General features: G+C 43.6%; 2 protein-coding genes across 10 annotated transcripts; both read right to left on the bottom strand.

Annotated features, from left to right (window-relative positions):
- Positions 1 to 22,340: 22,340 nt before the first annotated feature.
- LOC116988589 (SH3 domain-containing kinase-binding protein 1-like) lies at positions 22,341 to 96,759 on the bottom strand. 2 transcript variants are annotated; one of them, XM_033045454.1, is made up of 12 exons: positions 96,540 to 96,758; positions 88,370 to 88,457; positions 85,527 to 85,570; positions 81,490 to 81,559; positions 78,784 to 78,875; positions 75,953 to 75,998; positions 55,829 to 55,949; positions 44,133 to 44,197; positions 39,535 to 39,650; positions 37,373 to 37,623; positions 31,887 to 31,950; positions 22,341 to 22,709 (listed from the first exon to the last, which is right to left on the bottom strand). In XM_033045454.1, exons 2-12 carry the CDS (start codon positions 88,383 to 88,385, stop codon positions 22,671 to 22,673), a joined length of 924 nt encoding a protein of 307 aa, XP_032901345.1. In that variant the 5' UTR covers positions 88,386 to 88,457; positions 96,540 to 96,758; the 3' UTR covers positions 22,341 to 22,670. The 2 variants fall into 2 exon arrangements, with proteins under 2 accessions (XP_032901345.1, XP_032901346.1); XM_033045455.1 differs by lacking the exons at positions 81,490 to 81,559; positions 85,527 to 85,570 and having other exon boundaries at positions 96,540 to 96,759.
- Positions 96,760 to 105,354: 8,595 nt separating this feature from the next.
- thrap3 (thyroid hormone receptor associated protein 3) lies at positions 105,355 to 219,044 on the bottom strand. Of its 8 annotated transcripts, none has more exons than XM_033045446.1 (13): positions 218,948 to 219,044; positions 201,246 to 201,299; positions 171,030 to 171,110; positions 148,142 to 148,321; positions 130,988 to 131,983; positions 127,711 to 128,379; positions 126,161 to 126,333; positions 123,510 to 123,618; positions 117,454 to 117,538; positions 113,838 to 114,031; positions 111,845 to 112,040; positions 110,680 to 110,829; positions 105,355 to 108,098 (listed from the first exon to the last, which is right to left on the bottom strand). In XM_033045446.1, the coding sequence occupies exons 4-13, from the start codon at positions 148,276 to 148,278 to the stop codon at positions 107,853 to 107,855; spliced, it is 2,955 nt and encodes a 984-aa protein (XP_032901337.1). In that variant the 5' UTR covers positions 148,279 to 148,321; positions 171,030 to 171,110; positions 201,246 to 201,299; positions 218,948 to 219,044; the 3' UTR covers positions 105,355 to 107,852. The 8 variants fall into 8 exon arrangements, with proteins under 8 accessions (XP_032901337.1, XP_032901341.1, XP_032901338.1 ...); XM_033045450.1 differs by having other exon boundaries at positions 131,003 to 131,983; XM_033045447.1 differs by having other exon boundaries at positions 218,998 to 219,022.
- Positions 219,045 to 225,504: the final 6,460 nt, after the last annotated feature.

Raw genomic sequence — 225,504 nt, 5'->3', positions numbered from 1 at the left:
ATGTAGCTCAGTCCATCATGCAGACTAGACTTTCCACCATTGAATCCAGATACACTTCATACTGCCTCAGGAAAGCAGCCAACATAATCAAAGTCTTGCCCAAGCCTGGTCTTTCCTCCTTCTCCCTGCCCCTGTCTGGCAGACGGTACAGAAGCTCGAAAGCATGCATCACCAGACTCAGGAACAGCTTCTTCTCCTATGTTATGAGGTTTCTGAACAGTCCTTCCATAAGCTAGGGTACTGCCCGATTCACCTCGACCCTATTGTGGACACGGTACTTTGTGTATGGAACTACAATCATGAGAACTATATTCTGCATTCTCTATCTTCCCCTTCGCTCTGCCTATTGTACTTGTGTTTGACTTAATTGTATTTATGTATAGTGTTATCTGATCTGATTTGATAATATACAAAACAAAGCTTTTCGCTGTACCTCGGTACACGGTGACGATAATAAGTCTAATCCACAAATAATTTAAAAGTAATAAAATCGACCTTTTGCGTTGTGGCCACACAGGCCAGGAATGAAACCAATGGAATCTCTGAGACAGACATTGCTGCTGAATTCTGTTCCAATTCCTGCAGTGGGGAACGGTGTCTAACCTGAACCAACCCTGTCGTTGAGCTGTTTATTGGGGTTTTATTAAGGGAACTTTACTCCCATTCTGTATCCCATCGCAACAGGAAGAAATGAAACAGTGCTTGAATAACTTAGCAGGTCAGGCAACATCTGTGGAAGAAATGGACAGGCGACGTTTAGGTCCCTTCTTCAGATTCACAATGTTACCTCCATGGATGCTGCCTGACCAGCAGAGCTACTCCAGCCCTTTGTGGTTTACACAAGATTGCAGCATTTGCAGTTCCTTGTGTCTCCAAGCCGAAACAGGAGATGGCCACACCAGTCAGATAATTCATTGATTCATTCATCATCGTTGAAAAAATTAGCAACGCAGTGGTGCTGGTTTCCGATGACGAACGCACCACACATCTCTGTCCTCCAGTTCCTGCGGACTTCCGCCGCTAGAAGTATATGATTTTGGTGGGTAGGATTTTGTACTCACCAGTCTCTGGAAAAATAACTTGTCACGCACATCACCTTTAAACGTTTCCTCTCTCACCTTAAAGGTTGCCATTTAGTATTTGGCATTTCTACTCTGGGGAAAAAGGCCCTGACTGTCTTGCCGATGTATGCCTGTCACATTTTATATACTTCCATCAGATCTCCCCTCAACCACTGGCAATGCAGAGAAAACAATCCAAGTCTGTCCATCCTTACCTTGTAGATATTACCCACTAATCCAGGGGCGATCATAGGTGGTATATAACACGTAACATTGCAGTATGTCCCAAGGAACTTCACAAGAATGGTTCTTTAGCAAGATTCCACTCAGTAGAAACAGAAGGCTCACTTAAGTGCGCAGACAGAAGATCGAGGCTGTTTCACCCTTTGTTACAAGGTGCTCAATTGCCCAATGGTAGGTCGAACACAAAGTGCTGGAGTGACAACGCATCAGGCAGCATCTCTGGAGGATGGAGATGGGCGGTGTTGCAATTTAATAACTCATTTCAAATGTTGCTTCAGCTCATATTTTGTTTTGCTTAATAAAAAAAATAGTTAAATTAGGTCAAATTGACTCTGTGTCTGTCGAATTAAAAACAGAAAGTTCTGGAAAAAATGCTGTTATTTTTGTGCATGTAGAGTTGCCGGGTGTTGTTCTGATGAATGAATGCAGGGCTGGAAGAGTTCTCGCTAAGACTAACCTCAGGTGTCCTACAGTAGGAAGTATGATGAAGTGGGGCGAGAGTGTGTGGGAACGGCTCAGATTCTTCTAGAGGGCAATCTATGATGGAAGCGAGAGGGCCACTCAAGCCTTCAAGGCAGTCACACCTCATAGAGTCATAGAGTGATACAGTGTGGAAACAAGCCCTTCGGCCCAACCTGCCCACACCAGCCAACAATGTCCCAGCTACACTAGTCCCACTTGCCTGCGCTTGGTCCATATCCCTCCAAACCTGTCCTATCCATGTACCTGTCCAACTGTCTCTTAAACGATGGTATCGTCCCAGCCTCCTCTGGCAGGTTGTTCCGTAAACCCACCACCCGTTGTGTGAAAAAGTTACCCCTCAGATCCTATTAATTATTTTCCCCTTCACCTTGAACCTATGTCCTCTGGTCCTCGATTCCTTTACTCTGGGCAAGAGACTCTGTGCATCTACCCGATCTATTTTTCTCATGATTTTGTACACCTGTACCACAACCCCATTTGTTTTATTGCTAATTCATACTCCAGGATCATGGCCAGCATTGGTTGTACATCCCAAACCCCCCTTGAACAGAGGACGTTGAGTTTTAGTTTAGTGCAGAGATACGGCGTGGAAACAGGCTCTTCGGCCCATCAAGTCCGCGCTGACTATCATTAACACCAGTTCCAGCCAGTACCAACAGGCCCGCACGTTACTGGGAGGAAACTGGAGCAACTGGAGGAAGCAAACGTGGTCACAAGCAGAACGTGCAAACTCCACACAGACAGCACCCAAGGTCAGGATCGAACCCGGGTTTCTGGCGCTGTGATGCAGCAACTCTACCAACTGCACCACAGTGCCTTCATAAGTGGATGCCATATGTGGATTAGCGAAAAGACCAGATTGGACAAAGAATATAGAGTTTGCTTGAAGAGGATTATTGAACCTGATGTTTCTACACCAGTCCTCTCATTTGTGACCTTTGTCTCCAATATCTCTTTGTAATAATTCTGCAACTTGCCCAGTGGGTTTTGAACTCTATTACCAGACCAGTAGTTAAACCACTGAACCATCATCCTGTTGCCACACTCTCTGATACCCAAGTCCAATAAATTGGGGCAACACAATGGCGCAGCTGGTGGAGCTGCTACCTCACAGCGCCAGAGACCCGGGTTCAATTCTGACCTTGTGTGCTGTCTGTGTGGAGTTTGCACATTCTGCTTGTGACCTCTGGGTGCTCCGGTTTCCTCCCACGTTCGAAAGATGTGCGGGTTTGTAGGTTAATCGGATTCTGTAGATTTCCCCTCGTGTGTAGGGAGTGGATGAGAAAGTGGGATAACATAGAACTAGTGTGAACGGGTGATCGATGGTCACTTATGTCGAAGGGTCTGTTTCCTTGCTGTGTTGCTCAACTTAACTAAATTGTTTCTCATGCATTCTGAGTCAGCAGCAGTTCATTATTGGCTACCGGGCATACTACACTAAATCATTCAGAAGGCCCTTGAGACCCCTGGTATCCAAAGGTCATGGGTGAGAGGGGGAGGAGAGAAGTCCCCATTAGCTGAGTGTGGGAAAAGTTCCTTGCAATCGTCCGGGTTTTATTTTAAATTATAAATAAAGTTGTCAAATGGAGAAAATAGTTTGCATGTCAAATCCTCTTAATGATTTAAACCCTTTCTGATCTTTTAAACCCAAGGAAATAATGCTAAGTTTTTGTACTTGGATGGATGGAAAGTGGTTTAATACTTATTCTATAGCACGGGTGTTACTGAATGAGACAAGGCTTGGGCTTTGAGTTCTGTATATGGAAACTTGCTTTTACCAATTGGCAGTGTAGTGACCATTCAACAATTGGTTCTGTGGCTTGGTGGTGCAGCCGGTAAAGCTGCTGCCTCACTGCATCAGTGACCCCGGTTCGATCCTCACCTCGGGTGCTGTCTGTGCGGAGTCCGGATGTTCTCCCAGTGGCCTCATGAGATTCCTCCAGGTGCCCCAGTTTCCTCCCACATCCCAAAGGCGTGCAGGATTTGAGGTTAATTAGCTTCTGTAAATTGCCCCTGGTGTGCAAGGAGTGGGTGTGAAAGTGGGATAACATAGAACTAGTGTGAACGGGTGATCGATGGTCAGCGTGGACTCGATGGACCGAAGGGGCTTTTTTCATGCTGTATCTCTGAACTATACTTAGCCCAGAATCAAACTCTGTGACCAGAAGAGCAACAGGATCCTGCAAATCATAACAAATGGAAATTCCCACAGGAACTTCCCGCCTTACTGATGCCAATCACAGATGCCATAACATTTAATTTCCTTGGCCCCTTTATCATATGATAAGGAAGGCTCATTTACTGATGTGTTTTGCAAAATAACACGAAGAAAACAATTCATATTCTGATGCAGACTCACGTTGAACACAGAGCATAGAACAAGTACAGGCCCTTTGATCCATAATGTCCGTGCCAAACCTATAGCTACGACCAGCTTGCTTCTGCCTGTACGTGATCTGTATCCTTCCAAAAATCTCTTAAACACCACTATCGCATCTGCCTCCACCACCACACCGGGCAGCACATTCCAGGGACCCCTCTGTATAAAATACTTGCCCCGCACATCTACTTTAATCATAATCATAATCATACTTTATTAGCCAAGTATGCTTTGCAACAAATGAGGAATTTGATTTGCCATACAATCATACAATTAACAAACACCAAAACACACAAACTATATTTTAACATGAACATTCACCACAGTGACTCCTCCACATTCCTCACTGTGACGGAAGGTGAAATAAAGTTCAATCTCTTCCCTTCTCTGTTCTCGGGGGCCTTGAGCCTTCCGTTGACGGGACGATCTTGTCTCCCGCAGCCGGCGGTCGGGCCCTCCGCGTCGGGGGGATCAAGCTCCTGATCTGGGGGATGTCAGCTCGGGGTCGGACCTGCTGTGTCGCTTGGAGCTTCCCGACATCAGTCTCTACCCGAGACTGCGAGCTCCTCGATGGTGAAATCTATTGTTGATCGATGGTGAAGTCCATCGACGTCGGAGCATCGATCCCAGGCAAGGGATCGGCTCCGATGATAAGTCCACGCCCCGCGGTGGGGCTTAAAGTCAGACCCAAACAAGGCCTCCAGCTCCATGATGTTAGGCCGCAGAGTGACCGGAGATACGATCCGGAAAACCATCGCATCTCCGGCAAAGTAAGAGACTGAAAAAAAGTTTCCCCCGACCACCTCCCCCACCCCCACATAAAACAAACCAGTGAACATTAACACAAACTTTTAAAACACACTAAAAATAACAAATCAAAGACGAAAAGACGGACAGACTGTTGGCGAGACTGCGATCGTGTGGTGCCCCCTGGTGTTAGCTTTGAACTTTGCTCCTCTCTCCTTAAAGCTATGGCCTCTGGTCTTTGGCATTTCAATCTTGGGAACAAGGTTCCGGCTGCCTACTCTATCTATGCCTCTCAACATTTTATATACGTCTATCAGGTCTCCCCCACAACCTCCGGAACTTCAGGGAAAACAATCTTCAGGACTGTCTAACCTTATGATTGTGGCTAATGCCCTCTAATCCAGGCATCATTCTGGTAAACCCCCACTGCACCCACTCCAAAACTTCCACATCCTTCCTGGAATGGGATGACTGGAACTGCACGCCTTATACCAAATGCGGCCTATCCAAAGCCCTATAAAAATGCATCATGACTTCCTGACTGTTATACTCAATGCCCTGACTAATGAAGGTAAGCAAACCATATGCCTCTCTATCACTATATCTCCTTGTGTTGTTATTTCCAGGGTGTCATGGACTTGGATCCCAAGAACCCTCTGTATATCAATGCTTTGGTTATGACTGAGCTTCATACAATTCAAACAAAGCAGCCTAATGTTTAGTATTAAAGTATTGTGTCTTTAAGAAACCACTAATCTTGCAATCGTTCCAGAGTTCCCAAAGCCTCTGGTTTAAAAGATTAAGGGCATGTTAACTTGTTGGCAGGCGAATACTAGATTTGATCTAATTGCGAGCTGGCTCTTAGCCAGGCCCGTGTCATTTGCATTGACAATCCTTCCTGGAAACCTAATCCAAAATTAGCAACATCCTACAAACTAAGGCAGATCTGGGGAAGCAGGTTCAATGTAGAAAGTGTCCCTGGTACTGCAGGTGATATTTCAATTCAAGGAATGTAATGGCCTCAGATAATATGTGATTCTATCATTGGGGTGAAAAGAGGGGTAATTCTCCTTGGGGGTATTGCTGGCGGTGAAATATAATATGATGTCCAAAATTACAATAGGTTCTAATAGGAGGTAAGGAAAGCAGTTTCCATTGTCCAGGCTGGGAGGGAGATGAGAGGAATGAGTGATGGAGTTGGGTTGCTGGGGTCTGGCTGCCAGAGGGGACAGATTAATGGAAAGTGCAAACGTAATCAGAAAGGAAAAAGAAGATAGACACAAAGTGCTGGAGTATCTCAGCCGGTCAGGCAGCATGTCAGGAGGAAAAAGGGTGGGTGACGTTTTGGGTCGGGACCCTTCTTCAGAACTTCTACACAGATATGACGGAGGGTTTATTTAACACTCATTGTGAACATCCTGCTGAAAGTGTGGTGGAAGCAAGTTCAATAATTACGTTGAAAGGGATTTGATCTGGATAGGCAAGAATATGGGCTTAAAACGGACAAATGGAACTAGCTCAGATGGGGAATCTTGGATGAGTTGGGCTGAAGGGCCTGTTTCTGTGCGGCATGACTCTATGATTCAATATACAATTGCAAAGGATACTTGTTGTTGGACGGTGGTTCAAAGAGTTAATGAGTGGTGTAATCGGAATTGGTCTATCAAAGAGGCAGCAGGGACAGGATGGGGCGAATGGCCTCTATGCTGGCAGATTCAACATAACTAGAGGATGGGGCCGTGTGGAATTTCTTTCAGAACAAGCAAGGTCAAATAAAAACAGGCTCTGACAGAAGGTAATAGACTGGGACATCGCCTGTTTCTTTCCCCACTGATACTGGCTGAGTAACACTAAGTTGATGTTACTGTTGGTAGTGAAGATGGTTCAAAAAGTGCAGCAGGTTATTAATCAGATAGGCAGCTGGGCTGAGGAATGGTTGATGGAATTTAATATGGAGAAATGTGAGGTGTTGCATTTATGGAAGTCTAACAAGGGCAGGACTCTGGGAAGTGTTGTAGATGTGCAGAGGGATCTAGGCGTGCAGATACATAGTTCCTTGAAAGTGGCATCGTAGGTGGATAGAGTGGTCAAAAAGTTGGCCTTCATCAGTCAGAGTATTGAGTATAGAAGTTGCAGTTAAATAAGATGTTGGTGAGTTCACATTTAGAGTTTTGTGTTCAGTTTTGGTCACCATGTTACAGGAAAGATGTTGTCAATCTAGATAGGGTGCAGAGAAGTTTTACAAGGATTTTGCCAGGACTCAAGGGCCTGAACTATAGGAAGAGGTTGAACAGACCAGGACTTCATTCCTTGGAGCACAGGAGGATGATCTTATAGAGGTATACCAGATTGTGAGAGGAATAGACAGTGTAAATGTATTTTACCCAGAGTAGGGCAATTAAGAGCCAGAAGACATGGGTTCAAGGTGAGGGGGGGGAATAATTTGATAGCGGCAACTTTTTTACACAAAAGGTGGATGGTATATGGGACGAGTTGCCGGAGGAGGTAGTTGAGGCAGGTAATAACACATTTAAAAGACATTTGGACAGGTTAATGGATGGGAGAGGTCTAGAACGGAATTGGCGAAATGCAGCCAGGTGGAACTAGTGTAGGTGGGACATGTTGGTCGTCGTAGACAAGTTGAGAGGAAGGAATTTTTTATTGATATACGTACCAGCACTATTTTGTATTCAATAAAGCAATGATTAGAAGAAGTTAAAGTGAAGTAGATAAAAATGTGATAAATTGAGGAATAGATGAGGGTATTGGCCCAGTAGAGGAGATAAGGTAATTGTAGATGTGCCATGATCATATTAACTGGAGGGGCATGAGGGCCAACTCCAGCTCCTATTAACTAGTGTTCCTGTGAATAGACTGGCGTGGATTACAGACCTGGGTGATCACAACAAGGACAGAGTCAAGCTTGAGGAGGTCTCCAAAGTAATTTTTCCCAGCAGAGATTGGCTCCCTCTTTGTCCTTGATGCTCACCCCCATTTCTTGCTCTCAGTGGGGTGGGGTCTTGGCTGTGCGGATCTTAGACAGTGGTGAAGGTGCTATGCATGTCACGTCTGTGCATGAGTTGCCAAGTCATCGCACTCTCCCCGTCCACCATTTTTCGTGAGGAATGGTGGTCGTTAATCCAACAATACTCTGCAGCTTACTAGCTCCTTGTCATTCTCATCGAACCTGCCATTGTTCTTCTTACTCGAGAAGCCAGGCGTTCCTTCTCAGAAGCCAGTTATGGTGGACTTCAGGGTACGTCGTGGACATTTCTCAGTTCCTGCCCCACCCTCATCCCATGTTTGCACATGCAGGGAGTCATGAAACCTGTGCAGGCACTTATGCTGAGAACCTCCTTATGTTAATTTGAGACACCGCGAGTTTATGGGTCGACCTGTCCCGTGACGATGTGTTGGTGGTGAAGGCCGCTGGAGGCCCTGCAGCAGCCTGGGGCTCGATTAGATTACGTGCCACCACAAAATGATGAAGCAGGCAGATTGGAGGTGGCCTGCAGTGGTGGAGGACATCGACAACATCGCCAGGCCAGGCCGAACCCTGCAATTGCAACTCACTACTGTTGCCAGGACAACGGGCCTTAAGGTCAAGTTAAGATTCCACATTTTTTACAACTTTGAAACTTGAAGGAAACAGGATGTTGCCAGAAATGTGGCAACTCTGTGTGCTGCCTAGTGGAACATCCTATTCTTGTACTTTTTAAACTTAAGTATAATTGTGCCTATTATGGTAAGACTTTTAATGAACTGTACGCAAAACAGAAAGGGTGGCAGTGTGGCGCAGCGGAAGAGTTGCTACCTTACAGCGCCAGAGTCACGGGTTCGGTCCTGACTATGGGTGCTGTCTGCGCAGAGTATGTACTTTCTCCCTGTGACCAAGTGGGTTTTCTCTGGGTGCTCCAGTTTCCTTCCATACTCCAAAGACGTGCAGATTTGTAGGTTAAGTGGCTTCTATAAATTGTAATTGTAATTGTATCGGCTAATCGCTGTTCGGAGCAGACTCTGAGGGCCAAAGGGCCTTTTTACACACTGTATCCCTAAAGTCTAAAGGCTAAATGTACGTCGAGATGGGTCGAGATCCTTCTTCAGACTCACATGTTTTCGATCATTGCCACTTGGTATCCTTGCAGCTTGACAGTGTCAGAGTGCATAGCTATAGGATCAAGCAACATGCTTTCACCAGTTGTAGCTCAGTATTTGCAAACACTGGACTGCTCCCCAGAGTGTGATACAGTCTCATGTTCCTCACTTTTCCCTTTAACTCTCAGCCACGTCTATTTTTTTGGAAGGAGTTCAGGATTTTAAATTGCTGTTTATAGCCAATTTCATTCTCCTCAAGCTGCCTGACTCATGCTGAGGCCCAGTTCCAAATGGCCTGGCACCCTTCCAGCTCCACTCTACTCTTGTGAGTCTAGACACTCACTGATGGAGAGGGAGTCGCCCAGCGCTGTCCCGTACAGGCCAATGTCCATTTACGCCAAAAAACACTGCAAAATGAGCAATGTTGCTTATTGAAAAGGACAAAGTGCTGGAGTAACTCAGGAAATCAGGCAACATCTGTGAAGTGAATGGATAGGCAACGCTTCGGGTCTGAATCAATTAGTCTGAAGAAGCGTCCAGACCCGAAACATCGCCTATCCACTCCCTCCATAGATGCTGCCTGACCTGCTGAGTTGTTCCAACACTTTGTGTTTTTAACAACCACCATTCTTCAGACTGAAGAAGGGACCCAACCCGAAATGTCACCTACCCATTACCTGCCTGACCCGCTGAGTTACTCCAGCAGTTGGTGATATGCTCAAGATTCCAGCATCTGCAGTTCCTTGTGCCACAATGTTAAACATAGAAATATAGAAAATAGGTGCAGGAGGAGGCCATTCCTTTGAGCCAGCACCGTCATTCATTGTGATCATGGCTGATCGTCCCCAATCAATAACCCGTGCCTGCCTTCTCCCCATATTCCTTGATTCCACTAGCCCCTAGAGCTCCATCTAACTCTCTCTTAAATCCATCCAGTGATTTGGCCTCTACTGCCCTCTGTGGCAGGGAATTCCATAAATTCACAACTCTCTGGGTGAGAACGTTTTTTTCTCACCTCAGTCTTAAATGACCTCCCCTTTATTCTAAGACTGGTTCTGGACTCGCCCAACAATGGGAACATTTTACCTGCATCTAGCTTGTCCAGTCCTTTTATAATTTTTGTATGTTTCTATAAGATCGCCCCTCCTCCTGCTAAACTCCAGTGAATGTTACTTTTTAGAAAGTAATTAGGAAGGAACAATAATATCTAGGCTGCTGCTCATAGTGTAGGAGATGAGAGATGACCTCAGTGAGACAAGACTCTGAAAAAGTAAGGTCAATGAGATGATATTGCATTCCTTTAAACAAGTGTGATGCGCCTACATGCTTGTTCTCTCAATATTATTGCCTTGAAAGTATTTTTATTGCACTATAGGTTTAGGTTTATTATTGTCGCATGTACTAAGGTGCAGGGACCATCGTTGTTTGTCAATCAATGTTATCCAAACTGATCAAATAATACTAAACGTGAATACAATCCAGTAAAACATGTATAATCGCATGTGTCATGGACATAGAGTTCAGAATATAGTTTTCAGCGTTGTAGTGCATCAGCTACAAAGACAAAGTCCAATGTCCGCAATGGGGTAGAGGTGAATCGGACAGTATGCTGGCATATGGAAGCACCGTTCAGAAGCCTGATGACAGAGGGGAAGCAGCTGGTCCTCTGTCTGGTGGTGTGCGTTTTCAAGCTTCTGTACTCTCTGATCGACAGGAGCTGGGAGAAGAAGGAGTGATCGGGGTGGGGCAAGTCTTTGATTACATTGGCTGCTTTTCCGAGGCAGCGTGAGAAGAGCATGATTTAATAGGACCCTGAGGGGCAACCCTTTTTAATCAGAGGGTGGTGGGTATATGGAACGAGCTACCAAAGGAGGTAGTTAAGACATGTACTGTAACAATATTTAAAAGGTGCTGGACATACATAGATAGGGAAGGTTTAGAGGGATGTGGGTTAAACATGAGCAAATGGGCCTACTATAGGGCATCCTGGTCAGCATGGATGAGTTGGGTGGAAGGGCCTGTTTCTGAGCTGTATGACTCTATGACAATCCAACCAAGAGCAGTATGGAGGGCGACACAGGGAGAACATTGCTGCAGACTATTATGAACCTGGATTGTACAGAATGTCACTAGTCCGAGCTGCAGCAGGCAGGTTGCTGAGCAAAGGAGGTGATTCACTTTGACGTTGAATTGGTGTTGTAGCAGACTGTTCGAGAGTGAGTCAAAGTCATTCAATCTGGCAAGTTCCGACAGATAATATTGAAATGAAAGCTCCATCACTCTGAAAGCATTCTCTGATGGAGTTTTACAGACATTTGGGGCTTTTAGAAAACCCAGAGCAACACAAGGGACATCATGCTGAGCTAACGATCAGTAGAAAACCTGGAAAGCACGCCAGCTCCACGGGGAGAATGTTGGGGTAACTCAAAAAGGTTCTGATTAATGCTTTCCACACGGGCGCTTCCAGCTCCCACCTTGTTGTGTAGTTGGAAACGTGTTAGCAGACAGCACCAGAACACAGTCAATGCCCATTCTAAGCCCGTCTGTCGCAAGTCCAGACCAGTCCTGCACACCTCGAAACACCATGCTGAGACGGAGACACAAGGAACTGCAGATGCTGGAATCCTGAGCAAAGCACAAGGTGATGGAGGAACTCAGCGGGTCGGGCAGCATCTGTGCAGGGAATAGATTGGTCAGTCTGAAGAAGGCCCCCGACCCAAACCGTTGCCTGTCCGTTCCCTCCACAGATGCTGCCTGGCCCATTGAGTTCCCCCAGCACGTTGTGTTTTGTCCAAGCTGAGAAAGGAATTAGATAAACTAAAACAAACAGCTTGTGAAAACTGACTAAAGTGATTGGTCCACGCCAAGGGAGGTTGAGCTAAAAGGTGAAAACAAAGCATGTAGAGACCCCAAGGTCACGGTGGTGCAGCGGTAGAAATGCTGCCCTACAGCACCAGAGACCCGGGTTCAATCCTGACTACGGGTGCTGTCTATATGAAGTTTGTACGTTCTCCCTGTGACTGTGTGGGTTTCCTCTGTGTGCTCCGGTTTTCTCCCACATTCCAAAGACACGCAGGTTTGTAGGTTAATTGGCTTCTGTAAATTGACCTTACTGTGAAGGATAGAACTAGCGCATGGAGATCGCTGGTCGGTGTGGAATCGGTGGGCCAAAGGTGTAGGAAAGAACTGCAGATGCTGATTTAAATCGAAGATAGACACAAAATGCTGGAGTAACTCAGCAGGACAGGCAGCATCTCTGGAGAAAAGGAATGGGTGACGTTTCGGGTTGAGACCCTTCATCAGAAGGAGGGTCTTGACCCGAAACGTCACCATTCCTTCTAGGATTTACTCCAGCATTTTGTGTCTACCATCCTAAATCAGTACCCCGTTCCTGCTTTCTCCCCATATCCCTTGATTCCGTTAGCCCTAAGAGCTCTATCTAACTCTTTCTTGAAAACATCCTGTGAAGTAGCCTCCACTGCCTTCTGTGGTAGAGAATTCCACAGATTCACAACTCTCTGGTGAAAAAGGTTTTCCTCATCTCAGTCCAAAACGGCCTATCCCTTATTCTTAAACTGTGGCCCCTGGTTCTGGACTCCCCCAACATTGGGAACATTTCTCCTGCATCTAGCCTGTCCAATCCCTTAATAATTTTACATATTTAAATAAGATAACCTCTCATCCTTCTAAATTCCAGTGTCCAGTGAATATAAGCCCAGTCGACCCATTCTTTCATCATATGTCAGTCCCGCCATCCCGGGAATTAACCAGGTGAACCTACGCTGCACTTCCTCAATAGCAAGAATGTCCCTCCTCAAATTTGGAGACCAAAACTGCACACAATACTCCAGGTGTGGTCTCAACAGGGCCCTGTACAACTGTAATAGGACCTTGCTCCTACACTCAAATCCTCTCGCTATGAAGGCCAATATGCGATTAGCTTTCTTCACTGCCTACTGTACCTCCATTGCTTACTTTCAGTGACTGATGTACAAGGACAGCCAGGTCTCGTTGTACCTCCCCTCTTCCTAATCTGACACCATTCAGATAATAATCTGCCTTCCTGTTCTTGCCACCAAAGTGGATAACCTCACACTTATCTACATTATGCTGCATCTGCCAGGCATCTGCTCATTCACCCAACCTATCCAAGTCACCCTGCAGTCTCATAGCATCCTCCTCGCGGCTCACACTGCCACCCAGCTTTGTGTCATCCGTAGGGTTTTGGGCGGGGAGGAGATTGTAGGGTTGGGGGTGGATGGAAGAAAGGTTGAAGAGAGGAGAAGCAGGACAAAGTGTGGAGAGCAGCAGGAATCACAGAGGGGACCAGTGGGAAATTCCGCTTTGGTAGCTTTCAACCCAAGGGCATACTGAGGTAACCCCTAACACGCACCCCCCACCCCTCTCCTTTCTCCTCCACATCTCTCATTTCCCCCCGCCCCCACCGCCACCATCCACTGCGCCCCAACTAAACTCGCACCTATTTCTCTCCTCCCCCTCCACTTTCTCCTACATCCCTATCTCTGGCTTCACAATTTGTACCTCTTCCATCTGTCTGTGTCGCACCTTTTGCTTTTATCTCCGGCCTTTGTTTCGACCATCTACCTATCGGAACCTCCCCTTATCTATGTTCACCTATTACCTCCCATTCAGAAGGGTCTCGACCTGAAACGTCGCCTATTTCCTTCGCTCCCATAGATGCTGCCTCACCCGCTGAGTTTCTCCAGCATTTTTGTCTACCTTCGATTTTCCAGCATCTGCAGTTCCTTCTTAAACACCTCCCATTCTTTGCTCTGCCTCTCCGCTCTCCCAGCTGTCACACCCCCCGCCCCCCCGCCACCTTCCCTCATAAATGGCTTCGCCGATCTAACTAGTTTCAAGGGTTTTCTCCGATATCTTCTGTTTCCTCCCACACTCCAAAGACGTACAGGTTTGTAGGTTATTTGTCTCGGTGTAAAATGTCCTTAGTGTGTGTAGGGTAGTGCTAGGGTAGCGTGCAGGGTAGTGTGCAGGGATCACTGGTCGGCGCGGACTCGGTGGGTCGGAGGGTCTGTTTCTTTGCTGTATCTCTAAACTAAACTAAACTAAACTAAACTAAACTAAACTAAACTAAACTAAACTAAACTAAACTAAACTAAACTAAACTAAACTAAACTAAACTAAACTAAACTAAACTAAACTAAACTAAAACTATAACTAAACTAATTCGCAAAGAAATGAATTCTGGAAAATCTGGTTTGGCTCTTTTTTAGCAGTTCCTCCAGAGTTAAAAATTGAGTTTGATTTGGCCTGAAGTGCATTGTGCTGCCTTTGTAAGAAAGTAATTATGTGGATGATTTTTCCATCAGTTGCAGGCAGCAGGGGTCCTGTGTAAGTAGGATGTGGGGATCAGAGATGACTTCACTGATGCAGGATGGTGGGACAGCCACCTCAGGGTCAGTGTGGCTGCAACATGCTGTGAACAAGGCTGGGAGCAGTTTGCCTGCTCCTTATAGGACCGAGAGGTCTTTGAACTTTCATTCCAACTATATCAGACTGTATCGCTCTTTGCAAAAATAACTACTAGCTGTGTACGTGTGGGCGAAATTCCCACCGCCCTCATACAAAACAAAAATCTTCTGTTGCAATGGCTCAGAGAAAGCCTTCTGAACACGATTTCTGGCTATTTTTGAGAAGCTAAGATGAGCGCCCAGGAATGAAGGAATGATGAACACTGCCCGATCCACCACAGGTACTGACTTCCCCAACATCGAAGGGATCTATAGGAGGCGCTGCCTCAAAAAGGCAGCCAGCTTCTTCAAAGGCCCACACCACCCTGGCCACGCTCTCACTTCACTTTGGGAAGAAGGTACAGGAGCCTGAAAACCCTAACCACAGGGTTTAAGAACAGCTTTTTCCCCCAACAACTGTCAGGCTTGTTTAGTTTTGTTTAGTTTAGTTTATTGTCACGTGTACCGAGGTACAGTGAAAATCTTTTGTTGCATGCTAACCAGTCAGCAGAAAGCCAATACACTATTACAATTGAGCTATTTACAGTGTATAGACACATGATATGGGAATAATGTTTAGTGCAAGGTTAAGCCCGCAAAGTCCGATCAAGGATAGTCCGAGGGTCACCAATGAGGTAGATAATAGTTCAGCACTGCTCTCTGGTAGTGGTAGGATGATTCAGTTGCCTGAGAACAGCCGGGAAGAAACTGTCCCTGAATCTGGAGGTGTGCGTTTTCACCTTTAGCCTGATGGCAGAGGGAAGAACAGGGAGTGACCAGGGTGCGAATCGTCCTTGATGATGCTGCTGGCCTTGCCGATGCAGGGTGAGGTATAAATGGAGTCAATAGAAGTGAGGTTGCCACACAACACTAACCTCAACTATGAACTTCTATGGACATTTATTTTCGTTGCACTGAGAACTTTGGATTTTTTTCAATAATATTGTGGCTAATAATTTATTGATTTTGTTTGGGAACAGCTCCATCCCAGACCGCAAGAAATTGAAGAGATTTGTGGACACAGACCAGACCATCACACAAACCAACCTCCCTTCTATTGACCATCTACACTTCACACTGCCTCGGCAAGGCCAGCAGTATATCCAAGGGTCAGTTGCAACCCGGACATTCCCTCTTTTCTCCTCTCCCATCAGACGTTTGAAAACGCACACCTCCAGATTCAGAGACAGTTTCTTCCCAGCTGTTATCAGGCAACTGAATCATCCTATCACCAACTAGAGAGCAGCCCTGAGGTACCATCCACTGTACCTCAACGGAGACGCTCGGACTATCTTTAATTGGGGTTTACTGGACTTTATCTTGCACTAAACGTTATTCCCTTTATCCTGCAGGTACACAAAAATGCTGGAGAAACTCAGCGGGTGCAGCAGTATCTATGGAGCAAAGGAAATAGGCAACGTTTCGGCCTGAAACGTTGCCTATTTCCTTCGCTCCATAGATGCTGCTGCACCCGCTGAGTTTCTCCAGCATTGTTGTCTACCTTCGATTTTCCAGCATCTGCAGTTCCTTCTTAAACCCTTTATCCTGCAACTGTACATTGATTGTAATCGTGTATAGTCTTTCCACTGAATGGATAGCATGCAAAAAGAAGGTATTTTACTGTGCATGTGACAATAAACGAAACAAAATTTAAAAAACCTTGTATATACATTATCTTTGTATTTTGTATTTACAAGCCCGTTGTGCTGCTGCAAGGAAGAATGTTATTGTTCTGGTGTGTACATATAATAACAAAACACTCTAGACTCTGACGCTTTAGTTTAGGTTAGTTAAGTTCAGCAGATGCAGAGTGGAAACAGGCCCTTCGGCCCACCGAGTCTACGCCGACCAGTGATCCCTGCACACTAACACTACCCTACACACACTAAGGACAATTTTATACCAAGCTAATTAACTTACAAACCTGCACGTCTTTGGAGTGTGGGAGGAAACCAAAGATATCGGAGAAAACCCTTGAAACTAGTTAGATTGGTGAGGCCAGCATGGAAACAGACCCTTCGGCCCACCGAGTCCGCACCGACCGTCGATCGCCCGTTCATACTAGTTGGCTGTTATCCCATTTTCCACTCCCCACTCACTAGGGGCAATTTACAGAGGCCAATTAACCTACAAACCCGCACGCCTTTGGGATGTGAGAGGAAACCGGAGCACCCGGAGGAAACCCATGCGGTCACAGGGAGAACGTGCAAACTCCGCACAGACAGCACCCGAGGTCAGGATCGGACCCGTGCGCCTGGCACCGTGTGGCAGCAGCACTATCCGCCGTGCCTCTGTGCCATCCTTATTCCTGACAGATTGTAGAGTTGACGGGCAGGTTTGGTGGGAATCACTGGTCTGACTTGCTGAGTGGTTCCAATGCTTTCTGCCTGTGCTACACTAGGTCCTCATTACTGCCGCCCTGCTATCTGTGGACGTGCGTAAGTACGAGCTCCGCCATTGATCCACCACTGGCCATGGCCAACCAACCCAGTCTGCCACAGATGAGACAGTGACTGGCGCCTTATGCTGGCAGCTAGTGCATCATCTGTAGTCAGTGTACGGTCGGAGTTGGGTGTGGGCTGGAGGTGTTGGGAGGTCAGCAACGTGGGGAAAGACAAAAGTAAGAAAGGGAAGAAAGAAAGAGAAAGAAGGAAGGGAATGAAAGAAGAAGAAAGTGAAGAAAGAAGAGAAGCCACTGTCGTGCCCCTGCTGAGCACTTACATGAGATGCCAATGAAAATATGTATAGACCACGGCCAAACTCACAGAATGAATTGCTGCAGCTTGAGAAGAAACTGTTTGCCTGGGGCCTGGCTGTCAATGCCCCAAAACTTTCCAAACAGATGCAGCCAGAGGTCGTTGCATCGCTGAAGCCAGTCTCATTGAGGAAGGGACAGTGGTGGGGCAGCACCTGGTCCTGACCTGTAACCCGGGCCACCGAGTGGAGCCCACCCTGAATCCCAGCGTGGGATCTGTCCACTGCCAGGTCCCCTCCCCATCAAAGGAGATCTCAGCACTCGGTCAATAGGCAGCTTCAGTCCGTCTAGGCCCAGGTTTAGGTTTTCTGCCGTCACCTTGGTAACCTTTGTTACTGTTTTTCCTGCATCTTATCTTCATGCCTCACTGTGTAATTTGTCCTGGGTATCTTTGTCCCTTCTTATACAGTGGCGATGTGTCTCCACTCGATTCAGTTCCCCTCTTAAGTGCTAGGGGCGAGGGAAATGGGCAATGGAGATGTAATCCCTGTGATCATTGGGTCTCTATCCGAAACATTGCCTAGTCCTTCTCTCCATAGATGCTGCCTCACCCGTTGAGTTTCTCCAGCATTTTTGTCTACCTTTGAAAAGACTGGTTACTTTTCATGTTTCTGATATTTCTTTACGACATAGAAGGCAGCCATTCAGCCCATCAGATATCTGCTAGCCCTCAGCCCATTCCCATCGGACCCATTCCTCACTTCTTTCCCTGGAACCTCTTGTCCATTTAATACACCTGCCACCACCTACAGTGCAATTTGCAGCCTACCTACCACTCCATGCATGTTTGGAATGTGGAACCCAGAGGAAAAAAAACAGGGAGAACATGCAAACTCCACATAGAAAGCACTCTAGTTTTGAACCCAGGTCTCTGGAACTGGGAGGCAGCGGCTCTACCTGCTGTTGGCAAATGGAGATAAAACATTCAAATGAGCTCTGCATTAAATTCATTACAACCTCTGCAGTATAGTTTCTCAGTCACAAAAATATACTCCTTCATTAAGTGGCTGGCTGCCAATTTATACAATAATATGTGCATATCTTGCACTGTACCTCTTTGTGTTATTCAAAAGTGTTGGAGTAACAGCAGGACAGGCAGCATCTCTGGGAAAAATGGATAGCTGACGTTTTGGGTTGGGTTCCTTCTTCAGACTGCTCTTGTGTCTACTGGATGTAGTTTTCTCTGTGTGTGTGTGTGTGTGTGTGTGTGTGTGTGTGTGTGTGTGTGTGTGTGTGTGTGTGTGTGTGTGTGTGTGTGTGTGTGTGTGTGTGTGTGTGTGTGTGTGTGCGTGTGCGTGTGTGTGTGTGTGTGCGTCTGTCTGTCTGTCTGTCTGTGCGTGCATGCATGCGTGCGTGCTTGCGTTGATATTAATATCAGTATTGTTTTATCATTGTCATGTCCACCAACAGAAAGTGAAAACAATTGTTCTCCATTATATTCATGACAATAATAAACCAATGCACACACAGAGAAAGACTGAGACACACTGGCCCACACAGGAAATGTATAATATTGCACACAACCATTAAAAAAATGCATGTGTGTGTATCTTATTCCTCTGCCCACTCACTGTATATGTGGCTTCTGCATCTCTGTCTATGTGCATCTCTCTACATTTTCCTCCATATGCTGCCTGTTCCTCTCTCCCTCTCTTTCCATAACTCTCTGTTTCTGTCACTCTCTCATTCTGCCTGTCTCCATAGCTGTTTTTCTCCCTCCTTATCTTTCCAAAATTCTCTTTGTTTCTGTCTGTCTGTCTGTCTGTCTGTCTGTCTGTCTGTCTGTCTGTCTGTCTGTCTGTCTGTCTGTCTGTCTGTCTGTCTGTCTCTCACACACACAATCTCTCTCCTTCTATATCTTCTCTCTCCATAAATCTCTTTGTTTCTCTCTGTCTCCACAACTGTATCTCTCTCTCTCTCTCTCTCTCTCCGTTTCTTGGTTTCCCACTGTCGTTCTCTCGTTCTCTCCCTATTTCTTTGCACATATTTCCCTGCATTCTTCACTGACATTTCCATTAACTATATTAACTGCAGTGAGTGCCACGTGCATTGACATGTATGTGCAAAGGAAGACAAAGTAAATCATTAGTGGCCCTCATAGCAAAACCAGTGTCTTTGACAACACTCAAGAGGACATCTAGCACTTAGGTGTTAAGTCAGAGGATTAAATAAAAATGCTGTACTTTTCACTTCCATGTGGTCAGTGGGTTGCTGGAAGCTAGCATGAGTCAGCTCTGTTGTCTGAAGAAGGGTCTCAACCCGAAATGTCACCCATTCCTTCTATCCAGAGATGCTGCCTCTCCCACTGAGTTCCTCCAGCATTTAGTGTCTATCTTCTCGGTCTAAAGGAATGTTTACTGGAGAGATGCAAGAGGCATTTGCAGAGATCTGCACCATAGTTCAGGTATGACTAGGAATTGTTTCACCTTCATCCATCTGCCCATCACCGCTCCGTTATCTGTTTCCCCATTCCACCTTCTCGGCTCTGTCTCAACTTCTCCTCGGACCCTCCCCCACCCTCATATCCGTGCTGAATTTCTCCCTGTTCCTATCCTGCCTGTTCCCATCCACAAAAGCTTTTCACTGTACCTCGGTACACGTGATAATAAATGAAACTAAACTAAACTAGATTATCCAGCAGAAAAAAAGAGACTCATAAACTGCTTCTTCAATAAGTTAGCGTCCGATTCACCTCGACCCCATTGCGGACATTGGACTTTGTCTCTGGAACTGGTGTGCTACAAAGCTGAGAACTATATTCTGCAATTTGTATCCTCCCCTTTGCTCCACCTATTGTACTTGAGATTGGCGTAATTGCATAATGTATAGTATTAGAGTTTGGACAGCATGCAAAACAAAGCAATTAAATTGTACCTCGGTATAGGTGGCAATAATAAACTAATCCAATGATGTTAAGGTAAACTAATCTTCTCTGCCAGCACGTGATCCATATCCCTCCATTCCCTGCATATCCATGTGCCTATTTAAAAGCCTTTTAAATGCCCATATTATATCTGCCAACCCCCACCAACCCTGGAAGCACATTCCTGTCATCTACCGCTCTCTGTGTAAGAAGTATGGCCCCTCTTACTGGTCGCCATAGTGTCGCCTGTATGGTCGTAAGTCGTCTCCTCAGTCGCCCAAAGAATCGTAGCGGTTTTCTGGTCACCGCTGGATTTTGAAATGTTCAAAACCTTTTGGCGACTGTCGGCGACGGTGGGCTTGACGCCAATGAGCGTAGCTTGACTTCTCCTGACGTAGGTGCTGACGTAGGTTGTCGCTGGTGCTGACATCGGTGAATTCCATTGACAACTACCTACCTCAACCGGCGATATGTACCGGCGGCTAAATTGTCTTACCTTGTCGTAGCTTGTCACGGGTGGACGTCGGTTGTCGTAGGTGGACGTCCTATGGGTCGCCGGTAGCTTGCGTAGCTTGACGTCGACTAGGTGGTAGGTTGTTGTAGACATTGTCGTCGGCAGTCGCAGAAAAAATGGCCTAAGTGGGACAGACCCTTAAAAAATCTCCAGCTGAGCATAATCTCTCACCTCACACAGATACAGACCCACGAGTTAATAGTGATGCAGGCTCTAACCTATTGTTACTCCACTGATTCAGACTTACACAGAACAATGTGGACTTGGATCTGACACCAAAAACAAACTCACATTGATACGGGACACAAAGTGCGAGAGGAACTCTGCGGGACAGGCAGCAACTGTGAAGAACATGAATAAGCAACATTTTGACCCTTCTGCAGACTGATCGTGTTGGGGTGGAATAAACTGTCAGAGAGATGGGGGTGGGATGAAGCGTGGCATGAGGGTGGCACGCCAGCACAGTGGTAGTGTTGCTGCCTTATAGCAACGAGATCCGGGTTTGATCCCGACTATGGGTGCTGTCTATATGCAGTTTGTACATTCTCCCCTTGACCTGCAATGGTTTTCTGCGGGTGCTCTGGTTTCTTCCCACACTCCAAAGCCGTACAGGTTTGTAGGTTAATTGGCTTCAGCAAAATTCTAAATTCTAAACTCTAAAGGAGAATGTTAGTGTGCAGGGTGATCGCTGGTCGGCACAGACTCGGTGGGCTGAAGGGCCTGTTTCCGCGCTGTATCTCTAAACTAAACTAAAAGTGATAGATTCAGCATCTGCAGTTGCTTGTGTCTCACACTGATGCAGGTTCAGACCAACCGGCGAACCTCACCAGAGCTACTCAGTTGACATGTGTACTAAGGAACTGCAGATACCGGTTTAAACAGATGATAGAAACAAAAAGCTGGAGGAACTCAGCGGGTCAGTCAGACAGACAGCATCTTTGGAGAATAGCAATAGGTGACGTTTTGGGTCGGGACCGTTCTTCAGACTGTCCGAAATGTCACCCATTCCTTTTCTCCAGAGACGCTGCCTGACCCGCTGAGTTGCTCCAGCTTTTTGTGTCTATACTCACCTGACATGGTCTACGTGAAGTATTCTGGCTGCTTTCTCTCACCAAGAAGCTGAGAAGGCCAAGGATGTCCGGGAAGCTGGCAGGCTGCAGGACCCAGCCTTGAATCTGACCAGCACAATTCATCTCTGACATGTTCCAGCTGTAACCAGATGCTAAACTATGATCAGCCACCAAAATATAAACTAATCTTGTTCATTGCAGTGGTTCTGACTGGCAATCCAAGATGTTTACGTGCTTAAAGTGTGCAGTATAATTTGGTTTAGTTTAAAGATACAGCACAGAAATGGCCCTTCGGCCCACTGAATCCTCACTGACCATCGACTGGTTCAATGTTATCCCACTTTCTCATCCCCTCCCTATACACAAGGGGCAATTTTACAGAGTCTAATGAAGCTTCAAAGCCACATATCCTTTTGGAACGTGTGTGGAAACCAGAGCACCCGGAGGAAACCCACCTGGCCACAAGAAGAACATGCAAACTCCACACAGACAGCACCTGAGGTCAGGATCAAACCCGGGTCTCTGGTGCTGTGAGGCCGCAGCTCTACCAGCTGCTCCATTGAGCGCAGAGACTGTAGACAAAAGTCCAGGCAAGGCCTTTTAACCAGTCGCCATGTTGCATTTAAATTACGATAGCAGATAAACTTCAGAAGGTTCTTTATTGACAATAAGGCAGGCTGGGTTCTTGAAAGTCACCATGAAAACTCTAGGCTTATTTTCAGATCTGTGTCGGGCTTCATGTCTCTGACGGTGAGAGAGAATGCTGAGGATTCTTGGCTTCCACAAGGAGCCCAACAAACAAAACCTGCAAATCCCGCTGGGCTCAGGAATCACATTTATGTTCTCAAAGGTTCCACACTGGAGGCCAATCCAACATCAGGGCAGTGTCGGACGTTGTATTCTCAGATGCCCTGGCCTGTGGATGGGAGCCAGGCGATGGGGGTGTAGGGACTGTTCAGAGCTCGTGGTCTCACAGCGAGATCATTCCTCTCAGGTTTTCAACGTCCATCTGTAAGAAAAATATCAAATTTAGTTTAGTTTATTGTCACGTGCACTGTGGTACAGTGAAAAGCTTTTATTTTGCGTGCTATCCACTCAGTGGAAAGACTACACATTGTAATCAAGACGCCCACAGTATAGATACAGGATAAAGGATATAACATTTAGTGCAAGACAAAGTCCAGTAAAATCCGATTAAAGATAGTTCGAGGGTCTCCAATGAGGTCAGGACCGCTCTCTAGTTGGTGACAGGATAGTTCAGTGGCCTGATGACAGCTGGGAAGAAAGTGTCACTGAATCTGGAGGTGTGCGTTTTCACACTTCTGTACCTCATGCCTGATGGGAGAGGGGAGAAGAAGGAGTGAGATATGATGCTATAAAACACTTTTTTTGCTGGCATCTGTCCATCTGTGAGAGATGATGGTGCGGCATTGACCTTGTCCTGTTTGGAGAGAGGAATGTTCACCTGTGATCACATGACCTACTGTGACCAACTAGGCCTGTCCTTGACAGGTAGACCCTTGGCCTCCCACAGGTGAAGTAGTCTCTGGCCGTTGGATTGGGGAGTGTGCTGCTGTTACTTTTAATTTTTTGCGATTACTGATGATCCCCTCACCCTCAATGCAGAGAGATCTGATTCCCAAGTGAACCTATCCAAGGACAATAGCGTCACCTAGTGACTCTGGTGCAAGTTCAGGCTGCTGCAGATCTGTTCAGCACTGCCACCAGCAGGCCCTTCAGCGGCACTACAGGAATTAGCAGATGGAGCTCTCAGCTATTGTAAATGAGGTGGTCTTCCCATTAAAAGTAGTCAGTGGCGGACTGGGTCTAAAAATATTAGTTGCCAGGAGACAAAGGGGGCTCACTTCATCAGGGGCCCACATGCCATCGGGCAAACGGACACCCTGGCCAGTCCGCCACTGGTCAAGAGTGTTTAATTGTCATGCATGCCGACGACAGAACAATGAAATTCTTACCTGCAGCAGCGTAACAGGCCTGAAAACACAGTACTCACAATATAACATAACAAACAAAAAAAATGCAATTATTAGAAAAAAACAATATCAATGCAAAAAGCTCGAAGAGCTCGGTGCAACCAAGGTAGTTTATAGTGTGGTTCAGGGCCTGTCCCACTTGGCAATTTTTTCGGCGACTGCCGGCATCATTGTCTGACGCATCAGGGTCGCCGAACGATTTTGAACATTTCAAAATCCAGCGGCGACAAAAAAAATGTTGCGACACTTGAGGAAACACCGCGCGTCAATACGTTGTCACGCCGCGTCACGCCGCGGTTTTTTGATGACCTGATACGTCAGTCAATGGTGCCGGCAGTCGTCAAAACAATCGCCAAGTGGGACAGGCCCTTTAGTGCTTGTAGCGTTCTGTTATATTTACTCAATGTTAACTCAATGCTTGAAATATTTCTTCACATCTCAGTCGATGGCACTAAATCAGAAGGTTGTTTTTAACTAAACCAGGTGTGGAGATATAGATGCTGACATTTATTGCTGTGGCTGACATGTATAACCTTCCTGCACCACATCAGAAGGTCATAAGTGATAGGAGTAGAATTAGGCCATTCCGCCCATCAAGTCTACTCCGTCATTCAATCATGGCTGATCTATCTCTCCCTCCTAACCCCATTCTCCTGCCTTCTCCCCATAACCTCTGACACCTGTACTAATAAAAAATCAATCTATCTCTGTCTTAATATTATCCAATTACAGCCTCCACATCCTTCAGTGGCAATGAGTTCCACAGATTCACCACCCTCTGACTATAGAAATTTCTCCGCACCTCCTTCCTAAAAGCACGTCCTTTAATCTTGAGGCTATAACCTCTAGTCCTAGACTCTCCCACTAGTGGAAACATCCTCTCCACATCCATTCTACCCAAGCCTTTCACTATTCTGTATGTTTCAATGAGATCTCCCCTCATTCTTCTAAACTCCAGCGAGTACAGGCCCAGTGCCCTGGATGGCAGTCAGCCATGCTGTACAGTCAAGAGTCACGTACAGGTCACACCAGGTAAACACAGCAAGTACCCATTTGAGATTTTGGTAAACCAGTGACAATCTGGCAGCTCTCTGATCATCTAGAAGCAAGGACCTGCAGATGTTGGTTTACAAAGTGCTGGAGAAACTCAGCGGGTCTGGCAGCATCCCTGAAGAGCATGGATTGGTGACGTTACAGGTCGGGACCCTTCATCAGAATCAGGTGACATTTCAGGTCGGGAACTCTCTGATCATCTTCACACACTCTGATCATCTTTGCTGCCAGGATTTCTTTAGATTTCAAACTCCCACACCACCAGCGGGTTTTACATAGACACAAGTAACTGCTGAAGCTGATTGTCAAAGATAGACACAAAGTACTGGAGTAACTCAGCGGGTCAGCCAGCATTGTTGGAGAACATGGATAAGTGACGTTTCGGACGGCACCCGACTGACCGATCGATTGTATTAGTGGAGAGAAATCTGGAGGAGAGGACAAAGCCTGGAAAGTGATAGGTGGATACAGATGAGGAGGGTTTCACTGGCAGATGGGTGGACAAAGGCCAGAGATGAACATTCTAAAGGCTGTCAGATAAGGAGAGAAGAGGAGGGAAATGTGAATCCAAAGGAAGGGATGAAGGTGGAAGGGAGTGGGAGTGTGGAGAAATGCTGCACATTCTGGTGGGTCAGTCTAAACCACAGGTTCAGTGTCATGACCACTTCAGAATAGATCGGGTAGATAGATGCACAGAGTCTCTTGCCCAGAGTAGGGGAATCGAGGACCAGAGGACATAGGTTCAAGGTGAAGGAGAAAAGATTTAATAGGAATCGGAGGGGTAACTTTTTCACACAAAGGGTGGTGGGTGTATGGAACAAGCTGCCAGAGGAGGTAGTTGAGGCTGGGACTATCCCATCGTTTCGGAGACAGTTAGACAGGTACGTGGATAGGACTGGTTTGGAGGGATATGGACCAAGCGCAGGCAAGTGGGACTAGTGTAGCTGGGACATTGTTGGCCGGTGTGGGCAAGTTGGGCCGAAGGACCTGTTTCCACACTGTATGACTCTATGGTAAAATAGTAAGATTAAACGAGAACTTACCAGTTTGAAGTTTGATCTGTATTTTATGAGGAGTTACGATGAGGGATTACGTGAAGAACCTGCTCAGCACGCATGCACGGCATACGGTGTGGAATCACAGATAGACACAGTTATTGAAGTAAACATAGTAAAGACAAGGAGACATCAGTTTATCAGTTTGACCCATATTATTGAGGGTGGGAGCGGAGGGCACGCAATCCCTCATCGTAACTCCTCATAAAATACAGATCAAACTTCAAACTGGTAAGTTCTCGTTTAATCTTACTATTTTACTTAGGAGTCACGTGAGTGATTCCGTGAAGACTTCAAAGCTCTGTGATTTCAAACCGTGTAACAGGTATTATTTCACGCACTGCCGAAGTCCATGAGGGAGGAAGTGTGTTATCGTAATCAACCAATGAATCTGTTTGTAGAAACACACAATGGTATTTTTTAACAATAACAATAATGAAATTAAATTGCTCCCCTGGGCTTAAATTAAATATTTGCAGTCTGTAAAATCTTTTCTGCAAATAAAACAGGTTTTGCCAACTTATAGAATTTCTGAACGGTCTGTCCCCCCCACCATCCTGCTGTAGCCAGGATGTGGTCTATAAGCACATCCATTCTTTTAGCCGTCGACGTGGATGCTGCCCTAGTGGAATAAAATTTGTACATGTTAGTGTTTATCCCAGCAGTTTTTAGCACCTGCTTGAGCCATCTCGCAATGGCTTGGCTCGTCACCCGACCATAAGGTTTTTATGACTGACCCACAAGGCTTTTCATCTCCCTCGAATATTTTGGTTGTGTCTATGTAGGATAGTAGGTGGGTCATGGCACATAACCGTGGTTCTGGCGGGTAAGCCCGGAATTCCACGACTGGATTAGGTGTTCCTGGTCTGCTCTGTTTGATCAGTCTCTGGATAATGACAGAGATCTGGTCTGGAGCTGTGAGCATGCTGTCCAGTCGCAATAGGTGTAGTGACCGGACCCTCTGTGCAGATACGAGTGCCATCAACATGAGTGTTTTTGAGCATAGATTGTTCCAGGTTGAGGGATCTGGCTGATGGCCATCCCCTGAGGTATGTCAGGACCACACTGACATCCCATGTATGGGTGTACCTTGGTCTAGGGGTTAGAGTTGTAAATACCCTTCATTAGTTTGACCACCAGCGGTTGCGACCCCATGGCCTGTTGTCCTGGAGCTGGTTTTAAACAGACAGGCAGGGCACTTCTAGCTGTGTTGATGGCTCTGTAGCTGCGTCCTTCATCGTGGTGAAGGTTCGCCAGGAATTCCAGTACGTTGGTAACTGTAGTGGTTGAGTAGGTGGTCCCTGTATCCAAGCAGTACTTCTCCCATTTTTTGATGCTGGACAAGTGCTGTTTTTTAGTGGATGTTCAGAGGGATGCTGACATGGTGTCGACGGTTTGTTCTGATAATCCCAGTCCCAGAAGTGGTTTGTGCAGAATCTGCAACCCAGGGGTTTGATTTTTTCATGGCACGGGTGGCTTGCGCCCGACACTGGGTGTTAATAACTCTGGGTCACTGGGGAATACCATCGGAGCTTCAACAACCATGTCATGTAGTATTGGGAACCATGGCTGTGTAGGCCAGTCGGGTACTATCAAAATACCTGAAGCAGAGTCCATTTGTATTGTGCGTAGTCCTCGACTGATGAGGCAGAAGGTAGGAAATGCATAGAAGAAGAATTTCCCCAATCCAGCGCGAACGCATCTACCGCTGCTGCCTCAGGGTCTGGTTCCCAAGCGACATACATAGGTACCTGGTGATTTAGCCTTGATGCAAATAAATCGATATCTGGCGTGCCATATTGCTTTTTTTGGGGGTTTTTGGGGTTTTAACATCCATTCGATGTTGTTATTAAATTTACGTGACCTGGTGTCTGCCACTGTATTTAGCTTACCTGGCAGGTAAGTTGCTGATAGCCAAATATGTCTTTGGACACACCATTGCCAAATTGTGTTGACCAACTTGTCGCATGATACCGATTTTATGCCGCCCATATGGTTAATGTAGGCCACCACCGTAGTATTTATCTATTTGTAACCGTACATGCAAGTGATGCATATTTATGCATATGCTTTTAAACCATAAAAGTCACCCAACATCTCTAGATAATTAATGCCCAGTGTAAGTGGTAACGATGACTCTGGGTTAGTCCATCTACTACTTGTGCTGGATATAGAGTTAGTTGCTCCCCAGCCTTGAGCACTGGCATCTGTTTGGATAACTGACGTAGGGTTAGTGATGATAATAGGCTGAAACTATGCCAAACGTTCTCTTGGCAATGTTACAGTCACGTAGACTGAATTAATTGTGAAGCCCAAGTAGTCCATGATAGTGGATGGCTTCAACTTAGATTTATCTGGATGTAAGACAACCCTAGGGTTTCGAATAACTGTTTGGTAGCTGAACAGCTAACATAGTCAATTCCATGGTCTTGCCTACCATTTAAGATATTATCAAGATATGCCATGACAATATGTTTTTGTCTTCTGAATATTGTCAGAGCTGGTTTAGTGTCTTGGTGAACAATCTTGGGCTGATGGCGGACTGCAGGAGTGGGGCGCCGTTGTGTATGGCTGCTCTGCCTGCAGTCCATCCTTTCACCCTTTTTTATTTTTATTTTTAGTCCTGTTACTTACAAAATGTTTGTTGGAGGTCTTCTTTTATGTGGTGGGTGGGGGGAGGGGAAGTAGGAAACTTTTCCTGGTCCCTACCTGGTCGGAGAGGCGGTTTCCCTCCGAGCTGCTTCTTCGCCCCTTCCTCGCGGCCTACCATCAGACTGTTGCAGCGTTTCCTGTCGGGATCGGCCGGGACTACAACTTCGGCGGCGGTGCAGCGCTGGGACACCAACACGGAGTGGGCGATGCCTTACCGGGTCACCGTGCGGTAAGCTCCGGAGTACTGTGACCACCGACCAACATCCGAGGAGCTGTGGCTGCGGAGCGTCCAGTCGCAGGCGGCGTTGGATTTAAACACCGCGGAGCCTAGGATTCGAGATCACCAGAGTCGGAGCTCCAACCAGCGCGGTCTGAAGACTTCGGGTGCCGCGGTCTCCGGGGAGGAAGCGGCCGCTCCAGACATTTCCAAGCCGCCGAGGAGTGTTCACCCGATGCCGGCATTCCAGCTTTCTGGCAAGAGGGCCTGAAAACATCGGACTGGATGCGGAGGCCACAAATAGGCCCCGGCCTCGGGTGATCACAGAGGGAGAGGACTGAACTTTTAGATGCCTTTCCCCACAGTGGAAATTTTTTATTCTGTTGTGGGGGGACGTTTGTGTTGAATTATACAATATGTTGTGTCATTTTTCTTAATTTTAATTTTTCTATGGATGTACGGAAGCTTAATTATTTTTTTTCTATGTAAAGCACTTTGGTCTCAAGTTGATTTAAACGTGCTATATAAATAAATTTACTTTACTTTACTTTACTCATTGGGTAACGCTTTAAACTGCTATAGCTGCCCCATCCAGGTAAATTTCAGGTATCTGCGATGATCCTTGTGAATGGTACTAAATAGTAAACATCTTAAGATGAATGCTTACTATGAAGTATCCTTTGGATTTTAGTTGTTTGGCAGTAACAACCGGTTCCATTTTGAAATGTATGTACTTAAAAAACATATTTAGTGAAGTTAAGTCAATGATGATGCGACATCCACCATATATTTTGGGTTTAGTGAATATATTTGATACGAATTGCAAGGATTCAGGTTTTCCCATGATACCCTCTGTAATTAGTCTCACCAGTTCAGCTTGTCCCTCTCGTTTCTTTAACAGAGAGGGGAAAATACCCTCTGGGGTGGATGTTGACCTGGTGGCAATTTTTCTAGTATGAATGTATTTGTATTCACTAATGCCATTGAGTATATAATTATCACTCGTGATAGACTCCCATGTGTTAGTATTACTCTATATACTGGTAGGAACCAGACCCACCTACCTCCATGGTTATGGGTATTCTTCTGTTTCCTGCCGGTCCAACGAGTGTTGCACGTCGTCTGACGTTGCGGTGACGTTGGGGGGTGGCACATTTTCCATGGGGTCCGCTCTGGGCCCTGGTCTAAAGAAGACTTTCGGTGATAGAATGCGGACCCCGAGCTTTCATCAGTCCCATATGGTAGACGTTGACTGATGGACGCGATGGGGTGCTGCTGCGTAGGAATTACTGTTTTTGGTTTGCTCGTCCCGGCCCTGCCCTCATGAGCCGAAAGTTTTGTAAAACCTCTTTCATGTCCTTCATATGCTTTGTGAGGTTTTTGCCAAAGAGCAGTGGGTCTGGCTCAGTGGCTGGGGTATGCACAACTCCGCAAATGTAGGATTTTTATGGTAGGTCTTATGACTTGTTTACGAAGGTTGTGGTCATCTCCGTATTTGTCCATGGAACGAGGAAAAACGATGTGATGGCTGACGTCAGGCTTTTCACGGCCTCCTGCACGTGGGGTTTCCACGTAGCTGTCCACCACACCTAGCAGCTCTTCCTGTTCTTGCACCCCTTGCATACTGCCGAGATCTTCAGCCATTGCCCCTGTTCTTGACCAGCCCAGTCCTGGTCACCAGAGCTACCTTCTGGAAAGGAGAAAGCAATGGACAGTGCACAAGGCACTGTGGAGGAAGTGCCTGACCTCCCTCTGCAAGAGCCCCCCTCCTGGAGAGCACCTCGCTGGAGCTCCTGCTCCAAGAGCTGCTCCATGCGACTCAGGCGGCTGTCTCTCCCCCGCCTGGGTGGAGAGACGTCCCCGTCCGACAAGTCGGAGCCACCGGCCGGACGCCTCTTCTGTGGCTTTACTTCCAGCCCACTGCTCAGGCGCTAGCAGGCTGGGCTCGGACGTGGTGTCGGGGAATAGCGGACCGCCCGGTAAGCGGTCCTACCGCCTTGTTGCTGCCCCCGCCAGACAGAACGCTCCTCCGTGGAGTCGAGCGGCGGCAGGTCTGTTCAGGCGGCTGTCTATCCCCCCATGCGGGGGGAAAGACGTCCCTGTCCGACAAGTCGGAGCCACCGGCCGGACGCCTCTTCCGTGGCGTTACTTCCAGCCCGCTGCTCAGGCGCTAGCGGGGCTCGGCTAGGCGTCGGGATAGCGGAGCGCCGGGTAAGCGGTCCTACTGCCTTGATGCTGCCCCCAGATGGAACGCTCCTCCGTGGAGTCGAGCGGGGGACAGGTTTGTTCTGTTGCTGCCCCCCCCCCCCCCAGATGGAACGCTCCTCCGTGGAGTCGAGCGGGGGACAGGTTTGTTCTAGAGCCTTTCTTCTCTGCTGGAAAGCAGAAGGCTCCCTGTGAAAGAAACCCCCGACCTCAGCTTACCTGACGGTCCGTTATTTCACCTCCGTAGCGGGAGCGCCTGACTCCCGCTGTGCCGCTGTTGCTCTGCTGAACGTAATGCTGCGCATGCGTGCTGAGCGGGTTCTTCACGGAATCACTCACGTGACTCCGAAGTAAAATAGGATGCATGCTAGTACTTTAGACTTTACTTTTGAGATACAGCAAGGAAACAGCCCCTTCGGTCAACCAGCACTATACAACACACTAGCACTATGCTACACACTCCAGACACTTTACAATTTAACCCATAAACGTGTACGTATTTGGAGTAATGGAGAAAACTGGGGCTTTTGGAGAAAACCCACACAGTCACAGGGAGAACGTACAAACTCCGTACAGACAGCACCAAACCCGGGTTTCTGTCTCTGTAAGGCAGCATCTCCACCTCTATGTCACCGTGCCATCCTTGGTATTTGAGTGTAACGTCACTAGAGTCAATTTCAGACTGTGAAGTCTTGTGGAAGAGGTACGAAGGTATGAATATATTTTAGGTTTGGCCAACTTCCCCCCCCCCCCCCCCCCCCCCCCCCCCCCCCACCCCGCCCCATCACCTCTCTTTTAGAGCTTTCTCCCCTCCATTCCAATCAGTCTGAAGAAGGGTCCCAACCTAAATCTGCCTGACCATTCCCTCCACAAAAGTACCTCTTCCACAAGACTGCTGAGTTCCTCTAGCACCTTGTGTTTTGTTGTACAGGTTTCTCACTGTCTAATCTATCCAATCCCGTAGTCATGGTATATGTACTGGGTCAGAGTGATTCAGTAAATGGGTTTACCTGTAACGCCGTCCATTTGATCCGCTCCTCTGCAATCTCTTCTTTTAACTCAATCATGTCGTTCCTGTAAATCATCAAGAGAGCACTCATTCAGATAAAGCCTTTCTCAGTAATCCCCGGATGAACCTTCAATAGTAGGGCAGAGAGCAGAGGCATCATCCCCATGTGTTACATGAACTGTGTCCCTTTTTACCTTCAGTGATGTACTGTACCCCACCTTGGCCACAGACCACAGGCTAGCCAACATTTTTCCCATTTTCACTCTGGCTCAGTAGCATCAAAGTTGGAATCAAACCTCTCTTTGTGTAGAAATGGACTGCAGATGCTGGTAAATACTGAAAGTAAACATGCAGGTACAGCAGGCAGTGAAGAAAGTTAATGGCATGTTGGCCTTCATAACGAGAGGATTTGAGTAGAGGAGTAAAGAGGCCCTTCTGCAGTTGTGCAAGGCCCTGATGAGACCACATCTGGAGTATTGTGTACAGTTTTGGTCTCCTAATTTGAGGAAGGACATCCTTACTATTGAGGCAGTGCAGCATAGGCTCACCAGGTTCATCCCCGGGATGGGGGGACTGTCATATGAGGATAGATTGGAAAGACCGGGCTTGTATTCACTGGAATTTAGAAGGATAAAAGGGAATCTTATAGAAACATATAAAATTATAAAAAGCTGGACAAGCTAGATGCAGAAAAAATGTTCCCAATGTTGGGGGAGGCCAGAACCAGGGGGCCACAGTCTAAGAATAAAGGGAGGCCATTTAAAACTGAGATGAGAAAAAACGTTTTTAGCCAGAGAGTTGTGAAGTTGTGGAATTCTCTGCCACAGAAGGCAGTGGAGGCCAATTCATTGGATGAATTTAAAAAGAGAGTTAGATAGAGCTCTCGGGGCTAGCGGAGTCAGGGGATATGGGGAGAAAGCAGGCACGGGTTATTGATTGTGGATGATCAGCCATGATCACAATGAATGGCGGTGCTGGCTCGAAGGGCCGAACGGCCTCCTCCTGCACCTATTTTCTATGTTTCTATGGTTTCCATACTCAAGATAGACACAAAGTGCTGGAGTAAATCTATGGTTCAGCATCTCTGGAGAAAGAGGACAGTTTGTCCCAAATAGCTGGTGTTGGACTATTGGACTATCTGTAGGGGGCGCTGCTCTGGCAGCAGCCATGTCATGCAGCTCGTCAGTTTTTCAACTTTTTTTTTATTTTTTTAGTATGTTTTAGTCTGTATTTAATGTTTCTTCGTGTGTTTTGTGTGGGGGGTGGTGTGGGGGGGTAAGGGGGAAACCGCTTCGGTCGCCTCCTCCACGGAGAGGCGAGTTTTTCCAGGTCGCCTCCCCCGTGGCCTAACATCAAGGATCGACGCGGCCTTTCCCGGAGACGCGCCCGGGGCTTCAGCGGCGGGCGCAGCGTGGACTCTCGGCGTGGAGCGGGTGAGCCCTCGCTGGGGCTCGCTGGAGGGGAGCGCTCCGTTTCGCTGGCCCGGGGCAGCCGGCAGCCTGAAGTCGCAGCCTGAAGCCGCGGTCTGCAGAGCTCCAGCTGGTGCGGCGTCTACAGCCCGGGATCTCACGTTGGGGACCCGGGGGAAGAAGAAGCCATCACTGCCGGCCCGCGGCCGACTTCTACCGCGGGTCCGGCATGGACTTACCATCACCCCTGGAGGGGAGCTTCGACCGCCAGCCCTGCAGTCTACAGTGCTTCTGGCTGCGGCGGGGACTTTAAATCTTGACCGCCGGCCTGCGGCCTACAACAACTTAAAGCCGCGGTCTCCGGTGAGGAAGAGCCGATCCTGGACTGACTCTGGACTCTGGTCCTGATCACGGGGGGGAAATGGAGGAGGACTGGCCAAATTGTGTGCCTTCCACCACAGTGATGAATGCTGTGGTGGATGTTTGTGTTACAGTTTTATTGTGGTTGTGTGTTCTTTATTATTGTATCGCTGCAGACAACCCAAATTTCCACCAGCATGGCTGTGTGGCAATAAATTATATCTAATCTAATCTAATCTAATCTATTCCCCCATTCAGTTGGTTGATGATGTCTGACCTGTTCTCAGTTAAATGTCCCTTGACATTCTATATGATTTCAATGGTGGTGTGGTGTTCTGTCCCAGCTATTTGATGTTGCATTTCCCTGTCATTAGTTCAAGCTCAGTTGTCTCTGCTCCAGATAGTTGCTGCTGGATTCCCCAGACTGCTTCCTGGGATGGCAGGACTTTCATATGAAGAAAGACTGGATAGACTCGGCTTGTACTTGCTAGAATTTAGAAGATTGAGGGGGGATCTTATAGAAACTTACAAAATTCATTTAGGGGTTGGACAGGCTAGATGCAGGAAGATTGTTCCCGATGTTGTGGAAGTCCAGAACAAGACGACACAGTTTAAGGATAAGGGGGAAGTCTTTTAGGACCAAGATGAGAAGAAAAAAAATTCACACAGAGAGTGGTGAATCTGTGGAATTCTCTGCCACAGAGGGTAGTTGAGGTCAGTTAATTGGCTATATTTAAGAGGGAGTTAGATGTGGCCCTTGTGGCTAAAGGGATCAGGCGGTATGGAGAGAAGGCAGGTACAGGATACTGAGTTGGATGATCAGCCGTGATCATATTGAATGGCGGTGCAGGCTCGAAGGGCCGAATGGCCTACTCCTGCACCTGTTTTCTATGTTTCTATGTTTCTATGATTATTCAATACCTGTTAGTTGGTTCTGGACTTTCCTATCCCAATCAAATGATGTCTCCGTTCATTAAAGCTGGTCTGTACTCTCTCTGTTAATTGATGTTGGTCGGACCTGTTGAAGATGTCCTGTTCTTCTTGAAGATGGTTACAAAGTGCTGAAGTGATTCAGCGGGTCAGGCAGCGTCTCTGGAGAAAAGGAATGGCTGACGTTTCGGGTTGAGACCCTTTTTCAGTCTTCAGTCGCTAAGTTACTCCTGCATCTTATGTTTAAGAAGGAACTGCAGGTGCTGGAAAAATCAAAGATAGATAAAAATGATGGAGAAACTCAGCGGGTGAGGCAGCATCTATGGAGCGAAGGAATAGGTGACGTTTCGGGTCAAGACCCGAAATGTCACCTATTCATTCGCTCCATAGATGCTGCCTCACCCGCTGAGTTTCTCCAGCATTTTTATCTATCTTCCAGCATTTTGTGTATATCTTTGATGAAAACCAGCATCTGCAGTACCTTCCTAAATGTCCTATCCCTCTTGATAGATCTACTGTAGGTCTATCATATCCAAACCCATGACTTTACCACCAAGAAAGACAAGGGCAGCAGATACATGGAAACTCCACCAGTTGCAGGTTCCTTTCCAAGTTATGCAGTGTCCTAACCTAGAGATATATCATTGGCTCTTTATCGCCACCTTGGTGTAAATCCGAGAACTCCCTTTCCATAAGCACAGTAGGTGTATTGTACTAGATTAGGGGTGGGGAACCTGTGGCCTTAAGGCCATTAAGTGCGGACCTTTTGAATGAATCCAAATTTTGTAGAACAAATCTTTTTATTTTTATTAATATGTTTTTGTTCATCTTTTATTATTTTATTTTAATCTTGAATTGAATGAATTGAATACCTTTATTGAACGCTTTTAAAATACCAAAGAGCAAAAGAAGATTTAACGAAATAATCCTCCCCGACTGACGGCCACAATTAAAACATTAGTAAGTCATGAGGACTATTTTAACAAAATAATGTTTATTTTGAATTATATCTAATTGAAGTTTCTTGTATGTGGCCTTATTATATTACAGCTAACCTAATGCGGCATTCCAACATGAAAAGGTTCCCCACCCCTATACTAGAAGGTTGCTAACCAATTTAACTCCCCTTCACTCAAAAAGGCTGGCAGTATCATCAAAGACCCACACCATCCTGGCCGCACACTCATCTCCCTGCTACCTTCAGGTAGAAGGTACAGGAGCCTGAAGACTGCAACGACCAGGTTCAGGAATAGCTACTTCCCCACAGCCATCAGGCTATTAAACTTGGCTCGGACAAAGCTCTGAACATTAATAACCCATTATCTGGTTATTTGCACTTTATCAGTTTATTTATTCATGTGTGTATATATTTATTTATTTAAGGGTATATTTATTAAGAGTATATGGACACACTTATCTGTTCTGTAGTCATGCCTACTATATTCTGTTGTGCTGAAGCAAAGCAAGAATTTCATTGTCCTATCAGGGACACATGACTATAAACGCTCTTGAATCTTGAATCTGTCCTGAGCCACTACCATTGTCAGAATGAGGCCACAGCACAAACAGCACCTTATATTCCACCTGGGTGACGTACAACCCAATGGTACGAACATTGTATTCTTGAATTTTAGGTAACTAATAACCAGCAAATAGACCCGCTCCCCTCCCCACCCATCTATTTCCCCCTCTCATTCCTCTGCCCCACCTGGATGTGCACCAATATCCTGCCACCCCCCCCCCCCCCCCCCCTTTACTTTTCCCGTTCACTTCCACCTATATCCTTTCTTCTGGCTTCACATTTCACAAATCTTCTCTCCTTTTGTTTCTTCATCTCTGGCTTTTGCCCAACCATCTGCCAATCAAATCCCCCTCACCTGCATCCACCTATCACTTGCCAGGCTTTGTCCCGCCCTCCACCTCTCTTCCAGCTTTCCCCTCTGCACTACAATCAGTATGAAAAAGGGTCCCGACCCGAAACTTGGCCCACCTGATCTGAGAGTTAGATATACTGTCGCTCTTAGGGCTGACGGAATCAAGGGATATGGAGAGAAAGTCGGAACAGGGGTACTGATTGTGGATGATCAGCCATGATCATATTGAATGGCAGTGCTGGCTTGAAGGGCCGAATGGCCTACTCTGCACCTATTTTCTATGTTTCCAGGTTCCTATGTCCATGTTTCCCAGATATGCTGCTTGATCCCCTGAGTTACTCCAGCACTTTGTGTCTTTTTTTCCACAAATCAGGCATCTGCAGTTCCTTGTGTCTAGAAGGACTACAGATGTTCAAGATGACCGTTCACCACAACCTTCTCATGGGCTATTAAGAATGGACAATGAATGCTGGTCATTTAAAACAATCCATTCTGTCAGGTTGATGCTGAGCTGACTTATTCTAAGCAGTTGGTGTTGGCTTGTCCAATATTAGTTGTCTTTTCCAATTAGTAAGGGTGTCAGGGGTTATGGGGAAAAGGCAGGAGAACGGGGTTGAGAGGGAAAGATAGATCAGCCATGATAGATCAGGCAGGGGGAGTAGACTTGATGGACTAAATTGCCTAATTCTGATCCTAGAACATGTCCTTACCTGTCACAGTCAATTGATGCTGGAGTACTCAGGCCCCATTAGTTAGTGTTTGTTCGCCCTGTCCCAGTTAGTTGATGTTGCTTCACTATCCCTCCCATCCCATTTGGATAACGCTGGCCTCTTCCTTCACAATTTCTTGATGTTGTCAGTGTGGCTAAGATGGAATAAAGAACTGGGTTGCTCCCCCAGCTCAAGGCTACTTACAAATGTTGATTCTTCAGCAGGTTTAAGGACAGCTGGAGGTGCCTCAGTTCCACTTTCAGCCACGCAATGGAATCCATCCTCTCCTCCTTTCCTGCCCCGTGCTGTGCTTTCATTGGTGATCTAGGCAGTGGCGGACCTGGCCTTTCAGATGTTGGCTGATGTCTTTGGACTGGTGCAGGCTCACACACGTGGATGGCCGGAAGGGTGACCTTAGGTGCTACTAACGGCGGTGTGGACTTCTTGGCATCCAGCTGTGGGCAAAGGATAACGGTGAATGAGGACACTCACAACCTCAATGCCGGATGAAAGCAAAACCATCCTAGGCAAGAATACAGCCGACCTCTCCTAGATTAGTTCAAGGGAACAGGGCTTCAGACACAAAAAGTGAACAGAGAGGAAGGGTTGTTTAAGAAAGAACTGCAGATGCTGGAAAAATCAAAGGGAGACAAAAATGCTGGAGAAACTCAGCGGGTGAAAGCCCTGTCCCACAGTACGAGTTCATTCCAAGAGTTCTCCCGAGTTTGCCCTGATTCAAACTCGGAGATTTACGGTAATGGCCACTCGTCGGTACTCGGGGCTCTCGTGGACATTTTTCATCATGTTGAAAAATCTTCACGAGTCTCCCCGTGCTTACCTGCCGTTAGCGAGTCTTCCCGAGTACCTGCCGTTAGCGCTAAGAGACGTCCCCGAGATCCGACGTACCCGCTACGTTCATTCTCCGTGCTTACCACGAGTTTGATTTTTTTTAAACTGGGGAGAGCTCTTGGAATGAACTCGTACTGTGGGACAGGGCTTTTATGCAGCATAGATCTATGGAGAGAAGGAATAGGTGAAGTTTCGGGTTGAGACCCTTCTTCAGACTGATGTTGCGGGGGCAGGGAAAAGGAAAGGAGGAGGCGGAGGCGGAGACAGTAGGCTTGGGGGAGAGCTGGGAAGGGGAGGAAGAGTTGGTGTGGGAGGTCTTTGTTGAGCAGAGGAGGTTAAAGGCTTAATAGAAGATTTCAATATTATTAATGGCTTTGAAAGATCAGATAATGATCAAGTATTTTTGAAGACAGGGGAAACATAAACCAGAGGACAGATTTGTTATGAAAAGTGGTTGGGAAATGTCAAAGACCAGAGAGCATAGCTTTAAGGTGAGAGGGACAAAGTTTAAAGTAGATTTATTTGTTACACAGAAGATAGTGGGTGCCTGGAGTGTGCTGACAGGGGTGGTGATGGGGTCAGATAGGATGGTGGCCTTCAAGAAGCTCTTGGATAGGTGCATGGATATGCAGGGAATGGAGGGAGATGGGCTACGTGCAGGAGAGGAGATTAGGTTAACTTGGCATCACGTTCAGCTCAGACATTGTAGAATGAAGCCTTGTTCTTGGGGTTGTACTGCTCTATGTTCTAAGTAGCCCTCTGTGGAATAGATATTGCCTGACACTTACCCAGTGCCTAAATCTTTTTCCAGTTTGTACATTTGTTCTGGAGACACAAGTAAACGCATAGAACACAAAGTGCTGGAGTCAATCCATGGGTCAGGCAGCATCTGTGGAGCTCGTGGATACGCAACGTTCTGAAGGGTCCTGACCTGAAACATTACCTATCCATGTTCTCCGGAGATGCTGCCTGATCCGCTGAGTTACTGCAGCACTTTGTGTAGAATGGTCCCTCTCTCTCCTTTGTACACACTAACTGTCTTCCCTTGTATTTCTTCCCTTTGTGCTCGGCTCTTATTCTATCACATGCTGACTCTCAAACTGTCTTTCTCTCTGCAATCTACCCCCCCCCCCCCCCTCTCTCTCTCTACCCATCCCTTGCATGCTCACCCAACATGTCTTACTGTCATTTACATCATCAATCCCTCCTCTCTCTACCTTGTTCTCTCATCCCTTTTCTTTCACTGCTCTCCCTCTTCCATTCTCTCTCTCTTTATTCCCTTTCATTCTCTCTCCCTCACTCCTTTGCTCACTCTACTTCTCTCTCTCTCTCTGCCTCCTCTTGCTCTATTCCCCTAGAGAGTTCTCACTCCCCTTTCTGCTGCCTCTCTCCACAGTTACTCTCTCCCGCACCCCGTGACTTGTCCTCTGTATCTCTCTCCTGCTTTAACCTTTGTTCGGACAGCTTTCACACAATGGGAGCAGCTCGGAATGGGAAGGGATGGCAGGGGGACTCACAGCGGCTGTAGCCTTGGGGTGAGAGGGGGGTCTTCGCCCCTGGGCTCTGGGACGCTCCGTCGTCAGGTGTTTCAGCGGCTCCATGGGCAGAGAGAGTGAGTCGAAGGTCACTGATTCTAGATGGGGACAAAACATCATCAGGGAAATACTGACCCCATGGCCACATCTTCCTCTCTCCTCCCCTTTCTGCTTTCCGCAGAGACCGTTCCCTCCGTAACTCCTTGGTCAATTCGTCCCTTCCCACCCAAACCACCCCCTCCCCTTGTACTTTCCCTTGCAACCGCAGGAAATGCTACACTTGTCGCTTTACCTCCCCCCTCCACTCCATCCAAGGACCCAATCAGTATTTCCCGGTGAGGCAGAGGTTCACCTGCACCTCCTCCAACCTCATCTACTGTATCCGCTGTTCCAGGTGTCAACGTCTCTGCATTGGTGAGACCAAGCATGGGCTTGGCAATCGCTTCGCCCAACACCTCCCCTCACTTCGCACTAACCAACCTGATCACCCGGTGGCTCAGCACTGCAACTCCCCCTCCCATTCCGACTCCGACCTTTCTGTCCTGGGCCTCCTCCATTGCCAGAGTGAGGCCCAACGCAAATTGCAGGAGCAGCACCTCATATTTCGCTTGGGTAGTTTACACCTCAGCGGTATGAACGTTGACTTCTCTAATTTCAGGTAATCCTTGCTTTCTCCCTCCTTCCCCTCCCCCTTCCCAGCTCTCCCACAGCCTACTGTCTCCGCCTCTTCCTTTCATTTTCCCCGCCCTCCCCCCCCCACATCAGTCTGAAGAAGGGCCTCAACCCGAAACGTTGCCTATTCCTTCCCTCCATAGATGCTGCCTCAACCGCTGAGTTTCTCCAGCATTTTTGTCTACCTCAGGAAAATATTAGTTAGTCACTGAATATACAAGGCTAGCACAGCACCAGAGATCCGGGTTTGATCCTGACCTTAGGTGCTGTCTGTGTGGAATTTGCATGTTCTCCCTGTGACTGGGTGCTCTGGTTTCCTTCCACATCACATGACCTCTGTACCTCCCTTCCCTGCATATCCATGTACCTATCTAAAACCCTCTGAATCACCACTATCAATGGTCAATGGTCAATGCCACTTTTATCATCACATGTACGAAGTGCAAACATATGGTGACATGATTTTCTTACACACAGTCCAGTAGTGTATTGCCACACCCAAGCACATCCCTGATCAGCAATTGTAGAGAAATAGTCCACTGAATGCAAGAGGCGTGATGTTTTAGTGCCATTTACATAGACCAGTCGGCTCTCCGGTTGTGATGAGCATTGCCCATTCCGGGCAAGCCCCTGACTACTGCTATTATATCTGCCTCCACCACCACCCCTGGCAGCACGATCCATGCCACTACCACCCTCTGGCGTAAGGTTTTCCCCCTCATCCACCCGGCACTTGGCTCTCTGGCTCCGCGTCAGTCCCATCATCCTAATCAGTGGGCATCCCGTGTGGAGGGGAGTGTGTGGGTCGGAGGATGTCCTGGTTGGTTCACTCCTGGCCTTGGCCAAGATGCCCATTTACACGTCGTGGTGCCAACTGACTGCCCTCTTTCCTGGGTTACGTCTGCCCCAGGTGTCACTTTCAAAAGAACACGTGATGTCCACTGGCATTACTGACCACTGGGCGCCGCAGGGAACTGACTGTATCCTGGATGAGGATTGTAGTATATGTGATCTGATGTTTAGTTGCTTGATATATATGATAGACTGGTGTTTTGGTGGTGGGTGTTTTGTGGCAGGTTAGCCATTTGTGGATGTGTAAGTAAACATAGAAACATAGAAATTAGGTGCAGGTGTAGGCCATTCGGCCCTTCGAGCCTGCACCGCCATTCAATATGATCATGGCTGATCATCCAACTCAGTATCCTGTACCTGCCCTCTCTCCATACCCTCTGATCCCTTTAGCCACAAGGGCCACATCTAACTCCCTCTTAAATATAGCCAATGAACTGGCCTCGACTACCCTCTGTGGCAGAGAGTTCCAGAGATTCACCACTCTCTGTATGAAAAAAGTTCTTCTCATCTCGGTTTTAAAGGATTTCCCCCTTATCCTTAAGGTGTGACCCCTTGTCCTGGACTTCCCCAACATCGGGAGCAATCTTCCTGCATCTAGCCTGTCCAACCCCTTAAGAATTTTATAAGTTTCTATAAGATCCCCTCTCAATCTCCTAAATTCTAGAGAGTATAAACCAAGTCTATCCAGTATTTCTTCATAAGACAGTCCTGACATCCCAGGAATCAGTCTGGTGAACCTTCTCTGCACTCCCTCTATGGCAATAATGTCCTTCCTCAGATTTGGAGACCAAAACTGTACGCAATACTCCAGGTGTGGTCTCACCAAGATCCTGTACAACTGCAGTAGAACCTCCCTGCTCCTATACTCAAATCCTTTTGCTATGAAAGCTAACATACCATTCGCTTTCTTCACTGCCTGCTGCACCTGCATGCCTACTTTCGATGACTGGTGTACCATGACACCCAGGTCTCTCTGCATCTCCCCTTTTCCTAGTCGGCCACCATTTAGATAATAGTCTGCTTTCCTGTTTTTGCCACCAAAATGGATAACCTCACATTTATCCACATTATACTGCATCTGCCAAACATTTGCCCACTCACCCAGCCTAACCAAGTCACCTTGCAGTCTCCTAGCATCCTCCTCACAGCTAACACTGCCCCCCAGCTTAGTGTCATCCGCAAACTTGGAGATATTGCCTTCAATTCCCTCATCCAGATCATTAATATATATTGTAAATAGCTGGGGCCCCAGCACTGAGCCTTGCGGTACCCCATTAGTCACTGCCTGCCATTGTGAAAAGGACCCGTTTACACCTACTCTTTGCTTCCTGTTTGCCAGTCAGTTCTCTATCCACATCAATACTGAACCCCCAATGCCGTGTGCTTTAAGTTTGTATACTAATCTCTTATGTGGGACCTTGTCGAAAGCCTTCTGGAAGTCCAGATACACCACATCAATTGGTTCTCCCCTATCCACGCTACTAGTTACATCCTCGAAAAATTCTATAAGATTCGTCAGACATGATTTACCTTTTGTAAATCCATGCTGACTTTGTCCAATGATTTCACCACTTTCCAAATGTGCTGCTATCCCATCTTTAATAACTGACTCTAGCAGTTTCCCCACTACCGATGTTAGACTAACTGGTCTGTAATTCCCCGTTTTCTCTCTCCCTCCCTTCTTACGTTTGCTACCCGCCAATCCTCAGGAACTACTCCAGAATCTAAAAAGTACTGACTGTTAGAGTTGAAATAAACCAAATCATGTTAAGGGCCTGTCCAACTTGCCGATTTTTATCGGCAACTGCCGGCATCATTGACTGACGATCCAGGTCACCGAAAAAGTCGTGGCATGATACGGCGTGATGCAGCGTGACGCGGCGTGATGCAGCGTGACGCGGCGTGACGACGTATTGACACGCGCTGTTTCCTCAAGTGTCGCAGCTGGATTTTGAAATGTTAAAAATCTTTCAGCGACCCTGATACGTCAGTCAATAACGCCGGCAGTCGCCAAAAAAATTGCCAAGTGGGACAGGCCCTTAAGAAACGAGGCTGTATTGCACTGGGCTTGTCTTGTGACAGCAGGGAGTGAGCGTTTCCTGCTCAACTCTGTCTAGAACCCATCTTGGGACCGTCCACTGGATAAAGTCTAGGTGAGCATTGAGAGATTCACACTGCCCAATGTTGACATTGGGAATTATATTGCATTTGACTACTTCTCCATATTTCTTGACAACATGGAGACAATTTCAGCCCATCAAGTCTATGCCACCCACGGAACAACCCTTATCACTGCTAATTTTCCCTGTAGACTATTCTCCGCACAAACCCCCTCAACTTTACTACTCACCAACACGTTCAGGGCAAGTTACAGCGGCCATGAACCCACCAGCCCAGAGATCATTGAAGAGACCACAGCTATGAGGAGGAAACCCATGCGGACATGGGGCGGTGTAAACTCCACGAAGAAAGCACTGGAGGTCAGGATCAAACCCAGGTCACAGGGCAGTGGCTCAATAGCTGTGCCAATCTGTTGCTGGCCTCAGTAACCGCTCAGCATAACATATGAAAACACTTCAAAAGGAGTAGCAGTCAGTCTGGTCAGGGCTGCAATGTTGCGCAGTAAAGCATACCTTGCACCATTGCCCCTGTTGCTTTTTTTTGGTTAAGTCGTGCATGGTATCACCTCTGCAGCAGATTTATTTACGTCTGGGGTGGCACAGTGGCGCAGCAGTAGAGCTGCTGCCTTACAGCGCCAGGGACACAAGTTCGATCCTGACCATGGGTGCTGTCTGCATGTAGTTTGAACGTTCTCCCTATGACCTGCGTGGGTTTTCTCCGGGTGCTCGGGTTTCCTCCCACAGTCCAAAGGCATACAGGAGTATGTTTGAAGGTTAATTGGCTTCTGTAAAATTGTAAATTGTCCCTATTGTGTAGTATAGTTTTAGTGCACGGAGTGATCGCTGGTCAGTCCGGACTCGGTGGGCCGAAGGGCCTGATTCCGCGCTGTATCTCTCGAGTCTAGTCTAGCAGCATGCCGCTGCAGTCATCTTTACCTGTATCACTGGTAAGGTCTATGGCGGCTTTAATGAGTTCTTGTGGCGTCTGCTCCCCACCAGCTCTGCAATGAAAATATTCCAAGTCACCGCATATACAACACTTTTTAACAAAACAAGTCATCAATGTACAAAACTAATATTCCCGTGTCAGGTCCTGTAACGGTACTGCCTAGAAATTCAACTGTATGACAGTCCTAACTCACCCATCTCACACTGCCCCAACATTGTCAGTTCTAGCCCACACACTAGGGTCGACTTACAGACCTATAAGTCTATGGTCGAGTTACAGGCCCATTAACCTATAAACCTGCACGTCTTTGGAGTGTGGGAGGAAACCAGAGCACCCGGGGAAAACACACTCAGTCATAGGGCGAACGTACAAACTCTATACAGACACCACCTGTAGTCAGGATCTATGGCGCATTGATCCAGAACTCTACTGCAGCTCTACCACTGCGCCATTGTAACTCCCCTTAGACAATAGACAATAGACAATAGATGGCCATTGTAGGCCATTCGCCCTTCGAACCAGCACCGCTGATCATCCACAATCAGTACCCCGTTCCTGCCTTCTCCCCATATCCCTTGAATCTGCTATCTTTAAGAGCTCTATCGAACTCTCTCTTGAAAGCATCCAGAGAATTGGCCTCCACTGCCTTCTGAGGCAGACAATTCCACAGATTCACAACTCTCTGGGTGAGAAAGTTTTTCCTCATCTCCGTTTTAAATGGCCTGCCCCTTATTCTTAAACTGTGGCCCTGGTTCTGGACTTCACCAACATTGGGAACATGTTTCCTGCCTCTAGCGTGTCCAATCACTTAATAATCTTACATGTTTCAATAATATACCCCTCTCATCCTTCTAAATTCCAGTGTGTACTTGGAATTGCTTTACTGGTATCTCTGATAAAATCTCTACACCATCTCAGTCAGTTCCCTTCCCTTCACCATGAGTGAATTCTCCACTAACACCTCAACTTTGGGAAGAGAATTGTGGGGTGTGGGATCCATTGGGAAGTGTGGAGGTGGAGGAGCAGTGGAGGGTAGAGCAGCTTTGTGTGATAGAGTCTGCCACGGATCATACAACTGGGTCAGGGTGGGGAGAAATAGACTCAATCGCATCTGCTCCTAACATCCACACGGGGAGAGATGTGAAATGAATACTCCTCATCTATTTGTACTGAGAAGATCGTGGAAGCTCGGGAATTGAGGAGTTGTGATGTCTTAGATCATATACACATTACCAAAGTGAGGTATTGGTGTTTTTAAAGCGTACTAAGGTGGATAAATCCCCAGGGCGCAACTAAGTACATCCCCAGTCCTTGTAAGAAGCTTGGGAAGAAATTGAGGAGGCCCTTGCTGCGATATTTGCGTCATTTTGAGCCACAGGTGAAGTACCGGAAGACTAGAGGGTGGCTTAGCAATACAGGCTGTGGTGCATCCCAATAGGATGCTTTCTATGGTTCACCTGTAGAAATCAGTAGGCATCACTGGAGAGATGCTGAAATTCATTAGCCCTTTGAGGAAGTGTGTTTTCTTGGCCATCGCATCAAAGTCCATCAGGAATAAACGTGTAAGGAAGGAAAATACACCCTCAGTGGGCTCAAGAAACATTCGCTATGTATTTAGGAAATGATTCAAGATTCAAGATTCAAGAGAGTTTATTGTCGTGTGTCCCAGATAGGACAATGAAATTCTTGCTTTGCTTCAGCACAACAGAATATAGTAGGCATAAATAAATACAGAACAGAACAGATCAGTGTGACCATATACCAATGAATATATATATAGACACACATAAATAAACAGATAAAGTGCAATGGGCTATTAATGATCAGAGTTTTATTTGAGTTGAGTTTAATAGCCTGATGGCTGTGGGGAAGTAGTTATTCCTGAACCTGGATGTTGCAGATTTCAGGCTCCTGTACCTTCTACCTAAAGGCAGCGGGGAGACTTGGAGAAATAAGGTTGCTCGGTGGAGCTGAGAACTTAGAGCAGGGTTGTAGACATTAAAAGTAAAACCTTCACTTATTGCCCCTCCCCCTCCCTCTCAAGGGCAGCTTATTGAGTAATTCTCCAACCAGAGATAGCATCTTTTTCACTGATTAAACTCACCACAAACCTCAGGAGCCCGGGCAGTAGCAGAGCTTGGAGGCCAGTGTTGCATCAAGCTTCATGGTTTTCTGAAACCAATGCTTGTGTTAGCATTTGGCTCAGATCCACCGAGATCAGAACAGGCCAGAAGAGACTCACCACAAACCACAGCTCAAACCACGAAGAGACCTTGCTGATACCCTCCCTAGAGACAAGGGAGCATTGACAGCAAAGCAAAAGGTGAACAAATCAATTCACAATCTGTCCCTTTTACAATAGGATTTGGACACCAGAGAGGTTAGAGCTTTCGCAATACAGCGTGGAAACGGGCCCTTTGGCCCACTGAATCCACGCCGAACAGCGATGCTCCTACACTAGCACCACCCTACAAACTAGGGCCATTTTTACAATGGTAGACAAAAATGCTGGCGAAACTCAGCGGGTGCAGCATCATCTATGGAGCGAAGGAAATAGGCAACGTTTCGGGCTGAAACTTTGCCTATTTCCTTCGCTCCATAGATGCTGCTGCACCCGCTGAGTTTCTCCAGCATTTTTGTCTACCTTTCCAGCATCTGCAGTTCCTTCTTAAACACCATTTTTACAATTTTAATTAAGCTAACTATCCTACAAATCTGAACGTCTATGGAATGTGGGAGGAAACCGGAGCACCCGGAGAAAACCCAAGCGGTCACAAGGAAAACGTACCAACTCCACACAGACAGCACCCATTGTTAGGATTGAACCCGGGCCCCTAGCGCTGTAAGGCAGCAACTCTACCGCTGCACCACTGTGCCGCCCTTGTTTCACACTGAGAAATACCGAGAATCAATGAGAAAAACATCAGTCAGATCTCAGGACTACTCGAGGGAAAATGAGAAGCCCCTTGATAGTAAATCCTAGTTATACATCTTCAGATGCAAGTCTAAGGCTGGGCCTAGCAGAGTGCATTTGGTCCCTCAATCCACCTGTGGTAAAAGGCTGTGGCAATCTGCAGGGGTCGGCAAAAATAGTCCTATTCTTTAAAGAGTTGTCCTTGACCATCTATAGTTGTCTGCCTATTGTTGGTCGGTTCATCATCCTCAGGAAGTCTACTTCTGAGGAGAGAAGTGATGCAGTTATTTTTTTTATTTTTTTTATTTGTTTATTTTATTAGAAGTGAATACAGTACAAAACAGTACAGTGGGACCTAATTTTAGGTGCCAACTATGTCATAACGTGATACATTCTATGTACAACCTCTAGTTTTATGTTTTTGAAAAGGAAGTAAAAAAAACAAAAAAAATAGAGAGAAGAAAAAGAGGAAAAATAGATAGTAGAAAATAGAAAAACGTGAAGTGTGTATATAAGAAAAGAAAAAATAGAAAGTAGAAATAGGAGAAAAAGACCATTAAAAAAGAAATTTTCAAATCTTTATTCGGAGATGTAAATCTATCCACGACCTGACCTGAAACCAGCAATCTTTACGGTACCGCTGCATCACATGATTCCAAAAAGTCGATGAAAGGGGACCAACTCCTTAAGAATTGGTCATATTTATCTATTAGGTGGAGTCTCATTTCTTCAAGGCGTGCTATGTCCATCATATTCCTAATCCACATTTTAACAGTTGGTATAGCTGTATTTTTCCAAAATTTTAGTATCAATTTCTTTCCAATTATTAACCCATAATTTAAAAAAACCTTTTGGTCTTTATTTAAATTGATATCTTCTACTATTATTCCAAATATAATCCATTCCGTATTAGGTTCTATTCTTGATTTGAAGAGCTTTGTAAATATATCAAATATATCGCTCCAAAATTTATTCAACTTTGTACATCCTACAAATGAATGTTATATTGGCGTTTTGAAACAAACATTTATCGCATCTGGGAGAGATGTTTGGGTAGAATTTATTCAACCTCGTTTTTGAATAATATAGTCTATGTAATAATTTTAATTGAATTAAATTATGTCTTGCATTAATAGAGCAATTATGTGTGTTCATCAGATACTTTTCCCATCTATCTTTCGGGATCTTTATCATTAGTTCATGTTCCCAATCTTCTCTTAGTGCCTCTGTTGAGGGTAATTCTCTATTTAATATACTATTATAAAAATATGATATTAGTTTTTGTGAATCAGCCTTAATATTCATTGCTTCTTCTAAAGGGTCTAAAAATATAGTTTGAAATCTATGTATATATTTCTTCATAAAGTCACATATCTGTATATATTTAAAATATTGATTATCATTCAGTTTACATTTTTATTTTAATTGTTGAAATGATAACAGTTTGCCCAATTCATACATATCTCCTACTTTCCTAATCCCCAGTCTATCCCATTGTTTGTATGTTTTGTCGATAAGAGATGGTTTGAATGCAGGATTGTTTAATATTGGGGTTAGTACTGATAGATTATTTAATTTCAAGGATAATTTTATTTGTTTCCAAATTCTTATTGTATTGTGAATAATTGGGTTCTTCTTATATATTATACTATTCAATTTTATCGGTGAGAACAAGATCGTTCCTATATCGTACGGGAAACACTCCTCTTTCTCCATTCTTATCCACTCCGACTGGTGAGTGGAACTATCCAACCAGTACATTATGTTCTTCATATCCACTGCCCAGTAGTAATACGTAAAGTTAGGTAATGATAAACCCTCAACTTCTTTAGGTTTACACAAATGCTTTCGTTGAATTCTGTGTGCTCTATAATCCCATATAAAATTAGTGATGTTAGAATCTAGTTTTTTGAAAAAATATTTTGGTATATATATTGGGATCGCTTGAAACAAATATATTAATTGTGGTAAGTAAGTCATTTTTATAGTGTTAATTCTACCTATCAATGAGAGCGGGAGCATTTTCCAAAATTTAATCATAACATTCAGTTTATTTAATAGTGGCTTAAAATTGGCGCTAAATAATGATTTGTGTCTTCTCGTAATTTGAATACCCAAATACTTGAATTTTTCTGTTGCATTTTTGAAAGGTAATTTTAATAAGTGTCTCGCATCCTGTGGTTTTAAAGACATAATTTCGCTTTTATTCCAATTTATTCTATATCCTGAAAAAGAACCGAATTCCTCAATTAGTGTTAATAAGGTGGGGATACTCGTTTGTGTATTAGTAATATATAAAAGAATATCATCAGCATATAATGAAATTTTATTCTTTGAGTCCTTAGTATTATATCCGTGAATATTCGGATGATTTCTAATCCTTTCAACCAGCGGTTCTATCATAAGGGCAAATAGCAATGGTTGATAAGGCACAACCCTGCCTATTACCCCTTGATAAATAAAATTTTGAAGATAACATAATATTAGTTAATATTCTTGCCGTAGGTTTATCATAAAGTAGTTTAACCCATCTAATAAAATTCTCTCCCATATTACATTTTTGGAGTACCTTATATAAATACTGCCATTCTACCTGGTCAAATGCCTTCTCTGCATCCAGCGTAACAACTGAAATATCTTCAATGTCCTCTTTGTGAGAGTACATTATATTGAAAAGCCTTCTCAAATTATTAAATGATTGTCTTTTGGGTATAAATCCCATTTGATCCCGTTTGATCTGGGTTTACCAATTTGTTAATATAATTATTCAGTCTTCTAGCTAGAATCTTTGCTAAGATTTTCTGATCCGTATTTAGTAGCGATATAGCTCTGTAAGAACCCGGTTCATCTAAATCTTTATCTTTTTTTGGTATAAGTGTTATTGTTGATTCTGCTAAGGTTTCTGGTAGTTTATTTGGGATGACAGATGGCACAATGGGCTAAGTGTTCGGCTGGCAACCGGAAGGTAGCCGGTTCGAATCCCGCTTGGAGTGCATACTGTCGTTGTGTCCTTGGGCAAGACACTTCACCCACCTTTGCCTGTGTGTGAATGTGTGTGAGTGATTGGTGGTGGTTGGAGGGACCGTAGGCGCAGATTGGCAGCCACGCTTCCATCAGTCTGCCCCAGGGCAGCTGTGGCTACAGAAGTAGCTTACCTCCACCGAGTGTGACTGAGGAGTGAATGAATAATGCGATGTAAAGCGCCTTGAGTATTAGAAAGGCGCTATATAAATCCCATCCATTATTATTATTATTATTATTTTCGGTATAAGCCTGTGTGTATAAATTGAGTAATCATGGTACAATTGACTCCTGAAATCGTTTATAAAATTCATTACTAAAACCATCTGGTCCTGGGGTCTTCCCATTTTTCAATTAGTTTATTATTTGTTTTATTTCTTCACTAGTAATCCGTGCTCCTAATTCCTCTTGTTCTAAACTATCCAATTTAGGGAGGTTGCAATTATCTAAAACATTTATAATTTTACTATCATCTGTATTTATTTTAGTTGTGTATAAATTATGATAAAATTGGGCAAACCTTTTATTAATATCTTTTGGTAGTGTTAGAAGCTCACCCTTATCAGATTTAATTTTAGTGGTAGTATTTTCCTTTTCTTGTTGCTTCAGTTGCCTCGCTAATAATTTATGTGGCTTATCCCCAAATTCGATGTGTGCTTGTTTTGTAATTTGGAATAGTCTTATTACTCTTGCCGATAATATTCTATTGAGATTATATTTCAATAAGGTTATCTTGTTATGTTTATTTATGGTTGGGTCAGTTGCATTGTCCAGTTCTAGTGATTTTATTTCCTGTTCTATCTGCTGAAGTTCTCTTTTATTTTCTTTATTTTGAAAACTTTGATAAGAGATTATAGCACCAAGAATGTATGCCTTAAAGGTTTCCCATAATAGCGATACCGAAATACTCGGCGTCTCATTTATCTCGAAAAAAAATGTTGTTTGTTCTTTTATATACTCATAACCCTGTGGGTTATTTAATATTTGTGCGTTGAATCTCCAAAAAGGTTTTATACCCGGCATTCCCTCGATTTTAAGTATAAAAGTCAGTGGTGAATGATCGGAAATAATACTATTATGGTATGATGGTTTAGTCGTATACGGGATTAATTTTGTATCCAATAAGAAATAGTCAATTCGTGAATAAGTTTTAGGAGCCGATGAGTAAAACGAATATTCCCTTCCACTTGGGTTTGCTATTCTCCAAACATCAGTTATGTTATTATTTTTTATATAAGTATTTAAAAATTCACAGGTCTTAGTTTTAACAAGACGCTTCCCTACCTTCATTGATTTATCTAAATATGGGTCTATAACACAATTAAAATCTCCCCCCATTATTATATTTTGATAATTATGCTCTGCAATTATATCTACTATTTTCTTTAAAAATTGGGGGTTATCAAAATTAGGCGCATAAATATTTATCATAGTTAATGGTGTATTATAAATTTCTCCCGTGACTATAACGTATCTTCCCTCTTTATCAGATATGGACTTCTTTAATTTAAAAGGTATACCTTTCCGAATTATAATGGCCGTGCCTCTTGCTTTAGAAGTGAATGCAGAGTAGTAGGTTTGACCTATCCAGTTTGCCCTTAATCTGATCTGAGTTTGTTGTTTCAAATGCATTTCTTGTAGGAAAGCAATATCCGTGTTTAATGATTTTAATTGTGCCAGAATTTTACCCCTCTTAATTGGCTCATTCGCATCTCTAATGTTCCAACTACAGAAAGTGAGACCTCCGGTGTTTATTCGACTTTTATCTTGCATTGGCTATTATTACCAGAATGTATGATTCATGTGATGCAGCCTGGTACCTCGAAATCCCGAGTCCAGGGTTGTCCTTCATAATTTCTGCACTAGTTTTACATCTCCTGGCACTAGTAAACATAATTAAGGGAAAGAGAAAAACATAAAATGAAGCGTTCACAAAGATTGTTAAATCATACAACTCATAATAGTGAATAAACAAAAAAAGTCAGTGTAAGTTATCAAAAAAGCGATATCTTACAAAAAGCCACCTGTGGTGGCTAAGATTAATTTTAAATTGACCTCCGTCGATGGAATTATGCACTGGGCTTTGCCCCCCTAGTAAAGTATCATCCAACGTTAGTCGGTTTCCTCCAGTTATAACCAAAATTATCATGTCAGGTCGATTAATAGCTAAAAAATTTTAAATAAAATAGAAGAAAAGCTCGAAGATTTAAAATAAAATAAGAGTTATTATGGGTTAAAGTACCTCGTCATTAATCACACTTTTCATTAGCCTGTATGTTAGTTAATTCATAATTAGTATTTAGAATATCTGTCTAACCTCCCCATCCTTCCTACTATATAGTTAGTCATGTTAGTATAATACATGAAACCTTTAGCGTTAATTAAGTTTATTGCGTATATATAGTTAATTAGTTAGTTAGTTATATGCTGTGTGTAAATAATAGATCATATAGTACTGAGACAAAGGGAGACCATCACGACTGTTTTAAATTCAAAAAAGAACAGTCTAATAATTATCAGGGCTGAAAAACTTGGCGCAGAGCCTGCGACCTTGATCATTCCATCTGTTGAGCTTCAGTTTTTCAGTTCAAGATGAAGTTAGGACTCTGTTATTGAAAAACACATTCTTGCCAGATAAGTCTGTCTGAAAACCATCTGAACAATTCTAGTGTCTTGTTTGAAACAAAAAAACAAGTTAAGCAGGCTTAATGTCTTATTATTCCGTTTTTCCTTGAATTTTATTTAAAATCTCCTGGGCATATTTGCAAGCTGAATCCGGATCCGTGAATGAACGTTGCTTAGCATTGTACGTAATTAACATTTTGGCAGGATAGATAACGCCGTAACGAACTTCAGAATGCCCTTGTAAAATACTGCTTGCACTTTTAAACTGGCGTCTTTTTGCCAGAATTTCCCGAGGGTAGTCTCTGTAAAATCTAACAATATTATCAGCAAATGTAAGCTTTTCTCCATAAAATATCTTCTTTAATAAATTTTCCAAAGTTGAAATGTCTAAGAACTTTACGATAATTTGACATGGTGGAGCATTCGCTCCTCTTTGGAAGCGACCAACACGATGAGCCACATCTATCTTTGGTTTTTCTGGCAATTTGAAAACATCTTTAAGTAAATTAGTGATAAAATCACACATTTGAGAGCCGTGCTCTGCCCCCTCTTTAACTCCTATTATTCTCAAATTCTGCCTCCTTGACCTGGCTTCCAAATCTTGACATTTCTCATTCAGTTTATTCGTCAGCTCCCAATTCGCGTCGTGTTGTTTTTTCAAACCTGTTATTTCCTGGCCCATCTGCTGCATTTCACCTTCCATCTCTTCCATTAATTTTTCCGCCTTTGTTAATTGCTTCAGCAGGGAGTCATGTTTATTGTTATAATCTCTCTGCATTCTTTCCAATTCCTTAGCAGTCCTTGACTCCAAATCTTTGAACTGCTGGTTCAGGGATACGTTAAGTTCCTTTAATTCTCCACAACTGTTGTCAATTTTCTTAGAGAGATTATCCTCCATCGTAGAAAAATTATTCTGCATTGTAGAATTCATTTTGGCAAATTGCTTCTGAAGATCTTTAGTAATGTCTTTAGTAATATTAGCTCTTACCGTTTCTTCCAAGCTTTTTATTTCTTTCTCCCTTTCTTTTAACTCTTTTGTTTCAGCTCTTGCTGCCATTTCGACTGTTGGTTGTTGAGACTACAGCTCCTCTTCCAAACTTTCAAAAGTGGATTCAGGAGTGGTTTCAAGCTCATCCAGAGCTTTTTGGAGCTGGAGACTGATTGTAGTCTTCTTGGGTCCTCTCTGACCTCTTCCCTTTTTCATCCGATATTTACCGGTAAAATCGTTTTAAATCCCGATTCCACCGGCACCGTCTGATGACGTCAGTACCCATGACGTTCAGCAATCCCGGTAAGAGTTTTTAAGTCGATCCTGGCATAGGAACCGACTTTAAACACGATTTGTCGGGAGCAGAGCTCTGTGCAGCTGTCTTCACTGCTTCATAGCAGCCACCGGAAGCAGTTATTGAGGTACCATGTAAGATTTGAAGTTGTCAGGTTTCGCCCCACATCCCACAGACGTCTGGGTTGATAAAGCTGCCACTCTGAGTTGCTCCACATGTACAGGAGGTGGTACAATCTGGCGGAGTTGACGGGAATGTGGGGAGAATAGTTTATAAGGCGTATTTGTAGGTGAATGGGTTTGCTCTATGGGCTAGCATTGACGATAGGCCAAACGGTCTCCTCCTAGGTCAAAAATAAGTATGGAGATCAACTTGGCCATTGGCAAGTATGAGATGTGTCACTGGAGCTGTGGGATGTGAGTGGTGTCAGGTCAGATGGAGTTATCAAACCGTAGTGCAGGTCTACAGCGGCAGAGAAATATGCTACATACTCAGGCTCCAGAACCATGAAAATAGAGATTGTCTTTGAGAACAGCACAGTGGCGCAACTTGTAGAGCTGCCTCACAATGCCGGAGACCTGGGTTCAACCCTGACCTCAGGTGCTGTCTATGTGGAGTTTGCACCTTCTCTCTGTGAACGTTGAGGGTTTTCCCCGGATGCTCAGGTTTCATCCCACATCCTAAAGACGTGCAGTTTTGTAGGTTAATTGATCTCTGTAAGTTGCCCCAAGAGTGCAGGGAGTGGATGAGAAAGTGGCATAACATAGAACTTGTGCAAACTGGTGATCGATGGTTGGAGTGGACTCAATGGGGCCGAAGGGGGTGTTTCCCTGCTGTATCTCTGATACTAAACCTCTGAACTGACACATTGACCAAGGAAACCAAAGACGATGGGTGGATGTTAATGTTAAACTGTTGGCATGCACAGCCGGGGATAAAGGCTTTGTCAGCTATCTATTACAGAGGGCAATATCAGTTTCCACCACTCGCAAAGTTAGATCTAACAATGCCCAGCTATCCACTATACTTAATTACTTCCAAGATATATTTCCATTATACAGATGACACTAATTTAACAGTGATAGAGCGAGAGAGAGAGAGCGAGAGCGAGAGGGAGAGCGAGAGCGAGAGCGAGAGAGAGGGGGAGAGTGAGAGGGAGAGAGAGAGTAGGGGAAGGATGAGGACCCACAACATTGTTTATATCAACGGGACGATGGTGGAGCGGGTCAATAACTGGGCGGGCATATATCAGAAGATCTTTCCTGGACCCAGCATACCGATGCAATTGTAAAGAAGGCACATCAGCGACTACTTCCTGAGAAGATTACGGAGATTCGGCATGTTGAAGAGGATTCTCCTAAACCTCTACAGGTGCATGGTAGAGAGCATACTGACTGCTTGCATCGTGGCCTGGTTCGGCAACTTGAACGTCCAGGAGCGAAAAAGACTACAAAAAGTTGTGACCACTGCCCAGTCCATCACTGGCTTTGACCTCCCCACCATCGAAGGGATCTAACATGGTCGCTGCCTCAGAAAGACAGCCAAAATCATCAAGGACCCACACCATCCTGGCCACACTCTTATCTCACCACTGCTATCACGAAAAAGGTACAGGAGCCTGAAGACTGTAACGTCCAGGTTCAGGAACAGCTTCTTCCCCACAGCCATCAGGCTATTAAACACAACGAATAAGCTATGAGCTCTGAACAGCAAAAGACTATATTATTATTTGTTATTTGCACTATATTTGTTATTTATTTAACTTTTTCTTTGGTGAGAGTCAAACATGGAGAGTGTCAAACATGTCCTTATGCTGTGACACTGTGACTGTTCCACTTACCTATTAATCTGGTTTGTTAACAGTGGCTTCACTTTGACTGGAGGTGGAACCTTTTTAGGAGGCATCAGAATGGGTTTGGCAGAAGACTCTGACCATTTGTTCTTGGGCTCTGTCTTCTCATCTGCAAGAAGATAGAGGTGGTGAATGAGCTGGTGAGAGAGGGGGTAGGGGTGGTGGGGAGAGAGAGAGAGAGGGAGTTTGGTCCATATCCTTCTAAACCTGTCCTATCCATGTAACTGTCTAAATGTTTCTTAAACGTTGCAATAGTACCTGCCTCAAGGGTCTGTCCCACTGAGGCGATTTTTTTGGCGACTGCCGGCGACTGTCATAGTCGTAGCAGGTTGCCAAAAAAGCAGCGACTGGACCCCCCCCCCACGACACTGTCTACGACAACCTACCACCTAGTAAACGTTAAGCTACGGCAAGCTACCGACAACCGGCGACTCAACCGTCACTACTTAGGACGTCCACCTACCACCACACCTACGACAACCTACGACCACACAGGTGACAACCTACGAAAACTGAAGTCAACCTATGCGTACCCGCGACATGCTACGACAAGCAACGACCCTGTCGGCTACAACTGAAGACAATTTAGTCGCCGGTACCTGTCGCTGGTTGACGTAGGTAGAGGGAGAGAGAGAGAAACAGACAATGTGAGAGAGATGTCAAAGCCCTTCTACATATTGCTTAGTTTCAAAATGTTCAGAAGTAGAGGGTAAAGAGAACAACATCAGTTCCAGTTGCAGAGAGATGGAGAAATGCTGGGGATTTTTGAAACATTTGAATTGATTTAATTTATTGTCATTGTCTTCAATTAAGAGACAACAAAATTATTTTTCCCTTAGTCATACAAATAATAAAAAAACACAAAAACACAGAACACAGTATTCCACAACACAAACATCCCCACAGCGGCACCAAAGGTCCCCACTGTGAAGGAAGGAACCAAAGTCCAGTCAATCTCCTCACTGATGTTCCCCAATGTACACCCATGGTCGGGGCCTCCCGAGCACCAACAGTCGCCGCTATTGTGCAGCGGCCCAACACTCCGGAGCTCCAAGCGGCGATCCCAGGTAAGGCCTCGCCCGCTCCGCTCCGCGATGTTTCCAGCACCTCGCCGCCACTGCTGAAGCTCTGGTCCGATCCGGCAGGAAAGGCTGCGCCAATCCAGTTAGTAGGCCGCGAGGAGAGGGGTGAGGGCGCGACTCAGATAACAGTCGCATCCTCGTCAGGAAGTGACTGAAGGACGGTTCCCCCTTACCATACCCTCTTCCCCCCACATAAAATACTGAAAAAAACACAAAAAAACACACTTTAAACATAACAAAAAAACAAAAGACAACCAGACTGCGGGCTGAGGCAGCTAGTAACAGCGCTAGTACATCTTGCTAGTTCACACTCAGACACAAGTTTGCCCACACACTGCCACATTTCGCTGGCTTCCTGTCTGACTCTTGGCTTTCTGGAAATTTGTCCTCCATTCTATACGCATTGGGAGACTTTCAGAGCAATATACAGCGTGGAAACAATCCCTTCGGTCCACCGAGTCCACACCAATCATCGATGACCCCAACACTAGTTCCACGGTTTCCCACTTTCGTAAAATTGCCGCTGCACAATAAGGGCAATTTCACAGAAGCCAAATAACCTACAAACCTGCACGTCATTGGAATGTGGGAGGAAACAGGAGCACCCGGAGGAAACCCACATGGTCACAGGGAGAGCATGCAAACTCCACACAGACAGCAACGGAGGTCATGATCAAACCCGGGTCTCTGGTGCTGTGAGGCGGCGGCTCTACTGTTGTGCCACTGTGCCACCGTGTTGTGATTCTGGGGCACGCCAATATTAGAAAGGAAGAGATGCTGAGTTCCACTGCCCACAATCTCCTGCCCAATGCTTGCTGCTATCTGGCCATGGTCCATTACACACTGCCCACTTCCTGCTGTCTCCAGACTTTGCCAATTGCCAATTGCCCTCTGCCCACTGCCCACTCTATCCCCTCCAATATCATGCTTCCAAATGGTCCTTCCATAAGCTGGGGTACTGTCCAAGCTACCTCTCCTCCATTGTGGACATTGGACTCTGTCAATGGAACTGATGTGTTATAATGCTGAGAACTATACTCTGCACTCTGTATATCCCATTTGCTCTATCTATTGTATTTGTTTGACGTGATTGTATTTATATAAGGCATATCTGATCTGTTTGGATAGCATGCACAACGTGAGAGGGGAAAGATGTAATAGGAACGGGTATATGGAACGAGCTGCCCGAGGAAGTTGTTGAGGCAGGTGCTCTAAAAGACCAAACATTTAAAAGACACATGGACAGGTACATGAATAGGAAGGGAGAAGGGCTAAACGCAAGCAAATGGGATTACTTTAGATGAAGCATCTTGGTTGACATGGATGAGTTGGGCCGAAGAGTCTGTTTCCAGACTAGATGACTCTGTGTCTCTACAACTCTACAATAATGCTTTTCACCGTACCTCAGTACGCGTGACAATAATAACCCTAAACCTGAACCATACTGACGCCCACCCCCGCTGCCCCTCTTACCATTTTACTGCATAAACACAGAGGACTATTTCTGTACCACTTGCCAATTGGGCTTAGGTACGGCAATACTCTACTGGACTGTTTGTCAGAAAATAATTTCACTACGCATTTGCACTGCGTTCGTGTGACCAGTGGCGGACTGGCCAGGGTGTCAGCTTGCCCGATGGCAAGTGGGCCCCTGATGAAGTGGGCCCCTGATGAAGTGGGCCCCCTATATCAAGTGGGCCCCTGATGAAGTGGGCCCCTGATGAAGTGGGCCCCCTATATCAAGTGGGCCCCTGATGAAGTGGGCCCCTGATGAAGTGGGCCCCCTATATCAAGTGGGCCCCTGATGAAGTGGGCCCCTGACAAAGGAAGTTCAGGGCAACATGAGACACTGTGTCAAATAAAGTTGCCTGAACAAATAGCAAATCAGAGTATTGGCAACAGTTTACGATTCGGCAAAACAAAAACCACGAGATTAATTGAGAAGACAAAAAATGAGAGAGTGAACTTATAAGGAACATAAAGGCGGACTGTAACAGCATTGCAAACATGTAAAAACAAAAGAACAAACAGGCCTCGTTTTGGTCAGACAGAAATTCTAATGAGGAACCAAGAAACAGCAGTAAATAAACAAATTCTTAGTTCTGCCTTAGATAACTTCCAAGAAACCAGGAGGCCATTGAAAAGGAGGAATTAAAAGGAATTAGCATTAGAAAACAAGTCATGTTGGAAAAATTAATGGGATTGGAAGGCAATGTCCCAGGGTTTGTGTAGGGAGGAACTGCAGATGCAGGTATAAACTGATGATAGACACAAAAAGCTGAGTTACTTTATGTTCACAACTAGCCTTTCTAGGCCTAAATGGAGAAATGTCTAAGAAATTAGGAGTTTCTCTGGTAAGGGAGAATATCAGAAAACTTATACTTGAAGAAGCCAAGAATGAAAAGGAAAAGTTTCGAAAATCTCTCAAGGGGCGGTTCGTGTTCATTAAAATGGATGCCACCACTCGTTACACTATTTTGCCATCAATGCTAGATTTGTTGATGAAAACAATAAAATCGTAACTCGGACTTTAGGAGTAAAGGGCTCCAAGGCACATCACAAGAGCATTTATCTCCAGAACTTAGTGGAAGACATTTTGAAAGATTTTGAAATTAAGAAAGACCAGATTCTATGCATCGTCACTAATAATGCTTCAAATATGCCAAGCACAATAGAAAAAATTACTAAAGTTGAAGAAGAAAAAGTCACTACTGAAAGGGAGATCTCTGATGCAGATTCTGAAATTGAAACAGCATGAATAGAACAGAATGATGAAATGTTAGATGATATTGTTGAGGAGGCACCTCAGCTCTGTTTAATCCAACATATGCGTTGTGCTGTACGTACATTGCAACTAGCAAAAAGAGATGGATTGAAAGAACGCCATGCAGCTGCTCTGATAGGTAAGATGAGGCAAGTAGCCACAGCAGCCAGGACCTCTAAAATTGATGCTATCCTCCAGAGACGTGCAGGAAAGGGAGCTATATTGGACCAAGCAACTCGCTGTGGCAGCACATATATGATGGTTAGGCGTTGACCTAAAACCCTTTCTAGAAGATATTGATAATCCCAGTGTCTTACTGACTAAACGTCAATGGAGGTTGGCATCACAATTGCTTGCTCACCCTTATGCAGTCACCAAAAAGCTGCAAGCAGAGGACTTAACTCCTGGTACATTCCTGTGGGAGTGGAAACATTTAATATTTCACCTCTCCAAAGCTGGATGATTAATTGCTGAAGGAATTGTATCATCAATGAAGAAAAGAGAGGGTCTGCTACTTGAAAATCAGATCTTGTTAGCTGCTGTCTACATAGATCCAATGAACCGAACCTTGTTGAGCGAAGATCAAATTGCCAAAGCAAAAGAGGCCTCTGTGATGCTCTAGTTCAGACAAAAGGACTACTACTACCTGAAAAGTTGAACCACAACATGAAGATGGGAGTTCCAAATCCTTCTCATCCTCTTCAAACGATGAAGACTCGGATTTTGCAAAATATTTAGATAAAATTGAAGTCAAGAGCAAAGCGTTCCTGTTTAAATGTACAAAGGCAGCCTTTTGATGTGAAACTAATGGAATTTTAGCAAGATTTTCTTGGTGGTTTAAAAGAAGTAGAGAAATATGATCGCTCATCTAAACTTACAGTACAAGAAGTCATCCCTGCTTATCCAGAAATTGTAAAACTTGCCGCTATGATAGTAACAGCCATACCTATGCATTCAGTTATAATTTCTATTTCACGAGAATTTTTTGTTGTTGTCATAATTTAGCCATTTAGCTCATAACTGTGGCCTTAGTTTAATACATTTTGGAGTAATGGTTTTATAATTTTTATTTAATTCAATGGATTTTTTATGTCCTATATGTATTTTGTTTTCTTATAGCATATTGATTATGGTTTTTTTTCAAGAATGAACTATTTTAAAAAAGCCACGATAGCATAGATACAACCATTAGACTCAAAACTTTAAGGACATGGGTTTAAAAGGAAGCCTGATGATTCATGTAGTTCTTATGAAATGCCATTTGTGTAATGTCATCATAGCAGATTTAGAATTATTAAACCTAGGGGTCGGTGTCAGGGTTCGGAGTCGGGTATTTTGGGTATCGACTCCACAGCCTTGATGCCTGGGTGATTTAAGAAATTATCTAGACACTTAAAGGGCCTGTCCCACGAGCATGCGAGTGCATGCGGTGAGCGCGACCTAACGTGGTCACTTGAGCCGTACGACCTCGCGGGGCCGGTCCCACTTCGATCGCCGGAGTTGTGCGGGGCTGGTCCCGACATCGCGCGGAGCTCCGAAAAACTGACACTGTTCAAAAATTCCGCGCGGCAACGACATGTCGGCCCGCAGCCGCATTGAGGCCGTACGCAGCGCCTCGACGGGCGTACGCACCGTCTCGACGCCGTACGCAGCGTCTTGATGGCGTATGCAGCGTCTTGATGGCGTACGCCTAGCGTGTGGCGTTGCACGTGATGACGTAACCGCCCAACGCCGTGCGACGTCCAAATTCAGTCGGCCCGCCTCCTGCCCAGCTGATTGGTGAGTATAATGTCGGGACCAGCCTCGCACAACTCCAAACGGCTCCACGGTTGGAAGTGGGACCGGCCCCACGAGGCCGTACGCCTCAAGCCACCACATTTGGTTGCGCTAGACGCATGCAATCGCATGCTGGTGGGATAGGCCCTTAAATGTTGTCAATTACCCAGCATCATTCTCTGGTACCATTCTCTGGGTGATGAAGGACTTTTGCATCACATCTAAATCTCTTCTCCATTACCCTAAATCTAAATCATCTGGTTTTATCTAGCTATGATAATGGGGAAAAGTTAAGTTTGGTTGAGTTTAGTTGAGTTGAGTTTAGTTTAGTTTAGTTTAATTTATTATTGTCTTGTGTGCAGTGGTACAATGAAACATTTTTGTTTGTGTTCTATCCAGTCAAAGAAAAGACTATATGTGAAAACAATAAAGCTGTCCACAGTGCACAGATAAGGGATAATTGATGTAACATTAAGTGTAATGTTAACAATATAACAATGTTTTTTTATCATGCCAATAAAGTTTTTTAATTGAATTGAATTGAAAGTGCAAAGATACAACATTGAAGCCCGATAAAGTCTGATTAAAGATCGGTCAATGGTCTTCAATGAGGTCGATGGGAGGTCAGGACCACACTCAAGCTGATGAGAGGACCATTCAATTGCCTGATAACAATAAGGAAGAGAATGTTCCTGAATCTGGAGGTGTGCATTTTCACACTTCTGTGCCTCCTGCCTGATGGGAGAGGGGAGAAGAGTGAGTGACCGGGGTGAGACTGGTCCTTGATTATGCTGCTGGCCTTGCCGAGGCAGCGTGAAGAGTCAATGGAAGGGAGGTTGGTTTGCGTGATGGTCTGAGCTAGGTCCACAACTCTGCAATTTCTTACGTTCTTGGATGGAGCTGTTCTCAAACCAAGCCATGATGTATCCCAATAAAATGCTTTGTACAGAGTTTGAAGTAGAGGCATTGGTGTGCATTCTTGGCCACTTTTCCTGCAGTCTACCCTGTTTATCCCTCTCATAATTTGATATATCTCAGTCATGTCCCCTCTCAGCCTTGTCCGCGCCAGGGTGAATAGACCTAGCTTTATCACTCTTTTGCTATAATTGAAACCATTTCAGTTGTCCAGTACAATTAGCAGTACCTTTACACCATGCATCTTTTATCAGCAACTTAAACTCTATACAGATCTAACTCAGAAAAGATGTTATGCTCAGGTACTGATATATTGAGGACACAAGGAACTGCAGGTGCTAGTGTACAAAGAAATACGCAAAGTGTCGGAGTAACTTAGTGGGTCAGGCAGCTTCTCTGGAGAACATGGGTAGTGATGTTAGACACAGAATGCTGGAGTAACTCAGCGGGACAGGCAGCATCTCTGGAGAGAAGGAATGGGTGATGTTTCGGATCGAGACCCTTCTATATGGGAGGAAACCAGAGGAAAGACCATGTGGTTATGGGAGAAGGTGTGAACTCCACACAGACAGCACCTGAGGTCAGGATTGAACCCAGGTCTCTGGTGCTGTAAGGCAGCAGCTCTACTAGCAGTACCACTATCCCTTCACCCATTACCATGTGGTCTTTCCTCTGGTTCCTTCCACATAGAAGGGTCTCGACTCGAAACATCACCCTTTCTTTCTCTCCAGAGATGCTGCCTGTCCCGCTGAGTTACTCCAGCATTTTGTGTCTATCTTCGGCTTAATGCAGCAAGGCCAGTTCCTTCCTACACATGGGTAGGTGATGTTTCAGGTTTGGACCATCTTCAATATATATATAACACCCAGTAAGCTAACCCATGCTTCACACTATTGCATAAGATCTACCTCTTTGTTATGTTGCTGCCTTGAAACAAACTGGTAAGCCCATCAGTTAAAATAACTTGTCAATCTACACAAACTAGCAACTCGAATGCTCATGTAGACTGAAAAGCATTTCAAAACCCCTGCATCTTAAACTCAAGGATAGCACTGTTTATCACCACTAGTTCTCAGATTAAAACTTCCATATCAAGTTGATTAAACTTTGAGAATATCATACTGATGAAACAGTGAGCAAACTTGCTTGCTCTTCCAGGTCACTTTTCACATTGACAGCATTTTCAACACTTACCTGTGAGGTTGCTTTTCAGAAGGCACAACTCCGGAGTCTTTGCTGTTGCCATGCGATTAGGTTTAAAAGCTAAATTAAAAATTAAAATCCAAAATGGCAATGGACTTAACAAAATATAATCTGCGCAGCTGAGAAGCTACTCTGGATGAGTTACAAATTATCTGCTACTGGGGCCCTTTGAGAACCACAGCCGCACATGTTCCACCCAGACCATCATTGTTTAGGAGCCGGCAAGTATTTCCTCGCATCATAATACAACAGAAAAAAGGAATGCGAATAGGTTGCCAGGATCCCACATCCTGTTACAGAGTCAACTTCTCTCAACTCAAACCCCACCTCCACTCCTACGCACACATCGAAACCAAAGGGTGAGATGTTATCCATGCACAGTCTATTGCAAAACACCTGGTAGACTTTGCTGAATGCAACCCGGCACAATTTGCCACGATGTGGTTTAATACAGCTTCCTCAGGGCAGCGAGAAACGGCAGAGCAACCACAGATATCCTGCACTCTATTTCAAGTGACATCTCTGCAGAAATGGCGCAGGCTGCAACAGCAAGTTTGACTTCACCACGTTTCCATACTGTGCCACTAAGATAGCTCAAGCTATCTTGCTGAATAGCCACAAGGACCCCCTGAGCCAAGTCCCATCGTGTCACAGCCCAGACCCCACTCGTTGGCTGGTGACCTTCACATCCCAGCCATCCATCCCATGGATTTCACACGGACTGCACGGTTTCAACATAAATTAGGTCAAAGGTCCAAAACGCAGCTTCAGTAAAGGCCTATGTGAATGATTTCAGCATCTGAAGGTCATGCTTACTCACCACTAACTGCTCTGTGCTTTGCTCCAGAGTTTACTTTATGCAATTGACCCAAAATAGAAGTCGTGCACAAGCGCAGGAAATCTTAAAGAAAAATCGCATTGAATGCAAATTGAATTTAGTTCTGATACAAGGAACTGCAGATGCTGGTGTACAAAAAAAGACATAGGATCCCATGGGATCCAAGGAGAGATAGCTGAATGCATAGCAAATTGGCTTCATGGAAGGAAGCAGAGGGTGATGGTGTAAGGTCACTTCTCGGACTGGAGGCCTGTGAGTAGTGGTGTGCCTCAGGGTTCGGTGCTGGGCCCGTGACTGTTTGTCATCTACATCAATGATTTGGATGAGAACATTCAGGGCAAGGTTGCTGACGAAACAAAAGTAGGTGGTTTCGCAATTACTGAAGATGGTCGTGAAAGATCGCAGCAGGATCGGGATCGATTGGCTAGGTGGGCTGAGGAATGGTTGATAGAATTTAATACAGAGAAATGTGAGGTGTTGCTTTTTGGGACGTCTAACAAGGGCAGGATTCTGTTTCCACAATGTATCTCAAAACTAAACTAAACTAAACTAAACTAAGCAACATTGCCAGGGCCTGAGCTAGAGGGAGAGGTTCAGCAGGCTAGGACTTTATTCCTTGGAGCACAGGAGGCTGAGGGGCGATCTTCTTGAGGTGTATAAGATCATAGGGGGAATAGCTAGATTGAATGCACAGAATCATTTATCCAGGGGGTTAGAGGAATCAAGAACTGAGTTTATCGTTTTAAAGTGACAGGGGCACAATTTAATAGGAACCTGAGGAGCATTTTTTTCACTCAGAGTGTATGGATGTATGGATATATGACACACTCAGAGTGTGTGAGTGTATGGATTAAACTGCCAAATGGCTAAACACCCGCCACCCTGTGAATGAAAATATTGCCCCTCAGGTTCCCATTGAATTGAGCCCCTTTCACCTTAAACCAATGTCCTCTGGTTCTTGATCCCCTGGTTCTTTATGTTAGCAGGTACTATGGCAGCATTTAAAACACGGACAGGTAATTGGATAGGAAAGGTTTTACATGAATATGGAGGTTTTAGAGGGATATGGGCCAAATGGAGGCAGGTGGGACTAGTATAACTGGGACATGTTGTGTAGGAAAGAACTGCAGATGCTGGTTTAAATCGAAGGTAGACACAAAATGCTGGAGTAACTCAGCGGGACCGGCAGCATCTCTGGAGAGAAGGAATGGGTGACGTTTCGGGTCGAGACCCTTCTTCAGACTGATGTCATGGGAGTGGGCGGGACAGTTAGAATGTAGTCGGAGACAGTAAGACTGGTGGGAGAACTGGGAAGGGGGAGGGGATGGAGAGAGATGGAAAGCAAGGGCTAATTGAAGTTAGAGAAGTCAATGTTCATACTGCTGGGGTGTAAACTACCCAAACGAAATATGAGGTGCTGTTCCTCCAATTTGCGCTGGGCCTCATTCTGACAATGGAGGAGGCCCAGGACAGAAAGGTCGGATTGGGAATGGGAGGCGGAGTTGAAGTGCTGAGCAACCGGGAGATCAGGTAGGTTAAGGCGGACTGAGCGGAGGTATTCAGCGAAAGGAGCGCCGAGCCTGTGCTTGGTCTCACGGACAAGTTGACCAGGGAGTTGCGGAGGGAACGGTCTCTGCGGAAAGCAGAAATGGGTGAAGATGGGAGGATGTGGCCAGGAGTGGGACCCCTTGGAGGTGGCGAAAGTGTTGGAGAATTATATGCTGTATGTGATGGCTGATGGGGTGGAAGGTGAGGACAAGGGGGATGAATGAGGGGAGGGAGAGCAAGTGTGGAGCTGCAGGATATCGAGAAGACCCTAGTGAGAGCCTCATCTATAATGGAAGAGGGGAACCCCCATTTCCTAAAGAATGAGGACATTTTTGATGACCTGGTAATATATTGGTTGGTGTGGGCAGGTTGGACCAAAGGGCCTGTTCCCACACTGTATGACTCTATTTCAAGTAATATCACCATACACCCGCTTCTTTCCCTGCGTGTCCTCCCCCCCTTCAGTGCGAATCCATTTCCCCGACTATCTCCCATCCTCCCAGTCATCCCACTCCTTCCCTCCCATCCGTACACTCATCTCTCATCCCCTTCATTCAATTCCCTTTAATCATTCCTCTGCCCCCAACCCTTCTGCCCCCCTCCCCTCTCTATCCCTTCCTCCAGCTTTACATTTCACCTCTTCTCTCCTCATCTGACATCAGTTGTCGTCTTTTCGCCTTAATTACACCTCCCATCTGCCAGTCAACCCCCCCCCCCCCCTCCCCACCCCCTCACCTGTATCCAGCTATCACTTGCCAGGCCTTATATGCCACATCGCTCATTTCCAGCTTTCTCCCCCTAACTGCAACCAGCCCAAAGAAGTGCCCCAAGCTCGAATGTCGCCCGTCCATTCCCTCTGCAAATGCTGAGTTACTCCAGTACTGTGTGTTGTGCTGAAGATTCCAGCATCGGCAGTTCCTAGTCTCTCTGTGAATGTCCTCCCCGCTCTCTCCTGAGCATTCACATCCTCCCGTCGCATGTCTATTGCTGTCCTGAAGGTCCAAACCAACTTTAACTAACGAGCTGGGTTTGCATCAGAGGAGGCTGGAGACTCAGTGGGGAATGCTGGTCCTGGGTTAATGGCTGAGTTTGATCCTCGATACACTGTGAGGGACAATCCCAGGGAAAGGACTCTCATCCCAATTAGCTGTCGGAGTCATACAGTGCAGTACAGTGCAGTATGGGCCCTTCAGGCCATCAATTCTGTGCTGACCTTTATGCCTACCTATACTAATAGAAACATAGAAACATAGAAAATAGGTGCAGGAGGAGGCCATTCGGCCCTTCGAGCCAGCACCGCCATTCATTGTGATCATGGCTGATCGTTCCCTATCAATAACCCGTGCCTGCCTTCTCCCCATATTCCTTGACTCCACTAGCCCCTAGAGCTCTATCTAACTCTCTTAAATCCATCCAGTGACTTGGCCTCCACTGCCCTCTGTGGCAGGGAATTCCATAAATTCACAACTCTCTGGGTGAAAAAATTTTTCTCACCTCAGTCGTAAATGACCTCCCCTTAATTCTAAGTATACTAATCCTATTTTCCCTCATTAGGATAGTAACCTTCAATGACTTGCCTATTTAAATTCCTGTCTAAATGTCTCTTAGATGTAATAATAGTATATGATTCCTAGCACTTCCTCTGACAACGAGTTCAGATATCAGTCACTCTTTATGTAAAAAACGTACATAGATACGCTACTGGAACACAGATCATAGAACAGTACAGCTCAGGATCAGGCCCTTCGGCCCACAATGTCTGTGCTGAACATGATGCCAAAACCAATTCTTATCTGCCTGCACATGATCCATATCCCTCCATTCCATGCATATCCATGTACCCATCCAAAAGTCTGTACAATGCCACTATCGTATCTGCCTCAAGCACTGCCTTCAGCAATGTGTTCCAGACACCCACCACCCTCTGTGTAAAAAACCTGCCCCACACGTAACAAAACGATGCCAACTAGTGCATGATGTCTCCAACCTGGGAAACAGGTTCTGACTGTCTACCCTATCTATGCCGCTCATCATTATATACACTTCTATCAGGTTCCCCACAACCTCTGACCTTCATAGAGTCACAGTCATAGAGTAATACAGCATAGAATCAGACCCTTCGGCCCGACTTGACGATGCCAATCAAGATGCCCAATCTAGACTAGTCCCATCTGCCTAGTCCATATCCCTCTAAAAACGAAATACCTGTCCAATTGTCTTTTCATTCCAGGGAAAACAATCCAAGTCCACCTAATGCTCCCTGTAGCTAATCCCCTCAAAACCAGACATTATACAACAAATAATCCCCCGTCATTTTCGCCATCTCCAACGTGACCCCACCACTCGCCACATCTTCCCATCTCCCCCCCTGTCTGCTTTCACCAAAGACCGCTCCCTCCGTAACTCCCTGGTCAATTCGTCCCTTCCCACCCGTACCACCCCCTCCCCGGGCACTTTCCCTTGCAACCGCAGGAAATGCTACACTTGTCGCTTTACCTCCCCCCTTGACTCCATTCAAGGACCCAAGCAGTCGTTCCAGGTGCGACAGAGGTTCACCTGCACCTCCTCCAACCTCATCTATTGCATCCGCCGCTCTAGATGTCAGCTGATCTACATTGGTGAGACCAAGCGTAGGCTTGGCGATCGTTTCGCCGCAATAACCAACCCGATCTCCCGGTGGCTCAGCACTTCAACTCCCCCTCCCATTCCAAACCTGACCTTTCTGTCCTGGGCCTCCTCCATGGCCAGAGTGAGGTCCACCGTAAATTGGAGGAGCAGCACCTCATATTTCGCTTGTGCAGTTTATACCCCAGCGACATGAACATTGACTTCTCCAATTTCAGGTAGCCGCACTTTCTCCTCCCCTTCTCAGCTCTCCCTCAGCCGTCTGGCTCTTCCTCTTCCTTTCTTCTCCCCCCCCCCCGCCCACATCAGTCTGAAGAAGGGTTTCGGCCCGAAACGTTGCCTATTTCCTTCGCTCCATAGATGCTGCCTCACCCGCTGAGTTTCTCCAGCACTTTTGTCTACCTTCGATTCTCCAGCATCTGCAGTTCCTTCGTAAACATTATTCTGGTCAATCTCTCTCTCACCTTAGATCTACGCCTTCTTGTTAATGATACCCCTACCATGGGGAAAAGGTTTTGACTCACTGTCTTGTCTATGCATCTCATAGTCTTCTATACTACTCACAGGTCAACCCTCAGCTCCAGGGTAAACAAGCTCGGTCTAGGCGATCCATTCTTAAACCCTCCAACCCAGGCAAGGCTGGTGAATCTCTTCAGTGCAATCACATCTTTCCAGTAGTGTGGTGACCAGAACTGGTTCCCTGACACTGATGGAGATTCCAAAAACTGGGAACGATCTGATTCCCCACCTCGGAGTCCATAGGGAGCAGGTTTGGTGGGAAGGGAGCTTGAGATCCTGGGGAAATAATTGGGCTCTTCCTGCCCCAGTGGCCATGCTGTGAAGACACGCACCTTCCCCCTGAATCTTCCACACCTTCATTCATTTGCCAGGTTTCCGAAGGACGAGGGAATCTGGCTAACGATAGTTAAATCTGGAAAGCAGGTTCAATCAGAGGTGACAACCCTCATTAAAATAGTCCCTGCCAAATTCCCCATCACTTGACCTCCTTTCCCTTCCTCCGCTCATTTCAGAAGCCAGATTCAGAATTTCCTCACAACCCACTCATGTTTGGGTGTTAAAATTTCCAGCTGATGTCTAATAGATACTTTGTTAAGGCACAAAAGAAGGATCTCACTGCAATATTTTATTCCTTCAGAGTCAAGGAATTATACGGCACGGAAACAGGCCCTTCAGCCCAACTTGCCCAACATGTCCCTTCATCACTGGTCCCACCAGCCTGTGTTTGGTCCACATCTCTCTAAAGCGGCCTTTTCACGGGGCGACTTGACGCAAGAGTTAACCGGAGTTTAACATCGTGGGAACCTCGTGCGATAACAGTGCGGCATTCGTGGACCACCGTGGACCACCGTAGCGCTAACGGCAGGTCATTGTGTAACTTGGTCACTCGGGAGAAAATTCAAGAAAGTTTGAATTTCTCCAAGATTGACTTGTACACTTGTGGTTGAGTATTGCAACATTATATGAATGTAGTGGCCAGTGCGATATCCGTAATAACTCTTGCGGGTACCGTGGGAACTCCTGCGAACGGTGAACCCGGAAGCTGGACAGAGGGGACAGAAGGTGAGTAAAAATTATCTTATGTGGGATTGAATTTTAAAAATAAATAAAAATAAAGATTTGCATCCGCATATGGACATCAACTTATTCATGAGTTATGTTAATGAGATTCAAGAAAATAACTATAATCTTTAAAAGGGACTTTAAAAGGGACTTTACTGAAAGGTTACGCATTTTTATGGTCCGTGAGAAATTTTTCACATGTACTTCTTTGAGAGATACAGGTCGGAGTCCTCGGGTCCAGGGGTCCGGAACGCTACCAATCAATGTTGTACAGAGACCCATGTAAGGAGTGAACTGCACATGCTGGTTTAAACCGAAGACAGACACAAAAAGCTGGAGTAACTCAGCGAGTCAAGCAGCATCTCTGGAGAAAAAAAGCTGATGTTTCGGGACGAGACACATCTTCAGACTCAATTCCGATTAGGCTGTCTGAAGAAGGGTTCCGGTGTTGGGGGAGTCCAGAACCAGGGTCCCAGTTTTACAGTCTACCGTGGGAACTCTTTAACTCAGTAAAGTAAAGTAGCCTTTATTGTCATATCAGCGCACAGGCAGCAGTTGACTGTTGCTCTATTCAGTTTCCCAGGGGGTCGGGACGGGACTGGAGTTGGGAGAGAAAGGTGGGGGAGTCGAGGGAGAGGAGGGGGAGACAGATGGGGGTGTCTTCATTTACTGACGGCGGGTGTCTGTCACTGAAACAGGCAGGTGAGATTTCACATCCACCTTGTGTGTGCCTCTCTCTCTCTCTCCCTCCCTCTTACACAGGCTGAGAGACTCTGCCTCTGTGAGTGTACGTCTCTTTCTCCCCCTCTCCCACACACAGTAAGACCGAGGTACTGTGCTCAGTCCATCTGTGTCTCCCACATACACAGTAAAATATGTCTCCAAATGAGCCAATTCAACCAAGGGAGGATATATATAGTGTGTGAAAAAAAAAGTTACATCATTTGTGTCACGTGTAGTTCACGATGTTCATTCAAGATTTAACGGGAAAGCTCGGGAAACGGACAAGTCACTCGCACAAATAACAGAAATGCCGAGTACCGTGGGAACTCTTTATCTATCCCCGTTATATCGTGCGAGACTCGTGCTGGACCACGACCTCTTCACTCTGGTGACATCTTGCGTCAACTCGCCCCGTGAAAATCCTTTAATGATTAAAGAAACCTTATAAAGGAAACATACATTATTGACTTTCAAAATAAGTTGGATAGCAATGGTTTAGAGGGCTACAGACCAAATGCCAGCAAATGGGACTAGCCCTGTATGCCAAGTTGGGCAGCATGGACAAGTTGGGACGAAGGGCCTGTTCTGTGCTGTACAGTCTGTGACTCTATGCCCTATAACATCTCAAAGTGTTGCTGCGGTATATATCTACCTCCAGATCTACCCATTCTTGCATTTGCTTTACCATTTACCATTGAGCCACCAAGATGTTACACCTCTGTAGATGCCTACCGATCCTTGAGTACTCTCTGAACCTTACGCATGTTGTTGCGATGCGTTTGTTCCAGAGTGTCACCACACAGTGACTAACATAGGGCTGTCGGGGCTCAGCTCCACCTGTGTGTGGCTGGCCTCGGCTGTATTGTGACACTCGAGACACAGTTCAGGATGTGTAGGAAGGAACTGCAGATGCTGGTTTACACTGAGAATAGACACAAAATGCTGGAGTAACTCAGCGGGACAGGCAGCATCTCTGGAGAGAAGGAATAGATGATGTTTCGGATCGAGACCCTTTTTTCAGGGAAGAAGGGTCTCAACCCAAAGTGGGGATGCGGCTGGTGTGGAAGCAATGTGTAAGAGGAAGCCAACCGTGCACCTGCAACTCGGCTGTGAACAGGCTTCAGAAGCAACGAGCTGTCTGTGCGGTGAATCGGCCAGCGCAGGGCAGAGAGAGGAACGTGTAGGTCAGGGATGCAGACTCTGGATCACAAGGTCTAGGTCAGCAGAGCGCACTCGGAGTGCAGAGCCATGCAGTAGAGCCAGGTCACAGGGAGGAGGATACTAGAGGAGCTTGCACACAACACAGTGGTGCGAGTGGGGGCAGACGTGTCTGCTGCTTCAGAAGCCAGTTCACAGCCGAGTTGCAGGTGCACGGTTGGCTTCCTCTTCTCTTAATATTGCTTCCGCACCAGCAGACACTGGCCACATCCCCTTCCGACCCTCCTGAGTCCAGTCACTGTACGCCTTCATGTAGCTGTCAGGCTGGCTGGAAGCTGAGTCTCTCACTCCTGCTGCTGCCTGTACTATCTGTTGTAAAGACAGGGTAGGTTGGTGCCAGCACTGTGGGTAATGCTGTAGCTGGAAGGCACAATGTAACTGGCAAAGATTTCAGTGATGTGAACCAAGCGTGCGGTGGTATAGATCCATAGAATGGTGGAAAAGGTGTTGTATATGGTGCATATATGGTATATATATGGTGCGTATAGACACATACACACACACATATATTATACCATAGCGATAAAATACACAAATAGCTGGAGTCACTCAGCAGGTCAGGACAGGAAGGATATGAGTGCGTTGGAGAGAGTGCAGAGAAGGTTCATCAGAAGACACAGGGAACTGCAGACGCTGGAATCTTGAGCAGACACAAATTGCTGGAAGTACTCAGTGGGTCAGGCAACAACTCTGGAAGACATGGATTGACGACAATTCAGGTCAGGACCCTTCTTCTGACCCGAAATGTCGCTTATCCATGGCCTCCAGATGTGTTGCCTGACCCGCTGAGTTATTCCAACACTAGTACACAATTTTTTTTGTAAACCAGCATCTGCAATTCCCTGTGCCTACAATATCGTCACAGAGTTTGATCGTGTAGAATCGGCTGAGGTCCAAAGGATTTTATTGCGGTCTCAATTTGACTTGTGTTACGGATTAATTAGGAGTTAGAGGCAGCACGGTGATGCAGCGGTAGAGTTGCTGCCTTACAGCGCCTGAGTCCCGGGTTCGATCCTGACTACAGAGTGTGTGTAGGATAGTGTTAGTGTTCGGGGATGGCTGGTCAGCACAGACTCGGTGGGCCGAAGGGTCGGTTTCTGCGCTGTATTTCTAAACTAAACTAAACTAATTTTATAAGATTACGTGGAAGTAGTAGCCATTAATTCAAAACAAGGACCAATCCACAGAATATCTGTTCTAATGTACACTGCAGTCTATTCTCACATGTAACAGCTGAATGTAAGACAATGGGTATGTTAATTGGCTGACATCAATCCAGAAGGGTCTCGACCCGAAACGTCACCTATTCCTTCGCTCCATAGATGCTGCCTCACCCGCTGAGTTTCTCCAGCATTTTTGTCTACCTTCAATCCAAGAATCTTCACCCCAATTATTTCATACTACTGTGATAGAGATGAAGCTTCCAGACTTCGTCACTTGGCACATCAAGCATGGTCATTGGCATCTTTGTCAGTCTGCCAACTGGTTGTGTACTCAAGAGAACTAATCCTCACAAAAGAGTGGCTGAGTTCCTTGTCCTCAGAAGCTGTTAGACCAGCCATATGCATGACAAAGCTGTTGAAACATTGGCAGTGTTGCTGCCTCACATCGCCAGAAACCTGGGTTTGAATCTGACCGTGGGCGCTGTCTGCGCACATTCACGCTGTGACCTTGTGGGTTTCCTCTGGGTGCTCCAGTTTCCTCCCCACATCCTAAAGACGTGCGGGTTTGTAGATCTATTGACCTCTGTACATTGCCCCCTAGTTTGTTGGGAGTGGGGAAGAATATGAGACAACATACAACTGGTGTAAGCGGGTGATCGGTGGTCAGCATGGACTGGGTGGGTGGAAGGGCCGTTTCCATGCTGTATCTCTAAACTAAACTAAACATTCAGAGGGATCATCTCAGCTACATTGTAAGTGAGTTATTCAATTTAACCTTTTGTCAGACTCAAAATATCGAGGTCAACAATATCAATGAAGCAATAGAATTGAATTGTATATGCTGTTATTTTTTATCTAAGTGTATAAAACGGTGTAATTTGAGTACGGAAGATTCTAACAAGAGAGTTTTCAAGAGAATGTGTCCCTTCATGAATAAAGACTTTTATATTAACTAGCTTCAGCCTCAATAGTCACTATCCCTTGTCACCATTACCCCTGGGACTCTCTATTCCTACACAATAGCACTATCGAGCAATAAACAGTTTCAAGAGCAGACTGTGAGCACAGAGCATGAAACAATGTGTGTGCTGGTGCAGGCAGCGGGCATGGGGACACTGGTTGAGGATTTATCTCATTTCAAGTCATCTTTCCATTCCCTCCCCCACTAGTTCCACTGTTTGTATCCTTGTATCCCCTCGTTATCACCTCTTCTCCAGCCAACAATGGGCCATTGTGGGCTCCACACTTCCTTGGTTATCTGTTGCCGGCCCCGATTTGTTCTGGCCTTTGCCTACCTACAGTTCCCTCCCTTCTACTTTCAGTCTGAAGAAGGATCCCGACCCGAAACGTCACCCATCCTTTTTCTCCATAGATGGAGCGTCACAGTGGCGCATCGGTAGAGTTCCTGCCTTAAATTACTCTTAGAGCACTTGCAAAGGTCTCGAACCTAAGCGACTTAACGAAACGGTCAGAGAAAACCTCGGTCTGTTATTATTTTATAAAAACATAGGGAATGTTTCATTGGAAAGTTTTTATTTGGTGCTCAAACCAAATTATAGCCCCACGGAGAATATACAGCGGAGAGAGAGCTTTAATCAATCCAATCAGTGGTATGTCTGTTCAAACAATGTCACTGTTGGTTTTGCATGCAACCAGCTGGATAATATTGCAATCTCCTCACTGGCCCCACACGTTAACGCACACCAAATACCTCAGAAGCAATTAACGGGATTTTCTGGATTTTTGTTCCAATGTGTAGTGCCAATGTGCAATGTTTGTTCCTGAGGAAATTCCGCCTGTTTGCCAATAACTCTTACAAACGTCTACAGATGCACCATGGAGAGCACACTGTTGTGTTGCATCACAGCTTGGTTTGGGAAAAGCTCTGCCCAAGACTGCCACAAATTTGCAGAGAGTTGTGGATGTAGCTCGGACCATTACACAGACCAGACTCCCCACAAGTGACTCCATCTACTGTTTACGCTGCCTCAGGTGGCTGCGGAGGCCTTCTTTAGGTATTTTTAAGGTGGAGATTGGTAGATTCGTGATTAGTTAGGATGTCAAGGGTTATAGCGAGAAAGCAGGAGAATGGGGTGAAGAGGGAAAGATAGATCAGCCATGATTGAATGACGGAGTAGACTTGATGGGCCGAATGGCCTACTGCTGCTCCTATGACTTATGAACGTGCAATATGTCTAGAACTTGATGTCCTTTGTCACCATTTGAATTTCTCCATTCCCCAGCACTGAGTCTCAGGATGATGGGCCCTCAGTGGGCCTCGACCCAAAACGTCACCTATCCATGTTCTCCAGAGATACTGCCTGAGTTGCTTCAGCAGACTTCGCACACACTGCACCTGAGGTCAGGATTGAACCTGGGTATCTGGCGCTGTGAGGCAGCAGCTCTACCTGCTGCACCACAGTGCGTTGTGCTCGAGAGGACCACAAGCACCAGCTTGCATTGGATGGGAGCAGTATTTTCCAACTATTTCATTTGCCAATACTCTCATTCTTAAATAAAGTCATCAACACCGATCCTGTAGCTCTTTGGCATAGAGAACCCCAAAGACAAAAGTAAGTATTTCCACATATTGGTCAATGCAGTCTGATCACAGGAAGTTAGTTCTGATGTGCCTGAGTTTAAAATACTGATTGGTATTAAGGTGACTTTACTTACAGATGCCCGCATCTAAGACGTCATTTGAAAGAAGCTCCTTTTTAATCTGCAATATAAAATGGATGAAAGTAAGATAACTCGAGAGATAAGAACATGCCACTTAGTTCATTAAACCCACTCAGCAGTCCTTCACATTATATGTAACGTCTCTCTCTGAGACCGCCCACATGCGCTTCACCCCCTTTGGAGAGTATCTGCAGAAGTATAAGAGGAATTATCCATCCTCACATTTCCATGATTCAACCCTGGCTCGCTGATCTCCAGATTTCTAAGAACTGCAGATGCTGGAAAAATCAAAGGTAGACAACTGTGCTGGAGAAACTCAGCGGGTGAGGCAGCATCTATGGAGTGAAGGAATGGGTGAGGTTTCGGGTCTCGACCTATCCCTTCACACCATAGATGCTGCCTCACCCGCTGAGTTTCTTCAGCATTGTTGTCTACTTTCCTGATTTCTAATGATTACTGTCAATTGAAAAAGTTTGGAGTTCCAGCCCAGAGTGTTAGGATCTCCAAGTTATCCCATCAGACTGTTTGTACCATTGTGTTTGGGGATACGTTGGCAATGGAGATACGTTGGAGAATCGGGACAATACTCTCGCCCTGGAAGGACCATCGGAAGCTTGATAACAGAGGGGAAGAAGCTGTTCCTGAGTCATTTGGTACACACCATCCAAGCCATGGCATCTTCAGCCCAATGGGAGTGGGGAGAAGAAGGAATAGCTGGGGCAGGAAAGGTCCTTGATTGTTGGCTGTTGGCAGTTCACCACAGACAGCATCCCAAGAATAGCCTTGCACTGGACACCGGAAGGGAAAAGGAAAAGACCCAAAACCACCTGGCATCGAACTGTAGAGGAGGAAATGGAAACAGTCGACCTGACCTGGGGTAGTGTCCAGAAGCTAGCCCAGAACACACAGGAGTGGAGTTGCTGGCCTACATGCTAGGAGGCATAATAGGCAGCAAGTAAGTAACATCGCAAATATCCCAACACACTGTCCCAATAATCCCAGCAAAACGTTGGCGATTACGGCCATCACTTTATTGTCACCGGGTTTGTTTACATTTTGACGTCCTTGTTCGACCTACACCAAAGTCAGCTTGCCAGATATCCCTGCACTCCCATCTTAATGTTTTCTCAGTCACAACCCTCATACCTCTCTGTTTGACAACTTCATTTTCCAGTCTCCACACTAATTTCAAAACCCTTGTACTTATCTGCCAATCCCTCCATTGGTATCACCCCCACCTCCATCACACCCTTGCTAAAGCATTTTTAGTCTGGGCCATTTCCTGGCCAATCCTTCTCCCTTTCCTTATCGCCATTTGCTTCCACACTCCAGAACAACCTGCCTCTCCAGTGAAACCGCATTTCAATACCTTCTCTGTTTCCGTGTTTGCTCACCATTTGCATCCACTGACATTGGACACTCTACCCCAATTCTGATGGAGAGGCTTCAACCCAAAACGCTAGCTGTTTCTCCCTCCACAGATGCTGTCTGACCTTTTCTTTCTATCTCTGTTCTTGTCCACGGTTTGTTTTTCGATTATATTTTCACCTCCCTGAGCGACATATGGAGCTGGATATTATATTATATTAGAGCAAGTTCATGCCTGACTGGCTTTCTGAGTTAGTTTAGTTTACGGCGTGGAAACAGACCCTTCGGCCCACCAGGTCCGCGCTGACCAGCAAACCCACCCGCCACACTCTAACACTATCCGACATATTAGGAACAATTTACAATTTAACCAAGCCGATTAGCCTACAAACCTGAACATCTTTGGAGTGTGGGAAGAAAGCGGGGCTCCCGAAGAAAACCTATGCAGTTCATGGGGAGAACGAACAAACTCCGTACAGACAGCACCGTAGTCAGGATCGAACTCAGATCTCTGGTGCGGCAGGGCAACAACTCTGTCACTGCGCCACCGTGCTGCCTGTTCTGCTCTCAAGAAAACCAGAGCAGCCAAGTGCAAGTCATTTTTGACAGGGCCTCTCATACACCAGTGGTCCTGCCTTCACCCCTCCAGTAGCTCCGACAACATCTAACTATGGATTAGTTTCCTCCATCTTCAACTTCAAACTAAGTTCCCTTCCCTCAGCACTTTTCACCAAAAGGTAGGAAATGGTTTTGAATAATAATAATAATAATAATAATAATAATAATAATAATAATAATAATAATAATAATAATAATAATAATAATAATAATAATAATAATAATAATAATAATAATAATAATAATAAATACTTTATTGATCCCCTCAGGGAAATTCAGATGTCCAGAAGCCCCCAACCAACAAACCCACACATTCAAAACAAACGCAGACAGAAAATACAATGTGGACAATACCTGAGAGCAATAAATACTTAAAAAGACCAATAATTAACTATTTAAAAAATGCAAAAATGCATCCCCCTACAGCCTAGCGGTCCGTATTATAAAATCTAATGGCTGCAGGGGTGAAGGATCTCCTGAACCTCTCCGTTCTACAGTGCAGGGAAAGTGCTGGTTGTTGTTCCGAGTGCTCTTTTGACTCTCCAGAATTACATGGAGGGGATGCCCGGGGTTTTCCAGGATGACCTGCACCTTGCACCTCATACGCCTCTCAAGCACATCCATCCCAGAGTCCACTCTCCCCTCCAGCACTGAGCTAGCCTGTTTAACCAGTTTGTCCAGCTTCTTGTTGTTTTTCGCACTGATGCTGTTGCCCTAGCAGACAATAGCGTAGAAAATAACACTTGCAAGAACACTTGAAGAACATCCGATCTTCAAAATGTATTTGCGTTTTATTCTGAGGTTATGTTATACACCCCAATGACAGAGAGAACAAATACCTTTTCCAGCTCTTGGGTGTCACCTTTGTGCAGGCAGAGTTTATAGCGGGCGCTGGCAATGTTGTCATAAATGTCCTCCTCGTGTTCCTGGACTGAAAAGAAAAATTGTCCTTTAAAACATGGCTACCTTCAGCGATCTCAGTGCTCAAAAAGTGTGTTGGTTGATTCCCTCGTTGTGCAATCATCTGGGGCCATGGAGGCATGAGGGTGGCAGAATTGATCGATTGATTGATTGATAGCTACAGCATGGAAAGAGGCCCTTCAGCCCACCTAGTCCATGCCAGCCACTGATCACCATTCGCACTTGTTCTATGTTATCCGACTTTTGCATCCACTCCCTACACACTAGGGGCAATTTTACAGAGGCCACTGAACCTACAAATCCTATCTTTTGTGAGGCAAAACCGGAGCACCCAGAGGAAACCCACGCCGTCACAGGGAGAAGGCGCAAACTCCACACAGGCAGCACCCGAGGTCAGAATGGAACCTAGGTGTCTCTGGCGCTGTGAGGCAGCAGCTCTACCAGCTACGCTGCTTGCGGGCCTATAGTGGTGGATGAGAGGGTGGAAAATCGGGTGGGGAGGTCAGCTGTCGTGTTGGGTTGGTTACAGGACGGGTGTAGTGAAGGTCCAACATGTGATAGAGCTAGGTGGTCAGAGATCAGGGTGGCAGCTCAGTCTGTGCAAGGTGGGATTAGCCCGGGTTGTCCATTTGGGAAGCTGCCTTACAGGAAGATCAGATTCCCACTATTTCCTGGGCCAAATATTCCGTTAAGCCACTGTTCCATTCCGCATGCTCTATTAAGCCACTGTTGCTTTGGTAAGAATTACCCATTGATAGTGTGAAGATAGAGCACGGAATAGCACAGCACAGGACAGGCCCTTCGGCCCACAATGTCCCTGTTGTACCTGATACTGATACTGGAAACTGGGGCTTCCATAGGAAAACCCATCTAAATCCCAGCATTGGACAGGGGTTGGACTGGGAGATCTGCCCCATTCATCTTGACTGTTGTCTGTGGAAAGATTGTTTGTGTTAAAAAAAAGTTGATTCCAGTAGTGAGGGAGCGCTGTACTGCCGGAGATATCTCCTCCTCTGGGATGAGGTATGAACGCAAAGCCCAACCTGCACTCTAGATGCAACCAATCTCATGGGCACAGTTTCAACAAAATGCAAGAGACTTTTCCCTACTATCCTACTTGCTTTCTATCGCTCAGTGGTCTATAACTGATTACCTGTATGAAACATAGAACAGTACAGCACAGGAACAGGCCCTTCGACCCACCATGTCTCTGCCAAACATGGTGCCAAGTTAAACTCATGTCATCAGCCTGTACATAATCCATATCCCTCCATTCCCTACATATCCTTGTGTCTATCTAAGGATCTCTTCAATGCCACTGTCGTATCTGCCTCCACAATCACCCGAGGCAGCACATTCCAGGCACCCTTCATTCTCTGTGTGAAAAAAACAGCCCCGCACATCTCCTTTAAACTTTGTCCTCCTCACCTTAAAGCTATGACCTCCAGCCTTTGACATTCGCACCCTGGGAAAAGAGGTTTTGACTGGCTACCTTATCCACGCCTCCCACAATTTTACATACAGGTACTTCTATCAAGAACTGGTGAAATGCCCATAAATTGCAACATAGGCTCGACACGTGTGTGCACAACTTTTCGGATTGGGAGGCCTTCTTCAGGCTGAAGATGGGGTCCGACTTGAAACGTCACCTGTCCATGCCCTCCGCAGATGTTGCCTGACCCACTGAGTTCTTCCGGTACTTTGTATTTTGTTCAAGATTCCCAGAATTTGCAGATCCTTGCATCTCCAGAAAGATAGGGATAATGGTTAGGAGGAAAACTGGGCTGCGATTGGGAATGAACTGCATTCAACACCCGGAGAGTGAGGAACCAGTCCATGCACGCAGCGGAAATCGGAAACAATAAAAAAAAACAGCAGTCCAAGTGAATTAACGTAAATAATTTGTCTGATCAAATCCAGATGCTAAACATTCTCTTCATGCCTATCAACAAGTGAGAAACAATGTTCTGACTATTTTATAGAATCATTGTAATAGGGCAATAAGTCTATCGAGAGGCCATTGAGCCCATCCAGTCTGTGTTGGTCGATAGCACGGACACTTTCTGCTGCAGGGTCATCTATGGTCCTCTCCAACACGTCACCCAGAGTCACCAGTCCCAATGAGTGGCGGGTTGTACAATGCGCCAGATTTGGGGGGAAATCAGAAGGATGAGAGGACATCTTATAGAAACATATAAAATTATAAAAGGACTGGTCAAGCTAGATGCAGGAAAAATGTTCTCAATGTTGGGGGAGTCCAGAACCAGGGGCCACAGTCCAAAACTAAAGGGGAGGCCATTTAAAACAGAGATGAGAAAAAAACTTTTCACCCAGAGAGTTGTGAAATTGTGGAATTCTCTGCCACAGAAGGCAGTTGAAGCCAATTCACTGGATGCATTTAAAAGAGAGTTAGATAGAGTTCTTGGGGCTAGCCGGATCAAGGGGTATGGGGAGAAGGCAGGCACGGGTTACTGATTGTAGATGACCAGCCATGATCACAATGAATGGCAGTGCCGGCTCAAAGGGCCGAATGGCCTCCTCCTGCACCTATTTCCCATGTTTCTATGCAGCTCCCAGGGTGTGGGTGCAGTCTACACACAAGACCAAAGCTCCAGAGTACACACCTATCTGGGGTCCAGCTTCGCCATGGCAACCAGCATCTGCTTGGGGACTCACCGATCTAAGAGGTGGTTCCTGCAAGAAAAGAGGCATGTTGACCAATATCAAGCTTTCTTGGACTTTGAAAAGAGCTATTAGCTCTTACGTTTCTGTGACTTGACATCAAAGGTTTGTGAGTTTAATTCCCACTTGAAGTCACTTATAAAGTAAAATCCATTTTGGTCCTGTCGTACAGTCGTGAGGGTTAGCTGTAGCGCCTGTGATGCAGTCTAAATATTACCTTGAACCAAGGGCCAGTTTTCTCTCTCAGCTGCATGGCAAAGACCCAAGGTATTTTAGAACATTGAACATCGAGCAGCACAGGAACAGGCCTCAGGCCCACAATGTACCGGCCGAACATGATGCCATGAAACTAATCTCCTCTACTAACGTGGTCCCTATCCCTCCATCCCCCTAAAAACCTTTTAAACACCACTATCGTATCTGCCTCCACCACCACCCCGACCGACAGTGTGTTCCAGGCATCCACCACACTCTGTGTAAAAAAAACCTGCTCCGCATATCTCCCTTCAACTTTGTCCCTCTCACCTTAAAGCCACGCACGCTGACCCTGACATTTCCATTCCAGGAAGAAGGTTATGACTGTCTATCCTATCTGTGCCTCTCATCATTTTACACACTTCTATCGGGTCTCCCCCCACCTCCGGCACTTCGGAGAAAACAATCCAGGTTATTTTTAAAGAAGAAGAAGTCTGTTCTGTTTTAGGGCCTTGCTTTGCACAAATTGGTCAGCATTCTTCCTACATTTCCAACAGGGGGGTCCATTTCACAGTTAACTCATTGGTGTGAACTATTTGTGGTCAAGAATCGAGAGTGCTTCATTGTCATATATTACTGACAACGGGAAAATGAAATTCTTACTTGCAGCAGTTTAACCGGCCTGTAAGCACAACATGCATAGATAATATATAATAACTATAGAAACATGGAAACATAGAAAATAGGTGCAGGAGTAGGCCATTCGGCCCTTCGAGCCTGCACCGCCATTCAATATGATCATGGCTGATCATCCAACTCAGTATCCTGTACCTGCCTTCTCTCCATACCCCCTGATCCCTTTAGCCACAAGGGCCACATCTAACTCCCTCTTAAATATAGCCAATGAACTGGCCTCAACTACCCTCTGTGGCAGAGAATTCCAGAGATTCACCACTCTCTGCGTGAAAAATGTCCTAAAAGATTTCCCCCTTATCCTTAAACTGTGATCCCTTGTTCTGGACTTCCCCAACATCGGGAACAATCTTCCTGCATCTAGCCTGTCCAACCCCTTAAGAATTTTGTAAGTTTCTATAAGATCCCCCCTCAATCTTCTAAATTCTAGCGAGTACAAGCCGAGTCTATCCAGTCTTTCTTCATATGAAAGTCCTGACATCCCAGGAATCAGTCTGGTGAACCTTCTCTGCACTCCCTCTATGACAAGAATGTCTTTCCTCAGATTAGGAGACCAAAACTGTACGCAATACTCCAGGTGTGGTCTCACCAAGACCCTGTAAAATCAATAAATTAATTACTCTAATAATGCTGCAAAAAAAAGCCCAAACTCCATCGTGCAACCACAGACAATCCTTTGCTCATCGGTTAGTGTTGTGTAGTGCTCAGTGTGGTTGTTGAGAAGAAACTATTCTTAAACGTGGAGGTCATGGTATTCAGATTCTTTACCTACTTTCCATTCATACGAGTGGAATTAGAGTGTGGCTAATGTGGTGTGGGTCCCTGATGATATAGGCTGCCTTTTTGTGACAGCTCCTCCTATAGATCTCTTCGATGGTGGGGAGGTCAGTACCTGTGATGGACCAGGGAAAGTTACAATAAAATGCAATACATGGGATCCTGGCCTGAAGTGATTGTTGCTCAGTGGTAACATTACAAGACCAAGAAGACCTCTTCAATATGCTTTTATCAAGGTTGGATAGAATTGAATTGAATTGAATCCTTTATTTGTCATTCAGACCTTTCGGTCTGAACGAAATGTCGTTGCCTGCAGTGATACATGTAATAATAAACAACACACAATAAACACAAATTAACATCCACCACAGTGAGTTCACCAGGCACCTCCTCACTGTGATGGAGGCAAAAGTCTTAGGGTTACTGTCTCTTCCCTCCTCTTCTCCCTCTGCGCTGAAGTGATACCCCACCGGGCGATGGTAAGTCAGTCCCGCGGTTCAAGCTCCGCGGCCTGGGGGTGGTCGAAGCTGCCGCCCTCCAGTCCAGCGGACGCAGCTGTTGCCACGGGAGCTCCGGCAAACAGGCACCAGCCTGTGACCTGCGAGCTCCCGACATTGTCATCCACTGGCCCGCGGCCGAGCCTCGGATTCAGGTCGCCGCCACCAGAACGCCGCATCAGCCACCGGAGCACCGTCTCCACTCCGCACCGGGCCGCCCACACGGGAGCGTCTCAGCCCCGCACCGGGCCGCCCACACGGGAGCGCCTTCCAGCCGGGAGCCGGGAGTCGGGCCACCCACACGGGAGCGCCTTCCAGCCGGGAGCCGGGCCACCCACACGGGAGCGCCTTCCAGCCGGGAGCCGGGCCGCCCACACGGGAGCACCTTCCAGCCGGGAGCCGGGCCGCCCACATGGAAGTGCCTTCCGGCCGGGAGCCGGGCTGCCCACACGGGAGTGTCTCAGCACCGCGCCGTCCGCCCTCACCAGAGCGCCGAGTCGTGCCACTGCCCAAACGCCGCCGCAGCTCGAAGACGGCCAGCCTCACGTTGGTAAGTCCTGGCTGGCTCTACCTCCGGAGCCTCGAGGTCGGTCGCAGGTTGGAGGCCGCCAGCTCCGACATTAGGCCTCAGCTCAGACGGGGGGAAGAGAAGGGGGATACGACAAGAAAGTTGCATTCCCCCGAAGGGAGAGACAGAAAGCTCTGTTTCAGCCCCCCCCCCCCCCCCCCCCACACACATAACACAACCTAATAACCAAAGGTTTAACTGAACAAGACAAAAAAAAACGACACAAAAAAAGTAAAAACAGACAGACTGCAGGCGAGCCGCAGCCGTTTCACAGCGCCGCCACTTCAGGAATGGGATCGGTGAAGATGTTTCTGTAAAGGCCACTACACATGTCCTGCTGTGAAATGATTCTAGCATCAGATAGTCGGTGGGGGCGCTGCGAGTCGGCTGCCCTGCCAGCAGCGTGTTCGTTATTTCAACTTTTTGGGGGTTTTTGTGTGTCTAATGTTAGTTTGGGTGTCTCTTGGTGTGCCTTGTGTGGGGGATGGTGGGGAGGAGAAAGGGGGAAAGAGCTTTCGGTCACCTCCTCCACGGAGAGGCGACTTTTTCCATGTCGCCTCCCTCGCGGCCTAACACCATGGATTGGAGTGTCCTTTCCCGGAGTCAGGCCCGGAGCATCGGCAGCAGACGCAGCATGGACTTTCCATCGCGGAGCGGGCGAACCCATGCTGGGGTCGCCAGAGAGGAGTGCTCTAATCGCTGGCCTGGTGACATTGACTTCGGGGGGCTGTGGTCTGCGGAGCTTCTAACCGCGGGCGTGGCATGGACTTACCATCTGGAGCATGGGATCCGTTGCTGGGGGCCGCCAGAGAAGAGCTCCGACCGCCGGCCTGCGGCCTGTGGAATCCTGAAGCCGCGGTCTCCGGTAGGAAAGTGCCGATTCGGGACCTCCAAATGTGTTTGACCTTCCCGACATGGGAGTTTTGATCATCCAGACGAGAGGGCCATCCGTGGCAGCGACTACGGAGGGTTCATGGCCCTGACCACGGGTGAACAAAGGAGGAGGACTGGCTGAACTTTGTTGACTACTACCATAGTGAAGAATGCTGTGGTGGATGTTTGTGTTACATTTTATTGTGTATTGTGTGTTCTTTTTAAGTGTATCGCTGCTGGCAAATTCATTTCACTGTACCTTGCATTTGCCTTTGACTTTGACATCTGCAGTTCCATGCAATCTAACTACTCTGCAGTTCTACATTTGATCCTGCTCCCATATTATTATCATTTCCTAGTTTGGTGGAAGAGTTACCTGCAAGTCTGCGTTTGGTTCATCTTCATTTTTGACACTGAAATCTGATGAGGCAAACAGGAGAAATGATGCATCACTGGACATTGTTCCTTACATCAGATGCTCCCAACATTTCCCAAATAAACCCAACCACCACACCTCCACTCCCTCCCTAACCACACCCCACCCCTCCCTCCCTGCCCAACTATTCCGAAAACAATTAGAGTCTAACAATGCCAATATTCTTTAAGAAATTCCTAATCCATCCACCTTCATGAACCAATGAACTGATCCTTTCGCCTGGTCAGGTAAGCAGCCAACATAATCAGTGATCATTCTGACCCTGGTCATCCTCTCTTCTCACCCTTCACAGCACATACCACCAGATTCAAGCCTGTTCCCAGAGTTTTGAACAGACTTCTCATTTGCTAAGAATGTATTCCTGGTCTCCCAATCTACCTTCTGGAGGTCTGTGCACTTTTTTAAATCTGCATTATCTCTGTAACACTATTCTATTCTCTACTTCCTTTGACAGCCGTCTTTGCTGGACACAAGTCCACCTATTTTTCAATCTTTTTATCAGTATTTTCCCTGTAGCTGTAACATGATATTCTGTGCTCTGTTTCCTTTCCCTTTTTGCACAACGTGTTGTAGCCATGCATGGTTTGATTCCACTCATGTAAGGTATGATGTGCCTGGGTAACATGTAAAACAAAGTTTTGGTACCCATGGCGATAATAAACGCAATAGGTTTAAGGTGAGGGGAGAAAGGTTTAATAAGAACCTGAGGGGTCATTTCTTTCCACACAAAGAATGGTGCGTATATGAAACGAGCTGCTGGAGGAGGTAGTTGAGCAGGGACTATCGCAACGTTGACGAAACATTTGACAGGTACATAGATGGGACAGGTTTAATGGGATGTGGGCCAAACGCAGGCAGGTGACACTAGTATAGATGGAGCATGTTGGTGATTGTGGGCAAGTTGGGCCTAAGAGTCCGATTCCACAATCTATGACTTTTATTAATATCAAGTGTAGAAACAAAGATGCTGATTTACACAAAAAGACACAAAGTGCTGGAGTAACTCTGCGGGTCAGGCGCATCCCTGGAGAACTCGGTCAGGTGACGTTTCGGGTCAGGACCCTTTCTTCTATATTGTGTATTTTTAATACCAATACCAACCTTGTCCTTTCAACTTCCTTCCTTCCAAACATCAAGCACATGCTACTATAATCTCCACCTCCTCACTGACCTCCCAACAGCCTGTGGTTCACTCTGTCCTCAGTGTCAGCAGCATGTCCCACCTTCACATAACTGTGGCTGATTACCCAGTGAGGTACCGCACTGCACAAGGTATCTATATCTCAGCACCTGATACACATAGCACCACACTGAACATCAGTCCCGAGTATTGCTTCCAATGCACGCAATGAAGTATCAGACAATGAAGAGGCTTAGAGATGACCACCAGGGAGAGAGGCCACAACTCAGGGCGCATTTGCCGGGCAATCAATGACTATTCAGACTGTACCCACTTCCCAGCATAGGGTCCCAGACACATGCTCAGCCAGTGACCTTGTCAATGTCTCCTCCACCCTCTCAGCCAGTGAGGTCCAGACCCACGTTCCTTGGGTCAGGAAATCATTCCTCCGCTCTGTTCTGAAGCCATGAACCTTAAGTGAAATGCCCCTTTCTCCACCCCATCTGGACATTGCCACTCCTTTGAATCACATTAGCATTTACTCAACCCATTCATCTTTATTATGGTACATTTGCTAAAGTTCCAGTAGACTCCATTCAGCGTCCATCTGGCCCCTCGATTGAGCCAATTCAACTTTTCTCACACCAACGATCCTCGATTAATCTTATTCCTTTTTTAAATGTGGGTTTATGCAGTTTGTAGCGTAGAACAACCTGCCCATTACTGAGGTTGGGGTGACCGGCTTTCCGGTATTCATTGTACTGCTTTAAACCTTTGGTACCGCGGGTTCAGACATTGAGCCCTCCGGCATCATATCTACACTTGAAACTGCAGATGCTGCAATTGTGAACAAAGCACAAAGTGCTGGAGGAACTCTGCGGGTAAGGCAGCATCTGTGGCGGGACTGGACAAAAGATGTTTTGGGTCGGCTCCTTCCTTCAGATTGATTGCAATAGGAGGGAAGAAAGCTGGAAAAGAGAGGTAAGGGCAGGTTAAAGCCTGGCAAGTGATAGGTGGATACAGGTGAGGGGGGGAGGGGTTGATTTGTAAATGGGTGGAGTAAATGACAAAGGCTGTCAGGTAAAGAGAGAAGAGGTGAAATGTAAAACTGGCGATGGCTACAGGTGGAAGGGGATGGGGTAGAATATCCTGGCCAGAATTGTCTCCAATATATTAAGGGTGATTTCATTCACACAGGAAGGAGAGCAATCTATTCACCGTTCCTATGGGAAGGGATTGAAATAATTGTTTTAGGAAAGCGGAAGCTGAATGCTGGGTTTAACATGATAGGGAAGGCCCAACTCTTCCAGGGGACAACCTTATTGATGCCAACATGTGGCACAGTGTCGCAGAGGACAGAGCTGCTGCCTCACAGCACCAAAGACCCGGGTTTGATCTTGACCTCGGGTGCTGTCTGTGTGGAGTTTGCATGTTCACCCTTTGACCGCATGGTTTTCCTTCCGGTGCTCTGGTTTCCTCCCACATCTCAAAAGATGTGCTAGTTTGTAGTCCAATTGTAAAATTGTAAATCTGGATGAACTGATAAAATATAGGGAGAATGTAATTAGTGCAGACGAGTGTTTGATGGTCAACATAGACTTGTGGACCAAATGGACCAGTTTCCTTGCTATGATGCTGTTACCATTCAGGGCCTGGGTCTTACCTCCAATGTGGTCCATTTGTAAGACTAAATCGGAAGGTGAACGGCTGTTTTTTCTGTTCTTTTCTCTCAGCCACCAACCACTTTCAATCTAAAAGGCAAAAAGAAAAATGAAATGATTTAAAGTCACAGTGCAGCAATTGAGAAAGCCCCAGTTCAACATTGTGAGTGCTGTTTGCAGAGCATAGGTGGGGAGAAACATAGAAGATAGAAAATAGGTGCAGGAGTAGGCCATTCGGCCCTTTGAGCCAGCCACGCCATTCAATATGATCATGGCAGATCATCTAAAATCAGTACCCCGTTCCTGCTTTTTCCCCATATCCCCTGATTCCTTTAGTCCTCAGAGCTAAATCTAAGTCTCTCTTGAAAACATCCAGTGAATTGGCCTCCACTACCTTCTGTGGCACAGAATTCCACAGATTCACAACTCTCTGGGTAAACATGTTTTTCCTCATCTCAATCCTAAATGGCCTACGCCTTATTCTTAAACTGTGACCCCTGATTCTGGATTTTCCCCAACATCGGGAACATTTTTCCTGCATCTAGCCTGTCCAATCCTTTAAGAATTTTATATGTTTCTCCAAGATCCCCTCTCATTCTTGTGATTTCCAGTGACCAGTCGACCCATTCTTTCGTCATATGTCAGTCCCGCCATCCCAGGAATTAACCTTGTGAACCTATGCTGCACTGCTTCAATAGCAATAATGTCCTTCCTCAAATTAGGAGACCAAAACTGCAGACAATACTCCAGGGCCCTGTACAACTGTAGAAGGACCTCCTTGCTCCTAAACTCAAATCTTCTCGCAATCTAAGCTAACATGTCATTAGCTTTCTTCACTTCCTGCTCTACCTGCTTGCTTACTTCCAGTGACTGATGTACAAGCACACACAGGTCTCATTGCACCTCCTTTTTTCCTAATCTGACACCATTCAGATAATAATCTGCCTTCCTGTTCTTGCCACCAAAGTGGATAGCCTCACATTTATCCACATTATACTGCATCTGCCATGCATCTGCCCATTCACCCAACCTATCCAAATCACCCTGCAGCCTCATAGCATTCTCCTCGGAGCTCACACTGCCACCCAGTTTTGTGTCATCCACAAACTTGGAGATGTTACATTTAATTCCACTGTCTAATTATTATTCGGGCATGGACAGCTGAAAGCTCTCCCTGGAACAGAAGATTTAAAGCTAGACAGCTTAGGTTTGAGGTAAGGTGTTAAAAGTTTGGAGGTGATCTAAGGAAGATTTTTTCCATATCCATGTTCCTATCCAAAAGTCTCTTAAACCCCACTAGCATATCTGCCTCCACCACCATCTCTGGCATCACATTCCGGGCATCCACCATCGACAATGTAAAGGACCTCCCCCGCATATCTCCTTTAAACTTAGCACCTCTCAACTTAAACAATGTTGTCAGAGTTCCTCGCAATGTCTCAGCTATTTCTCAGACTTGAATTACTTCCTCAGTTACCAGTGTTGCTATGAGACTTCACTTTAGACTTTAGACGTACAGCGTGGAAACAGGACCTTCGGCCTACTGAGTTCACTCTGACCAGCGAACACCCCTTACTCTAGCACTATCCTACAACTATCCACACTAGGAACTATTTAAAATTAAACTACAAACCTGTACGTCTTTGGAGTGTGGGAAGAAACCGGAGCACCTGGAGAAAACCCACGCAGCCGCAGGCAGAACAATCGAACTACGTACAGCCAGCATCCATAGTCAGGATCGAACCCGGTGGTCTCTGACATTGTAAGGCAGCAACTCTACCGCTGTGCCTCTGTGATGATGGATCTGCCCATCAGTGCCCACCTCACACTTTTTGGTCCAGGAGTGTTTAATTTCACACGGGCATGTGGCACCAATGCAGGAGATACTGCAGCTCAAACATCCCACTCCAGACCAATCTCAGCCCTAACCTTTATCTGTTGCTGTGGAATGCAGCGGTACCTTAAATTCATGTCAAACACGACACTGGCACCTTATACGCTACAAGGAAATGTTTTCACAGAAAGAACTGATCGTACACGAATCACTCGGGAAGGAGTGGACGTTCACCGGGATGAAGACACAACAAACTGCAACTGTAGATTGTCCCCCAATCTGAAGACCTGTCTATTTCCTCCACAGATGCTGCCTGACCCGTTGAGTTCCTCTAGCACTTTGTGTTTTGCTCAAGATCCACAGGGATGTTGCCTGGGATGGAGCACTCCAAGACTGGGTTTGTTTTTGTTTCTGGGACTGGGAGAGACTGGGTTTGTTTTTGTTGAAGCAAAGGAAGCTGAGTATGAGACACTCTATGTCCCACTTGGGCGACCTAATCCGAGAGTTCTGGCGAGTTTGCCCTCGACTCATACTCGCAGCATGGTCGACATGAGGTCGTAGGAGGTCTTCGTAACTCTCCTTCATGTTCGAGAGTGGTCTCCACGTACTCGAGGCCTCAGCTAGGTCGCGGCGTATTTTTCAACATGTTGAACAATGACCGCGAGTAAAAAAATGTTGCCATGGAAAAAAATCGATACTTATTTTATTCGTAGGTTTAGTCGTAGTAGGTCATAGTAGGTCGCCATGTTAGTCATAGGAAATCGAGGTTTGTCGAAGGTAGTCGTAGATAGTCTTCATCATAGTCGAAGGGAGGTCGAAGGAGATCGAAGGAGGTCGTCTTCACTCTCCACTATTCGGTGTCCAATTTTCCCGAAGTTAGTCGTAGCTAGTCGAAGCTGGTCTTCAACATAGTTGAAGGAGGTTGAAGGAGGTCTTCAACATGACATTTTTTTCAAACTCTCCTAAACTCTTCTAAACTTGCCAATTAGGTCTCTGCGGTGGGACAGACCCTTTAGGTTTGGGATAAGGGGTTAAAAGTTTGTAGGTGATCTAAGGAAGATATTTTTCATCCAGAGGGTGGTTGGAATCTGGAATGCGCTGTCCAAGAGGGTGATGAAGGCAGAGAGGTGTCTAGGCGAGCACATAAATTACCACAGCATGGAAGACCCTGGCGAATGGAATTAGCATGGCTAGGTACTTGATGGTGAACATATGCATGGTGGGCTGAAGGGCCTGTTTCTGTGCTCGATGACTCCATGAGTCAATAAACACAAGGCAAACTATTGATGTAGCAAACAAAATAGAATGCAAGCAAGGAGCAGCAATGCTGCATAAATCAACTGGAATAGTAGGTGGAATGTGGTTGTCCTACTGTAGGAAGGATGTGATTAAGCTGGCGGATGTGCAGGAAGGATTCACAGAGATGTTGCTGGGCCTGGAGGGCTTGTGTTATGAGGAGAGAGTGGATCGGCTGGCAGTGTTTTCCCAGCAGTGGAGCAGGCTGAGGGTTGGCCACATGGAGGTTCATAAAACCATGAAGCAATAGATGGATGGTCATTGTCTTTTCCTTCAGAATCATAAATTAGAGGCTATAGGTTTAAGGTGAGAGGAGGAATATTGAAGGAGGATACGATGAACACATATTTCACACAGAGGATTGTGGGCATGTGGAATGAGCTGCCAGAGGAGGTAGTTGAGGAAGTACAATAAGAACCTTTAAAGAACATTTGGACAGGTCCGTGGATAGGAAAGGTTTTGAGAGGGGGGTGAGCCAAACATGGGTCAATGGGAATCGCTTAGGACCGTGGCCGGCATGGATTAGGTGGGCTAAAACTTAGCTGTACGGTATAACTCTATGACGCTAAGAGGATCAGAAGAAAGAAAATGATTTAAAACTCAAATGAAACGTTGCCAGTGTGGCTAGATGCTTAAAGCAGGAGATGAGATTGAACCAACATTGAAGGTAATTGTTGAGCAAGTAATCCAGAAGCAAGTGAGCGGACTCTGACTGCAACTCAGAACGCACCCAGTACTCCATCACGGGACATAGGGCTCTTAAAAATAGCAGAGTCAGGGGATATGAGGAGAAGGCAGGCATGGGGTACTGATTGGGGATGATCAGCCATGATCACATTGAATGGCGGTGCTGGCTGGAAGGGCCGAATGGCCTGCTCCTGCACCTATTGTCTATTTACCCAGGTTTCCCAGTACTGGGGCCATCACAGCCCAGGTCCCATTGAACACAGAATCTGGCTGGAGGCCATAGAACAGGAACAGAACGGAATAAGATCAGGCCGTTCAGCCCACAATGTCTGTGCCGCATATGATGGCTGGATAAACTAATATCCTCTGCCTGCATGTGATCCATTTCCCTCATTTTCCTGCATATCCAATTATAAACGCATATGATGCTGTAAAATAGTGATAATAAACACCTTAAAGGATCCAACTGGGATACTTTAAATCCCTTATTAAGGCCTTTTAGTCCAACAATGATTTCAACTCAAGTGTCTGTGAGTTAATCCAAGGAGAGGCAGCCAGACATGTCCATGTTGATTCAGGTCCCTCCTTTCTTGTTTCACTTGGCTCATGATGTGGAATGGTGCCAATGTGGCCGACATTACTGCCAGCGCTGCTGCTGCTGTAGGGACCGCAGTTATTGTTCAGTGTTGACCTTGGAGCAACATGCCTTCTGCTCAGTCACTTTGGGTCGTAAAGGTTTCAAAACGTGGTTGTAAGTCGACTCAAGAGTTTCCTAAGATAGACACAAAATGCTGGAGTAACTCAGCGGGGCAGGCAGCATAATCTCACTCCAGCACTTGGTTACTCCGGCATTTTGTGTCCATCTCCGGTTTAAACCAGCATCTGCAGTTCCTTCTTACACATTTCGAGAGTTTCCTAGTTCCCCACCGCACTCAACCAAGAGTTCCAAGAAACAAAGGGGGCTGGTTCTTGAATGGAAACAGAAACTGCCGGAGACGTTCGACAGCTCGAGAAATAAAGTAAATGTTTCAAATTGACGGCCCTTCATGGAACTGATCTTCTCTGAGGAAGGACCTTCCACAGTGCGCTTCCTGTGACCATACACAACGGCATAGCATACTGATACCTCTAATAAGTACATAACTATATTAATGTACAGTGTCAAAGAAAATAGAACAGTACAACACAAGAGACCCTTCGGCCCACAATGTCTATGCTGAACATGATGTCAAGATCATCATTTACTTACCCGCACATAACCCATATATATCCCTGCATATCCATGTGCCTGTACAAAATCGGCTCATCAACTCTGACCTCCCCACCATCGAAGGGATCTATCTCAGTCGCTGCCTCAAAAAGGCTGCCAGCATCATCAAGGACCCACACCATCCTGGCCACACACTCATCTCTCTGCTGCCATCTGGTAGAAGGTACAGGAGCCTGAAATCTGGTACATCCAGGTTCAGGAACAGCTTCTTCCCCACAGCCATCAGGCTATTAAACTCGCCATCAAACAAACTCTGAACTATAACAGCCTATTGCACTTTATCTGTTTATTTATGTGTGTGTATATATATATATGGTTTATGCTATATAGACACACTGAACTGTTCTGTATTTATGCCTACAATACTCTGTTGTGCTGCAGCAAACAAGAATTTCCTTGTCCTATCTGGGACACATGACAATAAACCCTCTTGACTTGACTCTTGAAAAGTCTAAAAGCGCGTTCCAGGCATCCACCACCCTCAGTGTAAAATACTTGCCCTGCACATCTCCTTTAAACTTTGCCTCTCTCACCTTAAAGCTATGCCCTCTCGTCTTTGGACAAGTATATGCGTACCAACACCTTTCAGTCGAATGTTCTTCGACCTGCAGCATTGACTCTGTTTCACTCTCCATGGACGCTGCCCGATCTTCTTAGTGTTTCCACCAGTTACTGAGTTTGTTTCAGGTTTGCCACATCCGCGTCTTTTCGATTTTCAAACCTGTTCCTCACCCTTGCTCACGCAATATATTCTCCAGCAAAATAGTGCAGGTCGAGGCACCTTTAGGTTTCGTTTAGTTTAGAGATGCAGCATGGAGACAGGCCTTTCGACCCACTGAGACCATGCCGCCCATCGATCACCTGTACACATTGGTTCTATGTCATCCACTCCCTACACACTAGGGGCAATTTACAGAGTACAATGAACCTACAAACCTGCACGTCTTTGGGATGTGTGAGGAAACCGGAGCACCCAGGGGAACACCGCATATTCACAGGCAGCACATGCAAACTCCACACAGGCAGCAGCTGAAGTCAGGATCGAACCCGGGGTCTCTACTGCTGTGGGGCAACAATGTGCTGCCATCTTTATCTTGAACTAATTTATTACAACGGAGTGGCCTGCAACCCAGTTAACATGTTACTGTATGAACGAGGTGCCGTCAGCAGATTTCCGCAGCTGCACGAGGGTGCAGCAGTTAGTGCTGCTTCCTCATAGCTCCAGGCATGCGGGTTGGATCCTGACTTCCAATGTGGTCTCTGTGTATTTATGCACCTCCTCTCTGTGGCCCCAGGTGCTACAAGTTCCTCTCACATCCCAAAGACGTGCTGGAAGGTTAATTGTCGACTGTAATTAAGCGGCAGAGAAACAAAGGTGAGACTTGATCAGCATAGAGTAGCAGTTCTGGAAGGAGAGAAGAAGAGGGGCAAAGGATTAGGCTGAGGGTGAAGCGTGAGGGGCTCGGAGGAAAGCTGAGAAAGAACTCTTTTGTCCAGTGTACATGGACTCTAGAACGCACTGTTTGAGAGGGTGGAGGAGGGAGAAACTCTCATAGCACTTCATAAGTATCTGGATCAGCTTTTGAATCACCATTTCATAGAATGTTCAAGGCCAATCAGTGGTACATGGGATTAGAATAGATGGGTACGGGAAGTTTGGCTATAACGTGATAGTTGTGTTCCTAAGAAATCTTGCATTATAGAAAATTATGTTGGAATAACAATATATAAAGGAACTGCAGATGCTGGTAATATACTGAAAATAGACACAAAGTGCTGGAGTAACTCAGCAGATCAGGCAACACCTCTGCAGAAAAGGGATGGGTGACTTTGTGGGTCGGGACCCTTCTTCAGACTGGAAAAACAATTGGGTCAATGAGGAAAAGGAGTTCGAGGCTCGAGAGTTTCAGACATCCAATAACCAAGTTTTACTCACCACAGAATTAAAAAAAATAAATGTGTTTTTAATAGCTTAAGGAATCCACACTTGTCTCTGAGGTCAGCAACACTTTGATAACAGGAGTATCATTTAACTTGGGTGACTCCGCATCTAATGCACTCCACTTCATGTCCTCACTTACCAAGCTCTGAGTGAGCCTGACTGGGGTGGAAGATTGCAACCTTCACATGGTCCGCCCTGTTTCGACTAATGCAATTAACTCGACGTGCACAAACGGAAGATCAAATAGAACAAGTTGTCCAACAACTTCAGGCTGTGCACGCCACACGAAAGAAGAAGACGAATGGTGAAGAAGCCTGACTCTTGCTCTAATTAAGGGAGTAATGTTCAATCTCCATCAATCCAATTGAGGATGGCACATTGGGGCAGCTGGTAGAGCCGCTGTCTCAGAGCGCCGGGCACCCAGGTTCAATCCTACCCTGTGTAGAGTTTGCACATTCTCCCGGGGACAGCGTGGGTTTCCTCTGGGTGCTCCGGTTTCCTCCCACATCCCTGCTGTTCCTCACAGGGATGTGAGTTCCTCACACAGCTTGGATGGCCTCTGTAAAATTGCTTCTAGTATGTAGGGAGTGGAAGAGTAAGTGGGATAACATATAACACGTGTGAACAGGTGGTCAATGGTGAATGAGGTTTCAGTGAGCTGATGGGCCTGTAACCATGCTGTATCATCTATCAATATATTATGTTTCTTCCTGAACTCTCAAGCCTGTTAACCGAGGATCTTGAAGTAAACATCAATCTCGTCACCACACAAATCAAAATAACTTGAAATATTTCATCAGAATTATCGCCACAGGGGATTGGCGACATGAAAGCAACTTTCTTCTCTATTCCTGCAGTTACCCCTCATAAATGATAACTTAAATGCTTAGCTGGGACAATCTATCTAAGCTGTCCTTGGAGTGGTTGGGGTAAAGCTATGGATGAGTCTGGATCTCCATTGAATGTTCACCAGGAGATGGGCACCTTGTCCCTGGTTAGACAGCTTCTCCTCCCCAGGACTGCTGAGTCTCCTGCTAGCTTGTTGTCACTTGCTCCCCTTCAGGCTGAACATACCACCATAGGGGCCCGCACACACCTTCCCCTTCTGCAACAATGTGTTTCCCTTGCTCCAGATACACTTACCCGCGCTCTTTGCTCCGCGGTACATTTTCAACCACTCCAGACAGACGTCTGTTTTGGAAAGGCCCCTCTTAAAAACTTAGCGACAAAACAAAGTGCGAGGCACACATAAATAGCCGTCAGTAAATTCTGCAGATCAAGGAAGAATGATCAAGGAAGTAACACATGACCTGTAGGAAGTTGGGAGGGATCGAACGATCCACACGAACAGGTGAGACAGGTTTGGAGAAATACTGTCTTCCGCTAAAGTAAATGATATAATAAATAACTGAGGTGATTTGAAGGTTGGGCGAGAGATAGTGACACTCAAGGACAAAGTCGTATGTAAATAGCAGTTTCTGTAGCCACAGGACAACCCAAGGAGCGATCTGAGTATTTTGTTAGATTGGTTACACTATTGTAAAATATTACAAATCAATTGACAGGAAACTCACACAATTTAACAAACATGTAACTGATGAGATGAGAGACTGCAGATGCTGAAATATGGAACAAAACACAAAGTGCTGGAGGAACTTAGCAGGTCAGGCAGCAACCATGGAGGGACAATCGATGCCAATGTTTTGCATCTAGACTCCGCACCGGGGCAGCTGATATATTTGAGTGGCATGGGGGGGGGAGGGAGATACGTATCGATCAGGATACTGCGAAGATCCTGCAGTTGCTTCAAAGTGTTGCCATTTGGATCTCTTACTGACAACAGAGAGGGGTTTGATTTGACATCTCACCACAGTAGCAACACCTCCAATGACACTGCACTCCCCCCCAGGACTGCATTAGAGTGAAGACCGCGATATGTGAGGGTGGGGAGAGGCGGTGGGGTAGAAGCCACAACCTTGCAGCGGAGAGGCACAAGTATTCTCCGGGGAGCCACGGGTGGCACAGTCGTGTGGTCGGTGAACCATCAAATGTCGACGATGTCACTTGTCCGTTCTTCGTTGTTGAGCCTAGACTGGAAGACACACGACAGCGAGAGTGGGAGGCAGGTGGAGAGGGGCTGTGTGACCAGCGGGGACACACGCTGTGACCAGCGGGGACACACGCTGTGACCAGCGGGGACACACGCTGTGACCAGCGGGGACACACGCTGTGAAGAGTGGGGGTGAGGGGAAGGGACTGAAGCGGGTAGAGACACACACTGGGTAAAGGGGGGGGGGGCAGGGGTAGGGGGTGTGGGGGGTAGAGACACACACTGTGGACAGTAAGGGCTCGAGGAAGTGGTGTGACACTTGGAGACACACAAGACAGTAGGGTGTGGTGGACACACTCTGGACAGGCGGGACAAGGGGAGTGAGCTCTGGGAGGGGGGAGTGAGGCACAGGGAGGGGGGCTGTGGTGTGCGGATGCTGAAACCTCCCTACATTCTCTTGATCTGGTGACTCGGTCCCTTCCGCTGCCCTTTTGGTCAAAGCACGTGTTCTGACCTGGACATAGGAACATAGACCAGTAAAGCACAGGAACAGACCCTTCAATTCGCAATATCTGTGTGGAACATGCCAATTTAAACTAATCTCGTGTACCTGTACAGGATCCATATCCCTCAATTCCCTGCATATCAATGTGACTATCTAAATGCCTCTTAAACTGCTTCCACCACCACCCTTGGCAGCGTATTCCAGGCACTCATCACTCTTTGCATAAAGAACTTGCCCTGGACATTTCCTTCAAGCTTTGCCCCACTCCCCTGATGCTGTGCTGTCTAGTTTTTTTTATATTTCCACCCCAGGAAAAAGGTTCTGACTGTCTACCCTATACACGTCTCTCATAATGTTATACAATTCTATCAGGTCTCCCCTCAACCTCTGGCATTCAGGCGAAATCCAGGTCTGTCCAACCACTCCTGAAAGCTAATATCCCCTAATCCAGGCAACTTTCTGGTGCACCTCTGCGACCTCTCCATGCCCTCCACACCCTTCCAGTAATGGGGTGATCAGAACATCACACAATACTGCACTGCATTTCATAAACTTGACTTGACTACTGCAACCTGTCCAATTCCGAGTCATGTGCGAGGCTGACTTTGATGCATTCCTTGTACTGATTTTTTGGGAATCCCTGGTTCCTGTGTCTCTGTACAAGAATTCCGTAAAGGATTCTGCAGGGCATCCGGTTCAGGAGCACAATGATGAATTAAAGAAAAAAAGGACATTTTTTTACCTGGTTCCACATATCACCCACCAAGTTGTTGAGTCCATCCTGCATTTTGTTTTTGTTTTTATTAACATTCTGCATTTTTCAGTTTTTAGACCTTAACTTATATATACGCCTGCCACTAGTCGTGCATTGTTTTGTTTTTTAGGTACTTTCTTATTTATTTATTTATTTATTTTTCTTTTTTTTTAAATTAGAAGTACGGTAAATTACAATACTACACAACACATATGTCTTAATACATTTTTTGTACCGCTTCATTTTTTGAGCTTTAAGAAAAAGATAGAAGTAAAGAAAGTAAAGAAAGTGCGCAAGTCGTAAAGGTGCAAGAGAGTGTTGAGAAAAGAAAGCCCCTTAGAAAAGAAGTTAGAGAAGGAAGTAAAGAAAGAAAGAAGACCCTAGAAAAGAAGGAAAAAGAAAGGAGAAACAATCGCTCTATTATAACATTAAACTCCGCAGAAAGGGGACTACCAACCAAGTCTGTTTTTGTTATTTTGTTGTTTTTTTTTTTTTTTAACACACCAGATCCTGGTACCTTTTATTTATTTATTTATTTATTTATAATTACTATTGCACCTTATGCTTATAATAGTTCCAAAAACGTAGACCATGTCTTTTGGAAATGGTCTGCTTTGCCTGCTAAGAGGAATCCCATCTCTTCCAGATGTAGTGTTTCAAACATATTTGATATCCACATTTTTATTGTTGGTGTAGGCGCATTGGTGTTGGTGTTTTTTAGGTACTTTCTTGGGCATGGTTTTCATCAACATCCAGCATTTATTGGCCATTCCGACTAGGTCTTGAGCAGGTGCTGGTGCGTCACACACTTAAACTGCTGCGGGACATGTGCACGGAGTGGGGTTTGCCAGGAGTCACCAGGAACTGCAGATGCTAGAATCTTGAGCAAAACACAAAGTGCCGGAGGACCTCAACGGTTCAGGCGGCATCTATGGAGTCGACGGACAGAAGATGTTTCGGGTCTGAATCCAAATTCAAACCTAGTATGAAGAAGGGTCATGACTCGAAATGGTGTCTGTCCATTCCCTTCACAGATGCTGCCTGACCCATTGAGTTCCATGTTTGGACCAAGATAGGAATGAGATCTGGTAATGAATATTCTTGGTAAAACACATAGTGAGAGTTGGCTACTGGCAAGTTCCTGTTGAGAGTACTGTCATTACTACCTTCCATTCCATATTGGCCAGCAAATGTTTAGCACACAACAGCTTTGTATGGTAACTTGACCATATTTTGGCATCTTGGTTCAGATCTACTTAGTCCTGTTCCTAGCCTACACTTCCACACTCCCCATCGAGCCCAAGCTGCCACCTGGTGTGATAGTAAGAAAATGAGTAGCGTGCTAAACCAGGCGGTTAAAAGATTGAGTGGAATTAATTCTACTGCTAAGCTTACAAACCATCCTACTAAAGCTACTCGATTTATTTTGAATCAATCCCAAGTAACTCATTTTGTCTCAGTACTAAGACTTGGTCTCCACTAAGACCATGGTTAGTCCCTTCATGGACAGATGCATTTCAATAAGACAAGGATTAAAATCCAGCAAGCCTTTTCTTTCACATTACTTCCGGCACCTGTAATAACACTAGCCTAATTTAGAGATACAGCATGGAAACAGGCCCTTTGGCCCATCGAGTGCACACTGACCATCGATCACCTGGTTCACACATGTTCTATTTTATAAGGTCATAAGTGATAGGAGCAGAATTATCCATTTTCTCATTCACTCCCTCTACACTAGGGGCAATTTACCTACAAACCGTCAAGCCATTGGGGTGTGGGAGGAACCCCACGGTCACAGGGAGAACATGCAAACTCCACTCAGACAGCACCCAAGGCCAGGATCGAACCAGAGTCTGTGGCACTGTGAGCAACAGCTCTACCAGCTGCGTCACTAAGTTGCCCTCAAAGTCTAGTAGAACTCAGTTTGGCCGACTGTGGACGAGCACTGAAACACTCTTAGTGATGGTCATTCCAGAATGCATACCATGCTTTAATATTCTCCTTGGGAGTATTGGCCAGTCAGCTGGCAACAGATCAATCCATATGCCTGAATCTGACCTAACATCATGAGATTTCATGGGGCCAAGAAGACTGTTGGCACAGTAGTGTAGATCAAATGCTGCATGGACAGCAACAAATTGCAGAATTCACCACGCTGTTGCCTGGATTGGCGTACTGCTGGTGGGAGGAAAGAATTTTAAAGGGGATCTGACAGATACGTTTTCTTTTTTATACACAGTAAGTGGTTAATATCTGGAATATCTAGCTGCCAAAAATCTAACAAAAGACATTCAGCGAGTCTTAAATAGGCAGACTAGAGAAAGATATACAGTGCCCTCCATAATGTTTGGGACAAAGATTTATTTGCCTCTGTACTCCACAATTTGAGATTTGTAATAGAAAAAAATCACATGTGGTTAAAGTGCACATTGTCAGATTTTATTAAGGGGTATTTTTATACATTTTGGTTTCACCATGTAGAAATTACAGCTGTGTTCATACATAGCCAAGGAAGACCTTCACAGCTGATGAGAGAAGAATTCTCTCTGTAATAGAGAAAAATGCCCAAAGACGTCCATCAGATCAGAAACACTCTTCAGGAGTCAGGGGTGGATTTGTCAAAGACCACTGTCCAAGGAAGACTTTATGTACAGAAATGCAGGGGCTACATTGCAAGATGCAAACCACTGGTTAGCCGCAAAAATAGGATGGCCAGGTTACAGTTTGCCAATAAGTGTTTAAAAGAGCAACCAGTTCTGGAAAAAGGTCTTGTGGACAGATGAGATGAAGATTAACTTATCAGAGTGAAGGCAAGAGCAAAGTATGGAGGAGAGAAGGAACTGCCCAAGATCTAAAGCATACCACCCCATCTGTGAACCACAGTGATGGGGGTGTTTCGACCTGGGCATGTATGGCTGCTGAAGGTACTGGCTCACATCTTCATTGATGATACAACTGCTGGTGGTAGTAGCATAATGAATTCTGAAGTGTATAGACACATCCTATCTGCTCAAGTTCAAACAAATGCCTCAAAACTCATTGGCCGGCGGTTCATTCTACAAGACAATGATCCCAAACAAAGGATATGTAAGAAAATACTACATGAGTACTTTCATTTACATGACATTGCTGTATCCCAAACATTATAGTGCCCTGAAATGGGGGGGAACTATGTATAAACACTGCTGTAATTGCTACATGGTGAAACCAAAATGTATAAAAATGGCCTTTTATAGAAATTTTTTTTCTATTACAAATCTCAAATTGTGGAGTACTGAGACACATAAATAAATGATGGGTCTTTGTCCCAAACATTATGGAGGGCACTGTGGTCAGAATGCAGGCAAATTGGATTAGTGTAAGTCAGCATAGGCATAGTGGGCTGAAGGGCCTGTTTGTGCAGTGCATCTCTTTCACTAAATCTGTAATTTAAAGGGTATTTAGGTTCCTATTTCACTGTAGCAGAAATCTCCGACCGTGTATGCTGATATTACTGAAATAGGGAGGTCATTGAATTGTTTAAGAAGGTTCTGAAGAAGGGTTTCGGCCCGAAACGTTGCCCATTTCCTTCGCTCCATAGATGCTGCTGCACCCGCTGAGTTTCTCCAGCATTTTTGTGTACCTTAGGTCATTGAATTGGCTTGGTGCTTAGAAAGGGGCCTTTGCTGACAAACCACATTGGCACCGCTGCCCACACTATGCACTTAGAATTAGACGGGGCTTTGACAAGACGTAGAATAAAACTCACTAAACTCCAAGGAAGTGTACTCACAGTGCAATAAAAACTCACTGTATTCCTGAGATGTGAAGCTCGGTTTAAAAGCTTGCCACCAGTGCGAGTTTTCTCACTTCCAAGTCTGCTGTAAATTGCTGTGAATAATAACTCCGTCATTGTAGTAAGTAATCCCAGTATAAGCAGCTGGATAGATGAGTCTCTCACTACTACCCTCATCCATCCCCCACTCAGGCACCTCGCTGGACCTACATTCATCGATGTGGCAGTTTTCCTCCTCCTTGCTACTTGTCTTTTTTTTTTAAACATTCAGTGTATTTGTAGTATCTGCCTGTTCTGATAAAAGAATTACAGTGAAATATGACTTCCTCTGTTGGCAGCAGCAACACGGTCTGACTGGAACCATTTCCAACACCTGGTTTCATTCTCAGATTAAAACCAGTACTTATTAAAAAAAACCTGACTCTCTCTGGCTGGATTCCAATGTTGTGACAATCTGCTTAATGATCAATTTGATTTGTGCAAACTTTTTACATAATTGTCTATTGATGTTGGGTATATACGTCACACCAATTATCAGTACCTTTGTTTAAACGTTGATTTTAGAACCAAAACATCAGCTGATTCACTCTGCTGGTATTTGAATGGCCACTGGGAAACTCCCAGTTGATAGAACTTGCACGCACAAGGCAGATGTAATTTATCAATTGATGGCTTTCAATTTTGTAGATATCTATGATGATGCATTTGTTGTACTTTTAGCAAATTTGCTAATTTCCTCCTTTGATGTAGACTCAAGTGTTTTTTTTTTTAGTGAGGCATTCATAAATTCACAAAATATGAATTGGTTTGTTCAACGAAGTCTGCTTTGCGTCCATTGTTTGTTTTTGAAAACTGAGAACCAGGGATGTTTGGTGTTGAGTTTATGGTCAACAATCTATACCACAGACACACCGTTATTTCTACCAGGATTTGATGCTCCCCAAACCTCTTCATGTCACCTCTGCCATCATCTTCAAATTGCTTTCAGACTGTGTCTCCCAACATTTCCACCCTTTACGTAAAACACCCAATTGTAAAAATGTCATGTTTACATAAATGCAGGTTTCAGCAGAAGTGGGTGTTGGGGCCATAATTTAGGTATGTTGCAAAACTTACCTTCAGCGGCGCTGCAGTTCTGCCGCTGCCCGTGTGCGCGACTTTGGCGCCTTTGAGAGGGGGGCGGGTTTAAAACGCGATTTTCTCTAGGCTGTTGAAATCGATGTTGTTCAGCCTACTTAGTTGCTGACGAAAAATCGCTGCGAAATTCGTTCGCTGCAGGTATTTTAAAACTAAATTGGGTTATTTAATTGTTATAGTAGATTAAAAATCATCCTCTAAAGCCGCGAACCCCGACAACGGGACGGATCTCATGTAGGGGACAAGGCAAGGTAGGTTGTTTATTTTTACATTAAAAAGGGCTTCTTAAGATCCCTTTATACAAAATTTTATGTTGCGAGTAGGTGACTTGGGGGCCCATTCAATCTCGCAGTGTCTTTCATGCCGACATGGGGTACAAATTCACCACAATGGCAGCGCTCTAAACCAGCGCGTTCCACAGAATCGCACTAGCAAGCTGATTTAAATGGCCATTAATTTACAGCAATTGAACACTAAATCCCTTCGATTTGGCCTATAAATTAGTCAATGATTTTAAAATCATGTTTTATTGTGAATTCTTGTGTGAATGTTCTTTGGACACTTAGGTTATTTAAAAATGTTAATCTTTCCTTAAGAAATGGATAGATGTTTAGATCTAGTAATTGAATTTTGGAATTAGCTACAATTGGGTAACTAACTAATTATATGCTTTAATTTCAGGTAATGCAAGTAAGATTGTTTAATATTTGTTTCAGAATGCTTCAATCTATAATAACTGAAAATTTCTTTCAGTTCTCTTAATTTTTAATAAAGTTATGAACTTTAGACTGTCCTCGATCACAGCTTTTGTGTTGTCAATGGAAAATCAATAGGGAACAAGATGCTAATTTCCGAGTATGAAAATGGCCATAACCTTTTTAATACTGAAGATATGAAAGTGAATTAGGTGTCAAATTAAACTTATTTTTATGCGTTATCTGATGGGATAAATTGCAGACTTGATTATTAAAATCTCAAAATTTTGTAACATTGCTACATAATTCACTGTCATGAGTTATGTTATCTTTGACCTTAACTTCTTTCTTACCCGATCCCTATAAATTCCACACTTGAGATTCCTTCCCGTGAAGAGTTCTTTCTCGTACCCACCCCCCACCAGTGGAAATTCCTCGCAGCACTTCCCGTCAAGCCCCTCAGAACCGTACATTTTTCCGTGAGAAAACCTCTCATTATGTTCAGCTGTGAGAGATGCACGTTCAATATTTCATCTCCAAATTCCAAGGATGAACCGTTGGACCAATTTAAATAAACCTCCACAATTTCCGTCTCCTGCCCCACTCCCTTCTCAAACACCAAAACAATTTAGCACTCCTGGAATTGGCTCATTAAAAACCAAGCAGCAAAGTTTTTCCTCATCTTGCGCTGCATGCCCTTCCCAATAAAGGCAGCATTTGCCTCCTTAATGACTTTGCCAGTCAGAAGGTTGTCCAGATCGCTAAGAGCACCAACTGTTTATAGCTTAGCTTTGCCATTCTTCCTACCAATATGGCTATCACCATTCCTACCCTGGTCGTATAACACGTGCTATGTCTATGACCCTCTCCTGACCCATATCCTCCTTGTGACTTTCATAGTGGCCCATCTCTATAAGGCAGACAAACTTCGAGACGTTACACTTGTGTGTGTATGGATGACAAATATCCATTCGAGTGTCACTGCATAAATGGGAATTGTTGAGTCAAGGCAGAGTCAATAACACACATATACAACTGGTGACGCTGGCACAGAAGTTTAATTAAAATTTAACACAATGCTTTGAACCTCAGCAAAATCACAGTTTGAGGGAGAGTCAGGGGGACTAAATTTAATGACAGAATGCCATTTTAGACTAGGGACGAGACCACAGTAACAAAACTGAACACAAATAACTGGAGAGATACAAATCAGGTTAAATTCTGGACAAGAGTGACTTTTAACGAATCTTAGTGATAAGGTAGTCAGCAAAATATTACAAAAATAGTGCAGCCGTCATACTCCTCCCATTTCATGTTCCCCTCCCCTCACAACTATTTACTTCTATGTATAAAAAAAAATTCAACATACTTCCTGCAGCCGAGAGCATATGTCACTTTTTTAATAATTTTTTGATACATACATAAAAAGGTACAAAATAAAGGGATTAAGCAAGATGCAATAGAGAATGGGGGTTAGGCACAGAGTAGAGGTGAGACAGCTGATTGTCAATATAAAATGTACTTAAATGTTTAACCAATGTCTGTTCAATAACATTAATTTCAAGGTCTAAAGCAACAAGTGACTCAACATTTAAAGTCAGATGACGAAAGAATCTCCCAATAACAAATAAAAAAATCAAAAGGAACTTAAATCCATTCTTTATTAATATGTGTATTGCGCCCAATTTCCAAGTTGGGAAATTCCCAATTTTTGGGGGTGGCGGCAGGAAATTGGGACAGAAGAATGGTGGATAGTGACCAGGTAACACAAGTCTGAAGCCATGCCATAATCTGGGGGAGGGGGGTTGTTGCCCGTAGGCTCAAGTTTTAATGGGACCATTTATGGAGGAGGTATCACAGAATGTAGACTACTTGCCTACATGGACAATCGAACTGTATTTCAAACGGCAGATCTGCACAGCAAGAGTCCTCTTGCAAGCACTCCCATTGATCCAATACTCCACAATTCCAATCAGCACCACCTCAAATTTTTGCCAGAAATGAGCAAACTAAATTAATTGACATCTTTTGCTTCAGGTAAATATTTTTTTGCAGATCTGTTAAATTTAAAGAATTCTTTGAGAACAGTTGAATCTCCCCATTAATTTGAATCTCAGTTCCTATTCCTTGTCCAGCCTCTCACAAACCATTCCAATGATATTTGCTAACCGTGGCCAGAGGAAGGGAGGGAGGGATAGAGGGAGAAAAAAAAAAAAAGGCCTTGCCAAATATTATAAGCTGGCACAAATAATGCTCGGAGCCAAGTTAAAACCTTTCTTCCCTTTTCAAGTGATTTTTCTCCCACCTCTCTCACCCTTACCCCTTCTCCAGTTCTTTGCTCATGATCAACGCAGTTCTTAAGCAGCATTTAAATACATAGCCTCTTAGGCAGAGGCAGTGTAATGTGATCAAGAACAGAAATACTGGCTGGATCCCTTCCACTGAGCACAGTGATAAAACAAGAAATAGAGGCCACAGCAATGGCAGCACTGGCCAGGAACCAGCTCAATGAATACACTCATTGAGCCGTCTCAAACTCACAATCTAAAATGTAATGTTTCAATTTAGACTATTGCTGTTGGCAAGCTGGGAGGGGGGGGGGGTAGAAGATTGGGGCCGAGCACATGGGTTTAAAGTGATCCTTCTGGGCATTAAGTTTGTTGACTCGGACCATTTCATACCTGAACTATCAGAACAAATTCACAGCTGGTTCACACCTTTTGATCAACACTACAAACAAACAGCGAATTAGGCCCATGAAGAACAGCTAGTTGCTTATTTAAAAAAACAAAATCAAAAAAATATAGAAACCACTCTCGCCGTCAATCACATCGGTAATAAAGCATAAGCCAAGCGTCGTAACCAAATATGGAGATGTGCAGATTGCAAAAGGAACTAGTGAAAGGAAATGAAGGAGAATCCTTGAAACATGTACCACTATAAAGCTGGCTTCAAAAGTGAAAGTGTTTTAAAACCCATAATGATAAAATAAGCATGCGGCAATATCGGGGGCTCAGAAAAACAACAATTTGGGAAGAAATTTCTTCTAGATTGCAGAGTGCGACTTGTGAAGGGAGTACTCATTTTCTCCTTCCCTTGTCAGTTCACATTTTTTTGAAGCAGTTTCCTATCACAAACTGAACCCAGTAGCTCAGGAAGGCTTGCAAAGTCGATCTGCACAAGTCGCATCAACATGCACTCTTATATATTGTTTTAATGTCTCTAAATACACGGGGGTGGGGAAATCACAGCCCCAGGGCAACCTGTGGCGTTATCGATGTCGACTCGTGTGGTATTACGACACAGGTACGACGCCCGCACCGCACTTTATATAGTAAGTTGCATTAAAGACAAGATGTTTTTGGTCCTTTCAATCTCAAAAGGGTCCTATACCCTTACCCCCACCAAAACAAATAACCTACTACACTGTAAACCCTATAGAGATCTGGATGAAGAAATCTCCTCTGATCCTAGTGATCAGCTTCTATACTCAAATCAATGTACTGTTGCCATGAGATAGGCCCAGTCCTTTCACCTCTACTGTTCCAACGCACCCATATTTTTCTCTTCCTGGGTGGCAATGCCAGCAATTTGCCCATCCTCCTCCTCCTCTTCCTCTTCCTCCTCTACGCCTTCCTGTCCACTGCCTTGATACTTGTCATGTGTCCACTTGGGGCTGGTGTTGGACTTTTTGTACAGGAAACGACCTCTGCCTCGCTGGAAAGCTCCGCGACCCCTTTTGTTTGCCCAGTAGTTGTCTCCTTCTCCCTCACGGTCATCATGCTGCAGAGGAGAAAGTAGGGCAGGGAGGTAGGGTGGAGGGAACAGGGGAGAAAAATTATAGCAAGTGTAATTAAATGCAAATTATCAGCATGGTCAGCCTTTTAATTCAATCTATTCAGAAAGTCATCACGCATTTTACCATCTTGTGTAGCTTCATAACGATTATATGGGAATGCAATCATGTCTCTGATGACACACAGCTGATTAGTCCCTCAGCCAGCCACCCTGGCCTCGTTGGTAGAGATCTCCTACTCCCCTTCCCCTCAGAGAAGATAGTAGATTCAACCCTCAGAGTCTAGAAGGGTTATTCAGTACGACTGAGAGAGCAGCAAACTGTCTTAAGTTGTAGCTTTCACGGATTAGTCATTTAACCAAGATGCTGCCGCCTCCCCCCCTCTCTCTGGCTCCCACCCACCACCAGCAAAACAGAACTTCTCCAAGTATCTCTTTCATAAGGTCATGAGTAATAGGAGTAGAATTAGGTAATTCGGCCCATCAAGTCTACTCTGCCATTCAATCATGGCTGATCTATCTCTCCCTCCTAACCCCATTCTCTTGCCTTCTCCCCATAACCTCTGACACCTGTACTAATCAAGAATCTATCTATCCTCTGCCTTCTCAGCCAACACCCGTTACAGATGATCTGGTTTTATATCACAACTGCTTGCCTTGGTTACTACATCCTTTCCAATAGTGACTACACTATAAACGTACTACTTCAGATGCGTTGCACTTTGGTATTCATGAGACCAGACAAGACACTAAACAGAAACATGGAGACACAAGGGACAGCTGCTGTTGGAAGCTTGAGCAGAAGACAAATTGCTTGGTGCACCCAGTGGCTGCCTATATGTCAGTGAGACTAACAGCAGACTTGGCGACGACTTCGCCAAACATTTGCGCGTGACTGCCGGGACTAGACGGAGCTCCCACTTACAATGTATTTTATTTCTCCTTCCCATTCGCTCACGGACCAGCCTGTCACCGGCCTCCATTGCCAGAGTACCTCGTATTCCGCTTGGGTAGCTACAATGTAATAGCATAAGCACTGAATTCTCTAATTTCAGATAATCCTCTTTCCTTCTGATCTACCCAGGCCCTCTCACTCACACCCTTCTTTCCACTATTGTGTTAACTTCTTCACCTCCTTCTACTCATCACCCACCCTTCCCACTCCATGTCCCCCTTCCCACCCCCTGCACCACCAATCCCACCTACCTATCACTTTCAGCACATGCCCCACCCCATTTCCTTCGCAATTAACTACCAGTTAAATCCACTCTACTCTAGTTTTGGGGAAGGGTCCTGACCCGAAATGTCATCTGTTCATTTTCCTCCATGGATGCTGCCTGTTCCGCCTACTTCTTCCCACAGTTTGAACTTTTGCATCAACAGACAAAATGAGTTCCCATAAGGAAGCAGGAATACAGGGAATCAAACTAACGCGCATGACAGAGGACGATGGTTTGATACTGTAGCAGAAGCCGGTATTTACTATTAAATGAACACTGCTGTAAATTTAATGGCTCTTGCCAATTATATTCGAAGTGTGCTTCAGCTTTAGACAGTGCCTCTACCAATTAGCTCCCACAAGTCTGTGTTCTTTTGGCTTCACGTCACGAGGACACAGTCACCTTTGCATTCCCCAGGTAGGGTGGAAAGACAATTGACATAAAATGAGGCTCAATTACTCTCTAAGCAACAGGATAATCCATTAACCCCCACCAAACTAACACACCAAGTAGATTTTGCTTAACTCTCTCTCCCAGCATGGGAAAAAGAATGACGTGCTTGGATTAGTGATAAATTATTAAATCCTATTAAGCAGTTACACTTGTACTTTACCCTCTCCCCAAAGCTGCTCAGTGACACTGGCAACCCACAGGTTCGATATTTCCATTACAGATGTTTGTACAAATTTGCAGCAATAGCTATATCAGCAAGTGGTCAGCATTTTAATACTGAGGTGAACTTCCAACAGAAAACTCTGGATAGAAGCATCTTAACCTTGATAGGTAGACCAAGCCTCAAAATGAAACCCTGTAGCACATGGCCAATATGATATGGTAAAAATTGGGTCAGTGCCTGATGGCAACTGTACAAGATTAAGGTGCTTCCATCCAGAGTGAGTCATGGATTATAAACTTTGCCTGACAAAGATTTGCCCATCTGGATTGTGAAACTTTTAATTGATTGACCCCCTGATTCCGACTAGCCTCCAGGTTTCCATGTGCCCATCACCCTTCCAGGATAGAAGTGCTTCCTGGTGTCACTACAAAACAGCCTTAGCCTACATTACACCCTATTTGCTCTGTAGGCACAACTTACGATTCAGGACTCAACTATTTCGCAGTGACATCAAAAACACTTCTAAATACAAAGACACAAACCTGCCACATCTACTCTATGCACATCAATCACTCACTGTTTCAACTTGCTGAGCTCTTGGGGGGAGAGGGGGGGGTGGGGGTTGGACACCTGCCTATCCCTGTGTTACTTAGGACATTGTCTGAAATCCCCTCAGCACAGACTGAACATGGCACTGACCCAGGCCTGAGCCTGGATGCTTGTGGACACGTACCAGATAGTACTTTTTGCTTTTTGGCGTGTACTCGGGATCCCAGTCCTCTTCACGGGGTCGCTTTTGGAAGGTTGTGTTACCTGGGTTACTGCTATTGCTGGGACCAGGAAACGCTCCCCTGCCATATCCTCTTCCTCTTATTCTGAACTGCTGCATTAGCATAAAAAGGAAGGCGTGATTGGGACAGGTATTCAACTTCAACGGGTTACATTTTCAGATCTTGATGCAAGTACCAGTGACAGAGAATGAAACTGACTCAATGTACCATGGTGACAGGGTGGAGGTGGCTTTCTCACACTAACTTGGTCATGCAACTCCACCCAAACACTGCCATTTTATGATAGTGCCCTCATGCAGCAAAGGATCTCAATTCTCTGAACTCCTAAGCACTGTCTAGTCGAGAGAGAGAGAGTGAGAAAGAGAAAAAAAGAGAAAAAAGAGAGCAAGGAATGAAAGAGATAGAGAGGGGAGAGAAAGAGGGAGAGATGCATTCAAGCACTGTTTTGCCATGAGAGAGGGAGGGGGGGGGGGAGAGAACAGGAGAGTGAGGTGGGGGGGTGAGAAAGAGAAAGAAAAAGCAACGGGTCAAGTCACAAAGGCTAGAAGTAAAACCACCCCAAAACCCTCTCTCTAAGTATCACTTCTAATTGCTAAACAACTGTGGGTTTCTACTTTGGTTCTCTGTATAAATTAGGAGCAAATATCACGCAAGCTGGAGGTCAGACATGGGCATTAAATAGAAACTCTGGATGGAAGCATCTTAACCTTGATATCCAACCAAGATCACTATTCCCAAAAAATCAATGTGGAACTCTGTGCCACAGTGTCAATACAGAGTTAGGACTTGGTCAAAGCCCACAAGCAATTGTTTCCATTCAAGGATGAGGTGGTTCCAACCAGAATCATTTGAAGACACTTAACTCCAATCCTGGGCTCTAGAAAAGAAGGTACATTAATCACATTTCTATACAAGAGTTAATAACTCTCAAATCACTTCAGTATCAGACTGGGCGATTCTGGGCCAGATTTGAACACAAACTCAGTCGCTTAATCTGAATATTACAAAAAGCAGTCACCCATTTTGTCCAAAAATTAGAAATCAAGGAAGTCCTAATGCTAGAGATGTGACGGCAGAAGGCACCATCAATGCTCAGTGTTTGCTTACAAAAACTCCACGTGCTCGGCCTCGAGTCGGTGGGCCGGTGAACTCTCTTGTCCCAAGGCGAGCTTTGTTAAAGCCAGGAGTGGGTTCTTCCCGGCCTGCCCCCTCTTCTCTTTCTTCTTTTGCCTCGTGCCCCGGGGAAGAGGAAGAAGATGAGGAGCTTGAAGAGCTGGACCTTGCTCTGGCTTTCTTGCGCTTCCTGTTCAAAGTTACATAAAGATTTAAAACGTTTTTTTGTTAGACCCAATGTAGAACTGTGGATGTTGGTTAAAAAGTGGGACACAAAGTGCTGGAGTAACCCAGTTGGTCAAGCAGCATCTCTGGAAAACATAAATAGGTGATGTTTCAGACTGAAGAAGCGTCGCAACCTAAAATATCACCTATTTACGTTCTCCAGAAATACTGCCTGACCTACTGATTTATTCCAGCACTTTGAGCGCTTTTGTTTTAAACCCATGTGTTCTCAAGCATTAATTAACACTTAATAAATACCATAATCTGTTAAGGGATTCAGCCTCATCCAGATTAGACATATGCAGTGAGATCAGAGACAGCAGTAAGAATGATGGGGTTGTATTATGAGGATCCCCCAAACGTCAGTAGAAATTAGGAGCAAAATGTAGGGAGATCACAGGTGGCATTAAAAAAGAAAGTGTCAAAGGTGATTTTAACTTCCCGCACATTGGGAATTTATTGACAGGGAATCTCACACTGCAAAGGCTTGAATGTTGGAATTTCTTAAATATGTCCAGGAAAGATTTTGTAAACGATATGTTTACAAAAGGGCGCAACATTAGACCTCCTAACTTGGGAATGGGGTAGGGCATGTAACTGCAGCATCAGCAGCAGGAACATGTTAGGACCAGTGACCCTCAAATTATATTAGTTTTTAAATAGTTATGGAGAAAGAAAGGTCTGGTCCATAAAGCCAGTCCTAAACTGGGCCATTAGACAGAAACGTGCATAGGTTGACTGGGAGATGTTCTTCACAGGTAAAGGAAAGTCTGGCAATTGGGAGATTTTTTATAAAGGTGTGATTGGGAGAGTTCAGAGACAACATGGATTAAACCCTTTTAACCCTTATTAAAGTGCTAGTCAGAAAACAAAGACATTCACCAAGTATCAGCAGCTGGTGTCAAGCAAATCCTTGGACAAGTACAAAAGATGTAGAATAGATTTTTGGAGAAAAATAGGACACGAGATAGGATTTTCCTTTGTCTTGCCTGACAAAGCTAAGAGATTCCACAAGTTTCTTAAGAACGTTCTATCACCTTCTAACTTTGTCATGCTGGCCATCAGTAAGAACATCGAGTACAGAAGTTAGGATGTTGTGTTCCAGTTGGAGAGACTGCACGGGAGTATTGTTTTTAGCTTTGGTCACCCTGCTATAGGAAAGGTGCTTTTAAGTAACTCAAGGGATTGAGTTATAGGGTTAGGGACTGTGTTATGGGGTGAGGTTAGGCAGGCTAGAACCTGGAGTGTAGGGGACTGTGCGGTAGGTAACCTTAGGGAGATTTAAGGAATCAAGAGGGGTATAGATGGAGTGAATACACCCTTTTCCCATGGTTGGATAATCATTGACTAAAGAACAAATGTTTAAGATGAGAGGAGCAATTTAATAGGATTCCGGAAGGCTGGGGGTGTAAGGGCAACCTTTTCACACATAGGAGGTACATATGTGGAATGACCTTCCAGACTATGTAGGTTGAGGCATGTACATCAAAAGGCAGTTGGACGGGTGTGTGGATAGGAAACGTTTTGAAGGGATATGGGTCAAATGCAGGCAAATGGTTAGATAGGCATCTTGGTTGGGCATGGGTGAGTTGGGTGAAGGGTCAGTATGACTCAAAATGAAACAAAATTTCAGCAGCACGAGATAGTATCTCACCAGATTCATGACTGCTGTTTCCCCATTAGGTAAGGCCCATGTAGTCATGGAAAGGAGAGACTGAGCGGAGACATGTGATCCATTGGAACGAAGGAAATGAAATATTACCTTGGCTTTTTCGATTCCTTGTAAGCTTTAGCAACTTTTCCAGATTTTTCCTTTGAGCGCTCACGTGAATGACTTGAATCCCTTGAGTCTTTGGAACTATCCTTTTTATGCTCTCCTTCCTTGCTTTTATATTTTCTACGTTGCTCAATATCTTGGCGAAGGTCATCCATTTCATCCCTTAATTTTCCTTCTCCCTGTCGGGTTCAATATAAAAACAAGTGCATTTAAAATAGACTCCTGGCGAAGGAGGTTGAAGAACCCAAACCTCTTCAGGAGATGACAATGTGGACTCACATTTCCATGACTTACTCTGCAATTCATCTGACTAGCTTCACAGTAATGCTGTAGCACACCTGGAAAATGTGTGCACAGCCAAGAATTGGTTGGAATTGGTTGCAAAGCTGCAGATATGGCCTTTACTCCCTAGTTTTTTTCTTAACCTCATAGTCAATCTCCAGTTACCTGCATTGCAAGTATAACCCCACATCACAATATAACAATCTGCCTCAAAGTATGAGGTATAAAAATCTATATCATTCAGAAACACCACAATTTTTCTTTGCCCCCTTCTCCAGAAGTCTTGTGCTTTTCAGAATATTTTGCGAGTAAAAAATAAAATAATGGTCGACAGCAAGTAGATTTGAACTCCTGTTGACATAGATGATAAGATTCAGGAGTGCAGAATTTATAAGCCAATGTGACCTCTGTAAACATGACCAGAAACATGATCCACATCATTGCTACTCCAGTAAACTATCTAGTTCCTTCTTTATTATTCCAACTCCTGCAGTGGGTAAGAAGGGTAGGCTCCTTAACTTGTAATTTCACTTTCCATTTCCTCACCGGTACTACTAGTTTGTTCCACGCAAGGCATCCCGTCAATCCCACCTTGGCCTTCCACAAACATAGGGTCGGACGGCGTGTTGGAAGAGACTAAAATAACACTGTAGATGTTTCCTCCCCCTCCCTCAATGTGTTCCTCATTCCAGTCACATTATCATCAGATGCCTTTGAACGAGGACTGATGGAGCTGGTCAATAATTTGAAAACAATTGAATCAAGGTGGTGCCCTTTTAAGAAATGTTACTATTGTAAACACAGTGATGCGTCAGGAGGGATATGATTCAAATAATCATTGATTGGAAACCAGGAGCCAAAGGTGAAGGTGACTTCTTCAGTCACCAATTATTGGAAAAGATCAGTCCAGTCCAATAAACATTGATTGAAGCAATTAAACAGTTGAATTAGCTTCCACTTCAGTCGGGAATAAAGGGCGTAACCAGGAAATTAAATTAAAATTTGGATTAGATCAGGATCAAAGTACGCTGAATGGTCTCTTTCTGATATTATACCCTATTCTTCCACCAAGGGTGATAGGCAAACACTTGTGAGTGCTGGTCTGGTCACTTCACCAATTTGCATTCAGATGTTGCTTTCCGATTTGAAGCAGTTGACATAAGAGGTTACGGTAACCAGATCTCTGCATCTCTTGAAGTCATAAATTCTCAAAACACAGCGAGAAACACGAGGAATTAACTAACGAGTTTGGCTTCTCTGCATGATGATCTACATCCTTTTCTGTTGCAGTGAAATGTTTTGCCATGGTGCTGTCAGAGGAACTGCCATGGACTGTGCCTGCCTCCTTATTCATTCTCAGCTTCAAGGAGCAATCTGTCTCTCTCTTTACATCAATTTTAGTTTTGTGCAATTGGAAAATTACCCACTGACAACACTGCAAATGAACAACAGCCAACATCTTGCAGTGTCTCGGAGCCAGTTAAGAGTGACCAGATGTTTAAAAAGCAAGGCCCCGACCAGCTCAGAGGAGCCTGCATGCATGAAGTGTATAGGTTTTGCAGGCCAAGCAATGTTCTATCACAAGTAATGCAGTTCTTAACTGCCAGAAGAGCTTTGGCAAAAAATAAATAAATCTGGTCCACAAATACTGGAACGAATAGGATATTTGCACATCTGGAAAATAATTCTGGTACAAATGACATCTTGCAGGTTCCACCCACCTCTGCTTTTCAGGCTGTCTGCTGACACATGTCTAAAATTATGAGTTCAAGGCTCAGCGCAGCCAGCATTTCCCCTTTCTCCTTATGTTGCTGACATGTATTGAGAGTGATTTCACTAACAGCCTTTTTGGTACCTACAGCATGCCTCGATCATGAACATCACTGTATTTGGTCATCTCTAGGAAGTACAGGCTTTGAACCAACAAAAGGAAATGCAAATATTAGAGCGAGCTTGACAAGTTATGGACTGGACTAGAATTAAACCCCCAAGAACACAGCAAGAGCAAAGAGAAGTGCAGGCACATAGAGAAGGTGAAGGAAAATAGAGTTAGAATTTGTTTTGTGAACTATCATGTCAATGAAAATTCTTTCCCTCTGAGTTCACTCAGCAACTACTTTGTGTCTGGACTCAGAAACCAACTAACATGTAGCTCCATTACCAGAATTATTAAGTATAAATGAACAGGGGTCGGAGTGCACTCAGCAAATCCAGACGATTTTTATCATCTAGTAAGTTATGCCCATTCATTAAAATGTATCTCTGCTAGTATAGCTAGTAGATCCCAGGTATGTTTGACCTGCGTCGCCAGTCTCCACAGGCAGCAGAGAACAGTGCGTACACAGTGATCCAAACCAATTTGACGAGTCGGCCTATAGCTTACAATATGGATTACAGTGGCGCTGATGTTTTCCATCAAATGTCAGCATTGTATTTAATGTAATAACTGGATTGGAAAAGAGGAAAGAGCTGCAGTTTCCTTCATATTCACTATACAATTCAAAACTATTTAGGAATATAGGCATGCTGAGAAACTGGACTTATAATGCATGGTAAGGGGGCAGGCAGTTTAGTCCTTCACGTACTCCTTTGATCTGGTTTATTCGTTGAATCATTGTCCAGACACCAGGTCTAGGAGTCAGAATGGACCCCATACCTAACATATCTTATTTTGTACGCCACTCAGAATCTCTTTTCGTACATGTAAATAAATGGCATAAAAATCAAAAATTTATTCTGAATTCCTGTTATTTTTATAAAATACATACAGGCTCTGGAGACAGCTAATGCCACAATGGCCTAGATTCATTTGTTAATTTTCCAAGGAGCACGACATGAGTACAAATATCCTAATACTACATCAGGGATGACAAAACAGAATTCTTAAAATGTCAACTACATTTGAAAGTATTAAAATTTTCTTCAGAAAAAAATCCAAAATACTTACAGCTCAGTCAGAAAAGTAGTTTTCCTGCATCAGTCACTCGCATTTTTTATATATTTTTGCATTTTTCTAAAGATTTTTTTTTCCAAAAATGTCTCCCAGTGTCTCAATCTCACCTCAACAGGCTCTGACAGCATTTGCCATACTTTTAAGCACGTCACAGAGGTGAGGATTAATTTAATAAATTAAACACTTTGCAGCTCAGTTTTTTTTAGAACAATTGTTTTGGGGCCTTAAAAGAAAAACACAAACTTATGATAGGAGAAACTTCAAACAAAAATTAAGTTATTTGCATTACGCAGTCATTACCCGACATCCATGCATTAAAAGCACAAAACACATCATTAGTAAAATCATAACTGAACACCAAGTTACCTTATAACTGCTTTCCTTCGGATTCTTTATGTCATCACGGAGATGCATGCGTTTCTTTAGAGCACTGGGTGATATATCAATCCGCCTTAAAAATTGGAGACCAACATCAGAATGAAGAACAAAAGAGCAAACTCCTTAAATATGCCGCATTAATTTTGACGGATGGGAGGCAAAAAATAAAATGTTGTGCTTAACAAGAGTACAAGCAGACCTACTATTTCAGCTATTCGGTATCGGTATTGATGTCTCTAAGACCGAGTGGGTACAGCACAGCCAAGTGAAGAGTTTGAACGAGCTATTGTGGGCAGCACAGTGAAGCAGCTGGTAGAGCTGCTGCCTCACAGCGCTAGAGACCTGTGTTCGGTCCTGACCTCGGATGCTGTTGGTGTGGAGTTTCCATGTTCTCTCTGTGACCGTGTGTGTATCCTGCTCAGTTTCCTTCCACATCACAAAGACGTGTGAGTTTGTAGGTTAATTGGCCTCTGTAAATCACCCCTAATGTGTAGTAAGTGGATGTAAATGTGGGATAACATAGAACTAGTGTGAACAGGTGATCCATGGTGAGCGTGGACACAATGGGGCGTGTTCCCATCTCTTTAAATAAAAAGCCCAAGACTCTACCTCTGCTGTGTTTGTGCTCCAAGTGGTCCACTTGTATTTCCCCTGGGACTGTTTGTTTACTATTTGAATTAAACTTATTAATTCACAATCGATTAATGACCATCAGGAATAACATTGCACTGAATTGATTTTGAAAGTGCACACCAATTTTACTTCCAAACTTCAGAGGGCAAAGAACTAATGGAAGGTTTGCTAATGCCACACGGGAGGGTTTACACTAGATTGGCAGGGTGGTAAGATCTCGTGCAGGACAGAAACATGTGAGAGGCTAGAAGCTTTTGGTGTGCTAGCATTGATAAATCAGAGCATTGAGTATAGAAGTTGGGATGTAATGTTAAAATTGTACAAGGCATTGGTGAGACCAATTCTGGAGTATGGTGTACAATTTTGGTCGCCCAATTATAGGAAGGATGTCAACAAAATGGAGAGAGTACAGAGGAGATTTACTAGAATGTTGCCTGGGTTTCAGCAACTAAGTTACAGAGAAAGGTTGAATAAATTAGGTCTTTATTCTTTGGAGCGCAGAAGGTTAAGGGGGGACTGGATAGAGGTCTTTAAAATGATGAGAGGGAGACAGAGTTGATGTGGATAAACTGTTCCCATTGAGAGTAGGGAAGATTCAAACAAGAGGACATGCCTTCAGAATTAAGGGACAGAAGTTTAGGGGTAACATGAGAGGGAACTTCTTTACTCAGAGAGTGGTAGCTGTGTGGAATGAGCTTCCAGTGGAAGTGGTGGAGGCAGGTTTGATTTTATCATTTAAAAATAAATTGGATAGGTATATGGATGGGAAAGGAATGAAGGATTATGGTCTGAGTGCAGGTAGATGGGACTAGGGGAAAAATAAGTGTTCGGCACGGACTTGTAGGGCCGAGATGGCCTGTTTCCGTGCTGTAATTGTTATATGGTTATATAAGTTGGTATGGAGGATGGTGTGGGAAAGGTTAGAGGACAGAATAGGCAGGTGAAAGGCAGAGAGCGAGGAAGGAGGGTTGATTTAAACTGCACGTATTTTAATGCAAGGGGCCTGACGGGTAAGGCAGATGAGCTTAGGGCAAGGATAGGTACGAGCGACTGGGACGTTGTAACTCATGACTGAAACCTGGTTAAGGGTGGGGCAGGATTGGCAGATCAATGTTCCGGGGTACAGGAACTTGAGGAGAGACAGGGGCGAGGGAAAAAGAGGAGGGGGGTTTGCATTGTTGGTAAAGGAGGATGTCACGGCTGTGTTCAGAGGACATTATGGACAGTTTGTCTATGAGGCTATATGGGTGGAGCTGAGGAACCAGAAAGGGATGATCACCAAATAGTCAACAGGAACAAATGTGCCTGGAGATTGCAGGTCTAATAAGGTTGTTGTCGTAGGGGTTTTTAACTTTCCCAATATAGACTTGGTAAATCATAGTATGAGGGGTTCAGATGGGGTGCAATTCCTCAAAAGTGTTCAGGAAAGTTTTCTTAAGCAGTATGTGGAGGCCCTCACACGTGAGAGGGCAACGCTGGATCCAGTATTGGGAAATTGGGAAGGGCAAGTTAATGAGGTCTGTGTGGAGGAGCCTTTTGGGACCAGTGACCACAGTTCGATTAGGTTTAAGATAGTTATGGATCGGAAAGGAGAGGGTCCATGTGTTAAAATGGTCAACTGAGGTATGGCCAACTTTGAGGGTATGAGAGAAGGTCTTGCTCACGTTGACTGGAGCAAGTTGTTGGATGGGAAAGGAACATCGGCTAAGTGGGATGTTTTTAAAAGTGTACTAAAGAAAGCTCAGGATGTGTACGTCCCAGTTAGAGTGAAGGGCAAAGCAGACAAACTTACGGAAGCTTGATTGACGAGGGAAATTGACACGTTAGACAACAACAAGAAGGATGCAAGGGACAGGTAGAGGCAGCTGGGATCAAGTGCATCTCTGGAGGAGTTTCGGGAGCTAAGGAGTAAACTAAAAAAGAACATCAGAAGGGCAAAAAGGGGCCAAGAGATACAGTGCCCTCCATAATGTCTGGTTCAAAGACCCATAATTTATTTATTTGTCTCTGTACTACACAATCTGTGATTTGTACAGTGCCCTCCATAATGTTTGGGACAAAGACCCATCATTTATTTATTTGCCTCTGTACTCCATAATTTGAGATATGTGGTTAAAGTGCACATTGTCAGATTTTATTAATGACCATATTTATACATTTTGGTTTCACCATGTAGAAATTACAGCTGTGTTTATACATAATCCCCCCATTTCAGGGCACCATAATGTTCGGGACACATGGCTTCACAGGCGTTTGTAATTGCTCAGGTGTGTTTAATTGCCTCCTAATGCAGGTATAAGAGAGCTCTCGGCACCTAGTCTTTCCTCCAGTCTTTCCATCACCTTTGGAAACTTTTATTGCTGTTTATCAACATGAGGACCAAAGGTTGTGCCAATGAAAGTCCAAGAAGCCATTATGAGACTGAGAAACAAGAATAAAACTGTTAGTGACATCAGCTAAACCTTAGGCTTACTAAAATCAACTGTTTGGAACATTATTAGGAAGAAAGAAAGCACTGGTGAGCCTACTAATCGCAAAGGGACTGGCAGGCAAGGAAGACCAGCACAGCTGATGACAGAAGAATTCTCTCTATAATAAAGATAAATCCCCAAACACCTGTCCGACAGATCAGAAACAGGTGTGGATTTGTCAATGACCACTGTCCGCAGAAGACTTCATGAACACAAATACAGAGGCTACACTGCAAGATGCAAACCACTGGTTAGCCGCAAAAATAGGATGGCCAGGTTACAGTTTGCCAAGAAGTACTTAAAAGAGCTACCACAGTTCTGGATAAAGGTCTTGTGGACAGATGAGACGAAGATTAACATATCAATGTGATGGCAAGAGCAAAGTATGGAGGAGAGAAGGAACTGCCCAAGATCCAAAGCATCTGTGAAACACGGTGGTGGGGGTGTTTTGCCGTGGATATGGAACAAAATACTAAACATGACTACTTTCATTTACATGACATTGCTGTGTCCCAAACATTATGGTGCCCTGGAATTGGGGGGGACTGTCTAAACACTGCTGTAATTTCTACATGGTGAAACCAAAGTGTATAAAAATGGCCTTTATTAAAACCTGACAATGTGCATTTTACCCACATGTGATTTTTTTTTCTATTACTAATCTCAAATTGTGGAGTACAGAGACAAACAAATAAATGGTGGGTCTTTATCCCAAACATTATGGAGGGCACTGTTATAGAAAACATCAGTGCCCTCCATAATGTCCAGGATAGGTTATACAGGCATTTGGATGGGTATGGGCTGATTAGGAATAGTCAGCGTGGTTTTGTACGTGGCAGGTTGTGTCTCACAAAACTGATTTTTTTTTTTTGAAGAAGTGACCAAAAAGGTTGGCGAGGCTCTGTAGATGTTGTGTACATGTTGCGTTCGACAAGGTTCCGCATGGTAGGCTGCTCTGGAAGGTTAGATCGCATGGGATCCATGGAGAGATAGCAGAATGGATAGCAAATTGGCTCCATGGAAGGAAGCAGAGGGTAATGGTGGAAGGTTGCTTCTCAGAATGGAGGCCTGTGACTAGTGGTGTGCTTCAGGGTTCGGTGCTGGGCCCGTTACTGTTTGTCATCTACATCAATGATTTGGATGAGAACATACAGGGCAAGATTAGCAAGTTTACTGATGATACAAAAGTTAGTGCTTTTGCAGATAGTGAAGATGGTTGTGAACGATTGCAGCAGGATTTGGACGATTGTCCAGGTGGGTGGACGAATGGTTGATGGAATTTAATACAGAGAAGTGTGAGGTGTTGCATTTTGGGATGTCTAACAAGGGCAGGACCTACACAGTAAATGGAAAGCCTCTAGGTAGTGTTGTAGAACAGAGGGATCTATGAGTACAGGTGCATGGTTCCTTGAAAGTCGAGTCGCAGGTAGATAAGGTGGTCAAAAAGGCTTTTGGCACTTTGGCCTTCATCAGTCAGAGTATTGTATAGAAGTTGGGAGGTCAGGTTGCAGTTGTACAAGACGTTGGTGAGGCCGCATTTAGAATATTGTGTTCAGTTCTGGGCACCATGTTATAGGAAATATATTGTCAACCTGGAAAGGGTTCAGAAAAGATTTACGAGGATGTTGCCAGGACTAGAGGGTGTGAGCTATAGGGAGAGGTTGAGTTGGCTGGGTCTCTATTCCATGGAGCGCAGGAGGATAAGGGGTGATCTTATAGAGGTGTATAAGATCATGAGAGGAATAGATCGGGTAGATGCAGTGAGTCTTTTGCCCAGAGTAGGGGAATAGAGGACATGGGTTCAAGGTGAAGGAGAAAAGATTTAATAGGAATCTGAGGGTCAACGTTTTCACATAAAGGTGTGGGTGTATGGAACAAGCTGCCAGAGGAGGTAGTTGAGGCTGGGACTATCCCATCGTTTAAGAAACAGTTAGGTACATGAATAGGACTGGTTTGGAGGCATATGGGCCAAGAGCAGGCAAGTGGGACGAATGTAGCTGGGACATTATTGACTGGTGTGGGCGAGTTGGGCCGAAGGGCTGGTTTCCACACTGTATCACTCTATGATTCTCTAACTGAAAAACATTTCTCTCACCATTCTGGATTAAATTTAAAGTGAAAGGACAAACTATCCAGTTCCCTTCATTATCAACAAGCAAATATACTTGTTCAAGAAAAAGAAGTGGAGAGGCAAGACTTTATGTACTAAGAAATGGGAACCGGAGAACCCTCCTCAACTTCTATTGCCATCCTACGCAACCAAACCTATAAAATTATGGATTTTGTCTCTTTGAAAACGTCTGGATTTTAAAGCTAAAATAGTAGTTCTAAAGTGGTTCTATAAGGAAACAAGACAGACAAACACAAAGCACCCTCACTCTTCATCATTAATACTTTGAAATGTTTGAAGTACAATGAATAGGACAGTTTAATTTTTCATCTGCATCATGGCACTTTTGACACGGTAAGACTGCATCAGTACAATACACGACTATCACCCAAAACTTGTTCATAACTCAAAAACAGCGCCTGATTGCCCAAGAGGTAAAGATGTTATCAACTCAGCCAAGGCTGTCAGAGGAGAACAAGCAGATTAATCCTAAAGATTAGCATGAGTGGGAACATTACGTAATCCCCAACTTCTAATTTAGGAAGGAGTGACTATGGAAGAAAACTGACACCAACATCACATTTCTTCACTGACAATGCTTTTCTTCACTAACTATGATTAACAGGTTGCATAAAGTCAGCACACACTACACAGATGGGGAAAAGTCAATGGGCACTCAATTTTCACAGCACAATTAAAGAATGTTTCAGGGCCAACAGTTGACAAGAGTTGAATATCAGGATCGAAACTCGAATCTCTTTATTGACAGTCTTGGCGCAAGATTGCTGAAGCATACCAATACGCCAGTAGTAAAAAGGAAAACCAGGTACCTATGAATTTCTGGGCTCTTCTGCCTGGGAACCTCCTGCTCAGCTGTTCTCCTTTGGTACATTGTAAAGCGTTCATTTAATGTAACTGCTGCTGATTTGAAGTAATGCTCTGTTGGTTTCAAAACAAGAAACATGGTCTTTTAAAGAGATGTATGAGTGAATAGAATGAGAGATATCCAAATCTTAAAGAAAATTTACCATCAAGAAGGTAAAGACTATATATTTGAATATCATCCAAAGTGGAAGAAGACTGTCGTGAATTGCAGTCTCACACTGTTGGTACACTAACTCTACGACCTCTCAAAACATTTTTTATGAACACCCATGATGTCTAATTTTAATGTTTTCATTTCCAAAGTGCTCAAACATAGCACTCCTGGTGATATATTAATTCCAACAGTCTCAGCTCAATCATTGCATGGAATTCATTGCAAGAGTTGTAGTTCCAAAGAGACTGGGACCCATTGTTTCGAAGGGGCTTCCAAAGCTCCTTTGTAGGTGGTTTGAGCATATCGCTGACCATTTTTTCTTGTCCGGTCACTTCTATGCACTTGTGCTTTAGGATAAGCCAACTACTTCAAACCCATTTGGTTTTTGCGTGAAAAGATTACCATAAAAATACAAATTGCAGAACAATCATGATTAGAAGTGTACAATAACTGGCACAAATGCTGGTAGGCATCTCTTTTTCATCTCCACCAAAATGTCATCTCCTTTTCCCAGCTCCATCATTATCACACATACTTTGTTCCAAGTTTCGATTCTTTTAATAAAAGAATGAAACCTAATTTTCTTATTTAATCGCATTTCTTTTATCCGTGCTTATTCGTTCAAACAACCTGACGAACTCAAATCCCTTTCAGCTTTCAGTAACTTTTGCTTACGATGACTGGCGATAGCGGATCTTTGTGGATATAAAAACAACAGACTACATTCAGCAGAAAAATTGCCAGCTTGTCTTCCAGTAACAAACATTTCCATCCGATAGCCACAATGCAGCAACATCTGGAGACGAACCATCCATTGGGTTTTCTCGATCAATATTCAGAATATACATTGTAAATGCAAACGCTGTCATTTTAACATGGAATCCATCCATCATCAATGAGGACATCTAGCAATTTCATCCAGATGATAAAGGATGAAGTTCCTTTAAATATTTAACTCTTTGGTAGGTATCACCACAATGAACAATTTAGCTGTAGCGATTAAGCAGTAAAAGTGCCATGACTTCAGTCGGCAGCCAAACAATTTTGTGAAGTTACCCGCACCATCTTATCCCACAACAAGACGTCACGTTATGTCCTGCAAAGCTCCGGAGTTAATATATTCCAGATATAAATCACAAGTTGGAAAAGGCTTATGCCACAGGTCACTTCTTTTCCATTCAGTCATATCTCTACACAAATAGGAAAATAATTAGAGACATGTTAACCAACAGTACCAGATACCCATACCCTACCTTTTTGGGCCAAAAAAAGCACCAAGTGCAAATGACAAATCTGAAACACAGAAACTGCTGGGAGCGCAAGTCAACTCAAACAAGGAAACTTCATTCTCTATGAGACTATTCTGATAAAAAAAAGTCTCCGAAATATCATCATTTATCTTTCTTCACGAAAGCTTTTTGTTTCAAGCTGTCCAACTTGCTGAATGTTTCAACTTTAAACCTGGATGGAGAATTAAATGCAAATGGTTCACAGCCTGCAAACTGGTTTTGTAGCATTAGTGGCCACATTTTTAAAAAGTACTTTTGAGATGCTAGATTTTTGGTTACAACATAAAATTGGACCGCAAATCAAATATGTGAAGGTCAATCATAGTCCACGGATCAGTTTATTATTAAAGATGGTGAGATATTTTTTATTGGGCCTCAAGGTGGATCTGTGCCATCTGCAGAGCAAAAAGCCATTGTATAAAAAGATCAGATAACAACAGAGCTGATACAAACACATTTCCCAAAGTATAGAAGAAGACCAATATAAATTTATCATGAAAAGGTGAGACTCTACTTGTCTGGTGAAGGCTGTGAAGTGCCCTTCTATAGTTTAAAATATATATATGAATGGCTTGACTGGTAGATGTAGAACTGTTACAACTTCCAAAACTAGAGGCTTAAATAAAAGATGCTCAATGATAAATCATCTTTACTTAGGGAATGGAAGGAATATTGAAAAGTGGAGGGGAATAATTAAGATGTACGGTTTCCCCCCACCCCTTTGTTCATTCAATAGCAAGATGAATGAGGTCACAAAAACATATGATGTAGGAAACAGATACGAATGAAAGATACATCATTAATTTGGCAGCTTGTTTCAGTAACCAGCACACACTCTTATAGAATTCATTTACCAGCACTGTTTGGTGGTTTCACGGGTCACTATGTGTCGTGGCTACAAGTAAATGATGCCCTATTTGAGCCCTTTTGTGTGATCGAAACACAACTGATTTACAGCACGGATGCAAGAATAATAATGAGCATTTTTTATGATGTTTTTTATATAATGATTATAATGAGTATAATTGTCAGCATTCACAATTTTAACATGTTACATGGTTGCAAAGGGACCAGACCCAAAAGAAAAAGAATTAAAACAAACCCCACACTGAAAGGAGAAAATTGCTAAATAGTCAGTCACTTGTTATCTTACCTTTCACGTGGTGAACCAATGTCACAATGTGCTGAGCAAACAGTTCTGAAGGGCTACGGCGAGTCTGGGCCATCTGAATATGTTGGAAGATGGAACGGAACTCTTGATCTTTTTTGGGTTTGTGAACAAGGTCACGACAGAGCCGTCGTTCATGGGTCAGGACGTTGGCAGAGCTGGAAGGATGACACAAAGAATTGCTCATGAAAGTCGGCTATTCCGATGCAACGCTCTGACTGTCACTCAATGTATTCAGTACAGCAAGGGCATCATTCATTCTATCATGTAACATTTTTCTGATCACCATCATGCATCAATATCTCAAAGATAAGTCACCAGGTTTGTTGAAGTTTAGATAATGAAGATACTGAATAATTTAAATATAGATAATCTATCATTTTCCAGTCCATGGTGAGGGAGGTGTTGCGGCAGCATGGGAAAAAGCATGGGAGAGAAAAATTTTAAGTTGCTGCTCACTCTGATAAATTGCTTTCAAAGTCAAGAAATAGCTGATGCTCTCCACAGCATAAAAGACAGCAATTGAACATGATCTGGGCATATTATCAAACGGAGGCAGGGAAGGATGGGGAAAAATCCTAAAAGAGTAAATGAGGGTATATGAACAACAATGCAAAAGAATTATAGGGTCACTGAATCAAGCTTCAGTAAGGCAGCAGAGGGCCTCAAGACCAATATTTTAGTGGCCTGTTACACAATTAGCAGACATCATAAGGTCATAATAGGAGCAAAATTACGCCTTCCAGCCCATCAAATCCACTCTGTTATTCAATCATGGCTGATCTATCTCTCCCTCCTAACTCCATTCTCCCGCCATCTCCCCATAACCCCAGCACCCCCGAGATCTATAATGTATGCCCAATTTTTTAACCAATCTATCAGATGGATCACTGGTCTTATGGCTTGGAACCAATGTGTTGTTTAAATTTTATGCAAGTAACAAATTTCAGCTGGAAATTACACAAAGCGGAATCAAGATTACAGAATATGTTTTAAGAATTTGACTTCACTGCAACAGGTTGAAGTAGTGAGAAATCAGGAACTATGAGACATGGTCTTGAATTAAAGGGTCACCCAACTGAGACTGGAGCCAAGTTTCCCTCTCAGAGGATAGTGACTTTTTTAGAACTCTGCACCCAAGAGCAGTAGATGATGAAATACAAAATACATTCACGACTGAGACAGGCAGATTTTTTCAGACTAATCAGGGGAATGGGGATGAAGTGGCAAAGTAGAGCTGATGCCGATGATCAGATCACCATCATCGTATTGAATGATAGTGCAGTTTCAAAGGGCTGTATGACAAGCATTAAGTTCTATTAAGTTCTTACAACCAGCTCTCTAAAGCAACCACAAATTACTAAATGGCCTTAGCCCCACACAAATGTAGAATCCCACCTAACATATTTAATATACTATTTCAGGGTGGGGTGGGGAGATGGAAGAGAAAGTATTTAATCATTACAGAATTAGCCGCAGAGAAACCACATAAACCTCCATGACGAAATAAACATGAAACACAATCCAATTCTTACCCGAGAACATCATCGCCAAACTGCAAGGAATCCATTTTCAGTGTCACCTCTGTCGGACGATGAGCTGGTTTGAGCACTGAGGAGCTCTCCTCCAGAGCAGTGACATCTTCCTGCTCTTTGGCCTCAGTGCTCTTCCTTGCAGGAAGAGGACTTTCTGCTCGGCCTGACTTATACTTTGATGTTTTCATGGGCGATACCTCCCGGTATCTGTTCCCATCTACTTTCTTGGTTTGAAAACGGTCCTCTTTTTTAAATCTCTCAGGTATCATTTCCTCATCCTCCACATTATCCACCTCCCTAAACTTTTCCTTGGAGATGGCAATCTGCTTAAAGAAATTCACTTCTTCCCGTTTGCGTGACCTAGCACTCTCATCTTCTTCCTCCTCCTCCTCATCTTCCTCGTCATATCTCTCCTGAGTTTTATTTGCGATTAATTTGCTCCGGTACCTGGGCTCATCCTCATATCCATATTCCTTTTGGTTCTTGGACAGGTATTCTTTAGTATGATCCTCCACTTCCTCTTCATCATAACTAAATTTGTGACGCATCTCTGCTTTCGACACTTTTTCAAAATCCTCTGCAACTCCACCCTTGAATCGTTTTGGGGATTGGCTGCTACGGTTGCCCTTCTCTGGAATATTTTTCACATGGAATTCCGTTTTCACCACACTGCAAGCAGAAAGCCTTTCGTAAGCACTGGCCTGGTCTCTCGCTTTCTTTAAAAAAAAATCTGTTCCTTTCTGCTCCTTTTCTCTTCCATTCGCCCTATCCTTCAGTAATATTTTAGCTTTTTATTCACTGTTTTTAAAAACCCAATAACATATGCAGAGAAAAAGAAATCATGCCATATAGCTTCTGGCTAAAATGGAAGATTTTACAGCAAGGATCCATCTCAAAGGTCTTGTCTTTACCCAAGCTTGGAGCAAGACCTCAACTTGAGATCCATTAAAGTACTTTTTCGAAAAGATGTTTAGGTGAAGTGCCAACACAAATGTAAGGTAAAGACAGAAAAGAATAGAGAATATCATGTGCTGATTAGGTTACAAAAGCTCTGGGGTTTTTAAAAAAAGGAAGTAAAGGATAAGACGATGACTTGGGGCAGAGTTTCAGTTGAGCTAAACTAGAACATTTAAAAACACAACCATATTTTCCAAGGTATAATACAAAGTTACAGATTAATAATGCACACTTTTCCTTTGCTTGCTTAAAGGTCACAATCCCACATCTACATTCAAGGACTACTCCTTGCCATCTAATACAGATGGAAAAAAACTCTTGACACGTTTGCACAAAAAGAATTGAGGGGAAACGCAGGGGTTAAATCCAGTTACACATTGCATTAGAACAAGATATTGCCAGACAGTAGCCAACTTTGAAACCATTTTAATCAAATATTGAAAGAGCACCTCAGAACCAGCCTGACCATAGACAGGGCTCAAATATATGACAGTTGTTCGCGATTTGCTCCAGTCTCTTTTTTTAAAGACTTTCAAAGGCAGTTTTAAATGGATAAATGGGGAAATACATAGTGCATGGTTCACTGTACATTGCATATTTGGGAGTACGGTCCCTCGCAAAACATTGAGAACTGCAAAGCTATAGGAAGTTGAGACACTGTTAAATGGGTCTAAAAATCAAGCCAAAGTATCCATGCCCTCCATCTCAAACATGCCAATTTAGGAGCGGCATTAAATGGAGGATAAGCCCGCATGTGCCAGAGTCAGAGTATCACAGCACAGAAATGGGCCCTTTGACCCAACGCATTCATGCTGATCTTCTTCTCATCTAGACTAATCCCATTTGCCTGAATATCATGCCTATTTAGGAGCTGTATAAATGCCTCTTAAATGTACTAATCGTATCTGATTTCACCACCTCCTGTGGCAGCGAGTTCCTCATATAAACTACTCCACATAAAACTTTTCCCTCAAATCATCTTGAAAACTTCCTTTGACCTATATCTGTGGGCTTGTTTTTGAGAAAGAATATGACTGCCCCATTACTACCTCTCAATTTTATACATTTCTATGAGGCACTCTTTTATTTTACTCTAGGGGAAACAAACTCAGGCTATCCCCATAAACTTAATCCTCCAATGCAGGCAACCTCATGGTGAGCTTCCTGTCACTCTCACCAACACAACCATCACCTTCCTACAATGTCGCGGCCATAACTGCACACAATAATCCCAGTACAGCATTTGGTAAAGTTGCAACATCCCAAATGTTATATGCTATACCCTGACCGATAAGGACAAGCATGCCTTCTTCACCACCCTTCATACCATTTTCAGGTGAACTAGACCTTCAAAGTCCCTCTGTTCTTTAACAATCTTAAGCGCTCTACCACTCACTGTACCTGTCCTGCCCCATTTGACTTTCTAAATTGACTAACACCTCACACTTGTCAGGATTAAATTCCATCCGCCAATTGCCTGTCCAACTTTCCATCCAGTCCTTCCTCGGCTTCCTATTCAGCAACTTCCTCGCCATCCACATCACCACCAGTTTTCACGTCATCTACGTGTGTTAAAGAGCCACGTACAACAAAATGCAATCTCATCCTTTATTCTTTGACCACCCCACATCCAAAAGCTTAAGTTGCAAGATGTTTCTGATGACTGTAATAACAGCTTAAGACCGAGCCCTGCTGGGAACAGGGCACCTCCAGTCTCAGATGACGATTGAGGATGCACAATAGAAATATTTCTTATATGTGTGTTATATCATATTCAAGGCCATTAAACAACGTATTCTGGAATGCTCTCTTACTTTACCAACCATCCCACTCCATTACACAGAAGATTTAAAAGTAAGGAGTACCACATTCATGGAAGACAAAAAAAACTGTCAATTTCTGAACTTCTGCCAGCCTTGCCAAGCTAGCTGGATTACAAAGGCTTAACAAAATGAAAGCCAAAATCATAATGGAAGAACTATTCTTTCAGGCCAGACAGTCACTTGACCAATCATACCTTTTCAAACACGCAAGTGTTAACAAATCATTCTACCGTGATCCACAGTTACACAGAACAGCCATTCTATTGTTAAATAATTGGTTAGCTAGTCACTAGCTGGGTTTACAGAACCTGCGCCTCGGAAGATATTTCATTAGATGCTACAAATCACAAAGACTCACCATTGTGAAATGCAATTTACCTACTATTCAATTCTACAGGAGCAATTGTGACAACTTTTCAAACACTTTCGTAAGAAGGCTAATTAAAGATGAACAAAAGGGATGGAAAGGAAAGATAAGTCAAGAACTTAATACTGACCTTTTTGGAACATACCTCTTTAGATATGAAGGGATGGTTGGGGCCGGCTGCTCCGGAAATAGGCCAGATATTCCTGGCCGCATTTCCTCTTTCTGTGCAATGCCCTGTGGGAGACCGGTCAGCGGTGGACTCCTCTGCGGCGGGCTGTGGTTGGCCGAGATTTGACGAGGCAGGCTACGAATTGTAGAGCTGATAGACGGAGGGCTCTGGTGAGAGGTATTCAGCCTGCTGGGGCTACGGCCCTGAGGACTCATCTGCGAGGGGCTCCCATGAGGCGAAGTGTGGCGGACCACGCTCGACTGTGGAGGGCTCTGCTGGCTGGGGCTGGAATGCACGGGAGAACTGGTCTTCAGCACCACCGTGGAGCGCGGGGCAGGGCTGGGATGCTTGGGGCTGGCGTCGTAGGCAGTCAGACCTTTCCAGGAGTCGCCACGTTTGGGGGGCAGACCAGTGGGAGTCTCTGTGCCACCGTTGCCAGCCTGCCCGTCCTCGGGTGACCTCTTCTGCTGGTCTTCGGGCTCCTGGCTGGGCGGCTGAGAGGCAGCCGCCTCCTTCTGGGCAGATTTATTTTTCTTGCTCCGCCGCTTTGGCGAGGCCGAGCGACTGCGGTGAGGAGAGGAGCGGGACCTGGATGACGATGACCTGCCCGACCTGCTGGACGATGACTTGTCAGTATACCTGGAGCGGCTCCTGGACCTTGGCGACGCCGACCTCCGCTTGGGAGAGCGAGAGCGGGATCGGCCCCTCCGGGGACTGTAGGTCGAGCGGTAGTTGTGCCAGTTGGGCCGGTAGTTGCCGTAATGGTTGTAATTGCCGTAGTTGCCGTAGCCCCCACGGTTGTTCCAGTTGCCCCGGGGGTAGTAGCCTCGCCCACGACGCTGGATGAAGGGCCGCCTGTAGCCACGGTGGCCTCTGAACTCCCGAGGCTGGTACTCTCGCGGGTAATTCCTCTCCCGGTTATGAGTTGGAGAATAGGACCTGGAACGAGACCTGGGGCTGCAAGGCAAAAGCAGAAGAGAGATCACAGTGTGAATGTAATATGAACATTTTTATTTTTATTTTCTGGTGGCTGATGCAATAACTACCAGCATTTATACAATGGCTTTGATGCAATCATTTATCCCAATGAAATACAGAAGCTGGAATCCCAAGCAAGAAACAAACTGCTGGAAGAATACAGCGAGTCAGGCAACATCTAAGGAGGTAAAGGGAAGGTTGACGTTTCGGGTCAAGACCCAGCACCAGCAGATTGGACAAGAAACATTGACCATCCCTTTGCTGAGTACTCGCCGCTGTTTGTTTTTTTGCTAATAATTTACCTCAAGATGACCAACATTTACCTTCCGAGATCAACATTTTTTAGTGGGGGAAGAGCACAAGATCTGGGAAGCCTTTACAACACAATTTGGCCAAGTAGATTTAAAGAAATGGCTTTGAGGAGAAGGCTAAGCTAAGACATTTAGGGACAGAACTTTAAGACCCAGAAATATTAAGGTCATATTGCCAATGGAAAACAATCTCAAAAGGCAGTAGATTTAGAGGAAATTGTGGGCACAACTTGCACATTTTCCTCTCCTCCTTGCAACGATAATTTGATCTTCTACTGGGTCAGAGTGCAATTTTTTAACACTAAACTTTCTGGTAGTGCTGCTGCCTCACAACACCAGAGACCCAGATTCGGTCCTGACCTCGGTTGCTGTCTGTGTGGAAATTGCACATTCTCCCTGTGATTGCATAGGTTTCGTCTGGGTGCACCGATTTCCTCTCATATCCCAGAGACGTGCAGGTGTGTGGGTTATTTTGCCTCTGTAAATTGCCCTGGTGTGTAGGAAGTGAAAAAACATAGACTGGTGTGAACAGGTGATCGATGGTCGATGTGGACTCGGTGGGCCAAAGCACTTGTTCCCATGCTGTATCTTTCAATCAATCAATTACTTCACCTGTCTTTACCAGACAAAACGGCGCATGGATGTTCTTTGGCTTCCTCATAATTGCATTCCCTCCAGCAAAACAGTTGAAGTGGCCATTTAATGCTCTTTACCAGTGGGACACTGCTGTGCAAACTGCTGCAGTGCCTACATATCAGTTGTCTCCAGCAGGGGTCACTCCACAGCGTCGGGTGACGTTTTACATTCGAAGTTGGGGAAATGGAGCTGAATTGTTGCATCTTGGAGCAGGGTTGGCAGTCCGCAGAAGCCAAGATCTGTGACTGGGAAATCTCCAGGACTGTTGAGGCTTAATGCCAACATTTTCAAATAATTCCCAAAAGAGACATCGAGGAATTCCTTCCACACGATAATCACTAACTGATGACCCTATTGTTTCTGGCAACACTGAACCACTAAATCACCACCAGCCTGGGCTGAACAACAGTTTTACCGAAATTTTGCACCGTATATTGGAACATTGCTAAACCGTTTACTAGACAAACCTATTACAAACATCCTTTTCTCAGAAGGATTCTGCCGTGAATGAGACGCTAAGGGCATTAACATTTGCTTTATTTTTTAACCTTGTTATCCTAGCAAGATAATGGACGGCAAAAACCAAGGGCATAATTACTGCACCTGAAAAATGACTGCAGACATTATTGTGCGACATCTGTGTAACCACAGGCCTATTTCAGACGCCATAACTTTCACATAACACAAGATTGCTTAAAAGCCGTTTCTCTAAAAGGAACTCATTATATGTTCTATCATCCCGACCACCAGAACTTGATTTTCAAGCACTGTACAAATTTGTCATAACACATCTATGGTAGCAGAGTGGAGCTGCTGCCTCGCAGCACCAGAGACCCAGTTTAATCCCAATCACAGGTGCTGTCAGCAGAGTTTGAGTAAGGTTTTTCCCTTCAACCAATTTTCCCCCACATGCCAAAGATGTATTGGTTAACAGGTTAAATAGCCACTGTTAATTGCCTCAAGGGTGTAGGTGGGCAATAGAATCTGGGGGAAGTTGACTGAAGTGTAAAGAGAATTAAATGCAAGATTAATGTAGGATTAATGTAAATGATTGGCTGATGGTCAATACGGACAGTGGGCTAAAGAGGTATTTCTATGCAACCTTGTGAACAATTCCATTTCTATAACTTAAATTCCCTTATCCATCTCCCTGATCTTCCCAATACTGCGGTCAGAGCCATCAGCTGCAGTGTTATCCTCTGAAGCAATTAATCTAATCATTCCTACTCGCCACATTATGCTTAAAAACCATCCCTTTCAACAAGCAGGTTATTCTCCAGCAATTTATCCTGACTTTTTGTTTAATTCTGCACCCATGAGAGAGCAGAGGAAAAGAAAGAGGGGGAGAATAAGGAGGTTAAATTGCTGAGGGAAGAGAAATGGACAGAGCTTGCAGAAGTGGGGCGAGGGGGGTGGGGGCGAGGGAGTAGACTGGGGCTAGTTGTTAGGGAAATGGGGTGGCGGGTGCAAGGAATATGAATTGAGTGGGGCAGCTGGCAGACAAATAGCTCGGAATAAGGTCAGCAAGGGATTGAGTGGGGAGATAGGCAAGGGGGAGTTCGACGAGAACAGTTAGTCAGAATATCCACAACCTTTCACTCACTTAACAATATTTTGGACTTCAGCATATACATTCGAAAAATATTGTTAACTGTTTATCTTCTGCCACCATCACAGACATCAATAAGTGCTAATAAAGGGCATAAAACACCCACTATACTTGGAAGATGGTTTCATAATCAAAGTACAGTAAAAGCTTTTTATAACCAAATTGAATTAGTGATTTTCACTGTAGTTCTAAGATACAACTGACTGATACATTATTATGCCTGTGATAATTATTTGAATGGATTTCATTATTTTAAGTTAAATTTATTAAAATATTTAATAAAATCTTCAGACATTTAGTCATAACATTGGACTGAACCTTCTCCTAATTTCTAACGAATATAGAAAAATACATAATATTCAGCTGATTTAATTTTGTCAGAGACTCACCTCCTCACCCAGCAGGGCCCAGTATTGAGCTGAGATCTGGGTAGGAGTTGTTTTAATGTGACAACAACTATAACATTAAAATGGAGGCACAAGCAACTGCGTATGCTGGAATCTAAATGAAAAGATAAACAGGCTGCTGGAGAAGCTCAGCAGGTCAAGCAGCATCTGAGAAGGGAATGGACAAATGATAACTTGGTTTTGGGACCCTTCAACCATATTCCCACTGTTCCAATCTGCCACCCTTATTTGATTCCATTCTTTAACTTTCTTTCCTATCATCTGCAGCCCTTTGTTGCCCCCACCTATCACCTCCCAGCCTCCTCCATCAGGCTCCATCAGCCACTTAATTCCTTCCCACCTGGATCTGCCCGTCGTTCATCAGTACTTGCCCCCATCCCACCTCTTTATACTGGTTATTTCCCCTGTACTCTTTCGGTCTAGATGAAGGGTCATGACCAGAAACGTCAACTATCCAATCGTCTCCGCAGACGCTGCTAGACCCACTGAGTTCCAGCAGCATGTATTTTTGCTCCAAATTAAAATACAGTAAAACCTCTCAATAATGGACCGCTGTGGTGGTGGGGGTGTAGTCCATCAATGCTTATTGTCCGCTATGACCGAGTGAAGGGCGTAAAGTTTAACCCAAGACCAGGAGGGAGGAAACGTGGCATTGGGAGAGGGGAGGGGCGGAAGGGTTTAAAACAAACGGCAAATTCACAGGCCTGGGGATCCGCAGATCCCACGACCCCAAACGCAGTGTGCCAGGGGGTGGGTCTGGCACTCATGGCGTCTTCATGCTGTTCGCTCTTTCCACTCCAGCAACCAGATGTCACATGGCGTCATCTCATTTGGTCACTGGCAGATGGGGAGGGGGTGGCATGGTGCAACGGGAGCCTCGGTCCACTATAATCAAAATCCGCTATGTAGAGGTCCTTTATCGCAAGGGTTTACCGTGGGCCTCTTACAGGATTGTGGAGTAAAAACATTGCTCAAATCCAAAAAAAAAAAATGCCCCTCAGATGCCATGCTCCTGACAGAACAACATAAATAAAAACAGAGAATGCTAGAAATACACAGGTTAGGCTGCATCCGTGGGACAGAAACAGAGTCAATATTTATCAAAGCTGGAAAGGAGACAAGAGAGGGTGGGGGAGTACATCTCTGATAGTGTAAAACCTGGGTCAGTGAGTGAATGGCAACTGCTAGAACATGGCAAAATAACATAGAACAAAGACGGTTGAAGTTGGAAAATGCAGGAGCACGAAACATCCAGCAGGTCAGACAGGGTATGGTCGCTCACTCAATAGAAGTAAAAACAAAAAGGGAAAAAACAATTTGTTCTGGTCCAACCACATGGAAGCTACAGCCAAAAAGCACACCAACGCCTCGACTTCCTCAAGAGACTAAGGAAGTTCGGCATATCTCCAACAACTCTTACCAACTTCTACAGATGCACTGTATTAAACATCCTATCACGGACGCTGGAATTTTTCAGTCAGTTTGATTGTCAACAGCTTTGACCAAGACCACAAGAAATTGCAAAGTTGTGGATGTACAGACACGGCGAGCCAGGAGATGTTGTTTACCTAGATTTTCAGAAAGCCTTTGATAAGACTGGCTGCTGCTGAAGAAGATGAGAGCCCATGGTATCAAAGGGCAGGTACTTGCATGGATATCAGGTTGGCTGGATGGCAGAAGGATAATAAAGGGAGCCTTTTCTAGTTGGCTGCCAGTGACAAGCGGAGTTCCGCAAGGGTCGGTCTCTTCAGGTTGTATATTAATGATTTGGATGAGGGGATTGAAGGCTTTGTGGCCAAGTTTGCGAATGATATAAAAATAGGTGGAGGGGCTGGTAGTGTAGAGAAAGCAAGGACTCTGCAGATGGACTTGGATAAGTTGGGGGAGTGAGCAGAGAAGTGGCAGATGCAATATAGTGTAGCAAAGTGTGGAGTCATGCATTTTGGTAGTAGGATTAAAGGCGTAGATTATTTTCTGAATGGGGAGAGAAACCAGAAATCTGAGGTGCAAAGGGACTTGGGAGTGCTGGTGCGGGATCCCAAAACGTTAATCTGCATGTTGAATCGGTAGTAAAGAAAGCAAACGCAATGCTAGCATCTAATTTGAGAGGGCTTATATACAAAAACTGGGTTGTAATGCTGAGGCTCTATAAGGCGCATGTCAGGTCGGATTTGGAATATTGTGAGCAATTTTAGGCACCATATCTGAGGAAGGATGTGCTGGCTCGAGAGTGGGTCCAGAGAAGGTTTACAAGAATGATCCCAGGAATGAGTTGGTTAACATATGATGAGCGTTTAACTGCACTGGGCCTGTACTTGCTGGAGTTTAGAAGAATGAGGGAGGACCTCATTGAAACATACATATGTGAATGGCTTGGATAGAGTGGATGTGGAGAGGATGTTTCCACTAGTGGCAGAGTCTAGGACTAGAGGTCATAGCCTCAGAATTAAAGGACCGTGGCGCTCTTTTCGGACGGAGATGAGGAGGAATTTCTTTAGTCAGAGGGTGGTGAATCTATGGAATTATTTGCCACAGAAAGCTGTGGAGGCCAAGTCAGTGGATATAGAGATAGATTCTTGATTAGTACAGAGGTTATGAGGAGAAGGTAGGAGAATGGAGCTAGGAGGGAGATAGATCAGCCATGATTGAATGGCGGCATAGACGATGGGCCGAATGGCCTAATTCTGCTCCTATCACTTATGATCTTGTAATGTAGTCCAGTCTCCCCACCAGTGACCCTATCTACACATTACACTGCCTTGGGAAAACCAGCCAACATAATTAATGACCATTTTCACTCTAATCATTCCCTCTTTCCCCCCTCTTCTGTCAGGAAGATACAATAGCTTCAAAAAACGGACCACCAGATTCAGGAGGCATCTTCCCCTATCATTAGACTACTGATGCTACTCCAATAAGTTAGAGTATAGACCCGATCATCCAACTTACCTCATTGTAGAGTTTGCACTTCTACAACTAATTTTAACATACATACTAATTTTTTTTACTTGGCTTGACTGCTTGGGAGAAGGAAAAAAAAAATCAAGGTTAACTGCAGATCATTTCCAGGAACTGCAAGTTTAATATTCATAAATCTCTTACAAATGGGTAGAGTAATAAAATGGAAGGTACACAAAATTGCTGGGGAAACAGAGTAATAAAATGGTTGTGTTGGTGGGTCTGCATTCCAGAGGCATGGACAAATGATTCCAGAGGCAAGCTCTCATTCCATAATGACAGCTGATGAATCCAAATTTAAGAAATTAAAGAAATGTGCAACAACTGAAGCATTGGACTATTATATTTAAAAAAAACACCTGCCTAATTTATGGCCTTTAGGGAAGTAAATCTGTTGTTATTATCCAGTCTGGTGTATGGATGACTTCACTAATATTGCCAATATTTAACTGCCAATATTATATGTTCCTTGTGCATAAGGATAGGCAATAAATGCAATCATCACATGAGGCTCTACACAGAAAGAGAACCAGAAGTCAGGAGAAAAGCCAGTACTCCCTGAATAATGCTGCAAAGCTTTAGAGGCCTGTGGACTCGGTGGGCCGAGGGGCTTGTTTCCAAGTTGTATCTTTCAATCAACTCCATCAATCAATCCCCTCAGGAAAGAATGAAAATAATAGGGAGGAATATAGAATGTACAACTGAGACTTGAGAGTTCACCAGCTTAGAAAGACACTTGTGTGATCGGCCCCTTACTATACAGCAGCTGAATTTTGAAACTGTACCAAACACATCCACAAGTCCATCAAGTATCAGGCTGATTCCACACGTTTGAATGTGCCTCCACTTCGGACCCAGAGGGGACATAAGGTGTGGAGAGTGTTGCATTGCACATTCTCAGTGGGCACTTGGAGACTGGCTCAGAGTTACAACAGTAGCAGTCAACATGTTAAATCTTCAGGGACAGCAGAGGATTCCAACTCTATTTAACATGATCCTGAGATAATGAATTAACCACTGGACTTCATATAACAGTGGAACTTCAATTTAATTAAGGGGAGGGACACCCTTCGGGTATGAAGCATTTTCCTATTTGTGCCAACACCTTTAATTACTGTCTAGTTAGGGTTGCAAGGGTCGGTTCGGGAGCCCCACAGACATCTTTAAACTCTCAACACAATGCCTCACGACCATATTGAGAGAGAGCACAACACGACCAAATTTATAGCATGAACACAAACAGTTAACAGAAAACTTATTTTCCTTCCACCACTAACTTCACCACCCCTCCCGCAGTGGCCCCTTAGGCATGAAGCGAGTCAAAGAACACCAGAGGTGTGTTAAGCTCCCAATCTTCTGACGCTCAAAAAAGTTAGTGACCTTTCAAAGCAACAAATCCTCGATCGAACAATTCAGTGACTTTTTGTTGGTTTTAATATAATTTTTTTTTAAATAAGTGAACAGTCGCAGGTTCTTATTTCTAAAGACTCTTCTAGTGCCTTGCTGCAGAATCACTAGTGGCTCAACAACAAAAGTAAATGCATTTCAAAAGCTAGCACAACTCACACTGCACGGGAACTGTGGTAACAGCTGGATTAACCGTTTTGCAAGCCTGTCCTCCAAGGTAACAGAAGAAAAATCCTCTTCAGCTAAAGAAATTACTTTTTAAATCAATAAAACAGACTGAGAACTTAAAAGACTTGCGGCACTTACCGGGCAAAGTTTTTCATTGAGTGGAACGTGTGCCCTGGTGAGCAAACACATTGCGAGGAATGACTGCTACAGCCTGCCTGCTAAACCCATTTTAACAGTATCAAGTGAACAGTTCACCTCGACTCTAACTCTCACAGGAAGAGGCCGGCTGTTCGGGACACAAGCCAGTCAAGGACTGAAGGTTTTTTTTTTTTCTGGCAGTAGTGCTGCCAACAAGAGTTACAGTGGATCAGCTCCCTCGGGTTTTCATTTACTGAGGGAAAAGCTGGTTCCACTTAGTTTCTTTAAGTTGCAGGCAGTACACCCAGCAACCGGCGACCGAGTTCGATTCAAACTGCTTGTAAAATTGATGCTTTCTGCATGGATCTGCATGCCGCAAATGTGCAAGGCCATGAAGCAGTTTAAGTGAGTCAGGATGAGATGCAGTTTATTAAAGCACTGATCCTGAGGCCACAACAGACCGTGGCTCAACAGACACATTTTGAGTCTGATTGTGAGACCAATTCCCACTCCACTGACTTGCGCACAAAACTTATGAGCACATTGCACTGTTGCAAGACAGCACCAGATCTGTTAGCCACATCAATCTTTGGGACATAATGTCTCCAGGTTTGACCCGACAACTATGGATAGTGTAAAGCTGAGTAGTCAGACATGAGTATATCAATAAGCAATTTGCTCAGCAATTTACAGAACACTCCGAGACTCACTATTAAGTCCAAGAACAGAATGATGCATGGATATCTAACTACCAGCAAGTTCCTGACTCTTATGCTACATGCTGAAGTTTGGAAAACCCTGCTGGTCACACTGACAGTTCCCTCCAGACCCACTAATTGGCTCTCTCGGCCCTCCTGCATAACCTAGTCAACAATGCTGCACCGTTTGAAAAGCTACCTTTCCAAACTGGTCACTCAAGGTGACTTAAACAATCGTTTGGCACTATTTCAATTAATAACAAGGTAATAATCGGAGTAAGGGATGTCTACCGGCAAAGACCCAAGTAAGCTCAGGCTAAGTAATCACAACCCAGAGAAAGTGCAATACATTACCAATCGTCTGAGAGGTGAGTGTGTTTTCAACTGGATGACTGGTGATGCTGCCACTGAAATACACTGTGCTAACAGCAAAGTCTGCAGTTCATCTAGGGTTACCCCAGCTGCACCAAACTCACACGTCCAAACATAGTTGTTTGCTGTGTGGAAATCTGCTCATGTGCCCCATAATACAATTGTAAATCACACTGCACTAAATCTTCCTGGGCTGCATACCACTTTGGGTTGGCCCGAAACCTCAACAGAAATTACTTTTGTGCAATAAACTCAGATCTATTGACCAAAATAGTGTGAATACCTGCAGTGCCCTCCATAATGTTTGGGACAAAGACCCGTCATTTAATTATTTGCCTCCCTACTCCACAATTTGAGATTTGTAAAAGAAAAAATCACATGTGGTCAAAGTGCACATTGTCAGATTTTATTAAAGGCCATTTTTATACATTTTGGTTTCACCATGTAGAAATTACACTACAAGATGCACTGGTTAGCCGCAAAAATAGGTTGGCCAGGTTACAGTTTGCCAAGAAATACTTAAAAGTGCAACCACAGTTCTGGAAAAAGGTCTTGTGGACAGATGAGATGCGGTGAAACACGGTGGTGGGGGTGTTATGGCCTGGGCATGTATGGCTGCTGAAGGTACTAGCTCACTTATCTTCATTGATGATACAACTGCTGATGGTAGTAGCATGATGAATTCTGAAGTGTATAGACACATCCTATCTGCTCAAGTTCAAACAAATGTCTCAAAACCCATTGGCCAGTGGTTCATTCTACAGCAAGACAATGATCCTAAACATACTGCTAAAGCCACAAAGGAGTTTTTCAAAGCTAAAAAATTGTCAATTCTTGAGTGGCCATGTCAATCACCCGATCTGAACCCAATTGAGCATGCCGTTTCTATGCTGAAGAGAAAACTGAAGGGGACTAGCCCCCAAAACAAGCATAAACTAAAGATGGCTGCATTACAGGCCTGGCAGAGAATCACCAGAGAAGACACTCAGCAACTGGCGATGTCCACGAATTGCAGATTTCAAGCAGTCATTGCTTGCAAAGGATATGCAACAAAATACTAAACATGACTACTTTCATTTACATGACATTGCTGTGTACAAAACATTATGGTGCCCTGAAATGGGGGGGGACTATGTATAAACACTGCTGTCATTTCTACATAGTGAAACCAAAATGTATAAAGATGGCCTTTATTAAAATCTGACAATGTGCACTTTAACCACATGTGATTTTTTAAAATTCCAAATCTCAAATTGTGGAGTACAGAGGGAAATAAATAAAGGATGGGTCTTTGTACCAAACATTGTGGAGGGCACTGTATCTGGCAGCTCAGTCAGTAAATCCACTCCCACTACGCTACTCATATAGGTAAAACCTATAGATTCCGGAAATCTCACACAAGACAGGAAATGCTTAGCAGGTGAAGGCAGCAGGTGAGAAACAACAAGATCAATGTTTCAGGTTAATGACCTGAAACATTAATCATTATGACACTGCCCAATACAAACCAAGCAGGTTCCTGTGCTAACTCTCAGTTTGTGCTGAATTGGCTGATTTCACTCACAAAAATGTGACCGGCAAAGGCACCATTTAGAAAATTATGGTGTAGGTACTGCACTTAGTGATTTTTCTGACCTTCATAGGCTCACATAATCACCATCCAACAGGCCTCCTTAAAACGATAGTTGGTGCTAACATCCATGTCAGCTAACAGAGTGCAGGTCAATATATTGTGGAATTGTCCTGCCAAACACCAGGCAGGATGTCAGAGAAGATTAGTAAATGAAAGGTGGTCAGGCGCTAATCTTTATTCTGTCGTCTTCAACATTGGTGTTTAGAGACAAGTCAGATTGAAAGGATGTCTCTATTGGTTTGAAAGGCATCACGTCAGAATGGACAGCCTGGTAAAGTCATTGCATCTACAGAAGAGGATGGGAGCATGGCTAGTGGGCTGTTTAACTGTGGGAATAATTAAACCGCACACAAGAGGATCTAGAGCTGGTAGAAGGCAGTCTTTTAAAAAAGTGAAACAGAACAGGATATGGCGGCTGAAATGCCCCTTAAGAGTGAGGATGCCATGGTTACAGGGGCATAGACTTGTTTAAAATAAATATATTGTCACCTCCTAAAATAGCAGGCCACAGAATTGTACATAACCTTAAATCTACTATGGTCTTTTTCAGGACAAGTTAAAACAAATAAAGAAATTACAATCTAATCTAATGTCAGTACAAGTGACTTAAAGTACATATTGCTGTAAAAAAAAAATGTGATATAGTAATGGAGGCCCTATGGAGAGAAAAATCTACTATGGTCTCTTTCAGAACAATTTTAAAAATACAGAAATTACAATCTAATTACGACATAAATTTATCTTTGTGTGTGTGATCTGGCCAACATATAAACCAGGCGCACAAACTGATGTGGACCAGGAAGCCACACAGTTATATTACACGCGTGTGGTTCAAAATGATGACCTACCACCATGCCCTTGGGGAATCTATGACAAGGCAACTTAGCTTGCATAAAATCAAGATTAATTCCATTGGTAAAGAGACAACTAATGAGGAAAATATAAAATTCCACAATAATGGAATAGGAAACTTCTTCTCAAGTCTTACAACTATCATTGTAATTCTAATTTTAAACAGTACGATGCCTGGTTACATAATTAGATTATATGCAATGATATAAAAACAGAAATTATTCCTTGGCAGACTACTGGATCTCCCGGTTCCTAACCACTTAAACTCCCCTTACCATTCCCATATTGACCTTTCAGTCCTGGGCCTCCACCGTTGCCAGAGCAAGGCGGCATGTAGCTTGGAGGCACAGCATCTCAAATTTCACTTGGACAGCTTACAAGCCTACAAGCCTACAGCATACAAGGTATGAACATTGAATTTCCAATTTTAGGTCATTTCTACAAATACCTCTCCCCCCACCACCTCTCCACTAAAGGTTAGTTAACTAGTTCTACAGTTCACAACTATGTATACCTCTTGGGCTCACACCCGCCCCTAGACAACAGTCAGCCTATCAGGGAACCTCCTTGCCTGAGGCCAGTTGCTTGCCAGAAGAGGTATCTAAGGCAGGTACCAATACAACACTGAAAATACATTTGGACAGGTACATGGATTGAAATGGATTAAAGGGATATGAGCCATACATGGGCAGTGGGATTCGTTGAAATGGGGACATCTTGGTCAACGTGCGCAATTTGGACCGATGGGCCCGTTTCATGTTGTATGACTCTATGGGGTCAAGCAAATCACCTGCAAATCAGAGTACATTTTGCAGGGTAGGTGTAAGGTGACTCTAGGATCAACTCTATTCCTCTATAACCGTTCCAGACATAGTGAAAACATAGAATTTGCTCTATTTTCTACCAACCGTTATATGAAGCCCTGATTACACTTCAATGTTCGAGGAACAAAGCCATTTAGCTGCTCAGATTTGTTCCACCACTTGATGCGATCATGGCTGTATGGTCTTGGTGCCTGATCAAGCCTAAAGCCCAAAGTCTGGGACCTTTTTGGGATGTTGGGTGAACAATGCCATGCCTGTCTGGCTCAGTATTTTATCCAGGTCAAGGTGACCTGTTTGTTACTGGCATGTAGTTTTAAAAATAAATTATGTTTTATGGCTCAGGTTGTGTTGGATCAGAAAAGGAACCAAGTGATCGTGTTTAGGTCATGCCAGCTTTAATTATACCCTGACAGGCCCCAGGTGCCTAATCTGTAAACTACTACACCTACTCCTTCTGAAATCACCCATTATTCTTACTCTGCCCCTTTCTACATTGTTCGTTTCTGAACCTGGTCAGCAAATTGCTTTAACTTCCATGAATTTTTAGACTATGCACTGTCTTCGATTTTCTAATGCCCTTTCCTACTTTTGTATGGTATCCTAAAAATTAGCTCATCCACTAAAAAGTATTATTTTCCGGCCTAAAATAGGTGGCTTGACATTTGCCTAGGTTAAAAGCCACGAGCCTCAAAATTTCCCATTCACTCAATATATAAAGTATTCTTTTGTAATAGTTAGCTTATAATGCAGATTATCTGTGCCACTGGGAGGTGTGACTTCAGTTTTATTTCATATCAAATCAATTATAAATACAGCAACACAGCCCTCCGATCACAGATGATGACAGCTCGATCACCTCCTGCCAACTGGCACATATGTCCCTACTCCCAACCTTGTCATTTTCTTCGCCAGGTCAATATATTGCTTTTATTTCCATGAATTTCAACTTTGGTTAAGTCTCTTCTTGATTTATATAATGCTTTTGGAAGTCTACACAAATAGACATTCCCCTTTTCACTATTTTAGTCACCTCTTCAATTAGGCTTGTCAAACATAATCCACCATGAAATCCATGTGGCTCTCTATAAAAATGATTTTTTTAGAGCATCAGTCAATAATTTTATACCCAGTAGTCACCGAGTGATCCAGTTTGGAATCAGGCCCTTCAGCCCAACGTGCCCATCTACACTAGTCCCATCTGCCTGTGTGACCCATATCCTTCTAAACCTATCCTATGTACCTGTCCAAATGTTTTTTTAAATATTGTGAATTAAAAAAAATACGTCAGTAACTTCCTGAAATTATGTTAGACCACCATACAATAGTTCTGTGGGGTTTTTTCTGGTTCCTCTCTTGCCTTCCTTAATTAAAAGCAACAAAATACTACTTTTCATTCTAATGGACTGGTTTCCAATTAAGATAACTTTGGATGTGAATAATTCGGACAACTGAAATGTTTTAACCTACTTTCTTTAGTAATGGAATTAAATCAACCTGGTCATAGTGACTTGCTTAAAATAAAAACAAAGTGCGAGAGTAACACAGGCAGCATTGTTGGAGGACACGGACAGTCGACGTTTCAGGTTTGAAACGTTGCCTCCCCAAGCAGTCTGAAAGTGGTCCCAAGTTCTTCAATCCATAGTTTGAAGAAATGTCCCAACCAGAAACGTTGCCTATCCATGTCCTCCATAGATGCTGTCTGACCAGCAGTTACTCCAGCACCATGTTTTTTTTTAAACCAGCATCTGCAGTTCCTTGTATCTCCATAGTGACATGCTATTCTTCAATGCCACGGTTTTTTTCACTATGTAATTTACCCATGCTAATTTTGGTGAACGTCTCCCCTGAATTCTATCTAGTTTTCTCTGATAAACGTTAAGCCATATGACGCCAAGTATCACATTTGACTGCCATTTGTTTATTTTCCATTTAGTTTTGTCTACACCATTTATAAGGGGGCAATTTTGCTTCGAATATGATAGTAAAATATTTTAAATTGATTTTAATGTTGGTTGTAAGTTTATTTTGATCCTCTCTTTCACAATCTCTTATAGTTTGATTTAGTCAGCTTTTCTTTGGTGCATCTCTCAGTTGTTGGATCTCTGCAAACCTTTGCCTTTAAAAAAAACAAAACTTTTTAATGTGGTATTACATCTTTGGTTGTTCACTTTCCTTGGTGTCAAGAGTTCTTGTTCCTCAAGGCATGTATAGTGTGTTTATAACTGTCTTTTTTTCAATATTTACTATTTGCTGTTCTGTGGTTTTATCCCTAGCACTGGTGTGGAAGACAAGCACACCTAAACCTAGAATTTTAATAATAATATGATCATGTTCAATAATAACATTGAACATGATCATATAGCCATTGATACCTGATAAATATTCACACACCATTTAGCTACAGCTATCTCATTACTCATTATGGTCTGTTCCATTGTCTGATATAGGATATGTTGTTGCAGGAAATCCTGAGCACATACCAAGATTTACTAGCTTTCTGAAATGACACCCCCCACTACAACTCCCCACCGTTTCCTACATGCGTGTTTAATATTTGCCATAAATAAATTCTGCCGTGTGTAGGCGCTTCCAGGAAATCTTATAAACAGCTCTCACTAGTTTCAAATATATTTCTTTCTCTTACTTCTACCTATACAGTTCTCCACTGCCTGCTCACCATGCTCCATATTCTCAGTCATCAATAAACAGTTGCTAACCATTATAACTTATTTCCTAATCCCATACCAATGGTACAGCTCCCCCTGCCAAAGGACTCCAATGTTCCCAATCTGCTCATCCAAATGCCAATTTGCAAGTGGCTCAGTTAATTACGCCACACTTCATAACTCCACGCCCAGCACTAAAAGTTAATTACCCGCACCCTCCGCCAAACAACCATTTACCGGTGCTGGGAAGGAACCTTGCATAATCTCACAATCACAGTATTTTACAACAAATCAAGTATTATCGTAATTGACAGTGAAACAGGAACTAGGAGCAAGGCCCGTTAGCGCTGTTCCACCATACAATGATCATGGCTGATCATTCACTTCAGTACTCTGCTTCCTCCTTTTCCCCATATCCATTGAACATTGTAACATCTGCCTCTTCCTTGAACATATTAATAATGCATGTTGCCTTCTTTGGCAGAGTAGGTTTTCCACACTTCGGATGAAGACATTTCTCTGGATCTAGATCTTAAATACCCCATTTTTTATGATTGGGGCCCCTGGTTCTGGACTCCCCAGCTGTCGGGACGTACTCCCTACATTTATACTATATGGTCCTACTGGAAGCTTATAGATTTCTATGATCTCCCAGTTGTTCTTCTAGACTCCCCAGAATCATAATGCCAGTTATAACTTTGGAAGGACAAAAATCAGTTTATACATGGTAACTTCCCACTAGCAGCAGTGACATAAACAGCCAAACAATTAGTTGCAAATTTATCAGTTGGGCAACACTTAGAATCTGCTTTGGACAATGCCGTAGGATCTTTTAAATCAACCTGGGACATGGTCTTGGTTTAATGTCACTTCAGAAAGATGGGATGATGCAGTTTAACACTCGATTGCCAGATCAGGCTGGGTTTGACACTCAAATTCTATAAAGTAAAAAATGAACATCTCTAGCACTGAGACTGACACTGACACTTTATGAAGGGCTTACAGTGCCTGGTTTAAAATGCAAAGAAACCAGAGACAGAATGGCCAGTGTCTTTAGAGATTCTCAGTGACAACATTGGTTTGCCTCCTTTGATCCACTTTTATCATCTTTTCATCTCTAGCCTTTGTCCACAATCTGCCAATCAAATACCCCCCCCCCCACCCCCCAATACTTGTATCCAACTATCACAGAGTCTGAAGAAGGGTTCCGACCCAAAAAGCAGCCTTTACATATCTTCTAGAGATGCCGGCTGACCCACTGAGTTACTCCAGCACTTTGTGTTCTACCCAGGATTCCAGCATCTGCATTTTGCTTGTGGATAATCACTGCATAACAGTGGTTTGTTAGATTTTAATTCATGAATATTAAACACCTTATCTATACAAGGTAACAAGGAGGTTCTAAATATCACCAAGAGCATGAAATCATAATGTAATCATCTGAAGAAATTCTCTCACCTGTACTTCCGTTTTCTTGAGTGAGACCGTGAACGAGAACGTGTGCGAGATCTAGTAAAAGATCGGGATCGGGACCGAGAGCGGGACCTTGAGTGGGATGATTGCGACCTGGACTTTGAACCTGCTGGCTTCGACATCTCTCAAACGTGGAAATGGCAAAGTGATCACCTCCCTTCGAACCTATCAATAAGATAGAAACATTTAAGAAAAATGCCAGAGGAAAGTGGTTCAAAAATACTAGAGACCTAAATTGCATGAGTGAGTAAGTAAAGGAATGTTAGTGAAATACAGTGAAGAAACAACACCTCAGAACCCATAGACGGTATTCTGTCCATCAATGCACATCAAGCCTACTTGGATTATTATACTTTTAAAATGTTGTAAATTTAAAAAAAAAAAACACCAGTTTTTATTTTGATTGCAGGGAGAAGAGCAATGTACTCCGAGTTCCTGTTGTATCAGGGCTTCCAGTGGGAACTGTACATGTGAAGAGATAGGGAGAGCCTGTATGGAGTTGGGTTTCTAGATCCTAGCCAGAACTGGGAAAGAGCTGAAACAGAGGTGACAATTCCTGCTTCCATCTTCCAAGAGTATTCCTTAAACCAGGATTTTGTCTGGTACAAGAGGATGGGGCAAAGAGCTGCGGAAAGTGAAAGCAGACCCAGAGCCTATCTTGCTATTCGGAGTGTGCAACACTACTTTCTTTTGACGGGCAACATATTGTTAATACCAAAATCCTGATTCAATACTGCTCTAACAGTCTGCCTCAGATGGTGAGTTTCTGCCCAGCAAGGTATACAGTAACAAACTGGTAACAATAGCTACACTCTCACACTTGCTGTTCCTGAACTACTGGTTCCACTTGCGTGCTGGGATAAAGAGTTCTGAAAATAAGCTCTCACTGGATAAACCCATTGTCACAGCTAAGTTAGCCAACTATAGTGATATATAGCGGATATATAAAAGTATATGCTGACCTGTGTAAGAGGGCAATGCCAAGCAAACAACAACCAAAATACTGGAAATAAAAACAGAAGACGTGGAACCATACAGCATGTCAGGAGGCATTTATGGAAAGAGAAGTAGAATCAACAGTCCAGGTAGGAGACCTTTCATCAGTTTCCCTTTCGACAGACACCCCCTTACCAGCCGAATGCTTCCAGTTTTTTAGTGCTTCGATCCTTGCACAGGAGCTTGCACGTTTGAAATTATACTGGAAACACTATACGCCAACATTATCTCAGGACAGCAAGAGACAGACTTAATTTCTCTTGCTGCTGGCTTTTTTTTTAATAAAAAAAAAGTTTGAATGTTAGAAATGAACAAGTTAAGTTTCAGCCGATATGTGAGAGGGAAGACAAGAGGGAAGTTTGCATTGCGCTTTAATGGAACAATGTAGCAGGCTGAGCAGAGAACACTCTATTTATACCTCTCAGACAGATCAGCTATGATTAATTAACAAGCTTTCATCACACTATTTTAGTGGACAGCAACAGCATGTGCCTGTCACCCTGCCAACCCAAGTTTCTACTGTGTCATAGTTGTTCCCCCTGCTCTCTCCAACTACCCACTTTGTCACTTAAAACACAATCTTCTCACTTTTCCACTTCTGGTTTCTCCCCGCTGCAGTATTAGCAGTATCTTCAGTTTTTATTGCAAAATGACCACATAGTAGTAAAACTATGCCATCAGAAAAACAGCAATTTTGGGTCACATGTTTAATGAAGGCAGAGTGCTCATTATTTAACCACATTGTGAACAGCAAACACAAATGTACCAGTAAATCTCTCTCTCATAACTGGAAATAGCACCAGAGGTCCTGGATGGCAGTAATAAAGAGGTGTATTGTAATAGTTTATCAGTCCTGATGAAAGGTTATCAAACTGAAATGTCAACTCTGTTTTTCTCTCCTGACCAAGCTACTTCCCGCATTTTGTTTTAGCTTAAATGTTTAGCATTTGCAGTTATTCAATTTCCTTTGCACACATAGATGACACAGAGACACATTTGGTAATTCTGTATGTAGTACCAAACATTTTCGTTCAGCATCTATTAAACTTCCATTTGAGGGAGTGTTACACTGCTCCGCCCAAGATCTCTTGAATTTCAGACAAAAATGGTTGTGTCATTGCAGGAAACAGAGTTTGAGAGGACTTTTTATAAAAAACCAGCAAGTGTGCCAAGATCAGGAACCATTTGGAGCGCTACGAGCAATGAGTAGGGAGAAGAAATGGTTTGATAGGATTTTGAAAGACTGAAACATGAAAGCCAAGTGGCCTCTCACTGCTGCATTGTTTGTTCTTCAAAGAAATCACGCCGGCTCAATGTGTTCATTAAAGAACTCCAAATAAACCTCCAATTAATGCTCTTATTGAAAGTACCTTGACAGCATTTTTTGTAATATTTATTTGGGATATTATTTTTTTTCCACGTAGAAATCATTCTATCAACACTTAATTTTAATTAACAAAACATATAACACTAGTCATATATACTTTTTTGAAACTGACACACGATGAACAAAATTTAGTTGTACTCTGTTAACGGAGTAACAGGAGTTTTGAACTTTGAGGTTTCATTTACAACCAGAGGAGAATTACTTTCTCAGGGAGTAGGCTAAAAATAATTTGTGCCCAGCAATTCCATTCCAGTTATTAATTAAACATCTCCAAGTCACAGTCTTTAGCCAAGTAAGCTAAAGCAGTCTTTACCGATTGCCGACTTGTGAGATGAGAAAACAAAGCACTCTCCACATAAATCTTCTCAGAAGAAAACAAAGGTTAATTACTGGGGGGAGGGAGGGGACAGCAAACGCGATTTGAAAACTTTTGCTATTTCCCCAAAGTCTAAATTCCTAACATCTCCACCTGGTAAATCATTTCAGACTGTCATTAATTGTATGCCCAGAACTGTGCCTGTGATTTGCTGTGTTTATTTTTGTCTGTCTGCATTGACACCATGCCACAGTCCGAAGCTTCAGAATTATCTCCAGAATATAGGCAAGAGGAATTCTGACAATGAGATCCTTGGAACTGAGATATGGCCTCAACATCACTTCTCGCTTCTTAATTTGGAGCTTTGGGGTGTGGAATGTGGTACAGAAGAAAAAGTGAGAGGGAGGAGTGGACCAAAGAGAATGAGAGAGAGCATGAGAGAACAAGCTGATGTATTCAAAGGTGTACAGAGGGATTTAAATTCGGAGCATGGAATCAGGCCCAACTCACCCATGTCGGCAAATTGGATTTGGAAGAAGTGGGCATAAAGAACAGGAGGGAAAGATCAAGGTAGGAGAAAGGGGGAATCCAAGATAAAATGGGAGAAAGAAAATGCTAAAACTAAAGAGACAGATGACAGTTCCTGACTCCTAGTATGATTTAAAGATAGTCTGGAAATAGGCCATTCGGCCCACCAAGTCCACACCAACATTCAATCACCATTTACACTATTTCTATATACCCCACTTTCACATCCATTCCCCACACACTAAGGGCAATGTACAGAGACCATTTGACTTACAAACTGCATGTCTTTGGAAAGTGGGAGGAAACCAGAACACCCAGAGGAAACCCACATGGACACAGGGAGAACGTGTGACCAAACACCACACAGGCAGCACCTCAGGGCAGGATCAAACCCGGTTCTCTGGCGTCGTGAGGATGCAGCTCTACCAGCTGCACTATTTTTTTTGAGAGAACATTAAAGGTTGATTGCACAAGATTCTCATTCCATTATACGAACTTAGCCTCCCAGCAGAGTAACTTGATACATTCATGCAAATCTTCAGGCTTGCATGTAATAGGTATGACAGTTTAATATAATCTGTTTAAGAGTATGTTGACTTTGTCTGTACTGCGGCAGACTGTTAATGAAGCCACTCTGAACAGCTTCTACTCAAGCACTGAGCAGACTGCGCAGTAATAAGAAATTGAATCAACGTATTACTGAGGTCTCTTTGCTGAGAGACCAAATAGTGCACAACATCGGCACCAGATAACAGTAAAGGATGAGCACATCCACATCTCCACACCTGTCTAATAACAACCAAAACAAGTACACTGTACTAGTAGGTAGAAACCTCAAGTTAATTTTCCTCCAGTATATTGATTTTCAGAACTTGCATTAATATCACACTTTCCATCTTCAGGATCCCTCAAGCACTTTGAATCTATCATTTTCTCCACTGCAATCACTGGTGTACAGGGAAGAACAGTAAACCCACAAAATGCAAGCATCACACAAATCTGTCTGTTTTGGAAATCCTGGTTGAGGGATAAAATTACCGGGGTGTCTGGTCAACAGAGAAAGCACTACACCCACTACGACAGAGGGCAGTTGTCACCTTTACTGGCACCGACAAAGCCCATGGGAGATTTCACATAGCTGTCAGAGATGATTAACTGCATAGGATGATGGAGTTCTCTCAGGGACGAACACATGCAGCATTCATGACAGTACCTTGCATGGCAATTCATTAAAACAAGAAAAGGGGACTAATTTTTCAAATTTCAGTAAAGTATTCGGGTATTTAAAAAAAAAACTGTACATAAATGACCTGAATATTGGTATAGCGGGCAATGCAGCTTTAATTTCTACAAATGATACAAACATTAATGCAATAGAAAAATTAGTAAATCAGGAGAGTACAGAAATCTGTAGAATAGAAGGCATATTTTGACTAAAGTAAGCTTTAACAGTACATGACTGAAAAACAGAGCAAGACTAGCATTGTAATGGAGGGGACTCAAAGCAGCAATTATGGTGCAGTGTAACGTGTTTTTAAGACCTGAAGGGCAAATTGTAAGAATTTAAAAAGCATGTGTCTAGGATTAGAATATCATGGTCCAATGCGATTCATTTTCAACAGATAAATGGAACAGGAAAATGCTTTGGAATTTGACTATAATGTTGTACAAGCTGCGGTTTTCTCTACATCCAACAGGGAGAACTCCATAGACAAAGTATTACTTCAGGAGCTATGGGAAAAGAGTAATTTTCTATTCTAGTAGCTGGCTAGTTTGAGGAGATGAATGACTGCCGTCATTGCCACAGTAATTGTGAAAAATGTTGGCCAAGGCCCTGGAAGAACAATTGACTTCACAAGTCTGTGGCACTGTTCAGCGAGATGATAGCAGAACCAATCTTGGCTCCAACTCCAAAAATCCTGACCAGTAACATGATTTGCCCAATCCCTCTCCAGATGCTGATGATACTGGTTGTCTTTGAAGCAGATCAAATCTGCTTCAAAGATCCCTTCAATAGTGGGGAAGTGAGTACCTGTGATGGACCAGACAGCATCCACCACTCTGTAATCTCTTTCGTTCCTGGGCGTTCACATCTTTAGGTCACATCTACTCATACTGTCTTTACACACCAAATATGTCATCCCAGGCTCCAGTGTAATGTCTTTGCATTCTCCTATTTGCTTCTGCAAATCTAAATATGCTACAACTACTGGTACTCTTTATCCACCCTGTTTGTAATATCCTAGTAGAACTCTACATAATTATCAAACATGATTTCTCTTTCATAGACATGTTGACTCTGCTTGATTACCTTAAGATTTTCCAAATCTCTTGCCATACCCTTTTAGTCGTAGATTCTCATATTTTCCCAATGAAAGATGTTAATCGAAACTTCTTACAATTTTACGCTTACCATCTTCCTCTTGAAGAGCGGTGCTACATTTGCAGTTTTCCTCTCCTTTATAATCTCTCCAAAATCCAGATTACAATCAAAGCATCTACTATCTCTGCTGCCATGTCCGTTAAAACCATGGATGCAAGTAATTAGGTCCAGATTTTAGCCCCATTAGTTTCACTCGTTGCACTAGCTCCATTCTTGAAGAAACCTCACTCTCACCAGTATTCAAAGAGAAACCCTATATTTGCAGTGGGCACCTCCATTGCCTCCCTGCTTGTTCTTTTCTGCATTGGGAGCCTTCCTATCCCCCTGCCTACACACACACTAGCTGTGGTGTGACCTCCTTTTCAGATTTACAAAGTCATCAGTCTCAGAGGCACCATGGTAACTCCTGCCACTGTTCCAGCTTTAAAACCGGGCCTGAGCTGCTACAGATGAAGACAATTCCTGCACTTGTGGCTGCCTAGGAAATTGGAAACATCCATGATGTTCCTCATGGCACTGGATTTACATTCCACTAGGCTGAGTGCCTGTCATTCTGTAACTTTACAACTTATAATTTATAAAGAAATCAGACAATAGAAAATACTCACCAACCAGGTCCCTGTCTCCAGTCAATAGCACCTCTGAACTGATACAATTCCAAAACACTGCACCACTGTGTTCCCATCTCTTTCAAACTACTCGGGCTCACTTCAATTTCTACTGCATCGTCTCAGTTAACATCTCAATTATGACCTGCATTTTAATCGCATTTTTAAGGTTGTAAAATGATGCAATACACTCTGCATCTATGAAATAAGAAAGTATCAGCATAGATGACCTGACATTTTGCCGAAAGCTGAAGTTTTAAGGAATGAAATGTTATTCACTTTCAGGCTGACTGCTGACGAGGCCAGAGTTGATTTCCCTGCCCTGAGAAACAGAGGAAGTCGGGACGTTTAAGAGGGGAATCCCTGTTTTGGGCTCCTGCAGCAGAAATAGAACTGACTAAATAGGAAGCCACAAGAGGGCAGAATTGAAGAAAAGCAAAGGTCGTCAAGGAGTGTAGGGCTGCAGGGGGTGAAACTGCGTAAGGAATGAACGTAACAATTTTTTAAATGGAAGCATTGCCAGATTGTGAGCTACTACAGATCAGATCGAGATGAGCGAACATCTTGTTCAGAAAACAGAATACCAACCCCGAGAACTGTACTGCCATAGCATATTGATCAAATATATTCTGTTTAAATCCCCAGGTCCACGTTGACTAAGATATAACAGTGCTACTAGAGCACCACAAAGCATTTGAAACCTACAGCAGCGTTAAAAATCAAATGCTTTAATTGCAGCCAACACTAGGAGCTCTGGCCAACATAGAGATAATAAATACCGAGCGAAGGACATTTGTATTGCTGAGCTGCTATTTGAGACAGATTTCAACATTTTGGCTCTTAGTCTCCAAAATGTTGATCCCACTTTAAAAAAAAATCAGGGTAACTGGAGTGAGACAGAGGAAGTGGAAGGAACTTGCAGAGCAAGAAAGAGATCTTGATTAAAATTATAGTTAAAGGACAATAAATCTGTCCACAGCACCTCATTGATGGCTACCAGTCTTCTGTTGGTTCAGCTGTCATGCTCTGATTGGTGGCTTAGCTGTTCTTTCCAATCTGTTCCCCAACTATATCAGTACATGTCCTGTCGAATAATTTTTTCCAGTATACATGACAAGTTAATCTCTACGTTTCAGGGGGTCATAGTCAGTTCCTGCTACGACAAGTGAACTTGACTACAAAGAACCAAGCACATTTCTGTTTGCATTTGTTGCTGACTGACAGAGTGGATCAGCCTGTGACAACAGCAGTGTGATACAGCATAACAGAATTTCAAGGTCAAGGAAATATCTCCACATTTGTTGATAATTAATAAAAAAGAGATATTGTACGGCCAAAGTAAAGAATATGCAAGCTTATGCAAGAATGGAGACATATGGAAATTATATTCACAAAGCAGCCTGCACAGCTTTAGGATGCCCCCGAAGGAAAATAATGAAATCCACTGATCTACAGAGGTGCAGTTGTTTATTTTGAAGACTAATACACTGGCCAAATTTTAAGCAACTAAGTCACACAAACAGGAATGGGATGAATGACCAGACATGTATTTTTTAATGGTCTTCGCTGTGGAGGAATGTTGACCATGTCCAGACCCGATTTTAAATTATTGCATTGACCCAGTCACCTGAGCGAATAATTTCTTTATCTTCCTCACCTTGGAAACTTTATCTTACTTTTTTGTTCCATAAGAAACAATCCTGTAATACCATAAGAAACAGGAACAGAAGCTATTCAGCTCCAGGGAAACAACATTACAGTATTTATCCTTTAAAATTACTTACTACGTCTCAATAAAATCGCTTCTCATTCTTCTAATTACAGATCCAGCCTGTTTAAACGTTTCTCAAGACAATCGTTCCATACATGGGATCATCCTCATGAACCTCCCCTGAATTTTCATGTACAAGGGTTGAAAATTGTATACAGTACTATAGATGGAGATTCACTAGTGCCTTGTTCAGCTGTAGTAAGACATTCCTACCTTTATATGCCAAACACCTCAAAATAAAAACCAACAATATATTAGCCTCCCTGATTACAATCTGCATCTATAATGTTAGCTTTGTTTTTTGAATCTGCCTGGTCCATCATGGGCACAGACCTCCTCTCCATCAAAATCATCTGCAAGAAGCTTGAAGTCCCACATCACAAGGTTGAGGAATAGCTTACCCACCATCGCGGAGCTGGCCGAGTTCGGAGCGGGAGGAGCGGTGGTGGCGCGCGGCTGCGGCCCGGCCCCGGGGATTCGGAGGCTTACCGCAGATCTGGTAGACAGTAACACCGGGTGCCCGCGGGTCCCTGCTGGGAGACCGCTTTTCGGGGCTTCCGCAACGGCGACTTCTCCCGCCCGAGTTGCGGGGTTGAGGATGACCTGGAGTGGGGCCTTACATCGCCCGGCGCGGCTATAAATGACCGCGGGACTTGTTAGCGCACGCCGGGGGCTCCAACGCCAAGACCCGGAGCAGGGCCTTGCATCACCCGGCGCGGCTTTATAATTGCCGCGGGACTTATTTACCATTGCCCGCCGGGGGCTTTGACTCTGACATCGGGAGGAGAACGAGGAGTGCAGGGGAGAGATAAGACTTTGCCTTCCATCACAGTGAGGAGATTCACTGTGATGGATGTTTGTGTAAATTGTGTTGCGTCTTGGTTCTTCTTCTTGTTTGTATGACTGCAGAAACCAAATTTTGTTTGAACCTCTGGGTTCAAATGACAACAAATACATTGTATTGTATTGTAGCTGCTTTCCTTAAAATATCAGGTCCTTGAACCAACCCACATAACCCAACCTTGACAACCGAACACCCAGGCTCCGCTTCTTTCTTGCACTACTATCGACTTGTTTATTTTTAACTTGCACCTACATCTTGTTTTTTGGCAGATTTCCTTCTTTTAGAATTTAGTGTAATGTATAACTTATGTGTTTGTATTACTTGAGACTGAGTTCTCCTTGCTCCCCCACCCCCAATCATGAATGTAGAGTAAACCTTAGACATTGACAGGTATGACTGTAAAGAAAAAACACAAGACTATTTGCAAGATGTGCTGAGTGCAAGTGAGGCGTATTCCTACTTGGAGTAACGATAAGGCAGCACAGTGATGCAGCTAGTAGAATCATTGCCCCGCAGACCAGAGATATGGGTTCAATCCTGAATATGATTGTTGTCTACATGGAGCCTGCACCTTCTCCTTGTGACCATGCGGGTTTCCACCATGTGCTCTAATTTCCTTCCACGTCGCAATGACATGCACTTACTAAAGTTAATTGGCCACTGTAAATCACCAATAGTACGTAATGGCTGATAGAATTTGGGAGGAATTGAGAACATGGAGAAAAAAAGTGGAATTAATATTGGATTAGTGTAAATGAATGGCTAATGGTTGGTGTCTACTTGGTGAGCCAAAGGGCCCAGATCCTTACTGTATGTTTCTACGAGTTTATTTCAACATAATAAAATGCAGCTAGAAAAAACAACCTGATTGATTTGAATCTTTGACAGACTGTGAGGATACTGGGGCAGGGAAGAGTCGGGTGGAGAATGTACCAGCGATTGATGCAGAAAGAATTGTTATATATAGAATCCTGCCTAAATAAGAAGGGTGACATGCAATGCTAGAGTGACTGAGGGTGCACAGTTTCGAAACACAAAGCTATATGGGGGAGATTACCAAGGATGCTGTTCATGATCACAATGTCGTGAAGCTTGCACAGCAGAATGAATGGATGTGGGGGGGGGGGGGGGGGGGGGGGGGGAGAGAGAGTAAGTTGGCTTACAAGCACTAGACATAAGGACCATAATCTGCAAATTGAAAACTGTCACAACTGAGGTGCTGGACTGTCAACTCTTAACCAAATTCAAGCGGATATCAGAAATAAATGCAGCAGGGAACCAATAAATATGTCAGCTCGCACTGGGCGAAGAGAATGAAGTAAAAACAGTCAACTCACAATGTAACATTGACGATAGCAATGACTAATTGGCACGTGTCTCCTGGGATGAAAAAGTTATTGAATAGATTAGTTTATTGTCACATACACCCGGGTGCAATGAAATTCATTGATCACAACGAAACAACAATACCACGATGATTCAAAAAAGGGTGCGGCAAAGATGTAGTACAATCTATAATAGTGCAAAAAAAACAAAAAAACAACAGTGCAATACCATAATAACCAAATGAGGCTGAGTTAAGAGTAAAGGGTCCCACTTACGCAATTTTTTCGCCGACTGCCAGCACTTGTCATAATCGTGGCAGGTCGCCAAAAACATGTTGAAAATCTAACGGCGACCAGAAATAGGTACGACTCTTTGGGCGACTACTCATGACCATACAGGCGTCAGCCCGCAACATGTCTGTATGGTCATGAGTAGTCGCCCAAAGAGTCGTACCTTTATCTGGTCGCCGCTGGATTTTCAACATTTTGACATTTTTCGGCGACCTGCTGCGACTATTACAGGTGTCGGCAAGTCGCCGAAAAAAATCGCATGTGGGACAGGCCCGTAAGAGTACATGGCAGCACCTCTGAGTGGGGAAGAAGCTATTCTTTGTCCAGGCTTTCAAACTCCTGTATCTTCTCCAAAAAGGGAGGAGAGAGCAAAAGGGATGGTCACACAATCCTGAAACTTCCAATATTGGGGATCAGGATGGAGGAAATGTTATGACCAATAATAACTGTCTGAGGTTTGCCAGTCAGGACGTTTAGAGGTGAGAGTATTCAGTACTATGGTGATGGGCTGTAGTCGGTGAAGAGCATCCAAACACAGGTATTCTCAATATCAAGGTAACCCACAGCTGGATGTAGTGCAAGGGAAATGTGTCTTCCATAGATGCAAATTGGAAGGGGTCTATAATGACCACATATGGTCCATTACCAATCTTTCAAAGCATTTGATTATGGTCGAATTCTGGAGCTGCTGGTGGTAGTCATTGAGACGGGTTACTTTAATTTTCTTTGGTTATTTTGATTCCCTCATAGAATGGAATGTTTTATAAGGAATAACTGAGCAGGCTGAAGTTAGGGTGAGAGGTGATCTTATCAAAACAAGATTCTGAGGAGATTGCACAGTAGATACTGAGAAATTGTTCTCCATGTGAGGGAATCCAGAATTAGGGAGTTCGATTCTGGATAATAGACAATAGGTGCAGGTTAGGCCATTCGGCCCTTCGAGCCAGCACCGCCATTCAATGTGATCATGCCTGATCATCCCCAATCAGTACCCCATTCCTGCCTTCTCCCCATATCCCCCGACTCCGCTATCTTTAAGAGCCCTATCTAGCTCTCTCTTGAAAGTATCCAGAGAACCGGCCTCCGAGGCAGAGAATTCCACAGACATAAGCTATCTTTTACTTAAGATAAAAGAGGAGATTCTTATCTCCAGTGCCACGAATCTGAGTCCAAAACCATGGGACCTGTCGAAGCCGCAAAAGATGATATCTGGACTTTGGAAAGGCAAAGGTCATGAGAAATTAAACAGGAAAATCAGAATCGTATCAGTTATCGTTAGTGAATAGCAGAAGATGAGCTTGTGAATAGCTCGAGGAGGTGACTCTTGCTCCTATTTCTTATTTGGTTAAATGACCATAAACACTTTAGGACTTCAAAGTCTTGCAAGTCTTTCATGTCCATATAAGAGGGAACCATGCAATGAGCCTCTAATTTAAATACCAAATCCAGCCAATGTCATCCCCTCCCGGAGGTGCAAGATCATATCTAACTGCATTAGACTATTCTGTTCCATGTTCTTACCCATGAGTAATATCTCATTAACACAACAATCTCAAAACAGGTTATATGACAATCTTCTATTCTGAATGTGGAGCAAGAATCCAACATCTCAGAGATGAGACACAACGATTTTGACCTTCTCAGAGGAACTAGTTGTTCAAAATGTCTGCAGCTGTTCCTCCTTCAGTTGGCACCATAATCTCTTCTGAATTTTTATAGCTATAAATGTTCTGGGTTAAATTTCAAGATTAAGCTCCCAATATCAAAGTCGCAGCCCTTATAAGCAGCTGTACGCAAGCAACACATCACCTGTTTGAATCATCATCTCTCACTATGCCAACAAAAACAATGGAATGGTCATTCGAGCAATGAAAGAGCCAGCCAAATGTCTCGCAGTAAACACAGGTTTGATGGCTCATTCAATGGTTACACACAGCAGAAGGCGTACTAAGACCTAGAGCAACCTCCTACAACAAACCTACTATCCCTAGAACAAGTCAAAATAAAGCCCACTGCACTCAATATCAAGCTTATACCTTTCAGAAAAGGCATCTAAAACTGCACACAATGTCAAAAAAGTCCTATATAAATACATTATGTTCTACGTAAATTACACTTGTCATGATAAAGCCAACATACTACCTACTGTACAAATCACATATTGCATCTGTCTACAGGCTTTCAATGAATTCCAAATACATCTGAACAACATTACCCAATCTCTGACTTATCTGAACCACCTACATGCCATGTGTCCAAGCCTGTATCTCCCACCCATGACGATGTTCCAGTCCTCCCGCACTTTCTATTTTCTCTCCCCAAGACCAACAATCCCATCTCCAACTCCCTCCCACCAACTCCTCCCTGGTAATCCTTCTCCCAATATTGGTCCCTTCTTCCCAAGTAATCTCCTCCCAAATTTACATGGTCTGTTACCTGCACTACCTACAAGAGTTGCTAATGAAGAAATGGCATTTTCTGCCACCTGGTGGCTTTCTTTGGTCTCTTGCATGGTGGAATATACCAGACTCAAAATGAGATCTACTCTGCTAATTAAGCCAAGAATTGAATGTTCTTGAGTTCGATCACAACTATCTAAACCGCAATTACCAAATTAGTAAAGTAGGGTCCATTAGGGACCAAAATGAAAATCTTTGTGTGGGGCCAGAAACGAGTTGTTAAATGAATATTTAATGTCATAATTGAATATAGAGAAAGACATTGCAGTTAGAAAATTTAGAGAGGGAGATGGTGGAACTCTATAACAAATTCTCACCAAGGAAGTTATTAGACGTCTTATTGGGCATAAATAGATGAAATAAATCTCTCAAGACCGGATAACAACATCCCTGACTGCTATAGGACAAGGGCATTGCCGAAACTTTAGACATGTTTATATCTTCTCTGGCCATAGTTGCTGGATGACTGGAGAACAATAAATGTGGTACCTTTATTCAACAAGAGCATCAGGTACGTCAGTTAATTACAGACCAGCGAGTACAACATTAGCGGCGAGGAAATTATAGAATCACATTTATATATTGTGAAAAAAATTAATGACAGGTATAATTTACGCGCATCAGGCATACATATCATAATGAACAATATTGCATCCTCATTTGAGAATGGTCTGGAGATTCAACACAGAAGCCACTGTTGTGACACTTTCAGGCTACTGGAAATATCATTGTTCATACCTACAGCTAGAGGACTCGATACATGAAGACAAACATATTCTGTAGTCTCCCTCCTGCAAAAAGTAACATTCTACGCCATGTACCTTGTAATCGTTACTTTGACAAGCAAGTCCTAACATATCATTAAAATGTTAACAATAAAAAATCCTAAAATTAAAAAAGAAAGCAAGGCTTTAGGTCTTATTTGACTCATTTGATTGAATTTTGAGAGAAGGTGACCAAATGTGTCATTGTGGTCAATGTGCTCGATGTAATCCCAGTGGGTGTCAATCAGGCCTTTGACATGGAAGATTGGTGCAAAATTAAGAGCCCAGGGGATCCAAGGCAATTTACCAAATTGCCTCAGAGATTGGCTTGAGGGGGGAGAGTGATGATTGTTTTTGTGATTCCAAGACTGCACCAGTGGTGTACCATAGGGATTGGCACTGGGACGTGTTGTTTATGATATACAATAAAACACTGAACGAGTACATCGCACATGATTAGTAATTTCTCAGGTAACACGATTGCTGGTGTTGTTGACAAATAGGAGTGTAGTATTTGGCTATGGGATGATAATAATTATTGATCATAAGATGGGCAGAGAAATGTACTATGGAATTTGACCCTGAGAAATCTGCATTATATTTTAGGCAGACTAATACAATTAGAATATACCCAATAAATACTAGGATCCCAAGAGGGGCCTTGGTGTACACGTTCAAGTATCCTTGAAGATAGTAAAACATGTAGATAAAATGGTGAAGGCAGCATACTAGATACAGTACATTCAGAAAGTATTCAGACCCCTTCACTTTTTCCACATTTTGTTACGTTACAGCCTTATTTTAAAATGGATTAAATTCTTTTTTTTTTAATCATCAATCTACACACAATACCCCAGAATGAAGAAGCGAAAACAGGTGTTTACAAATTTTTACAGTAATTAAAAATAAATAATTAAAATATCACATTTACATAAATATTCAGACCCCTTGCTAGGACACTCAAAATTGAGCTTAGGTTCATCCTGCTTCCATTGATTATCCTTGAGATGTTTCTACACCATGATTGGAGACCACCAGTGGTAAATTAAATTGATTGGACATGATTTGGAAAGGCACACACCTGTCTATACAAGGTCCCACAGTTGACAGTGCACGTCAGAGCAAAAACCATGTCATGAAGATGAAGGAATTGTCCGTAGACCTCTGAGACAGGATTGTGTCGAGACACAGATCTGGGGAAGGGTATAAAACAATTTCTGCAGCATTGCAGGTCCCGAAGAGCACAGTCGCCTCCGTCATTCTTAAATGGAAGAACTTTGGAACCGCCAGGACTCTTCATAGACCTGGCCACCTGGCCAAACTGAGCAATGGGGGGGGGGGGAAGGGTCTTGGTCAGGGAGGTGACCAAGAACCCGATGGTCACTCTGTCAGAGCTCCAGAGTTCCTCTGTGGAGATGGGAGAACCTTCCAGCAGGACAACTATATCTGCAGCACTCGACCAATCAGGCCTTTATGATAAAGTGGCCAGACGGAAGCCACTCCTCAGTAAAAGGCACATGACAGCCCACTTGGACTTTGCCAAAACGCATGAGAAACAAGATTCTCTGGTCTGATGAAACCAAGATTGAACACTTTGGCCTGAATGCCAAGCTTCACATCCAGAGGAAACCACGCACCGCTCATCACCTGGCCAATACCATACCTATTTTGAAGCTTGGTGGTGGCAGCATCATGCTGTGAGGATGTTTTTCAGAGGCAAGTACTGGGAAACTAGTCAGAATCGAGGGAAAGATGAACGAAGCAAAGTGCAGCGAGATCCTTGATGAAAACCTGCTCCAGAGCATTCTGGATCTCAGACTGGGGTGGAGGTTCACCTTCCAACAGGACAACGACCCTAAGCACACAGCCAAGACAACGCAGGAGTTGCTTCGTGACAAGTCTGTGAATGTCCTCGAGTGGCCCAGCCAGAGCCCGGACTTGTACCTGATCGAACATCTCTGGAGGGACCTGAAAATAGCTGTGCATCGATGCTCTCCATTCAACCTGACAGAGCTTGAGATGTTCTGCAGAGAAGAATGGGAGAAATTACCCAAATACAGGTGTGCCAAGCTTATAACCAAGAAGTCCCTCTTGGGATCCTAATCATACCCACAAAGACTTGAGGTTGTAATCAATGGAAAATGTGCCTCAGCAAAGTACTGAGTAAAGGGTCTGAATACTTATGTAAATGTGTTATTTCTTTTTAATTACTTTAAATTACTCTAACACCTGTTTTCGCTTTTTTATTATGGGGTTTTATTACTTTTTAATTCTGGGGTATTGTGTGTAGATTGATGATTAAATTTTTTTTTTTTAATCCATTTTAGAATAAGGTTGTAACGCAACAAAATGTGGAAAAAGTGAATGGGTCTGGATACTTTCTGAATACACTATAGGTTTAGGGTGATAGGGGAAAGATTTAATAGGAACCAAGTGGACAACTTTTTCACTTAGGGAGTTGGGTGTAGGGAACAAACTGTCAGAAGAGGTAGTTGAAACAGAATTAAAAGGACATTTAGCCTGGTACATAGATAGGAAAGGTTTAAAGCGATATGGGTAAGACATGTGACTAGTGTAGATAGGAAACCTTGATTGGCATGGATGAATTGAGCCGAAGGACCCTTTCAGTGCTGTTTGACTAAGATTCTAAATTCAACAGGAAAAGTGCAAATTTATTAGACGTTCATACAATGTAAATATAATCCAACAAACCTCACTGGTTGCCATCAAAAGCTGAAAATCCCCACATATCTAAACAGCACAGAGTGCAACCACTGTCATAGTCATTGCTCATTTATTCATCCATTTGCAGGATCTGTGCATTATTAGAAACAAGGAACTATAGATACTGGTTTACAAAAAAAGACAAAGTGCTGGAGTAACTCAGCGGGTCAGGCAGCATCTCCTCGAGAATGTGAATCGGTATTCTTTCAGATCTGAAGGAGGGTCCCGATCCAAAACGTCACAAATCCATGTTCTCCAGGAGATGCTGCTTAACCTGCTGAGTTACTCCAGCACTTTGTCTTTTTCTGAGCACAGCTACTCAAGCCAACATTAATTCCCAATGCCTCAATTCCTTAAATGATAGTCCTTCTGTTGAAGGTGCTTCAACAATGTTATTGGGGGGAGAACATGACAGATTAGGTCCAGTGACAAAGAAATATATTTCTAATGCAGGATTAACAGCGATTTAGGGGCAACATGTAGATAGCAGTGTTGACATGAGCTTGCTGACTGGTGCATTTTGGTGGTAGGGGTAATGTGCTTGAAAGATGCTGTAGAGATAGCCTTGTACGGGTTTAAAAGGGATTTTTAAAGATTTAGGACCATACACAAAAGAGAGCGAGTGTGGATAAAAATCAAAAGAGAAGTTCCTTACCACAGAACTTGCAAAATAACCCCAAATCCTTGACAATAATGTCAATTTGAAAATAGTTCATAAAAAAATGAACCTACACAACAGGTTTTCTGCCAATATCTTGATTCTTCATGTTTTTATCCAAAACACTCTCATTACGCCACAAATCCTCAGCCCAATAAGTCAATTCTTCTCCCCCATCTAGAAAGGCTCTCCTTACACCTCCCACCAATTCCAGCAGTAGTTACGATGAAAAGCACAAACATTTATTGTGGAGCCCCTCAAGCTCCAGCTCAAACCATTTGCCTTTTTTGGTCTTCTTGACACTGCATCACCAACGCTCGCCTGAACTTTTGCATTTTTTGAGATCCAAATATCCTTCATACCCACCCTCCCTAGGAACACTAACATTTGCCTATTCCTATAATAAAATCTTTCCAAACATAAACATCTCCCAAATAGTTTCTGGAAAATATTAAAACTGCATACATCGGAATATAAAATAATCAACCATAAGGGGGAAATTAACTTAAAATAGAGGCAGGGATAGTGGACGGAAAGAGGCAAAAAGAGCTGGCAACAAAAAGAATGCTTATCTTGAATGTATGTTGGCCTTATCAGGACATAAGAGTAACGTGGTTGGCAAGTGTAACACTGGCAATTGCTCACCCACATTATTCCTATAGCATCACCCAAACCCATAACCTCTAACAGTCATTTCCCGTATGGGAATATGACAATTGCAGATTCTCCTCCAAGTCACCCCGACTTGGAGACATCATTGGTCCACTGTGCCGGGTCTAAATGCTGGATTCCCCAATCTGAACTGAACTACAGGAGTACCTTCTGCAGACACACTGGCAATTCAAGGTGGTGGCACACCAACATTTTCTCAAAGATAATTAGGAAGGGTAATAAATGATGGCCTTGTTATTGACATTCACATACCGAGAAATACATGAAAAAATGCTTCTCTTGTTGGCTACATATGGATACTTTTTCCTGCTGTTGTTTGGCTTAATAGGTTTATACAACTTGTAAACTGTGCATTAGTAGTTCCTTAAAAGTTAGCTACTGCTTTTTTATTACTTATTATTTCGATGTGGTTCCCCAATCTATTATTGATAACTCACAGCTTACAGCTTAATAGGTTATTTAAATACAGGTATTCATCCAAATAGTTTCCAAACTATATATGAAATTCTTCTTAGATCTTCCAGATCACTAATTATTCTTCTCACCCCAGTATGCTTCATGGACACACTGATTTAGAACACTTCCCCTCCACCAGTCTGAAGAATCATCCTAATCCAAAACGTCACCTATCCACATTCTCCAGAGATGTCGCCTCACCCACCATTATTCCAGCACTGCGCGTTTTTTTAATAAACAGCATCTGCAGTTCCTCGTGTCCATTTTACTGCTCCATTGTAAAATCTCCTCAAGCAATGGGCAGCACCATGGTGTAACAACAGAGCTACTGCCTTACAGCGCCAGATACCCGGGTTCGATCCTAACTAAGGGTGCTTGGCTGTATGAGGTTTGTGCGTTCTCCCAGTGAGCTGCGTGGGTTTTCTCCGAGATCTTCGCTTTCCTCCTGCTCCAAGAATGTACAGGTTTGTATCTTAATTGGCATGATATAAATATAAAATTGTCCCTCGTGTGTGCAGGGTAGTGTTAATGTGCGGGGATTGCTAGTCGGTCATGCATTCATTGGGCCGAAGGGTCTGTTTCCGTACTATATCACTAAACGAGACCATCGACCCGTAATGTTAACCGTTTCTCCCTCCACAGATACTGCATAACCTGCTGAACATCTCAAGCACTTGCAGATTATACAGAACCTACAATGTGAATAGTAAAGCAAAACCATGTTGATTATTCCATACTTCAGATGTTGTAGAGATCTATACCTGCATGCAGGAAGACTTGGACAAGTACTGGCACAGGATGTTAAGTGACAAATGACAGTCACAATATGCAAATGGACATATTGAACAACTACACATCAATCACTAAATACACCACGATAAATATTGTAACAGGTATAATAGTCCAGAAACTTAACTGACTAACCATTTAAATACAGCAGCTATAAGAAGGGCCAACCTCCTGCCTACCAAAAAGGATGGTAAAGTGTCCTGCACGTGGCTGGATGAGTAAATTTCCACAAACAGCTGAACACCACCTAGGAAGCAATTTGCTTGACTGGTATGCAACCTCTGGCAAAGATTCCCTCCCTCCACCGTGGCAGCAGTGTACACCAGCTACAAAGTGCAATGCAGCAACTCCCCAAGGCTCCTTGCCAAATCTGAGACCCTGCCTTCTAGAAAATACGTACAGAAGGCACATGAAAATACCACTACCGAGTTACATACAATCCCAAGCTGAAAACAGACCAATGATGGAACTTAAATAATGGTATTAACATTTTAAGAAATAGAAAATGCCAGCAAACTGGTCAATGACAGCCCCACAATGTTGGCAGTGGCATATTTTGCAATGACAATGCATTTAACGAGTTGCAAGATTGCCAGACAAATAAGCAAACAAGAGAATTGGGAGTAGTTTAGATTTCAGCAAGTGAGGCCAACGAAATTGATTATGAGATAAAAAGTGTAATCATCCAGGGAATACAAGTAGTTAGTAAATCATTTTATAAATACATAAAAATAAAAAAGGTTCATGTAGCCAGCTGTCAACTCCCTATGGGAGAACTCAAATGGGGAGAACTCACTGGTGCATTAATTAAAGGAAAAAAAATGGTGCTTCTAATTTAATTAAAGAAGTCACAAATATCTTTCAAAAATAGGGAACCAAGAACCTAATCAAGGTGAGAAAATATAAGTTAGGGAGACACAAAACTGCAGATATTGGTTTACAAATATAAACACAAAGTGCTGGAGTAACTCAGCGGGTCAGGCAGCATCTGTGGAGGACACAATACAGGAAAGGTATCGGGTTGGCACCCTTCTTCAGACTGATTGTGATGGGGGAGTGGGTGGGAGAAAGCTAGAAAAGAGGTGAAAGCCAGACAAAGTTTGGCAAGTGATAGGTGGATACAGGTGAAGGGGGGTTTGATTTGGCAAATGGGTGGACGAAGGCTAGATATGAAAGTTGGACAATAGGGTGTCAGACAAGTAAAACAGTGGGAGGGTGTCAGGATGGAGGGATATTTGTGGAAGGCAAGGGAGGGGTTTGTTACATAAAAGTGGAGAATTCACTATTTAAATTTAATATCAGTTCCAAAAGCTATAAATTCAGAGAGACCAATAATTTGCATTGCAGAATACAAAAGGTAGCTATGGAAATGGTGGGAACATTGGTTCATTTACCAGAATGCTAGATTATGAAATAGTTCTCGGATTGAAGATGACAAATATGACCCCACTATCTACAAAAGCAGGGAGGGAGAGAGAAAGCAAGAATCTATAGACTAACACCAGTTTAACCCATCAGTTGTCAGCTGCTAGATGCTATTATGAAAGAAATAACATACTTGGAAAATACCAAAGGAATTTGGCAAAATCTACATGGATTTTTGGCCGCTTTAATCTGCCTGATTTTTTCCGACTGTAAAGGACTTGGATTTTAAGAACCACTTTGATAATATCACACAGATGATGTTAACACTTAAATTTAAGCATACATTGAAGGTACTGGCAAGGGGTGAAAATTGTTTGGCAAACAAGTACAGGGAGAATAAGTTTCTTGGCATTAATATTGTGCCATTAATGCTACTGTCGTGAACAATCCGTATTGACGCAACGATGAACTCACACCTATGCTGCTACTTCCTTTGGTAACTGAAGAAATTCAGCATGTCCACAAATGACTGTTACAAGGTTCAACAGATACACCACAGAAGCATACCGTCGGGTTGCATCACAGCCTGGTTTGGTAACAGCTCTGCCCAACACCGCAAGAAATATTAGAGTTGTAGATGTAGTCCAGTCCATCACATAGAACAGACTTCCCACCATTGACGCCACTTACATTTCACACGGCCTCAATCAAAAAAACAACCATCAAATCAAAGACATGTCCCACCCCGGCCATTCCTTCTTCCCGCTGCTCCTGTCATGCAAAAAGAACAAAAGAGCACACCACCAGACTCGAGAACAGATTCTTCCCCTTTGTTATCAGGCTTCTGAACAGATCTTCTATAAGCTAAGGTACTGTCTAATTAATTTCTATTCTATTGCAGACATTGGATTTTGTCTATCGAACAATAGTTCAGCAATGTTGAGAACTATATTCTGCACTCTATCTTCCAATTTGTTCTATAAATTATACTAGCGGTTGGCCTGATTGTATTTATGTATGGTATTACCCGATATGATTGGAAACATGCAAAACAAAGCTTTTGGCTGCACACCCATATGTGACAAAAATAAACCTAATCCTAAGAATCAGAGGGTTTATAAATTATCAATGATTTAGATAAGGCAACAGCCTGTAATATTTCAAAGTCAACAAGCATCAGTAATTGAGTGAGATAGTGAACAGTGAGCAGAATATAAAGAGGTTCCAACATACAAGCAGATCAACTGGCTATGTCAGTTGGCTAAGTTATGCTCACCGGCATAGATGGCTACCAAACCTATCAGAAGCTTTGATTCAGAATGTCCGTGACATGCAAAATCAAAAGTTTAGCAATTAAGAGCAGTATCTCACAATTAAAAAATATTTAATTGAGTTAATACAAAGTATTAAATAACCGTTGCTTCAGTCTTTATCCCTACAATTTATTGGAGTTGCTGCTCATTCACCAAAGCCTCAATAAAAATGTTTGCAAATTGTTACCTGTTCACATGATCAGCACAGTTGCAAAATCACCCAAGAATGGTTAACTCAGGAAATTGATGCTCAACACTGAAACCAAAACTTGGAGCATTTCCCCACAAATTACAGCCCATTGTTTTGTTAATCCTGGCACTTTCTCAGTTAAATATCTCTCAATCACCCCCACCCTCCTCCCTCATGTAATCACCCTTCTCATATCTGGGGAAAAGAGCCCACTCTGTTCTATTATTCCTGCAGTATTATTTTGTGGTCCTGGTACAGCTTTGCAAATCAGTTTTTACAATTAAGCCAATGTTTCCATGTCCTTTTATAATTTGGAAACTGGAACAGGAACATAGTCTAAACATAACCACAGATAGCATTAACACAAGTTCTCTGCTATCTGGTTTTATCTTGCTACCAATAACTCAATGCTTGATTTGCATTGTTTTATGGGCTAGTCATTGGGCATTGCTTCTTGAAGTGATTATACTACATCCATAAATGGTGCTTTCCTGAAAGACTATCAGTCACAGTGCCCTCCATAATGTTTGGGACAAAGACCCATCATTTATTTATTTGCTTCTGTACTCCACAATTTGAGATTTGTAATAGAAAAAAATCACGTGGTTAAAGTGCACATTGTCAGATTTGAATAAAGGCCATTTTTATACATTTTGGTTTCACCAGCTAGAAATTACAGCTGTGTTTATAGGGTCTGTTATTGGTTTACTTCAAGATACATTTCTTTAACAAGGGCAACTTCTTCATGACTGTACTAAAACTTCTAAGATATTAATTACATGTTTCTTAAAGAGACTGTTGTGTGGGATTACTCTGTGGCAAATAACCAAATTGGAGAAGAATCATCATTGCCACATGCTTGGAACTATTAGTTGGTATATCCCAAAACTGATCTGTAACCAGAAGATGCATATCTTATTAGCTAACTCAAACAAAAATCTTGCCAATCCTCTGGGTCAGAGGAGAAAGGAGGCAGAAACAAAGACCGATTTGTGTCTACAAACATTCTCTCATTGAAAAGTATGTCATCTTACCACACAAGGCGACTAGTAATCTGAAGCAAAGGTTATCCTTGCAGGAAATACTCCATATAGGTGACGACAGTATTCAAGAATCTGAAGAGAGAAAAGAACAATCATGTAAAGGATGGAAGATGTTCAGTTTTCTCTCATTTGAATGTTCACTAAATGATAAATTAGATTTCTAGCTTTAATGCGATACTCTTCACTCCCAAAAGATGAGCAGAATTTTCAGATGTCATAGACCCATCAGTACTTCATGGGGTCAGTTTACACCAACAGATTGCTCATATGATTATGGATACAGTTCCTTTGTGCGACAAGTATTAAATGGGGTCACGTAGCAGGGTTTGGAAATAAATGAAAATAAATTTAATCTTGATTATCTGAAATGCATCTTAAGCATTAAATGCTCAAAATGCTTTATCGCATTTGAGTATAATAGTTAGAGTTCCAATTGTGCATAAAGAACTGTTGGTACTTCCAATGTAATCAGCTCCTAAACATGTATAACAAAGTATGTGTTTAAACTGAAGATAGACATAAAATGCTGGAGTAACTCAGCAGGGCAGGCAGCATCTCTGGAGAGAAGGAATGGGTGACCTTTCGGATCGAGACCCTACTTCACACTTGTCAGGGGAAAGGGAAACGAGAGATATAGACGGTGATGCAGAGATATAAAACAAATGAATGAAAGATAGCCAAAAAAGTAACGATGATAAAGGAATCAGGCCATTTGTTAGCTGTTTGCTAGGTGAGAACAAGAAGCTGGTGCGACTTGGGTGTGGGAGGGAAGAGAGAGAGGGAATACAGGGGTCACTTGAAGTTAGAGAAATCAATATTCATACCCCTGGGTTGTAAGCTGCCCAAGCAAAATAATTTGATTGTCATCTCATAATTGTCCCCATTCTTTCTCTCCAGAGATGCTGCCTGTTCCACTGAGTTTCTCCAGCATGTTATGTCTATCTTCTATAACAAAGTACTGTTCTGTTCAGACCATACAGACGACACTCCGTCGACAGCCTAGTCGCCTATAGTCGCCAAAAAGCCTAAGTGGGACAGGCCCATAACTGTTGAATCCACAAATCAGACTGAAATTGGGGGAACTTTACAACTAAGTTGATATTGTGGCATACAACAGTATATAAAAAGGAACTGTGTCATGGCATGTAATAAATGCTATAAAACATTATTTTATATAACACCTTTGTATAACAACAATAGTTGTACATCAGGATAGCCAAGATAGCCTTTCACATATTCTTACTGTGCTATAATATTTCTTTGGTATAAAAACATTTGTCTGCAGAGAACAAATATCCATATTAAAAGTTTGCAATAAAACTATTGAGAATTTTTGGTAATTCAGCAACCAGCTTGCCGGCTAATGTTTATGTTCCCTTTCAACTCAGCAGAGCGATGGTCGTACGTCTTCCTTTCAACTTATCTAGTTCACAGAACAATTTATCATATTGTATAACATCTTAAAAAATGAATTTGAAGAGTGTCATGGGCCAGAAAAACCATGGCTGATTATTGGAGAATTATGCGGACTGGCATTGTTTTAGATGATAGCATATAAAATTCTCATTACAATAGAACGCTGCAAAAAGAAGTGCTCTGTATACACAAGGTTGTGCATAACGTATATAACACTGTTTATTACATGGCAATGACAGTTCCTTTCATGTAATACTGTATGACACAGTCAGAAACAAGGAACTGCGGATGCTGGTTTACAATAAAACATAGTGCTGGAGTAACTCTGTGGGTCAGGCAGCATCTCTGGAGAACATGGATTGGTGACACTTTGGGTCAAGACCCTTTTTCAAATTCTGAAGAAAGGTCCCAACCCGAAACGTCAGAGATGCTGCCTGACCCGCTGAGTAACTCCACAACTTTGTGTTTTATTATACTGCATCATTAATATTGCTATGCATTTGCTCAAAAATCTTTAGAAGTCTGCTCCAGAAAACCACGTGTTAACTTACTAAATTCTGAGACATTCAAAGCCTTGATGGAGATTCAGAACTCAATCAGCGAATGATGAAAAATAAGCAGCACGGGTTGTGATCTTTACATTCCAATGCAGCATCCCGTGAAACACTGGGTATGTTGTTCAAGCCAGCCAATCTCAATTACGCAGCAATCCAACATTTAACCCAAACTAGGCATCACGAGCTTTGATTGATGAAACTCAAGTAGAAAATGCGCACACAAATAATCACACTATCAATGGGCTCATTTTACTGTATCAGAACAAATACAGATCCCACCATCGATTTTCTGGCAACTGGTGGCCTGGGGGTTCCCTTAACACGGACATAATTACAAGAGAGCACATGTTCTTTGTGCTGGACTCAACATGGTAAATGCATCTATAATCAAGGTAACAGTCTCACAATCAGGACCGAGTTTTTTTGGAAAGAAATCTCAGTAATAGTTTACCAAAGTTTACCAAGGTGGCTGTGGAGTCGCTCAGTACATTCTAGACAGAAAAATGCATTTTTGGATATTAATTGAATCAAGGATTACAAAGTTGTTGCTGATGTAAAAGACCTGCCATGATCTTATTAGATGGCAGAGTGATGCAAGAGGCCAGATGGTGTACGCCTGCTTCTGTTTCTTATGTCCTTGGCATATGCAATGAGTTACTGTCCAGAATCAGATTGAATGGATCAGGGGCCTTTATACCATGGCTATTTATACTTTGCACTGAAACACAATCCTCAAAGCAGATTTCAGCCTGCAACATGCTTCCAGGTCTGTGTAGTATTTTTTTAAACACGTGTATATCATTCAACAAATAAAGTCATTCCGTACAGTGTTCAGCACAGCAAGACTGAGACCATACGAGTCCAAGTTGCCATCAACAAAGTTCTGGAACAAATTCACGCTCATTAATTTATTAAATTCAGGCTCATAAGTAAAAACTGGACAGCTTACTCACAAAGAGGAAGAACACAAAAGAATACAAAGTCAGGATAATTTTAACTTTTTAATTTTGGTAATAACTGAATAGAGACACGAGCAAGATCAGGAGTGAGAATGGCACTTTCATGCAATCAGTGGCAGTAACATGGTCGAGGGTAAAAGAGCCCAGATGGATGTCAAGGGTTAAGACCTTGATTTTAATTGAAAGTTAATGTCCCTTGATTTTAACCTTCTTGGGTCAACATGCCTGGTCATTAGAAAGGGGGGGCGGGGGGAAGATGAGGGCAGGAGAAGCCATCTTTGGTAAGCTATTTCTAAGGTAATTTATTTAATCATTTTAACTGGGCAAAGGCAAGACAAGAAACTGGAATAGAGAAACAAATCCAAGGAAGGGTGCATCATATTGTGCTGCAAATACTGGTATTCTAATTCTTAAAAGACAAGAACAGATGAGAATGGAGACACAAGGAATTGTGGATGCTAGAAACTTGAGCAAAATAGTGCTGGAGTAATTCAGCAGGTCAGGCAAATTTTGTGGAGGGAATCGCTCGACAATGTTTTGGGTCAAGACACTTCTTCAGACTGATTCAATCTGAAGGATCATGACCCAAAATATCATCTGTACAGAAATATCATCCATTCCTTCTCTCCAGAGACGCTGCCTGTCCCGCTGAGTTACTCCAGCTTTTTGTGTCTATCTCCAAATTATCATCTGCCCATTCCCTTCAAAGACACTCCCTGACCAGCCAAGTTCCTCCAGCACTTTGAGTTTGGATGAGGATAGATATTCCACGACCAACACAGCACATTTGGATGTTTAATCAGTATAAAAGACAATACCCAATAACTAAGAATTGTTAACAAAATCCCTAAATGTCAAATCAAACTATGCAATTACAAAGGTCATTAGTTAGGTCAAGCAGCATTATAATAAATCATAGGAAACTCTTATACTTCATTTTGACACGCATGCTCTAGCTAATCATGTATTATTTTATAATCCAGGAACTAAGTTGCAATAGCTTTGAGGTAGTTAACTCTCTTTCCCCATCTAGCACAGCCCAGGGTGTGGAAGTGGGAGTGAAAAATCACACAGGCAGCTGCAGCTGTCGGTTTTAAACGTTGTCCTCTTCTCCCACCTAAACTAAGCCAGTTTATTTCTGAGACCAATGGATTATTTGTGCACTCTAAGCCTGGCAGTAACAAGCAGCGATAACACATCACAGTTTTGTTAATGTCATAGAAACCGCACGGATTGGGCTCAGCATGGAGCAATAGGACCAGCTGTCCCATCTTTTCACATAGTCCAGCATAGTGATGCAGCGAATAGGCAAATAGGATGGGTTGCTAATAGACTCATTTCCCTAATTAACCATCGGTTCCAATGGTTAACTAAGGAAATCAATGCTCTAACTCTTGTAGCCAGCACACAATAATCATAGCTGTCGCCAAAATCTTATTTCAACACAAAGACTAATATCCAGCTGTAAATGTGGTTTAATGAGTAATATGAAATAGCCAAAGTACAGAAAAATCACAGGCAGAATACATCTCATGGGAAACTTCATTCACACAGTCTAAAGGGGCCTCATCCCGACTCTTATATTTCTGTCCAATGAATGAATCACATGGCAAGAAAGTATCTGTATATCAGACACTGAACTCTCCAAAACATGCTTCCCTCTACAAACATGTCCATATTAACATATAACAGTATGGTTGCAAGACAGAAGGCTCTTGCTTTTGTAATCCATTATCAAGCAGCCTGGAGTTCCCAAATGGTACAGGATGTGCATTCTAAAGGTTAGAGGTGCCCTGGCACGCCGCAGCAAGACTCCTGACGGGCACCCGAAAAAGGGACCACATCACCCCGATCCTGGCCTCTCTCCACTGGCTCCCTGTGCGGTTCCGAATAAATTTCAAGATCCTCCTTCATGTCTACAAAGCCCTCAATGGGCTTGCCTCCACCTAAATTAAAGTCCGCTCACCCACCACTCCACCTCCAGGTCCCTCAGATCGGCCGACTTGGGATTGCTGAATATCCCGCAGTCTAGGCATAAGCTCAGGGGCCACCGCACCTTTGCGGTTGCAGCTCCTAGACTGTGGAACAGCATCCCTCTTCCCATCAGAACTGCCCCCTCCATCGACTCCTTTAATTTTATTTTTATTAGAAGTACAATAAGTTGCAGTAATACACACCACATATATCTCATTACATTTGTTGTACCCCTTCATTTTTGAACTTTAAAAAAGATAGAAATAAAAGAAGTAAGGAAAGTGAGAAAGTCGTGAAGGTGCAGGAAAGTGTTGGGAAAAGAAAGCCCATTAGAAAAGGAGTTAGAGAAGAAATAGACCCTAGAAAAGAAAGAAAGATAGAGTAACAATCGCTCTATTATGGAAAAAAAAACTCCGCAAAAAGGGATATACCAACCATATTTTTCACCCCCCACTACCAGATCTTGGCACCATTTATTTTTTAAATTACTATTGCACCTTATGCTTGTAATAAGTCCACAAATGCAGACCACGTCTTTTGGAAGTGGTCTGCTTTGCCTGCTAGGAGGAGTCTCATCTCTTCCAGATGTAATGTTTCAAACATGTTTGAAATCCACATTTTTATTGTTGGTATAGGAGCATTTTTCCAGAATTTGAGTATAAGCTTTTTTCCCCATTATTAGCCCGTAATTAAATAAATTCTTTTGAAACACGTTTAGTTCAGGGCTACCTTCCGTTATTCCAAAAATAATCCATTCTGCTTTTGGTATGAGTTTTATTTTAAATAGTTTTGTGAAGATTTCAAATATTTAGTTCCAGAATTTTTGGATTTTTATACAAAAAACAAAAGAATGCGCTATGGTAGCTTCACGAGACTTACATTTATCACAAATGGGTGAGACGTTAGGGAAAAGTTTATTTATTTTTGTTTTTGAATAGTATAGTCTATGTAATGTTTTGAATTGAATTAGAGTATGTCGTACGTTCATCGAGCATTTATGCACATATAGTAAGTGTTTATCCCAGCTCTCTTTTGAAATTTTTATAGCTAGTTCTTGTTCCCAGTCTGCTCACCCACCACACCACCTCCAGGTCCCTCAGATCGGCCGACTTGGGATTGCTGAATATCCCGCGGTCTAGGCATAAGCTCAGGGGCCACCGCGCCTTTGCGGTTGCAGCTCCTAGACTGTGGAACAGCATCCCTCTTCCCATCAGAACTGCTCCCTCCATCGACTCCTTTAAATCGAGACTAAAAACCCATCTGTACTCCCAAGCCTTTCTTGACGTCCTCTGAGAGAGGGCTATATGTATGTAGTTTGTTTGTTATACTATTCTTATACAAATGTAAAGCACTTTGGCCAACGAGAGTTGTTTCTTAAATGTGCTATATAAATGACTTGACTAGTAATGCTGCTGCCTCACAAAGACCCTTGTTCAATCCTGACCTAGAGTTATATCTGTGCGGAGTTCCCTGTGACCGCGTGGGTTTCCTCGGAGTGCTCAGTTTCTTCCCACAGAATGTTGATAGGGTGGGTTTGCAGATAAAATGGCCACTAAATTGCCCCTAGTGTTAAGGGAGTGGATGCGAAAGCGGGATAGCTTTAATCAATCACAATTGGAGTAACACATTTAACTATCATCTGAAAAAAAAATCCTGACTCTCTAAACCACGTGCCTGTTCATCAAGGGGATGTTTCCTGGCTTCTGTAATGGTGAAGTTGTGCAATGTTATAGCATTACCCATGAGTAATGCTCCTGCTTTAATATATGTCAACTGTAAAATCAAACAATTATAGAATTTAAAGGTTGCATAATCTAGAGAAATTATATGGATCTGATAGACATCTTGAAGGTTATTCAAGAAAAGATGACTACTTTTAATTATCTGGTGAATTTCGTATCACTTTCAGGAGACCCCAAAGCCCTTTCCGACCAATAAAATGTCGCCTCAATTTTAGCATGCTGAAACAAGGCAGCCTATTTATGCACATAATTTTCACAAGCAGCATGCCATTTTAAAATCACATCAAACAAGGGACTGCCCCACAGTGCCAGAGACCTGGGTTTGATTCTGACCTTGCGTACTGTCTGTGTGGAATTTTCATGTTGTCCCTGTGACCGAGTAGATTTCCACCAGATGCTCGTTTCCTCCCACATCCCAAAGACATGCAGGTTTGTAGGTTTGTTTAAGAAAGAACTGCAGATGCTGGAAAAATCGAAGGTAGACAAAAATGCTGGAGAATGGGCGATTAATTTGAAGTCAGTGGGCCGAAGGGCTTGTTCCTGTGCTCCCTGCCAAATTATTACCAAGGAATCATTTACATCTACATGAGAATGCAGGCGAGACATTGGTTTAATGATTCATCTGAAGATTGACGATGTCAACATTCTTGTTCTGCTCAGTACTTCAATACACGGTCAAAGGATATAATAGTGTTCAAGCGCTTCAGTGGCCTTTATTTGCTTTGCAATAGTTTGTTTACTTTTAGTTTCAATTTTTTCCTTTAATATATTATTCTTTCATAATATCTTTCTGGATAAGTTCTTATGTAGATGGATATAGATATATTTAAGACAATCATCTTAAAACTCCATTGTTTTTGAACTCTTCCTGATCTATGATCCAGACTGTAAATGCACTGAAGAGCCCCGATCCAAATCATCACCTATCCATGTTCTCCTGAGGTTCTGCTTGGCCGGCTGAGTTACTCCAGCACTTTGTGCCCTTTTAATACAAAACATTACTTCTCTGCGAATACAAGTTTTCTTTCCCTCAAGATGTTGGGAATGATTCCTGCCCCCCCTCCAGGCTTTCACCTAAGTGACTTCACTCAAATCCAAGTAAAGAATGAGGTTTTTACTAATTTTTGTAGCAGAGAAATCTCTTCTGTCCAACAATGTCTTACATTGGAATTCCGAGAGCAAGGGGAGGGCCACCATCTCAAAAACTTCACTAACAGCCAACGAGAGTCAAGAGAGGGACATGGGGAGAGTGGGTGGAGGCAAGGAGTAAAATACTTGTCTCATATTCTTTTTGCTGCTATCACCACAACTACCCCTCCCCACCCCCCCCATTGCTGCCACTTTTCTTCCCTCGCCACTGCCATTGTGCCATTCCAATGGTGAAAAGAGAGATCAGTTCACTCCTGTGCCATTAAGCAATGAATTTCTCACCAGTCTGAGGAAAGTGGGTGCTATTTTGAGTCGTGAAGTGTCAGTTAAGCATAGGGGACGAAGTCTCCCTTTTGCTGCAATGTCAGCAATTCCCCGAGGATGATAAATGAGTTAATCACTTAGGGTCTCGGTTACGTTACCACCTGTCCCAGCTAGACTTGCAGTGAGAAGTGATAATACTACTGACAACTGGGAACCAGCATAAACACTCCTCCACAAGTGCTTAGCCCAGCAAAATGTTACCTACAGCGCTGTGGTTTATATTCCACCAGTTGAACCTTTGAAAAAGACTAACTGCCCTCAGAAACAGCAGTTTAAACACTGCTTTATAATACATTATGGCTCCCAACAGCTTGCCCCGTGTTGCCACTGATGTGAAACAAAATAGGTTTTGCGACATAATGGAGTGTACAGAGAGAGCAGAGCCCCAGCCCATGCTCTGAACTTTCTCTATGGTCAATTCCATAACCCGCAGTGAGGGATATTCTATAATATAATATGTGTGCGGTGAGGAATATTCTTTCTGTGCTCCCAATCGCTCTGAGTAATGGGCAGAGGAAAGGGCCAACAGGTACTCCTGATATTCACTCTCCCATGGGTAGAGACACATCGACGAACAAGGACACATAAAGGTGCAAGATTATTACTTGTCAGGGGAGTTTGGGGGAGAGGGGGTATGTACAAGTAAGGCAAAAGTCAGAGACAGTTCAAGACAATGAAAGGAAGAGAAAAAGAGGATGAAAGAGGCAGACAATTAAAGAGAATAGAGATTAAAGTGGCAGACTGGAATAGATTACCAGTCATGCAATTTTTCACTTTATCCTTTCTTTGCAGGTAGAAAGCAGAGCACACCATGTCAGAAACAGGAAGGAAACCATGAGAGTCTAAAATACAATTAAATTTAGAGAACATCTTTCATCAACTCAGTTCTACAAAGTGCTTTACACATAATAAGATTATCTTGATGATATTATTGAAGTGGTTGAAATGTGACAAGTCGCTCACTAGATGGTAGATCATAGATGGTAGAGTAGGCTGAGGACAGAATAGTGTGGGAAGGGAAGAGGAATTGGCTCAGAACAGGGAACACCTGATGATTTTTGTGGACATAGCCCAGTTTAATTTACGATTAAACCCTATTTAAGGCATCAGCCTAAATGTGACACTGTTTAAGACTCTTCCACTCAGATCTGAAAAAAGTACATTTTTTCCTCAATTCAGCTATGTTGCCAAACCAGTAACAGGTAGCATGATAAAAGGAGGATGGAAAGAGCACCATTAAATGAAAATCAAAAACTGATATCAAACAAAATGGTGGAAAAGCCCAAGTCATGCACCAAAGAGGCAAAACTAGACCAGGTGGCAGAGGTGCGGAACGACATTGGATAGAACAAAAAAAAAATCTATGATTGGATGAAAAATAAAGCCATAAAGGGATTGATAAACTGCTTTGGCTGTGTAATATGGTGCCAATGTTGTAATGTCTTGTTTGTCATATTGACCCATCACTACGCGCAGTCGTTGACTCCTCTCAGTAGATGCTAAGTGGCCTCTGCGATGTTTCCAGCATTTCTATTCCTGTTTCAAATTTCCAGCATCTACAGTTGCTTTTCGGTCAGTGGCCAGATCTGATGCAACACAGGGTATTTTTCACGCCACAGATGCTGCCTCCTGCTGGGTACGTTCAGGACCCTTTTATTTCAGGTTTCAGATTTCCAGCAACTGCTGTCTTTAATATCGCAAAGATCCAACATGTGATCTTTCAAAAAAATAAAATGTCTTTTTTTATACATTGGTGCAATGAAAATCTAAATATAGTCTACTGGCTACACAATCTAATGAAATGAAAAAATACTACATATCTTTTCCAAAATTCCCAGTCAGCAGTTGACTGGTAACACCAGAGGTCGGCAGGATTCATATGGTTACAGTTCTTAAAGTAAAGTAGCAATAGTACTCAACATGGTATAACATTGGGATTTACCCACAAACCCAATCCAGCCTTAAAACTGATGAGAGCAAGGATATTATTTATTGATATGTTTATACTTCCTAATCATCCATTCTGGCTTAATGAAGAGCAGTAAAGCAGGGTCTTGGCACATTGCAAAGTGAGAAGTAGAGAAACCAGAATAGTTTAGAATAATGTGTAATATTAATAGGGAACGCTCCATTTTTAAGCACTTGCATACCTTATTTTGAACAGCAACTTGACCCAACAACTTCTCTCTACCATTACATTGGAGGTGATTGTGGATAACTCAGAATCCACATGGAAATTTGGTGGGAAGGCTGTTCATCCAACGCATGTTACATAATAGGTTGATCTGCTTCAAGACCTGAAAGAGCTCAGGTTTTATTCTCTTATTAAAGCAGCTGACAATTCAACCCAGATGTTACTATCTGAGCTTCTGGGGAAAGTTTGCACATCTTGCAGTAATCTCACACATCTCGGCACACCCAGCAAATCAATTATGATAGGCAACTGAAAGGTGCAAGACCCAGCTGACTTTGAGGCAGCCCTCAATCTTTCCAGAGACTACACTTCCTAAGCTTCTAGAGGATTGATTGGACATTTTTAATTTGCTACTTTTCCTTAGAGCACAACTTGACAGGTCATTTCACAGCCATCTCCATTTACCCAATCTTTCCTCAGAAGCCTTTCACTTTATGAAGATGCCAATCGTGTCCTATTGTGATTGAGCTGCCATGACTCTTGCAATTCCAAGCCAATTGGCAAGAAGCAGCCAACATTTAGCCTGGCTAACAGGTGACCAATTATCATTTGACACCACTTCCAAATATGACCACATCCTCACTCCAGGGACTGAACGACAAAAGCCTCCTAAATGAGTGTGCTTGAATTTCTGTACAATGACATAGCCCTCAAGTCGTACAGCATAGAAACAGGCCCTTGAGCCCACCATCCTTGCTGAGCATCAAGCTCCCATTAATATTAATTTTACACCAACTTTATTCTCATCAATTTCCTCTCGCCTACACACTAGAAGAAATTTACATTGGCCAATTAAGCTATCAACAAACAAGTCTTCGGGCGAGGGAGAAACCGGAATACCTGGGGGAACTTGCCTGGCCACAGAAGAAGTCAACGCAAACACCACCCAAGGCCAGGTTTGAACTCACACCTCAACTCCAAAACTCAAATATGCAACTCAAGAACAAGTTGTTGGTAATGAAGAAAAACATCCTAAGGCACTTCAAAAAAAGTGATTAGATAACAATGGTTGCAGTAGCAAAACATAAGAGATCAGGAAGGACACCTGCAGACTGGATCAAATAGATGAAGTAAAATTAAAAATTGTATTTCCCAACTTCTGTACCACAGGGCATCAACGTGTTGCAGCCAATGAAGTCCTAAATTAAGCAAAAAGTATTTCATAACTGAGACCATTAGGCACATGAAGTCTGTGCAAGTTTTCAAGGCAATCTCATTCCCTCCAATTATTTGCCCGTAACCTTTGTTCACACAGAACCAATTATCCTAACCAGAGGATCAGGAGGCAACCCACAGTGACACGGAGAATGTGTAAAATTCAAAAGGGTTGATTAAACCTGAACTACCCAGAGCACTAGTGTATTGCTCTAGGAGGTTTTAGGTAGACAGAGAGCAAGGTACAGAGGAGAAAGCAGTACACTGAAGAAACATGGCGTTTACTACCGGAAGATCTGGAAAGTCTGCACACCATGCAGAAATCCCACATATCTCCAGACACACAAGCAAGGTGGGAAACTCCACAGCAGTAGACACCTGAAAGCACAGCAAATAATAGGAGATATAAGCCAGAAACTAGAAAATGAAACACGGGCTGAATTTAATTTAACTCGGGGATGCAGACCAACCAAGACCACATAGATCGAAGCAAAGATCAGCAATATGACTTACTGGACTGAAACAAAGGAGCAGTACACTCGCACATATGCAGTAGAACGTTATAAACAACAAATTATAAAATTCCTTCAAATTATTTAAAACCCTGCGAATTTTTTCTGAGAAGCCATGTTGTCAAGTCAATAAATGCTCCCTGAATCTATGCATCACAGGTTCTCACAAAAAGGAATGAGATAAAGAACCTGTTTGTCCCTGGTGTTGTTCACAGAGATAAAATGCCTGCCAAGAAACCTGGAGGGGCTCCCACCTCATCTTTTGAATAAAAGAACTATTAAAATCAGTAGGAACTAAGAACACCTTGTTTTCTGGGTTTATTTGCTTTTAATCAGTGATTACGCGTCTCCAGTATATCCATACCTTTCCGATGAAATAATGGATTTCAATCCCTTCTACTCTATCATGTAGATGCGAAAGATTCTATGGCATTATTTCAACATTTAAAAAAATCACCTCAGTGAATTAAACAATATTTGTGTCTCAGACAAAAGCTTCAGAAGAATGTGTGGGAAGGAACTGCAGATGCTGGTTTACACCAAAAATAGAAACAAAATGCTGGGGAAACTCAGTGGGTCAGGCAGCATCTCTGGAGGAAAGGAATATGTGGCGTTTCGGGTCAGAACCCTTCTTTAGATATCAGACTGCTGCTGGCAGGGGCAGTTTGCAATATTTCCTACATTACGACAGTAACTGCACTTCAAAGAACATTTCTCTTTTCTATCCTACGTTAAAGTCATACTTCAACAGAAGCTAGTTTTGGTCACAAATGATATACCCTGTACTAACATTATTTTTCTTGCAGCTGCCAATGAACAGCCTTGTACTTCCACAACCCCCCTTTCCATTTTATTCCTACCAGTAAATTCTACTAGGTACAGGAAAAAAAGGAAAATTAAGTTGCTGAATTTGGACGCCTCAATGTTGAATAATGGCAGCAAAATATACTTGACTCAAACGTCGAAAAAACATGCAAATGAATACGAGAGGAACAGGGCTATGATGTGATTTTAAAAAAAAAAGGTTGTGCATAGGAACAAAAGAGAGAGAGAGGGCAACTGTATTAAAGACAGTTGCTTAAGAACTGAGATAGAAGAGAGGCAAGAGTATATTGTTCATGCATGCGTGGAAATACCTGTCCAGGATGGAGACACTTATAAAGAGCAGAATTTTTTGAACATGTAACCATTCATGAGATACAGGTATAACTGGCATTTTTGCCATCACCAACTGTTCCTCCACAAAGTGCTTTGCTGGGCCATTTCAGAGGACAGTTAAGAGTCAACTGCATTTTTGTGGGTCAAGAGCAATTTTCTGCCACATTAAGCAAAGATGTTAAATTTCCCTCCCTGTATAACATAAGCGAGGCAGATGTTTTTAATGACAATCTGAGAGTTTTTATAACTAATACCAACACCAAATTTGTATTCTACATTTACAGCACAAAGAAATTAAACATTGCCATGATAAAATACTTTCCATGAGTAAAAAGAGAACAGAGTTAGGGCATTGTCTGCAGAGCAAGAAAATGCCTCAATGAATCCAATTGAGGTTACAGCACTGAGAACTACATATAAAATTCCACAACTGTCATCAGCACAGTTAAATAGTAGTGTCACATACAAACAAGTGGCAGCAGTTAGTTTGTGGTTCTGACCCTTTCACCACAGGTCAGACAGCTTCTTACTGCAACATGCTTAATAAGGTATGCAGGAGATGGTGGGGAGTATTGGATCTGAGAAACAGCCCTCTATTTCATCTCACTCACATTTTGTATTGAACATTGTGCAAAGTTCTACTACCATTACCAATTTAAAGTTCTCTAGCTCAATACTAATACGTGGTGCAAACAATTTGCACAACACGCCTCTTGCACAGAACGCCAAATGTTCATTGGCATATGCAAGATTGGGCGTAATTTGTTTCAGAAAAGAAATCTTTACCCTACATAGTGACAATCCATCCCCATTCTTCACTTTGTAAAACAAGCACAACAGCAGACACATTTAGTGTGAAGCTCCCTCAGAAGAAGAGTCCAAATCCAAAATATCACCTAGCCAGTGAGAAGAAAGGTCCAGACCTGAAACTTCACCTATACAAGGTGAAGAAGGGTTTCGGCCCGAAACGTTACCTATCCCCTTCGCTCCATAGATGCTGCTGCACCCGCTGAGTTTCTCCAGCATTTTTGTGTTCCTACGTCACCTATACATGTCCTCTTGAGATGCTGTCTGATCCTCTGAGTTACTCCAACACTTCTGGTGTCAACTTTCTTATGTGCTGAAAAGAATTGCAGATGCTGGTATGTACCAAAGATAGGCACAAAGTGCTGGAGTAACTCAGCGGGAAAGGCAACAAAACTCTGGAGAAAAAGGATTTGCGACGTTTCGTCAGATTTTCAACTTTTTTATGCTGGAGGGCAATGTGATAGTGATGGACTTCAAAACTTTTGACATCAGTTTTCATAGAATACTCACTAACAGAAAGATAGGATGGATGAACAAAGGAAAATAAATAGGTTAATTCTAGTAAGATTGTCACCAATAAAACAGATGACAGGCCTTTCGGCAAGGAGGAAGGAATGGGAATTCTATTTTGTTCAAAATCTTTGGACTTTCCTACAATGACAAAGAAGCTTAGTTGGGACGGAATCAAGCACACCTCCAAACAAGATATTTCACATATTGGATGCTGGATCCAGATTTAAACAAGTAAGGTGACAATGTAATTTTTAAAGAGGCTATCTGAAAGCAAGAATAACGGGGTAGAAGAAAAGATTGACATCCAACAGGCATGGTTCATACAACAAGCAACAATGATGGGTTTGGGGTTGGAGGGGACCTAGAATGCAGTCAGCCAGAATCAACTGGCATATGCAGAATGACAGGATGAAGGGGTGCAAAAATAGAGTAGGGCAAGATGTGGTGGGAAAACCAGGTAGCTTAATTAGGAACCGGGATAAGATAATGATGTTAAGATGAATAAATGTCACAAGATTTGTCAACCATCAGGAAAGCAATAGACTAATCGCAAAAATACAATTTCATTAATTGCTCAACAGACTAAGTTCGCACACTGTCATTACTAACCCAAAGTCTTCATGACTGAAAATACCCGAAGTAGTTACCTTCTCTAATAAACCGCTGTATTTCTGCCCAACACCAGCAACAAGTTTCCTCAGGTCAAAGAGGTTTGGTGACAGTGCTCCTTACAATCACAATAACTACCACAGTATTTTTACAGGATATTAAACTCTGAAGTTGTAGAAATTTATAGAACAGGTAGAAGTCAATGAACACGCCGAGCCTGGAGTAATAAGACTTCTGAAGGGTCCCGACCCAAAATGTGGTCTATCCTTTTCTCCCCACAGATGCTACCTAACCCACTGAGTTCCTCCAGTACGTTGTGTTTTGCTCTGGTTCTTTAAAAAAAAAAAAACCCTTACACAGAACACAAGCTCATTTTTTATTGGAATTATGCACACAAACAAAGCTGGCCACCATCTACACTGCATTATACAAATCTCAGATCCTCGTTAGAAGTAAGATATCTATCTGCACTGTGTTCTAAAGATCAAAACTTGTGACAGCTAAAATCAGGGAGTCATCTGAATGCTCAGAATTTTAAAGTTTAAACCCTGGAATCATTTGCCAAAAGTGTCACTGTTTGTTTAGTCCAAATCCCACCTGACCTGCTATGTATTTCCAGCACTTTTGTTTAGAAAAATAATCTGGGCAAGGGAGTAAAAGGCAAAGTTTGCTCATTAATAAACCTGGCACCTAATAGCAACTTGACAAACTGTGTATCAGACACATGGTTCATCACAACAAGCTTCGGCCCAATGGTTGAGATCAGACGCACAAAGCAAGGTCAAAAATCCCCACGATATCACAACACACACCAAATTTCAACCGGTCACCCCACTCCCAAACTTACCTCCCCAGCAAAACTGAAACAAGGTTTACTAGACTAGATGATGTAGTGGGTAATTCCCCAGACTACCAGCAATTTAAATATCCATACCAAAATTGGTCACATTTTATTCCTGACTGCAATCCAAATCATTTGGCATTCTGTGATTCCAGGTACTGCCTGTGACAATCCAATAACTTTCCACATGCAAACAGACAAAAATCTGCTCTCATTTAACACATTTTACAAATACCTCCACTAGTTCTAAATTATCAGATTGTTTACCATACGACACTGGCAATTTTCTCCAGCTATATTGAGCTGCAGCCCAGTTCCTAGAACAAGTGGTTCCCCAGCCACCAACAATATCCCTCTCCCTAGCAACTGACTGAAACCAAACACTAATCACACTCTCAGTATCACATTTGATGACAAGATGAGCTTCATGCCGCATACCCGCATACACCACAACTCCCTATTACCATCTCCATATCACTTGATTCTGCCTCCATCTCCGTTTATTTGGAGCCAAGAACCTCATTTATGCCACTCTTATATCTGGACTGAATCATTAAAAAATATTCCAAGCTAGCCTCCTTTATTCAATCCTCCAATAGCATGAAAAGCCTGTATTTAACTTCCACAAAGCCCTGTTCATCCTATTCTATTGCTTGCAATGATATTTAGTCTCTTTCTTTCTCCCGACATTTTCACTTAAGTCTCCAAAACATAACCCTGATACCCCCTCCCCAACCAACACAGCCAGACCCCAGTCGGCAAAGACTGGACCCTTCCACACCCACTCCTCCCCAATCACCACATCACACCTACTTAATGCAAAACTCCAGTCTGAAAAGACTGGACCCTTTCCCACCCCAAACAACACTTCACACCCCCTCCCCAACCAACACAGCCAGACCCCAGTCTGCAAAGACCCTTTCCCACCCACCCCACTCCAATCACCACTTAACACCCAATTACAGCCTGACTGCAAACGACTGTGGCCTCGTCCACTACCCACCACCTCCGTGCTGCCCAGCATCAATCAAGTCAATTCTCCATCACCAACAATAGAAACTGAGGAGGTGGAGAGGCTGTTCAGAAGACAGAAATGCCGGAAATCTTCAGGACCGGACAATGTTTCCCCCTTTACTCTCAAGCTCTGTGCTGAACAATTGGCACCGGTCTACAGTTATTTTCAACCTGTACTGTCCCTGCCTGCTTCAAAGTCTCCACTATTTCATCTCACTCACAGCTTGTATTGAACATTGTGCAAAGTTCTACTATCATAGAAACATAGAAATTAGGTGCAGGAGTAGGCCATTCGGCCCTTCGAGCCTGCACCGCCATTCAATATGATCATGGCTGATCATCCAACTCAGTATCCCGTACCTGCCTTCTCTCCATACCCTCTGATCCCCTTAGCCACAAGGGCCACATCTAACTCCCTCTTAAATATAGCCAATGAACTGGCCTCGACTACCCTCTGTGGCAGAGAGTTCCAGAGATTCACCACTCTCTGTGTGAAAAAAGTTCTTCTCATCTCGGTTTTAAAGGATTTCCCCCTTATCTTTAAGCTGTGACCCCTTGTCCTGGACTTCCCCAACATCGGGAGCAATCTTCCTGCATCTAGCATGTCCAACCCCTTAAGAATTTTATAAGTTTCTATAAGATCCCCTCTCAATCTCCTAAATTCTAGAGAGTATAAACCAAGTCTATCCAGTCTTTCTTCATAAGACAGTCCTGACATCCCAGGAATCAGTCTGGTGAACCTTCTCTGCACTCCCTCTATGGGAATAATGTCCTTCCTCAGATTTGGAGACCAAAACTGTACGCAATACTCCAGGTGTGGTCTCACCAAGACCCTGTACAACTGCAGTAGAACCTCCCTGCTCCTATACTCAAATCCTTTTGCTATGAAAGCTAACATACCATTGGCTTTCTTCACTGCCTGCTGCACCTGCATGCCTACTTTCAATGACTGGTGTACCATGACACCCAGGTCTCGCTGCATCTCCCCTTTTCCTAGTCGGCCACCATTTAGATAATAGTCTGCTTTCCTGTTTTTGCCACCAAAATGGATAACCTCACATTTATCCACATTATACTGCATCTGCCAAACATTTGCCCACTCACCCAGCCTATCCAAGTCACCTTGCAGTCTCCTAGCATCCTCCTCACAGCTAACACTGCCTCCCAGCTTAGTGTCATCCGCAAACTTGGAGATATTGCCTTCAATTCCCTCATCCAGATCATTAATATATATTGTAAATAGCTGGGGTCCCAGCACTGAGCCTTGCGGTACCCCACTAGTCACTGCCTGCCATTGTGAAAAGGGCCCGTTTACTCCTACTCTTTGCTTCCTGTTTGCCAGCTAGTTCTCTATCCACATCAATACTGAACCCCCAATGCCGTGTGCTTTAAGTTTGTAAAAGGCAAGGATTACTGGTCTTAATGACTACAGGCCTGTCGCACTGACCTCTGTAGTCATGAGACCCTTGAAAGGCTTCTGCTGGCCAAGCTGAAAAATATCACGAACTGGACCCTTTGCAGTTTGCATATCGGGCCAATAGATCTGTGGATGACGCAGTCAACCAGGGCCTGCACTTCATCCTCCAGCACCTAGACCACCTGGGGTCTATGCGAGGATTTTGTTTGTTGATTTTAGCTCTGCATTCAACCATTGTGCCAGAGCTACTACACGCCAAACTTTCCAAGATGACTGTGCCTGAACCCCTCTGTCGGTGGATCACCAGCTTCCTGACAGACAGGAAGCAGCATGTGAGGCTGGGAAAGCACATCTCGGACCCGCAGACCCTCAGCATAGCACAGCAAGGTTGCATACTCTCCCCTCTCCTCTACTCTCTCTACACCAATGACTGCATCTCCACCGACTCCTCTGTCAAGCTTCTCAAGTTTGCGGACAACACAACCCTGATTGGACTGATCCAGGATGGGGATGAATCTGCCTACAGGCAGGAAGTGACACAGCTGGCGTCCTGGTACCATCGCAACAACCTGGTCTTAAGACAGTGGAATTGATTGTAGATTTTAGGAGAGCTCCCCCTCCCCTCACCCCACTCACCATCAACAACACCACAATCACATCTGTGGAGTCTTATAAGTTCCTGGGAACCAAGGACCTTAAATGGGGGGTGGGGGCCACCATCGACTCCTTGGTCAAAAAGGCACATCAGAGGGCAATCTGCCGCAGGCAATGATGGTCCAATTCCATGCAGCCATCGTAGAGTCTGTCCTCACCTTCTCCATCATGGTCTGGTTTGGCTCAGCCACCAAGCACAACATCCGGAGGCTGCAGCGAATCGTTCGATCAGCTGAGAAGGTTATTGGCTGCAACCTTCCCATCACTGACGAACTGTACACTGCAAGGGCCAGAAAGCGAGCGGGTAAGATCATCTCTGACCCCTCTCACCCTGGCCACAAACTCTTTGAATCACTTCCCTCTGGAAGGCGGCTCCAGACTGTCAAAGCTGCCACAGCCAGACATAAAAATAGCTTTCCCCCCCCCATGAGTAGTAGCTCTACTCAATAACCAAAAATACGTAGCCTCCTTTTGCTCTGGTATTGTATTTAATTCACATGTTTAATCAATAATGTTTTATTATTAATGTTTTGTGCGTCATTCCTAACTATCATTGTATGTCATGTAGTCACTTGTGGGCGGAGCACCAAAGCAAAGTCCTTGTATGTGAATACTTGGCCAATAAACTTATTCATTCATTCATTTTGATGTTTTTCATCAACTGCTCTAGGCACCGAATTCTGCCAATACGTATATCTGGTTTGGGATGTTCTGCGACATTAAAGTTGCAAAATGTTGTTGTTGCCTCTGTCACCACTTCCGATGTGAGACAATGATTCAGTGGTTGGAATATTCAATTATTCCTCACAACCACTTCTCACTCGTCTATTCACCTTGTGAAGCTACTAGGACTGCCTTCACATGTGAACAGGTCACTCTACATCCTTTGCCAGAAGCTACCATTCACTGTTCCAATAACAAATGAGCACTTAAACACAGGATGACTGATAAACACAGGAAGCAATTGAATCATATCTACCAGAAAAGGCCAAGCAGGTTTATTCAATATACTGAATTAAAGTGTGCGGACTTAAGAGTTCTCAGCTGGGCTAGCAGTGGGGGTACCATAAAGCCAGTCAGCTTCAGATGATGGATTGGCAGTTTATAATTCATATTTGTCACGAGAATAGAAGTTTACATCAGTGTAGACAACAGTTAAGGACTCAATTTTGGAAATGTCAGGCAGCATTCAACCACAGAGGTAATGCTGGATAACTGCCATCTATAGAATGCAATCCCAGTAGACAACTCCTGCAAGAGAGTTCAAGGAGACAAACGGATGTCATATTTTATCTCAGAACCAACTTATCCCAGAATATATCAGATAAGTTTGCAACATAATCAAAACTATGGCAATTATATATACAATTCAATCAATTGTTGCCAGCTATGGCTCAGAGGCACACGTGCCTCAGAATCAAGTGGTTTTCAGCCCAAATCGTCACACACACACACTGAAGTGTGCATGGAGTACAAGCATGAGAGGGTATGGTACTGGCAAGGGATGCTGTATCTTGGAAGAGATATTAAACTGAGATTTACAACTTTCACAGGAGCACAGAATAAATTCCTATGGCGTTATATAATCCCAGTGTCCTTTATCTACATTAATAAAATGCATGGCTGTGGGAGCTTGTCATGCATAGATTGGATACGCACAATATAACAAAGCATCTTGTTTGCAAATGGAACAGATTTTTATCTTTCCATAAGTAACAAGCAACAGTTTCTGGAACAAATGTATTTGATTTTGTGTTTCATGAACTAACTGCGCCTGGGGCATGCTAGAACATTCTGTATGTTCGTGCCAAGTCCTCAGCGAGATGATAGGGTCAAACAAATCAGTTTCCCAGCCAATAACTGCATAGTGTCAAACAAACAAAGCCACAGTCGGGGAACAGGGAGAGGTAATGCTCTTCATACCTTGGCTGGGAATACAAAACCATTTAAAGTCAAGAGAGAAGATCAGGAGGGACCGAACAATGGAAGATGCAGAAGCATTGTGCAATGGAGCCCCCAAAGCATTCTTGGGTTTGCACCAGAACAATGTTCAGTGAAGCGGAATCAAACATACTGAACTGAAGATCCATAGCAGACACAAACAAAAGCAACACAAAATGGAATTCAGACCATTACTATGGACAACAGGTTTTATGCCTAGAAAAGGTATGGAACCTCTTACGGGCACAAACAGCATCTTTACACGAGGATCATCTGAATCCCAATCATCCTGTTGAGTTTCCTGTGGAAAATAAGCTAACAATCATTCAACATAATAAGATAAATCCAAAGATTATTTGGGACCTTTGAGCATCATGGATCCAGGAACTCCATCGGCTGGTTGCAAGTACAATGCTATTTCCCCCAATTCATTCTATGCTCCATCAGAGATAGGCTGAATGATCTGGATTTATTGTAGAGATTTGGACTCTTAAATCTCTACAGTGCATCCTAATCACTGGGCCTATCTCTGATAGAGCAGAGAACACAAACAAAAATCTTTCAAAGATCAGTAATGGAATTTGCATCATAGTTGAAACAACAGAATGCTGTTTCAACCCATTCTTTCCAGCTCTGTTGCACTAACTTTGTTTCGGATATGCCCTCTCTGATATCTCCATAGGCACGGATCATGTCCCAACATCTCCACTCACGGAGGATCCTTGCATGCAAACCTAGTGTCAAACGAGGTAGTGAGCAAAACTACACCCCTTCCAAATGATCAATGGAACAGAAGTACATAATTATACAGCAAGTCCAAGTCAGAAACAACAAAACACTGTTTAAAAAGTAAAAATAAATCCCAGCAATTTCACCTGAATTACTTGCTTAAGCATTCTGACTTCACAGGTGATTTCCAAAGAAATAGTTAAATGAAATATTATCGTGACAGGAAGTAAACAGAATAAAATCATACAGGAATTAATTAAACCTCGGAAACCTTTACAGGAGTATTATCCCAGTAAACTGTAGCATATTTATAGCCATCCTCCTAGAACTGGGAAACTATATCTGGAACTCCAGTTACCATCTAATCTGCATTGGATCTACAGATAAGAGTCACACAGATGGTCTAGCTTCACTTGAAACAATTGGTTTTCAACACTGGCACACTATTCCACAATCATATGCAAAAACCATACTCAAGTTACAAATACCTTTGTTTCAAATTGCATCGATTAAATTAGGGTACTGAAAATATAAAAACATTCACAGAAGGTGCAATGAAACTAAAATATCTAATTTAACTAATGCTTTCATAATGCATAAATAATACACCTTAAGTGCAATGTCAAAAAAAATTGATTAGTTCAAGTACATGCCAAGCAAATGAGGTAATGACTAGGGGCGCCGCATTGATGGCAGCCTCAGCTTGTAGTCTGTCTGTTTTTCTGTTTTTTTAGTCAGTTTTAAAAGTTTGTGTTGGAGATTTCTTTAGCTTTTCTATGTGGGGGAGGGGGGTAGGGTAAGGGGGAAACCGTTTCCAAGTCAATTCCTGGCGAGGAAACGACTATTCTCCGAGTCGCGTCCTCGTCCCCCTCCTCGCGGCCTACCAACTTGATTGGAGCGACCTTTCCTGCCGGGGACCGGACCAGAGCTTCAGCAGCGGCGGCGCAGCGCTGGATACATCGCGGAGAAGGCGATGCCTTAGCTGTTGAAGCTCCAGAGTGTTGGGCCTGCTGCTTCAACATCGGAGCTGTGGTCCGAAGAGCTTCCAGCGCGGGCGGCACTGACTTCAACATCGCGGAATCCTGGGCCCTTTGCGAGGGCCGCCAGCGTTGAATCTCCGACCAGTGCGGCATGTGGACTCTTGGAGCCATGGACTCCGATAGGAGGTGGCCGATTCGGATGCCTAAGCCGCAGAGGATGTCCTCCAGTCCCGACGTTGGACTTCCATCACCTCGGCGAGCGGGCCTGAACATCAGGCCGTCTGTAGCGGCGACAGCGGAAGGTTCGGGAGCCCCCCTGACCACAGGAGGACAACAGAGGAGGATGACTGAATTGAAGCCTTCCCTCACAGTGGGAAACTTTGATCCCGCTGTGTGGTATGTCTGTGGAAAAGACTATCGTGTTCTGTGCTCTTTATTATTCGTATGGCTGTATGGTGACCACACATTTCACTGGCCACACCAATTGGTACATGTGACAAATAAATGTATCGTGTATTAACATTTCCAGTGCTTACAAATTCACCACCTGTAAGGGTTGTGGAAACAGAATTAGTTCCTTCAAAAGAGAACTGACAAAACATTAAGGAGAATCATTTGCAAGGCTACAGAAAAATGTGGGAGAATAGGATTGATGTGATCAACCAAGAAGGTGCAACCTTCACGTGGTCCATCCTGTTTCGACGAATGCAATCAACCTGGCATGCACAAACAGAAGATTAAACCTAACAAGTTGTCTTACAACTTTAGGCTGTGCATGCCTTACGCAAGAAGAAGAACCAGGAAGGAGCCACCATGAAATTAATGGATCAAATGGTCTCTTTTTGTGCTGTAATAACCAACGATGACAGATAGCATTGTATCACAAAAATGTAGATATAAATCATGGAGCTGCTCAAGTGTATTTACCCACATTCCCATAAGAATCGACCAAAGGAAAATAAAAATTGTTAACATATACAACAGTAAATCCTAACATATACTTACATAACACATAAAATCACATTTGTTGCATTGTACTTTTGTATCAACATTGAGTTGCAATAATTTAGATGTCCAAACTATATTCAAAATATACAAATTATGAATGAACATATTTTTCTCTAAATTTATGGAGATCGAATATCTGTGATTTCTGCAACAATCACTCTGCATCTATAACTACGGTGACGAAAGCCAAGTCTTATCCACAATGCTATTCCTAGCCCAAGTGCAGATAATTGAATAATTTCCATCAATTGTCAGGTGACATTCATTTTCTGCCCATATAACACGTGTACACACAATATATTGGTAACTATCTTAGTGCAATTTTCTGGTGAAATAAGTCTGCTTTTTTGGAGAATAGTTTCAGTTACTCTACTCTTTGAATAGATTGTCTTCTGAGTAAATGGACATTGCAGGCTAAACAATAGAATGGTGTGTTCTTGCGCTCCACTCAGCTCCAATACAGTGACATTGTTGTCAGCCAACAGACAAGAGTAATGTTCCTTCCACACAGCCATCCTTCCCTCACCCCCCCCCCCCCAGCCCAATGTATAAAACGATCATGCATGTTTTTTGAGCATTGACACAACTTCTCCTGACCGCCTTACATTCTGAACGCCTTTAGACCAAACTACATCTGCCTAGCTTGATCATCAGATTGGGATAAAACATGAGCAACTTATTGAATTGAATAACTTGGAAAAGACATTCACTGCATCTCACTAATAAGTTGAATAACGCTAGACAGAAGACTAAGATTATGATATTGCAAAAACTGACTTTTATCTGTCAAAATTGCCACATTACTTTCCATTGTCAGAGCGTCATTCCAGATGCAAAAATATCTAATTAAAAAGCAACATAGCACAGAGACAAAGACATAAAGCAGCAATTGTAAGAACATTATCCTTTCATGTGGCAACTCTGAATGTTCAAAAATTGCTCAACTCGACTCCTCCCAAGTAAAATAAAGAGATAGGGAAATGGAAAAATAAATAAATTTGTCTAATCCTATAGCCTGCATCTCAAGATCTGCCAACACCCGTAAACTATTAAGAGACCACAAAATGCACTAAACGGTTCCAGTCGACAAGAGCTCATTTATGTCCGTCTTTACTTCAAATGGATCCATCGGTTCTTATGACACGGAGGTCTCACAGACTTGGTATCTGAACACTTTGCTGCTTTGGAGTAACATGAAATGAGCATAAAATCTAACTTTTGATTAATAGATTGCCAGAGAAATTCTGAAACTGCAGTGATTTTATTTAAAAAGCAGCTCCAACAATCCTCCCTCACATTCTGATTTTTAGGAGGACTGTTACAAGCTAATTTTGAAATGAATTTTGATTGTGAGGAGCAAGCACCCCACAAAATCCTACTAGAGAATACAGAGTAAATTATACCATTTTTGTTACAAAATGGGACGTCATTTATAATGGGACGTCATCCACATCAGAATTTTGAAACAAGCCTCCAACAAATGATTAACTTGTAACTGGATTCCTTAAAAGGATATGGAGTCACCGCTATTTGAGATGGGTACATAATGCTTGCGACCTAGTTTACCTAATTGCAGAAAAAACAGGAAATACTCAGAATACTCCGTCAGGCCACATCTCTGGAAAGATAAATAAGGTTAATGACCTTTTATCAGAACAGAAAAAAATAATTAAGAGGCATTGAACATGTACTGACTCAGGAAAAGGAGAAACTAAGAAAGAACAGAATTAAAAGTCTAATTCCTGGAATTGCAGGACTGATGTATAGAGAAGGGGAGGAATTGGGTTGGTTAAATTCATACAAGCACGAAAACTGGCGCATTGAGTCCAGACCAACACACACCCTTTTACACTAATCTGACATTTATACCACTTTTTATTCTCTGCACATTCTACCATCCACCTACACACTCTGGGCAATTTACAGCAGCCAAATAACAAATCACCCTGCGTCTCTGGGATGTGGGAAGAAAATGCACTCAAATGAAAGCCACATGGTCACATGTAGAATGTGCAAACTCCACAAAGAAAGCACTCAAGTCAGATTTGAACACAAGTCTCTAGGGCTGAGTGGCCCGGATCTGTTCGTTGCACCACTAGTTATATTGACTGGAGCCTTTACCAATCCTGACATTGTCTTGTCACGGGAACCTGATGTGTCTGGACACAAGAGTGGTCATTTCTGTGCATCTACTCCTTCGGCATAATCCACGTCATGCACGTCAGGGCATCAGGTCCTCTGGTGCTGGGAGAATATCAACGCAGCAAGTGAGGAAACATAAGAAGTGGTAGCCATGAACCTGCACACACGACCTATTGACATGTCATTCAAGAACAAGTGACAAACAAGATATTCACTGCAGTGTAAAAGAAAGATACTCAACGAATATAATTAAAAACAGGACAAGACAGACTAACTGCAGGATGAATGGAGAGTCTAGAGCCAGGAACCATAGCATCAGCCTAAAGGGAATGTCATTTAGAACAGAAGTATCACAGCTTGGTTTGGGAACAGTTCCAGCCAAGACCGCAAGAAATTGCAACGAGTTGTGCACGCAGCCCAGACCATCACACAAAACAACATCCCTTCTATCGACTCCATTTATGCCTCACACTGCCTCGGCAGGGCCAGCAGCATAACCAAGGGCAAGTCACACCCTGGCCACTCCCTGTTCTTCCCTCTCCCGTCAGGCAAAAGGTTTAGGTGTGTGAAAGCGCACACCACCAGATTCAAGAACAGTTTCTTCCCAGCTGTTATCAGGCAACTGAATCATCCTACCATCTAACGCTTTGGTGACCCTCGGACTATCCTTGCGCGGAATTTGCTAGCTTTACCTTGAACTAAACGTTATTCCCTTATCATATATTATTGTCTTTCTGCTGACTGGTTAGCACACGACAAAAGCTTTTCACTGCACCTCAGTACACGTGACAATAAACTAAACTGAAATTAACTGTATCTTTACTCAGGGTACTGCAAACCTGTAGAATTCTCTACCACAAAAACTGTAGAAGCCAAGTCACTGAGAAATATATTTAATCTCACAACATATTTAATCCCGGTACAGAGTACAAAAGTGGATGAGCAAGTACGATTGTGTTGCCTTGGGTGGGCGGCGCGACCGACGTCGCAGCGGCCTCTGCAGTCTGTCTGTTTTTTTGGGGGGTTTTTGTCCCGTTGAGGGTATAGTTTGTAGTGGGCTTTTAAATGTGTATGTGTGGGGGGCGGGGGAAACTTTTAAATCTCTTCCCTGCACGGGGACCCGACCTTTTCCCTGTCAGGTCTCCGTTGTAGTTGGGGCCTAGCACCGTGGAGCGGCCTCCAACTGGAACGACCTGGGGGCTCAAGTCACGGAGCCGGCGGAGCTGCGGACCTACCATCGTAGAGCTGGCCAGCTTCGGAGCGTGGAGAGTTCGGAGCGTGGAGAGCTGCGGTGGCGCGCAGCTGCGACCCGACTCCGGTGGATGGTGACACCGGGAGCTCGCGGGTCCCCGGTGGGAGACTGCTTTGCGGGGCACCGGCAACGGCGACTTCTCCCGCCCGAATTGTGGGGTTGAAAGTGGCCTGGAGCGGGGCCTTACATCGCCCGGCGCAGCTTTAAATGGCCGCGGACTTGATAGCGCCCGCCGGGGGCTCCAACATCAAGACCCGGAGCAGGGCCTTATATCGCCCGTCGCGGCTATAAATGGCCGCGAACTTGTTAGCGCCCACAGGGGGTTTGACTTTGACATCGGGAGAAGAATGGAGAGCAGGGGAGAGACAAGACTTTGCCTTCCATCACAGTGAGGAGGAGATTCACTGTGATGGATGTTTGTGTAAATTGTGTTGGTGTGTGTCTTGGTTCTTTTCTTGTGTGACTGCAGAAACCAAATTTCGTTTGAACCTCATGTGAGGTTCAAATGACAAGTGGAGAGAATAAAAAAACAAAGAGCCAAATGGCCTATTGCTGCTTGTATTTTCTATATTTCTACATCTGTGATTGGGTGAAAAGCATTTAGAGACCATGATGAAAGATATGACAGCTCAAGATTTAAAAAAAAATGACAAGTGGGGGAAAAGATGGGTGAGCAGGATGCAAATGGAAACAGTACAATTATTTTTATGTTTATAATTTGAATTTCTTAAACTCAATGTGACTAGAAGGCAATGTAATAGAACTGAGTCTTTGGCATGATGAAAGGAGAGTGAAAGCAGTATTTGGTTGTGTCGTCCTGATGGACTGGTAAAGATGCCAGAGGATAGAGGATCTCTATTGTAGCTCTGGGAGAGAGAGAGCGAGAGAGTGGACTGAGAATACCACGCCTATCTACATGCCAATACTTTAACCATCTGGCACCCAATTCCCACCAAATCCATCTAGAACAAATGATTATCCAGATCCTCCGCTCCTCTACCCAAACCGCTGTCCCCTGCCTGGTTTAACTTGCTCATACATTTAAATTCTTTGATTTCGTCTTTTCCCTCCAATAACATGTGTGAGAAAAACATGCAGATCCCAGTAAAGTCTACTTTGTTTTAGCCTCCAACCTCATCTATTGCAGCCGCTGCTCCACATCGGTGAGACCAAGCGCAGGCTTGGCAATCGCTTCGCCCAACACCTCTGCTCAGTTTGCAATAACCAACCTGATCTCCCGGTGGCTCAGCACTTCAACTCCCCCTCCCATTCCGAATCCGACCTTTCTGTCCTGGGCCTCCTCCATGGCCAGAGTGAGTCCCACTGCAAATTGGAGGAGCAGCACCTCATATTTCGTTTGGGTGGTTTACACCCGGTATGAACATTGACTTCTCCAATTTCAGGTAGTCCTTGCTATCTCCCTCTTTCCCCTCCCCTTCCCTGCTCTCACACAGCCCACTGTCTCTGTCTCTTTCTTTCTTCTTTCCGCCCACCCCCCCCCCCCCCCCAACCCCACATCAGTATGAAGAAGGGTCTAGACCCAAAACGTCACCTATTCCTTCGCTCCATAGATGCTGCCTCACCCGCTGAATTTCTCCCGCATTTTTGTCTACCTTTGTTTTTGGCAGCTCACTAAACAATAGAAAACACGAAATTGGGCCCAATTGCCAAATATCTGTGGCATCTCCTATTTTCACTTGATTTAATTATGCACTCAACATGGAAGGAACGAACACAGTATGTGGGTGACGATCACAGAAACAGCTGAGGTAGGAGAGTGAGCAGTCCTCCAGTGCTTCTACGCAGCGGCTGTGGAAAGCATCTTGTCCGGTAATATTACCATCTGGTTTGGGAATTGCTCTGCCCAGGACAAGAAGGCTCTGCAGAGGGTAGTGCGTTCGGCCGAACGCACTATGGGAACTTCACTCGCCCCCCTGCAGGAACTATACATCAGGATGTGCAACTCCAGAGCCAATAAAATCATGGGAGACCCCTTCCACCCATGCAACGGACTGTTCCAGCTGCTACGGTCAGGCAAACGCCTCCGTTGCCATGCTGTGAGAACGGAGAGGTTGAGAAGGAGTTTCTTCCCAGAGGCCATTCGGACTGTAAATCTCACCAGGGACTAACTTTACTGAACGTTTTTCCTTCCAATATTTAATATGTAAAAGAAATGTGTGTGTTTATGAGTGCGTTTATAGTTTGTTTGTTTGTCTTTTTGCACAAAGTCCGCGAGCATTGCCACTTTTCATTTCACTGCACATCTCGTATGTGTATGTGATGAATAAACTTGACTTGACTTGAGGCACGCAGAAATGCCCCCATTCCACCCAGCAGACGAGAACATCAGCCCCACAGCAGGCACTAAATTCTACCCCATCCATCCTGCTAGGCTATCAAATGCAAGGGGCTCATAAATCTGGAGCTCATAACCCAGGAGTACGACTACTTTGGATGCTGAACTGTACAGCAAGCCCAACGTGCTTCGGGGCTTATACAAAATGACCAGCAAATGATTAACTCAGCCCAACCACTTAATCCTCCCTGGCATTAAGCAAAGCATCCCGCACTTTATATCAGATCGGCATTATCAACTCAGTTCTGCTAGAGGAGGATTCACAGAGGCCAGATGGTGAAGAGTGTGGAACTCAACCATATGGAGTAGAAAACCCCAGATGCACGTTCCATTCTGCAATTCACAGACAATCAATAGCAAGGCTGCAGCTATGGTTTTAGAAATGGCTTCAGTGTTTCACAATTATTCACCAAGGCAAGAAATGGCTTGGTTATAACATCAATTATTACAATTATAAAACTTATCAGCATTCACCATTTGGGCTCATGTTTCAGAATTAGGACCAAGTGAAGTATGGTTGATGCCAATGCAAGTAGACTCCAGAATAGGTCAGCTCAAGACAAGTCGACAGTAAGTAGACAAAAAAATAATTTGAGAGGCATCACATTTGAATTCTGAACTCAAAGTTTCAACTGCCATGAAAGCAATCAGTAATAGTCAGTGCTATGGACTGAAGGATCTTCAAACCAAAAGGCCTGACTTTGTTTCTCTCCCCATGGAATACTGCCTGCCTCGCTGGGCAATCTAGCATTCGAGGTTTAGTACACCATAATATTATATGAACCTGTTAATGTTACAACATACCTGTTACGATAGGGTTACTGCAAAAAGAGCCTCTATCCCAGTACACACAGCAACCTGAAACAAGAATAAAAGCATAGTGAGGTAAAGGGAAATACCAACAAACAGTAGATTGTATCACAGAAAATGGGGTGAGAAGGCTGCTGTGAAACATCTCACCATATATGTTTAGCTCAGTTGGCAACATTCACCCGAGTCAGAAAGTTCAGAGATCAACTGAGTCTGCATTTCCATCTGGTAATGAGATATTTCTACAATGTCTGAGGAACAACCATTCAGTCCTCATGTAAAACCATAGCCATAGAAGGATCCCGACCAAAAACGTAATCTATCCCTTTTTTCCAGAGATGTTGCCTGACCCAGTTACTCCAGCATTTTGTGTCTATCTTTGGTATAAACCATCATCTGCAGTTCTTTTTTATTACATAGCCTTGTTCTGGTGCATTTCGAAATTTGGCAAGAACGGAACCATTTTCAAGTTCTAATGAAACCTCCGAAACCGCATCTAAAATAGATTGTGACCATTAAATCATTATTATTTTTGAGACATTATTTTGGGCAAAATAGTTGTTGCATTATACCTATATAATTTTAGGAATACTTTATTAGAATGTTTAGAGGACATGAAAAGGTCTAAATGTACATTCAGATTGTGTTTACTTCAATGATTGTGGTTGATAGAATTGCAATCAAGAAGACAGTCTGATCTCCGGCTATACAGAACAGGGTTGGGTTGCGTTTCTATTTTCACTAATCTTTTTGAAAATAATGAAAGAGGTACATCTTCTGAAAACAGAAGTAGGCTGTGGAGATGGGATTTTAGATGAAGCAAAACAGTAAGGTCAACTGATCATGTATCTGTTGCTCTTCAGGCGGTTTTGCCATAGCTGCCACATTTACCTCCGCAAGAAGAATACCTACTTCGGACAGTAAAGCACCACTGCGACTCACTTTCAAATTCTGGATTGAAAGTTACACGTTAAGAGGCACCAATAAATCAAGGCAGTAGATCTATTCAACAATTCGAAAGGGTGCTATCCCAATATATTTGGGACCTACATATCCAACTGAAAATCCCAATCAAATGCAATACACATTGTGTGCAATACTCAATTTATTATCTCTTCTGCTTGCTGTCAGCACTGAGGACATTCCAGTTCCACAAGTTCTTCAGTCACGTGTAATACAGGTTATCAAAGCCCCCTCCAAACACGGACTATGTTTAGAAGGATATAATCTAGAGCTGCAACGTTAGGCGTTTCACATTTCAAATGAGTACATTGAATTTTCACACCTATTAAATTTCACGAAAACCCAAGCGACAGTGGAAGCCCAAGAATTGGTTAAGCTCTGGGTGAGAAGCTGTTGCCCAATACTCCCACCCTCTTCCTTCCTTATTAACCTCACTCCCATGCAGGACCAAGATGCCTATCCTGACTGGTCTCATGATGTATGCCAAGGATCTTAACAAGCTTAATATCAAAAGCACATAAATGTACTCTGTATAAACTTTACCTATGCCTCAATATCTCAGACTCCCCAATTTTTTCTCCCATTTTGAAATGGCTGACTGTTGATTGGGTTATCGCACCATACGTAGTCTATCGCAGGGAAATTTTTAGGGCACTGTGCCAAGGTTTCAAAACCATTTGGACTGAGGTGGGAAGGAGACTGCAGCGCTCACATGAACCCACACCACAGTTCAATGGCAGAAAAAGCTAACTGCAGCAGTTGGATTCTCTGATGTGCCATAGCCATCTCCAGTGAAATGAGGGAGGGAGGATAGAAGTTCCTCATGGGCAATGGATTTATGTCCAGCTACTCTGGTTATGTACACAGATCAGGCTGTACCTGCACAGAAGCCACATTTAATAGCCATTAAATTAAAAAAAAATCCTATACCTAGCATACAAGTTACAAATGATAGATAACTGCAAGAATTGCACCTATACACCTGTCAAGGTCAGTAGAACATCAAGGTCAGTATGTCTGGGTTGTTTAACTAAATGGCAGAAAGATAAAAAAAGACTGCACTCTACCTCAACATCTTGTTTGATTTCCCAAAAATTTGAAATGTTTTCTCTATACGCAACCTAAGTGGGAGTTTTTGGTCGGCAGAATTCTCGCAAACCTCAGCATGGAATCATTGCAATTGGATGGCCAATTAACATTGGCTTCAGATCACAACACTGTACGCAGTGTTAAAGTCATGTTTGCTGCAGACATTTCTGGTGGATAAAAGCAGGTTTTGCTGCAGTGCACATTAGACAAAAATTAAGCACTTTTTTTGTCAAACAAATGAAGAGGCATTGGACCTGGTACTGGGAATGAGTTGGCCCAGGTTGATCACTGGGAGGACTCCTGAGGAAGCGGTGACAGCAGAAGACCTAGATGAATAATGGAGAAGGCCAAAGAGCAATTCAATATAGAACTGCTTGGTCAGAGGAGGGATACAGTCAATGAAGTGAAAGGATATCTGGTGAAGATAACATGAAACTAAGGATTGGATGATAAAACTGTAAGAGCAACAGGTAGATTTAGAAGTCTATAGTGCCGGCACAGTGCATTCCCACATGGTGACAAGTGAGCCAAAGCCAAAGCTAATTAAATGATAAAAAGTTTTTAAGAAGAGATGATAAGAAGGAATAAATAAAAGGGGATTTGCATGATGCACATCATGTGACTCATTCAAACAAGAACCAGGTCAAATACATCTGTGGTAAAAAGGAAGGAATAGATCAAAGGATTGCCCTTATAATATTGTCCAAAACTGCAGAAAGGAATACAATTGATGTTTTAGTGAAGACCTGCGTGAATGGCTGGTGAGCAAAACTGAAGCACATGAATAAAAGTAGTATGGACAAAAGGTTTGCTAAAGCAAAGTGTGCTGATAAAATGTAAGTTTTTCATAATGAAGAGATAGTGCTTTTCCCTCAGGGGTTACTGCATAGACCACAGATTATGTTGCCATGTGTAAAGTTTATATGTATGGTAAACAGGATAGTATTTGGAATGCATTTCTTACACAAACCTCGTCCATACTGCTTTTATTTCATGGGCCAGTTTTCCTCACTAATCTGAAGACAGTTACGCAAAACATCATCTATCTATGTTCTCCTGGGATGCTTCCTGACTCGCGGAGTTACTCTAACTCTGCTTTTTTTAGTATTGGAATGCAATATGGACATGGATTGTGTGACTGAATAGACACACCATTGTCAGATGAAATTTAACACAAATCCTCACTACACCATTTGCGTGTGGGTGCAACGCACAGAGCCAGTTTCATAGCTCTAATGACCCAGGTCAAATCCTGACCTTGGGCGTTGTCTTTGTAGTTTGCATGTTCTCCATGACCATGTTGATTCGCCCAGGTGCTCCAGTTTCCTCTCACATCCCAAAGGGTGGTGGGTTAATTGGCCGCTGTAAATAATCCCTAGTATGTAAGTGAGTGGGAGAAAATCAATGGGAATGTGGGGAGAATAAAATAAAATTACATCTAAGTGGATGACATGGCTGCCACAGACTCAGTGGGCCGAAGAGCCGTTTCCTGCTGAATTTCTCTGACAAAGTGTGAAGTGATACATTTTGACAGAAAGTACAAATTAGATCATTCCATTCCATTCTGGTCACCGAACTTCAGGAACAAAATGTAGATCATAAAATCCATGTAGGAAAGGGAATTAGAATGGCAATTAGAGATTTTGTAAGTGCTTCTAAGTACCAATTAAGTAGGCCACTTTGTCCAGTCCGATGTCGAACATCAGGAGGGTGTTTAGAGCTGTTCTCATCCAGCCAAGTGGAGAGCATTCCACCAGTGCCTGAATGGTATTTAAAATGAATTAACTCCAGACAAAGTGCAAAGGGACCCTTCTTCAGATTGGTTTAAGGAGGGGGAAAGAAAGCTGGAAGAAATGAGAGGCAGGAACAAAGCATAGCAAGTATTAGGTGGACAGGGGCGAGGGGGATATTGATAGGCAGACCCACTGAATTGCTCCAGCACTTTGTGTCCTTTCGTGGATACTATCATTTGCAGTTCCTGGTTTCTCCAAGATAGCTTTGGGAAGCAGCAACCATTGCAATGTGATTTACGGCTACTACAACAGCAATCTGGATATTTGTCCAATAACTTGGTCACCTCACATCTATTCATTGGACAAGACATGAGGTTTTAGATAAGATAGAAAGGGGAAAGTATTTAGAGTTTTATATTTAGAGATACCAACATCAGTTGAAAAATGAAACAACAATTCAGTAAAAAAGATTCCAGAAAGTAAAAAATTAATCACGAAGGGAAGCAAAGAACTAAAAATGTAAAGTAGAGAATTTAGTGGGGAAAAATGAATCTTATCTGTGGGGATTAAGTGATCCAAAGGTCAGCAAAGCTCCTTATAATATGCAAGCAGCCCAAAAATGAACCCTAGCTGATAAGTAAAACTAAAAGAATGCAACTAGCAAAAACACCGAAGGTATTTTTTTTTAATTCTAAAATCAACAGTATCTAAAATGACTTTACCAAGCCCTAGTTAGAACAGAGTTAGGGATACTGTGTAGAGTTCTGGTCATCATATTAGAAAATGGATACAAGGGATCAGGAGAATAATGATCTCCAAGCAAGAGGTCATGCCCATCAGGAAAGGATGAAAACCCAAAGCCTTTCTCTCACAAAAGAAAGGCCGAGGACATGTGGCCAATTAAAATTATGAAACTTGCTGTAGGAAATGGTCATGTGGATATAGATATCTGTAATCAGTCTTGCCATAAACCTATGAAGGAGGAGAATATAGCGATGTCCTATAAAAGTCAGTTAAAGGGAGTTAGAGCAGGTTTAGAGCAGTGGGCCATTAATGTTAGCATGGAATATACAACTGAAAATAAATCCAAGCAAAACTTCAAAATTACAAAGTCCATTTTAGATCTTCACACAGCCTCCATTTTAAAAGAGACCTGGGTAGTCCACCATTTTCTGACATACAACCTCAGTTCTAGTTTCATCTATGCAAATCCTTGCGTACTCTCGAATGCCTCCAAGTCAGTTTTTATGGAAATGTTGGTGGCATGACAATTTTATATGAATACTTTACAAATGCTATTTGAATACTCTACCAGGAACTTTGAAATAATTCTGTAGAATGTCTCGAAACTCCCATCGGCCATTAGATTTTTTAAAAAGAGCCTTTACCTCTAACCAAAATAACAATGCTATTCTCGGGTTGAAGGGAGAGAGGTGGGAGAGAGAATAGAATCGTAGAAAAAAAGACACACTATACACCACCATAACTCCACGAATACCGAGTGTAGGAAGGAACTGCAGATGAAATGTGTAGGAAGGAACTGCAAATGCTGGTTTAAACCAAAGATAGGCACAAAAAGCGGGAGTAATTCAGCGGGACAGGCAGCATCCCTGGAGAGAAGGAATGGATGACGTTTTGGGTCAAGACCCTTCTTCAGAGTGCTGCAGATGTTGGTTTATACCGAAGCGCTGGAGTAACTCCAGGCAGGCAGCATCTCTGGAGAAAAATGATGTGTGACTTTTTGGGTCAGAGCCCTTCTTCAGACATCAACATTCAGTCAATAAATTCCAGAGGAAAAGTAGCAAGCAATTTTTACACACAAAAAGATGAATGACCAATGAATTTATTTTCAGTGAGGCCAGCTGATGGTTGGAGGGAAGAATCCTCATTTGCTCTTTGAAAGCAACCTATTAATACCTTCTACGACAGATGACTAATCTGCTACCACTTTGATGATATCCGCCAACCATCCAATTTACTTGGGGTGGAATGGGGACACCAGGCCAGAAATGCATATTTTAAAATAACGAAAAGCAATAAAACTGCCACAAATACAATTACGTCGTAAAACAGAGCAACAAGAACGCTCGCTTCAACCAAAAAGATGGAAAGCTATCGAAATACCTCAAATTCGTCACTGCACATTTTTGAAAAATGCAATTGTCAAAGCACCAAGTGCTAATTGTTAAATTTCACAGCATAGCAAGCACACCTACCATCACTGGTCATTTCAGGATTATTCAGGTTCCAGTTTACTTTGGCCAAACAAACTAACTCCACGGCCTGCCATAATTTAAATTATTTGCAGACATGAATTTTGTCTTTGGCACCAATCCAATAAAGGATTGATAGTTAGTTCTTTCTGTTGTCCAGGACAGTGTTCATCCCTCTGTCAATATTAAGAAAGCATTATATTCCCATTATCTCTTCGGTTTCCACAAACTGGTTGCTGTTAAGCCTTGTGACATCTAGAGTATTGACATTGCTAAATTGCACAGAGCCACTACGTATTAAAAAAAATTCAAAGAAACAACAAAAGTAGAAGTAAAAATAAGTATTGCAATACTCATCATCGCCGACATCCTCCTACTCAATAAAACAGTCAATTCTCTTTATCAAGTGGTCTCAATATATCCAAGCTCACCAGCTGCCATCAAAGTCCACTCTAGTTCTAATACAAGCTGAGCTCCCAGCTCAACTTTCACAAACATCATCTTACTCTAGGCTCAAATAGTGCAAGAACACCGAATCCCTTGGTCATTGAAGCTTAATCCAAGCTTTCATTACCTGATCCCTCCATTTATTAAAAGGGAGTTTGAAGAAGGGTCTCGACCCAAAACGTCACCTATTCCTTCTCTCCATAGATGCTGCCTCACCCGCTGAGTATCTCCAGCATTTTTCATCTACCTTCGATTTTTCCAGCAACTGCAGTTCTTTCTTAAACTATGAGCATAAGCAGCATAAATCTGTATTGAGCTTCTCTGAATAGAGGCTAAACTAATACAGAAGATTTTTGTGTGTGGAGTGTTTACTTGTGATGATTAATGTCGGGTTAGGAGCTGAATGGTATGGGCAAATGATTCTTTGGAATAGGCTCAAGGTACTATTTTCTTCCAGCACGGCTTAAACAAGTTTCTGCGATTCTCCAAATTTCTTATCCACATCTCCCAATTCCCAGCTCAGAAAAATACAGGACTCTGTTCAATGACTTGCATATGCAGCCTTAAGCATGGCCAATCCCAGCAGCATGTTCCAAGATCCTACTTTACAGTTGCTACTCACTCAAAACTACTGTACCTTTCAAACATTTTCAATTATTGGCACAATGCCATCGCATAAATCGCACGTGACCTGAAAAGCATGGGGGTTGGAACAGATTAGGCAGAAACAGATTTTCGACCTGTAACTTCAGGTCTGCTTGAGCAAAGATGTTCAACTTTTTAATTCCATTACACCCTCTCCTTTTCACAAATTGCAGCCCATATATTCTATACTAGAGCACCCAATATTCGATATATTGTCCTCCATTACTTCACAAGAGCCAATGTTGCCATGCAAGCACAAATGTTGGCAAACATTTATGGGGGGGGGGGGGGAATAGAAAAAGCAGATTGTGTCCGTGCCCACCATCCCTGCAGGATCCCTTGAAGCCGCACAGCATATATTAAATCTCTTTTACTGTCACCATCTTGAAGCTCCTAATCCAAGAACGCTGTGGTAGTACAGTACTTTCATAATCCAGACTTCCATGGCTTCAAAATAACTTACTGAGCTAGGCAAGTTATTTATCCAACTCACCAAATAACTTACCCAATTAGGCCACCAATATTGACCCCAAATACATACATTTCAAACTAATTACAAAGGTTTTCAGCTGGGTGATTCTCACAAGTACACACTCAAGATGAATGTCTCTTTTATACCCTAGATCATTGAGACCAACTGGAGCCTGGACAGGGCAGCACATGCCCAAAAAGATTTGCCGCAGCAATTTGCAGCTTTAACACCTCGAGCTACTAGGAAATCCCCAGTTATGAACCTGCAGTATTTGACACATAGCGGTGAAGCTACTTTCCTAAGGGTTCTGATTCATCTTAGTTTTGTGCATGTACTTAACCATTAAAGATGCTCCAATCTCTAATAGCTCAAATTTCAAGGCAGGAGTGGTTTTGAAAAACGAAGCCACATTTTTGCTTCCCCTTTTAAGAATGTCCTCCTCTAACTCATCCCAGTTGTTAAAGGATGTTTGGCTCAGGTAAAAGATGAGGAAGTCCTGGACTTGACAATAAACAGAACCCAAAATAACAAACCTGCAGCCTGGGGCAAGTGCTCAACCATCATAGGTATCAGCTGTTGAAAGTGGGGGCAGTCTTTCCCCACTTGTTCTGGGAGTATGAATGTGCCTGGTGGATTACTGACATTACTCTTGCTTCTCCAGTCTAGTCAACTCACCATCACCAACTTTGTAATACAAATTTCTCACACAACTCATATTTTGCCAACTTAAAAGGACAGTTTCAGATGAATAAAATACAGTAGATCTGTTGTGTCTAATGTGTGTAACAGCCATTAAGCGTGCCTTCGCTGGTAGCAACATATAAAGGCATTTGAGCTTGGACAAGGTATATGGGTAGAAATCAATGTATCTTTGCCACTGCCATACAATCCATTACACAAAAAGTATATGGTTCAGTCTGACTATGATACAAAGACTAGGTTGCATAAACAAATATAGATCTTTTCTGTTGCACTATTACTATCTATGACCCTGAAATCCCTGGAAGTGAATAAACAGCAAAAGGAGTTACAGTTTGGACAGGAAGTTCTGAGCTTAGATAACAGGTTTAAGCTTGAGAAATGCATTTTTCAACAATAACAACTTTAGTTACAGTTATTGATTGACACATCTTAACCTATTTGAAATGCCCAATTTATAAGCATCAGGCAACTCTAGTTATTTGTCAACGTATCACCTATTTTAAATGGTACTAAAATTCCCATTAATGAAAAGTGATGACAATGCAACATCACATATCAATTGCAACTTAACCATGGACTTTTCTCCCCTTTCCTTCAGGGGTGACCATTCTTTGTCAGCCATAGGTTCAGTTATCTAACCCAAAGCTTTAAAATCCAAATCTTAACCACACATTCCCATTTCTATACAAATTCATTTACAATATGTAGACGTTGTAATCAAGACCAGTATGTATTGGCCTCTCCCAAATGCCCGAGCTTGTTGGACCATACTATGTTCTTCTTGGGATTTCTAATTGTTTCTACTACATGTCTTCAGGTTCTGAGATAACTGATGATATCTGTGAGAGAACCAGAGATTCATCCATAATGGGGAAAGGTGCCAAAAATTCAGGCCTATGTATAGTTTGTGAAGTGGAGCTCCTTCTGCCATTTATGCAGGGCTTTTATGTGCTCCTAAAAACAGAATTCCAAATTCTCAAACCATCCCAAATTGACCTTCCTTGCTTTTAGCCACCACGTGCCATGGATTCCCAAGAGTTAATGGGAATGTTGCAATTTTTCCCAAGGACAATTTGGGCATATAATTGAATCTGTCTTTCTTCCCAGGAGAGCAAGGAATAGTGTGTTTCAGGAGCTCAATATCCTACACAAATGGCACACGCAACAAAAACCCAGAGTAGTTAGTATGTCATTGATTGGCACAATGACCTTGGAGAGGTATTTATATTGCTAGAAACAAGGAACTGCAGATGGGCCATTCCTAGGAAAGTGAACCAAAATGTCACACACATGACCAGATGGTATCACATAAAGTATAAATCAAAAAATTATAGTAAGAGATTAATCTTATCCGTTGCTATTTTCCTACCTACAGAACTATAAAGCATATCTGCTAAAGATATGAACATTCTAGCTTTTTTAAATTCTCAGAGTTTGTAAGATAAAACTGATATGGAAAAAAATGCTAGTGAGATCACACCAGTGACTAGTCATATCTGACCTCTGACCCTAAACAAACATTGTCAGCATAAAAATTTCACTTGATAAACTGAAAAAAATATGAATCATGTATACAGTACAAAACAATGTACCTGCAGTGCTTTCAGAATTAGAAGAGATGTATTCCACAATTTTCATATTTTGGTCACACACATGACTAAGAATGGTCCAGATGCTGGTTCACAAAATAAAACAGTAAAGTGGGACAGGGGCATAACTCTGCATTCCTCAACAGTAGGGCAGCATTCCTGGATAACATGAACATGGATAGGTAATGTTTCAGGTTGGGACTCTTCTTCAGACTAAATATAGGAGGATTAGGGGGGGGAGAAGAAGGAAAGCTGCTCTGTTCTGAGTGATGTCCAACAATACTCACAACCCAAATAATGAAAAAATAAAATATCAGATGGTACCCAGTGCTGATTCTGCACTCAGATGGTGAAGAGGGTCAGTGTTAAAGACGTGGATATCATCTTGGAAGAATGCAAGCTGCTTGAATATTGCAGATGCTTCAAACAAATGGAAGGTATTTCATCACATTGGAAGTCAGCAGGCATAGTGCTGGAGAAGTGTGTTTTACCTTGCTGATGCAGGTATGACATTTGCATTGCTGGTCTCATTAAAATTCTGGTCAGTTAATTTTTGGGGGGAATTTTACAGTGCTGGTGAATATCAAGATAAGGTGGGGTATTTTTGATGGTTTCATATATTTTGTGTTTTATGACTATTGGCAGATCAATCCACCTCCTGGGATAAATAAAGTTCTATCGCATCCCATCGTTAGTCTGTAGTTGGAGATGGTGGATCACCTTTCATGTTCCTATGACACTGTGGAAGGAACATAATTTTGGGTTTGATAAAAGTTTTATTAACTCCAAATCTATATTTTGGTGCTGCTCTTTTGATGTTAGTTGATGTCAGGGAAGACAAACATTTTCACACTTTTACAGGCTATTACATTTTTATGTCTGCCTTGTATGGCTTTGGGAGAAGGTAGGGATGTGGGAGGAGTGCAGATGTGGCGTGTGGCATTGACTGATTGCAGGTGGTGGGAACAAAGCAGGAAGAGAGACAAGACAAAGGCATGGCAGGTAAAAGGTGAACACAGGAAGCGAGCGAAGGGAGTTTTGATACGCAGATGGTTGGACAAAGGCCATAGATGAAAAAACAGAATGTGCGAGACAAATGGCATCACAATTTGCAACTATTCAAGCCTTTTGTTTCACACCTGCTATTTTTTTCCATCTCAGGCCTTTGTCCAACCAACCATATGCCTACTAAAACCCTTTCTAGCCTGTGTTCACTTTTACCTGCCACACTTTCTCCTCCTTCTCCTCACTTTCAGCTTTCTTCCCCACCCCTCCACCTACAAGCTACAATCGGTTGAAAGAAGGATACCGACCCAAATCATTACCTATCCGTGTTCTGCAGGGATGCTGCCTGGCCCACTGAGTTACTCCAGCACTTTTTTTCAACATTTACATTGCTGGTCCTATTAAGATTCTGGTCAGTTAAATTTTGGGGGGATTTGATAGTGCTGATGAATACTGAGGTGAGGTGGGTAATCTATCATTGGAGTTGGTTATTCCCTAGCTGACTGACTTGGTTCCAATTAAGTTGCAGGATTTTGAGAGATTTGCTGGTAACTTTCTGGTGTTTGCGATGTTCATTTCAAGTCGTCCAGACAGACGCATAGAGACGACCATGGATCTTGCTGCCCAGTAAGCATGCGTTTTAAGCAAGACGTAGTCTTGATCTTCCAACACCCTTTTCCTCAAAATGGTCAAAGGCTGTCTGGGCATATTATATTATCTCTTGGACCTAGCTTTTGACCATTTCTCCACTTCCTGGCTTAGTTGATTTTGCACTTCCTCCCGAGAGTCATTATATAGGTATGTTACAATACTTACCTTCAGCGGCGCTGCAATTCTGCCACTGGCCGTGTGCGCGATTTTGGCGCGTTTGAGGGGGAGGGGGGGGGGCGGGGTTAAAACGCATTTTTCTCACTCCTGGTCCTGGATTATATTTTGTTGGAGTGCAGGTTTTGGCTGAGGAATCGTTCCGACGGCCGAATTTTCTTTTTTTTTTTTTTTTAATTCGCCCGACAAGTTATTCGCTGGAGTGATTTTAAAATCAGCTTCTGAAACCGTCAACGCCGACAACGGGGACGGATTTTACGCAGGGGACAGGTAAAAGAAAGTAGTTTATTTTTATGTATAAAAGTGTTTTTTAAGATGCATTTAATTCACATTTTAAGTAGCGAAACGGTGATTTTTTCCCCCGAACGAATCGGCAGTGTATTTGCTGCCGATACGGGTTTAAATCCACCGCAACCGCAACATTCCAATTGATAGCGTTCCAGAAAAACCCACTCGCAAGCTGATTTAAATGGCCATTAATTTACAGGTATTAAACATTAAATTCCTTCCATTTGGCCTATAAACCCATGACAATGAGATTTTAAAATTATGTTATATTGTGAATTCTTGTGTGAATGTTATTTGGACACTTAGGCTATTTAAAAATGTTAATCTATTCTTAAGAAATGGATAGATGTTTAGATCTAGTAATTGAATTTTGTAATTAGCTACAATTAGGTAACTAACTAATTATATGCTTTAATTTCAAGTCATCTAAGTAAGATTGTTTCATATTTGTTTCAGAATGCTTCAATCTATAATAACTGAAAATTTCTTTCAGTTCTCTTAATTTTTAAGAAAGTTATGAGCTTTTGACTGTTCTCGATCACAGCTTTTGTGTTGTCAATGAAAAAGCAATAGGGAACAAGATGCTAATTTCCGAGTATGAAAGTGAATTAGGTGTCAAATTAAACTTATTTTTATGCTTTATCTGATGGGATAAATTAGACTTGATTTTTAAAATCTCAAAATTTTGTAACATTGCTACATTATATGGCATATTACCATATCAATGGGCAATATATGAATGCAACTGAAAGCATACAATCCAAAATTAATGGTTATTATTATTTTTTATAAATGACTTGTAAAACGCATTGTCCAATTCTGTACAGTTAAATACAAACTCTTGGGCAGAATATTAAAGGCACAAAGATTTACCAGGAGCACCACGGATGCAAGACTTCAGTTAATCATTTACAGCCAGGGATGCTTGGGATCTGTTGACACGGTACAGTTCAAAAGGAGCAATGAACTTGAAAGAGTAAGATGAAGCCAATAAAGGTACACAACAAAATAAAATCATATGACTTGCAGATACAAACAATCATACAGTTACAGCAAGAGAGGTCCCTGCCTGATGCAATTGTATGAGCTTGCACTGCAATACATACTCCTCCTCAAGGCAGAGTGGTTTTAATCATCTGAAGGGTCTCGACCCGAAACATCACCCACTCCTCTCCAAAGATGCTGCCTGTCCCGCTGTTACTCCAGCTTGTTGTGTTCATCCTGCCTTTAATCTTACCTTCTCAGATCATGTCAGTAAAACACGCACCACATCTGCACTCGTCCTCTCACATCCTGACCTACTCCCAAAGCCAAACAAAGCAGACATAAAAATATAAAGGCCTGTAATAGTGTGAAAATGTTTGTCTTCCCAGACACAAACTAACACCAAAAGAGCGGCAGAAAATGTGGATTTGGTGTTAATAAAATTATCAAAGCACAAACTTACATTCCATCCACTATCATTGGAACATGATTGGTGATTCGGCCAAGGGACACCCATCTCCAACTAGACTAACCACCTCATCTTGACATTCACCAGCACCATAAAATCCCCCTCAAAAAATTAACTGACCAGTATTTTAACGAGACCAGCAATACAAATGTCATGGCTACATCAGCAAGGCAACACTATTCTCTAGCACTACCTCTGCTGACTTCCAAAGACCATTCAATGATCTACAATGCACATCATCAATGTGATGAAATACCTTTCATTTGCTTGAAGCATCTGCAATATTCAAGAAATGTGCATTCATCCAAGATAAAACAATCATCCAAGATGACATCCACCATCTTAAAACTGCTCACCTTCACCATCCAAGCATAGTATCAGCACTGTGTACCATCAATTGCTTTATTTATTTATTCATTCATTTGAATGGATTTTATTTATTGATTATTTGGGGTTGTGGGCATCGTTAGCCAACATTCATTGGCCATCACTCATTCCCTAGAACAGTGCAGGGCTTTTTAAAAGTCCATATTCAGGATCAACTATTGCTGTGGGTCTAAAGTCACATTTCAGATGGCAATATCCTCCACCAAGGGAGTGAGTGACGCTGATCAGGTTTTAAGCTTTGTGGTCATCACTAAAAGTTACCAATGTTTTAGACAATAGGTGCAGGAGTAGGCCACTCGGCCCTTCGAGCCATTCAATGTGATCATGGCTGATCATCCCAATCAGTACCCCGTTCCTGCCTTCTCCCCATATCCCCTGACTCCGCTATTTTTAAGAGCCCTATCTAGCTCCCTCTTGAAAGCATCCAGAGAACACTGCCCTCTGGGGCAGAGAATTCCAGAGAATTCCACAGACTCACCACTCTCTGTGAGAAAAAGTATTTCCTCATCTCCGTTCTAAATGGCTTACTCCTTATTCTTAAACTGTGGCCCCTGGTTCTGGACTACCCCAACATCGGGAACATGTTTCCTGTCTCTAGCGTGTCCAAACCCTTAATAATCTTATATGTTTCAATGAGATCGCCTCTCATCCTTCTAAACTCCAGTGTACAAGCCCAGCTGCTCCATTCTCTCAGCATATGACAGTCCCGCCATCCCGGGAATTAACCTTGTAAACCTACGCTGCACTCCCTCAATAGCAAGAATGTCCTCCCTCAAATTAGGGGACCAAAACTGCACACAATACTCCAGGTGTGGTCTCACTAGGGCTCTGTACAACTGCAGAAGGACCCCTTTGCTCCTATACTCGATTCCTCTTGTTACAAAGGACAACATGCCATTCGCTTTCTTCACTGCCTGCTGTACCTGCATGCTTACTTTCATAGACTGATGTACAAGGACACCCAGATCCCGTTGTACTTCCCCTTTTCCCAACTTGACGCCATTTAGATAGTAATCTGCCTTCCTGTTTTTGCTACCAAAGTGGATAACCTCACATTTATCCACACTAAACTTCATCGGCCCATTCCCCCAACCTGTCCAAGTCACCCTGCATTCTCATAGCATCCTCCTCACAGTTCACACTGCCACCCTGCTTGGTGTCATCTGCAAATTTGCTAATGTTACTTTGAATCCCTTCACCCAAATCATTGATGTAATTTGTAAATAGCTGCAGTCCCAGCATCGAGCCTTGTGGTACCCCACAAGTCACTGCCTGCAATTCTGAAAGGGACCCATTAATCCCTACTCTTTGTTTCCTGTCTGCCAACCACTTCTCTATCCATGTCAGCACTCTATCCCCAATACCATGTGCCCTAATTTTGCCCACTAATCTCCTATGTGGGACCTTATCAAATGCTTTCTGAAAGTCCAGGTACACTACATCCACTGGCTCTCCCTTGTCCATTTTCGAAGTTACATCTTCAAACAATTCCAGAAGATTAGTCAAGCATGATTTCCCCTTCGTAAATCCATGCTGACTCGGACCGATCCTGTTACTGCTATCCAAATGTTCGGCTATCTCATCTTTTATAATTAACTCCAGCATCTTCCCCACCACCGATGTCAGGCTAACTGGTCTATAATTCCCTGTTTTCTCTCTATCACCTTTCTTAAAAAGTGGGATAACATTAGCTACCCTCCAATCCACAGGAACTGATCCTGTGTCTATAGAACATTGGAAAATTATCACCAATGCATCCACAATTTCTAGAGCCACTTCCTTAAGTACCCTGGAATGCAGACCATCAGGCCCTGGGGATTTATCAGCCTTCAGTCCCATCAGTCTAGCCAACACCATTTCCTGCCTAATGTGGATTTCCTTCAGTTCCTCCGTCACCCCAGATCCTCTGGCCACTACTATATCAGGAAGATTGTTTGTGTCCTCCTTAGTGAAGACAGATCCAAAGTACCTGTTCAACTCATCTGCCATTTCCTTGATCCCCATAATAAATGCACCTTTTTCGGCCTTCAAGGGTCCAACTTTGGTCTTAACTAATTTTTTCCTCTTCATATACCTAAAGAAGCTTTTACTATCCTGCTTTATATTCTTGGCTAGCTTACCTTCGTACCTCATCTTTTCTTCCCGTATTGTCTTTTTGGTTATCTTCTGTGGTTCTTTAAACATTACCCAATCCTCTTGCTAACCACTCGTCTTTGCTTCGTTGTGCTTCTTCGCTTTAATTTTTATACTGTCCCTGACGTCCCTTGTCAGCAATGGTCATCCCTTTCTCCCCTTGGAATCTTTCTTCCTCCTAGGAATGAACTGATCCAGCACCTTCTGTATTATTCCTAGAAATACCTGCCATTTTTGTTCCACTGTCATTCCTGCTAGTGTATCTTTCCAGTCAACTTTGGCCAGCTCCTCCCTCATGGCCCCATTGTCCCCTTTATTCAACTGTAACACTGACACCTCCGATCTACCCTTCTCCCTCTCCAATTGTAGATTAAACCTGACCATGTTATGGTCACTGCCTCCTAATGGCTCATTAACCTTGAGGTCCTTTATCAAATCCGGTTCATTACATAACACTAAATCCAGAATTGCCTTCTCCCTGGTAGGCTCCAATACAAGCTGTTCTAAGAATCCATCACAAAGACACTCTACAAAGTCCCTTTCTTGGGGTCCAGTATCAACCTAATTTTCCCAGTCTACCTGCATGTTGAAATCTCCCATAACAACCACAGCATTACTTTTGCTACATGCCAAGTTTAACTCCTGATTCAACTTGCACCCTATGTACAGGCTATTGTTTGGAGGCTTTAATTTCAGTTTACTCACCCAAATTTAAACTTCACAGCTGCCATGATGGGATTTGATTCTAGGTCTCTAGATTGTTGGTTAAGACCAGATCAAGTAACTTCACCAATATGCCACTACCATACCCTAAATTTACCAACTACAGCAGTGCATCCAGCAAAATGCAATGCAGCAATCAATCAAAATCTCTTGAAAAGAACATGCCATTAATATCTAACACATAGAAGAAAATGAGCATAAGTCACATGGCAACTCATCCCAAATCAAAACCCTCCCTCACTAATCTCCAATACTTATTTGTCATTAGACCAAACACCTATTGCACACAGCAGTTCAAGGTGACTGCTCATAAACAGCTTTTCAAAAGAAAAACAATTCTAATTCCAATCCAAGTTTTTTTTTAAATATAGAATAAACATGACCCAACACTTACTTACCTTTCCCTCGACAACCTGTGTATCTTCTAATATCTTACAGCCCAAAACTAAAAAAAGCATCAATTCCAATTATAAAACTTTCAATTTAATCTCGAAGGAAATTGATAGGTTACAACTGATAAGAGGCAAAATCCTAACAATTGACACGAGCTACGCAGTTCGGACCGGATGCATGACATTTGTTGGTAATAAGCGCGAAACCGAGTGGACCGGAGTTGGAACGAGTCCCACTCCCGGATCAGAGGATGAGGTGAGCTTGGAGCCAGGATGTGGCTGCGGGCCTAAACCCGTGCAATCCGATCCTGTGTCAACCTGCAGCGGGGCGGCACTGGCAGCGGTTGGCCTTGTGCGGCCGGGCAGCGAGGCCTGCACCGCTCCCTCCGCCTCCTCCACGGCGTAGAAGGCCGCTAGGCCCGCTGCGCCAGGGCCCGGTGGCAAGGCCCAAAAGCCAGGCCCTTCCACTCGGGTTCCGGGCCCGCGGATTGGCGCTGCGAAGCAGCCTCTTCCCCTTTCCTCCTTCCCAATCGCCCGGCCTTCCTCAGGCGGCGACGGTGGTGCTGATGGGCACACAAAGCCGCCCTCCCGCCCCAGGGGCCTTGCCCCGCCGCGCCCGCCCGCCCGCCGGACCCACCTGCCCGCGACCTGCCGCTCCGCGTGTCTGCCTCGCACCGAGCGTCTCACCCGCGCTTCGCCATCCGCCGCACCGCTCTGCGCCTGCGCCGCCTCCCACAACCCCCCGCCGCGCACAACAAACTACAACTCCCACACAGCACCGCGGCATAGCCATTGCCTCCATCAGCATAGAGGCGGACAGCACGGAAACTGGCCCTTCGGCCCAACTCCTCCATGCCGACCAAGATGCCCCTTCTCCGTAGTCCCATTTGCCCTCGTGTGGGGGCCCATATAATTTTAAACCGTTCCTATCTATGTACTTCTCCAAGTGTCTTTGAAATGTTGTTATAGTTCCTGCCTCAACTACCTCCACATAAAGATTTAACCATATTTCCACCACTCTGTGTGAAAACATTGCCCCTCCGGTTCCTATTAAATGTTTCCCCTCTCACCTTAAACTTATGTCCTCTGGTTCTTGATTCCCATACTGTGGGGTAAAACCGTCACCTTATCTATTTCCCTCATGATTTTATAAGCCTCTATACGATCACCCCTCAGCCTCTTGCGCTCCAAGGAAACTCCTAGCCTGCTCAACCTCTCCCTACAGCTCTAAACTTTGAGTCCTGGCAACATCCTCGTAGATCTTCTCTTCATCCTTTCCAGCTTAATAACATCCTTCCCATATCAGGACAACAAAAAGTGAACACAATACTCCAAATGCAGTCTCACCAACATCTTGCAACAATCCATCTCAACGTCTATAATCAATACCCCGACTGATGAAGGCCAATGTACCGAACGCCTTCCTGACCGCCCGTGATGCTCCTTTCAGCAAACCATATACCTGCACTCCTACATCCCTCTGCTCAGCAGCACTCCCCAGGGCCCTTCTTGCTGTTTGGAGTATTTGGCAGCTGCTGCATTGCAAATCAATGAGGGAAAGCAGATTCTGAGCAATGAAGGTATTGTTTCTGCATTGAGTTGGAGGGGCTACGGTTATTTAAAATAAAGATCTGAATTTAGACTTAGTGCCAGCTGAGGATGGAGGGAGGCCTTCCTAAAATGTTTCAGGAACTTCCTAAAATGTTTCAGGTTCCCAGAGGTGTTTTGTAGTAATTAACTGCTTTGCGATGTAAGGGATACGCCATCCAGCTCGTGTACTGCCAACTACGCCAAACAATAAGAAGGTAATGGTTACATAATGCAAAGGAAACAAACACATAATTCTCATTTACAATAAGATTGCTGATCCTTCATCATCACTGGGTGAGAATCCTGGAACTCTCTCCTTCACAGCATTGTAGGTTAACCCACACCTCAGGGACTGCAGTGGATCAAGAAGGGAGTTCACCACCATCTTCACAAGGGCAAATAAAGATGGGCAATTAAATGCTGGCAAGGGTCCTTGTCACGGTTCATCCCGAGCAACTGTGTAATGGAGGACTTTCTGATTTACGGGCTGATCCCAGAGACAGACTTGAAGACGAACATCAAATGCTGCCGGCAGACCATTAACTCGGTGGAAGACGCTTTTTGATCTGCCTGGAACTTGTTGGTCTCCCAGCACAGTGAGATGTCCGTCAGGGAATGTTGCCGACTGGCCCATCCCAGACTGCAAAAGAGTATGTGCTGAGGGACTCACTGATGCGTGGTGCAGCCAACGGCAAGACCCTGTGGGGAGGATCGCTGGTGGACATTGTGGGCTGAGTCTGGTGGGAACACCCACAAACAAGGGAAGGAATATCATGCCAAGGGGGTGGCATGAGTGGGAAGGGTGTCTTTGTGTAAAGGCAGGTGCTGACATTATTAAGTATGACACTACTATAAGACTAAACATGTATGAAGAATTTCTGCCACAGCTGCCAAACAAACGTCTCATTCTCCAGTTTAGTTTATTGTCATGTTCATTGTCCTGGTGATAGCATTACCCTCACTAACATTGCCAACAAAGTTGGCCTGGCCTTGTGGGAGCTTGCAATGTTCAGATTAGTTGTCACATTTCACCACGTTACAGTAAAGACTACAAGGAATGATGGCCTGATGCAGCATAGAAGAAACTTGGCTCACAACCTATGTCGTGGTATGTTGAAAGAACTATTTAATTAGTGCCATTTTGCTACCTTTCCCCAAAGTTTGGGATATTTTTTCTTTCTTGTTGAAATTATAGCTGCTTTTATTGCTCCTTAATCCTGCACAGAGTGTATCATGGCACCTCATTCACAGTCCACTGCAATTTTCTTTGTCATTACCTTAATTATGTGCCCTCTGGAAAACCAATTACTAAAGCATTTCATAATCTTGGATAAACTGTTGAACTGACCTCTTTCCCTTTTCTACTCTGATGGGAAGAACACGTTCTTCTCTGGACCTTCTACACACTGTCGTCCTCACACCAGGCGCGTTGCTGGTAAAGCTCCTCGGCTCCCTCGCAAACCTTTGACATTCCGCCGAAAGAGAAGCGTCCAGAATTGAACGCAATACTCCAGCTGAGGCTTAGCCGGTGATTTACAAAGCCTTAGCACAACCTTCTTACTTCCTTTCTCACCATTCCACGCATTTTGTGAATGAGGTACACCTTTAAAGATTAATATACAGACACCTTCAGGTCTCTCGCTTCCCAGACCTCCTTTATAATTACACTATGAGGCTCATATTGTATATCCTCATGATATCAACTAAAATGCATCGTTTTCACAATTCTGGCAGTAAATTCCAGCTGCCATATGTTTATTCATTTTAGTTTAGTTTATTATCACCACATGTACAGACATAGAGTGAAAAGCTTGCTCTGCATGCAATCCAATCAAATAGATAATTACAATAGATCCTCTTCTGGAACAGCACGCAGTGAGTCACCAATTTACTGGCGCCATCTTGCAACTTCTAAGTCTCAGAAAAGTCCAATCTTGGCCGAAGGAAATGTGCGATTTCTTATTTTTGCACTTTAAGACCCGGTGTTTTGACGACACTGGATCAAAGAAGTAGGGGTCGGCCTGGCCCAGCACAATGCCGTCAGCTCCTTCCACCACCGTTCCATGTAGCTGCTGCAGGCTGCGCTTGATCCAGGAGGTTCTTCAAAACTAAAATGTGAATTGTTTTGTGAAATCATTAAGAGTTTTTTCAGGTGATTGTGGGTTTAAGATGAAAAATAATTTCAGGAGAGGATCCCATGGTAGGTGTGTAGTTGTTTGTACTAATGGGATGCATCTCGGGGAAAGGATGGATCACAATGAAAACCAGACCATGTCTTTCAGAAATCTCCCATAATTCTCCTCACTGGTCATGGGATGAGGAAAGCCATTTATTCTTTTAAGCCTGTCCCACTAAATATGGATATCATAATCCAATATTCTGCCTCTGTCGCATATCCCCAAGTAAGTTATGTTCACTAAATTTAAACTCAGTTTTAAAATTAACAGTTGACTTGGAGTCCCTGGAACTCCAACCTGCTACAGTCTTTGGTGTCTAGAAGTATTTTCCTACCTACACTACAGAAAAGTGATCCATGAAACACCATCCTAGTGTATCCAGCCAAAGAAAACACTTTCTCTCCATTTACCAAATAAACTTCCATTGCTATTTTGCTCAAGTCTTCTTTTTTAAGAAAGTTTTCTCATTTTCTTCTCTGCAGCACTCCACTGAACAATTTGATTACGTTTTACTTGCTGGTAATATTTTAAGTACATTTAAGTACATTGGTCACAGTATCCCACTGTTTCTAGCTTCCCACCATTTATGAGTTCAACACCAGCATTAAAGTAGTTAGTAGATTATCCATCTCCCTCCTGTACTCCGACTCATTGTAACCCATATAACAATTACAGCACGGAAACAGGCCATCTCGACCCCTCTAGTTCATCCAACAATTACGGTATCATTGGTAAATTTAAAGTTGGTTTTGGAGCTGTGTCTAATTACACGTGTATTCTCGCAGGGATCAAAGTGAATGATTCCACATTTGTCCAAACTGAAATCCATTGACAGCATGGCAAAATTTGATGCTATTTATTTATCATTTACTGCTAACACCTACACTGCTTACAATGCTTCTCCACAGATTTATTAGCAGCACAGGAATGGCATGTTTCACTGCTATCATCCAAGTTAATAATCAATAAATAGTTAAAGCAGGAAATGTTAACTCTGAGGGACAGAGTTCATCCAATACTTTCTGAACCTTCTGAATAGTAAGATTAAACGAGAACTTGCCAGTTTGACGTTTGATATGTATTTTATGAGGAGTTACGATGAGGGATTACGTGAAGAACCCGTCCAGCACGCATTCACGACATACTTCAAAGCAGCGGTGTGGAATCACAGGAAACACAATAATTGAAATAAACATAGTAAAGAAAAGGAGAACTAAGATATCAGTTGATCTCTATAATTGAGGGTGGGAGCGGAGGGCACGTAATCCCTCATCGTAACTCCTCATAAAATACAGATCAAACTTCAAGCTGGTAAGTTCTCGTTTAATCTTACTATTTTACTTCGGAGTCACGTGAGTGACTACGTGAAGATTTTAAAGCTCTGTGATTTCAAACCGTGTAACAGTCCATACTTCACTCGCTGCCGAAGTCATCCAAGGGAGGAAGTATGTTATCATAATCAAACCTAAATCTGTTTGTAAAACAACAATGGTATTATTTGAAAATAATAACAAAGAAATTAATGCTCCCCCGGGCTAAATTATATATTTTTTGCAGCATCTAAATTCTCTCTGCAAATGAAACAGGTTTTAATGGCTTGTTGTAGAATGTTTGAAAGTTCTTCCCATGGACCACCCCGCTGTTACCCGGTTAGGTCCAGTGGCACATCCATACTGTTAGCCGCCGACGTGGATGCTGCTCTGGTGGAGTGAGATGTGTAAATATCGGTATCCACTCCAGCAGCTCCTAATACCTGTTTGAGCCATTTAGAGAAGGTTTGACTTGGTACCCTGACTCGGTACCCTGACCCAGTGGCTTTTTTGTGGCTGACCCATTTTGTCTCCCTCGGGAATTTTAGGTTGTGTTGATACATTGTAGAAGGTGAATCATGACATATAACGGTGGTCAGGTGGGTACGCCCGGAATTTCCATAATGAGTCCTGAAGTTCCTGGTCTGCTCTGTTTTACCAGCTCCTGAATGGTGAATGTTATTTGGTCTGATGTTATGACCATATTGTCCAGTCTGAGTAGGTAAAAAGACTGGACCCTTATGCTGAGACTAAGCCATCAGCATGGCCGTATACAGGGTAGCTGTTTTCAGAGTAAGAAATCTGGGTGGTGGCCATCCCTTAGGTATGTCAGGACAACGCTGACATCCCACGTCTTGGTATATCTAGGTCTTGGGATTTTGAATAGAAGGTACCTCATTAATTTGGCCACCAGTGGACGAGACCTATGGCCTGTTTCCCTTGGTGCCTGTCTTAGATAGGCTGACAGTGCACTTCTAGCACATTTGATAGTGCTATAGTTCAGACCTTCATCGTGGCGAAGGCTGGCCAGGAACTCTGGTACATAGGTATGGTGGTTGATTAGTAGGTTGTCTCTGTTCTCGAGCAGTATGTTTCCCATTTTCTTATACTGGAGAGATATTGTTTCTTCGTGGAGTCGGTGAGATGCTGTCATCGTGTTCATGGTCCTATTTGACAATCCCAGGTCCATCAAAAGGTCTTTTTGGAATCTGCAATCCAGTAGGCTTATTCTGTCATGGCATGGGTGACTTGCGCCTGATACAGGGTGGATCTGGTCTGTGGGGAATGGTCATGGGTTTCAATGACCTCAAGGATCACTGGGAAACCATGGCTGTGTAGGCCAGTCGGGTACTACCAAAAAATCCGAAGCAAAATTCATCTGTATTTTGCGTAGTACCTGACTGATGAGGTAGAAAAGGGGAGAAACACATAGAGATTAGTTTCCCCCCCCCACACCCCCAGTTCAGCGAGAATGTATCCATCGCTGCTGCCTCAAGGTCTGGTTCCCATGCGACATACATCGGTACGTGGTGATTCAGTCGGAATACAAAGAAATTGATATCTGGTGTTCCATATTGCTTTGTAATTTCAGCAAATACTTTGGTTTAACATGTCTACCACAGTATTTAGCTCACCTGGTAGGTAAGTTGCTGATAGCCAAATATGTTTGACGACATACCATTACCAAATTTTGTTAATCAAATTGTCACATGATATCGATTTTATTCCGCCCATGTGGTTTAGTATAGGCCACCACTGTGATATTGTCAAATTATAAACGAACATGCAAAATGGTGCACTATTGAACAATATGCTTTTAACCCATAGAACGCACCCAACATTTCCAACTAGGTTTTATGTCCAGTGTCTGTAGTGGTAATGACTCTAGATTAGTCCATTTACCACCTGTTCTGGATATGGGTTATTTTGTTTAAACGCTAGCACCTTAGTTCTAATGGAAAGGTCCAAGTTAAGTAGCTGGTAATGCTGCTACTAATTTCCCAATTACTCTTGCCACTTTGTCGAATGGTTGGTTGATTGTTAACCATTAATTTGTTACAGGTTTGTGCCAATTATGCTGATTCTCCTTTTGGCAACGTTATAGACATGTGGACTGA

This window comes from Amblyraja radiata, chromosome 27, assembly GCF_010909765.2.
Source record: "Amblyraja radiata isolate CabotCenter1 chromosome 27, sAmbRad1.1.pri, whole genome shotgun sequence".
Taxonomy (NCBI): Eukaryota; Metazoa; Chordata; class Chondrichthyes; order Rajiformes; family Rajidae; genus Amblyraja; species Amblyraja radiata.
Note: the sequence above shows the minus strand (reverse complement) of the source record. Positions and strands in the feature narration are given on the sequence as shown.

Excerpts from the sequence above, each read along its gene's own strand:
- LOC116988589 (XM_033045454.1), bottom strand. Across the intron at positions 78,876-81,489 it reads CGAAGCTGGACCCCAGATAG|TCCAGGAACACGAGGAGGAC; the intron begins GTGTGTACTCTG and ends TTTTCTTTTCAG. Across the intron at positions 37,624-39,534 it reads ACCCCAAGGCTACAGCCGCT|CTGGATGCCAAGAAGTCCAC; the intron begins GTGAGTCCCCCT and ends CTTTGCCCACAG.
- thrap3 (XM_033045446.1), bottom strand. The coding sequence starts at position 148,278 with ATGTCGAAGCCAGCAGGTTCAAAGTCCAGGTCGCAATCATCCCACTCA. Across the intron at positions 131,984-148,141 it reads TCAAGAAAACGGAAGTACAG|CCCCAGGTCTCGTTCCAGGT; the intron begins GTGAGAGAATTT and ends TTTGCCTTGCAG. Across the intron at positions 114,032-117,453 it reads CGAAGGAAAGCAGTTATAAG|GGAGAAGGAAAATTAAGGGA; the intron begins GTAACTTGGTGT and ends TGAACCCGACAG.